Consider the following 288,358-nt stretch of genomic DNA (forward strand, 5'->3'; position numbering starts at 1 on the left):
TCAGTAGAATTACTTGCAATACTGATAAAGAGACTGATATTACGATTATTAAACAGTTTTTTCTTTTTTATGAAAATGGACCTAAAGGACGTATAAAGACCGGTTAGTAATGAGGCGATGATCAGTGAACCTCAAACAATTTTTAAAATTTCAAATTCATGTCCAATCACTTGAAAAGTAAATTATTTAATTTCATATATCACTACTCCTTTGAACCCCCCCCCCCATTTTGATATACTATACAATATACTAATTTCTAATTAAGATTACTAAATAAACTATAAATTAAATACTAAATAAGCTTACACATAATTTAATCAATTTTATTTAATTAAATTTCAGGTGATTTTTGCCTTTGCATATTGGTGTAAATTTCATAATACCTAGTATTTACCGTACAACGTCACCCAATGAAAATACTTTTATTCAATATCTGATACTTCACTTTCAGAGTCTTCACTAGTTGAATTATCAATGCGAATAATTAGAGGTCGTACCTCATTCACAACTGGCTCACTTTGAAAGGACTGAACGATTAGATCTTCTGTGTGTCTAATACAATTTTGCCATTGTTCTGCCTTTATCTGTTTTAGCGATTCTTTCCATAAACTAAGAAAGCTAGCATCACCTGTTGTTTTGGATGCATACTTATAGTAATTTTTTGCAATACCCCAAACCAACTCAATTGCATTGTAGTGGCAATGGTAGGGCAGAAGTCGAAAAACTTCATGGCCATATTTAAGAGCCATTTGGTCGATGTCAAATTTCTTTTGAATTTTGTTGGTTTCACACCTTTGCAGTAAATCGGCTTTTAAAAATATGTCACTGTGATTATTTTTTTTTATTCTTTTAACCACGCCTTTAGTTCTTCTTTTGTCCAGCCACCTTGAATGAATTTTCTCTTCTACTTTTGAGTGATAGGATGTATTATCCAGCACTATAATGGATGGTCGCTCTAATTTTTTTATCAAATTCTCTTCAAACCATTCTTTACAAATATTTGCATCCATATTTCCGTGGTAATCGTCTGTACTCCTTGTGGACGAAAAAATTAAGCGTGCGTCGGGAATAAAGCCCTCATCATTTCCGGCATGAGGTATGATGAATCTTTTACCATTACTGGAACGGCTAGAGGAATAGCATTTCGTGATGCCATCTTGCCAGGATGATTTTGACATATTTCCTTTGGCGAAAATCCAAGTTTCGTCTAAAAAATACAACTTGTCTTTGATTGTCACAGGTTTTATTGTTGATGTATTTGCTTAAAAAATGCCACCGTTTTGATACAACATTAGAGAGTTCACACAATACTTGTCTATTATTTGTTTTTTATATCAAAAACCTAATGTTTCAGTACTCTCGACAAACTGGTTAAACTAATATCACACAGTTCCTTGTCCCTTATTTTTTTATGTATGATGTATGATGTATTAACTGTCTGGGGCAAATCTAAAGTTTTTGGATGTCGACGATTTTTCTTATTTACTTTACTTATCTCATCCCCACTCAGAGAGGACAATTCGGAGAATTAACAGCATGATACCGCAAGCATCACATGTGCGTTTCTGAACTGCCATAATAAATGTCAATGGACCCATGTTATTTTTTTCCAAATTAAAATAACTTTCCACTTTAAGCACTAAACGCCGCACCGTTCTTCTGGAGATAACACTCTACGTTTCGACTGTCTTTTATTTTCTTAAAAATTGCTCAATTTATTTTATTTAAGCACCGCTGTAAATAAAACTACTACAATTTGAAAAGGATGAGGAGTCCTACAATAGACAAAGCAATCGAACACAAACAGCCGATACTATATCGTATAACAACGATAAGTTAAACACTGAGAATGCAAAAACTGTTCGTATGTTTTAAATAACATTTTTGCCGATTGACCATTTTACTAATGTTATTAGTATAAAACATTAGTATATACTAAGATATTAAATAATACCAGATCATTTAATTTTGAACCATCAACAAAAATGTAATAACTATATGATGACAAGTATTTGCTGGTAACACGATCTTCACAGATATCGCCGCCATTGTACATAGTTCTTTGTTGATAACAGTCTGTATACAACATTAATCATTTTTCAATACATTGCATATCGCTAAACTATATTGCAAAGGCATAACTTAGATTATTTGTTAACCTACATTATACGTCACAAGAAATTAAACAAAAATCACTTAAACATGTTTGTTAATAAATTCACTGTAAGAATACGATATTTCTTAGGTCCTATCAATAAAATAAGAAAACTTGTTGAGCAGCGCTGATTGACACAACAGAGCAGTAAAATGTTATACATAAAGATGTTGTAATAGATATCTTCACTTACTTGGTCCACTGGTAATAACCTATTAAAATTAAATGGGGAAACCGGTCTTTATACATGGTCTTTCCTTGTATCTCATGTTCTTTATTACTTCCCCATTAACAATTATTCCTTCATTTGCGTTTGATCAAACTTCGTGGTAAATGTGTTCACTAGAGATGTTAAATAGTAGTGTCGATAATATACATCCCTGTCTAACTACACGTGTTACTCTTATTACATCTGAAACTTCATCTTCCATTCTTATATTTGTTCGTTGATTCCAATATAAATTCAGGATTATTCTCAGATCTTTTTTATCTATGCCTTTGCTGTCAAGAATAGCTTTAGGTAAATCATGACGTACCTTGTCAAAAGCATCCAAAAGGCATTTGATCATGTTAAGCAGTAAGTATTGCTCCAAGTACATTAATATATTTCAACCATGAAAAATATTAATACTTTCTCTTATATCGCCTCCTTCAAAAAATTATTTCTTTTTTAAAGCTGATCTTGTATACTGGCATTGTATTGTTTTTTTTTTTTTTTTTCTCTACAGTAAAATGCTGAGACGATCGTGACGGAACTAGCGCCACAAGATATTTTACGCCACAAGATAAGATATTCTGATCAAAAACTATCGAATTTTTACCTTCGAGACATTCCAAATCGCCGGTCACTTCAAGCGTTGTTTCTAAGAGAACGGTTCATTTTACAGAAAAAGTGCTAATAAATTTTTTTTGTTTAAAATGATCTCAGCTACATTTCTTGTTTGAAACTTTTTTCTAAGGAGTGGAGATTCTTGGTAAATCGATGTTTTCCGTTGTCCCACCCTACGAGGGAAGTTTTAGGGAAAAGCCCTGAGGTATGGGTGACAAACTTTTTTGGTTTTCTTAGGTCCCAAAATTGATCTCGTTTTTAGAGACCAAATATAATATCACGACTGGACTATACATTGTATATTTATTTTTCATTCGGACTAATGTTTTAAAACTTGTTCCAAAAAAGTTAGACCTTTCTTAACAGGAATTCTTCTTCTTGTGACACACGCTTGGCAATACGTAGGCGTTTTAATGCCTACATGAATAAATTATTCTAAGGTTGGAATACTTTAGTTCTCTATGTCTAGTTCTTTTTCAGCTATTGGAAAATAAACTTAGGCTCTATTTCGTATTTTTATAAGCCATGAGTGTAATTTTCTTCATTATTCTCTTCTACTTTCAATCTTGCAAGTAAATCTATTTTTACGAGGGAATATCTTGATCTACGGCCAACAGATGCTATTTTGGTCTCAATCTCCTTCTTAAATCATCAATTATATCGAGAAAGACAAAGGTAAAACTCTACAAATCAATAATACGCCCAGTCCTAACAGACGGTTCAGAGACCTGGACTCTAAAAGTAATGAAAACATGTTAGGATGTCTCGAAAAAAAAAATACTAACGTGAATCTATGGGGCGGTGAATGAAAATGGAGTGTGGAGGATACAACTTCAAATTTTATAGAATATACCAAGAACCTATTAAGATAAGACGTCTGAGGTGGATAGGGCATGTAATGCGAATGGAAAAAAATAACCTAACTGGAAAAAAGCTCCTTGATAGACCTATTGGTCAGAGAAGAAGAGGAAGACCCAGAACAAGGTTCCTTGATAATTTTGGATGGATAAAGACGACTGGAGAGAAATTCTTGAGCAGGCTAGGACCCACGCAGGATTGTAAAGCCAGAATTATGATGATAATATCTTGATCTACACCAGATGAGCTTTCAGTAAGAAACCTTGGTCGAGACCTTTCTCGGTCCACTCCAGCACGTCGCAACAGCTCCTGATTGCCAATTCGGTCTATCAACGATATTATAAGTAGTCTTCTTGAAATTAACATTGTGCACTCTTTAATGCTATTTTTACCGAATAAGGAAAGATGATATTAAAAAATCCTAAAACAGGAATCGATATTATCAAAAATCTTAAAATGTATATAGACACTTCAACAAAATGGACCAGGTAAAAAAGGTGATGAAATTCAACAGACATGGTAAAATAAAAAAGTAAAAACGGAGGGGGAAATGGATAGACTAGACCATAGACATAGGCAGAGAATAAAGAAAATATATCAATAGATGAAAGAATTATTTAAAGATCGGAGAAGATACATAAAAAGCAATAAGACTCTACCTTCGACGTCTCTGGAGAGTAAGTATATTTGCAACACACTCTTAAGAATACTTCTCTATTATTACGTATTAAAAAATAAGTGAAGAAAAGAAAAACCTCGTATTACCAATTAAAATCCTTATAAAAAAAATAAGAATTGTAGCTATTTTTTTGTTTTGGTGGTAAAATTTGCACGCCCCTGCTCGATTATCATGACAATTACGGGGACCGACCTTGTAAAAAAAACTTGAGTAATTCATTATTCATTTGAGCTGCCTATTGATAGACTAACTGGTCAATCTTAACTTTCTTCGGCATATCGGATTTATTTTGTGGTAGAATCCGCAACGACAAAGTGAAATTAATTGCTGGATATATGTAATAGCTTTCAATAGGGTGATGCTGTTATTTGCCAAGGTTTTGATTAAATTTAAGGGAGCTTATGTGAAAAGTTAGTGAAGCCAAAAATGCTCATTTTGGTAACACAGTATAAGTAAAATACCTACCTATTGATTTATTTACAAATCCAAAATATCTGAAGTCCGAATTAAAAATTCCTCTTCCATAAATTTTATTTAGTATTGAGAGAATAATAAATCACTGTCAAGTTGCCATTCCTTAGGCATACATATTTACAGAAGTACAGTGCCGTATCTGTCTTAAGACGTTGATACGAGCATGACAATGTCATAGCAGTAATTAGCGCTTAGTTAATTTATACCACTAATATCATCTTTGATTGAAATTTTGCAGTAGGTTTTCTGGTAAATCAAGACGTGGAACAGGTAAAACGATTTATAACAAAATCTGAGAGAATGTGTGCAATTAGAATTAAAGAAAAAGAGAACATGATTAATTGCTGATTAATATACAGGGTGGTCCTTAAGTAATTGTACAAACAGAAACCGTAGATTCTGCACTTTAAAATATTACGATTTAAGCCAACTTACTTTAATAAAATGTTGATATTAAGAAAGATACAGGGTGTTAAAGTGGAAATTTAAAATTTAATTTTTCGCTATATTTTTTACGATTGTAAATATTTTTGGACAAAAATTTACAGTTGGGCATATCGAACACTTACTTTGACAAAAAGATATGTTCTTTAGTTTAACTATTTCTTAATTTGGTTTGTAAACAAATTTTTTTGATTATGACTTTAATTTAACATAAAACGTAAAATGTTTGATGTAAAATCCTATTATTGTGTTATTTTGTCAAATCCTATTATTAATTATCCTGTTGATATATTTATTTTATTTAATATTTTGTTAATTATTAACTTTAGTTAAAGGTATTTTATACCAAAATTCAGAAGTATTAATGTTTTTGTCTATTTTTTCTTCGTTGCCTGGAGTAATTGCCTTAGATCAGAATTATGCAGCTGATTTTTAAAATGCAATTATCTCGAACTGTTGAGTTTTGAAGTTATTAACTAGTATACCTTTTTTTTGTTAAAACAATGTATCTTTAATATTTTTTATCCCAAATACAGGTAACTTAAAGAGCAAAAAAGTTAAGTGCAAATTTATACCACATATGTGGCATAAGTGGCGCCCTCTATTACTTACATCAAAGTGTGCATCAAATTATAATTTCTCATATTTAAAAGTACCCAGTTGTAAATTTTTATGCATAAATGTTTACAAACATGAAAGTTATAGCGAAAAATAAAATTTTAATTTTGCACTTTAACACCCTGTATCCTTCTTAATAACAACATTTTATTAAAGCAATTTGGCTTAAATCGTAATATTTTAAAGTGCAGAATCTACTGTTTCTTTTTGTACAATTTCTTAAGGACCACCCTGTATATGCTCCAACAGAAGAAAAATGAGAAGTAAATTAATATGAGAGATGCAATAATTTAAAAAATAAACGGAAAAAGAGTGCAACCTATATTTAATTTTGAAAAACTGCGAAAAGATAGTGCTACTGTGAGTAACAGAATAAAAGTTCTTGAAAAGGACTAGCACTATAAAGGAAGCAAAAGTCGAAGAAGATACCAAGAACAAAAAGGTTTAGAAAAAACCACTGGTTCGATGACGAATGTAGAACAGAGTTAAAAAAAAATCAGATTTGAGATTAAAAAGTTTGCGATCGCAAAAACAAGACCTATATTCGGTTCACAATTTGTTGATAGCTCACTACAAGTTTAACCCTAATTAGAAAACTGAAATACAGAGAGGATAGGTAATACGATATAATAGTAAAAACCAACCTAAAACTGACGATTTAAGACGTTTTCGACTAACCCACCTTATATCTGAAGGAATACAATACCTTATAATCCTATTACGGGGGTATTTTGAATGGTTAGAGATGAACGACCAGTGTCGTAGAGTATATGATTGAAACATTTATTTGAACTAAATAAATATATTTTTTAAATTGTACTTATGTAAATTGTATTTTTTAATAAAACTTATTTATTTTATTCAAAAATAAAAAGTTTCCTGCCATTTGTAAAAGATACATTTATTTAATTTAAGGAAAAAGGCGCCAAATGTCGCCTGGCAAAATTTCCAATGTGTTTTAAATGTATCCATTATTTTCGAATCCGGAGAAAACTAATAAATATTTTTGAAAAATTTAAACGCAGAATGAAAGATTACATTATTACTCAGGGCAGAAAGTCCCTGAAAACTTCTACAATGTTTATTTTAATATGTTATGTAACAGGGGTGAAAATAAAAGAGAAAATATAGTATAATTTTTAATTGAAAATATTGCATGCAAAAGAAACTTTTTATTTATTCTAAAAAATATTTCATTCTGCCTTTAAATTGTTCAAAAATGCTTTTTAGTTTTCTCAGGATTTGAAAAAAAAATGGATACATTTAAAACACATTGAACATTTTGACAGGCGACATTTTGCGCCTTTCCCCTTTAATACCTTACGATTACAACTACTATTACTTACCTTATATAATTACGATTAGAAAACTATTCAAATTCAAAATAAATAAGATCAACTTCGGAATCCGAGTCGTCTTGAGGGTTAATAATTAGGTTAATAATCTCTACGGTCGCATCAATTATGTTATCAAGATCCCACATTTTTTGTTCTTCTTCTATTACATGTCTTACTGCATCTTTCCAGTTTTGTTTTGTAATATGTTATAAAGACTCGTATAACAATTCACGTACAGCTTGTATTTTATATGACGTATTTTTTCTAGCCACATAACTTTTCATTTGTGCCCAAATGAGTTCAATTGGATTTATTTCGCAGTGGTAGGGTGGAAGTCTAAAGACGATGTGATGTTTCGCCTTTCCGCCATTTTGTCAACTACGTATTTCTTGAACTTAGATTTGTGTTGCCGGGCAATTTTTAAAAGTTCTGCTTTTACCATTCCATCTTCGTAAGGCAGATACTTATTCCGCAGCCAGTCAAGAATATCCTGTTTCTTCCACGAATTCGTTATAAGTCTTTCTACTAGTCGTGAATGATAAGGTGCATTATCTAATACTATACTTGAATTTGGTGGTATGTGTTCAATCATTTGCTCAAAATACTATTCGAAAACATCAGCTGTCATCTCCTCGTGATAGTCTTTTGTGCTTTTGGAATGAAATTCCAACAAACCATGCTTAACAAATCATTTTTCACTGCCAATGTGAGAAATTATTAATCTACTGCTTTTACCAGAAGGTGGGGAGATACCAGTAGACCAACCTTCCATAAAGGCTTGCCTGTAGCTTAATATATTTTTATCTGACCAAATTTTTTTAGAGTATGACCTTAGTTTACCCACGTTTCATCCTGGTAGAAGATGGGCCTTTCTTCAGCCCGGAATTTTCGTATGAATCTTAGATAATTTCTTCTCCAACATCATCTTCTCCTCCCGGTCAATCAAAAGTGATTTTCGGTCTGATTTCTCCCACCGGAAATTTAATTCTTTTAAAACTTGCCACAATTTAGTTCGTTCGATATGAGGCAAATCCGGGTCGTCTCTAACTTCTTGTAAAATTTTGTTTAGGTTTGGTATTTCTTTTTTGAAAAAAAATCCATGAATTTTCCTTCGAATACCATTTTTGGCAAATTCATCAATTTCAATAGGCTTTTTCCCTCTCTTTAAGTGTTCGTTTGTGTTTGGGTTAGCTATACCGTGTTTTTTTCTTTCTGATAGGAACCTATATAAAGTTGACTCTCCTACGCCAGTCATGTTGGCACAACTTTCGACTATGTTGCGAACAGTGTTTGTGGGATTCTCAGAAACCAGAGCATCGTGAACATTCAGGACAATAGTCTTCTCTCTTGGTGAATAGACAGACTTACTGACTGTACGCAACAGTACCGGTGTAAAACCCCGGTACTGTTTTCTAACAGTACCGGTTTTCTAGTAAAGTGATTAAACGCGAAGATTAGTATTGAAATATCCAAAGAGATAAGATATTCTTATTTACAAAATTGTTAATGGTTAAATTCTTATTTTTATTAATATAATATAATAACCAACATTAGTCGTGAAAGTTTTAATTGTTTTTTTGCTAAATATATTAGTACTAAAATATTATCAATATTATATATAACAGTATTAAAACATTATATTATTATTTAATGAATAAACACCTTAGGAACGCCTATGATTTACGACCGTTTTATGAGTTTGAGGCATATTTCGTGCTCTCAACAATTTGTGAACGAAGAATAGAAGGGTATGCCGTACAACGAGAAAAAGTAAAGAAAATCCTAAGGGAGCGGAAAAAAATAACAATGAAAGTAAAAGGTAAGCAAGGAAACCTGATAGTGGACGAAGACCAAATATGTGAAATATGCAAAGAATATTTCGAATCGCTGCTTAATGACGAAGTGGCTACTGAAGAAAATTATAATGTTCTTAAATCCCAAATAGTAGGAGAAGAAATATCAAAGCCCAAAAGAGAAGAAATTGAAGAAATAATAAAAGATATGAAAAATCAAAAAAACCCCGGGGAGAGCGACATTGTGGCAGATAACTTAAAATATGGAGGAGAGGATTTACGAAATCAACTTCGTGAGCTAATAGTAGAAGTGTGGGATGCCGAAGAAATACCCTAAGAAGTATAATTCCTATGCACAAAAAGGGAGATAGAACTGAATGCGCAATCTATAGAGGAATAAATAAAAAGATGGAAAAGGGAAGTATTTTTGAAGTGTGTAAAAGATTTTAGTTCCTAGCTGAGCGCTTTCGACTTACAAAGCATCTTCGAAGCTACGGTCAAATATTCAAGTATCCTACTAGGAGAGATCATATGGTAAGCAGAAAAATGCTGGTTCTATTTTAATTTTTCTTTCTTTTTTACAATGAAAAACAAAAGACTACACTAGACTCCACAAAAAACAAATTAAAAAATTTGGTTATGGTACGGGTGTCAGAGCCCGACCATTTTATTGGAGTTAAAGCATCAGATAGAAACTTAAACTTCAATAAAATGGTCGGGTTCTGACACCCGTACCCGTTTTGAAGAGTCCAGTGTACAGTCCTTTGTGTTTTTTCATTGATAAAAATAAAGAAAAAATAAAATAGAACCAGCATTTTTCTGCTTACCATATGATCTCTCCTAGTAGGATACTTGAATATTTGACCGTAGCTTCGAAGATGGCTTTGTAAGCCAAAAGCGCTCAGCTAGAAATTAAAATCTTTTACACACTTCAAAAATACTTCCCTTTTCCATCTTTTAATTTTTCATAATTGTGTACAAAAACATATCAGTCTTTTCATTTAAAATAATTAAGGCCAAAGATATATCTTGTAATACAAAAATGAGAGTATAGAGAGACATGGACTCAGTGGCGGCTTTTGGGGGTAGGCAGGATAGGCCGGGCCTACCCAATAATTTTAAGAGCTTTAAAATGGAAAAACATATAATCAAAAATTATGCTAATGCATGTAAATAACTTTTAAATGTACTAAATCACTCAATACATTAGTGTCCGTCAAAACAACTATGTTATTATATTACCACAGAAAGCATCGAATCGTATTCAGGCATTTTAAATATCATTAATAGGCCCGATGGGAACTGGCCGACCCAGCTCACATAAGATCCCCGTACAAAAAGCGTTTGAAGTTAAGCAACTTGCCGGACAACGATTTATATTGTCGTGTTTATGCTTGCTGTTTAGGCACCAGACGATCGGGCCTACGTCGACCATCGTTGTCACTTGTAACGTAATTATCGAATTATAATATAAATATATAATATAAATTAATATAAATATAATATAAATTTATAAATAGGGCCTGCGTAGCGCAAGCGGTAGGATGCTTGACTCGCAAGCCGATGGTCCGGGGTTCGAATCCCACCGCCGGCAAGAACATCTAGACATTTTAAAAATGTCTATAGGCCCCAGGTCGACTCAGCCTGAATAAAAATGAGTACCTTGGGTAAAACCAGGGGTAATAATAGACGGTTGAAGCGTAGCACTGGCCATGTTACCTTCCTTGTATACCGTAGGCCCTAGATATAGCAGACTACCCTGCTATACTCCCAAAGCCGCGACAGCGGTATAAAACGGGAGACTACTACTACTACTAATATAAATTTTCTTTTAAATTATGATAAGAAAATCTATAATTGTAACATATTTTTAAACAAACAACACAATTGCAAACAAGTGCACGGTTGCCCAAATAAATTTTAAAAAATTCGTAAAATTCCAAAAAAAAATCACATTTACATGATTTCTATATCTCCTGATTGTATGCAACTTATAATGGCAATACTGTCGCCGAGCATTAGTTCAATTTTCAGTTATATGTTATTACTAGTTGCACTAGTTGTTTGGCCGATCGAGGTTGATTTTTTCAAATTATTCTTGGAATAGTGAGATCGTTTTATAACTGATACATAAAAATGAGTTTTTCTGACGCTTTACCAGGTTGCAGTAATATTAATGTTGATAGTGAGTGTTTGGACATTGTTGTTTCACTATTGGAATCGCCATTATCTAGAAGAACTGAAGTTGATAGAAAAAAAATTATTATGAATGAAAGGCCCACTCCAACATTGCGTGTAGACCAAAAAGATGGGAAAAAGGTGCGTACTTTTAATTGTTCTTGGTATGATGTCTATAAATGGTTGTCTGGAAGTATTACGAAAAACAGACTATATTGTTGGCCGTGTTTGTTATTTTCTAATAAGAAATGTGTATGGAATTGTGAAGGATACTTTGATTTAAAAAATATGTCTGCCTCCTTAAAAAACATTCCAGTTGCAAGGAACATTTAAGTAATTTCCTGTCCTTTAAGGATGTACAGAAGAGGGCGTTTTCTGTTCGCGATTTGCTAGATGAAAAATCAAAAATCGCAAAAATTAGATACAAAGCAGAAGTTAAAATGAACAGAGAAATCATTAAAAATTAGTTTCTTTAACTTGTACTTTAGTGAAACAGGAACTGGCTTTCCGTGGCCACGACGAATCCGATGATTCCCTAAATCCTGGAAATTTTAAAGCGATTTGGGAATTAATATTAAAATCAACTCCAGAACTAAATGATCACTGGCAGAAAAAAATATATTTCAGAGATATCTCAAAAACGATACAAAACGAACTAATCGATCTAGTGAAAGACGAAATTCATATTTTTATCGAGAACGCCATAAATAACTCCACATTTTTTGCATGCATTCTTGATGAAACAACCGATATTACTGAAAGGGCACAATGTTCAATAGTATATAGATTAGTGGACACAAAAGGCGTTGTTCAAGAATATTTCTTAGGTTGTTTTGATCTAGGGGAAGACCAAAGTGCTCCAGCGTTACGTGACTTACTGTTTAGTGTAATCGGTAAATTTGACTTTAAAGCTAAATTAATTGCTCAAACCTACGATGGAGCTAGTGCTATGTCGGGACAACTTAATGGACTTCAAAAATTAGTGAGAGATTCTGCACCATTAGCAATATTTACCCATTGTTTTGCTCACCGCCTCAACTTAGTTTTACAGCAAAGTTGCTCCAACATTACAACAGTCAAAATATTTTTCTCAACGCTTCAAGGTATTCCAGCTTATTTTCACCAATCGTCCAAACGGTCCTATTTTTTAAATAAAATACTTGGAAAACGAATTCCCACAAATAGTGAAGTAAGATGGAATTCAAATGCAAAAGTAGTATATGCTGTGTCACAAGAAAGAAAAAAATTGTTACTTTTTCAGGACAAAGTCTTTTAGGACATAATGAATTGCCCAGAATCAAATGCAAAATCAATTAGGCAGGCAGATGGTTTTAAACGTAAGTTGGAGGACTTGGAATTTGTATTTTTAATAAAATTTTTAGTGATATATTTCAACAAACTGAGATCTTATACAACATCTTGCAGAAGAAAAATAATGATGTTCAATGATGTGCCAATTCAGTGTCCAGATGTGTTGCAATGTTAAAGAGCTGGAGAAATGACCTTACATTTTCTAACCATTTCAACATTGCTGTTAGCGAAACCAATTTTAAACCCATCTTAAGTCGTAGTGAACTTTATATTTTACCTGGTAGTTTATCTAATAACGGAGATCAAAGTTTTTTGGAGAAAGCTAAAACTAAATTTAGAAGGATCTTTTTTGAGATTTTGGACAATATTATCACTCAATTAGAGCAACGTTTCTCGGATGACAAAAAGTTTCAATTTCTGGAATTGGGCGATAATAAAAGATTCACAGAATATGGCGCTAAATTTCCACAAAAAGCTTTGGACTCATTGATGGATACATATGAACTACTTTTTAATAAATCTTTATTAAAAACAGAACTAGAAATGATTTTTTCTGCTATTCATCGTGAAAATTTTCACGATAAGAGTTTGTTAGAACTAATTAAAAGTATGTTTGATAACGAAACCAATGGCATTCTTCCTGAAAGCTATAAGTTATTTTGTTTACTTGCTACAATACCTGCAACAAGCGCTTCAGTTGAAATAACTTTCTCCACTTTAAAGCGAATAAAGCCATCTCTTCGAAATATAATGACGCAAAATCGGCTTTCATCACTGTCTACTGTATCAATCCAGAAAGACATTCTTGCTCAGTTAATGGAAACGGGCGAAACATTTTATAAACGAGTAATTGACAAATTTGCACAAAGCAAAGAGAGAAGAATAAACCTGCCCTATAAATAATACAATATGTTTGTAATCTATGTGTATATTTTAGTTCATAATTTTATTTAGTTTACAAATAACATGTAAGTCTGTTACAGTTACCTTATAAGTTTAAGAATTTTTATAAATAAAAATAAATTTATATTTGCATATTATGTAAAATAAAAGAGATTATAGAAAGAGAGAGACAACAGGGGTAAACAAGAGCAATATAAGCAACAGAGAGAAAAAGAAACGAACAGAAAAAGAGAGGCTGCGCGCGCGAGATAACGGTCTAGAAAAGCCGAGAGTGGGTTTAGTTGGTAGGCATTGTAACACGGATTCATCCGGAGTCAAGGCCCCTAGGGGGAATATATATATATATATATATATATATATATATATATATATATATATATATATATATATATATATATATATATATATATATATGTTTTCAAATATTTTTAAGGGGGGGGGCATGACCACGTGACCCTTCCTCCGGATCCGCCACTGATTAGACACAGCTATATGTAATTTGCTGGCTTGGCCTACCCAAAATTTTACCACACCAGCCGCCACTGCATGGACTATGCACAAAACCATAAAGAACAGATTGGAAGCATGGGAAAGAAAGATACTTCGCACAATGTTTGGTGGAAAAGTAGTAGAGGGAGAATGGAGAAGATGAACTAATGTAGAAGTGTATGCCAACACTACAATAACAAAAGTAGTGAAAAAACGTAGACTAGAATGGCTCAGATATCTAGAAAGATAATAGAAAAGTCAAGAATATTGGTTGGAGAGTACCTGAGACAAAAAAGAGAGGCAGACCAAGAAAGAAATGGAGAGATGTAGTGATGGAAGATGTCAAAGAGATGGGAATCAGAGATTGTTAAGTGAGAGCTAAGAACAGAAAACGATGGAAATCATCCAACCATCAACAGGCCTGTTAACGCTATACATACATACATCATCTATATATCGCTGTTTCGGAAGTATATTGACACAACTGAAAAATTTTAAAAAATGACTTTATTGTATTGGAGGGATCAAAACTGCATTTTCTATAGTATTTTTCATATAAAAATGCGTGTACGTCACAATTTATATAAAGTGACGTCACTTATATTTAAAATTTCCAGAACGTCAACCTTAGAGTTCAAATTTTCCTAACACAGCTATTAATACGAAACCCATACGCAACTGCTCGATCTTTCATAGGCGTCAACATGGTATAATAATCAGAAAAATGTAATCATCATAATCTTCATAAAATTTTATGAAATAACTCTTCAAGTCTAATATTCCACAAAATAATAATTTTAATTAAATATATTCGACAATTGTACGCAACTGATATGAGAATACTTCAAATTTTTTGACAGTTCAGCGTGTGACAAAATTGTTTAAAGTGTTGTCGCTTTTTTAGAGTAAGAATTTTGTTTATGTTTTGATTTCTTACACAATTTGATCATAATATATTATATATTAATAAATTGTATTTATAAATACATATTAAATTTGGATTAATAGCTTTAAAAACTAATTATTGTTGTGTATTGTGATTGTGCTATGCCAAAACAATTAAATAGTCTGTGGAAGGCTGATAAGCTTTCATATAAGATAGAATATTTTGAACAAGAAATAATGGCGGGACGTTTCTTTTACTATTAATGCTCTAAATAGAGGTAAGTTTAAAATTTAGAATATATAATTTTATATTAAAATGTTTTCTTATGTTTTTTAGTGTGTTGCAGTAGTCTTAAAACTAAGTATATTTACTGTTATATAATAGTTTGACAATGAATCCAGATATACTCTCCTTCAAGCCATCCTGCAAGGAAAAATATTTGGAAAACGAGCTCCAGGAAGAAAAAGAACATCTTGGTTAAAGAACCTCAGAATCTGGTTCAATACAACATCTGTGCAGCTTTTCAGCGCTGCTGCAGATAAGATAAAGATTGCCATGATGATCGCCAACATTCGTAACGGATAGGCACATCAAGAAGAAGAATAGTTTGACAAATAGTTGACATTTTAAAAATTCTTCACTTACTAATTATTCTGATGTTTTGGCAACGCTGTGGGGTTCTGACGTCGTAAATCTTGAATGACGTGCACGCATTTTTATATGAAAAATGCTATACATCCTTGCAAATCGTCATAATTGTACTTACAAATTTCACCATGATAAATGATTTTATAAATACAATTATGATGATTTACAAATATATAGAAAATGCAGTTTTGGTTCATTTTAGCAATAGCATTGCTATTGCTAGAAACTAGAACAGAATACTCTGTAACTAGAAGCTATGAGCTATGTGAAGCCACAGTATATTGCTAAAGAATTCTTTATTAACAATAGACTGTGGTGAATCTATGTACTCTTCTATGGAAGTAAAAGCTGAGATTAAGGACGACTTTAATGAAGATAACTCAAGATATACAAAAATTCAGGTATCCACATCCGTTGATCTGGAAGATTTGTGGATGAACCAGAAGGTAACTCGGTTATGGCAGTAAAAGCTGAAATTAAGGAAGAGTTTATTGAAGATAACCCAAGATGTATAGAGAGTCAGTTATCTACATCTCTCGATCTGGGAGACATGAAGAATGAAGCAGATGAGTACAACGCAGGTGTTACTCAGGAGGAGAACAAAATAAAATTATGGAGACATTTTTTGAACATTCATCTCTTGAAGGACACTATATAAGTCGACACACTGAAGGGAAGACCATAAATAAAAATGTAAAAGTTCAGACTAGACAGGGACCTTACAATTGTGAAATTTGTTTCAAGAAATTTTCTCAAATATTTAGTTTGAAAAGGCATTTGACAGTAATTAAGTCAAGTCATTTTTCAAAATTTTACAATCGTGTCAATATACTTTCGGGACAGCGATATTATAGCTGACTATTCTAGAATATAAGCGCCGATGCCAAAAAAAAATATTTCCTACAAAAACTGGTCAAAGTTTCTGCGAAATTATCTACAAGCACTGTACCTACAAATATTTGGAGAATAAGAAAGAGTAATAAACTGGCTATTATCCTCATTTTGTATGCAAATCGCAGGATAAAAAGATTAGAACCATTAAATGAAAATTATTATTCATTATTTGAAAGTATTGTTAGATAAAAGGTCCGTTATTTAAAGAAATCTCAAAACTCACCGGATTTTCAATAGACGTATTTCACGAACTGGCAGCTATTTTGACCTAAAGGGCTGTGCTGTGCTGAGAAAATTAATAGCAAATTCTCTGAATATTTAAAGCAAAAATACGATTTTTACTGATAATGAAAAATAGAAGAAAACTACAAATTCTATTGTTTCTAAATTGTAGTGGTAGGTATCGCTAACAGTCAAAATTTTTCTTAATCAGAAAATTAAAATATAATACCTTACAGTGTAATCAAGAATTAGATCCATACTCATAATCACTGTTGTCGGTATCTTCATTTAAAGTGTAACTCTGAAGTGTAACTTCTATTAATTTTTCACACTTCACATTTCCGCACACTTCTTCTACAAATTGCAGGAGTAACAGTATTCAATACTTATTGCCATATTTCCAAAACTACTGCGTTACTGTAACCATTACATGCAATATAGTTATCATGGTGCCACTATAGTATGCGGTCTGCCGTCGCGTTTCTGCTAATAATGCAAGGCAACAAACCTTTTTTAGGCAAAATGTTTATTGCTAACTAGTACCTAATAAACAGTCACGAATATACAATAAACTTGTTCCTTTACTACTATATACATAGCACCATAATCTTTTCCCAGAAGGTTTTGCGCAAATAACAACATCTTGTTTCAAATAAAATGGCCTGGTGGCCAAGATTTGTCTGGACTACCAACAAAACAACATCTGTAACGAGAATGTTGCTGAAAGACTTCTATAGAAGCGTTATTTTAGCAGAGGAGTATCCTTTGGCGTTTCTTCGACAACGCGGACTTCTTGACGAAGGAGATGATGCCCAACCTTGCCATCAATGTGTAAGTGCCATGCAGCATAAAACATGAAGAGGTCGAGGTGGAGAACCTAGGCCAGTTCTGCGCTGTCCTCGCAACGACTGCCAAGTAACACGGTCCGTTCGTAAGGATGATGAATTTTTGCATTACACTGATCTCAACAACAGGATCAATTTGAAGCTGTCCCTGTGCGATATTTTGGAACTAGTGTTTTTCTTCGTCGAAGATATTCTGTTAACCATGACAGTTCATCTAGTGGGGAAGACAGCGAATACTGTATCTAACTGGTACATGTGCCGAGAAGTTTGTATAGCCATCGTATCGAGAACAGACTCGATGATATAAATAAACGAGAGCCCTATTCAAATTTGCAAGGTTTGCTGGTCGCCGAAAATACAACAGAGGACGCATTCTGGAGCACGGATCGACGGCTCTTGAGTGTTTGGGTTAAAACGTGTGGCAGACTACTGCTATTTTTTCCTCGAGCGGAGAGACAGGGCAAGTTTAGTCCCTATTATCCAAAGGGAAGTTGCAACAGTTTCTGTCATCCATTATGATGAATGACCTGCTTATGCAAACTTAAATCGACTGGGATTTGATCATTGGACGGTAAACTACCAAAGTCACAACATAGATCTTGCATCACGAGCGCACACACAGGGGATCGAGCGGTGGATCGGGGATCATGAAGAAAATGCGAGAACTACCACGTCAATATTTCCAGTTTCATTTGAACGACTACTGCTGGAGGATGCCTCTTTCATTTTACATTTATTTCCTCCAAATGTTTATTACTTGTGAATAAATATTTTTTTCTACAAGAGTTTTCTTACATTTCATTATTTTGCACAAATTTTCAGATTACGATCGGTAGACCGCACACTATAATAGAGCTATATGCGCAAATAGACTGCATAATATAGTCGCACCGTTATCGTAGTAAGTTTTGCGTATTCTCCAAATATGTTACAAATGTCTTACAACACTTTATGTCCAAAACTATGTATAATCTCGTCTACTATAAATATTTTTGGTTTTGCATTCCTTTTGGCTGTAGTAATTCCGGCTTGAAAGATTCCCGAGGAAATGAAATATTTTCATTCGTTAACAATTCTTTTATTTTATGCACGCTCCAGGAATTTGTTAGTTGCTTATTAAAAATTTCTGAATGGTATAGCCGAATAATCAGCCGATTTCTTGATTTTGATGAAAACACAAGATCCGCTCCATTAATAGAACCATGTTTTCCACCCGCATGCAATACAATATATCTCTTTCTCTCAGTATCGGTATGTTTTATGGATTTTATACTCTTGTCCTGCCAAATCCGTTTTATTCCACCTTTAGCAAAAATCCACGGTTCGTCTAAATAAACAAATGAAGCATGTTCTTTATTAAAATTATTATATTTTCTTAAAAACTCTTACTGATTTATTCTTCTCTTTATTTTGATGAAAACACAAGATCCGCTCCATCAATAGAACCATGTTTTCCACCCGCATGCAATACAATATATCTCTTTCTCTCAGTATCGGTATGTTTTATGGATTTTATACTCTTGTCCTGCCAAATCCGTTTTATTCCACCTTTAGCAAAAATCCACGGTTCGTCTAAATAAACAAATGAAGCATGTTCTTTATTAAAATTATTATATTTTCTTAAAAACTCTTACTGATTTATTCTTCTCTTTATTTTGATGAAAACACAAGATCCGCTCCATCAATAGAACCATGTTTTCCACCCGCATGCAATACAATATATCTCTTTCTCTCAGTATCGGTATGTTTTATGGATTTTATACTCTTGTCCTGCCAAATCCGTTTTATTCCACCTTTAGCAAAAATCCACGGTTCGTCTAAATAAACAAATGAAGCATGTTCTTTATTAAAATTATTATATTTTCTTAAAAACTCTTACTGATTTATTCTTCTCTTTATTTTGATGAAAACACAAGATCCGCTCCATCAATAGAACCATGTTTTCCACCCGCATGCAATACAATATATCTCTTTCTCTCAGTATCGGTATGTTTTATGGATTTTATACTCTTGTCCTGCCAAATCCGTTTTATTCCACCTTTAGCAAAAATCCACGGTTCGTCTAAATAAACAAATGAAGCATGTTCTTTATTAAAATTATTATATTTTCTTAAAAACTCTTACTGATTTATTCTTCTCTTTATTTTGATGAAAACACAAGATCCGCTCCATCAATAGAACCATGTTTTCCACCCGCATGCAATACAATATATCTCTTTCTCTCAGTATCGGTATGTTTTATGGATTTTATACTCTTGTCCTGCCAAATCCGTTTTATTCCACCTTTAGCAAAAATCCACGGTTCGTCTAAATAAACAAATGAAGCATGTTCTTTATTAAAATTATTATATTTTCTTAAAAACTCTTACTGATTTATTCTTCTCTTTATTTTGATGAAAACACAAGATCCGCTCCATCAATAGAACCATGTTTTCCACCCGCATGCAATACAATATATCTCTTTCTCTCAGTATCGGTATGTTTTATGGATTTTATACTCTTGTCCTGCCAAATCCGTTTTATTCCACCTTTAGCAAAAATCCACGGTTCGTCTAAATAAACAAATGAAGCATGTTCTTTATTAAAATTATTATATTTTCTTAAAAACTCTTACTGATTTATTCTTCTCTTTATTTTGATGAAAACACAAGATCCGCTCCATCAATAGAACCATGTTTTCCACCCGCATGCAATACAATATATCTCTTTCTCTCAGTATCGGTATGTTTTATGGATTTTATACTCTTGTCCTGCCAAATCCGTTTTATTCCACCTTTAGCAAAAATCCACGGTTCGTCTAAATAAACAAATGAAGCATGTTCTTTATTAAAATTATTATATTTTCTTAAAAACTCTTACTGATTTATTCTTCTCTTTATTTTGATGAAAACACAAGATCCGCTCCATCAATAGAACCATGTTTTCCACCCGCATGCAATACAATATATCTCTTTCTCTCAGTATCGGTATGTTTTATGGATTTTATACTCTTGTCCTGCCAAATCCGTTTTATTCCACCTTTAGCAAAAATCCACGGTTCGTCTAAATAAACAAATGAAGCATGTTCTTTATTAAAATTATTATATTTTCTTAAAAACTCTTACTGATTTATTCTTCTCTTTATTTTGATGAAAACACAAGATCCGCTCCATCAATAGAACCATGTTTTCCACCCGCATGCAATACAATATATCTCTTTCTCTCAGTATCGGTATGTTTTATGGATTTTATACTCTTGTCCTGCCAAATCCGTTTTATTCCACCTTTAGCAAAAATCCACGGTTCGTCTAAATAAACAAATGAAGCATGTTCTTTATTAAAATTATTATATTTTCTTAAAAACTCTTACTGATTTATTCTTCTCTTTATTTTGATGAAAACACAAGATCCGCTCCATCAATAGAACCATGTTTTCCACCCGCATGCAATACAATATATCTCTCTCTCTCAGTATCGGTATGTTTTATGGATTTTATACTCTTGTCCTGCCAAATCCGTTTTATTCCACCTTTAGCAAAAATCCACGGTTCGTCTAAATAAACAAATGAAGCATGTTCTTTATTAAAATTATTATATTTTCTTAAAAACTCTTACTGATTTATTCTTCTCTTTATTTTGATGAAAACACAAGATCCGCTCCATCAATAGAACCATGTTTTCCACCCGCATGCAATACAATATATCTCTCTCTCTCAGTATCGGTATGTTTTATGGATTTTATACTCTTGTCCTGCCAAATCCGTTTTATTCCACCTTTAGCAAAAATCCACGGTTCGTCTAAATAAACAAATGAAGCATGTTCTTTATTAAAATTATTATATTTTCTTAAAAACTCTTACTGATTTATTCTTCGATTTTATTTTATAGTTTTTTCTATCAGATGTTCATGGTGAGTTTATAAATCCTTTATTATTAGTGTTCTTACTGTTTTCTGTCTTCCTTTGGTTTAGAGATATTTTTTCTATTCTGTAAAATATGTTTAACAGTAGAATTTTTGACTATACATGCACATTTTATGTGCAATATTTCGTAGTACAGTATACTCCCTCTATAACGAACACGGTTATTACGGGGTTTCGCTTATAACGAGGTACATTAGATGTCCCGTGAAATTTCTATTGAACTGTAACCCTCTATAGCGAGGTAAATTTGCTTATAACGAGAGAAAAAAAGATTGAAAAACGTGTTTTTTACGTTTTGGCCCGGCCGTAGCTATAAATAAATACCCTTTTTAACTGCGGGCCGCCCGCAATAAACTTCTTACAATTTATGATTCTTAGTCGGAAATGTAAAATTTATGATTCACAAGTGTCATTGTATTGGGTTGACCATTCACACCTAATAATATGGGTCCTAATAGACAAGATGTGGAAAGTGTTTTAAAGGTTGTCAGAAACTTTATCCAATGACAAAACGCAAATGAAGAAGCATAAAACTGTTTCACATCTTTAGAAAATATGATAGATAGAATACTGGACAATTTAAAGCAGTCAAAAATGACAAAATAACTTTATACGCTTTATACATATTTACAGAATACAGATTTTTTGTTTTAACGTATATCATTGACAGTTAAAGTAAACAACTCTTTTTTGTTTTAATGCATTTCATTGACAATAAAAGTAAACAACTTTGTTTTAAAAACGCCATTCAAACAATATTTATTAGCATCTTATATTGCTCCGAATGGCTTCACTATAGAAAGTTAATGTTTTAGAAAACTACATATTCATATGTATGCACAGTATTATTGTTGTTGGATATAACGAGATCCGCTTATAACGAGGTAATTAGTCTGCCATTTCAGTTCTCGTTATAGAGGGAGTCTACTGTATTATATCTATTTTATTTTGTTAAACATCTACCATGCCAAATTCAAGGTTTATGAGGACGATGCCTGGCAATAAACATAATTTTGAACAAAATTATAAATTAAACATGAATATGTATAACCACTATACGTCAATCATGTTGAAATTTACCCAATTACAAAGTTGAGTGTGAAAAAAATGCATATTAATCAATACAATTTATTCGTTTTCTTTTCAACTTGACATGCTTTTTACTCTTATCTGCGAATCATCTTACATATAGTGAGAATGATATTGCTGTTTACACTACGAAAATCTTCCTTTTGTATGGATCCGCTATTTCTGAATAGCCACCCATCTTGTTTTCTTCCACATGTTCTCCCTATCCCCTAACGTGTCATGGGATTGTCTGTTGATATTTTACCTATTGTAGTGGTATCCACTCTGTTTTTGCTATTATTATATTAAGATTTGTTTCTCGTCTAAACACGTGTTCATACTTATTCTATATTAGAATTTTGGTGAAGTTTTACGAAATAGTTCTCCACTTTTTGCGCTGTGATGGTTGATTTCCTTTTTTTTCTTTACTTTTTTCATTATTAGGTATAGTTGCGGTAATATATATTAAAAACGCTTTAAATGCGGCGAAATTTGAGCATACCTTGTAAATTATCTTCACTTTGACAGAGTAATATTGCATCATCTGCATAGCAGATTATTTTAAGTTATTTTTCTCCCATTTGCTATTCTTTTTTAGTTCTTACTTTATTATTATTATTTAATCCATGATCAGGCTACGATATATGCCGTGTATACAAATCATACTTTAATTAGTTTAAATTTTATAGATACCTGGATAACACTGCGTCGAAGTACTGTAAGTTGCATACCTTTCACCAAATTTGGTGATATTAAATTGGAAGTCACCTCAGTTAAACAATACAACAGAATTTTTATTTATAAAAATAATATCTTTAATTATTTTGTCAACGGACATATCAATAAAATAGATACACGTTCTTTATGATTCGAGAATTTTGTTTTTTTTTTATTAAGATTCGCTGGCATTTTTTTTTTTGGAAAATAGTTTTTTTTGGGCCTGGATTTTCTTATTTGGTGGGATATTTGTCTAGACTGCAAATTGTGTACATAATCCTGCCACAATTAAAGTTGGCGACATGACAGAGGAAATAGTTTTTAAATCATTTCAAACTGAGTTTCCATTTCATTGAAAAAATGTTTATTTCATTGAAATTGTATTTGAATTTCATTGAAAAATTAAAGTTGGCGACATGACAAAGGAAATAGTTTTTAAATAATTTCAAACTGAGTTTGCATTTAATTGAAAAAATGTTTCCATGTAGCCTGTTTTTCTTGGTCAATAATTGAGTTTGATTATTTGCTACTACGCTCAGTTACGATATCTGTTTTTCACCATACGCCTCAGAAACATTCTTCAGAACGGCAAATATACAGAAGACGGCAGTATTTACAAAATGCAAAATAAGTCACTTGAAGGACGGAACATGCACGAGGACAGATATAGGCTAAGCTAAAGAGTATAAGAAGGGATTCATATGGATTTACAGGAGATGATTTTTGTCAGTTCTGACTAGAAGATGAGTAGACCGCACTGCATGTATTATATTACTGAGAAAGTCTTACAAGAATGGAGAGGAAAAACAGAAGCATTAAGCTACATTCAGAGACCACTCTAAGGCTGTGGAACGCCATCAATAGAGTTCAACTAGATGGGAATTTTACTATCGTTCCATAATGTCTATCGCGGTAATTGGTTTTGACTTATGAAAATTTTCCAACTTATTTTCTCATCTGTTAACGGTTTTATGATCAACAAATACATTAGAAACTATAAATTAACTTATTAAATACTAAGCCTTTAAGAGTGAAATTAAATGAAAAAGTTGGTAATTTATTTGAGAAAAGAAATATTGACACAAATAATTAAAAGGCAGCTATAGATCACAATTATGACACAGAATAAATAACAAATTATGTATAAGCATGGATACTAAGATTTCACCAAACACTATGAGTAAATCTTTTGCAAGGAAAACATCAATGCAAGACATGAAAAATATAAAAAAATAACTGGAAAATATGATTTCAGAAATACAGAAAAGATCTCTGTTATACTCGGTTCGCTATTCCCAGTCCGAACTTTCTAGTGATTTAGTAATTATTTTTTTGCGAAGTTAGTTACTTTTTGACAGACTAAAAGTGGCTGGAAATTACTATACAACCAAGCACACGTACTCATAGCCAATATTAATAGTAAACAAACTAAATAGTAAATAAAATAGAACTTTGAGAATTACTGACAATCAATATTTATTTATCTGTACCATATAATAAATAGTTATGTTAAATTATAACAACTAAAATATATTTTTTAAATATATACTACCCAAAATTTGATGGGTTTAGTATACACTTCCACTATTTACAATAATACTTCTTTTTTTAAAGAAATAAGTCTACAATAGTAGGATACTTGAGCTATTAATACTGAGAAGTAGGAATTGTTGTGTTGTAGGTAGAGACCGACCGAATGTGATTTTTTTGGCCGAAGCCGAAGCCGATGCCGAAGTTCGGCCTGTAGGTTACCTTCGGCCGAAGCCGAAGCCGAAGCCGAAGGTGACTAAAAATATACCTATTATATGTTAAAAATTTAAATAATGTGCTTTATTTTTTTATTACCTGATAAGTGGTAAACAAAAATATGAAAGTATGAGATAAAAAGTCAAACACTTATACATTATTTGGTAATAGAAGCGATAATAAAAATAAATAACATTAAATAATACATAAAACATTAAAGTCGAATAATTTATAGTCAATAGTCTTTGTTTTGCCATTTAGGTATCTAGTCAAAACACCAGTAATCGTGAGTTTTAACAAATACAATAAAATTATTATTATCAGAATTTTACTACGTGAGAAATATTCAAATGATGATCTTTGAGACATCTTGGCCTATTGTTAAAATTTATATCCTACCTAATACCTGACCTAAAAGTTTGTAAAACGTTTTAGTTAAGGGTATAAAATAGGGTGTAAATATTATTTAAATTATCAAAGACTCGCCGAAGCATATTGTTCAGAGATTGTTTCATTTCTATAGTATAGTAGTATAGTATACTGACAGAGCATTTTATTATTCCACCTTCGGCGAAACCTTCGGCTTTGTTTCGGCCGAAGCCGAATTTAGGCCGAAGGTTTAAATATTGGCCGAAGGTGGCCGAAGCCGATGCCGAAGCCGATTAATCGGTCGGTCTCTAGTTGTAGGTTTCCGACAATGAATCTGTCAAAATATGCCCGAGCTAAGCGAATGGAATATAATCATTGTTACTATTCATATAATATAGTTCCTGTTATAGTTCATTGGCTAAGCTAAAAATATTTTGACAGATTCATTGTCGGAAACATGAAACATACAACACAAAAATTCCTGTCACTGTAGAACTTTTCATCAGCTGCCATGTTTTTCGTGGCGTGCAGACAGATTTGACAATGACATATAATATATATTATAGGCAATAACGTATACGTCGTTGATTATAGGTCATACGTTTATAAATTTATAAAGAAATATTTATTAAATAAATATTTTTTATTTAATAAAAAAATAACATTGCTTATAAAGAAATAAAGGCTTTAGAAAATTTATAAAATAATATATGTATTGTTTTTAAATGATTTAGCATGTACCACCCTTACATATTTCATAACAACACCACTTCCTTCTTCATTTTCCTAGAGATGTCATAATAATAATGGATTTAAAAAATTGATTTGCTAATTGTGGCACTTTATTTTGACGTGACAACGTCTTAAATTAGGTTGTGGCTCGGAGTCACTCATGAAAAAGTGTAACGCCCGCTCACGTCTGTTACGATGAGTCACCGAACGAGAGAGAGGCCCGCCGGACCGGCGAATGCCTTGCGTCTCTCTCCCACTCAAACATGATCGGTCCGCTGCGCGCGCAGCACTAGAGAATTAGGCGCGTTGAATCGGTGCGTGCTTGTGTCTCTGTCTTTCTCGAGCGTTCTTGGCCCTATCATCGTCCTATCCTCAACAAAATCACTCAAATAGAAATTAGTTAAGTTTAAGTTTACATGTACAATGTTTTAGTAAACAAAATATATTTCTATAGTTAAAATTTGTGCAATTCTTATTTTCATTCAATTCCTTGTTCCTATTGTGCAATTTAATAATATTCATATCAATAAATATTCTACCGAGAAAAAGACGTTGTCACGTAAAATCTTCGCCCGTAAAACCGACTTTACAGGCAACCGATTTTTTTTTCAATAACTAGACTTTCTTTGGTATTTTTTATATTAATTATATTACTAACATAACATATTTATTTACAAAAGGTATGTTCGAAAAAAAATGGCTGGCACTATTGTTTGATGAAAAGTCCTATTAACCCTTTCGCTATATGCGGAATATCGATTGCGGGCGGTCCGTATACTGTGACGGGAAAATTTTGCACTTCCCGATCGAGACCGGTCGCTCAGTTTATATTATTCCTAGAGAAGTGGCTGAATCGTTTTTCATTTAGTTATTTACAATGCATTGCTTTTCTTTTCCATATTACAAAATAAACTTCAGAAAGCAGTATTCATAAAAAAGTACGGGACAACCTGAACGATGAAGATTAATTTGCGTAATAGTACGGCGACCGCTCATTAAAGCTGCAAATGAAAATCGTACTTGTACGGCAACAGTATCGAAAGGGTTAATAGCTTAAATAAACTTGTGTTGCAGACTTCTTTAATTGAAAAAAAGAAGAATAATCATAAATAATGGAAGTGTATATTCATTCGTTTTTATTAAAAACTTTCCATTTGTACATATTAATCAATGAACTGCGTGTGAATAATTTTTGTTTAAATAATTGCTAAGAGCGTGTAAGCTTGGTTGTATAGTATTTTCCAGTCACTATCAGTTGGTTCAAATTTATCCAACATAGCAAAAAATTGATTAGACAGTTGGGACTTAGATCAGAGAACCAACAATACCCTATATCCAATATAAAAATTGAAGTGTTAGTACATTTTACAGTCTATGATCTATTTGTTTTGGAATTATCATTATGTTATTCCAATAACACTACAGTAATTTTAGTCTCCAATATAGGAGTCCTGTGCCGCTTATCTACACATTTTGATATCCATGAAATGGAATTATCCTCAGAAGATAATTAATACAACTATTAAAAAAACAACTTTTTTTACATTTTTATTATATATATTTTCAAAATGTACAAAAATATTTCATCTTAAGATCTAATAAAACATAAATATCACTTCTCAATGTAAAAAATATACACCACAGCCCTTAACAATAAATTCTTATAAATAAACTTATTTATGTTTCTTATCTCTATTAAACAGGTTCAGATATTTCCCACGTGTGACTTCTTTCGATTCTTCTATGCCTAGCTGGTAGGCAATATCATGTAGCTCTTTCACTTTTCCAATTAAGCCTGATGTTGAGAGAGTAGCTAGTTCTGTAAAAAATACTGTTTTAATATACTAATAATACTCCATACAGAGAATATATTTATGAACATCATAGCAAAGAACATAGACGCATATAGAAGAACAGTTCAAATGGGCGATTTGGTTACGGTAATTATACTTCAAAACAATCCTCAAGAAGGCGACTGAATAAACTCAAACCGTGGCCGTCGGCCAGAATGAAAGATATAGTTAGGGGAAGTGGGAAAGGAGTACGACACGGCGTACAAAATGTTTACTTACATACTAAACAAACGAATCCAACAACTAACTGAAAATATTGTCGGGGAATATCAAACCGGTTTCCGACAAGGAAGATCTACAACTGACCAACTATTCACAGTGAAACAAATTTTAAACAAATCGTGGGAATACGACATTGACGTCCACAACATATTCATAGATTTCAAACAAGCCTACGACTCAATTAATAGGAACAAGTTATATCAAATATTGCAGAGCTTTAATATACCCCAAAATACAACCGACTGGTAAAAACAACAATGGATTCGTCAATAGCAACTGCCAGAGTCCAAAATGAGCTCACTGAAAACTTTGCGATAGCCCAAGGATTAACGCAAGGAGACGGGCTGGTACCGACACTATTCAACCTGACCTTGGAATATGGAATATGTGAGCTGAATATAGGAAGAGGTAATCTACTAACAAATACATCAATACAGATTGCCGCCTATGCTGATGATATCAGCATCATGTCTCGCAGAACAGAAGAGGCGGCAGAAATATATTCACAATTAAAAACAAAGGCAAAAGAGACCGGACTAGAATTAAATATTCAAAAAACAAAAAAGTTAACACAGGCAAGAGCTAGGGGAAACAGACGCAGAGTTGAATTAGAGGACGATATTGAAACGGTAGAAAGTTTCACATATTTAGGAGTTGCATTAAACACGGATGGAACAGAAGAACCAGAAATCCAAAGAAGAATAGTAAAGGGAAACAAAGCTTATTTTTCACTCGATCATGTGTTTCGCTTCAAAAACACATACTGGAGATCGAAAATCGGGGTCTACAAAACTATTATCAGACCAATAGTATGTTATGCATGCGAGACATGGGTGATGACAGAAGAGACAAAAATAAAACTGGAAGTCTTCGAAAGAAAAGCCCTAAGAAAGATATTTGGACCTATTAACGAAAACGGAATATGGAGATCCAGGTATAACCATGAACTCTACCAACTGGTCAAAGAGACACCGATCTCAGAATTCGTTAAACTTCAGAGACTTCGGTGGGCTGGTCATGTAGTAAGAATGAAGACAGAAAGATTGCCGAAAAGAGCCCTAGATAGTAAGGCCCGATTTGGGCTGTAGCGCTATTGGAGAGAGAGAGAAATGAATTAAGAAAAGGCCTGAAATATTTGAAATAAAAAAGATAATCAATGAGAAGAGCAATATTTCTCACAACTTGTTTGTAATCTTACGGAAAATAATTACAAGATGCAAAAAACTGATCAGAATAGATCACTTTTATTTTAAAATTGTTGATATGTGATCTAATAAATTAATCTTGACAATCCATTGTAATAATAGAAGCTGAAAAAAAACTTGATAAATATGGGAATAAAATAGGACAAAACATTAAAATAAATGTTCAATGTATTTTGTTACAAACAAATATTTCATCTAGTAGAATGACTATATATAGCATATAATATGACATAGCAATAGGACCAGAAGAACGGACACATTTTCCCAGAGGCAACAGACTGCCTATATATTTAGATATACCTAGTTAATATTACTAAAAATAGAAGAAAAAACTTCCAAAAGCATAGTAAGAAAAAACATTGGCACAATTCTGTGAATTCTGTCAATGAAAAACAACTGTCAAACTGAGAATGTTCCCAAAGGGATGGAAGCTCAATCAATCATGTTGTTAAAACCTGGTAAAAAAATGGCACCTTGCCTCAAAACTATTATCCTCAAGCAAAACTGCTGAGTGGTTAATATTAGCTAGGAAGAAGAAAGACACTGAAACAATAGGAATTATACCAAAAGCACAATTTGGATTCAGATCAGAACACTCATGTGAATTGCAAGTACTATGCTTGATAGAATAAATCACTTTCAAGAAAGATTCAATTAAAATACATATTTTGCAACTGCATTTATGGATGTCAGTAAAGCATTCGAAAACAAGAAGACCTCATTCACAAAATGAGTCTATTGGGATAGAGTAAGGCCATGGCATGCCTTCTCTCATCATACTTGGTCAACAGAAAGTTTAGGGTTTAAGACCTATGTGCAACAATGGAGATCTGGATACAACAGGGAACAGTACTGTCACCCTTCCTGTAGATGACTCATACTGTGGACACACCGACATCAAAAACCATTGTGTCTTTATGCTAATGACACAGCAATAGCAGCAAAAAGTCTGAACCCCAACCTACCAGGAAGATATCTACAAAATGCACTAGATCACCAAGTGAGGATATTCAACGCAAATGGACTGGTCCAACAAAGTGAAAAAGACCTCTCATAGGAAGAAACATGAAACTAAGGTTGAAAACAAAACTAAGAATGGCCACCAGTATAATCTCATAAGTAATTATACCATGCGCTGGAATAAGTATTACCCCCTCCCTCTATTAACTTATTTATATTTAGCATGTAAGCAAAACGCTCGGACAAGTCGATTTTTAAAATAATCATAGCATCAATGTTTCGAACTTTACCTGATCCCTCTTCAGGTGACTGTCATAACTTTGATTTTTTTAAACAGGAAAGTACATCATGTGACACCTCATTTAAAAGCTTTTGCAATACTGATTTCAAAAATGTATAATACTTTGGCTCAAAAAAGAATCTAAATTATGCGAGAATGAGTTCCAATGTACCTACATACCTCTAGATCTGGTCAAAAACTTACCCAATGATCTTTCGTTGCATATCAACTAAATTCTTTTCTGACAGCTATTATAAATAAATAGTAATAATAACTTTAGTTTTGTTGCTATTTTAAAAGAAATTTGTTTATTGTGAATTTTAAAAATGGTACAACTTCACAGTTTACAATAAAAATGCGAAATGATCACAATTCATGGAGAAGTTCGCCGGAATTAGCGTGAGTCGGTAAGAATTTTTAATGAACGCTATCCTGACCGTCCAATAGACAGGCACTATTTTAAGTCAATTGTAAGAAAATTTTTCTGAGCCTGGTAGTGTTCAAAATAAGAATCGGACAGGAAGAAAACATTATCTGAAGGTAAACAGATTTCTGAGTGAAAAGTGAGTTTGTCGTTAATTCGTCGTCTATTTCTACTAAAACTGTTGCTCACATTTGTGAAGTAGATCAGAAAACCATTTTAAAAATTCTGAAGAGAAATCAATTTCACAGTTACAAAATAAAAATGGTTCAAGAATTAACAGAGGATGAACCAGATAGACAGATGGAATATTGCAAAACCATGACAAATAACATTGCACAGAATCCCAATTACCTTCAACGCATTTGTTATAGTGACTAAACGACATTTTTTATGAATGCTTATGTTCATTGTCAATATGTTAGATACTGGTCTGATGAAAATCCCAGATTATTTTTGAGAAGGTCACACGCAATTTCCACAAAAACTAATTGTTTGGGCAAGCATATTAGGTAACTACAGTAAAACCTCCCTTAACCGAAACCTTTTTAACCGAAACATCGTTTAACGGAAACGGCTGACAGTTTCAATAATTTCGTCAATAAAAAGTAAATGTTTGTCGCAAAACGTAAACAATTCCGTTAATTTCACTCACCAGTGGATGTCTATGTGTGTTGGGAAATCACAAAAACCAAGAGCTCTAAAAGATATTTCAGAAAAGGCATTTTAAGGTATAGAAGCCAAAAAAGTTCATTAATGTCGACCACTTTATTTTTAGAATGGTTTGAAAATGAATTCGACTCAACTGTAAAATCCTTTTTAAAATCAAAAAACCTTCTCATCAAAGCATTGTTGCTTGTTGACAATGCGCCCTCACCCTCAAAATCTACAAAATGGTGACAATTGTCAGATTTTTGCCACCGAATATCACAAGCTTAATCCAGCCGTTAGACCAGGGAGTCATAGAGACATTCAAGAGAAATTATAGAGAAGCATTCTTAAGACATCTGTTATTACAGGAGACGAATTAATCCAAAAGTGTTCCCGAAATTCTCAAATCTTTAACAATAAAACATTTTTATTGGTGAGCTGAGTCGTGGGCCAAGATCAAATCTTCAACTTTGGAAAAATGCTGGAACAAACTTTTTGATAAGATTTTGATTGACGATCCTGAAGAAGAAAATGGTAAGAAAACGACAGAAGAAATTAAACCTTTCATTAAAAATTTGCCGGGACATGACGAAATTAACTAAGAAGAGATACGACCAGGACATCATTGATATGGTTCTTTATCAAGACAACCTGAGCATATCAGATGACGAAGATGACGACCCAAGAGGCAACAGGCAGCACAAGACCGTCGACGAGATTTTCAATGCTTTAGAGGAAAGAATTTTATACAGTAGGCCTAATTAGTTAGGGACACGACTAGATTCTTAATTTTTGTTGTCATTACATAAAGTTTTGTCCTTTTCAGATTGCTTTACGTTTCGTCGATCAATCGAATGAGGCAAACTCATGACGTTCTGCAAATTAACGATGGAGGGAGAGAGAAACATCGTTGTCAAACGAAAACGCAAAAAAAAATAGCAGATTTCTTTAAAAAAGCATGTTAAACTTGTTCATTTTCCTTAATTTTATTACTTTATTCTGTATTTACTTATCAGAAAACATTACGAAATCACCTCATAGTATTTTTTAATACCAATACTTTGATCAAGAATATTATAAAAAACAATGTTATTTTTAACCGAAATTCTTGTTATCCGAAACAGCCTCCCCCCCCCCCCCCCCCCCAATTATTTCGGTTAACGGAGGTTTTACTGTATATTGTAGGCCCAATATTTATTGACAGTAATTTATATGTTTGAGACCGAGATAACGCTGGCAGTCAATGATATAATTACAAATCATCTGCAATAGTTTCCTCGAAACGTCATATTTCAGCAAGACAGAGTTATGCACCACGATGCCGCCAGGGTGCGAAATGATCTAGATATTTTATCAAAGAATTATCTCAGAATGCTATACCATTGATCAAAGGATGTTGCAAAAAGTTACAGATGAGACAAGAAATAGATTTTATTACTAGAAGTAAATGGGAAACATTTTGAACACATTTTATATTAAAATAAGTTTTAGGTTCTAATTACTCTGCAATTTGCTTATTGAGTATTTGTTGTCACCTTCAGTTTGTTCCATGATATGTAACATAATAGATATTATCTTAAATGTATACACTAAATTTAGACTGTAATAAATATTTTTTACTTCTATTTAAAACAAAATCTCTTCTACCATCTAAAAAAGATTAAATCAAATGAAAAAAATTCATTAAATTGTTGCAAGGTACATATTAAAATTCTTTCTAGCATAATTTAAATTCTGTAAATTTTCGAACTAGTAAAAGTATTATACATTTTTGAAATCAGTATTCATTTTGACATTAGAATTCCGTACTTTGGGTATTCATTTCCACTAAAGGTGGGATTTACTAAAGTTTATTTTTATTAGGACAATTATTTTATGAGATAAAACAGAAAGAAAGTGATAGAGAATACAAAAAGTGAAATGTAAGTAATAATAAAATAATTAGACAATTAAATTAAATTAAAAAATAATAATATTGAGGCATTACAAATATTCCCATAAGCTATTAAATGTCACTATAGATATTAATAAAAATAAAATAAAAGTATTAGAATGAAATAACTTCACTTTTTGAATAATTTTATTATGTTTGAGCTCTTTTCTGTGTATTTGTATTACAGAATAATCATAGAATAACTCTGAAATGAAAACAATATAAACAAAAGACCTAAAAAGTTCTAGGACAATATCTCACAAGAAAACTTGAATAAACCTTACACATGCAATAAGACAAAGCAGACACATTTAAAAAGAAAATATCTCCTTGACTTTTTACATGAACGAAGTTTTCAAATATCTTTATCATAAAATCAATATGGGTACATTATAAGTAAGTAAAATATGATTCTAAAATGAGCAGCTTTAAAGGCTTCAAAAAAAGATACTAATATGCCTTCTAAAAAATAATTATAACATACAGATAACATGTTATCAAAAAGGTTTCTGCAAAATGATATAAAGGGGGATTAGGTTCCATCATTGAAAAATTCCACATTCTAACACTTGGAAGAGCATGTTACAAACAAAATTTAATAAAAGTGTAAAATTTAAGATTTCTGTCAAAATATGTCAATTAATATCCAAAATAGAAACCATTTATTCAACTGATAACCTTTCTGATGTAAAAGAAACATGAATGATGAGAATATTGATGTGGAATATGCTACTATATACCAATTACCATTACACGAGCAAAGGTACTGATAAATAAATAAAATGTTTATAAGGGGGCTTTCATGGCTTAAAAAACGTTCTAGTTGATATTTGAGCTACACATACTTTTCCCATGCAATATTTTGATAAAAAACGGGTAAATACTCACGATGTACATAATTCTGATCTTCGTGGGTGAGTTCTTTTGAGTAGGGCAGCTTGGTGGTGCTGTTGGGTGTTGTCTGGAAGCTGTTGATGAATTCGGTCACACCTGGAACTAGTTCATGATTATTTTTTTGAAGTTCATGCATAAATCATTTACTTACTCTTTTCTGGCCACAGTTCTGGAGAAGTCCGGTCTAAATTTTCCATGCTAATCAGGCTAGAACCGAATTCTCGAAGCTCTTCCTGGTCTGAGTCCGAAACTGCTGAAAACAAAAATCAATGTTTTTGACAGATCGGGAGAACACTATTTACAGCTACGGCAGTAAAACATAAGACTGTTAGTCGTATTCATGCAAGTTTTGTTTAGGATAAATGTAGGATCGGTAGTGGCTGTAATTAAGGAGTAAGTTTGTGTGTTAATTTTGATTATTTTGATTTTTAAGCCAAAAAATTTTACCTTGTTGAAAGCTCCCGGGTTTCTCGGACGCCATCTTGCAATACTACCACTTTAGCGTTAGATTTGAAAGTCCCTACATTTTTAAATTCAAAAAACAGAATAAAAAATGTGGCATCATCTGTATAGAAATATATCTTAGAAGTGCAATTTGCTTTTGTTTCGACTATGTTTTAATTTTAAAAGTAAGAATATTTTTTATAAACATTGTTAACAAACATTTGGGTAGTTGCTGTGCGATCCAAAGGTCGTTTAGGTATATTTTTTATAGACAGTATGCCATTGTAATTATTTATAAAAATTGTTTGGATAAACTTTTCCTATGTGTTGGATATATCCTTTGCCAAATGTTGTTGGTTCTTAACACTGTTCAGACTGTATTAGCATTAGCTGCTATTATAAATTAATCTGTAATGTGAGTGATTTTCTATTTATGCGTATATGTATTAAAAAGCGCTCCTATATAACAAAACCAGAAATAACCCCAATCTCAAGAGTAATTGTTGAAAACAATTAAAATTTAAAATTTACGACATTTACTGACTGGTTGGCATTTTCCTTTAGCAAAGGAGGCGTGGTAACTTTCCTATGTTTCTGTTACCTATCTTGTCTGTCAAAATAGTCACAAACTTTTAACCTACAAACTTATTATGTTAAATACTAAATAAATATTTGGAAGGTGTTACTAGTGTTACAATCTAAACTTCTTTGTCAATTTTAAGAAACTCTTATTAGTCATCGAAATATAATAAAATGGTGTAATCCACTTTTCAATTAAGAAGAAAATAAATATACGTACATGTAAGTGTTTGTAAAACAATCAGTTTAGATAACATTTATTGCCAGGAAATATGTCACCTGAGTACTGTGTAAAATTGCATATATTAATTTAGAACATAAAACCGTTTAAAAACTGTTCTTTTCGATATTATATATAGCGTTTACAGTTTAGAAATACTAAATATAATTTGCAAATAATAAAGGTGTTTTGGTCATGAAATTTCCATCCTTTGTTATATTTTAGATGCTCTAGCTTTTTGGTTTTGTTTAAGTAGTGTTTTCCATACTACTATTTGTTACACCCTTTTGTGGTCTATGTCTTTAGTTGCTTCTTTTGTGTAGTGGGATCAGTTGGTTATTCTCTATCTCTACATCATTTCTCTTAAGCATTTTTTAAACTATTGTCACTGAGTTCTTATTATGGGACATTGCAGGTCTTAAGATCTTAAATATTTTAATATTTGTGTTTAGTATAAGGGAGGAAAGTGGAAATAGCTGCAACCTATGATTATATAGGCAATGTGATAACAAATGACAACAATAATATAATATGTACTGTAAATTAAATAATGTATTCTTGGGAAGGAAACAAATTTATTTAAACCTGAAAAGTCACCGAGAGACACAAGCGAAGTAAACAAAATAAAAAGAAACACCTCACTTATCTGAATCACAAAGAAATATGTAACTTAACTAACTAGGACATTTAGTGAGAATGCAGCAAGTAGAAATAATACTAGAAATTGTCAAAATTAGAAAAAGAACAATTCTTGAAACACTTGGTATCCATGATGAGACCCTTTATGGCTCTTAGAAAAATCTACTACTCAACAAGATATTCTAACAAATCTAAATATCTAACATCTCTTCAAATTAAAAAAAAAAAATCTAAATATCAATGTTGATACTTGATATCCCTTCTACAATTTTATTTATTTTAATGACATCCTAAGATAACCTTCTTTTTTATATAATTTAATATCTTTTAATTAAATATTAACCATCTGTGTTTTGTTTAAATTTTATAGCTGTGATGCAAGTGTTTGTCTTAATAGTTCAGGATAACATAATGAACATATGCTGTAGTGCAGTTCATGAAAAAGTGATGGAGAGTCTTTATTTTTTTATGTACTCATTGTATGTGTATACTCAATATCTTTAAAACAATTAGCTATTGTGTGAAATTTGAGATGTGTCAAGAAGTCTTTTGGGGACAACAAAGTGCATTTTTAAGAGCTAAAACAAAGTGGCTTTTTCTGCATGGCTGAAGCAATGTGGCTTTTTTACTGTATGGCTGACATAAAGAGGCTTTTTTATTTTGTATACAATTTAGCTGAAGTAACTTGAATATTATTTGTTTTTACAGTAAAATGGGTCAAACGTTGTCAGAACCTGTGACAGCAAAAGATACATCTTGCTGCCAGGATAGTTCTTTTCGTGTTGGATCAAGTTGTATGCAAGGATGGAGGATAAACATGGAGGATTCCCATACTCACATTTTGTCTCTTCCGGATGATCCAAATGCTGCATTTTTTGCTGTCTATGATGGGCATGGTGGAGCAGAGATAGCAGACTATGCTGGTATGTATATGATCACTCAACACTTGAATTAAACAAATTGAATAGAAATTGTGGATATTCTTCACTTAATTACAGTATTGGGAATAAATTCATTTAAAATTGTGTACAGCTTTTTTTAAATTTACATTTTAAATTCACATTATTTAATTCATATATGAAACATGATTTTCATGTTTCATATATGCCAATATTGGAAGTTAGAGTTTTAAATCATAAAATGCAAATACAGTTCAAATAATCTTCTGTCATTGTTATTTTCTTGAAACATCCTGTATGTTATTGTTTTTTAGATTCTGTTTTGAATTATGTACAGATTTCATATACCATATATCAAAATTGATTTATTTTTAAGTTCATCTTTTAAAACATCTTGACAGGCAGAGATAAGATTTTCAACATGGATAACTAGCTTATCTTAAAACATAATATCTTCAAAACTATGTACACACATAGATTAGGCAATGCTTTTACAAGAATTTGCATAAAAATTTGATTTCTAAATACAAGGTGCTTATAAATTCATTTATTGATGTAATTTTGCCAGTAGCCTAACATACGTCAAAATAAAAGCAGAACAATAGTTTTATTAAACAATCCTTCATTCTAATTACATAAAAACATATCAGATTGAGTTAAAATAGTTTAAAATTGAAATTTAAGATAATCCTCACTACTATAAAATACATTTTATATTAAAGTTTCGTTAATTTTATTTTTAAACTGAGTTTTGGGAAGATCCTTTATGTTATCAGGCAATTTGTTATAAAATTTAATTGCACAATACCTTGATCCAGTTTGACACTTCTTTAGCCTCCAGTATGCTGGAACAAGATCACATCTGTGTCTTGTGTTATGTTCGTGCACCTCTTCATGGGTCACAAAGTGCTCCCCGCTTCTCTTAACAAACATAAGGTTCTCATATATATACAAGGAGGATACAGTAAGAATTCCCAGAGTCTCATAGGCCAATCTGCAATTGTCCCTAAACCCAAGGCCTGCAAGAAGTCTTATAGCCTTACATTGTAAAGACTGTTGGCATTCCCACTGAATGCCCCCAGACCAAGATTGCATATGTCAGATGAGAGTGAAAAATGGCATAATAAGCTGTTCGTAACACCTTGTGTGAAACACCTGATGCTAGATGATGATGATGATGATGATTTAACTTAGAGTATGAGAAAACAGTGAGTCTAAATTCTTGTAATGTATCTATTGAAATCATATTTGAAAAATTAGCCAATTTAGACATTTATAAGGGCTCTGGGCCAGATGGAATTCCACCCATACTTTTAAAAAAATGTAGATGTACTTTAACCCATCCCTTATATTTTCTGTTTTCTCATTCACTTGATTCAGGTATTTGTCCAAGTTTGTGGAAATCTAGTTTTATTGTTCCTATTCATAAATCAGGTGACAGGAGTAACATAGCTATCTACATACCAATAAGCATTGGTCTGTAGTTAGCTTTTTGTTACTAGAGAATCCTAACATGCGACATATCAAATGAAAGGGGAGGAAATAAGAAATATATGATGCAAAAAAAAAACAAACAAGGTGACTACCAAAAGCGCACTACACAGTATCTTTATTATTAATGAACATATAGCGACATACAAGATATCATAGGGCACTATGAATACAAATAAATTTACTATAAGACAAATTTTGATTTATTGAGTTAAAGAAGGTCTCGGGCTGAGTACAAAAAAACAACTGATCGAATCCTAACATGCGACATAGCAAATGAAAGGGGAGTATATAACGAATATATTAAGATAGAAAATACAAACAAGCTACTACCAAAAGGGCACTGCACAGTATCTTCATTATTAATGAATGTCTAGCTACATGTGAAATATCATAGGGCACTATGAATACAAATAGATTTACTATAAGACAAATTTTGATTTATTGAGTTAAAGAAGGTCTCTGGCTGAATACAAAATAAACAACTGATCGAATCCTAAGATGCGACATAGCAAATGAAAGGGGAGTATATAACGAATATTTTAAGATAAAAAATAAACAAGGCGACTACTAAAATGCTACTACACAGTATCTTCATTATTAATAAACATAGCGCTTTACGAGATATTATAGGCCACTATGAATACAAATAGATTTACTATAAGACAAATTTTGATTTATTGACTTAAAGAAGGCCTCTGGCTGAATACAAAATAAACAACTGATCGAATCCTAAGATGTGACATAGCAAATGAAAGGGGACTATATAACGAATATTTTAAAATAGAAAAAACAAACAAGGCGACTACTAAAAGGCTACTACACAGTATCTTCCTTATTAATAAACATATAGAGCTTTACGAGATATCATAGGGCACTATTATAAATAATAATCCAAAGTCTGAGATTTCCCCACTAAAAATTTCTAAAAACTGACCTGTGGCTGTGATGTATCTTTGTATTCCTCAGTAATTCAAAGTATTTTCCTAAGTAAGTAAAAGTCATGCAACTATAGGGTCTTTAATGAAGACTATTTTTAAAATTAAATAAAACACACTGCATGTGAGATATCAAAATTATTTTATTGTTTGGAAGACCTGTCGATGCCATTATGTATGATATAAATGTTAGCTGTGGCTTCCCTAGGGATACATTTCTTCCGAGTATAAGTTAAAAAATACTGGTGAAATTAAACAACTTTGCTTTACTCCTCTTTGTGTCTATGTGTCAGAAAATTCTTCAACTCTGACATTGACAGTCTGATTAAAATACACATGAGTTATTATTCTATCTTTTTTATCTATATCATTATCTCTAAGCAGTTGTAAGAGATGATTATGGTAGACCTTATCAAAGGCTTTATTGTAGTTGATAAAACAAACTGGTTGAGTGATTACCATAGATCTCCGAGTTAGTACATTAAATACGAATATTACCTCTCGTTTGTACAGAGCATTTCTAAAACCAAATTAGGATGTATTGTTCAAGCTTCCTGACAATTCATAAATGTATCATTTTTAGTAATATTGTAAGTATGTGACTGATAAGACTAAAGATTATCTGATGGTCATTACATTCCTTTTCTTTGTACACCGCATAAAAGTTGGGCTGTTGGAAACAATTCAGGAACAAGGGAAAGAAGAAGAACAATTCATAAGAAAAGTGATACTACAAAATGCAAGAATAATATTTATTTATTTTATTTATTCCATGAAAGTGTAAATGTCACTTATAAAACTACAAAAAGATATATAATACAAACACTAATATAATTACTTTGACACATTAAAAATTTTGAATAAGATAAGGTTCAACTATGCAAAAAATTTGTATATGTGTACATATATTATCATTATTGATATTTATTTAACAGAAAGAAAACCTAAACTTATTTATCCAATAAAGAAACAAAAAACAAATGTAGAAATGTCAGCGTGAGGGGGTTATAAAATGGTTGTCATAAATTAGATTTTTAGTTTTCGTTTGAAGACATTGATGCTCATTGCCTTCACTATGTCGGGGATGGTTGTAGTACTTTATTCCTTCTACCACAATGCTTTGTTTTCCTACAACTGTGGTCATTGATGTAGCTCTAAGGTGGAATCAATTTCTTACGTTATAGTTGTGAACTTGATGAGTGGCAGTTGTTTCCATATTAGAGTGAAATTTCTCTACTTGACACTGTGTAGGAACGTACATACTTATTATATATACATTGATTGAATATCCATATTCTTATTGGGTATAGTTATTTTGTTGGATATAGCCTTAGTAGTCTAAAGATTTTTTTATAGCTGTATTTTGAAGCAAACAAAGAGCATGAACATGGTTATATGTGACTTTTCCTCAAATTAGAGTTAAATAGATGACATGGCTATGTATTAAACTGTAATATATTTTTTTCCTATATTTTATTTCTACATAATTTGCTGCTCTTTCAAGAACCCTTATTGCAGGTGAGATTTTTTTGCATAAATATTGTATGTGATACTCCCAAGTAACTCTATGGTCAACGTACAGTCCCAGATATTTAATACATTCGACTTTTTGTAAAGTCCTTGATCCAAGTACTATCATTAATTGTTGCTACTCTTCACCATCTGTAAGTACAATTCCCGTACTTAAACTGTAGTAATAGTTTTTTTCTTGTAATAATTTTAGTATATCAACATGAAACCAGGAGGCACTATTTTTTCAAAAATGATTTTTTAGTTTAACTTGTACAAGGTTTCTTTGGATGGTTCTAATTATTTCATCACATAAAATGTTGGGGTCGTCCCAGATTTTGTCCAGTAATTTTCGTAACTCACACTTAAATATGTCTTTATTTGGCCCATTAAACGTACAATATCGTTCAGATTGATTGGACTGCTTTTGACTGCACAAGATTTGAATTCAGTGATCACTAATACATGCATCTACAACTGTACATTTAGTATTGGTGAATGTATAGTTTATAAGTGTTTTTGTATTACTTGTGACTCTAGTAGGTATACTTTGATTTACAGAGAAAAAAACGTTAACATTTAGAAGCACTTTAAGGTAATTTCTTGGTTGGTACTTAATAGATAGTCCACATTAATATCCCCATAATCGAACATTTCTTGTTTAGCTCATTCAACATGTCAAGTTTGTTTTCTAGAATAGAATAAAATTCATTTACGCTAAAATCCCATAGTCTACAAATTGCACCAACAATTATATTGACTTTTTCACTATAAACAAATAACTTTGAACATGTATCATCATATCGAGTAATTTCACTAACTATGCAGATATTTTTTTACTAAAATACCAACACCACCACCTCGCTTTTCTCTGCTTACATAAAATGACTGATAATCATTGGTGTTAAATAAATTTTTTTCTTCTGGATGTATCCATGACTCATAAAAAATTACATAAAATTTCAATCTCATTAAGTTTGTTTCTCATTGTGCGGCTATTCATATATAGGATTTTAAATTTAGCACTTATTCCACCTGTGTTATAAAACTCTTGTAAACTATCAAATAAACAAGCTTGATATATTGAAATATCTAGTAAGATACAGTATACAAAATATTGTGGTCCTAAAAAAAATTACAACAAGCAGAAGGTTACATATGTAAGTCAGATTATTACAGACCTTAACCGCTAGTAATAGTACAATTTGTCATTAAATATGCTCTTTGTTGATTTTAATCAGGTATTTGGTAACATAAACAAAGCTAAGCTTGTCAAATTATTAGACTTTTATATTCCCAAAAAGGTTCATACAGATGTTAATACAGCAGTTCAAATGCTTATTATATTAAATTAAATAAAGAACAAAATTATAATGTAGTATCATAACTCTAATAATTATACTGTTAATCTGAGGCAAGTCACCCGCTATTTACAATTTTCTTGAGTCTCGTGTCGGAAAAACATTTTAAGAGGAAGCGAAATCTATACTAAGGACTATATATCACTACAGACAACAATGTGTTCATATGCGAAAAAATACAAACAACTTACTGCACGCCAAACAGCGGCTCTGAAGATCTCGTTCGATGTTTTTCCGAGCCCACGTTGCAGGTTCTTAGCCAAAAATTTTGTCTTTTTCCTATAGACTTTTTCCCTAATTTTTTCCTTCAATGGTCCACCAAAGTATTTCGTATCTGTTTCTCCTCATTACATGCCCAATGTACGTTAGTTTGATTGTTTTCATTAGTACCTTGTCTTAAACATTCTGTTAAGAACTTCGGTATCATCATCATTTTGGCTTTACAACCCTGTGTGGGTCCTAGCCTCTCCAAGATTTTTTTTTCGGTATAATATGCTATTTTTTTTGGTTATGGAATACATAGTATTCTCCTGTAAAGGTACATTTCACAAGCTTCGTTAGGTCACCCTCATCTATACCTATTGGTCTAGCTGCGAGTACTTCTGCTAGTTTCTGGTGATGAACGTAATCAAAAGCTTTGCGATAGTCTATAAAGCAGGTTCTCTATGAAAGTATATTGAGTGAGCCTCATTAGTTCCCACTCTGTTTCTGATGCTGAATGGGGTGTCGTCCACTTGCTGCTGGCCTTTCTTGTATATACGGCTATATATATATATATATATATATATATATATATATATATATATATATATATATATATATATATATATATATGACTCTCAAGAACGTTTTTAATGTGTGAGACATTAAGTTTATCATGCGGTAGTCGTCATATTTAGATGCATTAGCTTTTTGGGTACGGGGACGAAAGTTGATTTCAGCTAATTTGAAGGTATTTTCTCAGTTCTGTTGAACAAATCTGTCAAAAGGCCTTATTATAAACCATCTTCGTGTACCGGGAATTTTAGAGTTTTGGCATGTACCTCATCAGATCCTACGGATGTACCATCTTTCTGTTATAGGACGATATGTTTTACTTCTTCTTTAGTGATGTTTAATATCATCTAATCAAACAATGGATTTTATTATAATAATAGTCTCCCGTTTTATACCGCTCGCGGCTTTGGGAGTATAGCAGGGTAGTCTGCTATATCTAGGGCCTACGGTATACAAGGAAGGTAACATGGCCAGTGCTACGCTTCAACCGCCTATTATTACCCCTGGTTTTACCCAAGGTACTCATTTTATTCAGGCTGAGTCGACCTGGGGCCTATAGACATTTTTAAAAATGTCTAGTTGTTCTTGCCGGCGGTAGGATTCGAACTCCGGACCACCGGCATGCGAGGCAAGAATCCTACCGCTTGCGCTACGCAGGCCCTATGGATTTTATTGCCTCGTGTAAATAACGCTAATTTTTTCAAATATTGCATGTGTAGCCAACATTTATTTGTTTGCCATAGCTGTAACAATTATTTGTTTAATCATATTTGTAATGAAGTAATAAGACTTGAAGCGTGGAGTTTTACCTCGTAATACATTTATAAAAGCACATAACAGATCAGAGTAGGAGTAGTGGGTAAAAACTAAGCGAGAAGTTCTAACGCTTCAGTCATTAAAAACCGAGTTGGTGTTAATAAAACGGTCAATAATGTATTTGGTGGTTTTACTAACATCCAGAAATTCATTTCGCTCCTGATCAAAGATCCTTTTCAATGATGACAGGACTACTTTCAATGGTCTCATTGGTATGTGGAGATCCATGTGGTCCTTAAAAATGTTCTTTTAAGGTATACATTTAGCTAGGAAAACAGTACAATTTTAATATTTTTAATCATTTTGACTTGTCTGAGACTAATGTTAAACAAAGAAGGCAGATATCTGGCGAAGGAGGGCAAATAAAGAAGTTATGGAAATGTAATGTATGTTATATATGGAAAACTAACAATAACATTTCTAGAACACAGAAATAAGATGGTTAGGCCATATTGCTAGAATGAAGATTGATTTAATACCAAGCAGGCACTAACAGAGATAACACCATTGGAATCTTGATCCTCTAAGTCCCGTTGCGCTGTTTCTGCATCTCTTTATGTATTGAAAATATACCAGCAATATTTGTAAATTACAAAAATTATTATTCAAATTAACAGAATAAACGAAATATGTTACTATGAAAGTATCTTTTAGATAAAATATATTATAAAATGAGATTAACTACTAATATAATTCACTGAATGTTAGTTGAATTTGTTTTTATAAAATATATAAGTCAAAATTTCCAAAACCGAGTTGTTATCATTGATAATTTTAGATAAAAACATTATTAGCTTTGACCACAAGCGGTAGAGACAGTTATTTAAAAAAATGTCGAAAAAAATTTCCCTGGACGATAATGTACAGCAGTTCTATTTTTGTTTAGTATGTCTAGGAAATATTTTTAAATTTAAAAGAAGTATATTGATAAGATATTGATTATTTGATATAAATAAAATTATAACAAATTGACACAAGTAGAGATGGTTAATTTACGAAAATCTCGAAAAAATAATAGTTATATTTTTATACAGGGTCGCGAAAAAGTATGCCAACCAGGTGCTATCTTTGAAATAAACAAACTTATAATTATGAAATTGTTGCGTTGGATACGAAATGACATTGTGTTCTACATAATTTAGATGATCCTTCAGGTTTGTTTGACGTCACCATTTCCTATATTGCCGCCATACTGTATGTTTTAAATAGCAATGTAGGTCGAGTGATATATCACAAAAAAGCTTATTTCTTCCACTCTTTAAAAATCATAGTTACGTTCTATAGTAATGAATAAAAAATATAAAATATAATTTGACTTAAATGTTATTTTACAATACATAAAACTGAACAATTGAACGAAATAACAATATATTCATTACAAAAAATGCTCAAAATGCTTTCCGTGTGGGTGTTGACAATGATACGATCTATGGTGTAATACAGCAATTCCCTGAAGTTCAAGACGTATGCGATATTTTAAATAATTTAAGTTGGTCTGTTAAGTTCAAAAAATCTAGTGGTATCAAGTTGGATGATCTTCTCGGCCTCTCAATTACAGTTTATTTCAAATCGAGTGGCGATCCCTTCCACGAAATAGTTAATCGAGCAGACAATAGAATATCTATGATCAGACCCATGCAGTGGCGTTGCAATATTAAACAAATTAAATTATTTGAAATCGCACTAATTACAAAATTCTTACTCACTTAAATAATAAATGGAGTTTGATTGTACACAGATTGTTTTATAGATACCAAACTTTTTGTTTGTTATAATACCATTATTTAAAAATTGATACTCTATTCTATAAAGTTTGGTAAAAGTTAATTTCTAATTTAGTATCGGTGACTTTAGAACCGTAATTAAAAAGTCATTATTAATGACTCCTTAACGAATCGTTAAGAACATACAAAGAACTGATAAGAATTATTTCCGAGAATTTCTAGTCACTGGATTTCAAACGAGCTCGTAATTTAGTCTCATTATGTTGTCGAGTCTCAACAAGAAAGGTGCTACCACGCATATTAGAACTATTTTGTAGAATGGAGATGGTTAAGTGTAGTACGAGTAAATAGATCATTTTAACACCAGAATCCAAAGGAATAGTTTACAATGTATTTAATTATATGCAAATACTATTTCCTGAAGATAATTGAACCAGTATTAAAGAACGTGTGAGTGAAGCTACTGGAGTATCTTTATCTACTGTAGAAAGGATCATTTAACAGGCGAGTATGTTAAAAAACGCAGAGTCAAATAATACACTAAAATTTCCAGCTAGAACACTTGCTAAAAGGAAAGCAACCGTGATAGACTTGAGGGAGTATGACAAACAGTTCATTAGAAATACTATTCACCGTTTTCATGAGACTGAACGTTGTCGTGTATCATTGATACACATTGATATGATTTGCATTGATATGCAAATAAAAAATGAAGTTGCAAAACAAAATGTTTATTTTAAGTTAGAAGACGTAAAAGTGTTGGTGGAACAGGAATTTGCTAGAGTAACTGTAGATAACTGGAAGAAAGTGTGTGAACATGTTGTTAAGGTTGAAGATAAGTATTTGGAAAGTGAACTTCGCATAGATGTAATTACTGAAGAATTAAGGATTGATTTAAATGATTCTAGTGACTACGAAAGTAGTCTAACTTTGTAGTTTGCTACGGCAGTTTAACGTTGTGAAGTTTAAGTGATAGTCCAGGAAATGAAGCATTTCACCTCGCAATTTTTTCGTCCTGCGTGGATTGACTTGAAATTTTAACAGAAGGTAGGTAATAGCCTAAGGATCAAAATCTATATCGAACCAAAGTGCGCCGAAGCCTTGGGGGTGGTTGCCACCCCATCTCGGGGGTGAAAATTTTTTTTTACGTTTTAACCACAGGTTTCGATTAAAAAAGTGATTCTAAACAAAAAATGTTCTATACATTTTTTTTGTAAAACTGATATTTTTCAAGTTATTCGCGATTGAAAGTAACAACTTTTAGACGAAAAAATCGACGTTTTTAATCGATTTTTCGCGAATAACTGGAAAATGGTGCATGTTATCAAAAAAATTGTAGAGAACAAATTTGTAGCTTTTAAAAAGACAAATACAATTCATTTTTTAAAATGTTTTTGCGATATAATAGGAACCGAAATACGGCCTATCAATGTTCAGCGGTTTTCTTCAAATGCCAAATTTGAAAAATTCAAAGTCAAATATCGGGAAAATGATGCATTTTTGGAAGAAAACTCATAGAACCTTTTTTAAAGAGCATAAATAGACCTATCATAAAAAAAGACTCTAGCTCAAAAATTGAGTGAGTTATGATGAAAATAAAGTCAATACCTCATTTTTTTACGAAAAAATCGATGAAAACAACCCCCTAACTACCGCCATAATTAAAATCAATCTTCGCCCTTCTGCAATTCTCTTTGTACATGTATTGTTAATACGTCCAAGAAGTTTGACCCATTTAAAATGATTAGTTTTAGAAAAAGTACAGCTTAAATCGAGAAACGATTTACAATTTCATATTTTTTACCCTTCTTTTTTTAAATATCCCCGAAAATACTGAATATATGAAAGGAATAAAAATGTACTAAATTGTAGCTTTTTTAATGACTAAAATTTTCCTTTATTTATATTTGTTGTACAATGAATATTTGGCGAGATATAGCCGTTTAAAGCATCTATTTACGATCAAGCACCATCTTTTTCGAGCCCTTTAAACTCACCCCATTTAAAAACCAAGGGTTCCAAAAAGATTTAATTCACAGATCCTTGTAGCTCTTAAAAACCTCTACAAAATCGTTTTTGAAGAAACACTCTATCGTTAAAAATGAAGGAAATACGTTAAAAAACCAATTAATTTTATTTTTTTTCCGGAAAATTCCATTAGTATAGTACAGTACATTTCGGAGCATAATAATCTACAAAACCGGTATATTAGGTAGTGGGGCGTTATACATTCGAAATTTTAAGCGTTCTTATTTTGAAATCCCATACAACAGAATAAAACATCTGCTTTTTCCCATGCTTTTACTGGCTGGGATACTGTATCTGCTTTTTACAATAAAGGTAAAAAAATTTTTTTTGATATTCTTCAAAAAAGACCGGACATGTCGAAATTTTTTACAGTAGTACTGCTAAGCTTGAAGATATTTTAGATGCTGGCAGACACTGTGCAATAATGTTGTACGGAACTGTTAAAGACACGCAGCTTACCAAGTTAAAAAAAAATAAAAGATTTGGAAGCTTTTCTCGAGCAGATGCGGTACGAACAGTTCATCAAAGCTACAACGAAAAACTGTGCGGTTAAACTATCATCCCTTCTGCCCTCTGTTGATGCCTTAGATGAGCATTCAAAAAGATGCTATTGCCAAATTCAACAGTGGCTTGGCAATGAAAATATCAGAGCAACAGATTGGGGATGGTATTCCAAAGATGGTTTGTTATTACCCGTACGCATGAACAAACAACCTGCACCCGATGAACTTTTGAAAATTATTTTTTGCCAATGCAAAAAAGGATGCGGCGTTTCATGTGGTTGCAGAAAAGTTGGTTTATACTGTAACTCTACTTGTTCTGGGTGCTCAGGTGAAGGGTGCAATAATAGTCCACCAATAATTGAAGAAGATGAGGATGACATAGATCACGATGAAGATGTAATTGATGACGAATAAAATTAATATTATAATTGTTTTACCTATAAATGTAAATATTTTCAACTATTTATGTAAATGTATAAGAATATATGGTGCCCTTTTATGTTGATAAATTTTTTTGTATTTAATTCTACTTTTTTCAATTTATATCTATTAAATTAGTTTATAAAAACTGCAATGTTGTAAAGGGTGATTTTCAAAAGTTGAAATTGGTGAAATTGTTTTCACCTATAGCACTCATAACAATTGATTTTTAAGGGTTGAAAATTTATGAAATTGTATTTTAAAGTATAAAAAATCACTATTTAACTAATCCAAACCAAATTTCACTCATCTTAAATTTGTAATGTTATTTTACAATTTTTGAAAATTAGGGGTAGTATTCACCCCTAAGAACAATCAGGGTTCATCGGCATGACATAAACTATAAAGCAGAGGATGAGTTGAGCTTAAATCCAAATTTTTATCCAAATCGATCCAAGGCGAAATCATTTTTTTAGAATTAGTAATTTTTTTACATTAATCTCTAACAAGGGTTGCTTTTTAAGGGTTAAAATATGATGGAACTCTATTCAAAAGTATAAAATAATCATTATTTAACTAATTCAAACCAAATCTTACCCATATTCAGGTTTAATATGTTATTTTATAATTTTTGACAATTAGGGGTAGTTTTCACCCCTAAAACCCTTCAGCGCACTTCGGTTCGATATAGATTTTGATCCTTGGGCTATCACCTACCTTCTGTTAAAATTTCAACTCAATCCATGCAGGACGAAAAAATTGCGAGGTTTTAACTTTTTTCGAGCTTCATTTCCTGAACTATGAGTAATAATATAAATAATAAAGGTTTTAAAGTCAAAACAATCTTTGTAATTAATATTTATTAATACTGTAATATGTAATACGTATCTATAGTTTCACATACAGACAATATATGTATGTGATATATTATAATAATACATATGTATTAAAATGTAGTACAATATTGCCAAAAATATAATCTAATCATTGTTTAATAAATTGTGTGTACCTATCTTTAACAATTTGATTTAAATCATAAGTATTTTTTGAAACGCCACTGCTTTGTTTGGTGAGGCTTTATTGTTCCTAGAAATTTCCGCCACTACATCATTGTAGGCGAGGCAATAAAGCAGTAAAAAGCTCAAAACCTACTAAATTTTTGGATGGATAGTTGGATGGATTTTAATGAAAATTGTTGCATTCGATTCGTAAGAGTGTCAGGAAATTTTGTGAACAAAAATTTCGGGGGTATTTGGTGTCAACACTAATATCATGACGGTGATGGTCTCTGAGTCAAATTTTAATATTTAATTATTGCAAAAAAAATCATGTGGGATTCGAACTCTGAGTGTTCACGTGAAAGTACGATATCCTCATCACTAAACCATCAAGCTTCGATAATTCTGTGTTGACAAGAGTGTATGCGACGTCTCAAATCGTAGTAGAAATTATTCTTGAGTAATAATTTAATTTTTGATTAAAAATTACTACTAATTAAACTGTTTTTACTTATATTTACTTACATTGCCTTCAATCAGTTTTTACTTTATGCGAAACTAAACAAAAATGTTAATAAAATCCATAAGGAAATTAAATTCCTGCAGCTGGCTGTATACCATGTATCACAAAAAGAGGTTTAATCTTTGTATATAGGTATATTTAAAAACCCTTAAAAGGGCTACATCAAAAAACACAAACGTTTTCAGAATAATAATTCCATCATCAGGTTAAAAAGCAGGTTAACATGCCTGAGCCACCAAAATATTAGGGTGCAACCCTTTACAAAAATGAAGTTACCAAAAAGTGTACATGTTGTTGTTTAAAAGTGAGTGATGTTTAATACTTTATTAGATTTAACTTCAGGCAACACATAACCATGCCTCACGTGAGTTCCAGGGTCCGGAGAGTAAACCTAAAAATGTTAATATTCTACATCATACCTATAAATATGATTCAAGTCAACTAGCTTATAAGCTAACGTCTAACTAACGGGAAACTATCGATAGTCCTAATGGAATGTAATGTAAATTATAGGTTTATATCGATAATTTCCCACCTCTACTAGTTTCATCTCTTTATTTCACAACGTATTATATTTTCTATCTTTTGCGTTATTTTGCCGGTTCTTAAAGCACTCATCACTGTATATAAAGATAATAGGTAAAAACTACTGTTTGGAAATATAATATTTTAATTTTATTATCTTTAATAAAGATAAATAACCACTTGAAAACATCCGATTGTTAAGATGAACTCACAATTCATTTCAAAGATGGACGATAACTTCGGGAAAACAAATCATTTTGTCATTTGATCTCGAAGATAAAAAACGTTTAATATAAATCATTTACACGTGTGTTTTGCCAAAGTCAAAGTTGGAGTACATTCTTCAAAGTTTATTTGTTTGTGATTAGAGTTATACATGCGGTAATTGACTCCCAAACCTGAATAAAAATAAAATTAAATGTTTGTTTTTTTACAGTATGTCTGAAACACGGAAAGTAAAATTTACATTATCTCAATTATTTTTGTAGTTGCAAGGGCGCCAGAGATCTTTAGTTGAGGGTGAGGCAGTTTTTGGAGCTGGCCACATTATATTTTGTAAATTACGACTTTCTGCGTATAAGATCTTCGGCAATGTATTATCTGAAAGACTTAAACATTTTACAAAGAATATTGTTGGTCAATATCAATGCGGATTTACTGCTGGAAAGTCAACTACACATCAAATTCAAGCACATAGGCAGATTCTAGAAAAGTCACTAGAATATAACATAGAAACACACCATCTCTTCATTGACTTCAAAGCAGCCTATGACAGTGTGAAAAGAACTGCATTATATAATGCAATGATAGACTTTGGGATCCCACCTAAGTTAGTTAAGTTGACCCACCTAACAATGCAAAACGTAAGCTCATGCGTTAGAATTGAAGGAGAAAACTCTACGTTCTTTGACATTAATAATGGTCTAAGACAGGGGGACGCGTTGGCGTGTCTGCTCTTTAATATTGCCTTGGAAAAGGCAATCAGACAATTAAAAATTAGAATGAATAGAACTATTTTTAATAGATCGACGCAAATTCTCGCATTCGCTGACGATATAGTTATAGTGGGCAGAAGTATGAGAGACATGGTGCAGTGTTTTACAAGGCTTGCGGACGCAGCAAGTGAATTAGGACTTGTGGTAAACGAGGAAAAAACCAAATATATGTTGGTTTCTAAGAACCCTCGAAATATCCAACAAAGAATTCAAATTAACAACCATACCTTTGAGCAAGTCAAAGAATTTACATATCTTGGATCGCTAGTAAACGCAACAAACACGACAAGCGACGAAATAAAAAGACGCATAGCAATAGCAAACAGAACTGTTCACGGCCTCCAGAGACATTTAAAAAATAAAAATATAAAACGTGCACTAAAGCTTAATATATACAGGACCTTAATAAGACCAGTTTTGATATATGGGGCTGAAACGTGGATCTTATCTCAAAATGATAAAAGACTTCTTGGTATTTTTGAGAGAAAAATTCTTAGAAAGATCTTTGGGGCCGTAAATGAAAATGGGCTATGGCGTCGAAGATACAACTTTGAACTGTATCAGTTATACACCGATCCAGATATTGTGAAATTCGTTAAAGTGCAGAGACTTAGATGGGCTGGACACATTGCTAGGATGTCAGATCACGAATACACGAAGAGATTAACATTTTCAAAACCAGAGGGCACAAGAAGCAGAGGACGACCACGAATGAGATGGATTGATGATGTGGAAGAAGACCTACAGATTCTAGGGGTTAGAAGATGGAGGGAAGTTGTCAGGAATCGACAGGAGTGGCGACTTCTTTGTGAGCAGGCCAAGATCCACAACGGATTGTCGAGCCACTTATGATGATGATGATGAAATTACGACTTACGATTTCTACTAATAACTTCATGAGACCTTTGGGGCAATTTAGCTGATGGAACAGCATTTTTCAGTCTTCTCAATTTAGTTTCAGGTGTTACTATAAAGTAAATTAGATATAAATATATTAAAATATAAATAATATTTTAATCAACACTTATTTGGAAAGTAATCGTTCTCAGTAAAATGTAAACTGCACAGTCATGTACATGGTTATAGGTCTGCCAATTCGCAAAATGCATTGCCAAATTTTTCTCATATTCTCGTCCAGCGGAAACTTATTTATGGAATTTTTTTTTGTGAATTTTAATAGGATAACATTGAGGAACACTGCAATAGTTTTTTGAAGTCGAAGTCATTGTTAATTACAATATAAACCGGTAGCTAATATGTATACAGATTAATGACAATTTCAATGTTTTCCCGAAGTGGATGCTTTTGAAATCTACCACCAGGCGTCGCCCACTTTGCGGTTCCTTGCCAATACAAAATTCAGGTAATAGACCTAAGAACGGACCTGTAATAAATTTACTACTTTTTTTCTATTTCAAATTCCTACAAGTCAGAAAGGAAGGATAGTATTTCCGAATAGACGTTAACAACTTGTTTGTGCTTTAGATAGTACCAAAGAATATAATATATGCGTCTATATTCTTTGATAGTACGTTCTGATCGCGGTATGTGTTGGTAGATCTGAACGGTCCTTTTTGTTGCGCAGTGGAACTTTGGCTGTCGAGTTTCTAGCGAAAGTTCAATATAGTAACAAATTGGAATAGACTAAAACTTTAAATATTTCACTTTATTTCTGGCGGATCTAACCATCACAGTCTCAGTCAAAATTTTCTGTTTTTAGGAAAGCATTTGCACAAATTCGTGGTAAAACGCCAGGAATACAAAGATGGCGACATCCCCGAAGCCATGCGGCAAGCGTTTCTCGAACTGGACTCCCACATGCTCGAAGAAGAGTGTATATTTAGCAAGCCTTCAGGATCGACAGCAATCACAGCGCTCATCAAAGGCGACAAACTGTTCTGCGCCAACGTAGGGGATTCCCGAGCAGTGGCGAGCGTGAACGGCAGCGCGAGAGCTCTGTCTGAGGACCACAAACCATCGAACCAGTCCGAGTACGACAGGATCATAGCTGCAGGGGGATGGGTAGATGCCAACAGAGTGAACGGCAATTTGGCCTTGTCAAGGGCCCTAGGAGACTTTGCTTTTAAGAAGAACGGCAAGATGTCAGCTGAGCAGCAGATCGTTACAGGTAAATACATATTTTTATTGATGAAACGCTAAAAACAACTATTTTTTAAATTGTCATGTATATTTAACATATATACCGTATTCATTTTACAAATTCCCAATCGTCAATAGAACCACGTGTAAGCCAAACAGGGTCGTACTGATGTATGTATGATATGATTTTTAAAAATATTTACTTTTGAAGCTGTTAGTGTAAGAATTTCTTGAAATTTAATCATTATATCACAATTAAACTAAACTCTAAAAAATAACACGACCAGTAAATAACTACCTATAACATAAATATAACACAATATATTAACTTAAAAATCAACACGATACAATTTGAATTTAAAATTATGGCAAGTTGGGATCTGTAACATGAGAATCTGTCTCGCTTAAGGTAATAAATTATATTTAATAGCCTCTTGACGAATGAGACGTGCTCATTGTATACGGGTATCGTACACGTATATCGGGTTCTGTGAAAAAACGACTACATTTGGATGTGAGAGGTGGCATTCTGAATTTTGCAGCAAAAATTGTGTAACAACTTTAGTAATAATAATTGACTTATCTTCCCTACCAAATAGGTCGAGAATATTAATAAAAATATTAAAATATTTAAAAATGATTCATAATAGCGAACATTTTCCATGGAAAATTTTTGGTAAACTTTTTAATATAGTATATTGGCATCATAATCTATCGATTACAACAAGTTTTAGATTGTGGCTATGAAATCGACCTTTTTCTACAAAAATCACCCGCCTTATATGACATTGGGCTCTGTTTTGCTTTCCCAATCTTCTCTCCACCGGATATTTTAAGTCAAAATTGTAATGATTTAGCGCTTGGGCGATTTCAGGAAGATAACCTAGATCAGAGACAATTTCCAAGAATATCGGGAATGTCGTCGCGGACTGGAAGTTGACGATTATCCATAATTTTGTTGTATTCTTTAACCAATGCATGTTTGTGGCGTAGGTTGGGTGGAGCTATATTGCTAAGGATGGGTAGCTACATTGTGGGGAGGGGGCATAATTTGTTGTCATACACATAGCGCGGTTTAGCTGAGTGTCGACCAGGTCTATATGACTACTGGTCAACCACACCTGTGCGCAGTGTTCTGCCACCGGATATATCAGACTAAGAATGGAGGGTCTTAAGGTTGATGCTGTGGACCTCTATATAGTTCCGCAAAGTTTCTGTACTATGTTGTTATTTGTTGTTAGTTTTGCTGATGTTTTCGTCAAGTGTTCTCTGAATGTGAGCTTTCTGTCTAGAGTAAACCCAAGGTATTTCGGGTATTTATGGTGGATCAATAGTTTGTTATTAAGATACACAAGATGAAAAGTTTCTAAGGATTGGTGGCTTGTTTTAAGGGTCCAATAGTCAGTATATCAAACTTGCGAGATTAGGTTGCAGGCATGTCAGCAATATAGAGGCTAAAAAGTAAAGGGACAAGAACAAAACTCTGTGGAAGGCCATTATTTTTAAGTTTCATCTGTTTGCTAATACTCTTTCTCATTATTACCTGAAAAGTTCTGTTTATCAGTAAGTTGTCAATAAGGTTGATTATGTTTCTGAGGGTCATTTTATATATTAATCCCTATCTTTAAACAGTATCGCGTACTAGTGTTATCTGTATAAATACTGCAGCCATTTTGTGTTTTTTTTTTTTTCAAAAATAGCTTCAATAAAAGTTGTTAGATACAGGACTTATTCTGTACAGCTTCGATGGAGTTCAGTGGAAACATTTTCAGTTTCAGGTATCCTGTGACTAATTCTGTTAAGGAGAAGCTTTTCTAATAGTTTGTATACCATGCTGAGTAGGGCTATGGCGCGGGAATTTTCTGGTTTATCATTTGGTTTGCCCAGTTTCGGAATTGCAATGATCTTTGTTCTCTTGTAAGAAAAGAATGTTGCCTGAGTGAAGTATATCAGTGTAGAAAGTTGCAAGCCACAGTTTCACGTATGCACAACTGTATATCAGGAACTCAGGAATCAATTTTATTCGTTTTATTTAATGCCTTCTTCTTCTTTAAGTGCCATCTCCGCGACGAAGGTTGGCAATCATCATGGCTATTCTGACCTTCGAGGCAGCTGCTCTGAACAATTGCCTTGAGCTGCAACCAAACCACTCTCTCAGGTTCTTCAACCAGGAAACGCGTCTTCTTCCTACGCTTCTCCTACCCTCTACTTTTCCTTGAATTATGAGTCTCAAGATGTTGTATCTTTCGCCTCTCATCACATGTCCGAGATATTGCAATTTCCTTTTTTTTTTATTGTATTTTCCATTTCCCTCTCTCTACCTATTCTTCTTAACACTTATGTATTCGTGACTCTATCTACCCATGGAATCCTTAACAATCTTCTAAATGTCCACATTTCAAACGCGTTAAGTCGATTTATTGTATTCCGGCTTAATGTCTATGATTCAGCTCCATAGTAGAGTACACTGTGTACATAGCATTTAATTAGCCTTATTCTGAGAGCCAATGTCAGATCTTTGCTGCATAAAATCTTTTTCATTTTCACGAAGTTGGCACATGCTTTTTCAATTCTGACTTATTTCTGCAGTATAATCGTTATTTTATGTGATTATTGTTCCCAAGTAAGTATATTTTTACTCTCTCGATCTGCTGGCCGCCTACCGTTAATATTTCGTTTGTATTGTTGTTCTTGCTAATTTTCATGAATTTGGTTTTTTTGATGTTAAGAGATTCTCCACTATATCTTAATATTTTGTTCATTATTCTTTCTAAGTCTTCCAAGTTGTCGGCTATTATGACTGTATCGTCGGCATACCTAATGTTGTTAATTAAACTCCCGTTCACTTTTATGCCGACTGTCTCGTTTACCAAAGCTTCCTGTATGATTTCTTCAGAATAATCATTAAACAATAACGGCGACAGTATGCAACCTTGCCTGACCCCTCTCCTTATCTCCACTTCTGATACTTCTCTTCCAATTTTCACATTTGATCGTTGGCTGTAGTATACATTTGATATCAATGTTACATCCCTCACATCCAGATTCTTGTTTTTGAGTACTTCTATAAGTCGGTCATGTTTTACCTTATCGAATGCCTTGTTGTAGTCTATAAAGCATACATAAAGATCTCGATTAACATCCAAACATCATTGGGTCAGCACGTTAAAAGAAAATAGTGCCTCTCTTGTGCCCACTCCATTCCGAAATAAAAATTGGGAATCACTAATATCCATCTTCAGCTTAGCGTGTATTCTATTATGGATGATTTTTAGCAGGGTTTTTAAGGTATGTGACATTAGACTGATCGTTCGATAATCACTACATTCTTTGGCATTTACTTTCTTTGGTAGACAAATAAATGTTGATGTCAGCATTTCACGTGGAATGATTCCTGTGGAATATATTGTGTTCAGTAGTTGGACTAAAATATCTATGTTTTTTTCATTGACCAGATTTAGCAATTCACTAATGCCTTATAAGTCTTTTTTTCAGAGCTTGGAGCTTTGGATAGAGATACTACATGGAAGGCAACTTTGTTAGGAGATATTTGATCCTCTCTGGACTTCAGGTGGTTAGTTCTTCTAATTTTTCTCAACAGAGACCATGCCTGACCGCTTGATTTTTTGAAGTCAAGGTGTTTCGACAGTCTCTATTCATGTTCATTCATGTTTGGCGTTTAGCTGTATCGATGTTGTGTAAGAGCTCGTCGGCTATTTTTCGGTCATCACTTTCAAGAAACTGCACATGTTTCAGTCCATTCAGGCACATATTCTGTGCGATACTCCCTATGGATGGTTTCCTTTGCAGCACTTATTGCTGGTTGGTGGGATCTAGTTCAAGATGTGGTCTAGTTGTGAAGAGAACTTCTTCCAGTTCACTTTTCTAAGACTCCACCTAGATCGAGGATGTGATCTGATTGTTGGGATTGATATGTCGATGGTGATAAGCACAGGATGATGTTGAGTATGTGGAAAGTCTGCAAGGACACTTATCGTAGCTGTTGGTAGTCATTGGTATCTTTTGAGACAAAGCATAGATCTGGGTTATATTCTTTTCTCTATGCAGCTGATTTAAATGTTCTTCTGTCTATGGCATCAAATACTAGATATGTGTTTTGCTCTTTGGACTTGTATATAGTAGGGTATGGATGAGTATATAACCAGAGATAAATTAAAACTACTATGTGACTCGTTTCTAACAAATGCTTGAATTGTGTAAACGATTTTCTTTAATCTAATGAATTTAGCTACGAATTGTTCCCTCTTCTTCCTTTCAGTTCACAAATATTTGTTAATAATTTCCTATATCTTTGTTCGCAGCTTTCCCCGACGTCACCGAACACACCATCACCTCCGACTGGGAATTCATCGTGCTCGCATGCGACGGAATCTGGGACGTCATGAGCAACAAAGAGGTAGTCTCCTTCATCAGAGAAAACATTGCCACCGGCCACGAACCGGAAGAAATCTGCGAAGAATTGATGATGCGCTGTCTGGCGCCCGATTGCCAAATGGCCGGCCTTGGATGTGACAATATGACTGTAGTTCTTGTGACCTTCCTGCACGGCGAATCGTATGAAAAATTGCAGGAGAAGTGCAAGCAACCTCCCACGGAGCACGTTGATGTTAAGGACCAAGATACTGACAGTTGAGTCTGTTGAAGAAGATGATAGGAGGCTCGTTCTGGCGGAAATACGAAAGCTTAAGAGAATGAATCAGCTGTATAGGTATTACTGGGAAAGGTGCTCTTTTGATTAGGTTTTGATTTTTTTGGCAAACTTACATTTTACCCAAGTCTTTGTGTTTCCAGTTTCTAACTAATAACACAACAACTTTTAGGCCAAGTACTCTGAGTAATGTAATAGTTTCTTTGGGGAAATACTCTCTGGATTGGGGGGGGGGGGGGCAAATTTGAAGTGCACTTTGTGGTGCATTATTTTTCTTTTTCTTCATTTGTGACAGTTTTTGCTCAATTTCTCCCTTAATTCGTAGCGATAACGCTATATAATATTTGTAATTGATGATTCTTCCTTTCTAAAGGTAATCGAGGGACAAAATATCTTGCGTCTCCCAAATTACTCAAGCCAAAACCTTGCCAGCTGATGTTGACGTTTGGGTGGCTTTTACTACCTTCTGTTAACTCAACTGACTACCCATTTCGACTTCTTTGAGAAGTAGTGGATGCAAGTTTCATTCATTGTTGTACATAGGACAAAAACTCTTGTTTATTGTCGTAAAATAGTTGCCACAACATTATGTATTGCCGACGCGGTGTGATTTTTGATCTACTGCAGGCAAATGCGTTAACCACTTAGAACACAATAAACTTATTGCCAAAGTTTATATAAAATCTTGAATATACTGTCCTCTGCTATTTCACGATTAGCAAAAACGGTTTTGTTAATTTTTTTATGTTTTCCGGGACACAGCTTGAGCAGTATTTTTCCCATCAGGAAACATTGCTTTCTCGACATAATATGCAATTCAGATATTTCCATTATTTTGAAAATTGCAAAATTATCATTCAGTTAAACTTATAAAATAATGATCTAACAGCTTAAGTCCTCAGGGCAATTCTGAAAGTTTGTTCTTTCGAAAGTAACATAGACTTGTTATTAGTGTTGTCATCCAAATATCATATCCGGAACTTATTGAGGTTATGTTAGGTGTGAATGGGTGGTTAACTACTCTTCCATTCGACTTAAGAAATCTATTGTGGCTCATCCCTAGGTTAAAGTTGTCCCTTCAGTTTCATACGTGTTCCGCTTCTCGTCACCAGCCTAACAGAATCTGCCATCTGCACGTGTCCCTTGAGGCGACAGTGTCCTGTTGGGAAACCTACCTATTTATATCTAGTAGATCTTTGGATCTCTTATTAATCAGTCTGAGAAGGATATCAGACTGTATTTAAAAGAAAAATTGTGAACTACTATCATCGATTAATTTATTATATTACATGTTGCGGCTTATTTAGTTAAAAATGCACTAATAAAATAACAAAATTTTAAAATAATGTTCTTTTATTTTACTCTTTTGTTATAAAGCTGTAGTCAATTAATTTACATAAAAATCCTTCCCGTTTATTTAACTGGCCGCCCATTTTGACGCTGTGGGGCGATATAAGCACTTAGTAGAAGAATTACTTTATTTAGTGTAGCGATAACCGATGTTTAAAATGGCCTATACTAATTTTTATACTAGATTACTATTTCCTAACTAGAATACTTAAGCATTTATTTATAAGGTTTTATATTTCCACCGCCAGAGCGCGCCTCTATCGATATTATTAGAGAGGAAGGTGATATTAAAAGCATTAGTATTTATTTGATCCATTTATTGTTTGATAGATAATAGATAATTTCTTACAATACTGAATTCACTTAATAGTAGGGTGGAAGAACTTAAAAAAACTTTTTGTACAAAGATGGCCGGAAAATCAAGACTTGATACTCGGTTTCCATTCAAAGTTTTTCTTTAAACAAACAGTATAGTTTTTGGAATTAAAACTTTGCACTTTTGTGGTGTTCTGGTAGAAGCTGGTATGTTATTTGGTTAGTTTTTTTATGATATTAAAATATAAAAATAAAAACAAGTGATATTGAATATAACTACAGTATAAGTGTCGGTGTTGTATTGGATTTTTATTAGTAGTTATAGCAGTTTCTGTTTTAATACTGAAAACTTTTGCCAATTAGTATCAACAACTACAACTCTTCTCCATACTGCCATTTTTTACCTGCGCTTTAGGCATAAGTTTGTAAACTAAACACTTTTTATACCTATATAGCCTTCCACTCCACTATTCGTAGTTTCACACAGTTCCACACAGCTTCCTACAGTGGAAATTTAAGAAGTAGTGGATAAAATTCCTCTTAAAATGAAGGTATGACAACAATGAAGGTATCATACTGTCGTTGATGCTTCTGTTGTACTATATTTGTATTTTTCATGGGCAAATAATAAAATCACTAAAACCTTAGGCTACATTCTAAGAGACATATATACACTCTGTTGGTGTTTATACGAACAAAACTGCCCTCAGTGTAATCAATTCCACAGAGTTAAATGCTTTGGTAAAGTCCATAAAGTACCTTTACGCACCAACTTTAATTTTGTTGTCACACCTTCATTTCCTCTTGCATTTACCATATATTTGTATATTTTTGTTGTTTCAATATAAAAAAAATCAATTCTTTAGATATTAAACTTTTTAAGATATGTTAAAGTTTTTATTATGTTTTCTTTTTTATTAATTAATTTTCTAGTCATATTTTACATTATTACAATATATATACGTTTTTAAGAGAATTTAAAGATACTTATATCATACACTGGAAAAAAAAGATGGAAGTAGTGTTAAGTTATTTTACTTACTTTTAATGTGTTTTGTGTCTTTTACATAAATTTTTAGGTTCTTCCTGCTTCACAAGTCGTATCTAGAAAACATATTTTTATCTACTACTTGTAGTTCTTAGATCTAATGCATTTCTATATTCTGTCAGTGACAATCTTTGCCAAAAACATGTCCCAAATCAATAAAATTTACAACTAGAACATTCATTTTAGTATGTTACGAGGATGTAGTGAAAAATTCTTCGCCTGCTATAGAAGCAAATACAATTTTAAAGTCAAAAGTATTTTATTATTTAACTAGACAATTCGAAAAATATTATATCTTGCTCTGTAAAGCAGGTATCCACAGCTTCTTTCTGCTGCGTTGGAACAAAAGTTACGACTTCTTTCAGTTGAGGAAAGGTGTGATAATCGGACGGAACTAGATCTGGTGAATAAGGAGGATGTTTGAGTAATTCGAACCCTGCATCACAAATTGTTTGTACAGTGTGTAGAGACATCATCATCATTTTGGCTTTACAACCCTGTGTGGGTCCTAGCCTCCCCAAGAATTTTTCTCCAGTCGTCCCTATCCATCGCCTTCCTCCGCCAAGCACGTATTTCCATATTTCTCATGTCTTCATCGATGTTATCTAGGAATCTTGTTCTGGGTCTTCCTCTTCTTCTTTGACCAATAGGTCTATCAAGGAGCGTTTTTCTAGCTGGGTCGGTTTGCCCCATCCGCATTACATGACCTACCCACCTCAGACGTCCTATCTTTATGTGTTTTACGATATTTGGTTCCTGGTATATCCTATAGAGTTCGAAGTTGTATCGTCTTCTCCAGACACCATTTTCATTTACCGCTCCATAGATGCGCCTTAGTATTTTTCTTTCGAAACATCCTAACATGTTTTCATTGCTTTTTGTTAAAGTCCAGGTTTCTGAACCATATGTTAGGACTGGGCGTATTATTGTTTTGTAGAGTTTTACTTTTGTATTTCTTGATATAACTGTAGATTTAAAAAGGAGATTAAGCCCAAAATAGCATCTATTAGCCGTGCAAATTCTGCGGTTTATCTCTGCGGTAGTGTCATTTTCAGTATTGACGAGCGTTCCCAGGTATACAAATTCGTTAACTGCTTCGATGACGTCATTTTCTATAACAAGTGGCCGTAGTGTTTGTGGTTGCGTACCTATTTTCATGTATATTTTTTTATTGGTGTTTATTATTAAACCCATTTTTGTAGCCGCTTCCTTGAATGCTACGTACGCCTCTCGTGCTGCGTTTTCCGTTCTCCCAACAATATTGATATCATCAGCATATGCTAAGATTTGCACAGATTTGTTATATATTGAACCCGTAGTTGTGATTTGTGCCGTACGTATTACTTTTTCCAGAGCTAGATTGAATAGTATACAGGAGAGTGGGTCTCCCTGACGTAGCCCGTTATTTGTTTTAAAAGGTTCAGAGAGTTCCCCCTGGATTCGTACTTTGCATTCAACTTTTTCAAGGGTTAGTTTGGTTAAACTTACCAACTGATTTGGTACTCCTAGGTCTATCATTGCTCTAAACAATTCTCTTCTATTTACAGAGTCGTAGGCTGCCTTGTGTAGAGACATTCTCCTTTAAAAAGATCTTTTTGTACAATTTTCCGTGTCTTCTTTCTATGCTTTTTTTCCGTATATTGGTCAGTAACTTACAGGATAGCAACTAAATAACAGGAATAATAATTCTAATTACTCCTTAGCAATCTCAGAAAAACACAACCTTCTCCAGCAGATTTTTTACGACGAAATTTCTGAGGCTTTGGACAACTAGACAATCTATTTTGCTAGTAGTTTCTAATCATTGCCAACAGTTGCCAGTTTGCTGCGGCCATCTTCCTTGCGTCTTCCTCAGTCTTGTTCTAACTCTACTGCTATTTTCTACTACTCGTCTGGGTGGGCATTTCACGTTCGTATAAGAAAGACATTGATCGCCAAGGATATTAACCTTATCTTCTTAAATGTGCTTGTCTCTTAACCCCTTCACATACAAGTACTTGATTATGGCTCGATACTTCAATTTTTTAATTTTCAAAATTTCGGTCGACATTCTTTTTTTTTCAAATTTTATTGTGCAACTCTGGTTTTTGACTCCCTGGCGTGAAACTATATTTTCACTTCTAATAAGTTCTTCGTTGCTATGGTAACGCAATATTTTCTCTATCCACGGAACCGGACTAGGCTAAATAAATATCAATACATCCTGGTACTTGTAATTTTTACGTCTGTTATTTCTTTATTAAGTACAACATGCAATTGACCCTTAATGTTGGTCTATTCATTTTAATTGTAATTCATATGCTTATGCTCACGTATTTTAAGAATTTCATGGGTAGATCGTGTGACTAATGTTGAGGTCCTACGTAGAATAGGCAAGGAATGCGACATTATTAATACCATCAAAGAGCGCAAACTAGAATATCTTGGTCATATTATGAGGAATGAACAGAGATACGGCTTGTTGCAACTCATTCTTCAGGGCAAGGTATTTGGAAAGAGAGGACCAGGGAGAAGAAGAATATCTTGGCTTCAAAACCTGAGAAAGTGGTTTAATACATCGACAACCGGACTATTCAGAATAGCAGCAAGCAAAGTTAGGATAGCCATGTTGATCGCCAACATCCGGAACGGATAGGCATCGTAAGAAGAAGAAGAAGAAGATGCTTATGCTCGCTTTCAAAAGACTTTCTTATATCAGTAAAATATAAAACTACGAAAATTATATATTTAAATCATCTCAGTGAAATTTATTCGTTTCTTCTAATAGTTAACAAACAACATGAAATTTAAAAACTCCCTAGACTCTACCTTAGACTAAATTAAAGTCACTCACCATACTATCACATAATTTATAATAGACTTTTGGGAAAATAAAAAAACAATAAAATTAAATTTCTTAATGTTTCACAATATAAACAAAAAAATTTCAACAATCAATTAAAATTGAGTCTTTCGTCTCATGTGAATCAAAGTTTATGTGACGATAAACCCAACTTTTTTTTATTTAAATTTCCACATTGTGTTAAAACAACTTTAATCAATAGTGCTCAAATAAAGGACTTCTATGTGAGCTAGAAAATCAAGCCAATACCATCGCCACAAAAACCTTCTTCTTGGCCTATTTTGAGAAAAAAAGAAGTTTTTAAAGGTTATATCCTTCAATAAACTAAACATATGGTTGAGACTATTCATAGTTATTAAATAAAATGGAAATCATTACAGAAGAAAATAGTCCATGCATTTAAAATAGCAGATGTTTGTTTTTGTACCATTTTTCAATGTTTTATCTATTTTTAATTTTTTAAAATGATGACCAGCTTTCAGTATGGCATTATCCTCGCATTGTAAGTACGATCATATTAAAAGACTATGATTTCTCGTGTAACTAAATTATAGCATATCCTGATGATGTTGGGGATCATCAACGAAATATTGGAATTAAAAGATAAAGAGTACACATAGCCTATATTCTTTCAACTATTTTCTTTTTTTGAAATCACACACGATGAAATCTTCGCGTACTTTTACAACGGTTGCCTGCTGTGAAAGTATGTCGATGTACTGATTTGGAGTTGGTATTGTGTCTATTTTACGACATTCCTTTTCGCTGTTTCCGAACACTCTAATCTGCTGGAAGATTGGAGTGGCCAGTTACTGGAAACACCAGTTATCCTGTTTTGATAGAAGGATGTTCCAACAACCATTTGCAACACATTGTGATTATGGTGGTATTTTTATTCTGACCTCCGTTACAGTCTGAGATCAGTCTAATGGTAGTGATATTGGTGAGATATGTCTTGTTTAGGTGGTTATACACTGCAGATACTATTGTATTACAATTTTTTGAGAAATTGTTTTCTGTCCAGACATTTGCGAAAACGTTGTTTTTATTAAGTGGCCCCTTTGAAGTTCCTGGCCACAATGGAATTAAAAAGATATAATTGCCTACTATAATACCACAATTGGTCTGATAATTTAGTAAGGTTCATGATTTTTTGGCAATCATGACAAATTATTTTCACACCCTCTTCTTCCGTCTTAAGCAGCAAATAGAAAGCTTTTGCCCTTAAGCTAAGAGCTCTTTTTTCTACTCTGAACTGTTCTTTTTTCTACTCTGAACTGTTCTTTTTTCTACTCTGAACTGTTCTTTTTTCCTTTCACCTTTCTCTGTTTTTATTTTCTCTAGTAGTTGCAGACACGCCTAGTGAATATTAGTATTAGGACTGTTAAATCCTAAATTGTATTCGATGTTGAAAATATGTCTTAAGTAAGATTCTTTTGCCGGTGCTTAACATTCATTTTTGTATAGTTTGCACACTTTTGAAGTGTGCGAGTAACTGCATGTACTGATGCCTTTTTATCCTTGAACCTTTTTGTCTTTACGGTCTCCTCTTTTTTTTCTCTTAGTTATGCAAGACTTTTGAACCAAATTTGAGACACTTACAGTTCTTTTTTTAAGCAAAGCGTTGCTAAAAACATTTGGCAAACACTTATAGATTGTTTATAGACATTTGTATGATATTTTATGGTACACTGCTTGGTTGCTTTTAAAGGGATCTGGTCTCCAGTCCTTGGATCCAATCTCAAGGTCCTTGATTGTTTTCTTTTAATCGGTAATGCTTCACAGCATTTCAATGTGATTCTGATCACTTTATTACTCAGAGACTTTTGTTTTATGACCACTACGTGGTACTCTTTGCAGAATACCTAAAACAAAAAGTAAAAATATACAAAATTGGTTTTAGCTCCATGATAGCACAAGTGACAAACCACAGAATACACCACCCAAAAAGAAGCAAAAGCTTTGTCGGTACCTTTGATGTTCGTAGGACAAAAATTTCGAAGGGACAATGACAATTAAACTACTTATTACACTAAGAAAAGTAATGAGGAAGTTGTTCAAAACAGTAGTAAAGTTATAGTTACACTGAGCAACAAAGTAATGGTTTTTAAGTAGATCTATTTTGTATGAATTGTATTTTTTTCTGTAAAATTTAATATAACCCATATATCAATTCTTTACTGATAAGTAAAAAAGTCTTAAGTCAAAAATATCGATTTTTTTATACAAACAAATTAACGTACTAAAAGTATTTTAGTACGTTAACAAACAGATAAAAAGCGATTGAATTTGAGAGTTAATTTCAAAATAGAAATGAAAATCAGTCGATTTCTATTACTTTGACACCGGGTGGTGTATTCTGTGGACAAATTAAAAGAGTTCATCCAAACATCCATCGGTATCAATCAGTCATAGATTAACCTTAATGCGACCTGCGGTACGGCCTTTAATAAATAAAAACGAACGAATTTACCTCTCTTTTTTCGCCTTGTTAGCCTTCCAGTTATGTGACTGTGCAGTCCGTTTTTGTGCCTGGTTTTTATTAACAGGCATAGGAAAAACATCCATCTTGGTAAAAAATTAGAAATTATATAACCGGCCATTACAGTTTTGGTTCCAAAGAAACGCTCCTATTGGTTGGTGTGAGTGTAGCCATGTTGGATGCTGAGTTTATATGGGCGTAACCAAGTTTGTTTCAAAACAATTTTTTTTTAAATCAAAATAAATCTGGACTAAGCTAAATTTAATCCCAAACTGTTTCTTTAGGTAATAGGCAGTCTCGAAATGAAAATGTTGCAATCAAAAAGCCAATTTCTAAATGGTACCCCTGATATATGACTTGTCAGTACTTCCATCTAGATTTATTTAAATGAATAAAAAAACGGTATTTACAGAAAGCTAATTTAATTAAACACAATTTAGAGAGTTTATGTTAAATATGCACTTATTTAATTGCGCTCACTTAACTTCTAATTTCTTAAATTGTCATGCATTTATAATGGAATTATATTAACCGTTGTTCAAAAATTAAAATGTCTTTATATGCTTTTAGATGTCACAGAATATTCTCAGTTTTTATTGTCACGATCTTTTCGGCTACCAGCCAGGGTAGTTTTTGAAGCGAAGCTTTTATACTGGCGTTGTATTTATTTTTCTCTCTAGTAAAATGCAGAGCAGATCGTCACGACACGGCAAAGCAAATCGTCACGACATTAAATAGTTGGAAAAGTCAATTTACTCGACAAGGGGAGTCATTTGACATTTTTTTGAGTACCCGTCAGAACTATATTTTATATAATGTTGTTTTGAGCAGATCAAATGCCAGTTAAAAGTGCCGCAAATAATAAAATTGTTTTATTCAATTTAAAAAAAAATTTAAATTTTAAAAATACAGAAATGTAGTATGAAGCTTCGCGCTAGTCTACAGTGCTGCCTACTGTATCACTTTTTTTGTCTAATATTTCAAATAAATAGTAAAAGGCGCGCTTTCATGCGTCTGAAATTGTCTTTTTTACATGTTGATGTTTACTGTTTCTTTCAGTTTTAGTTGGAAATGTGTGGGTAAGGTGATATTGGACGTATCTACTTCAGACCCTGTGGCATATACAAGGTTTGTGCCAGGTGATACGGACCTTAACCGGATTCGATTGTTCTGCAAAGTAATTGTTTTCGATGAAACAATGTTTTATTTTGAGAAATGACTAGGAAAGCTGTTAAAACACAGTATATTAGTAAGCATGTTAGTTTTCTTTGTTGTTGTCGTTTGTGCTAGTGATTCATATAAATTTCTGTTTAGATTATGTTTCAAGCTGCAGCCAAAAAGATTTCTCCGATTTCTCCACAATCACATATCTTATTCCGATTATATTTAGGCGTTTTGATGTTATGCAATGCTGGCTTCTTATTCTGCAATGGTTGTTATGTACTATCTTCACTAATGTCTTTTATTTGCAAACTAAGGTTTCTGCATTAGACGTTCCTTTCCTTCCCTTATTTTGTCATTATTTTTTGTACTCATTTTCCTAACAGTCCCATAAGATCTTTTTAACTTGTGGTATTTGAATAGTGTGTTGTGGTTTAAATCTGTCCATCTGTCTGTTTTCTCTTGCTTTATTGGCTAATTGGTCTAATATTAATATGTGGATTAATATCCACACAGATGAGCCTTACCTTCTTCCCCTGTCCTCGATGTCTGCTATCATTTTCGTAGTACCCAGTATAATGCTATCAGCTTACAATCTATTATTGCCTTTGTAATCTTCTGTCAGGCAGTTTTAGCATCTGAAAGGATTATTATATTTTCAAATACCTGTGTTTTATAAAGCTGTATCATCATCTAGCCTCCAACGTCCACTGGTGAACATAGACCTCTCGCACTCTTTTCCGATTTGCGCCACCTGAATCCAATTTGTAGTCACTCTTTTTTTGTCATCGGTCCATCTCTTCGAGAGTCGACATCTGTTTCTGTTAGCTTTTATTCGGGATATCCATTACAAAATTCACTTTGTTCACCGATCATCAACTGCTCTTGCTACATGAGCTGCCCAGCTCCATTTTAGTGTTGATGTTCTTTCAATAACGTATTCTACTTCTGCAAACTCAAGATTACATATCTAAAAATTTTCCATCTACGTCTAAAGGTCTCCGTATCCTCATTAAGTGTCACATAAGCTGTAGCATGCTCATAGATATATTTGATAAGTGATATGTATCGGTGATCTATCCTACATCGCGTTAGAGCACGAAGCATTTCAACTTGATGGTTTGAAGTACCTATTTAAACTTTCTTTAATTATAAAAATAACAATCTGACAGAGTCTAGATAAATATCTATTTGTTTTTACTTGTATATTAAATACAAGTAAAAACAAATAGATATTTATTAGGTAGTACTGATCAGTGGCGCACCTAGAATTCTCGTGTGGGGAGGTTTTTTTATGCTACCTCCATTTTGAATCCTAAAATTTGACTAGAATTAAGAATTAAAAAAAAAGATCCTCAGTAATAAACAATCAGTTTAACAATTTTGACATAATTTATGTCAGACTTATCTTTTTTTATACTGAAGCATAGGGCAAATATTTGCGAACAGAACATTGTTTCCTGACCCTATTTAGTTTTATTTTTTATAAATAGTTTCCAAAATGTTTCTATTTCTCTACTTTTGTTTCAATAAATTATTTTTAAAATTGATTCTCCCTCTAATTTTTCTGCTTCACTAGTGTCATGATACCTATGACTGCCACATGTGTTTTCAGTTATATTATTTTCTTTCCTCAAACTTCTGTACTTTTTTTTCTGTGGTTTTAGTTACATTTTTGTCACAATCACAAAATTTTGGTTTAGTTTATGTAACAAGTGTCATATGGGTTTTGATTTCCTTGTAATATATTATTATTTCCCCATTTTCTCTTAAAACTAAATCCTGTCGCCATAAATTGGAAGTTTAATAATAATAACCTTTTTCTACAATAATGTAAGAATTATTGTAGAATTTTTGTAAATAATACTTACATAGCAATACTATTAATGTTTTTTTATATAGATATATTCTTACACTATTGTAGAATCGTCCGAAGAATATAAAAAAGTATTACTATATTTAGTTCTAACACATTAGGGACATAAATGTTATTACTTTTAGCTCTGAAAATTAGTTGCATTGGAGAAAGGATAACATTCATTCAATATTAGTGACTGCGATTTATCAAAACTAACATAAGCTTCAGATATAAGAGTTTAAAAGTAAAATTGAACACAGAACGTATTCGGGAGCAAAACTACGCGACTGATTCCAAATAATTAGTGTCTATAGACTAATTTGAGCATCAACAAGCATGTCGAACCGAATGTTTTTTTATATTTGATAACCTATAGTATTTTTTGTAACATATGTTTCTATAAATACCGTTACTTTTGCCGCTGTAATAAGAGTTTTATTGAAGAAATGCATAATATATGTTCAATGTTTTACGTTTATATTGGTAGTAATGTTTATTAATGGAAAAAATAGTATTAAATGAAACATTTCTTATATTTCTGTAATCTAATTCTTTAAAAAATGTTTGTTTATGGTTTAGATACTTATAATCCTTCATTTTTCGACAGATATGCACTAGCTTAGTCTTAATTTTAGTAAGTGTGTTAGTAATTGAAACCGGTGCATATTCTGTTCGAAATAGGAAAAGACAACAGTATGTTCCTATTCAAGAAGAAAGTATAACTTAGAATGTAGTTTGTATATTTTTAGTAGGTTTATGCGCAATATCACTAATTTTGTATCCTCTCCATTCGAAAAACAATGTAAATAAGATGTAAGGTATTTTAACATTGTAAATAAACTTATGTACATATAATATCCTGTACAAATTATGAGTCGAGTGTTATTCTTACCTTTATCAACTAATTTTCTTTCTGTAGTCTACTGTTCTTCACTACGGTCAGTACTTCTGTACGGTCAGATCGATAGACACTGTAAATATCCATAAAGACCCCAAATACAAAATATCCACAAAGATCCCACTTCCTTTGACGTTTCATCGAGATTGGCGGTATCGTTAGTTAGTGTAATATTTTTCGGTCAGCAGTTAATATCGGCCTCAGGCACCGACGCGAGAATTTACGCACTATCGTAAACACAACGCGAACAAGGTAATTAAATTATAAGGGTAATCTTATAATTTTGGTATTTGTAGATGAATACTGATGAAAAGGAACAACAGCGACTTCCACATTTATTAGAATCAGCCGCCACAGACACTGAGCAGTCGGACCATGATTCTGACTAAGGTAAGATTTTCAGTTTAGCAAATTGTTCTTCCAACCAAATTGTCGACAAAGATGAAGAATATTTGGATTCCTAGTCGGACTGTGATAACGCAGATTGCGGTCAGGAACTTCTAGAAGCTTATGACTCTACGGAGTCGGAGTAGACGGAGAAACTAATATCACATATTTCAAGCCATCAGTAAGCAATACTCTTAAGTTTTTTGGGTAAGGCTAGGCAAACAAGATGGAAAAAACATCTCCGTTACCGAAAAATACCAAGGATCAAGTATAGGTATACACAAAAAACTTGAGAATTCCCATAGAAATTTGGAAATATTTCTTTTCAGAAGAAATAATACAATTGTTTTACATACTTAACAAAATGATTGAGAGTATGCAAGCAAATTTTACAAATTCAGATGAAATGTATGCACTTCTGGGTTTACTGTATTTATCTGGAAAGTACAAGGCGAGTCATCTCAATTCAGACGATTTATGAAAAGCTAGCGGATCCGGAATAGAAATGTGATGTCTCTTAAGAGATTTAGGTTTTGATGCGAGTTTTACGTTTTGATCATAAAGCTTATCGTCAGGATCGATTAAAACCGGTGAACTTGCTGCAATGCGACATATTTTTGATTTGTTTGTAGAACGATGTCGTAAACGATATCGTAATTCGGCATTTGTCACAATTTATGAAATGTTTTTGGGATTTCGTGGGAAATGGAATTTCCGTCAGTATATATCCCGTCGAAACCAAGCAAATACGGTATAAAAGTTTTAGCAATGTGTGACGCTAAAATGTGCCATTCCAGTAATTTTGAAGTGTATGTTGATCTTCAACCAGAAGGACCTTATAGACTATCAAATAGCGCTCAAGATGTTGTCATGAGACTTTCGCAGTGAATTCAAGGAATTAATAGGAATATCACAATAGATAATTAGTTCACTGGTTCACAGCTGTAGGCAGTATCCGCAAAAATAAGCGGGAATTACCCTTGTTTACTATTCCTGCAACCAGACCACCAAAGTGTATCATGTTTGGATTTCACTGTAAATGTAGGTATATGCCTAAAGCAAAAAAAATGTGTTACTTTTGTCCACGATGCATCACAATGATTATATAGATTTAGATACAGGTGATTTTTTGAAACCAGTAATAATAACGCAACAACAACAAAAGTGATGTTGATAGAGTAAACAAGCTAATAGCGAACTATATCTGTGCTCGTGGTACCCGAAGGTGGCCTGTAGTAATATTTTATGCGATCATGAATGTTGCTGATATAAACAGCCAAATTATTTACGCGTTTAATAATCCGAATGTTGAGAAGAAATTTCATTCATAACCTATCATATGAACTTTTTACTCCACATCTAAAAAGATCCAATTCGCCATATATTCCAAGACTGATGCGGTTACGTCTAAAAGAATTAACGAACCATTATACTACCGAAGCTCCAGTTGAAAGAGGGCCAATTGGAAGATGTAAATTTTGTGGATCACTGAAGAACCGAAAAACAAAAAATAGATGCGAACATTGCAGTCTTTTTTATGTTTAGAACACTTATTTGGCAACAGTTAGTAATTACAGAATTTTTTCCCCAGCAAAACCGGTCTCAGGGACTGACGCGATCAGAGTATCCTAAATTTATCGCGCGAAAAATGTAGAAGACAAAATGTAACAAATATTATTAAAAGCTAATAGTGGAACTGAAAAGTAATGTGACAGGACAGGTTAAAGAAGAAATAAATTCATATAGTACCTATGAGAATATTTGACACACACGTAACAGGAAAATTAAATGAAACGAGAAGAAAACAAAATGAGAAACCAATTACTTTTCTTTGAGTTTTCTCAACAACTTTAATAAAACTATGTATAAAAGGCAAGGTTAATATTTTTTATAAACCCAGTAATACATAATTCTGCAACTTTTGGTAGCATTGAGTATAATAAATCGCGTGTCAAGGAACTAAAACATTAAATAGGAAATACATTTAAATAGCACTTTATCTCAATTGATCAATCAACAACATTCACAATTATTTAGCCAATTATTTGAATTGATATAAATTGAAAAATATTTTGCGTCTGCATTATTTGAATAAATATAATTAAAATACGCAAATTTATATTGACTCAATTTCAAAATCGACAACGCTGCGACTGTCACTTTCGAGACACATGACAGCTAAATGATTAGATCAGATGTTTATAATTTCTCCAAATTTTGAGATTAAAATGGTGAAATTTTAAATACGATAAAAGTGTCACACATTGATGACAATGTATAAATCATTAATAAACTTAAGTAAAAACGTAAGGCTAACAATTATTTTTATTAATAATGAATATATTATCATTTGATCATTTCAGGAACTTAGAAATATAAGACAGAAATCTAGTCTGGAAGCTCTAAAGGAACGAATTAAAAATGGTCCCGCTTTGCAAGAATTTATCGAAAGCACTGATCCAGTACTAAAAGAGGATCCAGCTACTTGGGCAGGATATGAGGGCAAGTTAAAACGCGAGAAGGGAGAGGAAAAAAGATTAAGATTACCCCCTTGGTTAAAAAGAACCATACCCACAGGAACAAATTTCAGTAAAATCAAAGACCAATTGAGAAACCTTAACTTGCATACTGTGTGTGAGGAAGCCAGGTGTCCCAATATAGGTGAATGTTGGGGAGGAGGGGAACATGGCACTGCCACAGCAACAATAATGGTAAAATTATAATATAAAATATACATAATTGATTAAGGACGAATTTTTATGTTTAGTTGCTGGGTGACACATGCACAAGAGGGTGTAGATTTTGTTCTGTCAAAACTTCAAGAACACCTCCTTTGCCAGATCCAAACGAGCCTGAAAATACTGCTAAAGCAATTGTTTCTTGGGGACTTGACTATATTGTTTTGACTTCTGTTGACAGAGATGGTGAGTTTGGATTTGAATCTAACTAATACTATAAGTTTATAACATACAATGTTTCCTTTTCATAGATTTACCTGATGGTGGATCAAATCATTTTGCAGAAACTGTAAGAAAGATAAAGCAACAGTAAGTAAATGCAAAACTAGTTGACAAACTATCACTTAAGCATTTTTTTATTTCAGGAGCAATACTATTCTTGTTGAATGTCTAGTACCAGATTTTAGGGGCAATTTAGACCATGTGAAGATAATTACAGAAAGTGGACTAGATGTATATGCCCACAATGTCGAAACTGTTGAACCCTTAACCCCATATGTAAGAGACAGAAGAGCTAGATACAGGTAGGTCAATATTTTATCCTTGTTTCAAATTTACAAAAAAAATATTTTCTATTACAGACAATCGCTATCAACTCTACAAGCTGCCAAAGAATTCAACCCGAATCTCATAACTAAATCATCAATAATGTTGGGTCTGGGGGAAACAGACTATGAAGTAGAACAAACCCTCAAAGATCTCAGAGAGCATGACGTGGACTGTGTGACTTTAGGCCAATATATGCAACCAACCAAAAGGCATTTGAAAGTTGTAGAGTATGTCACTCCAGCTAAGTTCCAACACTGGGAGAAAGTGGGAAAAGAACTTGGTTTTTTGTATGTAGCTAGTGGTCCCTTGGTCAGAAGTTCCTACAAAGCTGGAGAATTCTTTATAGCTAGTATATTAAAGAATAGGAAGACCAGTACAGCCCAGTGAGGTGCTAGGAACTATAAATAGAGATGTTTAAATTAAAGTTAATTTGTAAATAAACTCAACTGATTGTATTAATTGTTTCTAAACCCTCTTATAGTCATTATGATGCTATTAGTACAAGATCCCACTGCAGGATCACTATGTTCATAATTTAGTTCATCAAACTCACATTTTTACATACATTTAAAATTACAAAAATACATTGATAATAGGTTGCCAGTCAGAAAGGAGCCGCAAATATTTTTAATTCAATTAATGGTAATTAGGTTTTGACAAATATTTTATTTTATTCATTTATTTATTAAATAGAATACACTGTTCATGACATATATGCATGTTTTTATATCAAATTAAAAGCTAATTTTTTTCTTAATATGATGATATAACATTACCTGAGAAAAAATGGTCACAGATTAGGGTTGGCAACTGTTAAAAAACGACAGGTGTCAAAGATAAGGTAAAATAAAGTTAGAGTGCAATGACACTGGTTTGACAAGTAATAATATGTATATTATTGTATATCTATCGACGCATCTTTTAAAAAGTCACACAACTAAAACTTCAAACCAGTAGCGTTGCATGCTAGCTGTCTTTTATTTTTTATCTTTGATACTTCGCGTTTTTAAATGTTTGCATTTTTTCTCAGGTAAACTTATATCATCATATCGCCTTCTGGCAATAAAAGTGAGAACTCAAAATAACGCGTTTCGAGAAAATCAAGTTGCAAGTTTTTGGCATTTTGTATAGCTATTGTATGCTTTGGGTTATATTCGTTTTTGGCTAAAACTATGTCCTTTATTTCAGTAGATATCAAAGATTGCTTTTCAGTTCGTTTTGGCAATCAGTATTGTTGCAAGAATTATTATGAAATATCCACTCATTCCGATCTCCCATTAGTAATAGCATAAATAGAAATGATAAATAAAAAGTAAATGGTTGTTTAATAATTTTATTAAAAAGTAAAAGAGTTCACATTTTTTTTAAAGGCCACGCCTCAGAAAAATGATGTATTAATTTATTATGTATTAACCTAATGAATTAGGTGACTACACAAACTTGGTAACTAAAAACAACACTAGGGAGGATCACCCTCGTGCCACACATTAGAAATAGCTTGTTTGTCTTTAAGTCAAATACAGTTAGGTTGTACGTAGAGAGTTTCGACTTGTAATAAAACGTTGAAACTTCTCCCTTAGGAGTAGGCAATGCTGCTTGTAAATCGTATGTTGCTACGATGACATCTCCTGCCTTGAGTTCTTCTACATTCTTTTCTCGAAGTTCTTCATTGGAGTTTTGAAACACTGCAAAATTGACGATGGTCTTTTTTGGGAGTAAAAAATAATAAGTTGTATTCGTGATTGAAAATACGTAAAAACATCATCTGATTTTCGAAATGTATGCCTTGTCTGCAGAGGAAGGCGATGGATAGGGACGACTGGAAAAAATTCTTGGGGAGGCTAGGACCCACACAGGGTTGTAAAGCCAAAATGATGATGATGCCTTGTCTGCATTTCTCAACGTAGTCACGATATATTTGCGTTATTGACTTACCTCATTCGATAAACTGCCTTGTGCTGGTAAACCACAAAATCTCACTGCTTCTCTATACTGCCAAGTTCCCAGTATCGATTGAATAAAGACATCCGTATTTCTTCTAAAACTTTAGGTCTCATAACTCTTGCTTTAACGATTTTGTTAGATTTCCGAGAAGTACGAATTACGTATTCCTTACCTGAATTATGAAGCTGTTTAGCCTTGTTACTTTTCCACTCTGAAGTACAGGCAACTCATTGTTTCCTCTTCTTGTAGTGGATCCACCTTCGTTTTCTGGTGGAAGATTATTCACATCAACCAGAACTTTAGCTTCTGGACATATTTCATGATTTTGTTCTAGCTTACCTTCTTTAGATCGTCTGATTTCTTTTGCTTGATTTTTAATCAGCTGATCCATGTTAGCTCCATCCATTTCAACACTGCTGGGGGACCTAACGTAGTCCGATACATTGAAATCTGGATCTTAAATTGAGTCGTCATCTCCGAGAGGTTCACCAATATCACTACTTGTCGATTCATTGTCCAGATTTTCAATCCTGTCTTCAGCATTGTGTGTGGATTCAGAACATGCTAAAGTACTTTTATTTGAACGAGGTGAGATTTAAATGAACTTTTGGCATAATGTGGCTGTCTTTAACAGTCATTATTGTTGAAAAGCGATCATACACTTACATTCTCGATCATGCGTGATGCTGGATTATTAGGTTCTAAATCTAGATTCTCCTTTTCATTCTGAGTAGTCAACTCATTGGAGAATGATAATGGTCTACATAATGATATTAGAAGTCGACCTTGCACACCAACATCCTATTGAGACGGCCCCTAAAAATAAAATGAACCAATATGTAATTTTGAACATTACATTATAATTATTCTTAAGCTATGAGATTATTCTTCTTCTTCTTAACGTGCCCTATCAAGTCCCCTTGACGTTGGCGATTAACATGGCGAAACTGTCTCTGTCTTGAGCTATTCTAAAGAGTTGCTCAGCTTTCCTCATTCCTGTTCTATTGAGATTGAGATTATTATTATTATTATATTAAAATATTGTGTGCCATTATGAATAAATATTATTTATCAGAATGTAAACATTGACCTACTTAAGGATTATAGGTATTACGATATTATTGCATTAGTCCCAAGCATTACTGACGCGTTGAAATTTATTTTGGAATTTCAATGTGTGTTTTTAGTTTCAAAAAATTATTTCATATCTTAATCTTTGCCCGAAATTGTTTGCAAAATCGCACCAAATTGCTATGTATTCATAATTATAACATTTGTTATTAAAAATATACCTACGTAAAATAATTCTTTAGTTATGACGAAAGCAAACATATCACATAGGTAGTGAATAATACATAAATATACAATACTTACTTCGCAATCTGAATAAAGGGATATCTCTAAAAGCAGTACAAAACAGTATGACAACCCTAGAATAACAGTGTTCTCTGATGACAACTCAAAATGTAGAAGCGAAGTTGAAGCATACACACTAAGAACTCAAAAGGTTCAATGTTCAAATTCAAACTTCAGTAACAGAGTGACGGACTTTAGCGTTCGCCCACAACACGCGCCGCATTTACTTCCTACCACTCTGATGAATGTAACAGTGAACTTTGCGCCTTCACTCCGAGAGTATTGCAGTTAAAAATGTCCCAATTTCCCCTTCGAATTATAGAGCTTAAAATCCTCTATATGTAAGTGTAGACATCTTAAAAACGACCAATTTTGAGTTGTCCCGGTATCATTGCCGGAAGGTGATATTCTTCTTCTTCTTCAGGTGCCATCTCCGCTACGGAGGTTGGCAATCATCATAGCTATTTTAATTTTTGAGGCAGTAGCTCTAAAAAGTTGTTTTGAGCTGCATCCAAACCATTCTCTCAGGTTCTTAAGCCATGAAATTCGTCTTTTTCTGCCATCTATCTTTCCTTGCATTATGAGTCGCAGGATACCATAATTCTCGCCCCGCATCACATGTCCCAGATACTGTAGCTTTCTTTCTTTAATTGTAAGTTCAACTTCCTTCTCTTTACCTATTCTTCTCAGTTGTTCACTTCATTGTTCGTAACTCTATCTACCCAGGAAACCCTCATAATTCTTCTATAGGTCCACATTTCAAAGGTGTTAAGTCATCTCATTGTGTCTAGATTTAACGTCCATGATTCCACTCCATAGTATAGTACACTGTATACGTAACATTTTGTTAGGCGTACTTTAAGAGCTAATATTAAATCTTTGCCACATATTTTCATAAAATTAGATCATGCTTTTTCGATTCTGACTTTGATTTCTGCAGTGTAGTCATTATTTTTTATTTTCTGTCATAAGTGTTCCTAGGTAAGTGTACTTTTTTACTCTTTCGATCTGCTGGCCCTCTACTATCAAGATTTCGTTAGTATTATGGTTGTTTTTACAAATTTTCATAAACTTCGTCTTTTTGATATTGAGCGAGAGTCCGTACTCTCTACTACACATTACTATTTTACTTATGAGTCTTTCCAGGTCTTGTAAACTATCTGCTATTATTACTGTATCATCTGCATATCTGATGTTGTTAACTAAGTCTCCATTTACTCTTATGCCGACTGTTTCATCTTCCAGAGTTTCTCGAATTACCTCTTCAGAATATGCATTAAATAATAGAGGTGATAGTATGCAGCCTTGCCTGACCCCTCTCTTTATTTCCATTTCTTCAGATGTCTCTTTTTCAATTCGTTAGGCGATATTAAGAAAACAGTTAGCTTTAATTTCATATAAAAACATGCATATATGCCATGAGCAGCATATTTTATTTAAAAAATAAATGAATGAAATAAAATTTTTGTCAAAAATTAATTACTATTAATTGAATTAAAAATATTTACGGCCACTTTTTGACTGGCAATCTATTATCAATGTATTCTACTAATTTTAAATATATATATATATATATATATATATATATATATATATATATATATATATATGTACATATGTACAAATGTGAGTTTGATTAACTACATTATGAACATAGTGATCCTACAGTGGGATCTTAGGCTACATGACATTATGAAGTGTTTTGTATATTACCAATTATTCAAATTGTTATCTTAAATTAGACAAGTGGTATTTTTGTATTGATTGCTTTGGTTGGGCCGCTTAACCAGTTTATTTTTTTTTCTTGTTTGTCATTGACACAGTCACATTTGTAAAATGTGGTTATATGTAAATCAGATGATGAGATCCTTGAAAAGTTCAACAGGAAAGTCTTGGGTAACTCTCTACTTAATTAATTCGATACTTTGCTCTGGACTGACCAAGTTGTTAATATTGTACGAAAAAAAAAATACAATTAAGATCTCTTGAATGACTTATCTGACAATTAAAATAGTAGTCATTATACTGACAAAGTTTCTGTTTGGTATTTTACAGAACCATGGTTGCCTATTTTTTGTTTTACAAATTTTAATCAGTATTAATTCGTTATATGACTTTTTCACTTTTTTTTTCATTTTTTATGAATAGTTCGGACGGAGCTAGTTTGTTAGTCCATTTTCCATAAAATATATTTTTGTCGCAGTTTCCTCAAAGTTATTGCACAACTTGTATATTTCTTTGACTGTGATCCATCTTGTTTTCCTTTTTGTTGTAACTTTGATTAAAACTCAATTTTCAAAATAATAAATACAAATTTTCTATGAGATTATATTTTCGGGTAGGTAAGCTAAGATTGAGATATATTGATGGGTATAAAGTGGGGAGTTTGCTCATATCTCTGGGTCTAAACCCTAAACCTCTACTGATAATAAATGTCTCCTATTTAGGCAAGATGATTTTGAAATAATTTTCATCATAAATGTGGAAGAAAAATAAAAGAACTAATAAATACTACTAATGTATTAACAAATTTTACTAATAAATTAAAATATGTCTGTTCCTGTCTGCTTGGCTTTGTTTTTTGCCTCTTCAGCTGTAATTTTTTCTTCCCTTGAAGGTTCTAAAGGCTGGCCATCATCTGTAAGCTTTCCCTCTCTGAAATCTTTTGCTATTTTTGGAGCATATACTACATTAAATAAATCTTCAGCTGTGAATTCTGATTGAAAGACATCTGGAGCTCTGTAGGAGACATATGGTTTCAACTAAAAACAAAAAGTGTTATATAAATATACGATTTTTATTTAATTACAAGCACCCCTTATTTCTCTATACCTTATGAAATCGAAAGTAATACAGTACCTGACAGTTCCTCAAGTCTGGTACTATTAATTCTGGTATTCTTTCTGGAATGGTAATAAATTTGTCTCCTTCCTGATAACCAACGTCCCGTACACCTCTTTCTGAAATTCATTTACTTAATATGCTAAATTATTTAGTCTAAATAATACTAACTGTGAATAGGGACTTCAGGGTCTGGATTTTGCATTTGTTGTTGTTTGAAGATTCTAGTTCCTCTTTTATTATATATGGAAAACTTCTTAAAATTTCTTTTACCATATCTTATACTGGTTGTTGATAAGCTTCTTTTAATAAAAAAATTAACCGAAGACATTTTACCAATTTTAAAGTTGCTTCAATTTTCAATACTACGTTAAGGTTATGTTACTTCTATTTCTTCTTTTTTTGTTCATAACTTTTTCAAACATTTTCAGTGGCCGTTATTTTCTACTCGTTGGCAATCTTGGACGATGCAAGCGATTCTACGGTTGGGTGACAATAATCGCAACTAAACGAAAAACTACGGTTTCCAGACAAAATAAAGGTAGTCTTCGTGATTTTCAAATAAAGCAAACGTACTGCGTGATTCATAAGCTTGGATCTGTAGAGTAAAAATTTTTCTACAAAGCTGGCGAAGATGGTTTTAGCAGAGAAAAATAGTGAAAACATTCGGAACGGTAGAAGAAGTCGGGGACCAAGCCCAAATGGTCACGTACAAGCAGATTCCACCAGCGAGGACGAGAGTAGTGGTAAGCTTGCGTTTGATAGGCCCCCTTTAACTAGTACCATATATTTTGTGATTAATCCTTCCCTTTCATATATCAAAAGGCATTGATTTTAACTCACTGTTTTTATAGTACCAGTAGATAAAATTAGAGTAGGACGTGACTATCAAGCAGTGTGTCCAGAATTACAACCTGAAAGTCAAAGGAAGCCCGAGCTTTTGGCCGATAGAGCTTTGCTAGTATGGTCACCAACAGAAGCTATCCCAGAATCCAAACGTGAGTATTTTACATATTTTTTCAACTCAATGCAGCCGCCCCCTAGTTTTGTGTTTCACATGTAACCCCTCTTTTTGGGGCGTGGAGGGACATTGCAATAAAGAGCATGTATGATGAAGTTTTAAAGTCGTAAAAATGTGTGCATTACTTATTGATTCTTTTTAGAAAATTTAGGCGTAATATTATTTTTATATTCATGAAATATTAATTTAAAAATATTGAGACATATTTTCATGTATTGTTTTCCTAATCTAAAGGTTCAAAGTACTTGCATTGTAACTATTATTTTTTATCACTAATTTATCTAGTATTGATAGATTAAAAAGTTATAGAGCTGTTGCAGGCTTTTAGAAAGGTATATAAACTTATAACAGATAAAGAAGAGGTTATGGATCTATATATTTTCCATAAGTTACTAGAAACATTCTAATGTCTTTTATCTTAGAATATAGTATTTGTGTATTTCTACTGCCTTTTTCTCATATATTTCGTATACTGAACCCACATGGGGATAAAGACAAAGAGAATAAATCTACTTATGATTCCTTGATTTCTCGATTGTTCCATTCACATTATCTCTATGATCATTTTAGATATCATTCTTTTTTTATTTCAATAATCATTTTCTCTTCTCAGACGTTCCATTTGGCATATTGAGCTTTCAACGTTTTTATTATATTGCTGAATTATTTCCCTTGATACGCAACTATAACATTATTTTAAAACTATCTTATTATCTTATTGCATTTTTTTTGGAAAATTTTTAGGATTGGTAGCGGCTTAGTTAAATTAGAAATTAAAAAATTTCTGGTATTAGTGCCATGAATCAAATGTGGCACACCAGGTTTGGTAACCACTTACTTATTGATTGCTGAAGTTCCATTGTCCCTGAAAATACTCTTTGTGATGCAATTTTTTTTTGTTGTTTTGGAATTGAATTTAATTCACTTTTTACTCCTTTTAAATCACTGTTTTTTGTTTGAGTTTATAGAGTTTCTTTGGTAAATTCTTATCTGGTCTTTATATTTAGTTGTTTATACATTTATTTAATGTTATTTTTTTTAACTTTTAGTAATGATTAGTAGTTTTCCATGATTTATTGCATCTTGTTAAACCAGTTAGTTTTTATCTTGTTCTAACTTTCACATTTTTTATCCCCATTGATGTTTTTTAAACTACATATTTGATTATTGGTAATTGCGTCATCATATCAGCAGATGGCAGAGTTAAGATAGATGTACAAAACCGAATAACCCAAGGGAAAAAATGCATCTGAATACTGAATTCATTACTGTGGTCTAATAAAATAAAGATGCACACCAAACTTCGCGTATACAGAGCAATTGGAGAACCAATTACCACATATGGTGCCGAATGTTGGATGATGACAAAGAATGAACGAGATAAAGTAGACATTGTGGAAATGGATTATCTTAGAAGGTCATGTCGAGTATCGAGAATGGAAAGAATCAGGAATGAGAAAATATGAAACCGTACAGGAATTAGAGATACTCTTTCAGATAGAATACAAGGAAGGCAATTACAATGGTATGGGCACGTGATGAGAATGGAGGAGGAGCGGTGGCCAAAGAAAGCCTTAATGTATGTTCCGCCAGAAAGAAGGAAAAGGGGAAGACCACCAAATTCCTGAAGAAGAGAAATTACAAAAACAATGCAATCTAGAGGCTTAGAAGAGGGAGATTGGAGAGATAGGAAAAGATGGAGGCTGAAATGCGGGAAGCGGCAATCGCCGTAGGACCCCCGTTATATGATGATGATGATGGTAATTGCGTCTATTGTTATATAAAGTCATTTTTTTTCTTTGTTTTTTATCAGTTTTTCATTTTATTTATTGATCTAGTCCTCTTTGGTTCTTTTATCATTATTACTTAGCTCAGGGTAGGTTTGTTAGTTGTTTTAACTCTTTAACTCTTTGTTTAATATTTGGTGGATAATTCCTGCTCATATTTTCTACTTATTTGGTATATTTCTCTTCATGTAGCTGGTAAAATCATTCTCCTTTGATGTTATAATCTAATGATTTTAGGTTGTGTTTCTTAGAGAAACTTTTGTGGCAGAGGAAGCAATTGTTATTTTTATCTTACACTAACTTTTTCAACATTCTTTCAGTGGAAGACTATATAGTCCTGGCCAAAGATAAGTATGGGTACAATGGAGAACAAGCCCTTGGAATGCTCTTCTGGCACAAGCATGATTTGGAGAGGGCCATGCTGGATTTAGCGAACTTCACACCCTTTCCAGATGAATGGTCTGTGGAAGATAAAGTTCTCTTTGAACAAGCCTTTCAGTTTCACGGAAAGAGTTTTCATAGGATACGCCAAATGGTAAATATTTAAATATATTTAGATTAACAAGACTTACATTTAATTTTTTTGTCTGCTTAACATAACAATAAGTGAAAACTTAAAATTCCTTTCAGTTACCTGACAAAACTATAGCCAGCTTGGTCAAATATTACTACAGTTGGAAGAAAACTAGATCTCGTACTAGCTTGATGGACAAACAAGCCAGAAAATTGAACACCCCTAAAGAAGAAGGAGCCCCATCAGAAGCCGGTTCTGAAAATGGTTCCAATGACGAATCTGATCATGAGGATAAGGTAGGCATCAGTTGTGATTTGGTTGATGGCATGGGTATCATAGTTGTATGCATGAACATGTTTTTAACTAATGTAATAGGTTTATATTTCTACAGGGTCTATCAGTGTTACAGAAAATCCTGGATCTTGGTTGAAATCATTTAATAATTATATTTATATCTAGTATGACCATTTTCTGTCATGTGTTAAGACTCAGATGATGATTTGTGCTTAACAAAATAATTTAGATACCACCATAAAAAATAATCAAATATTCATTAAGGCAGTTGTAATAGAGAGAAGATGGAAATAATGATAATGCATGCAGGAAGAAAAAAATAATAAAATATAAATGGAAAATCCACTAAGAAGAATTAAAATGATGATAAATATAGAAATATTAACAAAAATGTGGAAAACAGGCAAATAGCATTAAAAATGAATTAAGTACTAATATACAAAAGCAAACATAGATACTTATAATTTCAAGGAAAAAGAGGAAGAATGTACATAGAAACTATTTGTATCTTTAATTCAAGGAAGAATACAAAAAATATGCAGAAAAATATCCAAACAGGAAGTAATGAAATGGGCTATAACATTTAATGGTACATATTTCTTTCAGAAACCTGTGACATAAAGTTGGGAGGTTCATTTATTATAAATTCCTGATGTTTTCTTATAAATTTAGTATAATTTAGGAGTCAAATGCTCATACTGATTCTAAAAACACTTATTTACATCTCAGACAAGTAATTAAAGCAAATTTTTTTACCACTTGTTGGTACCATGCAACTTTTCATATTTTACCATTATCAAAAACTATTCCTTAATCCATAATGAGTAGTACGAGGAATGAATTATCGATGAATATATAAATTGTCGCCGATAAATACAAGAATTTAGTGCTGTTTTAAGGTATGTTTCATTAACAAAGTGTCTACAGCCCCTTTCAAACACAGTTGGCTTAACATAACATTATTTAAAAATTTATTTTTAAAGATCCAAGATAACTATATAATGAGTACTAAGTGAACTTCATTTATTTTTATTTGTGTACAACTAACTACCTAACACAAGCGGTAGTTGTTAAATCAGTAAAACTAAAGTTAAACAGGAGAAATGCAAAAAAATGTGCAACATTGACACATAATCGATTTGAAAGTTTACCAGAGGTTGATAAAAAATGGAAGTAACATCACCTCTATTCTTTATGACCTCCAAAATTCTTTGAGGCATAGTTATAACTAAGACTCTGCAAAATTCTGGTTTATGGGAATAGCACATTTCTTAAAGTCTCTGCTTCAATTCAGGGATTATTCTGGTGGAATGCTTAAGAATCAATGTTTTCATCTTGCAGCACAAACTTTCTATATAGCATGCCGGGAGTATTTTCCTACACTTTAGGATGACATACTGCCCCAAATCATCACTGATGCAGGAATTTTCACTTTTTTCTAAGACAGTCAGGATGAAACACCTCCTGTTTCCTGTGAATAATCCCACTTCAACTATCTCCTTACATCTTAGACTAGACTCCTAGACTGTAGTAGAAGCCCAGTCCTTTTGGTATTTTGCTAATTTTACCATTTCTTCTTTTGTTGTGATGTCAAAAGTGGCTTTTCTTTAGCCTGCAATCAAACTGCTAATCCTCAGCACAGTTATTTTTTTCATTTTTTAACTAAATATCTTTATATGCAATTCTATGTCACATGTGGATCTGTAAATTCATCTTTAGTTAAGAAAACTTAGCTTAAGTTGTACATTGATTTTTTCCAATAATCCTTCTTAATCCTCTTCTCTATCAGTGCCAGTAATTCTGCTTTTTAATACACTGCAGTCTTGTGGCGATTGAACCTGTAGTTTTATATGTTCTAACTATATTCAACATGAGTGGGTGTCTTCCCCTCGATTTAAGAGGTCTATTGTAACTATATTTCTGACACTATGCCATGATAATTTTAATAAATCTATAACTTCCGAGTTGGATTGTGTAGAATTAAAAAAAAATCTAGCAATAATTGAACAAATATTTTTCATCGATATCATTGATAAGCTTTACTCTGCCCATTTTGAAACCACGCAAACACCAGGAAACTTCAAAATTGGTAAACTGCTTCTGGCTGCATTTGACAATTGTTGTGATTTGAGTTTTCAAAGCACCTGCGTTTCTAACATATTGATAACAAGATTACATTGGATTCATCTACGAAAGGAAACATAATTTGTTGTTGTGTATTTTTCTAGACAGTGTCATTAAAAATTCCATTTTGAGAGTTAACAAAAACATGTAGTACATAATCTTTTATACTGACCAAAAAACTGATAGATAAGCCAACTGATATGGGAAGGGGCTAGTGTAATTCTTCTCATTTCCTATTTAGAACAATGATATTACATTACTCATCTTCATATTCAACATTATTCATCTTCAAGTAAGGTTTTTAGAAGAATGCTGTATTTTTTTATCAATGTCATTAATAGACAATATCAATTTCAAATGTATCTTAAAAAGGTATCTAATAAACTATTCCAATTTGAAAAAAATTCAAAGATTGCAAGTTTTATTTATTATTATTTTTTTATTAACCAATGTTTCATACAACACATCTACTTATTTCATTTTATTTGTATATATCAGTTCTAATTTGCATCTGGATAACTCATAAAATTTTTCTCTCTCTACTTTTATAAGACAGCCATAATTTTGTACAAATTATTTGATGATTGTGTGGCTGCAATTGTTATGGATGAAGCAGTATCACTGCAAAAAAAAAATAAAAAAGTTTCTTCTTTTTGTTGCTTTTCTCTGTCTCTTTCCAAATTTTTTTGCTACTTTTCCTAGAAAGCTTTTACTGTCTTCTACAGTTACAATATAAGAATCAACAACAATATGTTATCTGTAAAACTATATGAAATATACTGGTCACAAAAATTCTGGAAACTCTACAAACATTTTAGTTTTGTTAGCAGCATTCCCCTGTGTCACATGACTTATGTTATTTACAAGATTATTTATAATTTTATTGCATCATTTTATGCTTCTACTTAAAATTTAATGTCTATTTTATGAGGTTATTATGGTTATGGTTATGCTGGGTTGGGCCAGGGCCCATTTGTGAGACCTTCAGAGACTTGACCTAAGACGGATCCATTGGTGTTTCTGGGTCCTAGACTGCTCCAGGCTCCCATATCTACTATAATGAGCAGGGCTCCAAATCTGAGTTCTTCCTGCTGTTCCGAGCGTCTAATTCTTTAGTAACCTTGTAGCCTCACAGAAAACCACTCTCAAGTCTCTTTAAAGGTAACTTTCTCATTTGGCTTGGTTAAAGACCAAACTCAGGACCTGCCACCCCCTGATAAGCCAGTACCGAACACTTCCAGAGGACATGTGAGGAAGTTTCCTCCTCCTCATTTCACACACGGCATCGTGGGCCATCCGCCAATCCAAGCAGATGAAGGTGCCACCTGAGTCTACAATGGCCGGTAAGCATACTGACCACCAGAGAGCATCTTCTACGGTCTAAAAGGAGAAGTTGGGCTGTAAGACTTTTGGATGGCCCCACTATATGGAGCCTAGCCTAGAAAAAGCTCTTTGAGACTACCCAATCACAGGTTTAGGTCCCACAGACAAGAGTGGATGAGCCCTGTCTTGCCATGGCGTCAGTCCGTTCGTTCCCATCCACGCCTGTGTGCCCCGGTACCCATACTGAGTTCACCCTATTGGTCAACACAACATCAGCAAGTGCTCTCTTGCACTCAAGAACCAGCTTAGAGCTGACTTTGAGCGCTTCGAAAGCCCTTAGCGCTGCTTGACTATCAGAGGCCATAGAGATGGTCTTGCCTGAGCAAGTCCCATCTATTATCTTCTGAACACATACCAGGATCGCAAAGATTTTGGCTCGGCTCCCATGCACCTGAAAGACAGATGCATGGGAGCCCAGAGTCTGGTCATATTTAAATCCGATTCCCTACAATATACTCGAGCACCTGCCCACTCGTCCATTCTGGACCCCTTCCCGGCCAGGAAATTAAGCCACGAAGGATGAGAATTCAAATGGGGGGGGGGGGGGCATGCTGCCCTGTACTATTTATGAAGAAAATTAGCATTTGGTAGGAAACCATTGCTTTTTAGCATATACTCGATTCTTTGAGGCATGGAGTCCACGAGACGAGCCAAATTTTCTGGTGTAATAACTCCAAACCAGTTTTAAATAATGGCTTTTATTAGTTCTCTCTTGTTACTTGGGTTTCAGCATATTACTAACACTTCCAGCATTGACTATATATTTATCGGAACTATTTCCAGGGCAAGGCAGGACAGTAACGTCGTGGTTTCTCAATCATTCCATGGAAGTCTTGACTGTATGACTGGGTGCTTCATCCTGCTCGAAAATGCATTGTTGACCACCCCTTTTAAACAACTCCCTAAATATAGTGGACATTAGTTTCGTTTGCAGTATTTTCGTCCTGATATTTTTTTGCATTAATATTGCCCTCTATTAATGCCAAAGACCAACTCCGTTAGTGTACATGCAAGCCCGTACTGTGACACTCACAGGGTGCTTTCATAGTGATCACAGTATACTGGGGCAAAAGGTCTTCCCCCGGTCGGCGGCGAACCAAATTGACTCATCAATAGCATTCATGTCTTTTTTGGACCTACGACGATTTTCTAAAAACGGGCGGCATATTCTGTGCTCATCGTACTGACTAACTTTCGGTTTTCTGTCTGTTCCTTTTTTGCTTCCAGTGTTATGATAACGTTTAAAAAACTTTCATTACATCTGATTTTGTGGCGCCATCACCCAATCTGTGTAACCTTCTTCACGAAGAGTAATTGCTTTGGCTCTCTTTCCTGGGCAATCAGTCAATACCTTTTGGGTTTTTGGGAACAATTTTCGTTGAATCGACACTGATGTGTTCCTCTCCGAAAATTAAAACAATATCACCTTAGTAACAACTACCTGAAGTCACTAATAAACACTGGAAGTCGCACGAAACTGTACTAAATGCTTCTAATTGGACGACTAAATCACGCCACTTGTCGTTGACTCACTAGCGAAACTCTGACGCAATACATTATTAAAATAAACGCCATAAAATATTAATCAGAAATATAAAATAATAAAATACATATGTAATTGTATCGAATTAACTATATAAATGATCATGAGACGAGTGTTGCTGGAAAAACAATAATTTTTGTAAAGTTTCCTGAATTTTGGCCATTAGTGTAGGTGACGAAACTGTGAGTCCCATGTCTAACATCATTAACAACTGCTTCATTTCAAAACACAAAGAAAAAGAAGAATACAATGACTATATGCTCGTATTGACAGAGTAATTATTATTCAACTGTGCCTTGAATGTCTCCTATGATTATGTAGAGTAAATAAATGTACAAAATCGAAGAAAAAGAAGATGTCCTCTTAATATATGTCATTATATTTAAAACATTGAAGAAAATGATCCTCCAGAGTTTTTAAGTATCAATGCAAATAAGTATTTTTCTAGTTTACATCATCCTTATCTTTTTGCTAAAACCGTATGTTTAAACTGGTGTAACGGGGTTGAAATTAATATTCCAGAAATGGGTTTTCCACCGCGGCATTCAACGTAAAATTGGATCTACCTCTAGCGCTATTTCTAAGGATTGTAATAATACGCAGGTAGCTTTTTATCATTGAACTTTTTACTTTGGTTGCATCACTATCCTTGATTAGTAAACAAAAACACATTTCACGGCATTATGTTTAGTTGTCATGCATATTATTGTTTATACACAGTTCTCTTCACACATTTAGGAAATCAAAAATGCATTTAATATCGTAGTTTTGAAATCTTTTGGGAGTAATCTCACGTAATTGAAAACAAAAAAACTTGCATTTCACATACTTAGAAAGGTTTTGGCGAAATAGAGAAACAAAAAATAATTATCAAAAACACATTTATCTAATATATACATATCTTCTATCTGATGATCATAAAAATGACAGGTAAAACATTCAGGATGATAAAGTAAAACATTTAGTAACGAAGAAGAATATCGCTGAAACCTGTGATGTCATCAGCATTCGGTGGAATTTGACGTCAGCAGGAGCTGTGTGCACTTGGTTGGATAATACATTTTATTGCTAAAATCTTAGGGGAAAGGAAATAAGAGAATTATGGTTTAACTTTTAAAAATCAAACCATAGAGCTCTGCCTTGTTATTATCTAGGTGAATATTATGGTACGAACAATTCTTCTATCTCTCTCTTTATCTCTCTCTCTCTTTATCTCTCTCTCTCTCTCTCTCCCTTTTCTCTCTCTCTCTTTCACTTTCTCTTTCTCTCTCTTTCTCTATCTTTCTCTATCTTTCTCTCTCTTTCTCTATCTTTCTCTATCTTTCTCTCTCTCTTTCTCCCTCTCTTTCTCCCTCTCTTTCTCTCTCTCATTATCTCTCTCTTTCTCTCTATTTCTCTTTCTCTCTTTCTCTTTCTCTTTCTCTTTCTTTACAGTTCTTTAAGAACCATCATGCAGTTTTTGTATTATTTTATGACAGTAATATCGGATCTCAGCAACATCGGATCCGGACAGTTTGAAATCGATGAAAAGACCTTAATGTTATTATTACCCTCAACCCATTTATGGTATCCTGGTATCCATCCTGTTAACCCGTTGTGTTCAACATACCTGAATAAACTGCGTTCAATATGTCTTAAAGAGATGTTTGTGTGTGCTGTCAGTTTTTGACTGCGAACTTAATCTATTAGCTGAAACTTTAAAAAGTCGCCACAGTTTTTTATACGAGTGCTGGTGTCATATATAGATATTCAGTATGTTATGTTCTGTTCTGTAACGATGAATTGTTTTTTGAGTTTTCGTTGAAGAATAACAAGAGGTGACACTGATCAAAAAAAAAATTATCTCAAAGTGAAATCAGTATACAGAATATTTTTGAGTATCCTATATGTTCTCTTAAGCGCATATTCAGAGGAACTTGGCGAATATCCAAAGTAGTTTTAGGTCTGGTCCGTCAACAACGGACCAGAGGATCTATACCTATGTATACCACTTTCTCAAATGCCTTAAAAATATGGGCATACAATTAAATGAGGAAAAAACCAAAATTATGGCATGAACACTTAACAACAGAGCCAGAACATTCACTGTTGATAACTCTAGCTTTGAAGTGATGAACACGTTCACACACTTAGGCTTCCTGATGACCAATGACAATTCCATAACGGAAGAAATCAAACGGAGAATAATTCTGGTAAACAACTAATATTTTGGGCTGCCTCAACATATGAAAAGTAGAAACTTAAACCAGAAATCAAAAACAACAATATACAAAACCCTTATACCGCCAGTACTCACATATGGTTTGGAAACATGGACCATCTCCAACACAAATAAAAACCTCTTGTTCATATTTGAACAAAGAATCCTGAGAGGATATTTGGTGACATTTGTGAAAACGGTATTTGGAGTATGAGGTACAACTATGAAATATACCACAACTACAAGCAGATATCTGGTGGTAAAGACGTGATATCTTTCATAAAAATAGGAAGTTTAAGATGGGCAGGACATTTAGTAAGACGGTAAGGTAGGCCAAAACTTAGATGAAGGGGTGGTGTAGACGAAGAGCTAGAAAAATAGGTGCAGCAAACTGGCAACGGTTGGCAATGGAGAGAGAGCTGATTGGCGAAATAGATTTGGGAAGGTTGAGGCTCTACTCTAGAGCTGTAGCACCATTGATGATGATGATAACATAAGTGAAATGGAGGAGGCTGGAGAAAACAGCTTAAGTTTATAGTATATTGAATGTAGGAAAAAGCATGGATAAATCAGATAGAAGGGTTTTTTTTATTGTAGTTTTTTTATTGTTAGTGCATTTTTCACTTACGTATTATTATGCTGAAAAGATTTTAAAATCACGAAAACAACTACTAGGGACACAGTTCTTTGGTTATTCATTTCATGGTCTTTTCTTTCTGTTTGTCACCTTAACAATGTTACCTTTTAGCAATAAAAAATACTACACAGGGAAAGATTTTTTCATAAATATTTTAGAAACTTTTAATTATTCACGTTTAATAAATGAAACCTACAAATCACAGTGCCTTTTGGGTTAATACTTCGTCTTTATTAGTCTTTTAATTTTTAATAACCGTGGTTCTAGTTAGTTCTAGTTGATCTGTTTTTTTTTCTTTTATGATGATCCTGGTGATATATCCTGAGATATGTTTTATCCAATCTAGATAATGAGGATTTTTCGATAATTGTGTCGCCAAAACAGCCTGGCCCAAATTATAACGAATCTTTTTAACCGTTTTATATCGTTGTTACTTCTACCGTTTTATAAGTCAAGAGAGGCTTTGTTTTCTGTACAAGTACTGTTGCAGAAGTGTTAGGACCAATAACAGGATGTTTTCCTATAATTTGTCGATTTCGAAAAGGCATTTTGTCGCGTTAGGTTAGGTTCTTTACAGAACATTAAGGCCTAAGATTAGGATCGACGATCTAACATCCAGAAATATTAGTATAAGTAAAGGAGTATTCAAGTATTAAAGTAAACTGCTATTCAAGAAAGCCTAGGGAAACCTTTCTACGGGAATAAAAATTAATTGACAACAAATTTCTAATATAAGATATGCAGATGACACTGTCCTACTAACTGTTATAGACACGAAGTTACAGAAACTCTTAGACTAACTTTATGATGTTTGTCGAGAGTTTGAAATGAATATTAACCAGAAAGGAACTAAGATAATGGTAATTCAAACTGCGTGGTCTATTCTACGATACACATACCGATATCAAACTTAAGATTGAAACTTGTAAAATGTTTTGCTTGGTTTTTTGCTCTTTATGGAGTTGAAATGTAGACTCCTAAAGATAAAGAATCTGCATAAGTTTAAATGAGGTATTTAAAATTTGGGTGTACTGGAGAATTTTAAAAATTCCTTTCACTACATGAAAAACAAATGAAATTCTAAAAAGAGTATATATAGAAAAACAACTATTAAGAACGATTAAGACAAGGAAAACCAGTTATTTGGGTCGTGTGCTACTTAACGGAAAGTACTACATTTTCCAATTGATCATTAAGGGTAAAATAAAGAGGAAACGAAGGATTGGAAGACACCCATTGTTATGGCTGCGTAATATTAGAAACGAAGAGGAGTAGGCTTTGAAGAACTTATGCGTACATCTGAAGACAGAGAAATGTTTGCCATCTTAACCGCAAACCTGCAATGATGGATATAGATACGGAGCGATCTGTCAAATAGTGGTATTTAAACAGTACCTAGTTTCAAGCAATGTACTGAGTTTACATCCTATGTAGTACGAGAATTGGGCGAGAATCTAGGCGAGTATTATAGTGGTTTTAGACGTGGTCAAACAACGAGAGACCAAATTTTTGTGCTTAAGCAAATATTAGAAAAAAACCAATGACTTTAATGTTACCAACTTCCATCTTTTCGTTACTGCTCTATTGGCTCTGGTTTGTATGGTGTATGTCATTATTGGTCTTACAAATGATGATTTATATATGCTTACTTTCCCAGCTCACCTCATATCCTTTAATACACTCCTTTTAAAGTTTCTGTAATTTGATATTTATGCTCTAAGATACCCAAATCCCAAGATTTGTTCTATTATTTCGTCATATTTAGCACCGCTTGGGTGCTACCAATTCAACCAATAGAGATTTGGCCTTGAATGTTGATATTTTCGTAGATCTTTTGAATGTTTGTACCATTCACCCTTAAGTTGTCTTCATTATCTGAGATCATAATTGCTTCATCTGCATAACAAAGGATTTTTATTTGTTTTCTGCTCAATTCATATCCGTTTTCTGTATTTTTACTTTCTTGTACAGTGTGTCCAATTAAGTCCACCCTATATGGGAAACTTTTTTATTTTTAGTTTTATGAAAAAAAGTTATTCTTTATAAAAAGTTCTGAATAATCTAAAAGCTATAATACAAACATCAGATATTAAATTTTTTTGTTGACAAACTTCGTATATGACTAAACATATTTAATATTTTCTTGCATTGTATTCTAGATTTTAGAACATGCAGAACTTTTTATAAAGAATAACTTTTTTTCATAAAACTAAAATTAAAACATCTTCCGTATGGTGTAGATTGGACAAACTGCATGATTTTGTCCATTACTACATTTAACCTATTTCCCTGTCGGATTTTTGAGTTAATATCCGATGTTAGTTCATTCTCTGTTAGTTAGATAGGTCACATATGGATGTGAAACGTGGACCCTCTCAACCACTGATGAAAATCAACTGAGAATATTTGAGCGCAAAATACTAAGGAAGATATTTGGACCAACCTAATGCAGCGATGCTTCGTGGAGAATTAAAATGAACCACGAGCTGGATGAACTAATGCAGAGCGCAGATATTGTCAGATTTGTAAAGTCACAAAGACTAAACTGGCTTGGTCACCTAGAAAGAATGCCAGATAATCGAGCTGTAAAAGTACTCCAGAGATGGAAACCCCAAGGAAACAGAACAAGAGGAAGGCCCCGTAAAAGATGGATAGACGACGTAGACAGGGATCTTAAAACCATGAACATCAGGCAGTGGCGAAGGAAAGTATCCGACAGGGCAGAATGGAAGAACATTGTTAAGCAGGCCAAGACTCACAAAGGGTTGTAGCGCCATTAGAAGAAGAAGAAGAAGTTCATTCCCTACTTTAAATTTTGTTTGTTTTTTTTTGTGTTAATATATTTGATTATCTGTACCATTCTGATGGGCTGAATTTTCTTCGTTTGGTAATATTAACACATCTATCTTATCTTAACTTCCATTCTAATGCTTTCGCAGGAATTTCTTTGACTATGAATGTAGCTTCTATTTTTGTCCTATTTTGAAAGTCTAGTTGCTCTTCACTGATTATTTATCTTATTGGCGAATATTCTTGTTATCAGTTTAAGAGTTGTGTTGAGCAAGGTGATTGTAGTTTAGTTGGTAGAATTGCTACTATTTCCTTTGTTTAATGAATTGGGTGCAATTGAGAAATGATGGCATTGCTAATTTACAGTTACATTAGAAATATGGGTTTAATAATGAAATTATATTCAAAAATGAAATGTTTTTTTATCTAAAATCACTTTTGGCACTTTTTTTGCAAGGCTAAATAATTACCGAACGATTCTCATATCAGATTGTTTAATTGTCGTTTTGAAAACAATTTGACAAACAAGTTTTTGACCGTAACTATAGAGTTTTGCCTTTTTTCTTGGCGTATAAATTTCCAATCAAAGAACAGTAATTTTCAAGCTTGTTACAGCTAAAATCTAAGTAGTCCAGGTTGTGGGACCACTTGCATAGGAAAAATGTTTCTGATTCGGTTTCTTCGCCGATTCCTGTTAAATGACCCCTTTAAACAAATCAGAAGGCTGCCAGGCGAAATTTTTGGGTAGAAATTGTTTAAACATTTTTTTAAACAAATTGGAAATATCATCCGAAACAGAATCAGAAATATTTTTACTATGCTAGTGGCCTCACAGTCTGGTCTAAAGAGAATAATGGGAGATGTGGAAAGTTTTGTGTCAGATAACTGGATTCAATAAATTCAAAATTCCATAAAAAATAATGCCAAATTTGAAATTAATTATAAAAGTCATTAGCCGATAGTACTAACGAAGTAGATGTTAAGTCTGATATTTTACCTGAAAGTATTCAGTCCGGAGAAAAGCAGACTATGGGCTACAGCTAAATAGGAGTAAGTCAAGAATCATGATAGTAGATAGAGCATATGAGAAAGCTCTTAAGCAACCGCCACCTAAGCGTTAACCTCCGATGGCGAGCCACGAAATGCTACGTACTCTCTACGCTACTTTACGGAGTTGAAGGGTGGACGTTAACAGCAGCAACTATAAAGAAGTTAGTGGCTCTAGAAATGTGGCTGTATCGACGCATACTGAGAATACCTTGGACAGACAGAGTGACCAACACAGAGGTATTAAGACGAATGCCTGGGCCATGTGTTCCGTAATGATAAGTACCGTCTGCTACAGCTTATCGTGGAAGGCAAGATTGAAGGTAGAAGAGGTTTGGACAGAAAGAAGAAATCCTGGCTGAAAAACTTAGAGAATGGTTTTAAATACCAGAAGCTGCGAACATAATACATGCGGCACAAAACAGAGAAACCTATCGTTTGATGGTCGCCAACTTCGGTAAAATACGGCACAAAAAGAAGAAGATAGAGCACAGAACAATCTTCAACATATTAAAGAGATTATATCAACAAGAGACTGGGGTCTCTTATAACAAACGCAGGAGGATAAAATAAAGGCTTCTAAGATGTGGGTATACCGCCGCATATTAAGAATATCTTGGGATGAACAGCAAACAAATTTATCAATACTAGAACAACTCAAAGTAAAAGATATACTGATACGATGGAAAAACTGATAATCGACGGCGGAGTTGAAGGAAAAAGGATCGAGGGTTACACTAAGCCGAACAACTAGCCAAGGATGGAAGGATATTGTTAAAAAATTATAAAAATTTGATGGTGTCACCACATTCCTATATGGGATTAGGACCTAGGAGAGAATCCAGTCCGATTTAGTTTACAGTCCATATAATTTAACGACTTTAAACGAGATAAAGAAAAAACGGTCGTTTAAATATAAGTGATGCTGAACATTATGATCACCCAAATTCGGCAATTGTTCCGAAAAACATCAAGCAAGTTCACAAAATCATTTTGGTCTATCGTAAATTGAAATTTCGTAAGATAGATGGGGTTTGAATATATTAGAAGGCAGTGTATTCATTTGCATATACATTTTTTAATGAGAAGGCAGTGGCGGTCGTTGCTCAGCGGCTACGATACTGACATATCAAACCGAAACGAACGAGTTCGATTTTCGGCACCGACAACGAAATTTTCAGGTTATTAAAAATTATAGGAGCCGTCACCGTGTTTCGGAGGACTCACTGGGCTGGTGTACATCGATACTACTTACCTGAAACAGGGTTAAAGATGCAATTGGTGCCGGAACCTATTCGAAAAGATCTCACCGGCAAAAATGCAATACGATGTTATTATTAGAAGGCTGTGTTCAAAGTAAAGCCGGCTTCAATCTCTTAAAACAGTATTAGAATGACTGTGGTACCTGATATCAATGAATTAGTTGAAACTTTCCTTAAAAATATCGTAATATTTTCAACAAAGTTTCTAAATTATCTATGAATACGAACCTCTTACTTGTAGCCACAATATACCTTCTTGTACTTAATATTTTTATATTTTCACTTAACATGCTAGATATATTCAGAACACAATATTTGAGGTACTTTGTGATAGTGAGAGGGTATACTCTCTGGTTAATGGGGTCAAATTATTGTAAATGCATGTAAAAGTATCAATGCAAGCTCTTATTATGCACAAATTGGACCTAAATCAAGCCATTACACTTTTGTTTATTATATTAAATGTACTCAGTTGTTGCTAACGATATCTCGAAGATTGAAACGTATAATACTCTTGAAAATTGAATAAAAGACCTGCATTCTTATCTATACATAGTATACATTCTTAAGTAATACATAGTAGGTACGGCTATTATAGAAGATATGTGGTCAATAAAAGTACAGAGTCCACCAACAATTTCTACATTCTTATTGGCTTCCTACATAAATAAGATTCTTCTCTCACTTTGGCTTCTGATAAATTGGAAACACTTCTACACAAATATCGAAAGTGTGCCATATCTTTTCATTTGAGACTAACTTTATGGTTAAAGATGATAAAAGAATTTGTTTTGATCTTCGAAAGTTCCATGCAAAATGTTCTTCCAGATGCCAATAAATTGTTTTCTTTCAGACTAGAGCTAGTCAGTTCTATTTTTTCTTTGTCGAATCCAATCTAAATGTTTTCTTTTTTTTTTAGACAATTTCGTAAGATTCCCGACAACTTAAAATGCCTTGTGTGGAGCACGATGTTTTCCTGTTTACCGAATTATTACACCTAAGTATGCAAATATAAATGTTTTACAAAGTTAGTAATATTTCTTTCATATTTTTTACTAAAATCATAGCCAGAATAAGACACATTCGCCGATTTCTGAGGACTGTCTAAAACATGTCTATTCAACTATGTCAAACAAAACTATAACAAAACTTGTCATGTTTCATGCCAATTCGGTCAGTCACATTCGAAACACCTTTTCATATAACTTTTTAACTGGATATTTTTTGGCTACCTACAGCGATGTCTTAGTAATTCATTTTTAGTTTCAACAAACAATAACATCGATATCGGAGTTTAATTAACACCATGTTAGACAATGATCACTATAGTCTATTCCATCAATTTGAAAATGTTTGGATTATCGATAGAAACCAGACCATGCTACATAAAAAGTAAGAAAGTAAATTTAACGAAAGAAAATATAAAATGACGTAGGTATTCCGAATTTCAGGTCAGGCTCAAGTAAGAAAATATTTACAGTAAATCGTTTTAACATCGTTCTTTGTTAACAATAAATTTTTAATTTTGCTATCAAATTAATTTTTGTAAGCTTTGTTTATTTTAAATTGTACGACCAATCCTGCCATTAGTAAAAAGATTCACGAAAGCTCATTGATTCACGGATCCGAACAATATTAATGAAGGGATAATTTTGGAAGAATTGAAAGGAAAACGCGATGTGTCACTCCGGGAGTGACCGAGGAGGAGTAGCATATCTTCCTTATCGTCTACACACGGAGCGATGGTTTTTAATTTAATTTAATTCAATTCAATTCAATTCGATTCCATTTGATTCGATTCATTTTATTTTATTGTAATTTAATTTAATTTTTTTAACGATTCTTCAAAAGGTAAATTAATTGTTATTTAAAATTTCAAAAAAGATAAATAAAGGGTTATTGACCGCAATTTGTTCTACCGGAAAAAACTTTTTAGTCCCTGTGTAATATTATCTACTCATTACAGATGATACTTGAATATTCTCAAAAAAAAAATCGTTACTTCCTAATAATTGACATCGGAAATAACAACGGAATTTAATCGTTATATTCTTAATATGTTTTTCTTCTTCCTTCTTGTATATAGTCTGTTTTTTCTTTAATATTAGCCTCCTAAATTGTTTAAATTATCGCACCATCTTTTTCTTGGTCTGCAAATACTTCTTTGTCCATTTAGTGACTTATCTCGTGCTATTCGTACTATCCTATCCTCTGCCATTCTACTAACGTGTTCGTTCCACTCCTGTTTCCGTTTTGTCACCCATCCATTTATGTCTTCTATATTGAATGATCTTCTTATGTTTTCGCTTCTCTCCCTATCCAACAGACTTTTCCCTGATATTTGTCGAAGTATTTTCATCTCTGTTGTTTCTAGTAGTCGTCTCGTTTTAGATGTGTCAGGTCTTGTCTCCGCCATGTATGTTAATATAGGTCTAATTGCTGCTTTATAGATTCTTGTTTTGGTGTTTGTTCTTCCAGATTGTGTCATTAAGAGATCCCGCCGCTTTACTTGCTTTTAAGCTTTGTGGTAGTACTTTTTCTTCAACATCTCCGAAACTAGTTATATCTATTCCCGGCGATTAGTCTCGCCGATTAATGCGGCGTCGTCTGCATCACGTAATATTTGGATTACTTTGTTCTTCATTCCTGTAGAAAATTTTTTGGTGTTATTTTCATTATTATCTTTGCTAGTGTGTTCACTTCTTGCGTCTAGTTTAAAGTTCGGATATCTAGAATCTGCTTTGGGTGGATTTTTCTATTAGTCACTATAAAATCAATCATATATTTGTGCCTCTGGAGTTTTCAAATGTCTTGTTTAAAATTTTTTCATATATTCTTAATATAAATTGCCTAAATAAAATATTTACGCAGTTAATTCCCGAAATTTTAGGACAATGATCCCACGTTTATTCAACCATATAGAATGCTTTTCTAAGCAAAAAAAAGAGTAGTAACCCTCAAGTCGAATCCCTTTCTTACTTCGTCGGTGAAAAGACGATGAAGAAATAAGATTGATGACATATAGATGAAGGGTGGCTCTGTAAGTAGCCTGAAATTGAAACTGCAGAGTTGGTGACATATTGATGAGCACGTCTACTGAATGCCTGCTCCAGCAAAATAACTCTGGGAAGATAAGAAAATCTTTCTATATTCTATGATTTAAACACAAGAATAAACCAGAATTACCGCTTAAATGCGAGTTCTCGATCACACAACCGTATTAAAAAAAAAAAAAACTAAATTATTTAACGTCGCCAGCCATCGCAACAACAAAATTTAAAATGAATCAAATCTGGCCGTATGCGTATTTTATACCTTTTTTCGCAGACAACTTGAAAACGTTCATTTAAACATTTTTATTAGGGGGGAGTTAGGGGAAAGGAAAGTGCAGCTGCTTCTATAATATGTAGTTATCTCGTGACTTTCCTACTTCTCAACATAAATACAAATTAATGACATGGTAACTTAAGTACGGCTTACTTAGACGTAATAAAAAAGTACAGAACTAAAAAAAATTTTAACGGCTAGAAAAATGAAACGCTACAATTAATAAGACAATTACTGCCTCATGGGAAGAACTAAGACGACGAATACATCAATGTAGTCTAGTAACTAAAATGCTTCAAAATGCTAGTCGTAAATTTGAACAGCGATTTTATAATTGTATGAACGTTGGTGGATATCATTTTGAACATTTCATTCAGTAGTTTTAGCTGACTAGTAAACTATTTTGAATTATGATATTTTAGTTCATTTTATTTACCTTACGTTTAATAAGGTTTCCTATTAATGTTACAAATTTCGTTTTAATGTAGATTTTGACGTGACAGGAAAAATTTGAAGTACATAAAACTTAGTGTTTCTTAATTATAATATTTTATATCTGAATAGTTGCAGGTACCGTTCGCGTCATAAAAAACTGGTACAACTCTTATAACTAAAAATCGTGTTTAAGTTGTGTACGTTGATCTTGTCACATGTGTCATTCTAATTTCTAGGGCACCGTTGCCAGTTCAACGAAAATATTATACGAAACCAGCTAAAAGCGGGGCTGTGCGACAGACCGCCAGTTTTGAGTGTACTAAAAACTAAAACATCGAGCATTCTCGATCAGTCAATCACATTAAATTTGTTTAAACATGCATCCTAAAAAATTCCCATATTAATTTTGTAATTTTCCTTCATCTCAATTAAGTACCCATACATTGATTTGTGTCTTAATATACTTTATGAAAATATTTTGATTCAAAAATAATGACAGATAATCAATCTAGACATAACTTTAAATTATTATAATAAAACATTACAGTCGGATATTAGATTGTAACTGTCACGTTTTGAAAAGCGTTTTTTCTCCCCGGATATTTTATAGTTTATAATACGTAGGATAAAGTGTATTTTTTTTCACATTTATCGTTCTTATACTAAATAATCAATTAATTTCGGTAGTTTGCCTGTTACTAAACTTATTAACACAAAATACAGTTCGTGTTCGGTAGGCAGTTGAAGTATAAAATTACAGTAGACGCATTCCAATGTTCCCTGTGCCAATACAGATCCTTCAAACATTTTGGATATTAACTCGACCCTATCTCTGGTTATTAAATTAATTAGATACGGTTTTTTTTGTTAATGATAAAAATAATACCTATCTACATTACAATACAATTACAATAATACATTTTTGAACGTTATTTTTTTTATTTAGATTTAGTGCAATTCCGTTATCTGTGATGGCAACAACGAATTTATTCACGAACCATTGTGTCAAGTCTGAACACAGGTTTACATTAGGAAAAAAAGTGTACCAGTTTTATATGACGGGAAGTGTACCTACATTATAGTTTTAATAAAATACTGCAACATTTTGAGACAAAAAAAAAATAATTTTGAAATTCTTCGTCACTGGTTTTTGACATTACGTTGGGGAATATCAGCTGTGTCATAATAACTCTGCTATTAATAATTTTCAAACGTTGTATTGTTCATATGTATATCTAAATAAATGCACAGAATGTCAGGTAAGACTGCATTTTTGCTTATTTTCGACAATGCTTCAAATATTTGGAAAATCATTCATATTAACCCTCGCACAGTTTACCATTTAAATAGATATTTTCGTACTTAATCCAAAACAGATTTTCATTGATGGAATTGACTTTGATATATTTTTTTGTTACAAAACTATAACAGCATTTCAAAATTATAAACTATCAAATAGGACAATTCCACTTATTTTTGTACGTCCAATATATCTTCGAGGTATCGGCCACTGAGTAAAAACCTACATTGGTCCGTTGGTGAGTCTGGTTCTTGTATGTGTGCAGGGTGAGGGTGGAGCGTGCTCAAACTGCGGAGTCATCTGCACAGTAACGCAGGTTACTACGAAAGGAAACCTATGTAACTCTTGCTTCCAGCACTGGAGGTATGTATCGTCACATGGCAGGAAAGCCACTTTTATTATATTTCTCTTCCTAGTACTTAAAAACTTAAAAAAAGCACAGCAAAGTTAATTAAAACAGTTAAAATTAATCACAAAGAAAACTATCATTTGGGAATTTTAAATTGTAACGTTGATTTTAGATTTGTCTAATTTTGAAGATTTTCGTTTTGCTCTTCTTAAAAAGATTGAAATGTTTATTCGTCAATTCTGAAATCAGTAAGTCTACGGATTGGGTCTAAAGAGGTGAATAATTCTCGGTATTGTTGATTTCCATTGTTGTATATGGACCAATTTGGCCACATATAGAGTAAAATATGTTGCTTTACACCAGAGCAAATACAGATATAATGTCTTTATTTTGCCATATTGTTTAGCAATATGACAATAACAATTTTCAGAAGAAATCGAGTTTAAAAGAATTAGGTATGCGGATGATACTGTTATTTTGGCAGAAGATCTTGAAGATTTCCTGAGATCTCAAGCTGAATATAAGAGTTAGTTGGCAAGGTGGTATGTTTTTTGGACACTCTGAACCGAACGCAGCGACAATTAAGTAATTGGAAGTATTTTAATTGTGGGTATACAGGAGAATCCTGAAAGTATGGATTGATCATATATAACAAACGATGAAGTCATGAAAATAATGAATAAGAGTACAGAAATAATAGATACCATCAAATTCAGAAAGCTGCAGTACCTGGGAGATGTTATGCGCGGCGAAAGATATTACTTGCTTCAATTACGGTATTTGGCGAAATAAACAGTACTGAAATGAAAATTGAAATGTTTATTATTATTTATATATTTAGTGTACATGATATAACCTTGGAAATATTATTCCCGACGACATTCCTGATAAAGCAGATGTTCAAGATGCCTTCCGTTCACTTTCAAGCATTTTTCGTAGCGTTCGCGAAAGTTTTTATTCATGTCTGTGAACGAACTTTAGTCCGCAATTCCTGAATATCAGACGGTGGATCGGTACGAAAAACAGCCTCTTTCAACATTCCCCATATGTACGCATCAGGTGGCGTTAGATCTGGTGTCTGGTGGTCGAAGAGACTTCCTGGCCTTGTGACAGGCTGACTGTCCTGCTGAAAGCAATAGTTGATTAAGTGGCAGGTTCCTGGCACGACAAAATCACTGAAGATCATGTAGAAATGGAGATAATCTGTTCTTTGTAGCGCTCCTGATTAACGGTTAACGGCGTTTCATTGTTTGCTTCAATAAAATACGGACCTTATAAGCCATGTTCGGATTATAGCACACCAAATGGTAACACAGTCACTTTGAAGGTGGTGCTCGACGATTACGTCGGGGTGTTCGAATCCAAGAAATCGTGTTGTCTGTTTGTTAATGGACCCGTTGAAATGAATATGGCTTTAATCGGAAAATCAAATATTCGATAAGAACGACGCGTTCTCATAATCCATAGCCAACACACGGGCGGTATTCGACTCTTACACGCTTTTCAGTTGCACTCAGACGCTGTCCGGTCTGTACTTTCTGATATCCAATTTTAATGATGTTCTTCTAGGCTTAGTTTCGACGATTGCACCACTTACTAAGAACACGCCCGTGATTCGTATTGGTTGTGACTCACTGGGCGACCTACGTGAACTGTACGTTGGCAAATCACTATTCCCGTACTACGAAACTTGTCAACAACTGCTAACATAACGCTGTTACTCGGATGCTGTTTCATAAAATTAAGCCTAAATGCTTCGGTAACTGATTTTAAACTTGGACCGTTTTCGCGACCTTTTCCGTATGACCGAAAGTAGTACTCCACGATAAAAACTTTTTCTGCAATATTGAGAACCATCTTGAAACCACTCGATGTACGTTTCGATGCAAGACACATACAAATTTGACGCAAACACATTTCAGTTCTGTTTATATTGCCGCATACCATAGTTATGCAATAAAAAATCCAGGGAAAAAGAAGTGTAGGGAGGAGAAGAATCTTATGGCTGCACAACTTGCGGAAATGGTATATTATGCTCATTTATGTTGATTTTTTCATGGCAGCCGCATCTAAGATAAGAATATCCATGTTAGTTGCCTACCTGCGCCGCGGAGATTGCGCGTAAGAAGATAGAAACGTGGGATGCAGTGCCCAAAAAGAAAAAAATAGGAGAACTGTTCTTTATACCCTCATATTTTTTTTTTAGTAAAAATGATGTAAATTTCTTATAAAAAAACTCATTTATTATGTAAGTGATAAATAATTTAAAAATACTTAGAAAACTATCTGGAAGCAAAATATTCTCTTAGACGTTTTTTTTTGTCTTATGTTTAAATCATGGTAGTAGTAATAAACCGTTGTCCGTATGTCAATAGAGCATATCTGTAAAAAGATAGGTTTGTATAAAAGACTCGTCTGACAAGGTTGCAAAAGTAATACTCTCAAAATTGAGATATTTCATTATGCATCTTCATTAAAACTCGCGTGCCAAATGTTTCGTATGAAACTGTTAGTAATCGATTTAAAAAGCTTGAAATACAGAAGAATATGTGTCCTACCCATCTCCATTTTAGTCTGACTATCCTTTCGATGATGTCGGGTTCTATTCGTAGCGTGGTGGATAAATTTGACGATATACAAGATTGCCTATGTCTATGAGAGAGTATCCGAGACTGTAGGAGAATCCGATGTAGAAAAACGACAATAGACCAAGTTACTGTTTAGTGTGAATTTTGGACAGGCCATTACCGTCAACTGTGAGCGCTGTAAGCCGTTGATTACCAACTTTGTTGGCCTAAATTTGATGATATGAACACCAACGACATGTGGCGCCAAGTGCCGCAGTGCTTATAGTACATTGGACATTCTGCACAAGCGATTTGAGGGGATGGTCATCTCAAGTGTAGGTGATATTAACTGGTCACCAAGACGTGGCGATTTGACCCCGTTAAACTGTTTCTTCTGGGGTTTTCTTTAAGTCGTAAGTCTATGCAAATAATCCACAAACCACAGAGGTTCTCAGAGCCAACATAGCCCATGTCATCAGTCAAATTTAGCCTTATTTATGCGCCAAAGTTGTGAAAAATTGGGTATTTGGGATGCGTGCCACCCTGAGAAGCCGTGGAAGTCATTTGGAAGATAAAAAAGAATAAGAAATTTCGAATAACACACACTTTGTTTTTTATTTAATTAATTTAAAGATAGGAAGCCCTTTATTAAAGATCCCTTAGTTTGGATTTTCATGTTGATCTTCTGGAAAAGTCTATTTCTGTTGTTAGAAATTCATTTTCTTTTTGGCGATTCAATTGCTAAACTTCGCTTTCGTATAATACAGCTTTTATTAGGAGTATCATAAATATACAACTTCATTTTATTTCCTATATTTATTTGACAAGTGACTGCATTTATTGCTCCTATGATCTTTCGAGCAGAATTTATAAAGGACCAGATAAAGCCTTCTTAACTCGTCGTCCGTCGTCTGTCCTTCTGTGCTGAAGAAAAAATCTTGAAATTTGGTACATAAGTTTCTCTTGGTCCAAGGAAGAACCCCGTTGAACTTAGGGTCAGCAGGTCAAAGGTAATTAATGATTATCTCCGGATGGAGAAGATGTAGAATCTTGAAACTTGGTATATACTTCCTTTGCAACAAAAGTGGGCGGTGTGTTACATTTGAGATAAAATAATTTACACAGAATTTACAAAAATACACCTCCGATATCGTCGAATTTTATTAGATCGGTAAATTGTTAGTATTCTGCAGGTCAAAACTAGTTGGTTCGATTAATTTACTTTTGGGTCCTTCGATTGTTCTATTGTACCAGTTTATTCTAGACGTATTCATGTGTTCCTACTTCTAGTGTTATGGATTTATGCGCCTAAGTAGTTATATTTTTCGCGGATGTTTAGTGTGTCTCTGTTGTTTATTTTTAAATTTATACTTTGGTCCACTACGCATATATTTTCCGTTCCAGCAGCACTAACAATGGACACAAATAAGGTGTTAACAAAACCATTAATAAACAGTCCAACGAACGAATCTATTCTGTAATAGAAATCCCTCTAACGACGCCTGTGTTCGAAACCCGAAGTCAAAAAATGCGTTACTCAATAGCAATTCATAATTTATTCTTACAAATGTGCTATACTCCAGCAAATTAAAAATGAAATGAGTCATGCGCGTGATCACTTAGTCTATCGTGTCGTTTAGCTGTCTTTATGACGTTTACCAAGAGGCGTGTCAGTATAGGAGAATTTATTTTTACTAACGGCCGGTTTCATAAAGTAAAGTTACCTTGCGGTTAAGAGATAACCAGCGGTTGCCCTGAAATATAGGTTTCACAATATAAGGCCAACAGCTCCGGTTGTGGTTAACCTACAAAATTTTTAACCCAAAGTAAAAGCGGTGGTTTAGAGCTTGACCAGGATATCTTAACCTAATTTCGAATTTCGTTTTGTTGACAGAGAGTATACCGACATTGACAGAGTGTAGACAGACACGTAAATTATTAATTAATCAGATATGGATTTATATGTTGAACAAATCATTTTGAAGAACTAGACCATGAAGATTTTTTCTCTCGGTTTAGATTCTCAAAGAACTCAGTTGAAAATATTTTGGAGCGAATTGAAGATACATCTCTGAAGATGATAGATCTCTTGAACATTTTTGTTGGTTCCATTTTATAATTTTAATTTTATCTTGGAAAAACAAACAACCACTACTTAGAACAAACTACCACACTAGAACAGAACTTGAAAATGGGAATAATATTTGTATATTGTTTTCCATCTAACGTGACAAATGTGTCATAACTCATCTATACTGGTCAATGTCCCTAATATTTACTGACAATATTCAATAAAAATCTGATTATTGCCCATAATTTCCTACCAACATAAGAAAAATAAAACGAAACCTAAGGTTAAGTGACCATAACCGAATCTGTGAATGTGAAACGGCATCTGTCAGTTAAACTAGGGGTAAAGGTTACTTAACTCCTAGGGTTAACCACTGATTGTGAAACTGGCCGTTAATGTATGGCATACAATAAGAAAACATTAAAATTTTAGTATATCAATATAATCTAAAACATTTTCGGTCCCATCCACGAATTCCATCTCCTATTCTTCCATTCTTGCTATTCTGTCAATATATTACCCCCTTGCTTCTGTTTAGTTGTAGGTATAATTTTCTTGTCTCTGTTGGCTTACTTAGTTCTTGTAGTTCTTGAAGTTCTTTGTTTATATTTTCTCCCTTCTTTCTGCGGTGGATTTTCTGTTCTTCGTTACTTAGTTATTTATATTCATCATGTGCTTGTCGAGTTCTCTGCCCTGTTGCATCAGTAAATATGTTCTACAAGGAAACTAAATTTCTGTAGTTGGCTGTATACCATGTATCACAAAAAATTTGTTTAAAAATTCCCTTATAAAAGGTATAACATTAAAAACCCTATCGGGCTACATCACAGAGCGTTTTCGGAATTAATATTCCATCAATGCTATCTGGATGTACATGTTTGAAGCCACTAAATACATTGGTAAAAACTCTTTAAATGTTGTTAAATTAACTTTGAGTTACATTTTTTAACTTTATAAAGTATGATGTTTAAGTTACAACAGGAATAGATAACATGGCAACGAAAGACTCCACTGGAAGTTGCTAGTCCTGAGACTTGCTGAGTTCTGAGAAGTGATTGTGAGGACTTGTTGATAGCAACTTTTTACCCATATATTTAATGACTTCAAACATGTACATCCAGATAGCACTGATGATGGAATATTAATTCCAAAAACGTTCTGTGATATAGCCCGATAGGGATTTTAATATTATGCCTTTTATAAAGGAATTTTTAAATAAATTTTTTAGATATGTTCTGTTTTTTCTTTCTGTTATAATCTGTCATTCGTCAAACCAGTCATTCATAAATGTGAGTTTGATTAACTACGTTATGAATGTAGTGATCCTACGGGATCTTAAGCTATAATGTATTATTTTTATTATTGTTAGCAGACATATAATATTACACTGTTACAATGTAAAGTGACCAGCAAGAAAACACATTTTCTTACGCACCGCCAATGATCGAATTCAAAATTTCCGAGAATTCATGATTGATACGTGATTTCGGGTATTTTTGACCAGTTACGACGCGTGATTTTGGATGACTAATTTCATTTTTTGTTTGCTAGACTATAGTTTTAGCTATCTGTTGGTGGTTTGTGCGACGTTCCAACTATAGAGATCTAATCCTTACTTGAAGTAGAAGCATTTTTAAAAGATCAATACTTCTTTTACTAATTTTCAATGATTGTAAGGTTCCCATATGGTATGTATTATCTTTCACACTACTACTTTTTTTTTTGTACAGAAAATTTATTTTAAATGAAAGGCTTATTGTATTTTTTTTCTAATTTATTAATTTTGTGTGCTATTTTTACCTATCACGTAGAGAAATATCAAAACACTTTATTACATCGATATTTTAACGAGTTTTACATTTTTAATTTAATATTACATCACGAGAAAGATACAGAAGGTCCCATTTAAAATCATATTTAATTAAAATTTTGACCAAAAACAGCATTTTAAATATGGAGGCTGATAAATGCGGAATATGGGAAGTCTCAAGTCATGGTAATTCAACGTATAGATCATAATCAGCTAAATGTCAGATTTTATGTCAAAATTATTGATTTTTTGAATATAAGATTTTTTACTTTTTCACTAAAAACTTCACTGTAAACGGCCTCTACATCTTAATTAATACGATGATAAAAATTTTATTTACGTGGAATATTTTCATGCATTAGTTACTTTAAAAATGTCTTAAAATGTGTTTCCATTATCATCATTACTACTATAACCTTCCACCTAAGTCTTTAGGGGTTCGTCTGAGATGGTACTTTTCGTACTTGACAGGTTTAGCTATTTCTTATAGAACTCAAAGTTGGATTCTTGGACTCTTCTTGGACTCTCCAGATTTCTCAGTTTTCGCTGGTTGCGCCAAGTATTATTTTTAATCAGGTATGTTTTCGATTCGCTGGTCTTATATTGTTAGTTTCGTTGTTTGTTTAAGTTTCTGAATTGTATGTATAGTATCCATTAATAATTGCTTTATCCTTTCATAGATAGTCAATCAAAACCAACCAGCAAAGATTTTTGCAATCACAACCAACGTTCGCAACCTTTCTAAACGACGACTTCACACCGCTCATCAATCCCCTCAAGTTTAAACTTTGCTGCTGCTCATTTTTTACTGTTGACGAGTTTAGATGAATTTCAATTGACGAAGATGTAGAATCACAAAAAAGTAAGAATAATACCTTGGTACGTCAGTAGTGTGCCATCATTGTCTATATTTATACATTGATACTCCTAGTTATTGTTAAATGGGACATTCTGTATTTTTTCTGCCACTAGCAGTAAAAGTCTTGATTTATTTGTTGAAAAATGTAAAACACTCGACGAAATTAAACAGAAATTGATCACTCCCATTGGTTATATTATGTAGACGAACCGGTCTGTTGAGGCCCACGTCAGGGCCGACGGGTGGTAAGCGCGGCCCCTCGCTGGGGGCGCGCCATAAGCGAAAGCCCCCACGCGGCATGTTCATCAACCACGACGACCTCGCTGCGATGGCGTCAGGTAATACTGGCGTCGTGATGCTTAAAGCCATGGACCGAGAGCTCGATTCCCTCCAGAGACAAGTAAGTTGTTGTTGTTGTAGATGTTTACTCTTTTTTTTATTTATTTATTATCTAATGTCGAACGAATGTTATGAAAAAGTTTTCTGAAAATTGACCATTAAATTACATATTTTTGAATACAGTTGAACTTCCAACTGTAGTACAGTGCTACAATCTTTAATAACTGTACAATATAGATCCTCTTGCTTTGTTTTACATTCCATAATCTAACATTGGAATTTAGACTAGACTGAATCGCCAAGACCAGCAGTCTTGACCTCTACACACTTTGACGTGAAGAGATCTATTGTTGTTATCTCCAAATATGAGTGAAACAACAGTAAAGAAATGGCAAACAGACTTTTATATAAAAATATCTCGTACTGAAGATAATCTCTTTCGTTTGAGAAAAAGCAATAATTTTGGAAATTTCCAAATCTCTATTTTATGATCTCTATGAAGATCATGCTGGAATCTAAATTAAGGAAAAAATGGATTGCCCGTAGATTTGATTTTGAATGATTCTATTAGTCGGAAGTATATCAGAATTCTGTTTGATTTGGAAGAACAAATTTAGATTTTTTGTTTGTTTACTACAATTTTCAGAAAATTTCTGTATTTTTTATTTATGCTAATTATTCATCAAAAACTTACAATTATTAAGAGCTTTATAAATCAGTTATGTTACAGAATTCTAGTGCTGGGTAATATCCATATTTAACCATGTTATAACTGTGGCATAATAGAAATACTTGATTTTTTATTTTTAGCTATTTAATATGTCGATTTTGAGACCCTTTGTATGAATGATAGTTTGATGTATCCCCTGGATATAGAAACCTTTCGATGCACTCTCCCCGCATCTAAGTTTGAACTCTATATTGTGGTAGAAATCAGGCTTAAATTGGGAGTTCTGGATTTTTTAATCCTTTACAAATTTACTTGTATAGAACAGGCACTCAAAATTGCTATCTATAACAAGTCTCTTTAGCGAGTCTACATAAACTCTGCATATAAAAATATTTGAAATGAAAAGCAAAATATTTGATGTCACCAACCATTATTTTTGCTCTAATTACTATTTTAAAGTTTTATCAATGAAGTTTTGGAAAAAACTATGGAAAAAACGAGACAAGGCATTTTAAAAAGAATAGTGTGAAAAAATACCAATATTCTATTGGTTCGAAGTAAAAACACGTTGTAACTCTATTCGTTGTACAAAAGAAAAATAAATGAGAACAAATTTGGAGTTCCTGTTTATCCGAAGGCACAATATTCTTATATTCTTGACTACAAACCTTCTTTTATATCACCAAGCTTTTGTTTTCTCTTAAAAATTATTAAAACAGTCTAAATGCCTTCTCTATTGTTTCAGATCCAACAAAATAAGCAAACCATCAGTTCCTTAAAACGCAAACATTCCGACTCGATCGAAGATCTTCGCCCCAGCAACGAGAATAATTCCAGATTCAACGCGCGCTGGACGAACGAAGAGCTTCTATTGGCCGTCCAAGGCGTCAGGAAATACGGCAGAGACTTTAAAAGCATCGCAGACGTCATCGGCAACAAGACCGAACACCATGTACGCACCTTCTTTATCAACTACCGCAAGCGGTACAACTTGGACAGCATCCTAAAGGATTGGGAAAAGGAACACGGGCCTTTGCCTGAGGAAATATCAGATCTAAAGAGTGAGAACGACGATAACGACAATGACGTCATCTGCATATCGCCCACACCTACGCCTACGCCTACGAAGAAAGAGATCAAGAACGGGAAGGTGTCTCAAGTAGCCAAATGATGATTTTGCGTTTGTATATGAGCTTTTTTATTTATGCTATACGAATTAATTTGTAGACGCACCTAAATGATATAGAGGTGGACAGAGAGATCCAAAATAATAAAAAATAAGGTATATAAAATTAAAACTTTCCTGTCGGTGATATACTATATCGTTCGAATTAATTGGTACAAATAAATCTTTTTTTTTTTAATTTAAAAGTAGACGTTTTGCTATCTTTTTTCCTTTTGTAGTGCAATTCATCGTAGTTAAACGTTTTCGGTCTGGTGAATTACTAGGCCAATCAAGCACTTTTACTTGATTTTACCGAATAAAAGTCTGGACCAATTTCGAATTGTGACAAGGGGGCAAGTCATGTTGAATTTGGCAGAATTTATCATGCCTTTATAGGAATTAAGCTTCCAATGCTATTTGTTGTGAAAAAACCTCAAAATCTCTGTTTAGAAGGGTATTTTACAGTCTGTTGGATATGATCTCGTCGCAGAGGTTCACTTTCACTTCATCTAACTAAAACTTGATTTTTATCCCTGCACAAATAAATATGATTTCATCATTCACTGTGTTAGAAATTGTTTATCTTTCCCTTTTTTTGCCTTCGGCCAACTTCCAGAAGACTTTTCCGTACAGTTGATGTACTCACTTCAATACCGTAATCTAATAAATCCCTTCGAAGGTATGTGCTTGTCTTTTTTCGATTAATTTACTATTTTGTATTAAAATGTTATTAGTTCTTGGAGTTGTCTTGAAATGCTCTTAAAATTCTTGAAACTCTTGATTTTCCCACAGTATCTGCCATATCTAAATCTCTCTAGTGATATACCTATGTTCAATAAGAGGGATTACTTTAGAACGCTTTGTAGGAGTAATATCTTTGAACAAGCAAAAGTGACACGTATTACACGGAACACAACATTATAACCACCAGCTGCTACGCAGAAAGGCTCATAAGTGAACAACTGAATAAAAACCAGTAAAACGAGTAAATTATAGTCAAATTAGATCCGTCACACTACCTCAAGGCATATATAACCGGTTTGAACGGTTCGGGACATCACCGGTAATCACTTACTAACTCAATTCGAACAATATAGTATGTCTCATTAGAGAATGCTCCTTAAAAGCAACTTCTCGTAACTTAGTTACGAGAATAATAAGATGTGCATAGCAAAATTGATGCCCTAGAAATTTCGTGTGGACATATATGTTCCATGAACAATGCTGATGGAATGTCCATGTCCAGATAAACTACCTTGGATTGCTAGTGATAGAAACATTGTAACGTTAGATCTGGTTAGACGCTCATAGTAAAATAATAAAAGATTTGAAATAAAATATTTTTTAGATTTTTTAACGGAAAATGTGTAACGTTATAAATAAGTAGACAATGCAGGTGTCAGTTTAGAGAAAGAATAAAAGTTAGTTTCTGTCATTTTGTATGCGACATTATTTATGTCTTAAGAGGCAATAATGATGGACATATACTAATGGCAATACTGAGTAGGTGACTACTTGGCAAATTTTTGGACATGTCTCGTGAAATTTTTAAACAAATACCCTATTTTTTATACAACAAAATAAATACTAAGGCACATTTTAGTCCAATTTTTGAGTTATTTTTGGAAATAAAATTGGTTCCTCGATCGATCGTCCATCTCTATGGTGTGTTTTGAAGATGTGTGAATATTTGGTCCATTTCCAGCTGTCTTAGAATTTTGTATTCAAGATTTGCTTAAAACTGCTGTACATAAATCAAAGGGGTGTCTCAGATGTATCATTTGGCGTTTGAACTATTATAGGTTTAAAGTTTTTGTCAATAATATTATTCTTAAACTACATAAGACAAATTGTCAAAAAAAAATAGTCTAGCCGATTTTTTAAAAGTGTAGTAGCTCAAGCAGCTACTGCAGGACCTAATGTTTTTGGTCTGTTTATCTGAGATACCTCTCTATTGTATTAAATATCTGCACATTATGTAAAACAACATAATTTTGTATAAACTAAGACGAGTTTTGTTCCTAAGACTAAGTATGTACTTTTACTGATAGTTAAACAAGTCCAAGGTAGGTTAAATCAATGTAAATGACAATCTTTTTTGTTGTTTTACTTTTTTTTATCGTAATTCATTAAAACCACAAGCAAATGTCACGTAAATTTTTTGTAAACGAAAAACAATTGTTTAATAAGAAGTTTTGAGTCTGATGGTCACACTCACTTTAAATATTTAATAAAGACATGAATTTTATTGATACTGTCTGTAGTATCGAGTTTCATCTATAATATACATACAGTTTAGTTAGACAAAAATAGATAACTAAACTGTATTTTAAAGACGTTCGTATTTATATTCTCAATTGAATTTCTTTTTGACCCGTTCTAGTAATTTTTTCTTTCTATGTCCACTAAATTTGTATTATTTTATGAATCGATGGCTTGAATGGATCTATTCTATTGAAACGTTCTCTGCAACCCTCTTATATGCTTTCATGCCGAAAATAACTTTTAGAAAACATATACTCTAAAATTGTTTCTGCATATTGAACATTTTTTTATGGGAAGGAGGGGGCAATGCTAAAGACCATATCAGGCCGTGTCCCGTTAGGATGACCTGGCGTGTGTTGTATTCTGAGTGCAAGGACCCATCCGCAGGCAGTCCCCCCAGAGGAGTTGTGTTCACATACCTCCCTGCCTGTCAACCAAAGTCCACTCCCTCATATGGATTATTCATGCGGTAGATCCTCTATAGACAGGTGCATTCCTCTATCTTCTCTCTCTCTCTCTCCCTCCGCTGTTTCACTACCTCGCTGATATCTTTGCTGCAGATTCCTCTCTAAAGTTCCCCTTTCTTGTCCTCGTCGAATATTCTGCACTCGAATACACAGTGCTCGGTCGTTTCAGCCACTCCCCAATACGTACAGTTTCCATCCGCAACCTTCCCTTATCTTTTTTATGTAGACCCCGAAGGAACCGTGCCCAGTGGAACTGAGTAAAAAAGTAATTAGGGTCTCTGTCACTCCACTTCATCCATTCTGTGATATTTCAAATTAATTCGTCCTGGCCGCCCTATACTCTTCCTGCCACTCTATGCACGTCGTTGTTGGGCTTTCTTTAGCATCCTCCTATACCGGTGCCGCGTATAGTACAGTCGAGTGGATTACATCCATTAACATTCTTCTTGAGGATCATTACTTTAGTTTTCTCGGCGGCCAGCATGAGGTCCCTGCTTTCCAACCACTTCTTCACTTTGTTGGGTTCCCTCCATGAATGATTGACCAGTTTTCGCTGTGCTTCACCAGCACCACTAGATCATCCGCATATGCTATTGCCTGTACATCAATGCCCAGGTTGGTCTACAAAATCTCATTGTACAGAATATTCCAAATCAATGGCCCCGCCAAAGCACTCCCGCCGTAGTCTTCATAGAGTTATCCCTCGCTATGTTCATGTATTTACATGTGAACTTGTCCCTGACCAAGTTCTGCAGATCGAGAAATATCCCCAAGTCACCCAGTAGACTGACGATCATTTTCCAGCTAGTAATATTAAAAGAATTTCTTATGTTGAGGAACAAAGCCACCATCAATCTGTTCCTAATATGGACATCTCCCTCTTGATTCTGCATATGGCGTTTACCACAGATTTTCCTTTCCTGAACCCATACTGTTGGTCGGATATGCCACCTCTCTTTATTATTTGCCTCTCCAGTCTTGTCTTCACAAGAATCTCAAAGATCTTGCCTAAGGTATTTACTAGGCGTATAGGTCTGTACTCTTATTGAACAAGCTATTACCACCAGCTCAGCAAACTGTACATATGCTTCACATCTCACGAACTTCCAATGATATTCGTCCTCAGTGGCATTTTTTAAATACAAAAACATATTGACAACTTTGAGAAGTGACTCTGATTTGACAGCTGATAGTTGACATTATTTTTACAAACACACTGTTTTGACTATGATAGCTGTTATGTTCTGGTCACGTACATGCGGTGTAACATTTTTAAAAGTTTATTTAATTTTTTAACGATCAAATATTTAACAGTAGTGGGATAATTTGTATAATTTTCTATATTACATCTTTTACCATGAAAATGTTATTTAATTATAGGTTTTTTAACCAAAAAGAAAAATGTCGAGTTTTTATACTAGTTTTCTCGATGAGAAAACTGTAATTTCGGGGTGGAATCCTTTAGGAAATGTTCAAAAATAGCATTAAGGCGGAATTTTTTACCCAAGAATTTGTATGTTGTAATTTCGTTTGAGATTGATTCAAATTCAGTGCAGTCCTAGTACACTCTGTGAAAATATAAATAATCGTAGGTGTTTAGATTCGCGATTTCAAATACTTTTTTCGTGATAGAAAAGCATCATTTGAATCAAACTTAATCGACTGTTTTTGATTATTCGATTAATTGACAACTGTGAATCAAATTTTCCAATCAATTAGCGAATATTCGATAAATAATCAAATTATTTATTGTAGAATTGTATGGCTTAGGTTTTATAATCAATAACCGACTGGAATGTGAAGGTTAGTTGGCGAAAAGAAAGCAATAGGTAGCAATGTTTCTTTAAGCACACTGAATAATAATCTGGTCACTAGCAAAATCTTGCTTAAAGTCCACTTTCTAATTTGATTGTGTTAATTTTTGATTGTTTAGAATTCTTTGCAATATATATTTGCTGGTATGGTTGTTGTGAAACATTTTCTCATCAACTTAATTAATAATAAATTATGGAAATTCATGGATTCATATTCATGGAAAATGATTAGTCCACTTTGTTTTAGTATCTTCAAGTCATCTTGTATCTCAAGCAACTTCAATTTACGATGGAGCAAAATATTTTTTTTGGTTTTTTTTATACAACTGTTGAATTAGCATTCAGCATCACGTGTGTTGTATGACCGCTTTTAAAGTCAGCTTACCACCTCTTTAATTTTTAATTCTGACGAAGCAGTTTCTGACTAATGTTTATTAGGAATTGATTTTGCTCAAATAGTATTTTTTCCCATAAGTAAACAGTACTTTACCCTAAAGTACAGTAACCTGTAAACTCAATGATTGAGCTTAAAATTTTGATGGATGGCTTTTGAAGGTTATATGTCATACGTCATTTCTTTGTGTCGCATTATTAACTGACCTTAATTTTGCTAATGATCAAATTGCTGAACTGCCAAAAGAAACAATCGACTGAAATTTTGATTATGATGTAATTTAGTTAGGAGATTTTCATATCAAACATTTTTAATTGTTTATAATATTGAAACAACCGAAAGAATACATTTAGGTTTTACATTTTTAGTTTAAATATTTTTCTAAAAGATTGTTGTATTTAATAAAGGATGCGTGATTCCTAAAACGGTTTTTTCTAATCTGTATATAGTTGTAGAGGGAGAATGTCGAAATAGTCGAATCGACACAGTATAGTTGCTGTAAAACTTTTTAATGATGTTGAATTCGTAGCAGATGCTCCATTAGATAGAAAATACTAACACTGGTAAATATTTCAGTCATACTATGATGCAGTGAAAGGTCGATGTATAACTTACAAGGGTTTTCTTAACTTGCTGAAAGAAATTTTGTCATAAGTTTCTTTGCAGCATCCAGTCTTTATATATATCTTTTTAGTGGGGCCATAGCATACAGTTCATCAATGCCAATATGACCAACACTATAGCGCAGATAAGGTAGTAATAGCATCGGCCTTTTTTCTTGATAAATCATCTCATTCATCGCTAGTGTGACAATGCTGCATCAAAAACTTATCAGATATGAACAATGTCCTGTTCCCATATATCCAATGAACAATGTGGATGAAAAGTATGAACAGTGTTATTATATAAGTGGCTAACAACAAAATGTGCCTTGTCAGGATACAGTAAGCTTGTTTTAATAGTTTTCACTATCTCTATATGGGCAATGACAGGAACGATAAGGAAAACAATGGCACGTTTTGGATGTAGTGTTTCACTAAAGATGAAAACACTATTATCCTATAATTTAATCGTACGAATGATCAATAACGTCAGTCAACTTTAATCCTGCAATAAAATGAATAGGTGAATGTGAAGTATACTACTAAGTTTTCACAGCGCATTGAATCAGGTGTATAGAATGGACGTTTAAAACATAATTAACCTAATATACTTAAATGTTATAACAAACATCTGAAATAACAAATGTTTTGTGGGTCTATGTCGATTTAGTAAAGTTCACAAGATGTATATATATCTTTTTTTTTTATTTTAAGGTATCTATTCGACTATAAAAAAATATACTAACAGGATAAGACTTTAAGGCTCTGCAAGAGAACTAAAGATGAGCAGTTTCAAATAATTATACCGAAAAGATTAATTATAAAATGAATAAATAAAAAATAATGAGTCCCTTTAAATGATTAAATTTGTTTTTGTTGTTAAATTATGTTCTTTTCCATATTTTCTAATTATCTATTGGAATATCTCCGAAAAGGTCTTGGTGGTACCATTCACCTTCATTATCACTGTTTTCATATTGGAATAACTTAAATCTTGATATCAAGATGAATAAAAAAAGATATGGGTTTTGATTGTTGGCAGCAGTTATATGCGGGCGGTCCGAAAAGTACTTACCCTACAAAAAAAAAAAAACAAAAAATTTTGAAAAAGTGGGGATTTTTTTTCTTAACATAATCTCCTTTTAGCTCGATACACTTACCCAGCGATGCTCTAATTTCTTCAACCCGTCTGAAAAATACGTTTTCTCCAGGTCTCCTCGCAAAGTATTCCTCCGTGGTGGCACCGGTGGTATTCGACCCGATGATTTTTCAAGTTTGGAAATTGGAAGAAGTCGTATGGGGCCAAATCTGGAGAATACGGTGGATAGGGCAGCCATGGTGCAAGAGCACATTTTTTTTTTCGACAAATGTGGCCATTTTTTTGCAGTTCAACGTCAAGTCGGGCCAATAATTCGACATAGTAGAACCTTGTTACCGTTTTGCCTTTCTCCATTTAGTCGATGTACATTATTACATCTTGTGAACTCAAAAAAGAAAAACGGTGGCCACAACCTTTCCGATCGATAGGACAGTCTTGTCTTCTTTGGAGTTCGTTGTCCGGGTGAAGTCTACTGTTTCAATTGTTCCTAGGACTCTGGTGTGTACCAGTGGATCTGTTTTGTAGGCGGTCACGATACAACACAGAAACTCCTTCGAATTGCACTTACATAGTATCAAACACTGCTCTAAAGTGATCTCACTGTTGAGCAAATGCGACACTCATCGTGACGACAGTTTTCTCATACTGAAAATTTAATGCAGAATATGACCCACGCGGTCTTTTGAGATGTCTACTGTCTCAGCTATCTCGCGCGTGTCTACAGGTCGTGGATTTTGTCACATTATCCTCCGTGGTAGCCGTTGAAACTAGTTAAACCAATTTTCGACGGTCGCCATGCTAGGAGAAGAGTCAACATACATAGCATGCAAGCGCTCTTTGATTTCGCTGCTCGATTTCTCTCCAAATCGAATCACCGACCGATATTGCTGTTTTTCCATTTTACTAAAATCTGCGGACACGCCCATTCGGCCGAAACTTTGACATTAGCCATGTACGAGAATGTATTTGCACGATAGTAATTTCCGTTTCGATAGTGGCGCCATCGGACGGTGAGGCCAAGTACTTGTCGGACCGCAGTCGTACAAACATTACAAATATGATTGTTTTGAAACCATATAAAAGTTGAGTATCGAGTTTCAAAATTAAAACAAGTAACATGAAAAATGTTAGTCTTAAAGCCACTTTACAATACAACAACACAATGAATTTGCTACAATACAAATATCGTCGCTTTGCATAAAGGTAAAAATAACTAGTTGACTAATAACATATTTAGTTTACTTTTTAACCTGTTTTTTAAAATCTATGATTAATTTTTCATGAGATGTCAAGAATTAAGAATAAAAAATATATATTACTGTATCTCACTGGTTTGATGATAGCTTATAAAGCGTTTAAAGAAAGATCAAAACATTGAAATGGAATCCACGTTCCAAGTGTGGCAATTAAGTTCTGTGTATTTAGTTATTACTCGGGAAATGGTAACATTGTGTTATTTGTAAATATTTGTATGGAAAGAGGAATCCTCTTTTAGTTCCATTTAGAGGGTTGAAGTTTATAGCTTATGTGGTTTGTGTTTTATGCATATTTTTCAAAATTAGTGAAAATACAATCTATGAGGATTTGTTGTCGCTCATTCAGACCAAAGGCAGATATTAAATCAGATATTTACTGGAGATGAGACCTGCATATTTGAGTATGATTCCGCGATCCTTAAAAGAAAATAAGTAGTGGGTAGAAAACGGTGCAAGTACAAGGCAATGTTACTGCCAACCAGACAGTAACAGGACAGTTCTATGTTGGCGTTATGAAGACGAAACGAATTCAGGAATTGCCAAACCCACCCCGTAGCTCCGATATCGCTTCTTGTGACTTTTCTTATTGCCCAAGACGAAGATACATCATTTACACCAGATTACACAAGCACTTGAAAACTATACAGGAGGTATCAAGATAAATAGTGAAAATATAAATAACATTTGTTATACCGACGATACAGTCGCTATCGCTGAAAGTGAGAAAGATTACTAAATAAAATTTGTGATAGTGGGGAAGTTTGGTTTAACAATAAACATAACGGAAACAACAATCATGGTTATCGGTAAGAGGGGTAAAGTCATAACAAGGATCCAGATAAAAAATGAAGATATTGAACAAGTGAACACATTGAAATATTTATGAGTCTGGATTACTGAAGATCTAAATTAGAAATTCGATCAAGAATAGAGCAATCAAGAGCAGCCTTTTTGAAGATGAGGATATTTTTGAGTAACCAAAGACTCGACCTGCAAATCCGATATCGGTTGATAAAATGTTATATCCACTTGGTCTGTTAATGTTGACTTATTGAGAAAGCTTTTTAAAATATCGTAAGTGTTCTTAGAACATGTTTTACTTCCTGCAATTGAATACGAACTTAGTGCGCACTATTAAAATTCAGGATTATCCAGTTGTAAAGCATGTCATTGTCGCAGTATAAAGAAAAGCATTCAGACATTAGCAAACCCACCTCCTAGCCCCGATTTCGCTCCTTGTGACTTTTTCTTATTACCCAAGATGAAGATGTACCTCAAGGGAACTCATGGTGGCGTAGAACAAGTACGGGCAGCTGTGACCGAGGTGCCGAATGGGTTAACTTTGGGGGAGTGCCAAGGAAAACACACGTTCGATTTAATATCTTGCGAAATATCGTAAGAGTTCTTCGAACATGTTTTTCTTGTTTCAATGCAATACGCATTTAGTGCACACTATTAAAATTCAGGATTATCCAGTATAACATTTCATGTCATTGTCGCTGTATAAAGGGGTTTTAACTCTTACCAGACCAAGAACATATATGTTTTGTAAAAACTAATTACCGAAGAAAAAATAATTGGCAACCAACGCGCATTCAGTGATATGTTACTTCCTTTAAAGCCGTTGCACGTTATCAATAAAATTTTACTTCATCACAGTACAACTAACTGCTTAAATATTCCGTAAAACTTATTTTTGACTCCAGAGTTGACATGTGTATTTTTATTAATATAAAAAGTTTGTTGTAGTATAAAAGAACCTAAAGCTCTGTGAATAAGAAATTGTTTATTGTGTTCCATAAACAAAACGTCAAAAGGACTGAACAAGAAAATGAAGAACAACTCTTGAGAAAACTCTTTGGATTAACGATATTAAATATACATCAACTAAATCTTTAATAGCGTCATCGCCAATAAGCTTTAGAAGCGTACTCATTGAGATTGTTTGCTTTTTCTTCCTATGGTATATTTTTTTGTATCCATGTAACTTTTTTTTTGTTCTTGGCTTGGACAATTGTCATTCAGCCAGTCGCAATCAGCATGAGGTTTATTATCGAATTTAAATATGCATATAAATATTTAAAGAATTAGTGAAACATTTAACAATTATCTTTGAAAATGTTCTTTGATGTACTCTGACCAGAGAGTTAATTCTTCAACGATCGTTATCTGAATACCACCCTTATCTTTAATCATTGTATAGTGTTTTTACTCCAGTTATATATTTAATATTATGTATATAATACATATCTACGTATTTGTATATTAAACCTATCGTACCCTTTAATTCCTCGGTACTCTTGGAAAATCTTTGTTGTACTTCGAATAAATTTTTTTTTCTAATACTGATTTTTTCAATTTACGTTTCTCTCTCTACTGGTTCTAAAAACAAGTAAATTAAAAAATCAGGGAAATTATTCATTAACTGTTAGGACCGTTCATTTGCAGAGCCTTCTTTTAATTGTCAATCTATTTTATTTGATAACGAATCGCTAGAAACAGATTGTATTAATGTACATTGTAAATAAAATGGTTACTATTGTACATATTAGAATGGAGATTATTTTTTAAAACAGTGATAAGAAAAGACTTCATGAGCTTGCTCCATTTTCCGTTTAGAGGGGAATTGAGAGCTCGACAAGCGAATAGGGAAGTTATTTAATATCTGTTTGAATTTTTTCGTCTATTTTTTCTGTATTTAAGAATGTTTACGTATTTTTACATAAATTAGATAGTAAGTTAATACCAGTAGGTTAGGTTTAGTGTAATACAGTTATATAATCATTTGAGTTGGTTTTCTTTTCCCAGTTTTTGATTAGTGCAGGTGTAAATCACTTATGCCACAGCACAAGAGTACCAATAGTACAGAAGACAACATTGCCAAGAGCTAGTTGTTATCATGTGTTAGACTCATGTTTTGGAGTCATCTTCAGGTGAAGTGAATTGACTAAAGCAAACCCAAGTACTGAAAATGTCTCAGGGGACTGAAAATGGTCCAGGCGGAACCACGACAAACGTTGAATCTTATTGTTTAAGGTGATTTAAGTATCAAGATAGAAAATTGGATGAACATTTTTTTGGTCATATCAACTTTGCCGACAATACGAAAGGTACTATTGTTCTAAGGACAACAAGGGAGAAATTTAGAAAGCCGCCTCTAATCAGGTGAAATGATACGATAGAGAAATTACTAAATATTATAGATATTAACTTAGCGGGCACAGTAGAGGCAACCCAGAATAGAAAAAGATTAAGACCAGCGGCTAAAATGTAATAAGAACCCTGGAAAGACATCAACATTCATACTCAGTACACATCATAGAATAGAACAAATAGAAAGTAGAATTGGACATAAATAGCTGCAACATTCAAGGTCATTATATCAGCTATATTGAGGAATGAGTTGTCTGAAATTGAGCGAAGTGTAAACGTACATTTGGTTAGTATTGGACACCAATTTTGGTCATTTTACAACGTTGCCAGATAACTTCGTAATTCGTAAAATAGTTATTTGTAGAGTTTTCATTTAAAAAACTAAGAGGTGAAATAATTTTTTATTAAAATGAATAACGTAAGTGCTGTAAAAAATCGGATTCTGAGTGGACAAGCTCGTGAAATCATATACTCTTTTAAAATTCACGCAACAGGAAGCAGAAGGAAATGACAGGTAGGTAAATTTATGATATGTTTATATTATAAAAAATATGTTGCTGTTTTGCAAACTTATATTACATTTTTATTGTTATAATTTAAATATAAAAAGAGGTGTTGTTATGTAAGAATATGAAATAATTGAATAAGAGAAAAAAGTTTATATAATATTAAATGTTTATAGGTGTCAGTTTATCCAGCCTCAAAAAAATCGCTAAAGAGGGTCGTAAGGTTGAAAATACAGAAACCCTTGGATTCTCCACGCTTAATAAACGACAAAAAAGTGCTCAAATATACAGCTAGATGGATGTGATCAAGGTATCTTACGGATCTTCTTTCAGTACCCTGTCCGATTATCGAACGTTGGCGATCATATTGGCAATAATAACGTTGTTTACGGCGGCTCTAAATAAATTAGCGGTGGTCTCTTGATACCATTCTCGGAGATTTCGGAGCCAGGATGTTCTTCTTCGGCCTGGGCCTCTCCTTCCGGCGATCTTACCCTGTATTATGAGTTGTAGAACGTTATACTTCTCCGGATGTCTCATTACATGACCGAAATATTATAACTTTCAAATTTGGATCGTTTTTGTTCTTTCTGTGCTCTTTTTCATTCGTTGTAAAACTATTTCATTTCTTATTCGATCAACCCAACTTATCCGCAATACTCTTCGATAAATCCACATCTCAAAGGCCTCCAATTTTTTTATTATATAATTGTATATCTATCTTACGGATACAGATATATAATTTTCATCTTAGCGATCAGCAAGTTCCCACAATTCAGAAAATTCATCAGAAATTTGTAAACGAACTGAATTATTCAGGAAGTAGAAAAAGTATGAGAAGGGAATTTCATAAACTTTGGTTTCGCTGGAAAAAAACAGTCGACAATAGAAAAATGTTGATAGAAAAACATGAAATTAGATATTTAACGTTGCAATACCTGAGAAACATTAAGGAAGCTACAGAAGCAATTAAATTTATAGTGTTTACTAACGAGACTTTTTATTCATCATCATGCAACCTCTTCTGTCTACTGCTGGACATAGGTCTCTCCCATTTTTCGCCACCTGTGCTTCTTGTTGCCATTTCTTGGATATTCGTCCAATGTCGTCCATCCAGCTTGTTGGTGGTCGTCCTCTGCTGCGTTTGTCTTCTCTTGGGCGCCAGTCAATTAGTTTTCTGGTCCATCTTGTGTCTTTCAGTCTCGCTATGTGACCTGCCCAATTCCATTTCAGCTTGGCTATACGTTCGACGACATCACTGATACCTGTTCTTTTCCTTAAGTCCTTATTTTGTCTTTTTTTGTCACGCCGAGAATTAATCTTCCGAATTTTGAGCGGAAGCCAGCTTGTTCTCGGGGCTGGTAGAAATCTAAATTTTTCTCTAGTATTGTCGTAATTATTCGGGTAAACATTTTATAGATGTGGTTCAATAGGCTGATTGGCCTATAGTTTTCTAGGTACGCTAGGAGTGTCTCCTTTCTTGTGTAGTAAAATTGTGACTTTTTATTAAGGAGTCATATTTCCAAAAACAATTGTTGTGACGCCAGTAATAATGGACTTGGAAGACCCGTGTCAAAAGGGCAACGTTTAATTATTGTTATAAAATCATTACTGTAATTATGGAGTATTAATTATTGTACAGTTCAAAAACAAACCTCTAAAATAATACTCGATTAGGCAACGCTGCATAAATGACCCTCTCTATCGCTTCTCTTACTCGCGATTTCAGATAAATATGTATGTTCTAATGTAATAATAAGTAGGAACTGAGTTTGACAAATTAAGCGGTGTTTAAATCTACTTGGGCGTCAATGATAACAATAAAGATTGCAAAATGCTTGGCTGAAGGAGACAAAGAGGCTTAATGCATGAGAGTGACCACTAGAAAACTCGAGCATGTAATCGACCAAGGTGCATGCCTGGTAAAGACAGTGGAATATCGAACAAGACATAGATCCAACAAATAAATTTAATGAAATAAAACAAAGTGGGAAGAATCTTTACCGGAAGTAACGATTGGGCGCTAGGCAAAACCATCGAGCAAAAAGACAAAAGAGGGAATCTAATCGTTATGAAAAGGCGACCAAAAAAGTGGCCTCTGATGGCGGACATATCCGGAAATGCGAATGCGCCAAATTTAAATTTTCCGACACTTATTAACAGTAGCTATAAAATAGTTTTCAGAATGTGTCTTGGACGAGAAAATTTTAATTAAATATTAACGATAACAGTCTAAAATGTGAAACAATTGTTAAAAAACTTCAATATAAATAAGATTTCATGTGACAGTTGGGACAAATAATAACATAACCCAACTAAATTTGATTTCTTAAACAAGGAAAGACTCTCTTTCCTTGTTTAATTTGGCCTCTCAAGATGGCACTTCCTGTCTAACAATATTTTTGCCCCCACTACCTTTACATTCCCTCTTTTGTCTTTTTGCTCGATGGGCAAAACCCATCGTAGGGAGTCGGCCGGCTGCGTGCCGGAGATCTATGTGCCGTTGTCTCTAGAGAGTGTTTCATATTTTTATTAATTCTTAACCATAAGATAACTCATCTACCCGTTTAAGAATAAAAAAATAAAACACCAATAAAAGTGCCAATTAAATTTGAAACGCAAAAGTTTATTTTTTGGCCAGTGAAAAAATACTTTACCAAGATTCTAAAAAAACATTTTAAAAGCATAATTCTCGTGAAACAACAAGTATATAAATCGGTCCTTCTACAAAGACTACCTAATAGTCCTAATAAATGTTTATAACTAACTCTTCTGGCTTTCTGGGAACCAAATTTGTCAATAATTTTTATATCAACTTTTTCAGAGAATTCGGATTCGATAGAGATGATGACCAAATCTGTAATGTTATTTCTTAAGTAATTGTTAAAAACTTTTAATTTACTAACCCTTCTTTCACCTGAAGCCACAGAAACAGGTAAGGTTAAAAGAATTCTTAATGCCAGGGTAAAATTTGGAAAAGAGGAAATGAGGTTATTTTTGACTATAATTTCTAATACACACATCAAAATAATCTAAGGGACAAAAACAAAATGCGAGATTACAGAATGGTTTCAAATAATTTATTTCAAATATTTTTAATATAAAGTTATAAATAAGTGTCCCGAATATAAAATAAACATTTTTTCTTAGAATTTTAGCAATAGCTATTAAGAAAATTAAAAATTTAAATATAAAATTAAAAGTCAAAAAAAGGTAACAAAAAAAAACTGATTTATTGCTCCTCAACGCCCAAGTAGTTTTTAGGTTAAGTTAGTATATTGTAGGACCTCAACTGTTGTTCATTAATGTCCTAGATCTGTAAGGCAAACTGATGATCTAATGATCAATGCCTTGCTGCGGTATTCTGTTCCACTCAATTGAAAGGCCGTCAAACAGTTGCTGTCTTGTGTTGAACGCAATATTTTTTTGTAAAATGCGTCTGCCCAATATATCCCATACATGCTCAATTGGGTTTAAATCTGGTGATTGTGCAGGCCACGGTAAAACCAAATACCCTATTTGTTCTGCTAATCGATACTGGTGTTCCGCCAATGATACTTTTCAGTAGCAAACATGCTGTTTTTGCTACTGGATCATTTTATGACAGAAATTCATTTCTGTACAGTGAAAAAAGCCTTTTTAGTATTATATACAGAAAGCTTTTGGCCTAATTGTCAAATATAAATGGCGTTGATATACTTTACGAATGCAGCCAGCGTGGAATGAATGAAAAACGGGATTTTTCAATAAAAATATCGATATTTAATAGATTATGTTACTTGTTTATTTACTATATACAATTTTACATTTTAAAATTCTAGATACAATCACACAAATGCACAGTAAATATATTACATGTATTTTTTGCTACATTTTTATCAAGTACTTTAGTTCCAAAGAGCACGAGCATGAGTACGGATACTGTTAAAGAAATCAATAACATCTTGGTAATCGTTGGAAAATGGAAAAATTACTACGAAAGTCTTCCAGAACAAATAAAAGACGTAGAGGAAGATTAATAAGATGCTTATAAAATATTTTTAACATCTGACAGGATGAAACATAGGAAACCAATTTCAAGCAAAATAAATTGAAAATATATGATCATTGATCATACAATCATTTGAAATGAAGATTTACGTAAATACAAATAATTGACACATAGCAAGTAGAAAATTAAACTTTGGTTATTAAATATTCGAGTTTTCAATTATATTTTAAAAATGACATCATGCATAAATCACAAACATGGTATAAACATTTAAAAGAATTAAACAAATAATAAAGGGGATGAAAAAAAAACAATATAAAAAGAAAGGAAAACAAAGGATGAACAGACAGAACTCTTGTGCTCTTTAGAAAACTTTTGAACCTTTTTCTTTATTATCAAATGAAATCTTAATCGTACATTTGGTAAGAAGTCTTTTTTACAAACATTTCACAAGTTATTCCAGTTTTCACTGATTCTAGTAACTTAAATTATTGTAGAGATCATAGTGTACACCAACTAAAAGCAAAACTATTTTTAAGATTCACTATAAATCAAACGCTTTTATAAAATATATAAAAGAAGCGTGTATTACCTGATTTATATCCAAACATTTCTGTTTACGTAGATATATTCAAACCAAAGGAGGCCTTCCTAGTATTAAGGCCTTTTGTGATTCACATCGGTATATTGTTAATTTTGTTCTTAAACTTCCGGAAATTCGAAAAATATCTTTAGAAGGGGAAAGTCAAGGACAATGGACTACCTAACCTTTGACGTCACAATGGGCGGGGCTTAGAAAACCTTTCCAAACAGATCTAATTCCTGTGTATTTCTCCCATAAGAAGTTAAAAATATCGTTTTTTTTAACCGTTTGAAGAATAAATAAGGACTTTTGGTTATGAACATTCATTCTGTGCGATTGGTATTATTTGTTGTTCGTGAATTTGTGAGGTAAGAATATCATTTCAAAACGGGCAATTTTATTCCAGGGACCAAACAAAGGTTCAATGAAGACTACTCAAATAATGGAGACCTTATGCGAAATCTATGTCCCTTAAATAGTCTAAAAATTAACAAAAGATTCAAGTAAAAAAAGCTATTAATGCCCTGGATTAATTCCGTGCTTTTTGTTGGCCATCTATCACATTTCGTAAGTTGCAAGTGACTATTATAGTTTTTTTGATATTGGATTCGAGTCATAAAAATTGATTCTTCCAATATCAAAAACAAAATTTTAAAATCCTAATAAGCAATCATATACCTACAAAAAGAATTAGAGGAAGCTAAAAGAAAGAGAAAATCCAGGAAAAAAAGTTTGAAGCTAAAGAAAAAAGAGAAAATAGTAGAAAAACGTTGTTCGATGATGACGCATTCAGTAAAAGCATGATACAAAAAAGAAACAGAAAAAAAGCAACAGCAAAATCCTTAGATGAGTCAATAAACGCTGATTTTTCGGATATGTTAGGAAGACGAATTGGTCGATCTTCTTGCACACAAGTATCGAACGAAATTTGTTCAATATGTGACGAAAGGGGCAAGAATAAAGAACTTTGGTATTGCGTCCACAGGATCTGGCACCCCTAACGACTATAAACTATAAATTTCACATTTATATACAGTGTGTTACAACAAAAACACGTTAATTTGTATTGGGAGGGGAACGAATTTTCAGTCAAGTTACATGTCCTCAAATGTAACCCCCTACTGCCCCGCATCAAACCCTAGTATTCTTTATATAGCAAGTGTGGTCGAAAGGCACATCATTTGAAAGATATTTTCTTTAAAAAAGAGGTTTAAATCTTTGTATGTAGATATATTTAAAAAACCCTTAAAAGGGCTACATCAGCAGAGTTACCAGCTGAAGTCCGTTTGAAGAGGATTACCCTCCGGACGCTGGTACTCACGTGAGGCATGGTTATATGTTGCCTGAAGTTTTTTTTTATTGTATAATGGCTTTGGCATAGCCAATTAGCCAAGTGAAATCTAATAAAATATTAAACATTATTCATTTTTAACAACAACATGTACATTTTTTGGTAACTTCAATTTTTGTAAAGGGTTTTACTCTAATATTTTGGTGGCTCAGGCATGTTAACCTGCTTTTAACCTGATGATGGAATTATTATTCCGAAAACGTTTGTTTTTTTGATGTAGCCCTTTTAAGGGTTTTTTAAATATACCTACATACAAAGATTTAAACCTCTTTTTGTGATACATGGTATACAGCCAGCTGCAGGAATTTATTTTCCTTGTGGATTTTTTATTTTCTTTCTCTACATGACACTCGATTTTTTAATTTACGGAATAACTTTGAAGATAATTTTTAATAGGTACAACTAATTTATTTTTTGAACATTTGTAATAACAAAACACATAAAATTTCATAAATTAACCAATTAAATGTTCGAAACAACCTCCTCTGATCTCCATATAATAACGCAGTCTATTTTCAAAGCCTCTTCGTACATTTGCAAATACCACCGGTGTCAATATTCGACATTCCGTCGATTTTTTATTATTTTAGATTTTGATTTTAGACTATTTGTTTTTAAGTTTCTGGGGGGGGAGGGGGGGGGTCAAATTTGTAACACCTGTAGAAGAACTACTCGTAGATTTTCCACTTATTAATTATTATATGTTTATATTATATGGTTAATAATAAATGTTTTAAATGTTAAAACATATTAAAACCAAAAACACTCAACTCAAACATTCCCTCATTGTTTGACCCAACAATGCTAGAAACTTGAAGACAATTGTAGACAACAAACTGTGTAGACAAATGTAGATAATTTACTAATTAGTCTAGGGGCCAGGTTGGTTGAGTATTCAATGACGCGTCTTCAGCCTGGTTCCCTCGAAAAATCGAATCTACGCACCAAAAAACATAAAAAAAAACGTCAAGATACCGAGGGGACATAAAAGTGCATACTGAACCCCCCGGCTCCTAGACTAAATCCATTCGTCGTCGTGGTCTCGTTATTTTTTTTTTCAACGTTTCTGACTGTCGCGGTTCTTCATTATCTTGTGATGTATAATAATCTAGTAAAAATACAGAAAAAATGTCAAATAATTTATATTATTAATAATACTGTTTTTAGTTGGTGTTCACTGTATTTAAGGGTAGATAACATTCACAAATCTATTTACAAAACAAGATTTTTAGGTTTATTTTACGAGTAATAATTTAAAAGTACTATGTACATGAAGTTCGGTAGACTTTAAAAGAATAATAGATTTGGTTAAAAATAAAAAAAATAGCTTAAATATACACTGGAGAACGATATTTGGATATATTTATTAGTTCATAGAGTCACAAGGACTTAGTTTATTCAATATTTCGTTAGTAGAAAATCTAAGTCAAAAAAATATACACACAAACTTTAAAATATGGCTAAATATTTACATTAAAATGTACAAGAAAGATTTAAGATTGATCAGAAAGTGTCAACAAAGTATTTTGGAGACGATTATTTCCTATCTTTAACTATTTAAAGTACAAAACATTTTATTTGTTGAAGACCATGTATCATATTTGGCTTTATTTTATATTTTTTAAAAACTATTATGCTAACAGTATTGTGCGAATCAATGGAATCATTGTGACATTTTTCAATATAAACAGTTGGCAACACTGTCCACATATTTACAACTGACCAAGCATTGAAAACGTAACCTTACTTTTTTCTACCTTTTATTCGAGAATGTTTTAGGACATTTCCCACTACGTTTGTGTTGTTTTGTACTATTTTGTGTTGTTTTTGGTAATTAGTAAGTGTGTTTCGTTTAATTCGTTTAATTCGTGGATATTACGCCTAGGAAGTATGAAAAGATTATCACGCTAAGTGAACACACTTCTTCGTCACAAAGAGAAATCGAAAGAACGTGTGGAGTGAGTCAGGGAGTAGAAATCAAGATTTTAAAACGTAAACGAGAAACGGGATCAATGGATGAGAAAAGGTTAGGAAAATGCGGAAGAAAGAGAAAAACAACAACAGTAGATGAAAAATTTTTACTTCGAAAGAGCAAATTGGACCCAAGAAGAACAAGCCAAGAGCTCCAACAAGATCTAGCAGCATCAGGTGTAGTGATTCATGACACAACTGTTCGGAAAAGACTTTTGGAGAATGGTAGAAGGGCAATGCTCAGAAAAAACAGCTTCTAACTGAACGAATGAAGAAACAAAGGCTATTGTGGGCCAAAAAACACTCTAATTGGACTGTAGATGACTGGAAAAAAGTCCTATTTACAGATGAAACTCACTTTATAGTTCAAGAACGGCGGTGGAAATTCGTCAGGAAGCCTGACAATACCTTACATCATCTCATATTGATCAAACCGTAAAACATCAAGTCAAAAAAATGTTTTGGGGATGTTTTTCATACATGGGGGTTGGATCTTTGGAACCAATCGAAGGCATGATGAACATCCGAAAACACAAATCCATGTGGAACAGTGTTTGGATACAGAACTCCAAAAATGTTAGCCCTAAGTAGGAGCGATTCTTCAACAGGATTCTGCTCCCTGTCAGAAGTCAAAGCAAATGATGGAATTTTTCAAATATAAGAAGCTTAATGTTTTAGATTGCCCGGTAATTCGCCAGACCTCAACCCCTTTGAAAATTTATGGGCCATTTGCAAAGCTAGTACAGTGGCTATTTGTAGCCACTGTACTACAAAACTAAAAATGATAGAAGCGGCCTTTCAGGTTTGGTTTCGAAATCCACCAAATAATATATAATATGTTACGGATGCGAGAAAAGGGTGATGACAGAAAATACAAAAAGAAAGAAAAAGTTTTTTAAAGAAAAGTCCTAACGAAGATATTTGGACCTATTAAGGGAAACAGAATATTACGATCCAGGTACAACCATGAACTCTACCAACTGTTCAAAGAGGTACCGATCTCAGAATTTGTTAAACGTCAGAGACTTCTATGGGCTGGTCCTGTAATGAGAATGGAAACCGAAACATTGATAAAAAGCCCTAGATACTAAATTGCGGGGCGCAAGAGCAAAAGGAAGGTCACGGAAAAGGTGGGAGGATGAAGTAGCAGCGGACGCGCAAAATTCGGTAGACCTGAGAATCTGGAGAAGCTTGGCACGGGATCGGTAAGGTTAGAGGCATAGTTTAGAGAAACCCTTCAGACTAACAGATTAAAAACATCACGTATGTGTTATACACTCAGATGCAAAAAAACGCAACGAATAAATTTTGGTCAAATTCAAAGTATTAAAATTTTTTTATTTTTAGCCCTATTTCGATGATTTTTTTAGCATAGTATAAATTTTATATTTGTCTTATTGTATGGGGTTAATTAAAACGTGGTTTTATTATCCTAACTTTGAAATATCATGTGGAATAATTCCGTTTGCGAATTTTCGTAATACCTTATTTTTCGGTTGCAATCATGTCTTCTAAGCATTGCGTTTGATACTTTGAATTTGACCAACATTTTCTCCATTTCGTTTTTTTTATCTGAGTGTACTTGATTGTTGTTTATTTAATACATATAGGACAATAAAAAGCAAATATATATTGGGAGATCACCTCAGTGTTGCTACAGATATACAGTAGGTAAACAGAAATATTTTTTTTTAATTTGTATATTCAGATGATTACCCTAACTGGTTAGTTTATAATTATCAATCTTCTGAGAAAGCTGATTGTTAATTCCATCGTATTTTTCTTTTTAATTCAAATCAAATTGAACAACTTTATATTAATCAAGGAAAGATAAGTTTCTTATCAATTCTTTCCGGGCCTATTCTCCCAGTGTATATTTTAAAACCTATCAAAAACAATTGACTCTATACACCGTTTTTACATAAACTATAAATAAATAGTACTTAAAGTAAAGGTACCGAAGGTACTTTAGATTCACAGCATGTTCGTACTTTATTGCGAGAGTTATATAAATAAAAGGGGTAGTATAATGAGCAACTGAGCAACTACCTCACTTCTTAACCACTTTGACTAAGATCGCTGGAGTGACTAAAACTGTTTGGCTGCCTTTCACTGTTATCCTTTGGTTTCGAAAAGACGACAATTGGTGTTAGATATTTGTGCTTTTTGTAATATGAGTTGACATAACAAAACAGATATGGGTTCTACAAGGAAATTATAGTTTTATATTTTTAATTTTAATAATTTAGATTATTTAGGTAATTTTCGCCCACTGCCTGATATTTTTCAGCCAGGATGTCCTTCGACCCCTTTTCAATTTTTTTCTTCTATTTCACTTTCAAAATTAACTGAATTAGTTGTCACTTTTCAATTCACATTTTATGACCTAAAAATATACAATCTTTCTGAATTTCAAATTACTCCTAAACTTCTAAACTTTTTTTTATACCTTAGGTCACGTTGTTGTTTATTCTTGTTGTTTGAAATTTTAAGCATGAGGCTGTATCATCTCATTTAAAAGGCTTCTTATTGTTTAGATGTCAACAAGAAAATCGAAGCCATCCACTTCTTTCACTACGAATACTTTCTCCGTCTGTTCTCAGCGCCGACGAGCATTTTCATTTCATATTTTCATTGGCGTGTTTTCATTGATCTTGCTTGAGTTCTATTATTTCTTCTGTCGTCCACGGTTCTTTCTTGCATTTTTTCTTGCTTTTAGTTTACTGTCTATTTGGACATTATTTTTAGTTTTAACATAACATATTTTTGATGTTATGCACAGTCATATTTTTTGTTGTTTTTTTTTGTTTTTAAGTACTTCTTTCATTTCTTCAAGTTTTAACCTCTGTATGTAGGGTCGATAATGGCCTTATAGTCACCATTTGATTGATTTGCTGGGTTCCATATTTCACTGTGCAACTGTTTTTTTACGAGTGTAAATTGGGCAACGCATATATTTTGGAGTCCAAAATAGACAGAAATTTCATTTCAATTTCACAATTTAGTAAAAATAAAACGAACAAAAAGTACAGGGGTGGATTTTGCTGACGCATTAAAAGATCAAGATGATTAGTTAAGCGGAATTCCATTGCAAACAGGAATGGACCAAACAGTTATTTTCTCCCCATATTCGTAATTTGTACAAAGAAATATTAACTAAAATACGTTGTACAAAACCATGGAACGTTCATTGCTTAAATAGCATGTCCGAAAAATTTATCTATTACGTCTGATACTGCAGCATGGGTGCAGCAAGGTTTGGATGATGGGTGGAGTTCATCCGCAGTGCTGATAGGCTTTTGTTGTACCATTCGTCTTCTGCGCTCATACCTGAAACAACGACGAAACATATAAATAAAAGATCATGTTTGGAAATTGGAAATACAGTCAAATTCAAATTGCGTTGTGAAACATTTTCAGAAATGGTTTTAGTGTTCCCAAAATTGACTGGATCATCTCATAAAAACGTCTAAATTTGGGATTCAAATGACGCTGTCTTGAAGAAAAAAGGGGGTCTGATATACAAACGCGGTAGGCGATCGAAGCATACTCACTTCATTGTGAGTGATCTAGTCAATTAATGTTAAATCTGTTAAGGAGTATTTGCAAATAAAAAAAATAATGTTGGAAATATGAAATAGAAAATTACAGATGAATATTAGTCATCAACCTAAACATGAAATTATTCTCCGAAATATTGAAAGATAGAAACTAGAAGAACTAATACAAATCATACTCTGATTTTTATTGGTTCTTGCACAAAATATTTAAGGTTAGCATTTTAACCTGAAGTTAGAAACGAAGTTAGCTTAACGGCTGTTTTTTATTTAAACTTTCCTGTTATCAAAATAATAAAACTGAAAGCCATGTGATGATAAGTTAAATTAAAATTTGTCTCAACATAATTAGGATGCTGCATTTATACCTAAAACTGAGAATTTTGAAATTCATCACAATATATGTTTACCATTTTTCAAAGTAAAACACTTGCACGTCACGATTTATACAAAGTGACGTCACTTGTATTTAAAATTTCCAGAATATCAACCTTAGAGTTCAAATTTTCCTAACACAGCTAATAATACGAAACCCATACGGAACTGCCCGATCTTTCATAGTCGTCAACATGGTGTAATAATCAGAAAAATGTAATCATCATTATATTGGAAATTTTAGAATTATATTGATTAAATAACCAAAAACATTTGTTATTATTAATAATATAAATTTTATAAAATAACTCTTTTAAGTCTAATATTCCACAAAATAATAATTTTAATTAAATAGATTAGACAATTTTACGCAACTGATACGGGAATACTTCAAATTTTATTGACAGTTCAGCGGGTGGCAAAAGTGTATAAAGAGTTGCCGCTTTTTTAGAGTAGGAATTTTGTTTATGTTTCGGTTTCTTACACAATTTGATCAAAATATAATACATATTAAATTTAGACTAATAGCTTTAAAAACTAATTATTGTTATGTATTGTGATTGTGCTATGCAAAAACAAATAAATAGTATGTAGAAAGCTGATAAGCTTTCATATAGGTAAGATAGATTATTTTGAACAAGAAATAATGGCAGGACGTTTTTACTATTAAAGCCCTAAAAGAGGTAAGTTTAAAATGTAGAATATATAATTTAGTATTAAAATGTTTTTTTTATGTATTTTAGTGTATTGCGGTAGTCTTAAAACTAAGTGTATTTACTGTTAATATAATAGTTTGACAAAAGGTTGACATTTTAAAAATTCCTCACTTACTAACTATTCTGATGTTTTGGCAACACTGTGGGGTTCTGACGTCGTAAATCTTAAATGACGTGCAAGCATTTTTATATGAAAATGCTTGCATTTTTATATGAACTTCTAGAAGATTTTTGAAAAACCAAGAATAAAAACCACTGGATTGTTTTGACAAAAACCAATGACGATAGAGTAAAATTAACAATAATAATGTCATATATGTGTTTAGAATAATTAAGTGTTGTGGATGTACAGTAATTTTTAAATTTTAAACATAAAAATAGGTTTTGTATATTGAAAAAAGATGAGAGACTGTGATAAATTTTATCAACATTACAATACATCATCGATGATACAACCTCATTAAGTTTCTCCCTGATGAAGGATATAACCAATGTCCGAAAGCTTGGAATAAAAATTTAAAAGAGTACACGTTTCATTTTTTATTGCTACAAACCCAATATTTAATGTTTACTTATATATATATATATATATATATATATATATATATATATATATATATTTAAAAAAAAAGAGTACCCGTACTAAAAATGGATCAATTTGACGAAGGATTTTTACGTTGGCCTATTATAAATTTTAATTTGACAGAAAAAATGCTTCCGATAGTTAACCCATTACATACAAAGTTTTTAAAAGAAATGGGTTACACTGAAATTCAGAGAAACTCTCCGAAAAGAGATTCATAATACAGCATTTGATTAGAAAAAAATCAAAAATATCAAACACATTAGACACGGAAAACCGAACGATAGTTTTCACATAAGAGACGTACTTGTATTCGTATCGCGGAAATGAATACAATCGGAGTGATAACAGTTGTAGCGGTCTAGGGAAGCCAGTTTTTTAAGGACAAAGCTTAATTATTGTTGCTGCTGGTAATGAAAATGGATTCGTATTTGAGGTGGAAATTTCAATCTAAATCCGGTGATTATCACGACGACATGAACTTTGAAAATTACCAGAAGTGGCTTACGGATAAACTTCTCATAAATTTACTTCTAAAGAGAGTTATAGTATTAGAAAATATACCCTACCACAATAAACAATAGAATAAACACCCAACTTCTATATCTAAAAAGCCTACATAAGCCTCGTTTTGTTAAATATTCAATTGACCATATTATTAAAAGTTTTGGACATAAAGTATTGCGACTTCCACCCTACCATCCGGAACTAAATCCGATTGAACTGGTTTGGGTTGCACTTAAAAATTTCGTTTGGCGTAAGAAATGTCAGCAAATTAAATCACATTATGGATGAGTATTTTAATAAATTTCCTGTTGAAGAATGAAAAAAAAATGCGAAAAAGTCGTTTCAATCGAAGATACCTTTTGGTCAAAGATAAGAGAAATATAATTTTTTATGATGTACTTGAAGTTTTTGATCCAATTATAATTTAAAATCAGCCTATGGATGGCGGATAGTATCCTTTTACAGTTTACAGTAAAGGACAGACTACTTAAGAGCTTGGAAACCTAGCTCCTATGCCAGCTACTGCTTCTCTCCTAAGCTGCCCTGATAGAAGAAAACAGGTCCCAATCCTGTACACCATCTAATTCTCATATATTCTTCCCTTTCTATACGTCGGCCGGTAAGTCGTTAAATATTCCCGATGAAGAGCTGCAGCGATCGGCAGTACCAAGATAAGGCGTATGGGAAATAAACCTAGACCGGCTTAACATTGGATTTTCACAAGCTGAGCTGTATCAGCAGAGTGGTTGTGATACTGCGATGCAGTAGGTGCATTATCATTCCTAAGAAAGTTATAAGTGGTATCCTAATGACTCGAATGTTGTCACGCAGTCCGGTTGACGATCGGCTCTACCTTGAGTCCGGGTCAAGGCTTGCGAAATTGGTCACCAAACACGCGAATTTTAGTAATCAGGCATCGTATTAAAATTCAGCTACTGTTCTACCAAAATTAAAACTTAATTAATGTCAGTACATGGAAGATATAAGGGCTAAACACAATCAGAGGTAAGCTGTCAATTATTGAAAAGAGCTGGCAAGTTATGATTAAGACAGGGTATTTTAGAACACATAATGGCAATTATGTTTACTTCTCTGGCGGTGAGATCCAGAACTATAGAGGTGCTGCCATTCTGCTCTCACTGAGATTACAAAAAGCTGTCGTTGAATTCAAAGCTGTGTGCGATAGAATAATTGTCCTTAAACTGGAAGGCAAACCACTTTAACTCAATTTCATACAAGTTTATGCGCCAAACAGCACAGAAGACTACATTAAAGTGGAGGAATTCTACGAAACATTGGAAACAAATAATAAAACCCTCCAAACGGCTCCAACAATTAAAATACTGTGGATAGGTTATGAGAACAGTAATCAAAAATGATTAGAGATAGAGATCTTTAGAGATGGACAATACACGACATCAAGATAACCACTATACTCCCTCCTGGGAGACAAGACTGAAGATAGAGCGAGAGAGAGAGAGTGGGAGAGCGAGTTTTCGTAATATACACATCACAACTAAAGTTCCGACCAGAGCACATTCGGATCACTCAAGCCTATTCTATCTCTCATAAAACTTTTTTTTCTATCTACGCGCAGATGACAGCCACTTTTCTCTTGTTCTACTATACCTTTTTCGTTAAGCATCATAATTATCATTAATTCTATTGCTTGTTATAATAAAGAAAATTCACGCAAATATGATAAGAAGTGATTCAAAATAAATATTCTACACGAAGAGTAAAAATTTTTGCTTTCTATTGCTTATTAAAACATGAATTCTGAATTATTGGATTCATTAATGGTAGTAAAGAATAATAGATTCCGATATTGATATTTATTAGATAAATTAACTGAGCAATGTTACACAACACCTTTCCCGTTATATAAAGCTATAAAAAGAAACTCTTTAAATAAAAGTCTTATAAAGATGAACATTTTTACTCGCCGGAAATGGGGTAGTTTCCTTAATTTTCCGTTAAGATTATGAGGAACGCCTGCGAAGACGTTCTATTTCCGTTTCTAAGATGAAATTTTGGTCATAGCACCAAGTAACGTCATTCATTTTCCCAATCAGATGCTTTTCCTTATATAGGAAAATCCCAGATCTCAAATGCTTAATTGATTCCTGACGTTACTGATGAAATCGAGGGTATTTTATTAAAAATGCCCCAAGGCTGTCTTAAAATAAGATTGTGGCAAAGTAGTAATGTATAAAGAAAAATCAAATTCATATCGGGAGGCAGATAATTATCAGAAATGATTTATTGCCATTTAGAGTTCGAGTTTTTTAAATAGTTAACATGATTTAAATATTTGTGTGAAAATAACTCTACAATAATTAATTTCAGATTATAATGTAGCATTGTTATTTCTTTTTCGGAACCAGCAAAAAACACGACTTTGTTTTATTCGCAGTGGCGATCCTTAGTGTAATTTAGATCAGTGAGTATTTATTGTAATTTGATTTTACTTAACTAAGTACATAATTTTGGTTAATCCTTTAAAAATAAATGAATGAAACATTCGAAATCGTTGGAAAGACAATTAGGAGACTTTTTATCCCGTGACCTCGGTTTGTATTATAAAAATCATCGATTACGCCATTACGCCAACACTGATCACCTAATGTTCAACACATACAAGGTGTTCCATTGTGGTACAAGATATCCAAAAAACTTATTTAGAATTACTCTAAAGTACTTACTTACTTACTTAGTCCTAAGCCTTTCTACCGTTAGGTGTAAGGCTGGTGGGGTTAAGTTTTGCACTGTTGTCTCCATGCTATCCGGTCTTGTGTTAGATTTCGTACACTTTCCCATGTCAATCCTTTCTTCTCAACTTCTTTTCTGATTTCGTCTACCCACCTAACTCTTGGTCTTCCTCGTTTGTTTTTCCCTTGCATTCTCGTTTCAAACACTCGTTTTGTTAATCTTTCATTCGACATTCTACACACGTGCCCGAATCATCTTAGTTGCCCCTCTACTATTTTTTCGTTTATTGGTTCTAGTTTTAGGTTTTGTCTGATTGTTTCGTTTCGTATTTTGTCTTTCCTCTTTCTGTTTGCTATTTTTCTCAGGAACCTCATTTCCAGAGCATTGACTCGAGATTTTTGTCTCCCAGTCAATGTCCATGACTCGCTATTATACATGATTGTAGGTCTAACTACTGATTTAACGACTGCCGTTTTAACCTTCTCCGGTATTTCTTTTTTCCCCAAAAATGTTGTTTTCATAGTGTTAAATAAGCTTCCTGTTCGTCCCATTCTCTCATTTATTTCCATGTCTTGTTTACCGTCTGATTCAATTATTGCTCCTAGGTATTTAACCTGTTCTAGTTGTTTTTTGTTTAATTGTATTGCGTATGTCTTTCTCTTATTTGAAATTATCATTGTTTTTGTTTTCTCTGTATTTATTTTCATATTTATGTTTGACAGTTCTTCTTCTAGAATTTCAAGGTTGTTCTGTAGGTCTTCTCTGTTTTTTGCTATCCAGACCATGTCGTCTGCAAATAGAAGCTCTGATAGTTGAGTCTGTTTCATTTGCCAGTATCCTAATGTTAGTTTTCTCATTCTTCTCTTGGCTTTCTTTATATGCCTCATAATCTTCAGGGCGCTTTGTACTTAGATATCTCTTCCATTTGTATTTTTTGTTCTTTACTTTCCTTCGTATTTCGTCCGTCCACCATTCAGTTCTCCTCATGCTATTATTTGCTATTTTTGTCTTCCCGCAAGTTTCCTCAGCAGCTATGATTAAGCTGGTCTTGAGATTTTCCCACTTTTCATCTATACTTGCAGTTTTTGCCCTACCTTTCAAAATATTGTCTAATTTTTCTTGGAATATCTTCTTATATCTTTCTTCTTTTAATTTGTAGCTTTTTATTTTTTCATTTACTACCTTTCTCCTCTTTTCTTCCTTTTCTTGTGCTGTTCTCATTCTCATTATTACTAGATAATGATCACTGCCAATCTCTGAGCCTCTTTTCACTTTCGTGTCTTGTACTCTTTTCCATTTGTTGCTACTTACCAAAAAGAAATCTATGATTGATTTTTCATTTCTACTTTCTTGTACTCTCGTGTATTTTTGTACTTTTTTATGTTTAAATTTTGTATTTGTTATAACAAGTTTATTCTCCATACATATTTCTATTATTCTTTTACCATTTTTGTTTAGTATTTCTTCTCCTCCTTTTCCCATGCATTCCTCAATTCCATTGTTATTCTATCCGACTCTGCCGTTTAGATCTCCCATTACAATTATATTTTCTTCCCCATTGTCAATTTGCATTTCGAGCTCTTCGAAAAATTTATCCTTCTCTTCCTTTTTTGCATCTTCATTTACTCCGTAGGCTGTTATTATTGTCCATATTTCCTCGTCTATCAGTTTCATTTTCAGCGATAATATTCTCTGGTTAACATATGTTTCTTTTATAACGTATTGTAATCTATTCGGTGCAATTATTATCCCTACGCCTTCTTTTGCTCTCTCCTTTGCATCAGCTCCTACCCAAAATAACCAATATCCTTTGTGTATCTTCTTAAAACCTCTTCCTTTCATTTTCGTTTCCGTTATTCCTAATATTTCTATTTTTTGTCTGATCATTCCTTCTACAAGTTCTACCTCTTTTCCATTGATGCTTTTTACGTTCCATGTTCCCAATTTTATCTCTCCTTTTTTCTGCGGTATATCTTTCATCTTCTTTCTATTTTCATCCTTGTTTACCTTTGCATCGTGCTTTTTCCTATCGTTATTTCTATTCGTCGCCCTGGTCGTCATTGTCAGATCCTTTCCGTTGCTTGGGTCGTTATTAATATTCCTCTTGTGGGTGTAGTTTTCTAGTTTTTTGGATGTTTTTCCAGTTCCTTTTTTATTTTGTTCCATCTCCATTCTTCTTGGTTTACTAACACCTTGTTGTAACCCATTTTGACGTCTTTGCCTTTCTCTTTTTCGTTTTTTGCAAAATTTCTTAGGTGTTTCTGCTTTTCTTTCTCTTCTCCAGTCAAGTCATCATTGATGAATACTTTCTCTCCTACGACGTTTTTTAGTTTATATTTTTTTGCCATAATCTCGTGTTTTTCCTCTTCATTTCTTAGTTCTATTACGCATGTATTCTCGCCTATTTTTTTTTACTGTTGTAGGTGTAATATCAATTTGAAGATGTTTATTAAAAAGTCCTTTTATTCTTTCTTTTAGGCTGCTTGGTTCATTTGTATCCATTTTTAGACCATTCATTACAATGTTGTTTTTTCTTTTATTTTTTTCGATTATTTCGACTGCTTTTTTCATTTCTTGTAACTCTCTCCTTATTTCTGAATTCTCTTTTCTTATATCCTGATTTTCTTTTTTTAATTGTTCGTTTTCTACTGTCAGTTTTTTACTCTAAAGTAAATGTTCAAAATGTCCACTTTTAACTTCTATACAAGTTTGTAACCGATATTCAAATTCACATGACCTAGCCACATTTCTTAACATTTGTAAGTCGTCAATTTTATTAAAAACTTCTCTTATTCTATTTTTCATATCATCTGGCGTTGTTGTAGGCTTCTTGTATACAAGGTCTTTTATATAGTCCCATATGAAACAATAAATTATGGAGAATTCCGGTGATTGCGGTGGCCAAACAGTTGGTGCTCCTCTGCTTATCCACCTTACAGGAAAGTTATTATTTAGATGATTGCGAATAGGAGCAGTGTGGTGAACTGGAGCACCGTCATGTAAAAACCATATTCGTTGTCGAATATTAAACCGTACATTTTGCAGTAGTATTGGTAAATGATTATTTAGAAAATCCAGATATATGGCACCATTCACACGGCCGTCAAAAAAAAATGGGTCAATTACATAATCGCCAACAATACCACCCCAAACATTTATAGACCACCTAGTTTGACTATGAGTATTAACAAAATAGGGATTGCTTGATGCATAGTAATGAAAATTATGCCGATTCATAGTTCCATTTTTGTGAAATGTAGCCTTATCTCCAAAAAACACTTAATTGAAAAAAAATTGGTCTCTTTACACTTGTTGCTGAGACCATTGACAAAAAGCTAATCTGCGTTAATAACCATCGACTGCAAATTCTTGATTTAACTGTATGCGGTAAGGGTTCAGTTTATTACAGATGGCGTTGTTACGTCTGTAAATAGTTATTTCGATAATTATTGACCTACGACGGGATAGATTTTGTTTCGATTCTGAGCAGTGGCATATACCGTTCTGATGAGACCTAAAGAGGTCGAAATACGTATAAGCGGCTTGCCGCTGCCCTGTATCGAAACAAAAATCTAATACCGTCATTATTTTTTATGGTTCAGTTTATGTTTACGAAGGATTTTTGCCGCCGAAGTATGACTAATGTCATGTTGACGTTAATTTTTCAAAAGCTCTTAGGGAAAGCGCCCACCAAACTGGCGTGGCAAGTGGTACGTAGCAAGTAGCACGCGTCTAGCATGTTACTTAAAATGTAACCAATGAAAACGAATGATTCAGCGCACACCAAAATGACAGTGACGTCATTCATTCTAATCATTCATTTGCATTGGTTACATTTTAAGTAACATGATAGACGCGTGCTACTTGCCACTTGCCACGCCAGTTTGCTGGGCGCTCTCGCTTACGTTTACAAACGCCTAACGTTGGATTTTCACAGATCCGATGACACAAAATACGAAATTTTTTGTACGAATATATTTGATTGTCGTATCCGAAATTTTTTGACATATATGTCATATATAATGTATCATGTGTCAGATTATTGGATGGATTAATACATAGATTAGAAGCGTAGCACTGGCCATGTTACCTTCCTTGTATACCGTAGGCCCTAGATATAGCAGACTACCCTGCTATACTCCCAAAGCCGCGACAGCGGTATAAAACGGGAGACTATTATATTATTAATACATAGATTAACATTTATTTCAATTAACTGTCAATAAATGTTAGCTGTTTTGTTTGATATAATATATATTATATATTATATTGAGCTACGTTCTCGTCGTTTTTGCCTCACATAGTATAGAAGACCCAAAAGCAACACTTTATTCATTGCATTTATATAATAATTAGGTCTTTGTTCCATTTTAAATATATTTCAAATAGTAAACATAAACACTCCACAAAAGTAAGGTTAAGGTTCAAGTTAGAATGTCAACAATGTCAAAATTCATCCGATTTTCGTGCAAAAGTTAAAATATTTTTAACTTCTTCCGATGACTTTTAATTTCGTACGAAAAAAACACCCGTCATTTTTTAACCAATGAAATTCGCTGAAATTTATATCGTATCATCGTACCGTCGGATGTCGGACCTGTGAAAATCCACCTTTACACACAGACCGATTAAAAAGGTATATGCATGATACTATGACTAACAAGATAGGATCTTCCCGTAGCACAAAATCGGTCGTGTTCGCGCATGCCGTCATTAGAGATCAGATTTGAATTCTTGTTAAAGTTAAATGGGATTTTTATGCATTCTGTGATGAAATTATTTAATTAGCAAAATAATAATATTAAATAAAGGTTTAATAATTACAATAATCGTACACAAAAAGATATCTCCAAACTATTTAATAAAGATTATTTATTGACACATACAAAAAACTGACATTACGAACGTGCAAGTCTCCAATTACGTCACGACTTATGCGCAATATCTTATCTTCTTAATCATAATATCATGGGTATATGATATGTAGGATATAAAAACTGTCATTTTTTCAAAGACTACTATTTTACCTTTGTAACTGACACAAATGGCCTTTTACTTATTAATAACTGCGCTTCACAATCGGCAGTTAGGAATGTTTTATTAAAAATTCATGGCTTCGAATACCGTTGATCTAACAATCTAAAAATTGTTACATCAATTGTATATTATTTTGCTTTCTGTTTTGTGTGAGTTATTTATTGAATAAAAATAATCTTGTTATATTATTATACAAAACAGATTATCTTGTAGGAATTTTAGGAATCTTGTATTTCATTAAGGAAATATGATATTTCCATAATATCACATTTATTGATACATTCATTGCATATTGTTATAGATTATATTTTTTGTTAGTTGCTTATTGAATAAAAATAATTTTGTTATATTATCACTCAATACTCAATACTTATTTCTACTTACAAAAAATGAATATGTTTCCGAAATTTGAAAAAAACTAAAAATATCTCGGAAAGTAATGAGTTTAGGTATATGGAATGCTATATAAAAATGAAAGAGTATCATAAATGCAATATTTCTAAAAAATAAAATATATGGTGACCCATTTAAAAAAATTGAGAAAATCGTAATTTTTTTTTAGTTCACCCTGTATACAAATTTTTGTCAATAATTTCAATTAAACTTAAATTAAAAACTACAATATATTGTTTACTTTATTATATAAAATAAATAATTGTTTATGCATTACTTCTTTATATACATAGTGTTGATTTCATAGGGGTTTCGAAATAAAAATGGTCATAACTTGTTATATACTGTGTAAAGTAATGCAAAACCTAATACTATAAGAACAAAAATTATGAGAAGAATACAAATTTGAAAAAATATGTAGCATTTAAAAAATTGTATGTTTGCTATACTACGTAGTTATTAATCACCCTGTAGAATGCCACATATTTTTTAAGTATGGAGAATATCATTGCCTACATTTTTTCTCAATAAGTTTTTTGAATATTCTATTCCATGAGGGAATTATGGACTGATGTCGCAATAAAAACTCACCCTGTATATACTAATTGATAGCCATTCAAAAATTTAAATTGACGTATTCTAAGATATTTTCTTAAAGTAGTATGTTTCTAAAATAACGAATTTATTCCATATAATTGTATCATACTGCATATGTTTTTGTACATTCCACTAATAACTAATATATCTTTGTATTGTTGTAACTTTGGACTTCTCCAAGTACCTATATTTTGAAAAAATAAAACTAAACGAATCGAAGTTTGTCACCAAGCTACAATCTTTAATAGAATTGTAGATGATTGTACAAATCCAAATATTCTACACCTAATTTTTATTAATTTCCAAATATTTATATCAATTTTGTACTTACTCATTGCGTCCTGCCTCATTCCAGCTACCGTACTCATGTTTGTACCATGGGACATTGAGAAAGATTGTGCCATTCCCGGGTACGATGTAGTGCCCATCTGAAAAAATGAGTTATACCTATGTATTATCAAATAACCTCACTTAGGTAACATTTATTGTTCACCTTTTTCTCGGTGTAACTCTAATACCTTGTACCCCCAAATTTTTCGGTTTATGAGCTATAATCCCTAGTAATATCTGTACAGAATCGAATATATATATATATATATATATATATATATATATATATATATACATATATACATATATACATATATATATATATATATATATATATATATATATATATATATATATATATATATATATATATATATATATATATAAAGAATTTAAAAAAAACAACAGTGTTCAATTAATTAAACATTAAACACAACAAATTTACGACAAGCGCCCGCTAGAAGTTTAATATCTAGGTAGTTATTTTTTAAAAACTCGTGACATACACTATAATAATAAAAGCACGTTTTCATCTGTTATCAAAATATGACTAAAACTCATTAACAGCATCTAATAGATATATTCAAATAACTGGTTCTTTCTACTTAGATTTCAAAAACATAAATCGTTTGTATTGGACTAAAAACTTTCCAATAAGAAATCCAACTAACCCATCAACTAATCAAATACTTTTTTGTTAGGTACACAGGCCTAACACACACACACACCTGTTTCCGCCTACACATAATTCTACATTTGTCATTAGTTGATCAATACTGGTAATCACACCCATTAATAGACCGGTTTTGTTCTAAAAGAAGGCGTACACATTTTGTTTACTTTTATACCTACAATAATTTAAAAATTTTTCACTGAAATTGCTACTGAAGTAATAAGACAGAGTAGTAAAAAATATTAGTTGAACTGCAAAGTTTGTGTTTTGAGGATGTTTAGAAAATAGATACTTCACGAGGTAAATCTTATTAAATTTCTTGTAAAGTTAGTCATCGAAAAAAATAAGTCTGGTGATATCGTTTTTTAAGGATTAATTTACAAGATAGATTGTATAGTTTTATTTAAATTTTGCTTTCAGCAAAGTTATCAGTCATCAAAAAAATTTGTTCACAGATGTGTACATTAGGTTTTAATGCCATATTTGAAAATGTTTTTTGAAATTTCATTCGAAATAAATCTACCTATTTAGACGCTGTAGAATCTTTTTTGTATTACTTTTTCTAGAATAAACACTATTTAGTGAAAAATGTTTCTTTTTTATTACCTCTAATACAATTACGAGTAAAATGTACGCATGTTAATATAGTGTTGTATGAACCCAACGGTCACATATATGTACATATTTTTTTTATATTTAAGAAAAAAAACTTGGTAAAAATTGTTTCGATAATAGATTTGGAAGCCATTCAGATCAGAACTTAATAAAATAACTCTTTGGTTAATTTTGCATAAGCTCGGGTCTGACGAGGATATGGATTTGTTAATTTTGCAAATATTATTTATAAAAATTATTATTCTTTTGCGTGTATTTGAGTAACCTCCCAAAAACGTAAATTCTCAAACCCCCTACACACGTCCCGACAAGACCAACCAACTGTCGTGACTGACAACGTTGGGCCCGACGGTTGGTATGTGTAGGCTTAATGGCCGACAAAAAAAGTTGTCACGTTCCGACTCGACTGGTGGTGGGTAGGGAAGTCAGCTGCCGAGATGTCGCGATTGTACAACCAAATCGGTCGGCCCAACCGTCGGGTACAACTTTTTTGTCGGTCAACAAGCCTACACACATCAACCGTCGCGTATGGCCAAACGTTGTTTATCTGTTATCTCCATTTGATAAAATTCTCTTTTTCTCTGTTCAATGATTTCTGTGAGTATTTTCTGAGATGTTTTATAAAGTTAAAGTAAATAGTTACTATCTTAGACCGTTTGTAGTGATAGTTTCTTTTTTGTACTAATTTTATCAACATTATGTGTATTGTCAACATTAAGACAGGGAAGACTGTTTTTTCGAAAACGATTTTTTTGGTTTAACTGGTACGAGGTTTCTTTGGAACGGTCTAATTATTTCATCAAAATCAAATAAATGTTGTGTTCGTCCTAGATTTTGTCTGGTAATTGAAGTAACCCACACTTAAATATGTCTTTGTTTAGCCTATTAACCGTACAATAGCATTCAGATTGATTGGACTGGGTTTGACTGCATAATATTTGAATTCGGTGATCACTGATACATGCTTCTACAACTGCAAGTTTATGATTTGATTTTGTATTGGTGAATGTATAGTCAGAGAAAAGTCAGAGTATATACAGAGTAAAAAGCGTTAACATTTAGAAGCACTTTAAGGTAATTTCTTGGTTTGGTACTTGATAGATAATCCACATTAATATCAGTATATGATTAATATGGTAATGAAAAATGATTCGTCTGCGATCGTTGATTTTCGTCAATTATTTAAACATCTCTGGTAAACATAATGATGTTACAATTCAATATTTTTCACTATGTTATTCTAATATTACGATGAATATATTTGATAGATAGTTGCTTGTTGTAAAATGTATCTTCAATATTAGGATATCTCATGTCTACTGCTATTTTCTCGTATTGTATTTTCTGCTCTCTATTGAAATGTTACTGTGGGTGTGGTCAGATTTACTTAGATTAAATTCAATAGTTGTACACTAAGTTTGCTCTGTGCTCTTCTCGTCTTAGTTTTTTCTTCTTATTAATATGCTTTGCTCAATTTATAGCGTAAGCAACTGCTCCATTGCTTTAATTAGGTAGTGTATTATCATTTTTTTTCTTTTCTTGGATTTCCTTTGTATGTGTAACCTTCATTTCTCCAAATGTTTTGATGCTTAAGTTCCTTTAACTGTTTTGACATTTCATATTTTTGTTCTACTCGTGGTAAGTTTTAATATTACTGATCTAGTTTTGCCCGTTTGAAATCTTCCAATTTTTGTCATTTTATAGATGTCTAGAAATGATTAATGTTCCCATATCCCATTTCTTTTAGTATTATTAAAATTATTACTTTTGTTTCTCGACCTTACTCGTCTTACTGATGCCAAACGTTCTTTATAACCATGTATCTTAATTTTACTTCATTCTCTAGGAATTCTTCTTTTCCTTTTTCTTCTTCTTTTTATGTAGACATGACTAAGTCTGTTTTTCAATGTGCCTTTAGTAAGTTGTCATTCCATCGTTTTCGTGGTTTTCCTACTGATCGTCTTCCTATTGGGGAACCGTTTCTTGCCATCTTTACTACTCTATTTGTTGTCATTCGGCTTATATGATCGCTCCATTCTACTCTCATATGTTTTACCCAGTGCTTGATGTTCTCCACCTAGCATCTATGTCATCAGTACTTCTAGCACTGTTCCATAGTGTCTTACCATCGGTTTTTCTAAGATGACTGTTTTGTAAATTCTGCCTTTTATTTCTTTCCGGATATTTTTATTTCTTCATATTGTTTTATTCAGGTAAACTACAGCTCTGTTTGTTCTATTCACTTGCTCTATTCGAAGATATGGGAGGATTTAAACATATTTATAGCGGAGTAGAGAATGCCAGGAGAACACAAGCGAAGATATCAATATTGATAAAAAGGAGTTAACAGGAAACCTGAAAAGGTGGAAGCTAATCAATGAGAGAATTATTAGAGTGTCTAATACATGGAAATGCCAATAGAAATAAATTGTGCTACTGAGAGTTTTTGATGCTTGGATAATTAAGTCGTAGGAAAAGACGATAAAACAAATTAAAATGGGAACAGTTAATCAAATTCTACGAACAGCACTCTCTAAAATATACCTGGGTCCTACAAACGAGACACACCAAGCCAATTATAGATTATGTTATAGCAAAACAAAAAACATACATACAAGAATATCAAGAGGACCGGAGTACGGAAATAACCACAGTGTAAGAACAAAATGTTACCTACAGTATCGACTGCGACCATTACACCTAAATGACAACCAACCAGCACAAATAACACCACTGGAGACGAATCCACCTAAATACAATAGTGATATCACTGTATAACCACTCAATATTATTTTTATATAAGTTACAGCTCAGCGAAGAATTAACAAACCTGATTTACTCCTCAGCTCAGAAAAGACATAATAAACACAATCAATAAAGCAGCTTCTGAAGTTTTCTGGCACATTCCCCGGCAAGGAAAAAAAGTATACTCAATTATGGTAGACATATGAAATCGAGAATGCAGTACACAACAAGAAACAAGCATAACAAAATTGGCTGCAAACGTATGACCCAGATTACAGATGAAGTTATTCAATATCAAATAGAAAAGAAAAAATCTAGTAACTAAAGCAAATACCTACTGGCAAATTAAATGTAAAGAGCTCAACAAATATATAGTTAACAAAATCAAGAGAAGCAGGGAAAAAGGTAAAATCCTGAGCATAAACAGAGAAGAAACGAGTAGAAGAAAGATCTTGGATCGAACATTACTCAGAACTTCTGACTGAAACAAGACTGCAATTCACCAACAACATTTAAAACAATATATGAAGTGGAATACGATGAATATGATGAAATAATAGTACAGGAAGTCGAAGATAAATGTTTAAAAAACAAAACGAAAAACCTTTACCAGAAACGGCAAATATAATAAGTGAGGAAAAGACCGTAATCTCCCAAAACGATCAGAAAGAAGGAATAAACAAATTAAAAAACAGAAAGTCACCAGAAGAAGATCAAATACCAAATGACCTCTTAAAATATGAAGGTGATCATCTTGTACAACAACTGCAACTTCTTATTAATAAAATAATCACCACGAACAGAATACCAGATGAATGGAGGAGAGCGACCATGGTGATGTTCTTCAAAAAAAGGAGATAAGAAAGACCACAATAATTATCGAGCAATAAATCTATTAAATACAAGACTCAAATTGACAACAAGAATAATAGAGACAAAAATAAACGAACTAATATCTCTGCAAGAGGAACAGCAAGGATTTCGGAATAAAATAAAAGTCGCTGGAATACAACAAACCAGCATATGTGTCCGATAGATTTGAAAAAAGCGTTTGATAGGGTGAGAATTCGGGACGCGATACATTTATTATATGAAAAGGGAATATCACTGGATTTAGTAAAAACCATTGAGAATATATATATATATATATATATATATATATATATATATATATATATATATATATATATATATATATATATAAAGATAACATAGCTATGGTAAGATGTAAAGGAAAACTATCGCAACCTATCAAATATGAAACTGGCATTAGACAAGGAGATTCGAATAATAGAGACAAAAATAAACGAACTAATATCTCTGCAAGAGGAACAGCAAGGATTTCGGAATAAAATAAAAGTCGCTGGAATACAACAAACCAGCATATGTGTCCGATAGATTTGAAAAAAGCGTTTGATAGGGTGAGAATTCGGGACGCGATACATTTATTATATGAAAAGGGAATATCACTGGATTTAGTAAAAACCATTGAGAATATATATATATATATATATATATATATATATATATATATATATATATATATAATATATATATATATATATATATATATATATATATATATATATAAAGATAACATAGCTATGGTAAGATGTAAAGGAAAACTATCGCAACCTATCAAATATGAAACTGGCATTAGACAAGGAGATTCGCAGAGCCCATTAATATTTAATCTGATAATGGATGAAATCACAAAGAAAGTTAAAAAAAGAAGAGGATATAGAATGGGAGAAAAGAAAATAAGGATAATATGCTACGCCGACGACGCCATAATAACATCCGAAAATGAAGATGACCTACAAAGAATAATTAAAGAATTCGAAGATACAGCGCTCATATACAACATGGAGATCTCAACAGAGAAAACTAAAGCTATAATGATATCAGCGGAACCGAGAAGATGTAAACTAGTCGTAAATAACAAAATAATATAACAAGTGATGGAAACTATACTTGGGAATAAAACTGTCAAGCTACGGAAAAGTGGAAGAAGAAGTACAAAAACAAGTGAACATGGCAAACAGAGCAGAAGGATGTCTCAACAGCACAATCTGGAGAAACAAATACCTCACAACGGAAACGAAAACCAGGATATATAAATCAACAATAAGACCGATAATGACGTACACAGCGGAAACAAGAGCAGATACTGCGAAAACACAAAGACTACTGGAAACAACAGAAATGAAAGTCTTACGAAAAATAACAAACCAAACTCTAAGAGACAGAGTAAGAAGTGAGGAAATACGAGCGAGATGTGGTATAGAGGAAATAAACGCGTGGACCAAAAGAAGAAAAGTGGAATGAAATCAACACATCGAAAGAATGACAGAAAATAGAATAGTACGAATAGCAAGAGACAAATCGCCAAATGGAAGAAGATCATTGGGACGATCGAGGAAAAGATGGTCAGACAACGTCAATTTAGGCTAAAAACCGAAGTAAAACAGGCATTTTGCCTATTTATAAATTAGAAAGAAGAAGAAGAAGAAGTCGAAGATGCAATAAGAACTATAAAAAATCGAAAAACATACTGACCACAAGGTATACCGAACGAATTACTTAAACACAGCCTACAAGTATTAAGGAAATTACTAGCGTATTTTTTCATCTTATTCTATAAATGGCATGACTTACCACTTGAGTGGAAAAAAGTACTATGGAAAAACAAGGAATAAACAAAAAAATATATAAAAGCAGTACAACAGCTTTACAAAAATATGGCGATAAACATTAAAACTGAAAACAAATTAACTAGAGACATTCCTATTAGTCAGGGCGTAAAGCAAGACTTTCCATTATTAGATAAAATATTAATGGGCATAGCGAATCTGAGCTGAGGTTCAGCGCCACCAAATTCGTTGATCATTGTCCACTTGTACTCATTTAAACTTTTGACCGGAAAGACTTGCGGTTCTTCCCACAGTTCGTAAGATTACTCACTTTAAGTTTTACTTATGATAGGATATTATTACTGTTTATTTACTTTAATATTCTATCGTTAAAATGCAGTTAAGTAAACCGTTGGTTCGTAATTGTTTTTGCCGTTAATCCCTGCAGTTTTTTTTAAATACTACTACTACTATTTGTCGGTGTATAACGTTCTCCGCCGTTTTCCGACTTCCAATCGCCACTTAGACCGGTTGTTCCATAGATCTTCTTCTATGGCCCTCTCTCTCAGTTCTTTATTTATTCCTTCGCTCCAATTTGTTCTCGGTCTACCTCGTGTTCTCTTTCCTTCTGGTTGCCACTTTAGTATTTCTTTTGGCATTCATTGTTCGTCCATTCTTTGTATGTGTCCGAACCAGATTAGTTGTTTTGTTGTTAGGTCATTTGTGATTGTTCGTTTGATTCCCATTATTTCTCTAATGCGTTCGTTGGTAATCCTTTCTCTTCTAGATCTTCCTGCGGCTCTTCTCCAAAAATCCATTTCCGTCGCTTTCAGCGTTGACAGTGTTCTTTCTTTCAGTGGCCATACCTCACAGCTGTATAAAGTGATACTTTTTACTATAGTCTCATATATCCTCTTTTAATTTTCTTTGCTGATGGATTGGTCCCATAAAATGGTGTTAAACATTGTGATGGCTTTTCTCCCTGACATATTTATCTCTCTTATGGCTTTGTCTAATGTTCCATCTTGTGAAATAGTGATACCTAGGTATTTGTAGTCACAGCAGTGCTTTATCGTAGTGTTATCGTCTAATATGAGATCTTTTTGTTCTGCTCCAATGCACAGGTATTCGGTTTTGTTTCCATCTTTTTAAAGCACTTTCGAGGTATATTTTAAATAAAGTGGGAGACAAGCAACATCCTTGCTTTAATCCTTTTGATGTTATAAATCCTGTTGTTATTTGTGTCCCTGCTTTTATCTTTGTTATTGGTCGGTTGTATAGCCATTTGACGGCTTTTATTAATTTTATATTAATATTCGTGCTTTCCATTGATTGCCACAGCTTCTTCAGTGGAACGCTGTCGTAGGCTTTCCGTACGTCGACGAACAACATATTAATCTCTTGATTCCTTGCCATCTTTTTTTCTATTATCTGGGTTAAGGAGAAAATGTGGTCAATAGTGGATCGACCCGTAGGAAATCCTGCTTGTTCTTCTGCTTCATAATCTAAGTATTCTCTCTCGATTCGGTTCTTTAACACCTTTCCATATATTCGACTCATAGATCCGGTTACAGCTATTCCTCGGTAATTTTCACAATTATTTTTATCACCCTTTTTATGTATAGTGCTGAGGTATGATATCTTCCATTCCGTAGGGATTTCGCTTGTGTTTATCCATTCTTGAAAAAGTTGTCGAAGACATTCGTACAATTTGTACGAATTTTCTTATCAAATCAGTTTTTTTAAATAAAGTTTTTAATTTTTACAGATAAGGGTTTATTGTTGACTTCTTTATATTTTCAGCATAAGTGTACTTATGCGAACCTATTTGATCTTTAGCACCCCTCTTAATGCTTCTGCTTATAAAAGAGATCATAATAATTCATGTCACTATTTCTAATACTGCCTTATAAATTATTTATCCAGCAATAATCTCTGTCAAAGCTATTCTTATTATGAGAATAATCATGATATACGACGAAATCTATCCGAGACACCCATCATTAGCATCCACCGCCGGTTTTCTTCTCCGTCCGTCGCATCGCGGTCCCGACGCTCGGCGCCCGACGGCGAAGCGTCCAAGCTAACCGACTGAGGCGTCCGTCGTCCGTCGGTAACCACTCAGGAAATGCGGTCTTAGGTAAACTAATCGTTCAATCTGTTTGACCTCACCTAATTCATTTACCTGGGACACCGTGTCCCGACCATCTACATTTCTCTATGTATATGTATGGATATGTGTTCCGAAGTGGATATGGATCCATTTCAAGGGCAAGTTGAGACGTGCAATTAGCATGTATTTGAGGTTCGACAGGCCGCTAATCTTGGTGTGATGAATATTTAACGTTGTAGTCAATTCCACCAATTTGTAACTGTTTTGGATTATTGCCAGAAACTCGTCAGCCAATGTTACACCGTGCAATATTAAAAGTAAGAAGTAAATAGTTCTTATAGAGAAAATATAAAACAGATAAAACAGTAAAATAGTAACAGACTTTTAAATTCAATTCAAACAAAAATGTTTCATCATGTTGTTTTTTTTTGCAAACATTGTCAAGCAGAGTAATAAACAAGGAAAAATAATTCACGAGATCCTTGCTACGTCAGTCCATAACAAATAAACTTTTTGAAGATACCAGGGTTGGCACGAATCTACCAGAATCCTGCGAAGACGGTCTCAAAATTCTACGAACTGAGGTAGAATATGCAATCAAATGAGTTACAACAAACAAAAGCACATGTCCTGATGATATATATCCAGAAATACTGAAATTAATTGAAAATGACAATCTAAATCTGTTAACAGCTGTATTCATTCTAATTTATGAAACGAGGGAGATTTTACAAAAGGCTGGAATCAATGTTCATTCCTCTTACTAAAAAAGTAAATCCTCGCAATTGCAACGATTTTAGATTGAGTCTAATGAGTCACGTTTTCAAAATATTTCATAACCGGATTTTTTTTTTGATTTGGATAAGGCCTTTGACAAAGTCAACCACAGAATGGAAAAAAATATGTATGAGGTTAGACAATGAAAACGTAAGGCTCAGAAATGATAACAACCTGTCAAAACAAACAATTATTAATAGAGAAGTACAAATACGTCAGGCCTGTATGTTGTCTATATTATTCGTACTCTAAAGCAATCTTCGGTAAAGCGTTTGAAAATATCAAGAAGGTATATCTAGAGTTAATTGAAATGTTACATTTTTTATGTCTTGGCATGCATTTCTTAGAGGACGCAGTTTAACTTTTTTGATGTATTGTGAGAATAAGTATAATAGGCGAGCGGTTTATCCCTATAAGTAGAACATAAACCGACTATTTTGTTTGCATTTCTACCGCTCCAAACCTTGTTTTATTTGATCTTGTATATTTTTTCAAGTTCATATGCATTTTTTTTTGTTTTTCCAAGTGGGCCAGAAATTGTTCTTTATTATCCTTTTCGAGTTATTTGCAATTTTTTGTTAAAAAATGCCTTAATTAACGATTTTTGGGATTTTTTTTCTGAAAATCTAAATGAATTAGAATTCTACAAAAAGCTTTATAATAATTAGACCTTCTCATATAAGTAAGAATATCTTAACAAGGATAAATGGATTCTATCGTATTCAAAACATGGAACCAAATATTTGGAATAAGCATTTCGAGCAATCTATCGCTATATATGATAAATCACTTATCCTTGTCAAAATATTCTTACTTATATGATAAACTTTAATGATTATAAAGCTTTTTGTAGAATTGCAATTCATTTAGTAGTTTTTTAGAAAAAATCACTAATTAAGGCATATTTTCAACAAAAAATTGCAAATTACTCGAAAAGGAAGAATTTTTCGAAAAATTACCAATAAGGATAAAGTATTTACTTCGATAAGAATCGTCTAAAAAATTTAATTGTAGCGACAAACAAAAATAACTAAAAATTTTGGAACAAATTTTCTTTTGGGCCTTTTTTCTGGTAATTTTACAATAAAATGACATCAAAATAATATCATAGAAGGTTTTTCATAAAATAATTTTCACTACAAATTTGTATATTTTCATTAATTTTTGATTATTCGTGAGAATCACGTAAGAATGCGATAAAAACGAATCATTAGACCTTATTTTCTATTTTATAGAAATTTATTTATTTATTCATATTATTTCAAATAATCAAATTATTATGTTCTTAACATTCATATGTTATTATTTATTTATTATTCATGCGGTTGCGTCGCACGAAAAAGCTCCAATGGACATAGATAAAGTTTAATAAAAGCACCGTACCAATATTATTCCAAGATAAATTTCTTGGTAATGAAAAGAACAAAACAATCTTAATAGACTTTCTGAAAACTGCTCTATGAGAAGTGGGTTTTAGTATCGACCAGGCTGAATCTGATGCAGCTACAGTCATCATCCGTTCTGCGCTTGCTTCATTACAAGCTTATGATTCTGTGACTGTCGTAAAAAAGGACGTTGACATTCTTGTCTTGCTCACGACATTAGGAAAGGAGCAGTCCAGTGCTTCAAGTTGTATATATGGCGACGTCATTGTTGTTTCACCGTGCTTTTTCAGAATGCGACACATTAGTAGCTTACAAGATCGGCCAACTTATATTCATCAAAATTTTACAGAAACATCCTGAGTTAGCTAGCGGTATAGCATTATTTCTCAATAAGAAAGCCTAGCCATCGTTGTCTACTGTTGTTGGCTAACGTTTTTTCGTCTCTTTATATGGTGGATAAAAATTATTCTCTAACAGCATGAGATACAAACGAATCGCTAAGACAGTGACCAAAATTACGTTTAAAGTATCATCGCATGCGTCAACACAAGGTTCAGCTCGTTTTCACATTGTTAGAGTTTATCACCAGAAAACACTGCGATCCTGAAGATTGGGGCTGGAAAAATCATAGAAAAATTTGGATACCAATCAAACCCACAATGACGCTAATTTCAACTTCCTTTCTTTCGCAAACATTCACATTCGATACTGAATTAGATCATGAATCGCAGCCTGGACCATCAAAGAAAATAAAAAAATCTTTGATAATTAAAAACTATGACATTTAAGTTACAGAAGGAATTGATCACTTGGCAACGTTAGAATTTACTGGGGTTGCTAGTCCTTAGACGAAGGACATTTCGACATTTCGCAACATTTTAACTTTTTACATTAATTTTTTAATGTGGAAACACTTATTTCTTGGTTTTCACTGATAATGGTTCGTTAGGACTAAAATTGTTCTGAAACTTTTTTTTTGATAATTTAAATTTTTTAATAAATATATACCATTTTACGCCAAAAGTTCATTGTAAACCTTCTTTTTTAGACTTCAAGTCTAGGCTTGATTGAGCTTACGATTCTATGATAAGAAGGCGTATGTACCGTGCCCTAAAAGTACTTTGAATTCCAGAAAAGATGATCAGACTAGTAAAAATGACCTAATGAAGATCGACAATAGAGTAAGGATAGAAGGAAGCCTAACGGGAAAAATTGAAGTAAGAAGGGGACTAAAGTAGGGAGATCCGCTCTTCACAATACTCTTTAATTTGTTGCTGTAGGCAATAATGAGACAGAGTGGAATACGAATGAAAGGTATGATTTATGACAACAGAAGCTAGGTTACGGCAATAACTAAATAGGAACTGCTGAGACTAAGCTACGGCTTAACAGTATGGACTGATTATTAATGAACAAAAAAGAAAGTATATGGAAATGGGGCAACCACATATGAGAACACACAATTGAAGACTACCGCAAACAACGAGAGTAAAGATTAATGCGTCAAAAAGGTGACGGAGTTTAAGTATCTAGGAGTAACCCTAACAAAAATGAAGGGAAAGAAAACCAAAACATTTAGAAGCAGATTTCGAGAGGAAGAAAGACGGTCGAAATTCTACACAAACTATTAAGCGCAAAAAACATCACTTAGAGGGGCAAAATTGGGACTATACCGAACAGTGATCCAACCCATGGGCCTGTACGAAAGCAAAACATGGGTTATAAACAAAAATCAAGAAAAAATGCTGAAAATCTGGGAACGGAGTGTTTTAAGAAAGATACTTGGAGAAGTAAAAGACTATGAAGACTTTTGAAGGAGACGAACAAATGCAGAGATCTGTACGGGAAACCAGATATTAGCCAGATCGTCAGGACAAAAAGACTTTGATGGTTAGGCCATCTTGCAAGAATGGCAGATGGAAGGTAGGTAAAGGACTCACTGCTGAGAGGATAGATAGATAGAAGAAAAGAGGACGACCACGACAAAAGGGGCTAGAAGCGAAATTGGAGAACTGCGGCCATGGATACAATAAAATGGAGCAAAAAAAAGGAAAAATTCCAAGCCAAGGGCCTCTAGCTGTACTATTGTATTGAGCTGTACATACATATATATATATATATATATATATATATATATATATATATATATTTATATATTTTTTTTTTCTAAACAAAATAAAGTAGGTACCTGGGTTGCTAGATAAATAACTAACTCCTAAAAATGAAAGGATGCGACCCACATATTAACTTAGGACTTAGGATTTCACTATTAAAAGGCTATACTAGACCAACTATGCTATACGGAGCGAAATCATGAACACTCACAATTCCAACTATAATCAAGATACAGGCATTTAAGATGTGGACTTAAAGAATATTGAAAATATAGAATATTGACTAAATATATAACAAATAGACAGGCTGTCGATCGTTTAAGTAAAGAAAGAGAGCTACTTCACATCATCAAAGTTCGCAAAACATCATACCATGAATACCTATTAAGGAATCAGAAATATTTCCTTTCCCAACTCGTAATAACGGGTTAAATTGAAGAAAAGTGACTATCGAAACGGGAAATCAGAAGGAAAAAACTCTCTTGGAAATATGCGATATTGGAAGAGTTGAAATGAAGAAGTATGAAGATATAATAAGATGTAACGATGGCATTGCCGGCTTGCCACCGCTCTGTGCGCACACACTCCGACCGACATTTACCACTAACATTCGATGCGCACTGGAGATGAAACACCAGCAAATGTATAAAGCAGCGTAGATATTGAAGACAAGCGAGTTCTACCAAAGTACTGATCTGGTGAGATATCCAAAACGGGCATTTGCGTATTGATCAATGGCCGACCGCTCCGGTAGTTCAAGCTGGAGTACTGGTCTAGTAAGAGCTTCCGACACAAATCTTGGAGTATTGATCTAAGGCCCAACCAAATATTGATTGGTCGCTTTCCGTTCCTTGCCGAATCGATCACTACTTGATCGATCGAGTAGTGATCGACTCGGCACCCATCGGTGACCAAGTATTGATTGGTCGCTTTCTGTTCCTCGTCCGAATCGAGTAGTAATCTATTCGGCTATCTTTAACCTAAACTAAGTAGACTTTCTAGTAGGCTTTTTGAAGTTATACTTCTATACGCACGGTCGGCGTTGGAAATTTGCATGAGAGTGAATCTGTGAAACCATTACATATGTAAGATAATGAGTAAAAGAGAGACAGAAGATATATTTTCTCTCTCTTCCTCTCTCGAGAATAAAAATGTTCCTTTTGTATATATATTTAATATTATATATATTATATATATAATATTGTATATATATATATATATATATATAATATTATATATAATATAATATGTATTAATATTATTATTTATGTGATATGTTTTGTATTATTTAAAATTAAACATTTATAATTATTTTAGGCTTTTGTATTTCAAAATAATCACTGTTTTACCAAGAACTGTCAATTTTGAAATCCGTTAGTGTCATGTCTAATTGGCAAATCCTTTACGTGTTTGGTTCATACGCTGGTGGTTGTGAGTTCGAACCCCAATTATGAATTTCCTTTTTTATTTTTGAAATATTTAAAAACCTTACGTTAATCTTATTAAATATATGTAATATACGCAAAAAACATAAATTTTAAAATAAAATAAAAATTTGCAACACAATCCTAGTTGTTGGTTTTTTATTTTTATCTTCGTAAAGTAAGTTTTATGTATATTGGCAGTTTTAAATACTTATGAGAATATTACATTTTAATTTATATTGTATTATTATATTGAATTATGTTGCAGTGTATTTATTGTATTATAATTTTTATATTAATAACAAAATAAACAATGAATTTTACTGCAGAGTATGTGTAAATTTTTTTTTGCATTCAACTCACATATATAAAAATAAAAATATATATTTTCATTAAAATATTGATACAATCCTTCATTTACTATACGCCTATTACAGGTCAAATGTTTATATACAGCAAAAGATGTACCATATACCTATATAACTAATTTTTTTTCTCTTTCTGCTCTCTCTTACCTATAGCATTACATATGTAATAATTGTGCAGATTGACTCCTATATAAATTTTTAACGGCGAACGCGTGTATAGAAGTATAACTTCTACCGGCAGTCCCACTGGACTGCCACACCCGTTTTTTTTATGTTTGGGTACTGACCAATACATCTCCATTTTGTTTCAATTTTCCTAGCATTGTCCGTATTTATTTTTCAAAGGTATCAACAGTGAATCGTAGCATCATCGATTTACTTATCAGGATTAGTATTTTATTTTATTATACATATTATATAGAAGGTAATTTTATTTTGTTATTTATTTCGAAATATATTTTTATTTAAATTAAACTTGTGATTTACTGAGTCTGGTGTCTAACAGAGCTACCCGTTACAAAGAACAGCCTAGAATGGAGACAAATTTGGAGAAGAAATGGCCAACATTAATTAATTGAATGGTGTAGAATAAAAAGAGGAATCAGTTATCTTTATATCTCAAATTCTTAACACTTACTGCCACAATATCTATTCTTTAGGATGAATTTTAACAGTTTACATTAACAATATTTAACAAATTTAATTATTACTCTAAATATGGGTTAAATTTTCAAAAAGTACTGGCACCTACCTGATTTGAAATTAGAATTTTATTATTTAGTTATTAAACTATTATAATTATTAGTCTGTAAGATATAATGCATCTTTTAAATATATAAATGATATCCTGATATCACCCATTAACAAATGCTGTATAACAGTGTAGGCAAAATATTCGTTTAAATAAGCTTCCCATGAATAACATATATGAAAAACATCTCTGTATTAAATATTTTCCCCACACGACGACCCTTCTTAAACATGCATTCTCTGATTGGAGACGGAAACTTTTTGGGGAGAAACCGAAAATAGCGCGGTATGGTAGTGCGAGGGACTAACCTGGGGGTATCTGTTGATGGCCGTGGGATGTGGATAGGGCTGATACCCTCTCGCCGCCCCCGGGTAGATGTTCCGCATCATGGCGCCATTGCATCCCGGCAACACGCTGGGGGCCAGCGCCTTCTGGAGCTGCTTCTCTTGCTTTCGGTATTTGGCTCTTCGGTTCTGGAACCATACCTGCCGACAAGCAATTTAGTTAGAAACTCATTAAGATATAAAAATATGTGGTTCAGACAGTACTAAGTTTAAGGACAGCTTAAAAAAATATTTCAAATGATTTTTGTGCTACGAAATACGTTTTGATGTCAGCTAAAAATTAACATTCAAATTATTAATCTTTTTAAATATTAAATTAACAACTTATTGTAATAGCAATTATATTTTATAATTATAATTTGACGTTTCGATTTCCATGTCCGAAATCGTTTTTTACAAAAGATTAATTTAAAATAGTGAACAGTTATTATAACCAATAGTTGTTTTCCTTGCAAAACAATATACAGAAAGTTTGGATTACTATTTATTTTCTCAGTTTTCTCAGTGTTTCCTGTACCAAGTATATTTTGTAGGGATGCAATTTGTATCTACTTGAAGTAGGTTCCAAATTAACATGACCTTAAATTGCTACTTCTGTCGCTTCAGTCGTAACACGTTTTTCCCACTTCCTTTTTTATAAGTTACTGATCCCGTTTCATGAATTTTTTAAACCAGTTTTAATGTGTATGAGTGATGAAGTTGCTGAAGAAACTTTCCATTTTAAAAAATTATGGAATTAATGCCAACGCTTGTTCAATAAATAGATGCACAAATATAAATCTACATAAACAGATACACAATTTATCACCTAACAACTAAACCATGCTTCGACTTAACATCCGATCACTCGCCAGTATTCCACACCCTGTCTTCTAAAATAATTTATTTACCTAGACCTGCTACGCTTTATTCATCAAAAACCAATTGGACTTTATTTAAAGAAACCATTACTAATATCTTAAACATAAACTTATGTCTAAAGACAGAAAGTGATCTAGATACTGCTGTGGATCATCTAACTACATGTATACAGAAAGCGAGCTGGGAATCCATCCCACCAACCAATAATAAACCTAACAAGGAGTTCTATCCCGAGGCCATTACACAAAAAATTGGGGGAAAGAGAAAACTTAAAAAGACATGGCAAACCAATCGAACATCGACCACTAAAGCTGTATTTAACAAAGCAGCAAACAACCTGAAAAAATTGCTAAGTGATCTAAAAAACATCAACTGCAAAATACCTTTAGGAGATTTATCGTCATTAGAAGCCAGATTACACACGTTGGAAGGCGACCAGAAAATTGTTATGACCACAACAACATATACCACTTATCAAAACGAGTAACGGACAATGGGCACGAACTGATGACGAAAAGGCAAATATATTTCTCGAACACTTGGAAACTATCTTAACTCATTCCCTGTGAGGTACAACCAGAGGAAGAGGAAAATATTCATAGATATTTGGACTGCCCATACCAGATGTCTCTACCTATTAACCCTTAAAAAAAAACCGAAATTATTGACGCAATACTTAATACTAATAAAAAGAAAGCTAGTCTTATTAATACAAATCTACAACGCAGTATTAAGATTAGGATATTTTCCTTCACAATGGACGGTGGCTCAAGTTATTTTAATTCGTAAAATAGACAAACCTTTAGAATCTAGTTAGAATCTATTAGTAACTTCATATAGACCAATTAGTTTATTACCAATTCTTGCTAAAATTCTTCAGAAACTAATAATAAAGAAATTGAGTTCTTTCCTAGAAAAAAACTGCTTTAGTTTCTGACTACCAATTTGGTTTTCGACAAAAACACGCTGCAGTTGACCAACTGCATAGAGTTGTTAATATCATAAACCATGATTTTAAGGAAAAGCGCCTTTGTTCTGCAGTCTTCTTGAACATCACACACGCTTTTGATAAAGTGGTACAGGCTTGCTGTATAAAATTAAACAACAACTATCATCTGAATAATATAGGATATTCAAATCCTACATAACAGATAGACATTTCCAGATAAAATACGGTACGATAGTAACAGCATTGAGACCTATAAACTCCGGCGTACCTCAAGGTAGTGTGCTTGGTCCACTCTTATATCTATTATACACGGCCGATCTACCCACTTTTGATCAGTGTTCCTTGGCAACATTTGCTGATAACACCGTCATCCTCTCGTCGCACATAAATTCGATCGAATCATTTAGAAGGTTACAAGTCCACTTAAACACCATTCAGATGTGGTTAAAAAAATGTCGAATCAAGGTTAATGAAAGTAAATCAAACCATGTAACTTTTATAACTAAAAGTCTGACATGTCCACCTGTACAACTAAACAATCAAGATATAAAGCAATCCTATAGTGCAAAATACTTTGGATAAACAATACTTAAAAAAGAAGTCAGCAACAAGAATATACCAATATTAATGGATTAATAGAAAGTCAAAGACACATCATCAACAATTAACTACATAAACAAACAAAAATCAGAATTTGATATTATTCCGGGAGTAAAACATCACCATTATTAGAAATTCAACTGAAAAACATGGCTATTTTGCATACAAGATCAAGGCCAAGTAAGTCAACTGTCAAACTGTATGTTACAAAGCGCCAATTATAAATGAAATTTATGGTTAAAATTATAGACATATAATACAAGATAGACTGACTGCTGCAATATAGTGGCGTTCCCCCAGTCCGAAGAGGAAACTGACCCAAAGCAGTCTCTGCCTTTCTGTCTAATGGGCCAGATTTATCGAACTCGTGACCTTCTCATTAATCATTTAGGTCACGTGGTCGATAAACCTGGAACGGGCTGGTATTGCAAGGATCGGTCTATCTTGTATTAATGTCTATGGTTAAAATGCTTTCTATTTATAACATAGACATATAATACAAATAGGTTGAGTGCTGCAATACAAGCCTGTTCCTCAGAGCGATAAAAAAAACTGATGCAAAGCAGTCTCTGCATCTCACCGTAGTGGGCCGAGTTTATCGACCGCATGACCTTCCCTTCACTTGTGTTTGACTGGGAAGGTCACGCAGGGCAACAAACTATCCTCATTAGAAAGAGATACAGCGACTGATTTGCGTCAGTTTTTTTTTTTGGTGAAGGTCGGAGACTTAGAGTAGGTGCCTAAAGGGTATTACCAACTTTCACGAGGAAGTCTATCCTGTTCTGGCTGAACCAATGCTTCTGCGTGTCCGTCCCCAGTAAGATTGGCATGATAGTCATATCGTGGGGCTTCACACTCCCCGCAGTACCTGTGTTGCTTGCTGTACGTACCGCTGCTCGTAATCGCTCATAGGGAATGTTTAAACGGAATCTTTAAACTTGGTTTTTCATTTCATGTACAACTTTGCTGATTGCTTTTTCGGTTATTTATATTTCTTGTTTTTGATGATTTCATCTGTGTCTTTCTAATTTTTCTATGGAATTTGGTCTTCTTTTAGCATTAATTTTTTTATATTAAACCTCTTGTTCTTTATCCGGAATAATTCTTAGATAAATCCTTTCTTTAAAGTTAAAGAAATTTTAAACTGGGCAAGCCGGTTTAAGCGCTTGTCAATTTCTTCTTCCTTCTCGATTTAAGGCAAATCGCCTATTGTAACTCCATATACATTTATGTTCCTCCAAATATGTTCTATACCAAAAGTGGGTATTATTGGAGCGAATGGAACAGCACTTCCACCAGTGTGGTTATTTCCAAGGAAAAAATTTGACAAACATAGAATGCTAAATGGTATTCCAGAAGAGTATGGTTCAACCGGTTTAGTGCATTCATTTGGATGGATGACCAGTGATAATTTTTTAAAAGTTTTAGAACATTTTGTAACTTATGTTCGGTGTTCTAAAGAACGCAAAGTTATTTTATTAATGGATACTCATGAACCCCATTTATCTGTTTCTGCTTTTGATTACTGCAAACAAATTGCAACCATTAGATAGGACTTTTTTTGCACCATTTAAAAGGTGTTTTAATCAAGGAGCAGATGGGATGCTCTCTCATCCAGAGAAGGCATTATCAATTTATGTATGCACCAATATAAATGAAAGCTTGGGATCGATCTGCAACTTCTTCCAATATAAAATCTGGATTTCGTAGCACTGGATTGGCCATTGGATAAAAATATTTTTGGTAAAGAAGACTTTCTATGCTAGTTTATAACAGACAGAATGGTTCCTTCAACATCAAAAGCGTCTCAGCCTGACACTCTAGTTCAAAGCGAGCACAAGAAAGATTACCTATCTCCATCCCAAGTAAAACTATACCCGAAAGGTCCAGAAAGAAAATTAACCAGAAAAGGTTAAGTAAAAAGAACAACCCTAATAGCAACCGATACTCCGGAACCCAATGTAATTGCAGAAAAGTAATTGAAAAAAAAAACACCACAAAAAAATAAAACAAAATAGAGATGGCAAAGAGGAAAGTAATGAGCGAGTCTTCTTCCGATGAGGAAAAAGTGATTAATAAAGACTTATCTTCAGATTTAGATTTGGAAAATGATGAAGATCAGGATAAGGACCTTACTAGACTTCGAATTGATAGTTTCGTGGTTTGTAAGGTGTTTGAAAAAAAAAAAAATCGGTTTAACATTATGCCACCAAAATTGAAGAAGTTGTTGTAGATGGATACAAAGTGAAATTTTTGAAAAAACAAATTGCTTCCAACCGGTTCATAGTTAGTGAAGGCCATCCAGCATTTGTAACATACGAAGAAGTGATTGTAAGGTTACCGAATCCTTTGACAGATTAAATTGCCAGATATAAAGACTTGATATATTTTAACATTGATGTTTCCCATTACAGTTTATTTTAATAATAAATATTTTGTTTGTTTCATTGATATCTAAAGCTTTTTTTGGCAAATTAAAACCTTAAGTAATATTTTTGTATTTATTCGATTATTGTCCAGACCATCCCGGTCAGTCGGGAGGTTTGGACACATTACCTTAAGTATGTATATACGAATATTTTATTCACATTGTTATATTTGTACACAAACTATGCAAATATATAGTGAGGAGACATTCAGTATGATTTCAAAATTGTAGATATTTGTAATCCATGTCCACGCCATAAGTTTTTATTAAAACATTGTCCAAACCCTCACGGCGCTCTCCTACTAATCAAACTAGCATTATCAAATCAACGTTTTAAGGATTAACCATCATTGAGTTACCCTGTATATTCTGCCGTTTTGAATCTATTAATGGAAGTTGTTGGGATAATTACTTAAAAGCAATAATCTCATTTTTAATTCGTACATATAAAATTTTTTATTAACTAAAAAAAAACTTCGTAATAATTTTGTTATAATCAACAAGGAGAAAAAAAGACAATCAGAAACCTTTTAAACACTTTACACACTACCAGAATATATCGTTTCTTCTCTTTCTATTAGATATTACCAGATGAATCTTGTATTTTATACGACCATTATGAGAGAATTGTAAAGTTAATTGTTTTCTTTTTGCAACAAATATCGATTTATGGCAGCGAAGAAAACAAAACCACGTCAGGCGAACACACACGTTCCGCGAAAATAAGACCGCTAAAAGAGGAGTTGTTTCTCTAAAGTCGCTAAGAGGATAAAACAAGGGAAAGATGGAGCAGGCCGTCTCTGCACCGTCGGTAGAAGAGAGCTAGGCACGTCTTAGAGTTATCTTCTCCCTGGATCCCATCAAATGGATCCGTAATGAAGTTAGTCCGCCCCCAAGATAAGCCGCCTCTCCCGACCGTCCCCCAGCCCTCGGTCTCCCTCATATTCTTTCCGCTCCCCCTTCTAGCAATGGCGGAGAATCCGCTCCTACGCAAGGGACGACTGAGAGGATTAACAAATATTTTACGACAAGAAACAAAATAATTACCATAGATATTCTGCTACATATATCACTATTATATTTAAAGTATATTGAAATTTTATTAAATTATATTCTAAAACTTACGTAACTTCTTATTACGTAAAACATATGTCAGTTGAGATTAAAAAAATGGCTATTATACTAATGTATATTGCCCTTATTAATATTGTGCTTAATTCTGTTGATATTATTATCGATGTCTACTAAAAAATGTATATAATATGATCGTAAATTTGTGACTTACAGGTATTCTCTCGGCAAACTAAATATATAATTTAATTATTGAATAATAAATACTGAACAAGTAATGGAAATAAAATACCTGAGAATTACACTGTCTAGCTATGGAGATCTGGAGAAAGAAGTGAAGGATCAAGTACAAAAAGCAAATAGACTGACAGGATGACTTAATAACAGGCGAAACATGGCGAAACAGACACATTAACACTGACACAGCCCGACACAGCCACAACGCAAAGGCTACTGGAAACGGCAGAGATGAGAGTACTGACAAGAATTACAGAAAATACGCTGAGAGATCGAAAAAGAAGTGAAGAGATTAGAAGAAAATGTATCGTACAGTGTAAAAATGAATGGACACAAAATAGAAAAAAAAGAATGTAATAACCACGTAAGCAGAATAGAGGAGACCGATAGGTCTATATTTGTAAGCAACACCGAATTGCTTATAAAGAGGAGGAGGAAGAAGAAGAAGAATAATAAATATATAAGATTCAAGATTCAAGACGTTATACAATAATCTCACATAACAAATGGAGTTGCTGTTAAATTGTAAACTGTGCTGTTTTGATACTGTTTATTAATTAGGACTTTATTTTTAATAATTCCTTGACATTCGGTAACATGAGAGTTTCTATTTAATGCACATATTTATATTAAACCAATAGATAAAAATCTCCCATCTAAAAGGTACAGATTAAGTTAAGCCAAGTCAACCATTTGCATTAAGGAAATAAGTAAGCGTTGCAGGTCATCGCACTCAGAAAATCGAGCGCCATTGTTAAAATTATCATATTTTCAGTAGGGATTATTTTACTTGTCCTGCGAATTATATATCCTGCTTATCCTGCGAATTATATATGGTCCTTGCAGGGACAGCGTGACAAATGAATGGAGGAGCAGATACAACAATGAAATAGAGACTCTCTTCGGGAAAGGAAACATCGTAAGATACATAAAAGCCAATAGATTAAGATGGGCAGGCCACGTGGTACGGAGTGATGACGACAGACTGATTAGCAATGTGTTTTGGGAAAAACCAGATGGTAGAAGATCGACAGGAAGGCCTAGAAAAAGGTGGAAAGACGCAGTCAGGGAAGACCTGGAGAAGATGGAAGTAAGGCCATGGGAAATAATAGCACAGGATCGGAATCAATGGAAGGCAATAGTAAACGCGGCAAAAACTCACGAAGAGTTGTAAAAGCCAATGATGATGATGATGATGATGATTATTTTACTTACTTATATTCTATTGAACAAGAAATTAACAAAGTAGAAAAAATAATATATTTAATTTTTTGAAAAAAAAAAACGAATACAATAAACAAATAAATCTTCCGTCCTTAATGCAAATGGCGACAAAGGCTCCAAAAATTTGACAAGTACGACTTCTATTAGTGTATTTTATTTGATTTAACGTTCCGGATGGTCACTTGTATGATCATGTTGAAAAACTTACGCAATGACTCACAATATTTAATTTTCCTAGTTTTTGGATGACTTTTATTCGTGTCTTGATATTGATATTTTCTGAATACATTTGACACTTTTCCCAAGAAGTTTCTGAATACAGCTGAATTGTTAGTCGCTGTAATATGAACCTACAGTCTAGTGATTTCAAAACAAATGAAACTAAATATCGGAACAACACAAGAAAAGTAAAGAAGAAGAAGAACTAGCCAATCCGATTGAGGCTGGCAATGGGATAAGACAGGGGGATTAAAATAATATGCTATTCAGACGACGCGACACTACTCTCTTAAAGTGAAGATGATTTACAACTTATGCTGCACCAATTTAATATAACCGCTAGAAAACGTGATAATTTCACCAAAAAAAGACAAAATGTAATGTTATAACAGCATATCTACTAAGAGGTAAATTGGAGATGAAGGGGCAGATAATAGAACTAGTTATGAAGTTTAAATATTTTGGCATCACACTCTCTAGCTCAGACAAGCTCAGGACAAGCACAAGCGAAACAGAAGAGGAAAATAAGTGAATAGAGCAAACAGAGATGCAAGATGCCTAAATGAAACAATATGGAGGAACAAAAATATCGGAAAAGAAATGAATAGCAAAATTTACAAAACAGTCATCAGACCAAAAATGACATACCCAGAGATAACAAAAAGAATGCTAGAAACAGCAGAGAAGAAAACCGTTAGAAAAAAAGACAAACAAATATATGACTAAGATGCCAAGTAGAGAACAGAAGGACTGAGTAATACGGAGAAGAAGATAATGAAAGGATCATATAAATAGAATGACTACAAATACAATAGTAAAGACGGAAAGAGACAGTTCTCTAATAGGAAGACGATCAGTGGCAAGACCAAGAAAACAACGATGGACCTACAACTTACTGGAAGCCCATTGAAAAACAGACAGATATATGTTTGCATAAAAAGAAAAAGAAGTCTAGTACTTGAGTGTAACATAGGATGCAAGATCTAGGATGGCATATGGTGCATTAGATAGAAAAATAGAGATTTTGATATACAAATAGCAAAAACATTCCTTTATATATCCTGGAAAAGATAAAATAGTATAATAAAGAATCATGTTGACCAATAAATGTACATCTAGTGTAGGAATAATAATAAAACTAAATTATACCAAAGAAAAAGCAAAATAATGTAAATGATTATATCTACATTATACACATTAAACCTACAATTTGGTGAATAAATAAAACAACTGGTCTAAGATCTTTTTGCAGTTTTTAGTTCTATGTTCGTATATGCAGTACAGGCTCCTGCCAATAATGGACCTTCGAACCGGATTCCGCCTCCGTCACTGGCCGCTCCCCGAGCGCGGTTCCCTTTAAGCAACCTAATGCATATAAGGCGACCTTATCTTTTCTTTTGTTTGTATTCGTGCCTGCCCGCCCGACGCTTTTAACTAAGAAGGAGATTGTCTATTGTCTCTGTTTTCGACAAAGTTGAATTTGATGACGGGGCTCCAATCAAATTAAGGATTATGATGATGACGCCATCGCGTCGAAGAAGATTGCTTTCTAGAAATTGCCTCGCGATTTTAGCTCCAATTCGCGTCTCTTATTTTGTTGTGTTGTGGCTCGTGTGTATGTGCGTAATATTTACATGAAGGTTGTTAAGATCGTAAATTGAGCACGATGTTCTAGATGAGAAATTGCCGCAGAATAGGGATATGTTTTGGCAAAAAATATATATGGGAGGTTTCTATTTAAATTTTAGAAAGAAAAGTGAAACAAAATTTATCATAGAGGGATCTATAGTTTTCTTAAAAAATACTATCCAAGAAATGTAATAAACTTTTTCAAGCAAGCTTAAAATACATTTAGGTGTAATAAATTAAACTCCAAATGAAAGAACTTCTCTCTTTCAGACGTAGAAAAATGATAAGCTGCAAGTTAGTTTTTAAAAACGAAGTTAATTTGTGCCAAATCAGTACAATACTTACAGTAAATTCTATTTTCTCTACATTAAAGGACAAGACTCATAAACAGCTCCACAGTAGCGCACCTAGAATTTGCCTCGGGGGGGGGGGGGGTTTGGTTGGTCACCGAAATTGTTTTTATGATGTATCACACATTTTGAGTCCTTAAAATGTGTGAGTAACAGTATCAACAGTATCGGAATAGGGTCCTGGGGGGGGGGCTTTAACCCCAAAACCCCCCCCTTGGGTGCGCCACTGCAGCTCCAGTCTGGCATAGTGCATAGTAGCATAGTATTCCATGTAATGATTGTATAATAACAACAAATATATTGGTCAATCTTCGAGATACCTAAAAGATCGAATTGTCTCTCGAAGTGATTTTAGACATGAAAAAGACAGTCAAGATTTCATTTCACGTAAAAAGCGTCTATGTATCTGTTTATACGTATTTAGCTTTAATAAAGCTCATTAGAACAGCCATTCATAGGCGTTCTCAACGTGAAAAATAAATCTTTCCTGTCTTTAAGAAGCAACAATAAAATGGCTTCGAAACGGACGCAATAGCGACATCTGATATTAGATACTATGCAGAGAGGTGCTCTCTGACAACACATGTTACTTAACTTAATCACACAATTATTAACAAAAGAAAACAAATTAGAGAAAAGGCTTTTCTTAGAAATGGCATATATTACTGAAGAATATCATGCAATTAATGAAAAATCACACATTCAGAATCTTAGTGGGATCTACTCCTTTCTGTTAATGCTTAAAAAAAATAGATATCTCAAATTTCCCGACATTTGTTTTTGAATAAATGTACTTAATAATAAAATCTAAATATTAAGTAATAATTAATCCCAGCTATTGAACTTCACTGATTCAGGTTTTAGCATTAAAAACAACAATACTGTAGTGGCGAAGCTTAATCATCTGTTGTATATGGATGATTTGAAACTAATGGCTTCCACTCGAAATCACTTAGATCAAATGCTAAAAACTGTAGAAACTTTTTCAAATGATATCAGTATGCACTTTGGGTTAGACAAATGTCGTGTACTAAATATAGTCAAGGGAAAGGTTCAGCCCGGAGGATTCGATATGCAAAATGGCCAAAACATCGAGGCTATGGGCGAAAATGACATGTATAAATATCTAGGAGTAAAACAAGTACGAAAAATTGACCATAAACAAATGAAAATCGAATTAACATCAGAGTTCGTACGAAGAGTAAAACAGCTACTCCGCTCACATCTTAATAGTAAAAATTTGTTTAAGGCATTAAACACCTACGCATTTTCCGCGCTTAGCTACTTTTTGGGACTTGGGATTATTAAGTGGACTAAAACGGATATAGAAACTCTTCAGCGAAAAGTACGAACACACCTCACAAAGGCACAAAAACACCATTCTCGAAGTGCAGTAGAAAGAACGGCATTACCGCGGTATTTAGGAGGACGAGGACTTATTGATATAAGCGGGCAATTAGAAAAACAGATTACTAATTTACGAACTTATTTTCAGGTGCAGGCGGAGACATCTACTCTTCATCGCGCGATTTGTGCAGTAGATGATACAAAACCGATCAAACTGAGGGAACAAGAAATGCGCATGACCCATCTTACTAAGAACAAAAAAAAAGCGTCGAACTATTGGCTGACATCAGGAAAGATGTTGCCTGAAACAGAAGGTTTATTACTCGCCATTCAGGATCAGGTTATACCAACCAAAAATTACCTGAAATATATCGTCAAAGATCCTCAGGTCGAAAACGACAAATGCCGATATGGATGTCAAGCCCAAGAAACTATCCAACATCTTACCGGGGGCTGCCAGGCATTTGCTGCAACTGAATATAAGGAACGGCATGACTCAGTAGGGAAGATCCGTCAAGAGATAGCTTTTAAACTGGGACTTCTACAAACAAACCATCTCCCATATTATCAATACGTTCCTGAGAGTATGCTTGAGAATGACAACTACAAGCTATACTGGGATCGCACTGTACTCACAGACCAAACTGTAGCACATAATAAACCAGATCTCGTGCTAGTTAATAAACTAACAAGACAAACAACACTAATCGATGTGGCGATACCTAACAACAATAATCTACGTGTTAAGTACAACGAAAAGATCGCCAAGTACAAAGATCTGGAAATACAAATAAGGAGACAATGGAGAATGGAAAGTACCCAGACGATACCTATTATTCTTTCTACCACTGGAGTCATCCGGAAGAACCTCCCAGAAAACATAAAAAAGCTGGGTCTAAATGAACATCTATATAAGATCATGCAGAAAGCTGTGCTACTTTCGACGTCCAGATGCATGCGAAAATTTTTGGGAGATACACCGAAGTACCAAGTCACCTAGGACTCATTAACATGGAAAGAGTCCCACCAGAGCTCAATTCTTTTGATAACGTAGGTACCTGGGATGAGTGAATTTTCCCCTTAGAGGGAGTGTGAGCCGTATGACTAAATCTGGAGTAATAATAAAAGTTGTTTAACAATTTAGAAAAAATTTAAAAGCAATAAATGTTTCATGTTGTAAATGATTAATTTTTCCACACATAATTTTTTCTTTAATATGATTTTCCAATTAATAATACAATAACAATAAATTCCACTCGTTCCTGTTTTTAATTCTCCCACCGTATTAAATAAATAACACAGTAGTTATTTGTCGGTTTCTAAGTTTTCTCTGTAATTCGTGACAGAAGACAGATACAAGATGTCAATTATGGTACTTTCTCTAAAGTAAAGTTCGTGCAACCTTCTGGCTAAGGTCTAGTGTTAGGGCTTTCAGGTCGCGCAAGCGCCTCCAATATGACTTAATGACTACTTTCGTAGAAGGGACCGACGGCTTTACGTGCCCTCCGAAGCACGGTGACAGCTCAGTTAAATTAGAAATTGAAAATTTTGTCGGTGCTAGGTATTTTCTCTGAAATCTGACAGTTATCACATGTTGGAGTTTGGAGGTTGACAATGAGCCCATACAAAATTCAATAAAACTAAATTTTTAGAAAATTATAGTAAACAAAATAGTATAAACATAAATAACAATTCAACCAAGAATTTTAAATTGGGCTGTCTATATGTCTTCGAAAATATATATGTTGTGCTTTTATCATGTGAAGAGTTTTTAGGACGTATTTTTTCTATATTTTTTATAACCATGAGGTGAAAAAATTTATTTGATTCAATATCATCAATCCATTCTCTATAAAGTAAGTAATATAATCGTTTTGATTTCTGGATTGTTTGTCACTAATAATGTAATTGTAGCCTAGCAGCTAATGATGTTCATAACTATGGTATACTATGATTATACTAATGGTTTTCTTTTTTTCCTTATCCGCCTGCACACCAAATACAATAAAATGTGTGTATAAGATGAAAGGCAACCATAAATACGTATTTCTGACTATTTGGTAGTCATCAGTACGGTGCAGCCGCGTTAAAATAGAAGAATGTTAACTTGGAAAAGGATCACTGCAGGAGCAATGCGACCAATTTGCGGTAATAATGTTAGAAGTTTCTGAGGTTTCCAGAGCAACAACTAATACATCCACGGATGAAGCTAAACTACCTGAGAAAGGTATGCCAAACGTTTAGATTCGTTTCAAATAACAAAAAAAGGTTAATGCTAGTTAATGGTAAAATAAAGGTAAAAGGTATCAGCATAGCTCGCGACAAAGGAAAAAATATAATAAAATATGGTTACCGTAAACACGTATTTCTGACTATTTGGTCCTTATCAGTACGGTGCATCCAAGTTAGAATAGAAGAATGTTAACTTGGAAAAGGATCACTACAGGAGTAATGCGACCAATTTGTGGCAATAATGTTAGAAGACTCTGTAAAGTGTCACTCCTGTATTGATCCTTTTTTAAGTTAACATCTGAAATACGTATTAACGGTTGCCTTCTATCTTATACACATATTTTATTATACTTTTTTCCTTTGTTGTAAGCTATGCCGATACCATTTCACACCATCAGACCATTTTGCACCATAATGCTTTATATATCTGTGTTTTGTTTGTTCAGTATGTTCGTCCTATTAGTGGAGATTCAGTTATCTGATTGCTGTACTTGTTTTTGTGTCTAATCGCTTTTTTTGTTGACTAATTTTTTTATTGCAAACGTCAGGTACTTTAAGATCATTGTTATTTATCCGTAATCGTCAAACCAACCTATTTTTGCCAGGTAATCTGTTTCTGCAAAGCTAATCTTAAAATTTGTTACACTACAAAAATACCATACGTATATCCTTATAAAAGTGATGGAAAAGTACGTTGATAGCTTATTAAATGAATAATTTGACAAAAAATTAGTTGAGTTAACGGAAACAGTAACAGCAGACAAAGAAGTTGTTCAAGCAGTTAAAAAAAAATAAAGAAATGTAAAGCAGTTGGACCAAATTGTAATCGAACAACGAACAAGTTGGCTAATAGGTTTATTTAATAGAATTATGGAAATGGGAAATTGCTACGAGAACGGAGAAGCAGTATATTGGTACCTGAAGAAAATATGGAAGATAGAAATTGATAGACGGATACATGAAGAAACCGATATATCCAATAATCAGTTTGGTTTTATGGCAGGCAGATCAACAACAGATGCAATTTTCATTTAAAGCCAGTTGATGGAAAAATACAGAAATAACGAAACAAATTCTCATATGGTATTTACTGATCTTCGAAAAGCATACGATAGAGTTCTTTGAAAGATTCTGTGGTGGACACTCAATAAAAAAGGAGTCTCCGGTGAATATGTAAAGATTGTGAGAGGCGTATATGAGGGAGTAATAACTAGTGTTAGGACAGCCGCAGCCGTGGGAGAGACCGATAAATTTCATGTGAAAGCAGGATTGCACCAAGCTCGGTGATTAGTACTTATTTATTTTTATTAGTGCTGGATCAGATAACAGCGAAATTACATGGTAAGTGCTTAATGCATGCGGTTGATGTCGTGTTATTAGGAAATAGTGAAAGCGATTTACAACAATATTAGAAGAGTGGAGACAAGCTCTCGAGAAAAAAGGTTTGAAACTTAGTTGGACAAAAACACAGCATTTAGAATGTTCATTTAAAGGTGGAGTTACTATAAAACAAAATGAAACCTTTGGATGGTGAAATGATTATGAAAAGTTATAGTTTTAAGTGTCCAGGATCGGTATTACAGAGTAATGGGGATATAGATGGAGATGCACGCAGTAGAATTAGGGTTGGATGGATGAAGTGAAAGGAAGTGAGTGGTGTGTTGTGTGATAAAAAAATTTCAATTAATCTGAAGGAAAAATTCTAGAAAACAGCCATAAGAACAGCCATGGTGTACTAAAAGGAATGTTGGGCAATTAAAAATAAAGAGGAACAACGGATGCATATGGCGGAAATGAGAATGATTAGATGGAGAAGCGGAATGACGAAAAAAAGGATAAAATTAGGAATGAGTATATAAGGGGAAATCTAGGGGCGACACAAATTATTGCCAAAATGGGAGAACATACATTAAGATGATTTGGTCATGTTCAATGTCGAGACGCTAATCATCCAATACAAAGAATTGATGATCTGTGTGTTCCTGGGAAGACGAAATAAGACATAATGTGGGGAGATGCTTAGGCAGGACATGTCGGTAAAGGAGATTGATATTGGTTTTATCCACGATAGACACTTATGGAGAAATGTAATTAGTGAAGCCGACTTCGCATAGCGATAAAGGTAAAGCGAATGATGATGATTCTTATGTTGTTATTTTCTTTTTTAGTAGTTGTTCTAGTGTATACTAAAACACTCAAAAGTGCTAGAATAAGTACTAGAAGATACTCACAGAAAAAAGAGAGAAAGTCACGAAGCTTAAAATCGATGAAGATCATCCAAGCTTTGAATCAAATAGATCATGCATATATTTGTCTATTTGATACAAAGCTTGCATGATCTTCATCGATTTAAAGCTTTGTTGCTTTCTCTCTTTTTTTCTGTAAGAATGTTTTCGTACAGTCTTCCCATTGATCACATTACGCCTATTCTTCGATTGTTTTTTCATAGTTTTCTAATTCCTTTCTTACATATGGTGGTAGATATGATTTTTGCCCATTCCTTTGCGAGTTGTTCTCAGTTTGGAGCCCTCTAGAACATCCATTGGATCAGAGTGTGCTTTTTCTTACCAATGTTTCACAAGTTTAGGTGGGACATCTCTATTATATCCTCTTATTAACCTTTTTGATTTCCTCTTCTGTTATTTGTATTTCTTGTTTTTGGAGGTTATTTCTTTACCTTTGTGCTTCTTTGAATTGTATTCTCAATATTTTCCAAGAATTCGAAGTTTTTGGGTTTAAGTAGGTCAGCTTTCATCGTTTATTTTATTGTTTTATTATTTATTGAAGCGAAGCTTCTATATAGGCGTTGTATTACTTTTTTTTCTCTACAGTAAAATTGTGACGCAAACGTCACGGAAATAGAACCACAAGATGGCGTCGTCACGGGTAGCGTCAAGGAATAGCAGTTCTTGACCACGCTTCACTTCTCGTAGCTTGTGTGTGTGATTTTGAGAATTTTTTATTTGAGAGATTCTCTTTTGGAGTCACTGGATATGGCATACAGTTTGTAGACGACTTTTTCATATCCTGTTTTACTAAACTTAAGAAAAAATCAAACTGTAGTTCATTCAAACGGAAGAACTGTGGAAATATAACAGCATCTCCTAAGAAATGGTTGTTTATCAAAATTTTGAATTCTTGTCTTCGTTTAAATATTTCATGTTTTTCTAATCTTGGAATACTTAACATTTCTTCGTCCTCAATTCCTTCTGCTAGCAGGAATTTTAACAATAATTGTTCTCTTTTACATACGCTCAAAACCACTTGTTCACTAGTCAACGGACACTCATTAATCAAATCGTCGCTTCAGTAAAAACACTTCGCTTGTGATCATCGCTTAGCGATCATTTCTTAGCGACGATCGCTCAACGATGATCGCAACAGAAGCCCCAGTAAAAACGTACGTTAACAAGGGGGTGGCCGTGGTATACAAAATATCAGTACTGACCATAATTAGTTATTTTGATTTTTGAAATGTTTCATAATTTTTTTAAATTTAAAAATACAGAAAAATAATATGAAGCTTTGCGCTACTCTACAGTACCGTCTACTGTACCACTTTTTTTTGTCTTTCTGTATTTTTCTCTATTGTTTTTTAGTTTACTTACTTCGTTATTGGTTTGTTACTCAACACCACTTTCCTTAAATCGTGTAAGTGTTTTCTTGTATTACCATTTATTATATAATTGCGCTGCTTATCATTTGTGTCTTCTTTTTCTACAAGTGCTTCAAATGCTTCTTCTTTTACACATTCTTTTACATTGTCGTATGTTGTTGCAATGTGATTTTACTCTATGCATTGAATACAAAATACACATTTTTTATAAAAAAACCAAATAAAAGTAAAACAATGCACATATTATCTTCAAGTAACACGGTACAAGTAAACGATATACTTGGATGAATAGCCCTAGAAATGCGATTGAAGTGAACAGAAGAATATCAAATGATTACGTTCTTAATTAGAGCTAATCCCAATTTGTGTAATTAAATGATAAAATATTAACCGAGTCCTCGAGTAAAAGGGCGGTTTTCATTTTAAAAGCAAAGAGACGCAAATAAACGAGTCGAAATTAAAATTCATGCACCGATCTCGACGCCAGGCGTCGAGTCGGAGTGTACCGACGACGTACGTCCGCGAAGCTGCTGATGAGCCGCCGTCGGCAGCGGCATCGCCTCTTCAACGTCATGCCGAAGGGGAACAGGAACGGCGCGAAACAAAGATTTCCAAAACGAAAAATAATAATTATTTTACGAGTTCTTATTGGTTTAAAACCGTTCCAATTTATACCATCTGAGTGTTTTCTTTTGTTCCATTTTTTCTCTATTATTTCCTATATTTAACGTTCTTGTCTTCTTTCTTCATAGTATCTTCTGTATGTGTCTTGATTTTTTTACCAGTTGCTATTCTATCCGTTATCTTTCTTAAGGTTTTCATATTGCTTAATATGGTATTGATACAACCTTATCCTTGTATTTTTATTACTCTGTTTTCACGTATTCATACTGGCATTTTTGTATTCTTGCATATTTGTTAAATATTTACATTTGATTTGAAATTAAAAGAAAGAAAGAAAGAAAAAGCGGGAGTTATAAACTACAATTATGAATTATGTTTTGTATGTAAAATGTTTAGAAAGTGGACAATGTTTTTTAAGAAGTTTACATAAACATTGTAACGTGTCAAAAATCAGGTTGTCATGTCCTATCCAATTTTCGTCATTTTATTATAAAATAAGGAAATCTTATTTTACCCTGGCCCTAAATAATACCTTTTAATTCTCATAGATATTCTCTCATACCTTATAATCTCATAGAAAACCAGAAGAACTGAAAAGCAGCAGGTAAAGACGGGATACCAAACGAATTACTGAAATATTGTGGAGCAGCAATGATAGAACAATTAATAACATTAATTAATAAAATTATAAAACATAATAAATTACCGGAAGAATGGAGAACGAGCGAACTAATTCTATTATTCAAATAAGGAGTTAAAAAACAGCCAGAAAACTACAGATATATAAATTTGTTAAATACTACCCTAAAATTTACAGCTAAAATTTTACAGCTGTTAATAAATCAGAGGATAAGTTTAGCAGATAAAAACGATGATCAGGGTCTACGAAAACCCTGGAAGATCGTGTACAGATGTAATATTCGTTATAAAGCAAATTACTTAGAAATTACTAAAGTATAATAGACTAGCATTTCTTTGTCTGATTGACCTTAAGAAAGCGTTTGACAGAGTAAGACTCAAATATGTAATGTAATGTAATCTTCTGTATAATAGAGAAGTTCCCGTAAATACTATAAAAACCATCGAAAACATCAACCAAAACAACAAAATGGAAGTCAGAATAGATGGACAACTTACAGAAGCCCAAATAGATTCATTAAGCTCCATGCTCTTCAATTTGATCATAAATGAAATCATCAAAAGCGTTAACAAATGAAGACGATATAGAATGAAAAAAAAAAAAGAAATAAAAATACTCTGTAGCAATATTGATAGACTAAAATGAAGATAGTCTGCAAAGACTGGTCCACAGATTTAACTTAAGAGCAAAAGAATTTAATATGACAATCTCATATCAGAAAATTAAAACAATAGTAGTCAGCAAAGAACCAACCAGATGTAAAATAGAAATTGATGGCATCTGTATTGAACAAGTAATGGAAATAAAATACCTGGGAATTACACTGTCTAGCTATGAAGACCTGGACAAAAAAGTGAGAGATCAAGTACAAAAAGGAAATAGACTGACAGGATGCCTTAATAACATTATATGGCGAAACATACACATTAACACTGAGGTGAAGTCAAGAATTTATAAAGCGAGTGTAAGACAAATAATGACATATACCTCAGAAACAAGACGCGATACAGCCACAACGCAAAGCCTACTGGAAACGGCAGACATGACTTAATTTAAGTATTAAATTCACTCTAGTCAAAAATTTATTTAGAAGTTGTGCAGATTTTTATTATGACCATTTTGGTCTCAACTTCATTCGGTTGCCAGCGAGTTTTTATTTCTTTCTTATTGTTTTTTTGCTCTTTATCAGTTAGGTTAATGCCGGTCCTGTGTTTTCGACAGTGTTTCTTTTTGTGAATTTTAGAAGAGAGAAAAATCGACGAGAGCAGCTTCAGCTTCCCCTTTGGACGTTTTTCTAAAATGTCTCTCTGTGGCTATCAATTGAGTGACAATGCCGACGAATTTGTTGAAATTTTAATTCTCATTTGATAACCGAAATATTTTTGCCCTATTCAAAGGGTAAAAAGGGTTTTTGTAAAGAGAAGGACCTTCTGTCACGAATTAACGTTTGAAGGACTTGATTGAAGGACCGTTTTTTGAAAGAGATGAGACAGTAAATGGTGGTGGCAGGTTTTGTAGACGTGTACTTTGTGTGAATACGAAATGAACTTTATTAAGTTTAATGAGTCAGTTCAACATTTGTAGTCTTTAGTCGTGCTACATAAAAAATAGCTAATATACAATATTTTTATATATAAAATGACACCTTAGAAAGATAACGTGTGCAAATAAGTGCAAATAATGCACAGGTATAAAAAAATGTTTATGTTGTATGTTTATTTAGTGGTAATTAATAAAATTTATGCCAAAATATAATCGTTATACTGAAAATTTCTATATTTCGTTAATTTATTATTATAATTGGGGAAAGAAAGAGGTTGATGAAGCAATTATGATGACCAATCAAAGGAAACAAAATCAAGACTCTAAGATGGAAAACTGGACATAATTCTCGGATCTGCATATTTTCCACATGATGATTCCAAACAACCACCACCAAGGAAGATGGAACAGCTAGTGAGAGATTGAAGGATAAATGAAGTGCAATTGTAATGGGCTGTAATGTGAATGTACAATAGACCAGGGCGGATCTTTGAAAAAAGGACTAAATTTGGATGTGAGAGGTGGCGTTCGCATTTTTGCAGAAATAGTTAGGTGATCATTTCAGTAATAATAATTGATTTCTAATTGAATGAATAATTGGCAAATTTCTATATAGTCTAGTTTTTGTTGTGCATGATTTTAAATAAAATCAATTTTTAAATAAATATTTAGATTGCAAAATTATTATGCAAAATCTATTAAATCTATTTTAATGAAATTAGTGGGCTGTTTTATTATGTTTATATAGAGTTTTTAGACGAATTATGAAGGCCTTAAGTGTAATCTATGTGGTTGAAAAGCGTTGAATACTAAAAATCTTGTTTCCCACTCTTTTTTTGTATTTATTGCTATTTTACAGCAAGGGTAGTGAGTTAAAACATTATTAACTAGTCGTATTTTATAGAAAATTTAATTATCGCTATTTTATTTTATTACGACTTTGCTCCAAAATGAATTGTTTAAATATATGTAAAAATATTTTAATTTTTTATTAATGTTCCCGACCTATTTGAGGGGGAGTATAAGTAAATTATTATTACTGAAGTTATCACCTAACTATTTCTGCCAAAATCCGAACGTCACCTCTCACATCCACTTCAAACCAGATCCGGCCTGGTCTACAAAGGACAATAAAAAAGACGTAAGTCATTACTACAGTTTGTTACAGAACAATATTTAGACATATAGTCCACTGAAAAGTTACATTAGGATTGCATTTTTAAGAGGACACAATTTTATTTTTGTGATGTGCTGGGGGTACGATCTTATTTAACTTTGTGGGGTCTTTGTAGTCAACTAAAAAAAGTGGTGCAAAGAGTTTTCACGCTGTATCTCGTAAACTAGCAACCCTTTAAAAAAAATTTTCTGACATTATGTATAGCAAGTTAAATTATCTACAACTTTATTTTTATTACTTTTAACCCTAAAATGGAGAATAAAAAAGTTATAAACAAAAATAACTAAAAATTTTTGAACAAATTTTCTTTTATTTTATTTTTTTTTCATTTAAGCTACCATAGAGGCTTTTTCATAGAATAATTTTCATTACAAATTTGTTTTATTTTATTAATTTGTTCGGATATTACAACTCTCCGAACTTAACCGGGTTCTTGAATACTCGCCATCTTGGAATAAGTAGTGCCATCTTCCTATGTTGTTATTAATTTGTTATCGACCCATTCCACCACCATAATACTTACCTCAACTCGTACGTAAAAGCACCAATGGACAAAGATAAAGTCTAAGAGCACCGTACCAATATTATTTCAAGATAAATTTCTTGGTAATGAAAAGTTCAAAACAAACTTAATAGACCTTCTCAATACTGCTCTACAAGAAGTGAGTTTTAGTGTCAACTAGGCAGAATCTGATGCAGATACAGTTATCATCTGTTCTGCTCTTGCTTCATTCCAAGCCTATGGTTCTGTGACTATCGCAGCAGAGGACATTGACATTCTTGTCTTTCACATGGCATTAAGAAGGGAGCAGTCTAAGGAAGAGGGCTGGAAAAAGCTTGGAAATTTGGATAACAATCAAAACTTTCAAAACTCCAACACACCCCAAACTTCTGAAATTAATTTTCTGCAGATGCACTCACTTTCTTATTTTCCATTTTACGATAAAAAATAATACAATTAAAATTGTAGACAATTTAATTTGCTACAAACAATGTCAAATACAATTTTCTGTAGCGTTGCTAGTTTACGAGATACAGCGCAAAAACCCTTTGAACCACGTATTCCAAGATGGCGTGTATTCAAGAACACGGTCAAGTTCGGAGCGCTGTAAAATCCAGAGAAATTTATGAAATTTAACAAATTTGTAGTAAAAATTACTCTATAAAAAGCCCTCTATAATTGCTCTGATGCCATTTTATTGTAAAATGACCACAGAAAATTTTATAAGGCTCAAAAGAAAATTTATAATACTTTAAATTTATAAATATATAATACAAATAAAGTTGTAGAAAATTTAATTTCCTACAAATTATGTATTATACAATTTTATGTAGGATTGCTAATTTACGAGATACAGCGCGAAAACCCTTTGACCCCACAAAGTTAACCTTAAGATTATACTAACCACCCCCACATATCTAAAAATAAAATTGCGCCATCTCAAAAATGTATTTATTAACTATGTAACACATAATGATTACTATATTTAAAATGTCATTAATAAATTAAATTTTATTGTGTGTAATAAATTATTATATATATTATATTCAGTTAATTTGTCTTTAATATACCAAAAACCAACTTACCAGAAAATTAGAAAATCATTTACTTTTTAAGTAATTGAAATTATTAAATTTTAAAGCCACTGTTTTGAGGCCAACTGATCATCGCTTAATTAGTTACCGGTCTTCACACATGGCTTTTAGTTTATTATTACGTCCCTACTATGCCTTTGCCAAAAAAAATGCGAATAGTCGGTTGCACTTCATAAGTGTTTTAAGAGGAATTATTTTATTTTTAATTAAGGTGTTACATACACTAATGGAACACCCTGTATAATAACTATCTTGTGTTGCACAGTTGTAGAGTATGTACACAATATAATATACTCTTAGCTCAGCATAGAATATGATTTATATACATATATTATGTATAACGGTTTATAATTATTTTGAATTTAGAAATTAAATTAACATTTATTTAATTTCCATTAATTTACTAATAATAATTATGAACCACGCATAAAAACGATGTTTCTGTATTGCCACTGCCGCACATCAAACGAGAATTCCTAATGTAAGTTTCTGATTTCAATTGAAAAACCGACCTGGTTAGATCCTTGATTCAATTATGCGCATTCGTAATGGGAAAGCGGAAGGGGGTCCCCAGAGGCACAACTGTCACATTCGAGAGCTGAAATACCTCCTGGAGATGCTTCCAGACCCCACTTCTGATGTGACTCATGCATTAGCGACCCTCGGATCACTTGGAATCTTTTTATTTTCCATTGATATCGCTCGGTGGAGATGTTTTTGTTGATAAGGTTTTAGAGAAAAAGGATACTGCTCATTTAATATTAGTCGCTGAATTCGACTGATACATAATGTGAATTCAATCTATTTATAAAATATTAAAATCTATGTTTGCTAAAGTTTCACGTATCTATTAATGAAATCTGAGAAAAAAATGCGAATAGCTATGTCTAAGGATAGCTCAAAATCTATAACGGATGTTTATTCCTTAAACAATGTACTTCAAAACTGATTTTATTTTATGTAGAATTTTCTCGGCACCTGAGTATTCTTGATATTAAAATTGAGACATCAGACAAGGATCAATTACATAGGCAAACAATCAAAAAAAGTTTATAAGAACTTTTCTTACAAATTTATGTGAATCCTATTTATATTTTGGCGCTTAAAAAGATTCTAAAATTCGATTTTACGTATCACCCACAGTTTTCCTACAAATTATGACACTGGTTTATTCTAAATTATAATAATTTGAACAACACAAAATACCGAAATACAATAAAATGATAATAATATGATAATAATACCTTTTATCTAATTCTTATTCAGGAGTCAATTCTTGTGTATTTTCTTTCTCTTTTTTTTTGTAAAACTTCTCAAGTAGCTTTTTCTTCTATGCGAGGCACTATGTTGGTCCCAATGAAATCACCAACAGTAATAACTCATCATGTTAATGTTCCAACGTCCCTGGTATCGTTTTTCCATCACCTTGATATCCTCGTGGAATCGTTCGCATTGTTCTTCACTGATATCACCCAGATTTTCGAGGAAAAAGTCAAGATGGTTATGTAAAAAGTAGACTTTGGGAAACACAACTGCGGATTTGGTCAACATCGTGAAGAGCCTCAAGCTGCAGCACTTGGGACATATAATGAGAAATCAAGGCAGATACGAGCTACTTCAATGCATTTTGCAAGGTAAAATTGAAGGAAAAAGGGCCCCAGGACGAAGAAGAATATCCTGGCTTGCGAGAGCATGGTATTGAAAGACCTCAACACAGCTATTTCGTTTGGCAACCAACAAAGTCATCATAGCCAGAATGATCGCCAACGTTCCGAACGGACAGGTACCCTACGAAGAAGAAGACTTTGGGGTTCATTAGACATTATTTAAACTTATCTAATAAATTAGCTATATTAAGCTCCTAGTTAGGGTCTTTTTCATTACCTAAAAACATGGTTACAGCTTTTTTGAATGCAATCCAAGCTTCTTTTTCCTTAGTAGTCATCTTGGTTTCAAGGGTGGAGTCGAACATCATTTTACGAATATCTGGCCCTAGAAAAACTTCTTCTTCTTCTACGCCACTACAGCCCAAATTGAGCCTTGGCCTCCTTTATTTTTTGCCTTCACCCTTGCTTGTCTGTGGTTGATCTTCTCCGAACACGGACTCCTAAAAGTGCTTGTGCGTCGCGGTTTACTGTGTCTTCTCAGCGCTTTCTTGGCTTTCCAACCGGTCTCTTTCCCTGCATTCTTGCATTCAGTGCTCTTTTTAGTAGCCTATCCTCTCCCATTCTTATCACATGTCCAGCACATTGCAATCTTTGTGTTCTAATGAAGTCTGACAGTGGTGGTTCCTTATAAAGTTGATAAAGCTCGTTGGTGTATCGACTTCTGAAGATTCTGTTTTCCCTCACAGGTCCTAGTATTCTCCTCAGTACTTTCCTTTGGATGTTTCTTTCAGGACCCATGCTTCACTGCCATAGCATGCTATTGGTCGAATTAAGGTTTTATAGATTCTCATCTTTGTATTTCGGTGGACATTTTTAGACCGAAATATATGGGAGAGGGCAAAATAAGCTACTATAAATATTTCTACTCCCAGGTATGTAAACTTTCCAACCGTTTTAATGTCATTTTCATGTATAATGTTTTGTAGGACTATATTTCTTCTCGACTGTACCATTATTTTTGTTTTTTCTGTGTTAATTTCCAGACCTAGCCTTTTTGTTTGCCTTTTTAACTCTGCGTATGTTTCCTATGCTCCTGTTGATGTTCTACTCATAATATTAGTATCATCGGCATAGGCGGCCAGTTGAACCGTTCGGTTGGTCAGTAGATTTCCTCGTCCAGTTTGCATTTCCTTAACTGCATACTCCAGTGCCAGGTTAAACAAAGTTGGGGTCTCCCTGCTTAAGTCCCTGCGAAATTTTGAAAAAGTTGGTCCGGTGGTTTTGTATTCGTACACATTCCTGAGTTTCATCCATTGTGGCTTTAATGAGTGTAAATAGCTTATGAGGTATTCCCAATTCAGCCAATATATTGTAGAATTTGTTCCCTTTGACTTAGTCGTATGATTTTTTGAAGTCTACAAACACGTTGTGAACATCAATGTCATGTTCCCATGATTTACTCAAGATCTGTTTGACTGTAAATATTTGATCCAGTGTCGATCTTCTCTATCGGAAGCCCGTCTGATACTCTTCAATAATATTTTTTGCTAGTGGTTGGAGCCGCTGGTTTATAATAATAGTATAGTGGTTTATAATTATAGTAATAGTAGAGTAATTCCACGATAGTTTTTGCACTGGAGATTGTTTCTTTTTTTTATAGATCGGGCATACTATGCTTTTCTTCCAATCGTTGGGTATTTTCTTTTCTTGCCATATGTCTTTGATGAGCGCGTGGATGTGACTTGCTACAATGTGACCTTATACAATTCTGCTGGTATTTCGTCAACTCCCGGGGCTTTATTATTTTTCTGGGCCTTAATAGCTTCGAGAACTTCCTCTGTGGTTGGAGCTTCTACTCCATTCTCTACTTCATTCTCTTCTACGTAGTTCGTACCCATTTCATCTTCCATGTCTACTTGTGTACCAAGTAGGGTCTAAAAATAATGCTTCCAGGTTTCTGCAACTTTCTGTTGGTCACTGATTATTTGCCCACTTTCATCTTTTCATAGATTTGTTTGAGGTTTATACCCACTTTTTATCTTTTTTAGGAATTTGTAAGTCCCTCTAATTTCGTTGTTTTTGAAATTTTCTTCCATTTGTTCTATTTGTCCATTTTCATGGGCTCTTTTTTATATCTACATATCCTGTCTACTTTCGCCTTGCAACTTGTTCAAGTGATGTTCATTTTTCCTGTGTTCTTCTTGTTATATACATTTTGTGTACTTCATTTCTTTCTTCTATTGCTCTACTGCTTGTCTGCACTCGTCATCGAACCATGCTCCTCGTTTCACCTTTTTCTTGTTTCCCTGGGTAGATGCGGCCACTGTCAGTACTGCTGTTTTGATATTATTCCATTTGTCCTCTATGAAGTGCAGTTCTAGCGTCCTTAACTCATTTGCGACTTCTTCTTCGAACTTCTCTTTACATTTTTAAATCTTTAGTTTTTCCAGGTCCAGTTTGTTTGTTCTTTGTTGTCTTTCGTTTCTTTCTTTGTTAACTCTGCATCTAAATTTGGTTTGGAGTAAAAGATGGTCTGATTCACAGCATGCTCCTCGTTGTGTTCTAACCTCTGAGATACTACTGGCTGCCCTTTTATCTATCAGCACATGGTCGATTTGATTGGTTGAGGTTCCATCTGGTAAAATCCATGTCATTTTGTGTATGTCTTTATGTGGGAAGCATGCGGAACTTATAACCATGTTTTTACTGGTGGCAAAATTTATCAAAAACTCCCCATTCTCGCTTGTTTCATTGTGCAGTGGGTGTTTTCCTGTTGTGCCATAGAACTGCGGCTCCTTGCCTATTTTACCATTTATATCACCCATTATAATCTTGGATGTCATTTTTGGGCGCATTGTCATATACTATCTCCAGCTGTTGGTAGAAGCTTTTCTTTGTATGTTGTTTGTGCTTTTATTGAGTAAAACCGTGATATTTGAAGCGCCGTTAATTATATTTCCAAGGTAATGAAAGTGTAAATGATATGTCAAAGATTTTTTAGTGTAGTGTTATTTTTAAATAATTTAATGTTTTTAAAATCTAGCCCTATAATATACAGTGTGATCACTATTTTCAAATACAAACTATTCACAGTTTTTTCTAAATAGAACATTCCGTATATTAGTATTGCATTTTATAGAAAATATTACAAACACACTTTTGGTATTAGGTTTTATATACTTAGCTTGTTTCATTTGGTAGATATTTAACGGAGAACTATAGATTTTGTTTTTGCAGATTTTTTATTATTAAGTTTTGTGTTCCTACTGAAATATAACAAACAAAAATGATACAATTCATGATCCGTTATGTTCAATCCAAATGTTTCGTATAATCCTTAAGTGAACATCCTCTAACAAGTCAGGAAACTCGTCTATTAAAAACCTATGATACTTATTGCTAGTAACCGTTTGGAAAAATAAGTTCCAGTAACATGTGAACCAAGAATTCCTTTCCAAATATTCGACGACCACCGGTTCTGGGACTTAACTCGAAATAAGTGAAGATTTTCTTCGTAGTATTAATGATAATTATATCTGTTAATAAACATATTGCGATAAAATGTCTATTCGTCAGAAACGCAATATTTTCCAAAAAATTTACGTTTTGACTTAACATTTCTTCCGCCCACATACAAAATTCATTTTTCTTTGAAAATCATTTTCATTGAATTCCTGGTGCACCTGAATTTTAAATGAGTGAAATGTTTTTACTTTATTCATTGTTGTTGCATTTAACTCTGTATGGTTGCTCAATTGGTGCGTATTTATATGTGGATTCTCTATTAAATGTACCATAACTCGTCTGTTCATTTCCATGCCTAAAAATGTTTTTTGGCATTAATGGTTTTGAATATTGCACATTGCCTGAATGTGCGATTTAAAAGTTTTAAGAAGGCTTTTTTGTAGGATGTCTTCTGCGCGGATATATCTGATTATACATGTTTAAAGCTAAAGCTAGTAAACAGTTCAATTGAAAAATTTATATTTTAAATATAAAAATTTGTTACAAATATGCCGTAACTACAACAATATTACCAGCTTTTGTGACAACAGTAGATATAATACTATTTATTTTAATAAATATATTGACAGATAAATTTCTTTTTGTTTCAAGGCTTACTTACTTTAAGTTCTCAGAATGTCGGTACTGACATTAATAGTTATTTAACCAACAAGTGTATTAATAAGGGCGATTAACAATTGAGATATGTTAACGCGCGAGCGAAGCGAGTGCGTTAATGTTTGAGATTGTTAATCGCCATTTTAATTCACGAGTTCGTTACAAAACTTTTCCGTTGACCGTACTTTTCAGAAATAAAGATATCTTAGTTTAAATATTTATTTACTTAACGATAAACAACAATTTTTTCAGCTTTCATTGACTTTATTCAAAGTTTCCTTAGTCGTAGTTTTATTATAGTAAACATTAATATTCGAAATGGTACAATTACTGAAATTAAAGGAAGATATTGATAAATAATTATCTGCTGTATAGCATTTTGACAAATTTATATTTAAGTCTTCTTGGATCTCTGTAAATTCTGTGATAGAAGAAGTTAAATTCTGGTGGAGTTAAATTAAACTCTTCGTCAATATCCATCCTTTGATTTTTCAAATACACAGAATTTTAAACAATAAAGTAAATAATGACATACAATGACAGATAGTACTAATATCGGCTACTTCATTTTAAATTAATTTTTTAGTGGGTTTATAAATAGGTATACGTTTGGTTGCCTACACCACAGGTCACTGCCAATCTCAGAGCATTTAATTAATTTATGCAAGCAATATATGTTGTGTTGCCTATAATAAAATCGTTCATTAATAGAAAATCATTCATTAATAGGGGTCATTAATCAATGATTTTGAGGGTGTTAAAATTGATCATAAATGGACGGTCGACGAAAAAAAGGTATTTAACTGATATTTCTAGAAAATACAATTTAACTTACAATAAATTTAGTAAAGCAAAGCGAGCATAATTTCATTTATTTGCTCAAAATGACTAATGTAGATATTAAAATTGGTTTTTTATTTATTTAATAATTAATTTATGGATATTAATTACATTTATTAGTATGCAAATATTATTTTGTAACATGATGAATGTAACATGATGAATGAGGTTGTTTGTGGGTGATGAATTCCACTAATTTTTACTAGCACACGTTTTTTTTAATCTTTGATATTTTGATTTACGTTTATAAAATTAGATTATATTTTTATAATTTTTGTTTGTTATATTTCAGTGGGTACACAAAATTTATTAACAAAACAAATTTGCAAAAACATAAAATCTATAGTTCTTCTCTAAATATCTACAAAACGAAACATATAAGATACCAAAAGTAAGGTTATTTAGACTTAGGCAAATATGCAAATTGCATATTTTGCATATTATGCATAAAAAATGCAAAAATGTCAAATTTTGCATATTTTTATAAAAGTGAGCATAAAGTGCATATAATTTGAAAATTTGGTGTTAACTATATATTTTTACATTCAAACTTAAAGATAGCATGAAAATGCCAATATTTAATTTTGTTTTATAATCACTTGGTATTCAAATACTTGGTATAGTAACTAATAAAAGACAGCGGCTTATAGTTTTGTCATGTTTTGTCCTGGAATTAAGGGTTTGTGTTTGCTTGGTTTCACTTTTGTTGTAAAATTGGAGGCGTAAACAACGTGTATTTCTAATTGTGAATAATTATTGGGCTTTGAAAATGCCGAAAATAAGCAATGTTTCGACTTGGATAAAACCTTACAAAGAGCTATCTATGGATATGGATAAAGTTTATTGCTCATGTTGTGGCAAAACCATAAGTACATACGTATTATTTTTTATTTTATTTTAAAAATTTACACGGTAGTACAAGATTTTAAAATTGGAGATTATGTTTAAGAAAAGTACCGACCCAAGGCTAGTTCGCAATAAATCGATGTATTTTTTTTCAAGCATTTTTTAAACTCCTTGCGATAAAAAATAGGATACCTATTTAAAATTCAAATCATTCAATAGTCTACTGAAAGGTCGCTAACATTTTTTTTCTAACAATAGCATAGTTTGCTTTAATTTTGCTAAAAACAAAAACATATCATATATTGGACTTAATTAATTAAGTGCTTTTAATTTATGCTCACAGTATTTTTTCTTTAAATGTAAACAGAAAAGACCAAGAGCCTCTTGCAAATATTTGGGGGTTCTTCCTTTTTGCACAGTCATTTCTTGACATTTTCAAGATTACTACACCGATTTTTATTTGATTTAATTTAAATATTTTAATTGTTATGCAAAAACGGTTCATTTTTAGTTTATTTCTACAATCTTAGATTTTAAAAATGGGTACAACTATAGAATATTTATATTCTATATTTTTAGATTTCTGAAAAAAAAAATTTCAAATAGATCAGTATGTCAGAACCGCGAAACATTTAGCTAAAAAGGTAAAAACCACATCCGGTGAAAAATATCAACCTTCAGTGTCCAAGTACTTTCAGTCAAGTTCCAAAAAACAAACCGAACAAGAAACTTTTAACGAAGACTTGTGTCGCTCATTAGTATCTTCTAATATACCGCTTTCAAAATTATCTAATACGAACTTTAGGTATTTTTAAAAAAAATATTGCAAACAAAACATTCCCAGTGAACGAACGCTAAAGAAATAATGTCAATTTGTTATGCTCCTCAGTTATCCACAACATAAAAGCCGAAATAGGTACTAATTACTTTACAAATATGTGTGGACGAGACCACTGACTCGTCAGGAAGATACATTGTGCACTTATTGATTGGTGTACTTAGCAATGAAACCTTTCCAAAATCGTATTTAATTTGCTGTAATCAAGTGGAAAAAACCAACGCTCTAACCATATCACGGTTTCTACAAGAAGCATTAGAAAACTTTTTTCTTCCTGCTGCTGAGCCTAATGATACATTATTGCTTATTTTATCTTATGCCGCACCATATATGGTGAAAGCAGGACAAAATTTAAAAATATTTTATCCAAACTTAATACATGTCACTTGTTTAGCGCATGGAATAAACAGAGTTGCAGAGGAAGTAAGAAAAAAAATTCCACTAGTTAACAGTTTAATAGCGAGCGTCAAAAAGGTATTCCTGAAATCACCTGTAAGAATACAATGTTACAGAAATATGCTTCCTGCTGTTCCACTGCCACCGCAACATATTTTAACACGTTGGGGAACATGGTTGGAAGCAGCTAATTTCTATGTTGATCATTTTGTTGGTTTAAAAAAAATAATTAACCTTTTAACGGATGATAGTTGCCAATTTTTATTGGAAGCTAAGCAAGCGTCCAAAATAAAATCCTCTAACAGGAACTGTCATTCATAATATCAAATTATAGTTTTGTACAGAAAACCATAACTCAATTAGAATCCTCCAAATTATCATTGTTAGAGAGTACAGTTTAACTAAAAGAATTTGAGTCATTGTGTCAAAACGTTAAAACGTTTACTATTAGAAAGAAAATTTTTCAAAAATTTAAAGTACCCATGGAAAAAAATAGTGGTTACCAGGTTCTTTCTGAAGTGATTCAAGTACTAGCTGGGACATTTTCCGAACAACTTAATTTAGAACCATCTATTATAGTAAATTTGAAAAATGCCCCAGTTACATTAGTTGATGTCGAAAGAAGTTTTTCTATTTACAAATATATGTATTTAGATAGAAGCCTTAAGTTTTTATTAGAAAATTTTGAACATCATTTGATAATCTATTGTTACCAAAAATCAAAATAATATTTACATGTTAAAATAATTTTATATGTGATGTATTTATAATATTGTAAGTATTTTTTATTACATGCATATTTTCTAGATAAATATGCATATTTTGCATAAAATACTGCATATTTTTGCATAAAACACTGCATATTTATGCGCATACTTCATACTTTTTTATTTGTATATTTACCTGAGTCTAGTAATCAGTCTAATATACCCTGCTGATTGAGTATTTTTGGCTATTTCTGGTGCTTATTTTCCTAATCAAGTAAAGAAATCTCTGACTAAGCGTTCAAATTCAACCAATGTCTTTTAAGTAGATGTTCAAACGTACCGAACATATTGAAATATGACACTGTGATGCTGTAATTGCAAAGCAAATGTACGAAGACTTCCCACTTTGTACGCCCAAGCAAATGTTGAATCGAGTGAGCTCTTTGAGTCCTTTATTCTTAATGCTCATACCAAAAATATATAAGATATTTTTATCTGAATATCGACTAGTGTTCTAGTTAGGACAAGATATTTTTAAATCAAAGAGAAACATAACTAATGTCTAACGAAAGTCTAATGTTGATACCGAAATGTTTGTGACTTTATAGATTTTGGATGATTCCACTGCATACGTTAGCGTTTAAATTATGGTTTGTATTGATAACATTGATTAATTCTTTATTGATAAGATTAATATAACCACCGTCCACAGAAATTCCATAAGATCAGACCACATCCCACTCGTAGAAGGTTTAGAATTAAACTAAAAAAGCTCGCAGCTAAAACTAAATTCGATAGAATACTAAACTAGCCAATTGTTTATAACAGCATCACAACTTTTCCCAATTTTTTCACCTTATGCGAAACAAACAGATCCAAACTTGGTAAAAACATTGTAGTTTTTGTTTTCAAAACACCGAACATGATGTTCTTTAATTAATAAAACAAAAATATATTAGTTGAATATTTCATAGAAATAAATTTTACTTTAATTTTCTTATTTTGTATATAGCAATCATTTTAATTAATTAAGGAATATGAAATGTAAATGTAATGTAACTAATATAATATATTACGTAATTCAGATAAGTATTAATGTAAAAAATATTTTTTAATCTACACCAACGTTAGTCCAGTTGTCAGATATACAGGGTGAGTCATGAGGAACTTTACATACTTCTACCATATGTAGAGTCCCTCAGGGAGCATATCATGTGGCCACTAAAAAATGTCAACTCCTCTTCTTTATTAATTAACAGGGTGATTTGTGTAATTGACCATTTATTTCATTTTACTGTAGTGTTTATACGGCTCATTTGATTTTTTTAATTTTTGCATGATACAGTACACTACTATCAAGCATTCGACTGGTATTAGCTAAACAAAAAAATTCCAGGACTGGCTTTGGAAAAATTAATTTAGGGATTCGTATTAAATATTACATCCTGTATATATTTTTTTTTAAAATGCAATAAGTGATTTTTAAACTCCATAAATAGCCAATGAAAACGACATATGCGACAATGTTGTCGCACTTTTAATAAATTTTTAGTGAACGATCAAATCTTACCAAAAATAGAACAACCATAATGAAGTATCAAATTATAAGGTAATTAATTTAAACAAATGTTATAAATTTCAAACATTTTAATTGAAATGATAAACTAAGTCACTGCACAACAAAAAACAGTAACTACTAACAATAACGAAGAATAATTAAAAAAAAAACTAAAAATATGTACATAGTTATGATAAACCCATAAATTAGAACTGGAAAAGATACAATAATGGTAACAAAATAAAAATAATTCAAAATAGATTTTCGAAATGGAACCCTGCAGCCTGTACACATTTTTGTTGCCGAATTGTTAATTGACGTATTGAATTACGGATACTCTGGGGATCGTTTCTAATAGTATTACAACAATGTATAATTCTATCAATTAATTGTTGTCGGTTATTAATATTCACTGCGTAAACTAGTTGCTTCAATCGTCCCCAAATATGGTAATCAACGGGATTGAAATCAGGGGATCTTGAAGGCCACGAAATAGGACCTGCACGTCCTATCCACCTGTTGCCATAAACATTATTGAGATGTTGTCTCACTGCCAGTAAAAAGTGTGGGGGTGCGCCATCATGCTGAAAATACATCCATCGGATAGCAACGTTCGCGTTGGCAAGCAAATTCGGCAAAATATTTTGTAGAAAGTTCAAATAGACCTGCCCTGTTAAACTAATATCAAAAAAGTGAGGACCTACTAATTGGTTATTTATGACACCAATCCACACGTTAACCGAAAACCTTAACTGAGAACGACGTTCTCGAATAGCATGAGGATTTTCTTCTGCCCACACATGTGAATTTCGTGAATGATTTATCCCGTCTCTGGTAAATTGGGCTTTATCTGTAAATAATGTCCTGTATAGCGTTGGTCGATTATTGTTAATCCATCTACAAAATTCCAACCTATCGATCTCATCTCCAGCATGTAGTCGCTGAACCATTTGAATGTGATATGGGTATAGATTATTTTTTTGTAAGACTCTACTTACTTTTGATTGAGTAACATTGAGTTCTCGACTTACTTGTCTAGTGCTTATTGTAGGGTTCATAGTAACGGCGTCCATAATGTCATCTTCCTGCGCTTCATCTACATGTCGCTCTGTTGTTCCACTAGGAAAAGTGCCATTTTCTCGCAAATAATTAAAAACTGACCCAAATGTTGGATGACTGGGAGTTCGACGATTAGGAAATCTCCTGCGATATTCTCTACTAGCAGCCCTACCATTCCCATTACAGAATCCATAAACAAATATTATGTCTGCATATTCTGTGGTCGAAAACTGATGTGGCATTTTGAACGAAAGTAACAAAAGCTCTACCAAAACTAACACAATGTACTTAACGTAGATATGACAGAAGAAATATGTATTCTTGTACACATAAATAACAATTGATAATGACAATAATGACAATGGGTATAAAATATCAAGAAACGTCAAACGGTCAACGCCAACCTTCATTTTAAACTTTTTTAGATTTATTTTTATTTAGTACAGTTGATGCAATGTATTATTATTTGACATAAAATTTTAATCATTTACAATCAACAAAAACTAACGCATATAAGAGGTTTGACTTTTTAATCAATTTAATTTATTATTTATCGAAAATAATGCCCCAATGAGTAAAAATTTAAAATTGAAAAACAATTGATTCTATCGTAGAGATAATACAAAGTGACAGTAAAGATGTTAATTTTCTACGTATTAGATTATGTTGTAGGAACTCATTTTAATTAAAATGTTTGAAATTTATAACATTTGTTTAAATTAATACCTTATAATTTGATACTTCATTATGGTTGTTTTATTTTTGGTAAGATTTGCTCGTTCACTAAAAATTTAATAAAAGTGCGACAACATTGTCGCATATGTCGTTTTCATTGGCTATTTATGTAGTTTGAAAATCACTTATTGCATTTTAAAAAAAAATTATACAGGGTGTAATATTTAATACGAATCCCTAAATTAATTTTTCCAAAGCCAGTCCTGGAATTTTTTAGTTTAGCTAATACTAGTCGAATGCTTGATAGTAGTGTACTGTATCATCCAAAAATTAAAAAAATTAAATGAGCCGTTTAAACACTACAGTAAAATGAGTCAATTACACAAATCACCCTGTTAATTAATAAAGAAGAGAAGTTGACATTTTTTAGTAGCCACATGATATGCTCCCTGAGGGACTCTACATATGGTAGAAGTATGTAAAGTTCCTCATGACTCACCCTGTATGTTAGATTTGGAACCCCAAAAAATATGCAAAAAACTTTACCACCCCTTCCCCCGGTTTCCTCCTAAAACACACTCGAAGTGGAAAAATCTATTTACCAGGAATTGTATGCCGTAGAAAAATATTTCAACTTATACTTTTGATGTAGAATGAGCCCTTAACTCAGAAACAAGACTAGAAGCGACAGGCAATTTTAAATAAAATTTGTATCAACTGGATGGTAAAAATTCTTTAAATAAAACTTTATAAAACTAAATAAAACACTTTAAATAAAAATTTTAAATCCATATCCCTTTAATTTTTTCTTAATTTTTAAATTCTAAGTTGGTATTAAACAGCGACGCCAAGCGGCCATTTTGGCAAACATACTTAACTGACTAGAAACGAGTGGTCAACGCGCACTGTTGTTCTGACTTCTGATGGGTAAAGAACCTTGGGTTTAAAAAGTAGGTGGCCAGGGATGGCTTAGAAGTTTTTTAGAATATTAAAGTTTTTTTGGGGAACAAGAAGTTGCAGGAAATTTTGGTTTGTTTTTTTTTGAGAGTCTCGTTTGGTTTGTAGCCACTCTGAGCCGGTAAGTGTATCCAATTATCAATAAAAAAAATATAAAAACCGTCAGCCATTTTGATGTCTATAATATTGTCATTTTTCCTTTGATAGTGGATATATCTATCTATTATTTCTCACATCATTTCATTAAGAAATATTCTACGTATTTATAATAAAATAAAATCATATGTCAATTTTCTATTTTACTTTCCAGCCTTAAAAACATATAACTATCTATCTTTAAAACTATCTATTATCTATTAAGAGTATCTATAAAAATATTCTCTCTCATTCCGTTCTTTGATATTCTAAAATATATCCATATCATGCTTTTCGTTAAAATTATCTATTTAATCAATTCTTTTTACATAAAATATTGTCAAACTATTCGAAGGTCAAGTTACTTACAAAATCATTAAAGCTTTTTGCTTGCATACAAGCTTTCCAGTAATTTTTTGTAATACCTTTCAAGGTTAATAAACCTTGTGTTTTTCCCTACTTTTTATCAAGAGTAGGAAGGAACTCTAACACCACTCTAACAAAAAAGTTGTGACTGGCTGAATGGCAAATGCCTATGCCAAAAAAAAACACCAATGTTCTTTTTAGCCTACTATAGGAGTCAAGAGGAAAAAGGGAACCTTGGACATCTATCCCGTCACGATAGTGTCCTTATTACTTTCTTAGGACGTTTAATTGAAAGCCGAAGTACAGAATTACATCTCTAGTAGGCAAGTAAATTACCTTTTTTGGTCGAGTCATTAAAATTTTTCTTATCTATTATTATTTGTAAATTAAGATCAATAAGGATCAATTGTGTATAACCAGGGAATTTTTTTTAGTATATAAGTAACTAGGTTAACTGTACATAAATGGTGGTGGGTAGCTATAAAAAATTATTCTGTATATATTTGGATAGGTATTAAATTTGTGGTGAAGACTAAATATTTCAATTAATACCTGTTTTCCTTTTTATTTCAGCAAACAGCTTTACAAGGTACCTTGGAAGGTATATGTTAATACTTTCCTGGCGCTCAAACACATCTTAGAGCAACTTCAATAGTCTATCACTTTTATTTACATTATTCATATATATTTCTTTTATTACCTTGTCATTCATTTTCTCATTTTGTCAATAATGGTGATTTAGAGCTTACCGATTTGCTCTCCATATGTTTGTCACACGACAACACCGCAATTAAACAACATAGAAATAATTTTGTAACTTTATTAGTTTTGTTACTGCACACGTGACTTTCGCGATTTTTGCTAAATTTGGTACGTAGTAGAATACGTGAATCACATCTCTTAAATGTTAAACATTTTTTTAACGATTACTTTGTAACCTGGTGTTTATTTAACGTGTATATATCATATATTTAATGAGTACCTGTATTCTAGCTTCGTTCAACTTTGTACTCCTAGCCAGCTCTTCCCTACAGTAAATATCGGGATAGTGGCTCTTGGCGAATGCCGCCTCTAGTTCTGCTAGCTGCTCCTGCGTGAAGGTCGTGCGATGCCTCCGTCGGGCGGGCGTGGGGCAAGAGGCAGTGGTAGGAGTATGACCTGCGTGCTGCGGTCCGCTACTCGGCGAGACCGTTCCCAGGCTGGTTCCACTTGGAGTCGTTTGGGGTTCAGGTTTTAGCTTCTTAAAGGCTCCGTCTGAAACATCAGAGAATGGGGATTACAAATGAACCTAGTACTAATTTAACAAATAACAGTTACCTGTTATCTTTATATAATATATGTCATTGTTATTGTTGACAAATACATCCGAGTCTATTTAATATGTATAAAATGTGGTATGATGTTAAAAATATTTATTTTTATTTGATGTAATATATAGTTTACGTGTTTTGGAAAGGCCTGGTTATCAAGTAAAGCTGGCTTAATCGTCTCTAACGACATTGGCTTGGCTAAGTGCAAATCTAATAGTGAACATGAGAATTTTACCTTTTTTTTTGAAAATTTTCTCTACGCCACTGAAGCATGTTAAGATTATATATATGATTTAAATGAATTGTATTCCTATACTGTGCCATCAGGAAAACTCGTAATTGGAGTAGGTCCTTACTTATACCAGTTGCATGTGTAAGTCTTACCTGTATTTTGCCAAAGGAATTAATATATCTCCCTGTTTTGCTTCCAACTTCATAAATTTAAATCCATTACAGACAGTACCCGTCTTTGTACACTTAAAGCCTTAAGGTTTATTAGCCAGTTAAAGTTTATAATCAAAATCCTACCACGGATTGTACTTGTCAATTTAGAATAAATACCTTGAAAGAAACAATAAAATTGTAGTACCAGTCTATATGTATCTTTTATGTTTATTTTTTAGTTATAACTCTGTAAAAATTTTGTTTTATTTTAAGCAAACGTGTGCTACAGATAAGATAAATGAACTCTAGATTCCATTAAATGAACTAGAAATGCTATAGTGCTGCTATATTGTGCAAAATTATCATTGTAAATTAAAAGAGCTCCGAGTGAGTGAAAAAAAAAAAGAAACAATGAGAAACCATCTGATAAAGAAAGACAAAAAATCAAATTCAGGTAATTGAATCCTAGGTATATCACGGATTAAATATGAACACTAAAAAAAAATAAATTATTTAGGAACTTAAGGAAAAAATATTTTTTCGTACAGAAAATAATGTGCAAAAGTTTCAAAATCAGATGAAAGGAAATATTTCAAGCATATTTAAAGATTATTGGCTTCAGTTGAGTACACTGTATTATAGAAAATTGTCCTGAAAATTCTTAATCGTTTCAAGTGTTTGTATTTAACTAATTGAGAATAAGTATAATAATATAAACGTTGTTTGTGTGTAAAGGCAAGACAGTCAACATCTTTATTGACTAGTGACGTTTGAAATTGTCAAAGAGCTAACGAGTGTATGGTTACCGGTTCCACAGGTAAGCGGCTCCAACCGGTGGCTGTAAAATGATGTCGGCAAGCAAACCTTATTGAATTCATTACTGTTTATTAATGCAGTTAGTAGAAAACCTAATTACAATTACTGACACCGGCGCGCGCCACAAAGAATCTCACACAATCTTATTACGACCTTCTCCTCCTCGTCCCGTTCTCTCCATCTCCATCTCCGAGTCTCCAAATGTCGGCCGATTCACGGCCAAGCACTGTCACGCCTGCTGACGACGCCTCGGCTTCGGCATCGGCTTGTCTGCTGATGGCGATGGTTTGCCGGAGCCCGAGAAAACGGCGGCCTTTAAAAGAATTTGCATAATTCCCTAAATGGAGGAGTTTTTATGGGGAACGATCCGTCGGATGATGTTTGACACGGATCCGGAAGATAGTAACGTGTGCGTTGCTAAACAAGCTGTTAATCGATATACATACTTCAAAAGAAATAGGCTATTTATCGCCACAATACATTTTCATTTCGTCAAGTTCCATAACAAGGATCGAAAACAATAACGCTTAATGTAAAAATTTCCTTGCTAAGTTCTATAGAAATTATTATTTAAATCGTCTATACGTTGTTAAAATAACTATAAAATGATTGGGTTTCCTTGGTACATTTTCATGTAACATATAGACTCTGTAGATGGCCATTCTACTTGGCTTCTTCTTCAAATTTGGCGCTTAATTAAGTTGATATTTTATTTGTGGATGTGTTTCGTTTAGTGCCACATGCCGCTATAGTGAATTCGCATTTTCCCGAGTTTTGTAAAAGAATATCCAAAAAAATATTTTACGAAGGTATTATTGAAGTAGTAATTAATAGCAGGTAGTTTAATTCGATAATTTCACTTCAAAATATTATTATCGTTGTTGTTGGCTCTAACCTCACAAAATTTCAACTATAGAAAATCACTTTTTAGAATAACGCCTTGGGTTAATTTATATCGAGTAAACTAGTAGGGTAAAGGGAGGAGAGCTGGACCAGGAGGATAGTCGGTCCGCTAGATATACCCGACCAAGCTTGGCAACAGGGCAAGTCTATCCTACTCTGTTGTATCATTTAACGTTAGTTGCTTAAGAGACGCCGGTCAAGTTCTAGCAGAAAAAGGTTCACAATGTGTTCCTAGCGTAATCTCTGGAAAAAAAGGTGAAAAGATCAGTGCAATAGCTTGCTGTAGTGCAGAAGGGATTTTCTTGCCCCCATATTGCATTTTCAAGGAGAAAAATAAAAAAGACGAGCGGCATTATCGTATGCCACCGTGTTCCAAGATTAGGATGTCGGAAAAATCATCATACGTTAACAGTGGCATTTTCTTAGAATGGTTACAAACACACTTTTTGCCGAGAAAGCCTCCAGGTAAAACCTTATTAATATTAGATGGCCACATATGCCATACGACCAACCTGGATCTACTAAAATTTGCAGACAAAAACAAGATAATTTTATTTTGTTTGCCATCCCACACAACACATTACCTACAGTCTTTGGATCGTGCTTTTTTTAAGTCACTTAAAAGCAACTTTTATGCTGAATGCCATTTTATGGTATGGAATAACACAAACAGGGTTATAAAACGCCTTCAGTTTGGTAAACTCTTAGGTCGAGTAAATCTGCTGTAGTAAATTCTGTTAGCGGAGATAATGATGTTGAGACACCAAGTCGACAAGCTGAAGTAGCTGAAGTTGCTCAAGTAACTCCGCAAAAAAAAGGCATTAAGTTATTAAGCCCTAAAAGTATATGAGAGTTTCCTAAAGCAAGACCAAGGAAGACTGCCAGGGTAAGAAGAAATAAAAAAGCGCAGTGTTAACAGATACCCCTGAAAAATTACTTATTGAAGAAAAAGAACAAAAGAAGGCAATGAGTCAAAAAACTAAAACTATATGAATGAATTAAAATCGTTAAAAAAGTGAAAAAACGTGAAAGTATCATCGAACAGCAGAAATATTTCAGAAGAAAGTGATACAAGTCAAAGAGAAGAGGAAGTCGAATAGAAAGAGGATTCCTCAGACATGGAAAGGGATGAAGAAAATTTTATGCTGGATTAAGATTCGATTATTACAATAACAGAAGGAAAATTACGAACAAGGAAAAAAATATAGCTATAATACCTCGTATTATTGCATATTTTTTAATTTTTCTTTTAATTACAGAAGTAAAAAAGCAGAATGAAGAGTTCAAAGTGTCATTTTTGAGGAAAAGCAATAAAATAGACAATGCTTTGGTCTTTCCTAACGGAGAAGATGTCGCTTTTATAAGAAAGCCAGATGTGGTATTTGTGCTTCCAGATCTGTGCCACAAAGCGATAATGCAACATTTTTAAACTTGGTATAAAATTTTCAGGACTCGATGTTCCATAAGGAAACTGAAATACCCATGTCTCACTGTGTACTGTATACTGTCTCACTGTGCCTCGCACGAGGTACACAGTGAGATAGTTTTCATGAAAAAAATAAACGCTTGTTCACAATTTGTGTTAGGTTTTTTTCAGCTTTAATCTATTGTGTTGTTGGCGTAAATAGGCATCTAAACAGTAGTTAAAGAATTAAATTAAATTTTTGAAATTTCAGAGTTCTATTTGAAGAAATATGATTCTTGTCTCACTGTGGACCACCCTCAACTACATAATAATAATACTGCTGAATAAGTTAAAATCAACAATCACCGTGAAATTGTTCAATTAGATCTTGATTAAAAAATACAGTTACGTTTTTGATTTTTACAATCATATGTTTTCCGTTTGGGGGAATTTAGTTTTTGAGCCTATAATTTACAATAGGTCAAATTATTGAAGCAATAAAAAATATTATTAGATTACATTTGGTAACATTTTTTATATTTGAAACAACACGTATTACAATATTATTAAAGGAAACATTATTTGTGAGTATATCATATTGTTATATTATCTTATTCATGTTCATAATCAGATTCATCGTCGTCGTTGCTGAAATAATATATATCAATCCTTAACTCTTCAGCAATTACATCCATGCAACATTTATTAGGAGTTTTAAAGAAATATTTTCTTGTGGCATTTTAAATTAATTAATATTTAAATGGGAATAAGCCACAATTAAAGGTTAAAATACATTTATTGACGTTTCAATTTCCACTTCGGAAATCGTTCTCAAAATACAAACATTAGTAAATTAAACAAATTTTTTTTTTTTTTTTTTTTTTTTTTTTTTTTTTTTTTTTTTTTTTAAAGAAATATGTTCACATTTTTACAGTAACTAGTCAAATTTAGGATAAGTCCTAGATATATGGCGATATATTATTTATATATTATTATATATTATTTTTGTTAGATAGTTGGTTATATATGCAGCTTTGTAAGACATTGAGCTAAACTGTAAAGCCTCTAAAATTACCGGTTCTTCGAAAATAAGCATTAATAGTAAATTTTCAAAACAGATGAATAGAAAAGGTTTAATTTCTCGTGATTGATTGGTCGAGGTCTCGTCACTGGCGTATCACAGTGACAAGGCGACACTTTGGAATTTATTTTTCTTATACCTAAATTATACATCGGAGTTTTAAGTGTGTGTTTTGTGTGTTTATTTATTAATTATTTTGTAATTTACGGTAGACTTTGGAAGGTAAGTAGTGATTATTTTCGTAAATTTATTTGTTCAATACCCACACGTTTATTTATACTATGTGTATTAACTCTATATGTCCAAAATATAAAACGCTTATTAACTATATGCATAAATATTGTACTGGAAGGTGTATTAGTACAGAGTGGAGGCGGTTTTAGAAATAAAACTAATTTACAGCCGGTTAGCATCCTCTAGATTCTAGATCTACTTTTCCCCATTTTACCATATTTGATTTGCTATACTAATGCCAAGGGAATAATATCTCTGTTGCATAAAAAGGGTGATCAACTGGAACGTAAAAACCATAGAGGCATTACTCTGTTAACATCTGCGTATAAAATCTTCGGCAATGTATTGTTTGAAAGACTGAAACATTTTACAAAGGATATTGTCGGTCAATATCAATGCGGATTTACTGCTGAAAAGTCAATTACACATCAAATTCAAGCACATAGAAGATGGCCATGCTTAATATTTCTTACATCTGATGACAGATGTCTGCATGTGTACCGAATCCAACTTGCAATTTGACAAGATACCTATCTTACTTTATAGTGTTTTATTAACGTACGGTCCTAAAGTTTTGGAAAAAATTTCACATGGTCTGATTGAGAAGCAAAATGCATTTAACAAAGGACATGGAATTGAAATCTTATCAGTTATTGACATTTAATAAACAAAGCAGAATATTTTAGTTTGTGCTCTGCAAAATATCTTATAAAATTGATATTAGTCGAGGTGTTTATAATATGGTTGGGCGAATGTCGAAACGAAATATTGTTAATATTTATCGAGATCAAAACATAAGCAAATCGACAATTTATCGGACAATCAGAGAATGTGAAGAAGGGATACCATGTGTTAACTTGCGTAAAAGTGGCCGACTGCTGATTTTAAACCATATAAGAGAGGCAAGACTGATTGAAGCAGCTAAGAACAAAATTGGGGTCTCACAGCGAAAACTGGCCAGAAGATTTCATGTTGGAAAGACTACAGTATACAGGACCCTATCGAGTAAAATATTTTACTTTGTCCAACTCTGAGATGAAGGGTAACGATGGGTTTTACACGAATGATTACGAAAATGTACCTGATGAAATAAAATTCAAAAGTAAGAAAAAATTTGAGGACAAAATTTTGGTATGGTGTGCAATTTCTGAGGCTGGCTTTATCCCACAGCCCTACATTGGTGTTGTTCGAGGCGAAGACTTAAACGCAAATATTTATATTCAAAGATGTCTCTCTAAATTGCTTCAGTTTGTGAACACACATCATGCAAATGATCAAATAGTCTTTTGGCCAGATCATGCTTCATGTCATTACGCGAGGATCACAAGGGACTGGTACGAAACTAACAACATTACCTTTGTACCGAAAGCAGACAATCCCCCCAACCTACCTCAGGCTCGTCCAATTGAAGAGTTCTGGGCAATATTAAGTCGGAAAGTCTATAATAACGGATGGGAAGCACAAAATCAGGAACAGTTAAGACGCCGCATATATACAAAAATTAGAGAAATTGACGCCGAGGTCGTCCAAAGGATGATGCAACGTGTCAGGGGAATTATTAGGCAAATCGAAAATAATGGTCCCTTGTCTGTCATTTGAATTTTGATTTATAATAAGGATAGTTAAGTTAAATTGTTGAATAATTTAATAAAAATATAAGATTATTGTGGTCAGAGTTATATGCTTTTGAAATGTTTCCCAAAACTTTAGGACCATACGTTATTATAATACAGTGATAAAACGAAATCAAGGTAAGTGATATTGCATAATCAATCCGTATGTCTAGTTTTGACATAGGCTATTTGGCTGTTATTAAATATATAAGTACAACACATTTTGAAGTTTTTCTTTTACATATTTATAGTAATTCAATGAGCCATCTTGCCCTAGCAAATCCATCCTAATTTTGGATAAGATGGCCATGGCAGATATTTAATCTGTATTTTTTTTTTCAGATACAAAATAAGTACATTAAAAAACCTGGCGCATTTCTGGGTTTACAGACTCAAAAAAATCTCCGTGTCATCCAAGCTGTTAAAAAAAATGTTTCTTCTAAGAAATGCATCTGTAACTTATGACATTCCGAGAAAATCATTAAAAAGACGGTGGAAAACTGGAAATCTTGTCAAAGGTAACATATAATGCCGGTTTGGGAAAGACAACGAATGTAGGCTTGTTCGTCAAATTAAAGATGCGCAAAATCACGGTTTTCATTAACACGTAACCAAATTTGCCCTATAGTTTACCACTTTAAATCAATTTGGAATCAAACACTCTTTTAGCTAAAGAGAGGAAAAGGCTGTGTATAATTGACTAAAATTATTTTTATCCAGAAATACTGAAAAGTCACTAAAAAAATCGGAAGGCGTTCACGCAATGGATTGCGATGAGGTAAAAAAATATTTCGAGTATTTAGAAATATGTTTGGAAGATTATGAACTTTATAACAAGCCAGGAGTAAGTTTAAACATGGACGAGTCAGGGGTGCAACTAAATACCCGTCCAGCAGTTGTATTAGTTGTGAAAGGTTAAAAAAATGTGGATTTAATATTACTTCAACGGAAGTAGGTGAAACTATTACACTCATAGCTTGTTATAATGCAGAAGGAAATTTTTTGCCACCAGCCTGTGTGATAAGGGCTAAATTAAGAAAGATATATACCGACAACATCCCCTTGGGTTTGAACGTTGTTTTTCTAAGAGTGGCTAAAAGATCATTTTCCTCCAAGGAAACCTGATGGCAAAGTTCTTTAATATTGGACGGCCACGCTTCTCATTTAAGTTCGGTTGAAATGCTTGAATTTAGAAACCAACATGAGATTTTACCTTCTGAGCCGTATAACCAACTACCCCAGCCGTTTGACAGAACTGTATTTAGGTCTGTAAAAACCACTTCTATGCTGCCTGCCAACTTTGGATGAAAACTCATTCTGGACGGACTATCACTCGCTACCAGTTTGGTAAACTTTTTCATGCTGGCAAACATGCTGTGGAAAATCTGCTACCTCTACTCGTAAAAACGCAATCGATGGATCTAAGGCTAGAGATATTTATCCTTTCAATCTCAATGCGATACCTGACTACGCCTACTTTATAGCTGAGAATAATATAAGTTCCCTTTTCTAGCAAGAAAAAACAAGTTCAAGTGGTAAAAATCAACAAAATATCGAAAATACAGAAACACAACCAAGCTCATCAAAGCACTCTGATAGTCATGTCGACTTTTACAAAAGTCGGTTATTATTGTAACGTCGCCAAAAGTTGTTACGAAATCAAAATAAAAAAAAACGTTTAAAAGGTAAAACACCTATACAAAATATTAAAAACAGGAAAAATGAATAATCACCAAGTAGTGAAAGTGAAAAAGAACAACCAATATTTTCTAGTAGTGCATTTGAAAACGAAGATTTTTGTGAGAATGGGTGTGGTGATTATAATTCTACAATAAAAAAAGATGATTGCATTCATTGTGAGTTTTGGCTACACAAGTCCTGCACGAAATATGTATATTTGTATCACAGATGTGGAAAGATATGTTTGAAAAATGTGTGTAGATGACCACCTAGTCGGTGGTCATCATCGGTTTCTTTTATAGTTTATGGGCCTCCAGTCCATGATTCGTCTTGTCTATCTTGTGTTCTAGCTAAATGTCCTGCCCAGTTCCACTTTAGCGTCGTGATTCTTTTGATGACGTCGTGATTTTGTGATCTTTGCCTGATTTGTTGGTTTGTTATGCAGTCTCGAATGATTAAGCCCAGTGTTGTACGTTTCTTTGGTCGTTGTGTAACTCTGAGTTTATTTGCGGATTTTTGCTTCAATGTTAAAGTCTCTGCTCCATTAGTTTATACGCGCAAAACACTCCTTTCGTCATCCTATTTATTCATAAAAATAATGAACAAACAATTGAAAATAATAACAAACGATGTTAAACTATTAAACATTTATATAGCCAATACTCCGGTTGCTCTCATATTAAAAATAAAAGCTGTTTAATAAAGCAACTTCTCTTCATCGCACATTTTTTTACCACTGATTATCATTTATCGAGGTATGCTATTTAAGGGATAATCACTATAATCCTCATTGTCCACTCGACGTGTGTACACATGTTCCTTTTCTAGCCGCCACCACCGCTCGGGGTGTCTTAATGAAGTGTCAATTTGCTCCGATTTCGGCTGCTTGGCCCCGTAGAGCATATGCATGAGTACAAAGGGCCTCGGTTAACACTCAATTTGACATATTGTGCACTCATCCAGTGACATGTGTGTCTATGTACTCGTACGCGTACTAGGGGTGGTTTTCCTTCCATCCCCCTCAGACGCGTATATCTCGTTCATCGCTCTATAATTATCGGTTAATTTGAGGAGCTTTTACAATGTATATTTTGATAAAGGGCTTTGTTATTATTGTCGGAGAGTCAAGGGACCGGGACGGGGGATAGATGCTGAGTGAAATCAAAGAGCAGGTTATTAGGAGATTTTATTAGATTTGAGATTACGGCAGAACACGGAAATGCGAATGTATATTCCTTGATTTGTTCTATTTTAACTAGTTTCTAGGGGATTTTAATTAGTAAGTAGGGGTTGATATTTTAACTCAAAGGACTAAAAAAGATTAAATTGTGGATATTAAAACACCAGAAAAATTATTATGACCCAAAATACAAATGAAAATTAGTTGGAACATGAAATGAAGACTTCTTTTTCTTGTTATTTTCAGTACAGAGATTAGACTTTGTCTGTTTCCTGTCTCACAATGATATTATGACCATTTTTTTTGGTTTCCTTTATATCTCTCTTATCTTTTAAATTCTTTTGTGTAGCATATTGGTGCCATGACTGGTTGAAGTCATGGCTGCGAAATATTCGAGACTGGACAAACATGACTGTAGATGAATTATTCCACGATGCAAAAGACAGAGACACTTTTAGAAATGTGGTCACCAATCTCCGTTAGTGGGGACGGCATAGGAAGAAGAAGAATATTGAAGAAGAAACAGGTTTTAAAGCCTACATACAAGGAGGAAGAAAAAGAAGAAGTAAAAGTTATCAGTATTCTTTTTACTGATGAAACCACTTTCACACGTAGAGGCGTTTATAACTGGAGAAATTGTCACATTTGGAATAATAAAAATCCACATGATGTCAGAGAAGTACACTTTCAACATGAAGTGAGAATAAATGTTTGTTATGAAATTGTTAGAGGTAATTTAATAGCTCTCTTTGAATTACCTGCAAATTCTAACGGCACTATTCGTATTTAGAATTTCTTCAAAATACCCTTTTGATGGATAGGGTGAGGATGTGAGTTCCCATGGCCTACTCGGAGTCCTCATATGCTCAAGAAATTAATAGCCGACAAGAATTATAGCAACAAATAAACATAGAGAAAGCCGCAAATTTTATTAAAAATCAACTAAACATATTTCTAAAGGCATTGGCGGATCCAAGGGGAGAGGGCACGGGGGTAATGACACCCCCAACAAAAAATTAAATATCAATCAAATAATCCTAAAAAAAAAAAAATAAATTTAATACCAATCAACCCCATAAGCAGGAAGTCAAGAGTTGAAATGATTTAAACTCATTTATTCTAGGGATAAGTATAGAATTATGCGGATGCCTTTTTACATTGCTCTTTAAAAAAATCAACAATTCTGAATATAATATAGTAATACCTCGACTAACGCTTTCCCGACTTCCACGAATTAAAATTTTGTCAATTCGTCATTTGAGTGCCAGAGAATCGTTCGATTATCGATGAGATAGAATTACCGCCCACACATTATTGCTCATTCAATGTACATGACATGACTTTTCGCACGAAATCAGCACATTTTTATTTTGTATTAGGTATTTCTTATCTTCAGTTTTGTCTACGAATTGTGAAACTTGTTGGGTTGAAAGGTATGAAAGTAATCTTTAGTTTCATTACGAATCAATCTCAAAATATACAAAGCTCTTGAAGCAATTTCTACGTGGAAGGATAGTAAAATGTCAGCTGATGTATTTTCATTAATGCAAACTATTAGGAGTCCAGAAATTCTCCTTCAGGCACCAAAACTAGATTTGAAGAAGGCTACTGAGGCCATAGAGCACACTAAATGCATTCTTTAAAATAAAAGATCAAATGCTGAATCAGTTTTTAGCAAACTTTACTATCTTCTTCTTCAAGTGCCTCCCTATGCTTCTACGCCTCCCTATGCTTCTCCTTCCTTGGATCTTTCTCTGCATAACCAGTTGGAGCAAGGTGTATTTCTCTCCACGTGTAATATGTCCGAGATATTCCAATTTTCTTGTTTTAATTATATTTAAAATTTCTATTTCTTTATTCATCCTTCTCAGAACCTCTTTGTTTGTGACGTGTTCTGTCCACGATATTTTCAGAATTCTTCTATACACCCACAGCTCGAATGATTCCAGATTTTTCATTGATGTCGCATTCAAGGTCCAAGATTCCATTCCATAAAATAAAGTCGAAAAACCATAGCACCTCGCCAACCTAACTCTTAGTTCCAATTTTAAATCCCTTGTACATAGCACTCTTCTCATTTTGCTGATATTTGCTCTAGCCTTTTCTATTCTGATTTTGATCACCTGAATGTAATCATTTGTGGAGTTAATCATTGTTCCCAGATATGCATATTTGTGCACTTGTTCGACGTTGATTAAGTTTATTAGAAGATTCCAACTTTACTATGAAGTAAAGAAAACAGCTGAACAACTAGACATTGAATTACAGATGCCTCGTATAGTTTCTCGTCAAACCTTTCGTCAAAACCAATCTGCTAACTCTTGCGAAGAATATTTCCGAAGATCTATTTATTTACCCCTTTTAAAAAATATCTTAACTTATTTAGAAGAACGACTTTCACCGAAAGTTATAAATCTATTTAATCTTCGAGTTATTTTACATGCCTGTCCTGTAAATAAAAAGGTGTTTACACTTCTTCTTAAGGTTTCTTCTTCATTACGGAAGGGTGGCGATAATTACAGCAAATTGCTCTCTATCTTGAGCTGTTCTTAGTATCGAGTGTGTGTTCATGCCTGTCCAGTCTCTTACATTCTTCAGCCAGGAGCATTTTCTTCTTCCTGGACTTTTTTTTCCTTCTACTTTTCCTTCCATTATGAGTCGTAGAAATTTATATTTTTTTCATCTGTAAATATGTCCTAGATAACTTGTTTTTCTGTTGTTTACAATATTTAGGAGTTCTCTCTTAGTCCTCATTCTTCTCAGCACCTCGTACTTGTAATTCCGAGAGTCCATGTTTCAACTCTGTATAGCAATAAGGAATTATATTAACTCTGGATATCCAACGATAAGATAGAGTTTATTAGGAATGTTCAATAAATTAATTAATGTTTACACTTACATTCAGTTATTGCATTTAAATTACTTAACTTTGGTTTATACTTATTTATCCTTGGTTTATTCTTGATTTTGTAGCCATAGGATAGGTTTAAATTAATTGTCTTTAAAATACCTAGTTTAAATTAATAGTCCTTGATTTTTCAGTATTTATATTTTAATAACTTTCCTTTGGTTTAATAGTCTTGTACACTTGATTTTACTGTCATAGAGTATGTGGTTTTAAATTATTTCTTTTTTGGTTTAAGTTTAAGACCCCTTAATGTTGTACTCTTCTTTGCACCAGTAGGGTATTTGGGTTTTAATAACTTCTCATTCTTTCAATATATCGCTTAAAATAATTATTGAGAAAATGGTTCCCTTACATAAGGCACAAATCATATCAATCGTAAAGGTGCAAAAATCTAAATCCTATATCAAAATCACCCTCAAGACCCATGATCCCCCTGACAAAAATTTCTAGATCCGCCACTGTCTGAAGGTAAGGAGAAATTTTTCTGATAGAATTCAAAAATTTATTGAAGTGACTGGAGGCCGCTTTAAAAATTTATTAAATTGATTTATTGTTATAGTAGTCTAAATAAATATTTTTTAAATAGTTTTGTCTTGTGTAACCATCATTTTATTAACAAGCTCCAAGAAAAATTGTTTTGTTATAATAAAAATCATAGTTCTAATTTTTTTATGAACTAAAACATTAATATGACAAAATCATTTGAAATGGAATTTACCGAACCTACTAAATTGTATAATTTTATTAGTTACCTACATAGTAATGACTGGTGTGAAATGGACGTTAGCAATAAAATAAGATTATATATTTTAAACATTACATTTAAAGGCAAATAACTTGAAAACTACTTACTCTATCGCATGGAGACAAAAGGATGATATTTACGTAAAAGTAACTATTTGTTGCAAATTCACATTGTTTGCGCTGAACTAGGTATATTGCATATTGTATTAATTTTATTATTATTTGTTATGTATCACGTATACTATATTAGTCTATCGAGTATATCAAGGATACTATATTATCCAAATAGAGAGGTTTGCTGAGGGTGACCAGGGCTCTAATTGTGCTGTATATCAATAGGATGGATGGAAGCTAACTTATATTTGGTAAATTCAAATATCTTTGTGAAAAGAACACTTTAAAAACACGTGAACTAAAGTTAACTAATTTTATTGATTTTCAGATTACTATTGAAAATGTTTTCTTCCTATAAATTATCGAAATATTCTTATCCTGAATAATTACATAGAATAAATTGTAGTTGAGAATCCTCTTTGCAGTGCAATCTAATTTGAAAGCTAGATTGGTTCAGCATATTGTACAAAGATAATTACTTATGTTTAAAAAAATGTAGAACGTGAATATTAAGTCACTTACCATTATGATCAGTAATGGACCGCCCCGCCGACGGTGGGGTATGTGCAGGAGTATGTCCATGGTGTTCATGAGAATGAGGCAGTCCTCCATAAATAGCGCTGAAGTCTTCAGCAGACGACCCGCTCGTACTGTTGCACTTCCTCGAACTGACAGTCTTCTCCACATTATTAGCACTGCTACCCAGATGCCCATGGTGCTCGTCCAACAGTCCCCCAACTCCCAAGAGATTACCTACTCCGACCAAATTGGGCCTGAGTTCGTCCATCATGGTCTTTGACTGCGGACAGGCGTTGAAGTTAAGTTGCCTGCTGAAGATAGCCGGGAAGATGTTAAACTGCTGATGGGAGATGTCCTCGGCGGAAGCGTGGACCGAGGGGGCAGGGGACGTTCCCAAAGCCCCCAAACAGGAGGAGACGCCCTTGAAATCCAACTTGAAGCTGGTTGGAACTTATGAGGAAGATGGTGACGCTTAGTATAAAGCTAGCGCACGTGGTAACAAATATTACTTCAACAATTAACTTTAACAGTAGAAAAGTCCTAGGTACTCTAATTATACAAAATTTGTGGAATCAGAAAAATGTTTTTTAGTTATTGTTAATAAAGATTTTTTATAGATAACTGTTCTTAATATATCTACACTTTTAGTTTTATAAAAATTGCACCAAAATCACAGACACTTTGATGTATACTTCCTTATATCACTAAGTCATCGTAGGTTACCTGAAACCAATAAACATTTTTGATAATTTGAAATCTAAATGAAAATCTTTGGTATTTTATAATATTAATCAGTATAGGGTGTTAATGTCAGAAAAGTGTTTGAAAGAAAATTTTTATGCCACATATGTGGCATAAATTTGCGCTTAACTTTTTTTGCTCTTTAAGTTACCTCTATTTGTGTTAAAAAATATTAAAGACACATTATTTTTACAAAGAAAAGGTATACTTGTTAATAACTTCAAAATTCAACCGTTTTCGAGATAATCGCATTTTATAAGTCAGCTGCATAATAATTCTTAGTTGTGATATGTGTGCGGTAAAGCACTGAATACCTGTGGATAAGCATAATTAATAGTTTTTTCTTATTAAAGCAACTCAAAGATGATAATGTGATATCACAAAATGCTTTGTTATGGCTGCTAAATGTCTTATCGGAAGCGTCACAGAAGAAGCGCTACGAGGCGGCGTCACGAGCAGCTTCACGAAATAACAGTCTTCACATCGATGTACTACTCTTTATTAATTATTTGTAAAATCTTATTTATTTTATATAATAATTAAATTTACTATCAAATCATTGATTGAATATTAAATTTATATTTTATTAATAACTTAATATTTAGTTCCACTTTTACGGGTCTGTATTTTGTTGATACGTTAGCAGGTGGCGCTACAAGCAAACATAATTTATTGAATTTTTTTAATATAATATAACTTGTTTAAAATATAAATAATAAATAAATAATAAATCTACTTTATTAAATGTTAAAAATAATATTTAAAAATATAGAAAATATGGTATGAAGGTATACCACCTTTTTTGAAGGCAGTTTTGATGCCAGTAGGCAACCCCAATGCATTACGGGAAATTTTAACATAGTAGTCTGATATCACGAATGCTTTTGATAACTAAAAATAAGTCTTTTTTCGATTAATCAGTGATTTTTGTAATATCTAGTTTATTTTGGTTTATTAAAGAAGAGCAAATGCAAAGAAAATGCCGAAGCATAATAATTTTTTTAATATTTATATGAGATGGAATATTTAAAAAAATACCCAAACAGGCTACAACCTAATCACCAAACCTTTCAACATCTCTTTCGGAATTTAGGCGAAAGTGGTTCATTTCGTCCTAAATGTGACAACTTAAGCCGACCGAAAATCATTACGCCTGATCAGGAAGATGAAGTAATGGTTCTCGTTGACGATGCGTAAGCATTTTCATCCTTCCCATTTTACACGTGTGCAAAATCTATTGTCAGCAGATTTACCTTTAACATGTAGATTTGCAAATGATATCCGAAACAGGTAAAATCTTGACCACTCCTTCGTATACTCACATACTGAATGTCCTCATATTAAGAGAGAAAGGCATTTTCAACCTGAATTTTAAATAGACGTATGGTTTGGAACCATTGGTAATCATTTTTTACAGACATGAGAATTACCTTTTAATTTCAATGTTGATATTTATTTACATTTTTTATAAAATGATTTTATTGATTAATTGGAGGAATTGTTATCAAATTTAAGGAGAAATTTGAGGTTTATGCAAAATGGTACACCACCACATTATAGGGAAAAGGCAGTGAGAACATACTTAAATACCAACTTTCCTTAACGTTGGATTGCTCGTGGTAGTCATATTCCTTGGTCATGTGGTGAGATATTATTATAACTATTTAATTCATAGAAAATCCCAAAAGAGTACTTGTTTTTATACTTATAATACTTATAATAAATACTGCAGCAGTTTCTTTAGAACCAATGATGCTATTTAATATAAGACGATCTTTTATGCAATGTATTGACAAATGAATTAAAGAAAATGGTGGACCTATCGAACACGTACTTTGATAAAAAGTTTAATGTTATTTAGTTTAACTATTTCTTAATTTGGTTTGTAAATAAAATGTTTTGATTATGACTTTAAATTAATATAAAACGTAAAATGTTTGATGTAAAATCCAATTATTCTGTTATTTTGTCAAATCCTATTACAAATTATCCTGCTGATATATTTATTTTATTTAATATTTTGTTAACTATTAATATTATTAAAGATATTGCATACCAAAATTCAGAAGTATTGATGCTTTTGTCTATTTTTCTTTCGTTGCCTGGAATAATTGCGTTAAATCAGAATTATGCAGTTGATTTGTAAAACGCGATTCTCTCAAAAACTGTTGAGTTTCGAAGTTATTAACAGGTATACTTTTTTTTGTTAAAATAATGTATCTTTAATATTTTCTGTCACAAATATCGGTAACTTAAAGAGCAAAAAAGTTAATTGCAAATATATGCCACATATGTAGCATATGTGGTGCCCTCTGTCAGCTACATCAAAGTATGCATCAATCCTTATATTCATTAGTACCAAGTTGTAAATTTTTATGCATAAATTTTCACAAACATGAAAGTTATAGCGAAAAATAAAATTTGTAATTTCCACTTTAACACCCTGTATCTTTCTTAATATCAACATTTTATTAAAGCAATTTGGCTTAAATCGTAATATTTTAAAGTATAGAATATACGGTTTCTTTTTGTACAATTACTTAAGGACCACCCTGTATATATCGAGATTCTAGATTCTAGATGAAATAATTAAATTAAACTCAGATTATCACTTAGGTGTGTTGGTAGACATGTCTAATACTATTTTATAATAAAGGTATTATTTTTAGGGAATGGCTTAAATCAACATTTATTAAAAAAACCCAAGGGGACAACGTAGTGATGGAAATTATGGATTATCACAATCATAGTAAACTAAACGAAGTAGTTAATCTTCAAATTTTAAGTAACTTTTTAAAGCGAAAGGCCGTAGAAGTCATTAGTGAATGAAATGATGTACCTTTAGTACCTTAACCACCAAGTATGGGGATTGGTCCGAAAAATATGTATAACGTTCGACGATCTCTTCTGCCTAAATTGCCAAAAAGTATGGAAGAAACTCATGAAATATTAAAATCATTTCCATGAAAATCAACAAAAATGATGAGTTCTAGTGGAAAATGACATAGAAAATAAAATTATTATGTCATCCTGCAACAGAAATTTACAATTTTTAGCAGATTTGGACACTATTTATCTAGATGGGAGTTTTGAATATTGCCCACAGTTCTTTAAGTTCTTCATCCATGGTCTAAAATAAGATCATTGTATACCTTTAGTTTTCTTCTTAGTGCCAAAATAACAAAAACGTACACGTTACACTTAAATATCTTACCGAAAAAATTGGCAAATGCAATAAAAAACTCGCATTAAGAGCAGTATTTGCAGATTTTGAAGAAGCAATTTAGCAAAGTGTTACTGAGGATTGGAATAATTTTTTTTTAGGGCTGCCGATTATATTTGGGAAAGTCTTGGTAAGTATTCATATTTCATATATTTGAATTTTTTTTTTATTTATGATGTATATGTGTGCTTTGTTTTTTTCTGGATTTTTTTACTGATTTCCCATATGCCACACTGTTGTAATTTTAAAGAACTTTTTTTAGATTGGCAGATACGTCTCAGACAATGTAAATATATCTTACAGATAACAGGCAATCTTACGCATTAGAAATTATCGCCTTGGGGCAAAAATGCGGGTGATTAGGTTACCTATCTGAGATGATCAGTTTAGAGGTATCCAAAGGATACCGGTGGCCAGTTTGCTATATAATTCTGTATAAATATAAAGAGCTTTATCAGAAAGGCACAAAGATTAAGATAAAAAAGGTGTTTTTAAATTTTTTTATCAATTAATCGTTTGATTTATGTAGGTGTAAGGAACACATATGAAATGAAAGACAATGTTGATTATTGTTAAATGTTTTCCAGTATCAGGTATGCATATAGGGTGTGTTATTTCAAATAAGAATATTATTCATATTATTAAATTTAATGGGTGGCTGAGTATCTTGGCTAGATATAACGCCGGTGTATTTTGATGTGTTGTACAAGTTGATTCTATTGTTGTTGTTGGTGTTGAACTATTGTTTAAGCTTACAAATTAGGAAATCTTTAAAAAGTTCAAAAATGAAAAGAGATAGGTACAGGCAGCCTAACATATTTTAAAAGCTAAGTAAATTTCCCATACGATGGACTAATCAAATACAGGGTGTTCTGTTTAAACTAAGTAGGTACGTTATTACAGCTTGAATGTGCTAATAGAAGAATCTAATATTTTGACCAATACATGTAAAAAAAATGTTGTAATAAATATATGTTTAAATAGGACAAATAGTCTTTTATTAAGGCCTAGAAGCAAATTTGCCTCCAACTCTTAAATTCGTAGATATTTATTTTTTTTTAAACATTTTCAGAAAAAACGAAATAAATCAGAACAAGCTGAATTTAGGTATAGAAAAGAAAACCCTTACAAAAGAATAGATTATTTTTTAACCTTCGATCGGGCGCATCTAATCTGTGAGATTAAATACTTAGATCTTTGGTGTGCCTACGGACGGCGTTTATTAACAAGGAAGGGGGCTATAGTAGCTTTTTAATTCTTTACATCTGAAACATAGTCAGTGTTCTAAGTGTTCTAAATGTAGTGCTGATCTTAGAGATCAATGGTTTAATGTACTTGATGAGTTGCTCCCGATTACGTAAGTATTCCCGATCTACGATATTTGAGAAACTTTTTTCAAAATATTTTTTTAGTTGCCTATAGTAATCGTATATTTATATTTCTGTCCCTAATTCAATGATATTTGTTTATATTTCCTAAGTCATCTGTGCGAATAATTGCACCCGATCTAAATATTTTTTTGTTGTATTTTCAGAAAAATGGCTTCTATCTCCAAACATTCAAGTTAGCGAATCTTTAACTTGGAGAATCCAGCTGATGTAGCAGCTATCTTTGAGATTCTTAAACCGGAAGATGATATAGGTAATGGGGATAATGGAAACCAAGAGGACACCGACACAGAAGAGGAAATTCAGGAAAGAGACGAAGATTATGAGACTGACCATTACGGTGAAAATTCTGACGATGATAACCTAGCCTATTTTTTTTGGGAAGAGGTAAAGTTACAAAATAGTCAAAAACAAACCTTATGCCAAAGTTAGGCGGGGGCGCACAATATCTTGCTGCATGTACTTGGCACTATTGGTTTCTGTTGTATTCTGTATAGAACATACGCGCATGGTATGTGAGAAGTATTACGACAATGCTTTCAATAATGTTCAATGCGAGTTTGATTGTAAAGAATAACTTAGTTAATGTTTTTCATTGTTGTAAATAATGTTTTTTTTATTTCAGTTGATATTGGCTGTACCATTAGCCATTCGCTATATGTTAAGTTAAACGGTCTGAATGTTTGATATTTGAACTATCACCATATGGTGGGTTCTGTAAACCGACAAAGGAAAAAAATTTGCCTGGGGGGGGGGGGGGAACTACCAATGAAATACCAACCAGAAGACATAAAAAAGATTTTTTATGTCTTCTGGTTGGTATTTCAGCCCCTGATTTCAAGACAAATCAACGAATATATTATAGTTTCTATATTTAAATGCCTAAGAGGATGAAGAACCTACGAGAGGAAATTAAAAAACGCCAAAAATTAAGAAATCAGAAAGGAAAAGTTTTTAAACAAAGGCATCTTTCACTACAGTTAAATTTTTAATATCTAAAGGACTAAACAAAACACAAAAGATTTGCAAAGAAAGACTTGGGACAATAAATAATGAATACAAATAAGTTAAGAAAAATAAAGATCCACCAAAAGAATGCCTAATACTTACTAGCAAAGGGAAGGAATGCTTTAAGAATTTATGAATAACGCATAATAGGATAAAAAGAAGACACAATCAACGAATAGAATGAAAATCATTCTATAACATATAAAAAAAAAACAGAAAAAACAAAATCATTTTTTCAATCATTAAAAAGTTTGATTGTTCTTTAATAAGTATAAGAAGCAAGTATAATTATCATTTTCTTGTGGAATCTTATTGTTTATCAAATATTTTGAATGTTTGAGCGTTTTTTTAGAAATATTTCGAATGCCTCACATTTGTTGCCAAAACTCAATACCGAAATTTCATGCTATATATTTTAAAGATTCGACTCTAACAATGGAAATTAAGTAGAGACTGGTGAATGAAAGTGATACATTTTATCGATCTCACGAGAATATTAAAAAATGCAAAAATCGCGTAATTTTTATTACGCCTTTATAAAAATTGACTTCGACAAATACAAAAATTGCAGGTGAAAACTGCATTATTCACCTTTAGAATGCATTTTAATTTTTGTCGATAGGGCAATATAATCAAAAGACATCGAATTTTTACCGTCGAGTTGATACAAATTTTATTTAAAATTGATTTCGCGGGCGTAACTTACATTTAAAATCGCCGGTCGTTTCAATCGCTGTTTCTGAGAGAACGATTCATTCTACACAAAAAGTGCTAATAAATATTTTGTTTAAAATTATCTCAGCTATATTTTTTACTTGACATAGAGACCACTTTTCTGGAGTCAAAATTTACAGAAGAAAGTTTTGTTGTTCTGCATATATTAGATAAATTTATATAATAACGTATGGTCCTAAAGTTTTGGGAAAAATTTCACCTGGTCTGATTGAGAAGCAAAATGCATTTAACAAAGAAGGCCATGGAATTGAAATGTCATCAGTTATTGACATTTAATAAACAAAGCAGAATTTTTTGGTTTGTGCTCTGCAAAATGTCTTATAAAATTGATATTCGTCGAGGTGTTTATAATATGGTTGGGCGAATGTCGAAACGAGATATTGTTAATATTTATCGAGATCAAAACATAAGCAAGTCGACAATTTATCGCACAATCAGAGAATGTGAAGAAGGTATACCATGTGTTAACTTGCGTAAAAGTGGCCGACCGCGGATTTTGAACCATATAAGAGAGACAAGACTGATTGAAGCAGCTAAGAACAAAATTGGGGTCTCACAGCGAAAACTGGCCAGAAGATTTCATGTTGGAAAGACTACAGTATACAGGACCCTATCGAGTAACAATATTATCTACCGGAAAAGAAGGAAAGCTCCAAAATACACAGAGGATCAATTAGGAGAATTCCGAGATGTTGCCGCGCGTTAAGGCGAGTGCATATCTTGCTTCATGTCATTACGCGAGGATCACAAGGGTCTGGTACGAAACTAACAACATTACCTTTGTACCGAAAGCAGACAATCTCTCCAACCTACCTCAGGCTCGTCCAGTTGAAGAGTTCTGGGCAATATTAAGTCGGAAAGTCTATAATAACGGATGGGAAGCTCAAGATCAGGAACAGTTAAGACGCCGCATATATACAAAAATTAGAGAAATTGACGCCGAGGTCATCCAAAGTATGATGTAACGTGTCAGGGGAATTATTAGGCAAATCGAAAATAATGGTCCCTTGTCTGTCATTTGAATTTTGATTTATAATAAGGATAGTTAAGTTAAATTGTTAAATAATTTAATAAAAATATAAGATTATTGTGGTCAGAGATATATGCTTTTGAAATTTTTCCCAAAACTTTAGGACCATACGTTATATTTATTTCACATTTGGGATTCTTTTCTGATAATTTAACTGTAATTTCTGATAAACAGGGAAAAGGTTTTTACCTAAAAATTGATAAATGGAGAAGAGGTAGGTATATTGGTAGATCCGAAACATGTTAGATCTTCAAATATAAAACAAAACGTGGGGAATATGGCTGTCTGCACAATTTAAAATGTTTACACCATTTTAATTATTTGTTTTAACATCCACCATTGGTCAACAAATACCTGTAGAACGATCAGTGTAATGCCTTCAATAGCAAGAATCTTTTAGTACATAGTAATAAACATATGGACCATTATGATGAAGATGGACAAGCCGGATTTCGAAAAGCCAGATCATGTCTAGATAATATATTTATTATGAGACAAGCGATAGAAAAAAAAACAAAGAAAAAATATTGAAACACATATGACCTTTATCAACCCAAGAAAATCATACGATATAATGCATAGAAAACAGCCTAGGGGAAGTAATGAGAAGAATGCACATTAGAGAAAAATGGATGAATATAACCCAAAGAAACAGAGGTGCAAATAAGTTGGGCAATGAAATAACTCAGGAGGCACTATTCGTTATGGTAATCGGAGACCAAAATACGACAGAGGAGGACAACCATCAGAATACAAGGCCTGCTTGATCGCCAACGTACGAAACCCTTGCACACAAAAGCAAAAAAAATACTCAACCCACTCAGATAAAAATAGCTACTTGGAATATAAGAAGTAGATATGTATCTTGGAAAACTAGATAACATTATTAAAGAGAAAGAGAGGCTACATATAGATATACTTAGTGTTAGTGATATACAATGGTCAGGAAATGTATGTATTACACTGGAGTAGACAAAACTAATCATCGATATGGAGTAGCGTTTTTCATAAGTAACACTGTTAGAAAATAAGTGCTAGGTGTGGTTCACATTTCAGAAAGAATAATAATGCTAAAAATTTAAGCATTGAACTACAATATTAATATAATTCAAGTCTAGTCTCTCACAGCTTATAAGATGAAAAGTTTTATTCAGAATTGCACTAACTAACAAACTAGCTAACTGACGACAAACAAATCATGGACGTAGATAAAAAGTGAATTAATTTAAAAAACTGAAAATTACAGAGAAATAGCACTATTAGAAGTAGTATATAAAGTGTTAGCAAAACTTATACGAAGTAGATTAAAAACCTACGAGACCTAGCTAATAGGAGAATACCAGGCTGGTTTCAGGCAGTGAAAAACAACAACCGATCAAATATTTATGTTTAAGTTATTACAAAACAACAGTTATGAACAAAACCCAGGTTTGGAATTTAAAAGCAAAAATCCTGGTTATAAAGACATATGCGGTCCAAATCTAATTCTTTCGGCAAGAGAAGAGTCTGATCTTAAAAGGTAAAGTTAATTTAGTTAGGTAAGATGTTGAACTGTGTTAAATGACTGTTTTTATTTTTGCAGGTGGATAGAAGAGCTGGCAATAAAAAGATTCCCTAGGAAATAAGAGGACATTTTAAATAGTGTTCAAACATTTTTGGCTGAAAATCCACGGCCTAATCCCTTTAAAAACAGCAGACCTAATGATAGTTGGTTCAAGGTAATCAGGTAAAAAAGGATATTGGTAAAATAGAGATGACTAAAATAGCACTTTATATTTCAGGCTTTCCTAATGACACATCCAACACCTGTGCAGCGAACAAGTGAAGCAGTAAGTGGTGCGAGCGCTTGTGTTTCGCAAGCAGACATTCGAAAATATTTCAAAGATATAAACAGTTATGTTATTTCCAAAAAATTAATCATTAATATCACTGGAAAAGGGATCATCTAAGGAAAATATCACTGTCATGTTTTCGATTTCTGCTTCCGGAATAATTTGTCCACCTATGATCGTTTATCCTTACAAGCGAATTGCAGAAAAAATAAGCCAGACCATCAAAGATCCTGATTGGGGCATTGGAAGATCCGATAATGGGTGGATGACGGCAGAGACGTTCTATGCTTATGTGAAAAATGTATTCCATCCATTCTTGCTAAAAAATAATATACGGTTTCCTGTGTTATTATTTTTAGATGGCCATAAGTCTCATTTAACTTATGAGTTAAGTAGACTTTGCAATGAATTGAACATTAAAGTTATAGCCTTATATCTGAATGCAACCCGAATTCTTCAACCTTGTGATGTTGCAGTATTCAGGCTCGTAAAAGTGGGATGTAAAGAGGCCATCAGGGAGAGACTTGCCATGCTTCGATAATCAGGTATTGAACTCGACTGAGACTGAACCTGGATTAGATCCATCTAAGAAGCAACCTTCAGGTGCATCATAAATTAAAATAAATTTGGATGCTGAATTAAATCCATATGAGAATCAACTTTCAAAAGGCAAAAAATTAATATAAAACGAAATATTGTCATAAAACCTGGTATAGACAATATATAAAGTTTTCCATCTACTAGTAAAAGTATAGGTGACTACTCAATAGTTCCAGAAAATTCAACAAGAAAGAATAAACGTAATACCGAAAGAGTTCCCTTTGCTAAGCATCAAGAGAGTATCAAGAGAGTTTTGAAAAGAAACTCTTAAGTTGTGTGTGAAAAGTGACTTAAAATTAGAATTAGAAAATGAAATTTTGACAGAAAACGAAAAAGAGAAGATAGTGCAACAACAAAAGCTTTAAAAAGTACTGCCCTAAACACTGACAAAAATAATTCATGTTTTCTGTGCAAGGTTCGGACAGTAAATGAAGTGATGAATAAATGTAGCGAAGGTAATAAAACCAAAAACAAAGTTTATAAAAACCAGGGAGAAATGAAGAAGAGATTGAAACATACCATCCAATAAAAACTGAAAGCAAAATGTGAGAGGAACCAAAAATGGTAAGTGAAGAAGATCTTGAAGGCTATGAAAAAACAGTGAGCCAGATGTCAGAAAATAATGCAAATGACGACCTGGACGTCGAAGAACTGTTTAATCTGTACCAAAATGGAATGATAAAATATAAGTGATTTATAGTAGGTAGATTTAATAAAAGTTCTTGAACAATGATTTCAACTTTTTATTTGTTTTTATCTTGAGTGTCCAATAACTGAAAATTTTGAGTCCAACAGTTGAATTTTTTGTCCAATAAATAATTTTTTGGAACCGTGTAGCTCTTTTCAAATTTTATAAGAAAACTGTTATATTGGGAATATTTAAAACACGTTAACCCAAAATATCATATATGTATATTATGATCTGGCATAGCAGAGTAATATCCGTTGTAAATTACACCAGCGGCAGCGACTTGAAATTGAAAAAAAGCTTAACTGTCCAATAACTGGTATGTTTATCCTATTTTGGTTTCAAAGTCGGAAGCTGTTTAAAAACATTTGAAAACAATTAAAAATGTAATAAAATTAAAAACGACTTCCAATCTAGAAGCCGAAATGTCAAATAAAGGGTTTATTTTTTTTTATCGTCGTTTATTCTCAACGTAGTATTCAATAAACAAACAAAATTACTTTACAATTACAAGATAAGCTAGCGTTGGATGTTAATTGCAAACCCAAAAATGGAATTCGGCATGCAAAACGCTAAATATTCACCAAAAAACATACCCTCTAAAATCAAAGTGAGTTGCAAGATAAATAAATGAAAATCTTTTCCAAAAAATCATTCCCTATACAATAAGCAAGTTTCAAGACAAATTAATGAAGATATTCCTGTACCATATGCTTAAGAGTACGAAGAAGAAATTACAACGAAAGGACCAGGGAAAGAAAAAAAGAAAAACAGGTTTTAGAAAGACGTATTAGTTATTACTTGTAGATGTACCGCTTCAGTAAAGCCGAAGGATGTTTATAATATGTAAAGTTGTAGTTAAAAAAAAAAAAGAAAGGTTTCTGGAATACATACCTTCTGGTTCAAGTCACTAATCACAGTTCCCGATAATCTCATTGGCTCACTAAACGCCATTACTCAATCCGAACCAACTAAGCTACCTGTCTCGCTAGCATCAAACAATTGACTAGCACTGATATTGTTAATATCTGTGACTAACACAATTAAATTTTGGGGAGTATAGTTAAACAGCAATCTAAATATGACTATCTGATAGCTTATGTCTGAACCATCCAGAAAGCCAAGTCACTATAACTCTATTAAATCGTGATAGCCTTGTATTTTCCCCGTAAGCTGCCGTCTTCGTCCAACTGATGGATTGAACCATGCCTCCGTCTCTCCGGCTCGCGCTCAGCTCCTAATGGAGACCCATGCATGTATCTTTCCGTGCTGACTTGATGGGCCAATGGCGGTGCATCGGTGCGGGATCGGTAGCGGTGATTGGCCGGACGGAGGGTGGTCGCCCCTGGCAACGCCAATCGACTCTGAGGGATGATAAAATGGTGGAAGGCGCCCCGAGGCCGGAGTTGTTCGATTTTTATGCTTTGATAGAAAACTTTTCGCGCTGTTCGTTGTACTGAGAGAGGCCGAAGGATGTTTTTAGAAAAGAAAAATTACGGAAAGTTTTCGACGAATTGGCGTTATGTTGTATTAATGGGCTAAAGTGTGTTGTGGGGCATACGTCGACTCGAGCAGACGGAATTGCTGTTTAAAGGAGAAATTGCTTTCCTCATCTTTTTGTAACCAACACGATTCCTTTTAATCACATATAATTATTATATTAGTAACTATTCGAATCAAACAATTAAATCTTACTAAATCAAAGGACTTAAATTCGGATTACAAGAATTTGCAACTGCTTACTATTCAGGGATATGTTCTTGTAGCATTATATTTTGTAATTAATATAGAATAGAACTTTTATTTGGATAGGGTAAGGAAAGATATATTGGTGATAAAAATAAAAAATACTAATAATATAGGAATTCGAAAACTAAGCAAGAAATAAGTTTTGCTTTATTACGTTACTTATTATTTGAAGTAAATGTTTAGAAGAGTTAATTTAACAAAAAATGATTAATAATGATAGTAAATGTCAAATTGACATACAACTTATGTTAGGTAAGTTGGTGACACGGTAAGGTGTATTGGTGATAGTGGTTAGGAAATTTGGTGATATTATGGAAATTGTATATTTAATCAGATATTTAAAAATTTTATTCCATACAACGATCACATCTATAATAAAGTTTTTCATCGGCGTCAGTATCTTCGATAGTTATGCATAACTCGTGGTATGGTGTCAAACAAGATGAGCACTGAATCCATTGGGCTCCATTTCTTTTCTTAACATCAGTTGAATACAGGACTCCACCACATAAGCCACACTCCCAATCATCTATTTTACTTTTTTTTGCTTTTTGGATAGATTTGTATGAAGTCGAGGGCTGTTGCTGAAGATTTTCTGTTACTGCAGTGTTTTCATTTGTCGGTGTTAAGCATTTCGCACTTGAGTCCCTTTTTCTTGACCTCTCTGGACGTTTTGAAGCTGTTGGTGTTTTCAAAATATGATCGACTGTGGCTTTAGGATTTAAAATAGAAGTTTCAGGTGCTGCGTCAGTTGAAACTGGAGAAGCAGGAGCTATGTCAGTTAAAGATGAAGGCCGTAATGCTTCTTTTGGAATAACATCTCCGTTTAAAGGACATATGCCTGTTTTTTTAAAAGCATTCTCAATGTTTTTCTTTGTAAAGGCGCTTATGTAAGAGGGATTCAAAATGGAATGTTTTACGATTTGGAGCATCCGTAGGGTTATTGCTCATATAACGATTCATGCTATCGGGCCAGTAAGTCTTAAGTGGCTTGAATAGTCCCACGTCAAGTGGTTGCAATAGATGAGTGCAATGAGCTGGGAAAGTAAATAGGTAAACTTGATTATCTTTCGCTATTTTCAAAACTTCAGCTCCAATGTGGGCAGAATGAGAGTCCATCAACAAGACTACAGGACGTTCAGGCGGTATCGTAGTGATAAAAAAATTTAACCATTCCAAAAACAATTCAGAATTTATCCATCCTTTAGAAGATAATTTTATTAATGCGTTGGGAAGGGCATCATTTTTAAGTGTATCATTCCATCCAACACATTTAAAGATTACCATAGGAGGAATCCATGTTCCATTAGCACAAATGCATACTAACATAGTTTGAGTTTGACCTTGTTCAGCGTAGGATCTTTTATAAACATACTTTTTACCAATGCCGGTAACAACTTTGGAAGGTTTCACTACATACGATAATCCAGTCTGATCTCAATTCCAAATTAAATTCGGTTTGTTTTTTATATTGAGTTTCGTAAGAACATCATTCAGTTTCGAAAAGAAATCTTTGATCATAAATTCATTAGCCATGGAAGCTCTGTAGGCCGAAAGATTTTCTGGCACACGAAGGCACAAGTTGTACCTACTTTTAAAACTATTCCACCACCATTTGCTTGCAATGCAGTTAGTTGACGGCAAGAATTTCTCCCGACCATCCACTTTAGCAAGATCATAAGCATATTTTCTAATTTGATACACGGTTAGTCCAAAACCCAATTCTTGCATTTCTATAATATAATTGTAAAGCTTCAACTCTAAATAACATAACAATGCAAAAGGCCTCCCCAGTTTTCTTACCGAATCCTCTTCATTCGCTAGGTAACGTTTCAAAGTGCTCCATGGGACTTCTACTTCCTTTGAAGCTTTATATATAGTCTTACCTTCATTTCCTACTAATCTGACAGCGTTTTGAAGTTGCTGTTGATTATATTTTCTATATTTACCCTCTTTTTCCATTGCCAATCTGAAAGTAAAAATTAAGTAGGTTATTTGGTGATAAAAAAAAGTTAACAGCTTTTAAAAATAAAATACATTTACGGATTCCTCAAAACAATACCTTTTGCATAGTATACTACACTTCTCTATTTTATTTTAAATAAAAGAACAAACTATATCCAAAGTTAACGTCTCAAAAGTTCTTGAAAAATGTGTGCAAAAACACTAAGAAACACCAACCGCAATTTAAGGAATAAAAACTTACCTTGGCTAAATCACGAATTCAATGCAGTTTTTTTTTATTGATAATTAGTTTATTGAATGGTTTTATAAAGTTTTATAAAGAAAACAGCAATTATTCCAATAAAAATGTAACCAAATATGTAAGTCTTTCACATTCAATAAGAAATGACTCCACTATCGCACAATGGTCAAAACAGTCTGTTTACTAAACGCTGGTGAGCGCATCGCTAAATCGGAATATATAGTTGTCCTGCTTACACTCGTAGCAACTTACTAGCGCTGTGTCATGAATGTGCTTGCATATAATTAAAAATTATCACCAAATTACTTGTATCACCAATATACCTTTCCTTACCCTACAATTTTAAAAAATTGGAATCACTGGATTTGCAGATTTGGTCCTCAAGACGGAAGCCATTTTAAAAATTAAACAAGCCATATTGTTTTTGTTATGTTATACCTACAGCTGGTTCCTAAAAAAACTGATACGACTCTTAGTAAGATTTGATCATTTTGAGCAGTGTATTTGACATTATATTATATTTATTATGACAGACAAATAATAAAATAAACAAACAAACAACAAACATTAGAGATTATAGATTACATAAAATGTTAATTCATAAATTGTAATAATTACTAAGGTCTAAATTTTGATATTATTTTGAATTCATGCATTTTATGAAGAGTATATAAATGATAGTTTTTACATAAAATATGGTTGTTGTTATTATTTTTGTTATAATTAAGGAATAAAACAAAACAATAAGACTTAACATATATTAAATATACAGGGTGTTTCAAAAAAAGGCAACTCCGTCTCTAGGGTAGGTAAAAAACTGAAAAATAATTGGGGTTTGCTTAGTAAAAAATTTTTGTAACGCCATCCGTTTTCAAGATACAGGGCGTTGAAGAAAAAAAATTTTACGCATTTTTTACGATTTTGCCGAAACTACTGGCAACATTGTAATGAAATTTTATACGAATATGTTTTGGAAGCTGATACATCCCATGAATTTGTTTTTATATCTGATTCTCATAGAGGGCACTAGTTACACGGATCGTACTAAGTATTAGTCAATATGACTTTTTTAAGAGTATAATTATTAATCAAAATTTCAAGTAAACTTAAACATCATTCATTTTTACACGAAAAAGGTACTCTTGGTAAAACTCGATACTGTGTACCGTTTTCGGAATATTTTGATTTGAAAATTATGAAGTAATAATTGATGCTGGTAGTAATGATAAAGTTCTAATAGGTATACCTCTATTTTCTCCAAGTGTGCCATGGAAATCTGACATTTATTGATTGTTATGACGATAAATCAACAATAATTAGAGTTTTGAAACCTTGTTATTTCTAAAATCAAATCAAAATGTACTCAAATGTTGAATACACTGACATGTTATTAACCTTAGGCAAATGTTTAGGATGTTCTAGTGCAGCTGTGACACGTTATGCAGAAAAGTTTCCTAGAAGAAACTTACCAAGTAAAAAACATTTAGAGCCGTTGAACGACGTTGTCGAGAAACTGGGAATGTGAGACCAAATAAAATAAATTCTGGCAGACCAAGAACATCAAGAACAATTAATAAAGAAAATATTATTTTAAATTTACTTGATCAAGATCCAACAGTTAGCGTAAGGAATATAGCAAGACAAACAAATACTTCTTCTTCAAGTACTTGGCGGATACTGAAAGAACAGCAATTACATCCTTATCATTACAGACAAGTCCAAGAGCTCTTGCCAGATGATCTACCGGTTAGAGTGGATTTTTGTGAAACATTGCAACAAAGGACAGCCCACAATCTAAATTTTTTAAAATGCATTCTTTTTACGGACGAGGCCAAATTTACGTGACAAGGTATGTTTAACTCCCATAATGCACACTACTGGTGTGATGAGAATCCACGAGTCAAAAGGGTATCACATTACCAACACTCATTTAAAGTTAATGTTTGGGCAGCAACTTTAGGTAATAAATTAATAGGTTATCATATTCTACCTGGAAATTTAAATGGTGATATGTATCTTGATTTTTTAAACAATTCATTATTCGAGATATTAGAAGATTTAACGCTAAACGAGCGAATATCTTTATTTTTTATGCACGATGGAGCTCCACCACATTTTGATAGAAGGTGACGTAATTGGTTGAGTAATCATTTTCCGAATCGATGGATTGGTAGAGGTGCAGAAGCTCCGATTCATTGGCCTCCTCGGTCATGCGATTTTAACCCTTGGTTTTTAATACAAAATCGTTTGTATTTTGAGAACGATTTCCGAAGTGGAAATTGAAACGTCAATAAACGTATTTTAACCTTTAATTGTGGCTTATTCCCATTTAAATAGTAATTAATTTAAAATGCCACAAGAAAATAGCTTCAGAACAATATTAAAGAATATTCCGAAAACGGTACACAGTATCGAGTTTTACCAAGAGTACCTTTTTCGTGTAAAACTGAATGATGTTTAAGTTTACTTGAAATTTTGATTAATAATTATACTCTTAAAAAAGTTATATTGACTAATACTTAGTACGATCCGTGTAACTAGCGCCCTCTATGAGAATCAGATATAAAAACAAATTCATGGGATGTATCAGCTTCCAAAATATATTCGTATAAAATTTCATTACAATGTTGCCAGTAGTTTCGGCAAAATCGTAAAAAATGCGTAAAATTTTTTTTCTTCAACGCCCTGTATCTTGAAAACGGATGGCGTTACAAAAATTTTTTACTAAGCAAACCCCAAGTATTTTTTAGTTTTTTACCTACCCTAGAGACGGGTTTACCTTTTTTTGAAACACCCTGTATATTATATTAACAATAATATTATATAATAAAGCAACAATATATTAAAGCAAGAATTGTAACCAAATTAAAAGATAGTTGGGCACTATCAGAGGCAGCAAAACATTTTAACAATAAGCAGAACCTCAGTTTTTCTATTAATAAAAAATAGAGGGACTAAGAAGCTCTCGAAAGCAAGCGAGGGTCTGGAAGACCAAAACTATACTAAATTTAGGTATGTAAAAATAAAATTAACATTTTGTAATATCTTCTGTCCCAAAAATTTTGATTCTTCCAATTTCGTTACAATTCTTGCTTTTAGTTCTTTGCTAGCATGTGGAGCCATTTTTTGAGGTTGAATAGAATAAGTTATCTGACAAATTTTAAGATTTGGCAGTGACCGTGACAGTATGTAAATAATAAGTATTTGTCCTTTAAAATACACTGCTCAATTTTCTACACAATACGCTTTAAGAGTCGTATCAGTTATTTTAACTTCAAGCGGTGATTTTGATACAGGATTTAGATTTTTGTACCTTAAAGAGATTGATATGAGTTGTGCCTCATGTAAGGGAACCATTTTCTAAATAATTATTTTAAACATTATATTAAACCAATGAGAAGTTATTAAAACCCAAATACCTTACGGGTGCAAAGAAAGGTAAAACATTAAGAGGTCTTTAACTTAAACTAAAAAAAAATATTTTAAACCCACATACTCTATGACAGTAAAATCAAGTGTACAAGACTATTACACCAAAGGAAAATTATTAAAATATAAATACTGACAAATCAAGGACTGTCAATTTAAACTAGGTATTTTAAAGACAATTAATTTAAACCCACCTATCCTATGGCTACAAAATCAAGAACAAACCAAGGATAAATAAGTATAAACCAAAGTTAAGTAATTTAAATGCAATAACTCTATGTAAGTATAAACATTAATTAATGTATTAAACATTCCATATAAACTCTATCTTATCGTTGGATATCCAATATCAATTTGTAGAAACATTCATTTATTCCTTATTGCTATACAGAGTGGAAACATGGACTCTCGGAACTACAAGTACGAGGCGTATAGAAGCCTTTGAAATGTGTGTTTTTCAAAGGATGCTGACAATTTCGTGTACAGAGCACGTGACCAACAACGAGGTGCTGAGAAGAATGAGGACTGAAAGAGAACTCCTAAATATTGTAAACAACAGAAAAACAAGTTATCTAGGACATATTTACAGAGGAGAAAAATATAACTTTCTACGACTCATAATGGAAGGTAAAATAGAAGGAAAAGAGGTCCAGGAAGAAGAAAATTCTCCTTGCTGAAGAATGTAAGAGACTGGAGAGGCATGAACATATACTCGATACTAAGAACAGCTCAAGATAGAAAGCAATTTGCTGTAATTATCGCCACCCTTCCGTAATGAAGAAGGAACCTTAAGAAGAAGTGTAAACACCATTTTGTTTAAATTAATTTATTCAACAAAAAACATAATATAATTTAAAAATAGTTATTTATATAATTAAGCATAGTAGGCTACAAGAGAGTGAAATATTTTTTTACTCGGTATTGAAATTTTTCTCACGAATTGTCAGCAACAGCCGGCAACGAGTGGTAAATAAAAGTTCACTAATCAAAAATACTATAAGAATAAGATAAGTAAATATTATATACTTTTATAAAATGTATTCTTTTGCATCAAAATCTAGAGAAATTTCAAGATGCACATTGATGAGTGTTAAACCAGTTAACCTTTCCTCCGAAGTTCTACTTCTAAGTCTTTAGACGCTTAAGCTTAGAAAACTACGCTCTGCTGTTGCTGCACTGGCTGGCAGTGTAATTAATATTTGCAGAAATATTCTGATATTTGGATACATATGAATATACAGTTTTCTAATACTTCTAAAATAGAATCAGGTTTTTTTTAGAATAGAATAGAATAGAATCAGAAGTTTTTCATTATTTTGCACGACTCTTTTCCACTTTTTAATTCACAGTGAGACTCTTGTTCTACTGTGGAATATGCAGTAGATGGTCCAATAATATCCTGGAAGGTGTCAACAATTTTTTTAATACAATTTTATCATCTGGTGTGTTATTAGTTTTAGGTAAAACAACTCTATAATTAAATAGATTCATAACTTTCGGTGAAAGTCGTTCTTCTTAATCAGTTAAGATATTGTCTAAAAGGGGTAAATACATAGATCTTCGGAAATATTCATCGCAAGAGTTAGCAGGTTGGTTTTGACGACAGGTTTGACGAGAAACTATACGAGGCATCTTCAATTCATTATCTAGTTTTTCAGCTATTTCCTTTACTTCATAGTAAAGTTTGCTAAAAACTGATTCAGCATTTGATCTTTTATTTTAAAGAATACATTTGGTGTCCTCTATGGCATTTAAATCCAATTTTGTATTTTGTTGACCAAAGGAGACGATTAAATGATACAATTGTAAAGACAGTTCAAACACTCCTGACCATGAAGCTGTGCAAAGGCGGAGTCAAATTCACGTAAAGGCAGAAAGGTTATATTTTAAGTGGAATTATACAGTGCATAGTACAATGCGTTTCGCATGGAAGTGGGTCGCACCAAATTTCGTCTACTGCGCCGTGGTCAGGAGTGTTTGCACTATCTCTACCTAAAATATCACTAAGACAAACTACTGAAATAAGGAATTCTGGGCTCCTAATAGTTTGCATAAATGAAAATGCATCAGCTGACATTTTGCTGTCCTTCCACGTAGAAGTTGTTTCAAGAGCGTTGTATATTTTGATGATTTATTCGCCATGGAACTGAAGATGACCTTCATGCCTTTCAACCCAACGAGTTTCACAAATACCTTGGACAGCAGCCCCCAGTTCCTTTATTTGTATTCACTAACCTAATAGACAGAGCTAACGCAACAACAATATTCACTTTATTATTCACTTTATTATTATAACTTCGTTATAATCTTTATTTGAGAAGATACAAAATCGTGTAAACTATCAAGTTAAAGAGCATTCAGCTGACTACTTTTTAATAATAAAATAAATATGTTATTTCTAAAAAAAATGAATAAAATGAACAAAATGTATTTTAAGATAAAAGCAATCTCTCCTCGACTATATAGGAGAGATGACTCGCCACCTAAGGTGAGATATCATGCCCATATTTATTAATAAAAAAATAATATTTTAGGAGAATATTCAAGTCTACATATTAATTTTTAGTTTTACATATTTTTCTTCCACACACATCACAAAAGTTTACGTATTTTGTACAACCCTCATGCATCCAACGGGCAAAATTGACGCACTGACTCTAATCTTCGCGCTTAGTGGTCTTTTCATAATCTTCGCCGCAGTTAACACATGCTGCTTCTTCTTAATCGCCGCTGGAAGAATCGTCATAAATAATAGATTCGTCCCCATGGTCTTCGTCAGAGGAAGAACCTTTATATTTTAACGCGTGGTTTCTTAATTTTACGTTTCGACACTGTAGTAGTTTTCTTCTTTTTACAATTAGTTTCAAGTGTTTTTTTTATCAATGTTGGCGATATCGGTTAATATACCAGCAGCTTGCTTACTTCTCTTTCTGACAAAAGCAACACTAGTTAATGCAGGTGCAGGAGAAATGATATCTAATATCTTTTCCGGAGTCTCTTCCTCTGAATTTTCCTTTTCGGTAATAACTGTTTCTGCAGGCGGAGGAGTAATATCTCTGGAACACTTTGGTTTGTTTATGTCAACTGAAAGATTGGAAATATGTTCCGGAACTCTTTCGGAATTTGCTTTTGAATTGTTATTAGTACTGCTCGTACCCAAATAAGCCTATTCTGGAATTTCGGATGGATCAAATGGGACAATACCAGTAGCTTTAAATGATGAAACAGCATTTTGAACTGTTGCTGATTTTTCCCAAGTTGTGGCAAAGAGTCGACCAAATTGAAGTCTGCCTATTCTTTGTCCTGGATTTCAGAGGCTGTAAAAACTGCGTAGTGTGGCTTGGAAGGCAAAACAGAATAACATCATTTTCGGAAGCGTATTCTAATGTTTCGACACTACTGCAATGGGAAAAGTTGCCATCCAAAAGTAGTAACACCATTCCTATCGGTTTTCTTGAGACAAATTGTTCTTTAAGCCATTGCAGAAAAAGTTCCTTGGTAACATACGCTGATTTTTTATCCATTTAGTAACACATAACAACGCAAGGTATATGCAATTTGGTCCGTCGATTTTTGTTTTGCTTACGTACACCTGCTTTATTTCTTATAACATAAACTCGATAAAACTACACTGACCACTATAAAGCGGTGCATTTCTATCGGTTTTTAATAATATGAACAATTTTTTGTGGTTATATTAAAAACAAAACCGCATTTCTTTAACAAGATGAAAAAAAATATACTCTTGTTGAAAATAAAAAAATAATTTCTAGTAAAATAAGAAATAATTCTTTATGTCCTACAGAGATAATTCAAGTATTTGACCTTTTACGGCTAAACAGTATCCCAATCTATCATAAAAACTTCTGCGGACAGAGTTTCTACTGTAATAGAATTGGAGACTTCTCTTATTTGGTTTCTTAATTCATCCAAATTTTGGGCTTTAGCCTCAGGTTGATCGTAGATGATGCTTTTTAAATGTACCCAAAAAAAGAAGTCCATGGGTGTAAGATCTGGAGATCGCGCAGGCCATTTAGTATCGCCTGTTCCACCGATAACTAGATTCGGGAAAGTATTGGTTAGGTACTCCCTAATTATTCGAGCATTGTGAACTGAACAGTCGTCTTGATGGAACCAAACATTCTCAAGATTTGCATCAGGAAAATTAAGAATAGCGGGAAGAACATGATTCTGTAACAAATCGAGGTATACTCTACTATTCAAGTTGTCGTCAATAAAAAATGGACCTATTATATGATCTCCTAAAATGCCAGTCCAAGCGTTAACATTTTGAGGAAGTTGAGTTCGTTAAACAACACTTCTGTGCTGGTTTTCCCGCGCCCAATACCTCGTAATGGAAGGATTATGTTTCCCTACTAACGAAACAGAAGATTCATCTCCATTCTTCGAAAGTAGTTTTCTGGATAAAGCTGCTGCGTTTTCGAATATTAAAAACTCTTGTAACCGTGCTTTTTCCACACTTTCGTTACAGTAACATTACTACCATCTAACTCTCTAACAACACTTCTACTTAAACTACCTCGATTGTTGCACAAATTTGTGTATCCCGGTATTCTCTTTCTTTAACTTTTTCTGGTGACACTTCTCGAGCGTGACATTTTTTGCAATTTTTGAGGCAATAACAACTTTTAAAATTATTAACAATATTATGAACTGACTATATGCAAGGAATTAGTCTCCACTCAAAAAACACAGAAAATAAATCTACACACTGTTGCCCAGAATTATCACCATAAAACCATTTTATTATTTGAACCTTTTCTGCGGAAGTACAAACAGGAAACAGACATAGAAAAAACAGTTTACAAAAATAAATTAAAAATCTACGCTCTTATTGCTTCAAACAACTACTGTATAACGACAAATGATTGTCGACGGGGCAACGGAGATTCGTGGAAAGTCGACGGCGCTCAGTGTTGTCATTTATAATGTTAATTTAAAACTTAACTTTAATATATATACATATATATATATATATATATATATATATATATATATATATATATATATATATATATATATATATATATATATATATATATATATATATATATACGAAGTAACAAGTAGTCCAGAGACATCTCTCTGATAGTAAATTAGGTGAACCGCAAATTCAAAGCCTCTTACTAGAGACTTTTAACGACGCTAGAAGTATCTTTTTACTTCAACATGCATCTACGATTCACCTTTGAAAATTACTATCTTTTTCGCTCTTTACGTAGAGAAAGACGTTTAAATGAAAGTAAAAGATTGCATTTCATTTCAATCGGAACTCCACCATTGCTCTACACGTGTTTCGAGTTATTCAACTCATCATCAGGAGCACTTGTGGAAGTTCAACTGAAATAATATAAAATAAAAATAAAAAATAAAAATAAAAACGTTTATTTCCATTATTAGTCTACATTTCAAATTGTTTATATTTCATTTTCTTCTTCACGACGTCCCGCTCTTGCACCGCCTGATATTGGTCATTTTTCCTCTTGGATTCCTGGTCTTCTGCTGGTGGCATCCTGACGTCTTCTTCTGTAACCGGAAGTTGAGTTTTCTGTCGATGTGAACTCCTAGGTATTTGACTGCGTCTCCTGCTTGGATCCTGTTTCCTCCTACTGTGATTTCGTGTACTGGTGGGTTATGTTCCTGAGTGAAAATGATGAATTGAGTCTTCTCTGCGTTGATTTTTATCTTCCATTTGTCTGTGAACTCCGTGATTTTTCCAAGGTGGTTTTCCATATTTCTGATTATTCTTCTGTCATCTTTTCCGGTTGCATACACTGCTGTATCGTCTGCGTAAAGTGCTGTTGAGGTTTTTGGATCAGTTGGTAGATCTGAAACAAAAATATTGTATAAGATGGGTGAGAGAATACTGCCCTGAGGCATCCCTTCCTGGATTTCTTGTATCGTTGACATCTTTTGGTCAGCTGAAACTTGAAAAGTTCTATTAGATAAATACATATCACAAATATTGATTAAGTAATGAGGAAGACCAGCTTTGTCCATCTTGAAGATTAGTGCTTTTTTCCAAACCGTATCGTATGCTTTTTCTATATCCAGTATAGCTAATCCTGTCCTTTGTTTTCTGTTGAATCTTATCTTCGTATCGCTGATAATTCTTGCTAGCTGAAGTTCGCAATTCCTTCCTTTTCTGAATCCGAATTGTTCTTCTTGTATAATTCTTCTTCTTTCTGCATGTTTCGTCAGTCTTTTGTAAATGATTTTTTCCAGTATTTTTCCTATTGTTTCGAGGAGAGATATTGGCCTGTAACTTTCTGGTCTTCTTTCATCCTTCCTAGGTTTTAGTAGTGGGAGAATCTTGGCGTGTTTCCAGTTGTTTGGAAAATGTCCTTTTTCTAGGCAGAATTCGAAGATATAGTATTGTTGTACTATAATCTTCTTTGGTAGTTCCTTGAGGGTGATGTTGTGAATTCCTTCAGGACCTGGTGCTCTGCTTCCTGATGATTTTGGAAACTTCGTTAGGGCTGGTGTAGTCTTCTTCTTCTATTAGGAATTCATTTCTTCTTTTGATCCTGTTGTATTCATTGTTGACTTCTTCTCTTGTTCTTGCGTCTTGCGTACCTGGCTGTTATTTTGGTTATAATAACCAAATACTAGACTGCATTTCATTTCAGTTGAACTTCCACAAGTGCTCCTGATGATGAGTTATGATGAGTTCATATATATATATATATATATATATATATATATATATATATATATATATATATATATATATATATATATATATATATATTATATATATTATATATATTATATATTATATATATATATATATATATTATATATATTATATATATTATATATTATATATATATATATATATATATATATATATATATATATATATATATATATATATATAAACATATTTATATTTACCAAAAAAAAATTCAAATATATACTCCTGACGGATAACAAAGGTTGGCGATGTCTATTGTAAAGTCACAACTAATAATTTTTTTCAAGTGTTTTATTAGATTTAAACTGATTGGATATTTTTACTGGCATGGGGGAATTACTTATTCAAATCGCTCGGAAGTGAAGATACTGAAAAATAGTGTTCCCCTTTTATCCAAAATCGGCGGGTTTTTATTTTCTACGACTCTGTTTAATTTTCATTTGGCCAAGTTATGTGTCGACTAATAAAAAATTGTTATGGACTATCGACATATTAGCAATCAATGAATATTCCATTACTAATTTTAAATGCTGTTTTCGCAACAGTGGCTATAAACCTCGCCGAACATATTCCCACCTAACGCTTTGAGCCTCTGTAGCTACGTTTGAGGCTGTCGTGCGTCACATCTGATTAACCGTACTTCACTTGCATCTGCAAGTGTATATCTGCCATTATTTTTTCCGCGTACACCAAAAGGCTTTCAGATTTAAAAGCTCTGCATTTTCCGGGACGGAGTTTTTTTCGATTTGCGTGGAAATATGCACATATACATATGAGATTTTTTGTAATAAATGAAAATGGCAGTTGAAAGCGTTTGCAGGAGGTCTGAAAAACGTATATCGGAAATTTTTGAAAAGGTAAAAGAGAGTCAATTAGCAGGCCAAATTGGAATAATACGGAGAAACGGTGTGGGTCGTAGAACGGGATGCTATCAAGGGGTATTATAACTCTTGGAAAATATTACCATATCACAAATTTTTCACATTTCAGACATCGTACGCTGTTTTATATATATATATATATATATATATATATATATATATATATATATTTATATATATATATATATATATATATATATATACAGATTGAACGAATTTAAAACGGAACATACGAAATCAATGTATTTCGGCTCAACTCCGCTCTAGGTGGTTGGCCAACAAAAGGTTGTCAAATAATTATATTATAAAAATCCAATACTTCAGCGGGCTGCTGGATTCTGAATTCATTCAAGAACAAGTCAAAACTCCACCCAAATAGGTTGCCTAGAATCACTGAAAAAACTAGACTACACAAGCAGTTATTATGCTGTCAAACCACTTATCGCTTCCTTATAGTCCAAGAGATAGAGCCGAAATTTTGAACTGATCAGTAATATGACATTTCTCTATTGGAATATATTCATTGTAACTGGGTTAAGACTTTGGATTCTACAAATTAGATTTTACCTCAAAAAATTACGAAAATTTTCATTTACGGAAATTTTTTTGGAAAATTTTTAGGAAAACTCTACTTGACGCTTCTCAGAATAGTAACAGAAGTGAGCATACAAATTTTCAAATCAATCGGTATAAAAATATAATAATAAAATCAGTTTGAAAATTGTTACCGAGACCTAAAATGCACAGGCAGGTGGTACATTTGACCCCGTTTTATGGCTCTATGTACCAACCCAGCTGTCCGCCCTTTTGGATTTAGAGTTTTTAGGGGCTAAATAATGAGCTATGAAAATGGCGGACATATTACTTATCGTTAATTTTTCCCCAAAAAATTGCAACTTCACCCCTGTCCGCCACCCCTTATGTATCCACTCTCGCGTCCGCCCTTTGGGATTTCGTCTAGTTATACCAAGATCTTACACTAGGCAAATTTTCAGCCATATTATCGATCGTTAATTTTTTCGAAAAAAATTACAACTTCATCCCTGTATAGCCACCCCCTGTACCACGAGGGGGTCCGCCTGTAAGGCAAAGTCTGATCCCAGTTACAATGAATATATTCCAATAGAGAAATGTCATATTACTGATCATTCCAAAATTTCGGCTCTATCTCTCCGACTATTAGGCAAGCTCCTCTTTCCTTTAAAGGAGACAGATAGTTGAACGATATTTTATACAATGTCTATCACTGGGTATGGCTTTATTTTTGTCCAAGTTTTATATTGGTCCACTATTTCAAATGCAGTTCAAACAGACATATATTAAATTGTATGTTCCGTTTTAAATTCGTTCAATCTGTATATATATATATATATATATATATATATATATATATATATATATATATATATATATATATATATATATATATATATATAGTATGATTAAAAAATCTTAAAACGTCAATTTTAATTTTTAAGAGGTCATCAATTGCTATATATGTGTTGGACATTACGTCATCGGTGTTGCTGTAATGACGTAATCGACGATAATTTTTTTAAATATAAACCGAGGTTACGGGATACCTGATTTAAATAGTCTCCTAATTGCCTTTGCAACGATGCAATTATTTGAATAATTTATTTCTACACAGTAAAAAAAACTGTTGGTGTATTAATATAATTAACTTTAAAAATGTTTATTAAAATACAATCAAATTATAAGAAATTGTCGACCTTCATTAATGATGAAGTGAGAAAGACGGGCAGCAAATTCTTTCATAACGTCAATTATCCTCATTAAAAAGTCCAATGGAGTCAAATATGGAAACTTTTGTGGCCATTACAACGTTATTTAACTAATTTCATATCGTAACGCCATACTGTGGAGGAGCTCCATCCTGTTGGAATCATAAATAGTTTCCATTTAAAAATAACTGATTCAGCTATGGCACCACTTATTCCTGAAGGAATTCCAGGTCACGAGAATCAGTTAAATTTTCCTCTAAAAAATATGATCCGATATGATTGTTTATAACAAACGTTCACCTTGTCAGGATGTTGTGTTCTGTATTCTTCTATCTAATCTGTTTTTCTTGTCCTTGTCCTTACCCAGTATCGATATATCTAGCGGTTGAGCTAGATACGTGACCGTTGAGCATAAAGAGCCGGTTTATCTAAAAAACTGACTTTTCTAAGAAACGCTAATCTCTGTTAGGTACATTGTTCCATATTGGTTTCACATAATTCGATTCTTCTGAGGGGACTAGGGAACTGCTAAGGCTGATAATACAGGGAAAGTAAGAGGAGGGAGGAGTATAGGAAGAAGGAGAGTGTCATGGTTGAAGAATTTAAGGGACTGGTTTAAATGCAGTTCTATAGAACTCTTCAGAGCAGCAGTAGATAGAGTAAAGATAGTGATGATGATATGCAACCTCTGTTCGGGAAACGGCACTTAAAGAAGAAGATCAAAGTTTATCATCTAACAGCTCCTGGACCAGATGTACCTACTTAGTACTAATGCCACTTTTTCTTTTTTAGCAGTCCAATAACAGTTGATCATCATCATCACGTAGCGCTACAACCCTGGGTGGGTCTTGGTTGACTGTACAACTTTTTTCCAATTTGTTCGGTCTTCCATCAACCTAGGGTCAAATGGAATGTTCATTTTCCGGAGATCTGCTTGGATGTTATCATCTCTCCATCGCATTCTGGGACGTCCGAGTGGTCTTTTGCCTGTGAAAATCTCCTCCCATACCAGTTTTACAAGTCTTTCGTTATGCAGTCTGTGCACGTGGACTGCCCATCTTAGTCGCTGTGATTTAACTTCTTGGACAATATCGGCGTCATTGTACTGGTTTGTGGTGCTGTCATAGTGAGGTCCGAATATTTTTCTAAGTATTTTTCGTTGATAACAGTTGATTGGTAGACATTATTATTTAGTGCCACGTGCCTTGGACTGTTATAGGGATTTTCTTGAGACGCCAGTACAACGCTCAGTTTCATGGCTTCGGTTATTGATTTTCTACCACTTCTGCGGAGATCTTTAACACTTTGGATGATGACCTAGATGATGACCTTATATACTGGATGAATATACTAATTTTTGACTTGCGACTCACATGTGCGCCCTGGTAAGATTTTCTTGATATATGCTGACTGGCGCTCATGTGAGTCTTACTAATTTGGTTTCTATTTTTGTCAACAAATAAATAAAAGTCAACTAAAATAAGGATATCTATATATTGCACAAAAAACATTACAGTTTTTCTGTCAAAATAGTTTAAAAATGTTTTTTATAATTCAAAAACTAAAAATTCTTAACGACAAACAAACTACCTATAACAATTGCATAACAAAAAAAAAATAAAAAAACTTGACTCTAAGCATGAAAATCAGTACAGTACTTGCCAACACAAAGTCCAGGTTTTTCCGGACAGTTCTCACAATGGTATGTTGTTTGTTTTCGTAAGTTATTTTTTGAACATTGCCTACAACATTTTCTTTGTGTTTTGCCGGCATGACTTACGGCAGAAATTTTAGTAATAATATCGTATTGATAAGAATGATTTGGTAAAAGACAGGTAAGAATCGATAACTGAAAATCTGAAAATTACATTTTATGACCTTAGTACTTATTGTATAACAAATGTAAACAGCATTAGTTGAAGGAAATGTATTTCTAATTTTTTATACCACCTCAACGTCCTTCTGTCACTGGAGTAGTAGGAACTCAGTTGATCGTGTCGGTTAACTCCTCCTATATGCTTGTTGTAATGAAATATTGGAGGAGGTTTGCTCTTCGTTTGATGTCTTTTGTCTATATATTCAATCATGTCGTTTCCAAATTTGTTGGATATATACAAAACGTCCCTTTTGTCTTTCCATTTTCCTACCAATATGTTATTACAGTAGGCCGCAACTGTTTCACCTTTCTTTAATTTTTGTGCTATTACTCTTCTAGGATTATGTTTTCGTCTAACATTGAGGGTGCCAGTGCAATGTGTACTTCGTGTGGTTAAAGCTAACTCATATGAAGTATAAAAGTTGTCCATGTAGACACTATGTCCAGAATCTAGATAGTCCACCAATAGATACTGAACCACTTGTATGACTTTTCCCTCCCATATTGTCGGCTGCTCCAGTATACACCAAAGTTTTTAAAATTAAACCGTTTGGTTCAATTAACATGTACAACTTTATTCCATATTATGGCGTTTGTTTTTGATGTACTGGCGAAAAATGAGACGCCCACGCCATAATACTGTTGACTCATCCAGAGACAAATTTTTTCCGAAATAATAAATGACTCCCATCTTTCTGTTGAAAAAATTGATGATTAGTTTAATTTTTTTAGACGATCTGTAGAATTTTGTTGGTTATTATTGATAAATTGTATTATATGGTATGTTATGATTAATAGAACGACCAATGTGCTCAGCGAAGCATTTTATAATAAACAGTTAATAAACATCAGTGAAAACCTATCCCGGGGCTGACGCTCAATCGGATCACAACCCAGTGGTAGGTAAACTGAGAATCAAACTAAAACGTATAGAAGGGAAGCCTAACAAAACCAAGATAAACATTAGGGAATTAAAGGATCCCAACATTAAACAACAAGTACAGGAATCCTTAAGAAGAAACATTGGAAACTTGAGTGAACCCGCACAAGACGCAGTTGCTAAATGGGAAGAAATAAAAAGAGCTGTTGAAATGACAAACAAGACACTTCTGTTACAGGAGTGCGTAAAGAAGAAAGAATGGATGACGGATGAAATCCTTGATATGATGGAAGAAAGGAGACAACACAAATGCAAAAATCAAGTGAAGTATCAAGAAACAAGTCACAATATAAAAACAAAGATAAAGGAAGCGAAGGAACGCTGGCTGAAGGAGAAATGCGATGAAATCGAAGAGTTCGACAGAAGATATGACTACCACAACATGCACAAAAAGATCAAAGAATTAACAACTAAAAAGAAAACCAATAATCTCCACCCGACACTAATAGACGCAGACGGTAACCTTATATCAGACGACTTGAAGCTCATTGACACATGGAAAGATTACGTAGAACGACTTTTTAACCATAAACGCAGAGCGACAGTGGACCAAGATGACGACATGACTGGACCCGAAATACTAAGGTCTGAAGTGGAAAAAGCCATTTCATCGCTAAAAAACGACAAAACACCAGGTCCCGATAACATACAGGGCGAGATTATAAAACTCCTATGCGAAACGGATGACCACTTCCTCGATTTTCTGACAGGCCTTTTTAACACCTTTTACGATAAAGGGGAGATTCCGGAGGAATGGCTTCGATCGACCTTTGTAGCCATACCTAAAACACCAAGTGCAAAACACTGTGATCAACACCGCTTAATAAGCTTGATAAATCACATTACCAAAGTTTTCACCAAAATCATACACAATAGAATATATAACAAATGCGAAGCAAATATATCGGAGTCACAGTTCGGATTCCGAAGCGCATTGGGCACAAGAGAGGCGATCTTCAGTCTGCAAGTTTTAATTCAAAGATGCAGAGACATGCACAAGGACGTCCACTTGTGCTTCATCGACTTCTCCAAGGCGTTTGACAAGGTCAAACATGATAAACTCATGGAAATGCTCAGGAAGATGCATATTAATGGCAAGGATCTGCGCATAGTAACCAGTCTCTATTGGAACCAAAGTGCTGAGATAAAGATGGGCAACTTACGCAGTGGGAAGGTAGATATTAAAAAGGGTGTACGACAGGGATGCGTCCTCTCGCCGCTCCTGTTCAATATATACTCTGAACAAATCTTCAGAGAAGCACTGGGAGAAGTTTCGGAGGGTATCAAAGTAAACGGAGAGGTAATCAATAATATTAGATATGCTGACGACACAGTTATTATCGCAAATGACTGCAACGAGCTTCAAAGACTCATGCAAAGCATACACACAGCAAGTCAAGAATATGGTTTAGAACTCAATACAACCAAAACTAAATGCATGCTCATCAGCAGAACACAACAACCTCCGATGCAACTGACATTAAACAACCGAAAAATAGAACAAGTGGAGACACACATACCTTGGAACCACAGTCAACACAAAATGGGACCAGTCAACAGAAATAAGATCACGAATTGAAAAAGCGCGAAACGCGTTCAACAATATCAAAAAGTGGTTCAAAAGCAAAATCTCAATGGAACTAAAATTAAGACTGGTCAAGTGTTATGTCTTCCCGGTCTTGTTCTATGGAGCAGAGGCATGGACCACAACGGAAGCCACCCTGAAGAAACTAGAATCCTTTGAGCTGTGGATATATCGCCGTATTCTTCGGATATCCTGGACAGACCACATCACTAACGTGGAAGTAATGCAGAGAATAGGCAAAAACAAAGAAATAATCTTCACCGTAAAGAAACGGAAGCTTGAGTACTTCGGACATGTCATGAGGCATACTAAGTACCGGCTGCTACAGTTAATAGTCCAAGGAAGAATCGACAGTAGGAGGGGACCGGGAAGAAGACGACACTCATGGATGCATAACCTGCGACAATGGTTCGGACTAACATCGACCGAACTGTTCAGAGGTGCCGTAAACAAAGTAAAAATAGCCTTGTTAATAGCCAACGTCCGAAACGGATAGGGCAAAGGAAGAAGAAGAAGAAGTTAATGACCTTTCCAGTAATCTTGTAATCTATTTAACTTTATTGTTCCTGTGTGTAACACTAGTGCTAATAAAGTCAACATTTCTTCGAATGTAACAGGTTTCCGTTGTGTAACTCTGGACTCTGTATAATCGAAAATAATATTAAATTATAGACGTCTTTGATATACATGAGGTTGGTTATAAACATTTTTTATATACTCTGTAGTTTAGCCGCAATAAAAGAAAACCAGGAGATTGGGTCACACTATATATTGCTTTGATCATTATTGTCTTTGTATTATTGCCACTCCGATGGAGGAACCAGAAGTAAATAAAGTAAATATCCAATGCAATTTTTTTAAACTTCAAAATTTTTGCAAATTTTACTATTCTAATTTCCGATTTCTAACTATTTCCGTCCCGCTTTTCTAATTTCATGGGAATATTCCGTGTTTTTTTCTTCCATCTGGTTTCCATTCTATGTTTGGGAAGTCTATCGGTCATTTTTTGTACATGGCCAAACCAGAATAACTATTTGTCTTTTATTTCATCGGTTATTGTGTGTCTTATTTTCATGATCTCTAATTCTTATATTTGTCACCCCCTCCATCCTTGGTTTTCCCCATGCTCTTTTCCAGAAGTCTATTACTATTGCTTGTAGCATTTTTATATTTTTTCCTTCGAAGAGTCATACCTTCGAGCTATATGTGATTATGATTTTTTACAATAGTGGTGTATGTGTTCTGGTTTTCTTTTTCTGCTTATATGTTTATGCTATATGTTTATACTCTGTTCAATAATGCTACTGCTTTTCTTTCTTGAATATTTCTCTCTACAATTGTTTAGTCTAGTCTTTAGTCTAGTCTTTAGTCGAGTATTTTAATTTTGGTTCCGAACGTATAAACATTTATCTTAATTATTTTTTCAGTGACTGCTTGCGGGGGTCCCATAAAGTTATATTTTTACAACATTTTTTCATGTATTATAAAAGATACTAATATACTCCCTCATTTGCTTGTGTCTCTTTAGAAACACCTGAGGCACCGCAGGTTTTTTTAACCTTGTGCCTCTTTCTGGGTTTCCGTTGTTACTAGTTACTAATTACTGTCTTCGGTTTTTATTCCTGATCTGGTTCTAGTATCGTTTGTTTTGACATTTTTATGAAAACAGGTCAACGGCTTGTTGCTTAACCATCCTTTTTTGTCTGTGCTTTTTAACCCCACGTGGAGTTAAAAAACGTATTAGTTCTGCAAAACACTGCATTTTAATTTATTCTCATCATCATCACACACACTGTAGCGTCCACTAAGAGCCGAACATAGCTCTCCTTCATTTGTCTTCAATGCTCCCGGTCTTGTGCCCTGTAAATCCAGTTTGTTGTACTCCTGCTTATATCATTCGTCTACCATGTCAGAGGTCTAACGCTACCTCTGTATGCCTGAAACCTAGGACACTACTGTACTATCTGTTTAATCCTCCTAGCATAATTCATTCTCGGCACGTGTCCGACCCAGTTTTACATCACATGTGTTATAGTTTCCACAGTTTTTGTAATCCCTGTTCTGGATTTTGTAGTGACATTTGGAACTCTATCTCATAACATCGACCTTACTGAGTCACTCATGAGTCACACACACATTTTAGGGAAGTAGGTACGGTGCCGTAAATTAGTACCTACAGAAGAAGACGAGGATAAATCCACACAAAGAGGTCCAGGATGCCGAGAGGACAAATAATCAAGAAGCTGGCGGTGCAAGTGCGGGACGCTGAAAGAAGACTATAATGAATGATATACTCAATGACATGTTAAATTTTATTAGGCAATAAACGTTTTTATTTTTTTTATTTTTATTTTTATTTTTATTATTATACACACATTTTCTCCATATATTGTTAAGTGGGTAAAGTTTCTGCACCACAATCAATGCTGGGAACGCCAATTGTTCAAAAACTTTTCTTTTCAGATAAATCGGTTTAAAACATGATTTTAAATACCGTATATTTTAATTTGTCAAAGGTCTCCCAGGTTAATTTTATTCGTTTTTTAATTTTGCAGGTTTCGTTATTTTACCTAATTTTTTTTCTAAATATTTATAAGATTTTTTCGTTATTTATGGATATATTGCTGATAGGGATTAAATATATCAAATACTGAATCTCTTTAAGGTTAATTTTTAACCTAACTCGGTTAACGCAGAGTTTAGTGAACTTAAAAACTCTTAAGTTTCTTTGAGACTGTCTAAAATCAGTAGGATACCACGATATACAGACGCAAGGTGGGATACCATCAGGAAAGCGTAAACATATATTCCAGCAGTACTGTAAACTCCGCGTTCCATTTTCAAAGTTAAGGTATTAGTGTTAACAAAAAGAGAAATCAAACGATTTCTACCTAGCGAAACCGAATTCAAATTTTTTTCAAATTTTTACCACTGTGTTTCCTAAAACTTACGAAACAAACAGCTGGATAAATTACTCGGCAAGGGAATCTAAAATTGCATTCCACATGCCGTTCATCCTGTGGTAAAAATTTGAATTCGGTTTCGCTAGGTAGAAATCGTTTGATTTTTCTTTTTGTTTTTAGATGGCGTAGATACGTCCGTATATAGTTATTTTGATAACTATTGTCTAGGACGAGAGAGATTTTTGTTTTGGTTCAGAGCAATGGCTATACCGTTCTAAGGAGACCTAAAGAGGTCGAAATACGTATAAGCGGCTGTCGCTGCCCTGTATCAAAACAAAAATCTAATACCGTCATTATGTTATGTATTAGTATTAAGTTTTATACTTGCTGTTGCACTTGTATATATTTTTTAAAATATAGTTGCAGACATGTGGTCTACTCTACAAGTAGCTAGGTACTGCAGCAATTATTTTGTTTTGGTCCACCGATTGAAACGTTTTCTCGTAGTCTACAAATCAGTGGTTTGTTGTACTCCACTATTTTTTCTAAGTGGTTTCATAACTAGTAATTAGTCGTTAGTACCATCACGGGATATACAAGTTGTCTGCTCTTTACATTGATCAATCAAATACTACCCCGCAAAAATAATATTGTAACTTAAACTACCCCTCAGACTTGCGCAAGTGTAATTGAGCGTGTGTATGAAAGACTTATAAAAGTTTGAAATAGTTGAGTTTTGACTATTCGTGTAGACGGACGATATTGTTGTTTCCGCTAAACTGGTGCAATACGAGTTTGGTTATGACGAGTCACAAAAAAATGGACGTCGAGAATGTCTCGAAGAATTTATTTCGATTTACGAAAAGTAGCCATGTCTGTGGTCCGTAAAAAGCAAACAGTAACTCGATATGGAAAAAAAAGACGACATATAAAAAACTGATACAAAAATTGAAGGAAATCGACCCAAAAGCAGATCATGATGCAGTTGTTATAAAAATGAACACCTTCCGAACTAATTACAGGAAAGAAAAAAAAAGTCGGCCAGTTTATGGTACTTTGGTATGGTCGAGTTTTTGGGAGACCAAGATATTCCTAGGTATTCGTCCTCAAACTTAAAAGAAAATGCTGTAAGTATGAAATATTTTTATATTTTGTATATTATTAACAAAGGGTGTTATTTCGTATTTGAAAAATTTAAAATATTTTCCCCTATATGTTCATTTAATTAATAAAATCGGTCTGCCAAGACACTTTTCCTTCACTTGCAAAATATTTCATAAATTCGTTTCGTATATCTTTATCTGATACTGGCACATTACAAGGATGAGTTTGCGTTGTCAATCCACTGGCGACTGTACCATCTTCTGTACTTTCGAGATCAAAACGTGCATGTGGAGCATAGACTAACTTGACATCAAAAAGGTATGTCATGAACAACTTGCCATCACTACCGACTCAATATTTTTTACCTTCAAATTGATGGTTGTGTGAAAAATACGAAAATGGGTTGCTAGAATCCCAAATGTATTTTCAACAATACGACGAGCTCTACTTAATCTGTAAATGTACATTTTCTTCTCTATGCTGTTTAGATCACTTTGAGCAAATGGTTTTAACATGTAGGTTCTTAAAGCAAAGACATCGTCTGCTAGAAACACGTATGGCAGATTTTTTCTCTGTCCGACATCAGAAGGAGGCGGAACATTCAGCAGGTTCTTCTGTAACTTGTCAAAAATACTGTGTTTTTGAGAACACCGCTGTCAGCGACCCGTCCGTTCGTACCGAAATCACGTAATATAGTTGGTGTCAGCAATAGTCGGCAAAACCATACTTACTGTTTGTCTTTTTGTAATTGTGGAAATATGAAGCCCTTCGTGCTGGTATGATCTGAACATGTTTTGCGTCCAAAGTACCTAAGCGGTGAGGAAAATTCCACCTTGTTAAAAACTCATTCGCTATCAATTTCTAATCATCTATTGTTTGAGGAAACTAAAAAAAGATAAACGATGCTAATTATTTTTCCGGAATTACTCGAGGAAGCAACGGAGCATTCAGTAGATAAAGGTGAAGCATCAAATGCCGAGGAAGTTTTAGACGAATCCCAGTCAACCGAGGCTCCACTCCGTAAAATAACAAACTCTACAATGTCTACACCTCCTCCATTACAACCGAGATCGTCGACTCCAAAGAGTAGTATTATAGGGCTACCTCCCTTCAAACGAACATCAACAGAACGATGTAACAATGTGCTGTAATGATGAAAATAATTAATGAAAAATTGCTTATGACTGAAAGTAGTCAACTCACCATGACCCATTGTATTAGTTCCTCTAATGCCAGCAATGTTCAGTCAACATACATTTACAGCAATGCTACAAGCGAACCTGTGAAGTTCCTATCTCCGAATAGTGCGTCTATATCATCATTTACAGCTAAGACGATTATATGTGAAGATGGTTCCAGTAAGAATTCTAACACCTCCGTTACTTCTTTTATATTTAATTTTACTGATTTGTAGTGTTACTCAAATAAATTTCTTTTACTACAGTTTTACTCATGTCAATGTCAATTTAAATTGTTTTATTTTTTCCCTTTAAATAATTTTTTAGCACTTGAGATAGTGCACGACACGTCTCAGGAATGATGTGGCCTATTGCTTGGAGTCAGATTCTGGTTGAAAATTTTAGATGCTCTTAACTACTTTCTGTTGCAAGAAATTATAAGGTTGCCGTTAGTCTTTCGTAAGGACGTATAGCTTCTTGCATAATAGCGTCTTCTTTTTGAATTAAAGGAGTTACAAGTGGTAATAACTGCAAATAAGTTTCTTCATCAATTCGTAAATAATTATGCCAATCACGTAGATCCTTTCAATTCATTTAACAGATTCGTATGTGCACAGGTTTCTCTTTTCTTTAGCCACCCCTTACACCAAACTGTACGTTTTTTTTATTGTTTTTTAAGAAGTAGAACCGCTGCAGCAGCGGCCAACACGTAGTCGTCGTCCGACGATGACATTGTTCAAGTTTAAACTCAGGCATTTGTGCATGTATACTTGTACGTGTGTTGTCGACCCATATATTCGGTATACTTGCACAATAAACTTGTGCATGTATACTGTTTAAGTATACATGGATGTGTATGGGGGCCTTTAAAAGCTTTGAAAGTTGAAAGGTTTGATCTCAGTTGTTAAAATAATAATCCTATGGTTGTAAATTTCACTTTAATAACCGCAGAAACCTTTTCGTGAGTTCTGGATTACCTGCATATATAAGAGATAAATATTTAATACAAAAAACATGGATAAATGCTGTTATTTATAAAAATCCGGGCGGTAGATAGAACCTCTCGCTGAAACGTTCCAGTTGGGCTTTTAAAGTAAAAGGATCATCATGTATGCAGGCCTTTTTAGGGACGTAATTGGCCACCCCGCTTATAGCTTTTAACTTATATAAAGCTCTTACTTGAATGTTTACGTATTTATAAAAAGCTGGTAAAAGGTAGAGGGCTGTGTTTTTTTAACGGGAATGGATAGAATATTTTAGCGGTGGTAATTTTAAATTCGGAAAATTAGACCTAGAATTTAATGTTTTATTAAGAAAGGAATGGTAAGTACGATAAATATGTATAGAAAGACATGTAGGTACGGAGATCAGAATTTGGGAAGCAATGCACAAATTCGAAATGCAGAAAAAACTAATATCGGTAGCATCGGTACAAGAATTAGCTTCTCAGATGGTTGAGAAAAACGGTTTCGATCATAAATTGAACATCCAAAAGCAAAGGCAGGACACGACTGGTGGATCTTTTTCTAAGATGTAGTAAAGATATATCTTTGCGCAAAGTAGAAGCCATTTTAGCAGCATGTGCTCAATCTTTTAATCGTGAGTCCAAAAGTTATATCAGTTGTACGGAAGATTACTAGAATCTGTTCTCTATAGACCGCACCATATTTAATTACTATTTAACTGGGAATAAGCCACAATTAAAGGTTAAAATACGTTTATTGACGTTTCAATTTCCACTTCGGAAATCGTTCTCAAAATACAAACATTAGAAATCACTAATGTTTGTATTTTGAGAACGATTTCCGAAGTGGAAATTGAAACGTCAATAAACGTATTTTAACCTTTAATTGTGGCTTATTTCCATTTAAATATAAATTAATTTAAAATGCCACAAGAAAATAGCTTCAGAACAATATTAAAAATAACGCACCATATTTATAATGCTGATGAATCTGGGCTATCTACAGCACAAAAACTTGAAAAGATTATAGCTACCACGAATAGGAAACAAATCTGAGTTATAACTAGTATGGAACGTAGAGCAAACACCATTGTTGTTTGTTGTGTTAATGTTGTTGGAACTTTCATCCCACCGACGATGATGTATCCTAAAAAAATATGAAAACGAACTTATAGCTGCTACCAATGGACGTTTATCGTCTTCTGTTCTTGCTGTTCCTATTGAGCTAGTTTCTTCAGTGCCAAAAGAATATTTTGTTAGTGGCCAGGGAAACTTAAACCAAAAATTTGACAGAGCTCGTTGGTGTTGACCGACCTGTACTATATGTTGTAAATAAAATCTAAAAATGAGCCCAAAGCTTCCCCAACAAAGAAAAAACGCAAAGTCACCAAATAGGATGAAGAAGAAATTTTACTATTTCTCATGACGATGAAGAGGACTGTGCTTGGCGCTTGCATTTAATGTAACGACCTTTATTCAAGATCTAAGCCCAGAGAAGACTGATTGCGGTACTTACAATATTCACTTCTTATACTCACGCTTTTTTCGCTGACGTTTGAAGAATGCTTTATGCCAATAATTTTGTAGCTATTATATGTATGTCATTTTGTCCACTAGCAATAAATCATTTTGTTCGAAGAATATAGATTAACACTAGAAGCACCAGCATTTGTGCATACCTAGAAGCACCACCGGCGGTCAAAATGACGGATATTAGAATTTTCTATTGCCAGCCGTTTTTATATTCTTTTTTATTTGATAAAAACCTATATTGAGTTAATAACTAATAATAAAAGACATATTTAATATATTTAAATAAATTATTTAATTATTTAAGTACAATTTATGCAGTAGCAAAATTTTTCAATTTTGCTTGTACATGACCCACACACAAATTTTTTACATATATGACAAATTTCAAATGTTTTATTTTTGTTGCAATTCCCTGTTTGACACTGCTTACGTTTATTATTTGGTGGTTTTTTTGTACCTCTTGGATTTGTATCCGTTGATGTTGTCCTGCCCTTAGTCATGTGATCTTCTCGCAATTCTTCTGCTAACTGAAGTAGGAAATCCTGCCTAGATATTTGACTGCCCGTAACTTTCTTATACAGAACCCGAGCATTTATTCCTGCCATATCTAAAATATTAAAAAAAACTTGCAATCTTGAAGCAAATTTGGTTGAATACAGTCTAGCCATCTGATCTACAACGTCTACTCCGTATTTTGTCTGGTTGTAGAAGATGATGGTTTCCGGTTTTTTCTTTTTATCTGTGCCCATTTTAATATCATTCGAGTGTAAAGAACTCAGCACTAGAACATTTTTGTTGACTTTTCCCTGGTACGCCGTTAGCGTCAAGTCTTCGTGTTTGAAAATTTTTGTTTTGTACAATTCCATCTTTTCATTTTTTACTGACGGTGGAATATCCTTTCTTGTTCGGTTGATTGTTCCAACAATGCTGGTAGCCTTTTTTCGTAATTCTTTTGCCAACTTTATGGACGTAAAGAAATTATCCGTAGTGACATTTCTTCCTTTATTTATAAATGGTTCCATTAGACGGCTAACAACATGTTCCCCCAGAAGTGGATTGGCTGGTCGTTGTTCATCTTTCCCTAGGTAAGGAAATCCGTTCAACAAATATTTGGACTCGACATCAGCTGCAAGCCAGAATTTAATTCCAAACTTATCGGGTTTATTCGCCATATACTGGGTAAAGCGGCATCTTGCCTTCGTGGAAAAAAGCTGTTCGTCGATAGTTATATTTTCGCCAGGTGTATAACATAATATACAATTCTCTATAAATGGGTTCAATATTCCCGACGCAAGTGCAAATTTATCTGTTGATAATCGCTCATACCTGGTATTTCTCATATCAAAACGGATAAAACTCATTATTTGTGTAAATTTGTTTCTAGACATCGTCTCTTGAGAAAATTTTGGACCCCATGTACCAGACCACAGCATCTTTATGCTAACATTTCGTGCCATATAAGCTCCCCTAGCATACAGTAAGGATATAAATGCTTCGATTTCTTCAGTAAAAATTTGCCAATTTTCATCTTTGAGTTTTCTTCTACCTTCAGCAACAGTACATGGTTTTATGTTATGGAGTATGCATTCATCAATCAACAGCCGCCATGCACTAGCTGCAGAATCTCTAATAATGCTTCTCTTAGCATGAGGGGTTGGTCCAGCAGCTTCCTTTAGAACATTTTGACTGGTACGCCTTCCTAAAATGAACAAGATAAATTAGTATGCAGGTATATACTCATTTATTTATTTATTTAAATAAATGGCACCGTAATAAATAAAGAATGGAACAACAACCAAGAAATAAGAGCGCACATCGGAAAAGCTAGATCCACCTTCAACCAGATGGGGGCCTTCTTCAAGAGCCATAACCTCTCTCTTGGTATAAATGTAAGGATGCTGCGATGCTACGTCTTCTCTGTTCTTTTTTATGGTGTTGAATAGTTGAGCTTGTCGAAGATATATGCAGAAAATTGGAAGCATTCGAGCTGTGGCTAAATCGGAGAACACTTCAAATTCCGTGGACCAGTATCAAATCTCGAAAGTTACAATATTTCGAAAACATTGTGCGAAATGAATCTAGATGCGCCCTTCTACAAGCCATCCTGCAAGGAAAAATATCCTGGAAAACGGGGTCCAGGAAGAAGAACATCCTGCAGATAAGGTAAATATTGCCATGATTATCGCCAATATTCGTGACATCAAGAAGAATATGCTCAAAAATATTATACACCTAAGTGAATACATAAATAGAAGCTACTAATATAATATAGTTGCTTACCTGGTGTACTAGCATTGTTGTCAAGTAACTCCCATCCTATGGTATCTATGGAAGAATTCTCTAAATTGCTTCTGCGAATTTCTCTTACCTGGTTGGTAATCATTTCTGAAGATGTATTGAAGTCTGCATTCGAAGTTGAAGCAGAAATACTGGGCATCACCTCAATCTCAACTTCACCTTCAGAATCACTGCCCGATGAATGTCCTTGATCAACTGTATTAGGCACATACTCGTCAACTTCATTATCGGATACATCTTCATCAGATAACTCTGCTGCAGATTCATCTTCTGACAAATTCTGTAGCACTCTAATAGCTCCTGCTGAGTCAAATATCGGCGAGACATGATAACAGCAGAAATAATAAAAATCACAATGTAAAATTAATCAAAATACAGATTGAACATGCAATTGCAAAGAGTATACTCAAACTACATAATAACAAATATTTTCGATGTATTTTATTCATAAAATAAGTAAAAACTTCCCAGAAAAGTAGAACAAAAATTAGACTACCTCGTCATTAGGACCGCATTTTTCTAGGTAGACATCAACATAAATTATATTCAAAAAGTAATTATACTAAGTACCTGTAAAAGAGATATTATAATCCTTAAGTAAATAATAAAGTCCCAAATCATAAATTTTGTAAAATAAATATGAATGAGTAATACTCTAGACTAATGAGGGTCGAAAATAGAAAGCAGTCAAAATGACTGCTATATGGTAGTTCTAGGTATACGTTACCATATCTTAAAAAGTAATTACGCTAAGTACCTGTAAAAGAGAAATTATAATCTTTAAATAGATCTAGGAAAAGTCATAGGTTATCAAGTTTCCAAAACATTTATGAATAGGTAATACAGAGTGTCAAAAATGAACAGCAGTCTGGTGCTTCTAGTGTTAAATCATCTCAGTAAAATATATTTTTTTTCTCTAGATTTTTTGCTAAAAATGTTTATTAGTTTCGATAATATAAGGACCAAAAATAATTAATGTAAGTTATGGATGTGCTGTGAACTACCAATAAAAAGTTATGATACGAAAACAAAACTATATGTCATTTTGTAAACATTTCCCCTAATTAAAGGATATACAGATCCTTTAACCCTTTAACGCTTACACTATTTTCTAATAGTGGAATGCTTAGTGTCTACATACTTAGCCACCCACGTTAATGTCAAAATGTTAATTCCGAAAATGAACTCTATTAGCAATGATAATATGCTTAAACGTTTGGAGTCTACATTTTTAGCCACATTTACTCCACGTGCTTGCAGCGTGATTTTTAAAAAAAGTGTCCTATTACTTAGTCACTTATCTGTTTATGAGCAATTGAGGTACGTGGCTTTAGTCGATTTATATCCGTTGAAAAAAGAACAGTTGTTTTAAAGACAAATATCAAGTTTCAGTGTTTTGTTTGTTATCCATTATTTACAAATATCAAATAAAGTAAGTATTAACAAATTAAAAGTAGATACTTTGCTTTCTCAGTTAAAAGAAATGAAAATATATTTTTTACTTCCTTTTATTTTTATTTTATTAAGTTTTATGCGCATGATTGTTATTTTTTTTGTAACCTGTATTTACTGTAGTTTTAAGCATAAGCAACTGTAGTGTCTCTAGTGGTTATCCTATTTGAGTTTTACCTTAAAAAAATGTAAATTTTTTGTTTCCGCTTCTAATTGCCAGCCATTATAGAGGGTAGCGTCATTTTCAGTAATTACGTCAAATAGATAATGTACTGTACTGTAACTTTCTAATGTTGACTTTTTTTTTCAGGATGGTAAAAAGATCAAAGGTACTCTTATCGAGATCTTGAACATATGAACACAGAATACTTCAATATCTTGTTTGAAATCGACGACGAGCATGCAGTAAATTCTGGCTTTGGGGGAGATAGTGATGTTGATGATGTCCGATAATTTTCTGCGAAAAGAACGTCAAAAAGAAGTAATTCTATAGATATACTCGATTGTGACAGTCATGACTCAATTCAAGATCCTGAATATGAACCTATAGTTAGAAAACCTGGAATAACCGAAGCAGATGTAGAAAGTGAAAGTGAAACCGATAGTTCAACTGAAGAAGATAGAGAAGAACTAATTGAAACTTTTTCTTTTACCAAACAAGAAACAAACCAAAGATTTAATTCTTTTACATATGAACGTCTATTTGGTCCGAAGATACCGGTAGATGTGTCATCTCCAATAGCAATATTCTTGACAACTTTTGGAAGTTTTTTAGAAAAATTAGTAGAATAATCTAACTTATACGCATATCAGAATGGTATTAAGCTAAATATTAGCGTTCTTGGGAATAGATTATTATGGGATTCCATCAATTACCATCAGTAAGACTATATTGGTCTTCTAATGAAAATTTGTCAGTCTACAAAATTGCAAAAATTATGCCTCTTAGAAGATTCCTTCAGATACTAAGATATTTACATCTGAATGATAACACAAAGATGCCAGCTAAAGGCAAAGAAAGTTTTGATAAGTTGTAGAAAGTTTCTATAGATTATTTGAATACACGTTATAAACAACTTTTTTATCCAAGTCGTAACTTGTCAATTGACAAATGCATGATTAGTTTCAAAGGTAGATCAGCCATGAAACAATATGTATATTTGAAACCAATTAAAAGAGGCTTCAAAGTGTGGGCCATAGCTTGTGCTGCTACTGTATTTCTTTTAGCATTTGATATATATCAGGGAAAAGGAAGTATTGTTAATGAAGAATTTGGACTTAATGAAAATTTTGTACTGACACTAATTTCAATGTTTCAGACATGTGGATACTGCTTGCTTTTGACAGATTTTTTACTTCAATACCTTTATTGAGTAAACTGCTCGATTTTGATTTATTTGCTTATGGAACTGTGATGTCAAACAGAAAGTATTTTCCTAAACGTGTGTTGTGTTCAGATAAAAATTTGAAATATAGTGAAGATGATTACGCCATGTCTGACCAGATATCAGTCACAAAATGGCGAGATCGAGGAAAAAACTGTGTAGTAATGGCATCTAATATGCATAAACCCACGACTAAAGCAACGATACAGAGATCTAATAAATTTGGCACTAAAGAGTAGATTCTATGTCCACAAAGTATTACCGATTACAATCTAAACATGCGTGGAGTAGATCTATTTCATCAGCTAATGGCTTGTTATGCTATTTCATGGAAATATAGGAGATGGTGGTAAAAATATTTTTTTATTTGGTGGATAGTGAAATAGTTAATTCTTTTATTTTATACATGACGACATCAAGTTATTTCCAATGTTGGCGAACATTTACCTGAAAAGGGTAAATGCAGTAGATGTGCTTTTTGTAGCACTAAAAAAAGTGTAAAAAGATCCAGTCTACAGTGTACAGCATGCAAAGTCCCTCTTTGTATACAATATTTTGAGCCTTTTCATAAAAATTATTATTTTTTTTAAATTTAAATGCGTTGGAATATGTACCTAATAGTATTTTTTTTTATTTTGAAATTTTACTTTAATTAGAATATCCTTTTTATTAAAATTGTAGCTTGCTAATTTAGATTAAAATTAATGTTTTTTTTTTTAATAAAACCAACATAATTTATTTGTGTGTATATTTATTTGTGTCCACATTTTCAGCCATTATTCACGAGGTCTTGGTCGTGGTCAGGAACGTTAGGTGGCTAAATCATTAGCCGCGCTATTTTGTCATATCAAAAAATAAAGACATGTTTCAGTACAAAATAACTTTATTTTCATACTCAGCTCTATTCTGTATTAAAATAACGTTATTATTAAGAAAAAAATATGTAAAAATTTTACATTCAGAGCATTTTTTAGTGGATACAAATGTAGCCACTAAGCGTTAAATGGTTCAAGTATAGTATGTCACTTAACGGAAATTAATGGGATAGCTAATAAACATCAGATACCTTTTTTTGGACTTAATTAGTTATTAACAAATTAGGTAGAAATTTGTAACATAAGTCAGAAATTTCGGTTTTATATAAACGGTAAAACTTTTTTAAAAATTAATTTAAATCCTTTAAATTATACGAAATACGAAATAGTGCTTAAAATACGACCAAAATTTCAAAGCGATCGGTCAAATAGTCTAAAAATTATTTTATTTGTATATCACAAATTAAACTTTTTTTGTAACAATTTAAATAAAAAAATAATAAAGTTATAGTAATTCGGCGGATAGCTTATGAAAGAAGAAGATCCATTTTTTCAATATCATTAAAATATAATTAAGAAAAATAATTTTAAATATTGGAAAATAATTTGGCAAAAACATGTCACTTTTTTGTTGATAAACAATTAGAATCACTTTTTAACCATTACCTGCAGAAAAACTATTTGTTTTATATCTGGAAATCTTGCATTTTTCACAAATTTACAAAAGAAAAGTTGTCCTATTTAGGGCGAAGTTAGTCCCTCTTTTTTTTTTAATTCACAGCAGCTTTGTTTATAACAACTGGACAAATTCGAATGTAATTATAAGTTCGAATTGTTTCTAAATTCCATTTGTCTGATTCTTCTCGATCGACGATGATAAAATAAAATGTTGAAGTCGTGTAGTAAAATATAGTTTTATTGACAAATACTGAATTATTACACTATAGTTGTTGTTGAGGTAAAAATTTATAACAGACTGCGTCCCAAACTAGTCCAGAAGTTATATTTAAAATCTCACTAAAATGCTACGATTCATCAAATAAGTGTATTGCCCTCTGCATAGAACAAAACCTTTGACTTTTGCAAGCTGGCAAATATAATTTGAACCGAGGAAATGATTGCAGGCCTAAGTTAAACAAACTGTAATTAATCTACTAATCGATATGTTTCACAGTTATACACGGTGAAATTATATAAATGCCGGAAATTAAAATTTATGTGGGATTACCAATTAATGGACTAATTTGTGATAACATTAATAGTTTAAAATAACCACAACACTTCATAACATTATAATACTAATTTACTCGGTTTTTGAATTATTATCTCACCCGAGTAGTGCTACCTATAACTTGAATATTTAGAATTTATGATTCAGTTATCCAACTCAAATCAAGTTCATTAAGTGAAACTGATCTAGGTGGAACTGTCCCGAAAGTTCTACGTAAATTTGGTTGTGATATCGTATGTCTTCGAGGAGCTGGATGACGTTGGATACAGGAATCTCGATGCCTTTGTTTTGGCTCTCTTGGCATTCCGAAGATATCTGACTCCCTTACACCTAATGACAGTCAACATAACAATGAATATAGTCAATAGTCCTGTGGTTAAATGAAGAATCCACTGATGGTTGGCAATGGTCTTCTACGTGTGTTCGGATATGTCTTGGTCCAGCTGCTCTGCCTCAAGTACTAAATTTGGCACCTCACCTCCCCGAATGTCTATATTATGTCTGGGAATGTTGATCTGTTTTGTTATTGGCATCTGCATAAGTTCTTCAATGGGGCTAACGGGAGTCTTTAAGTAATTTCCAATTGCTGTTTCCAATCCATTACTGGATGTGAGTAATATTGTAATTAGAGGTAATTTTTATCTTAAAACATAAATATTAAAGGCAACCATTTAGTATTTTTTTGCTTATTTCCGTGAACTATTACAGAACTTGCTGATATTGCATTAGATTTTGTAGAATAGTGGCGTGTATACGGAGGATAAAAAGCGAGTCCTTTATCAAAAAATGAGTAGAATAAGACACTGCATATTGATAAATAGATATTAGGGTTGTATTCGAACAATTTGTTAGGGGATAAGAGTACTGTGTGCAGGCAATTAAAAATGACAACAATCTTCTGAGAATTTTTCATAGTATTTTGAGGACAATATTCATATTCTATACGAGTTCCGGATATATTCTTTTTGTTATTCTTTTCTGTATACTTAAATTTATTTCAGATCCTTTTCGAATTACAGGAAGACATGGAAATACAATACTTCTTCGAATTAAAAGGAAATAAGTCAACTCTGGAGTATTTACTAGAAAAATCTTTGTTCGGATCTCAAAACCGGAAAGTCCGACATAGACTAAAAGCGATTGAACTTAAAATCGAATTTATTTTTCAATCATTTCTGACTGATAAAAAGGGCGCTATGGCGGACGAGAGGGAATAAGAGGACAGGAAGAGAGATACTTCACGTTTCAATAAATTCATTTTCGAGCGGTGGAAAGTGAACCGATGAAAAACAGGTCCTTTCTGCCTTTAATTTTCGGGAATTGCTTGTTTGGATTGCAGTTAGTGGAACTTAGAATTAACGTGACATTTAAATATTAATTTTTGCGTTGGCTATGTTTATAACGTAGGATAAGAGTATAATACATTAAACACATTAGGTAGATTCGTAGAACATGTTTATTGTAAGTTTGTAATTAGTCAAGTCGTCAGAGATTTGACCTCAAAAAGTCATACGAAAAAGCTAAATTTTGGTGAAAATGTCAATTTTGGAATTTCAAAAAATATGCAAAAAAGTTTACCACTTATTACCTCCCCCCCCCCTGTAGGAAAAAAATCGATTTACCAATAATCGGTATGCCATAGCAAAAAATGTTTCGAATAAAAAATGTAGCTGAGATAATTTTGTACAAAAATGTTTATTATCACTTTTTCCACAGAATGAACCGTTTTCTTCGAAATAACGCTTGAAGCGACCGACGATTTTGAATGTCACTTACGCGCGCGAAATAAAATTTATAAACTCGATGGCTAAAAGTAAATAACTTTTGATCAGAATGTCATATTGACGAAAATCATCATTGCGGTTTAAAGGTAAGAAGTACATATTTCGTATGCAAGTTTTGTAATTCGCTGCAAAGTTTTTATTAAGGTGTAAAATCAATAAACGTTGAGCGATTTTTTATGATTCTCGTGAGACCAATAAACGTTATCACTTTAATTGACTAGTCACTATGAAGTTTCCATTTCTAAAGCCCAATCGTCCAAACTTATCGCATAAAATTTCGGTTTTGAGCTTTGGCAACCCATGTGACATATATGAAATTTGCCAAAAAGACGCTGAATTTAAACTTTCACATTATAAAAAATCTAAAACGTTTAAATCTGCTTTTCTTCAATTACACAAGTACGTTTTTCAAAACTGCACAATGTCAGCTACACATTCTAGTCAACACCGTCTTCGTGTAGGCTTATTTGTGACGTGCGATCGTTTGCAGAGTAAAAGTTTAAATTCTGCGTTTTAGTTATATCATATTTTAAATGCCACACATTTGTTGCCAAAACTCAAAACCAAAATTTTATGCTATTGGTTTTGAAGATGATGAAAATTCCTTAGTGACTAGTCAATGAAAGAAATTTTATTGATCTCATGAGAGTCATAAAAAATGGCAAAAATCGCACCACGTTTATTTATTTAACACCTTTATAAAATCTAATATAATATAATATATAATACAGACAATGGACGAATTTATTACACTGGAAGCAGCGACACTCAACACAGATATGGAGTTGCTATGATCCTCAGTGAAAAAGTAGCGAGATCAGTAACAGGCTTCGTTCCGATGTCCGAAAGAATAATAATGCTGCAGATATTGACAACCCATGGAAAAATGAACTTAATTCAGATTTATGCGCCAACTGCTGACAAAAATAAAGAAGAAATAGAAAACTTTTATAGCTAACTTCAAAAAAAATTACATCTCACAGCATCTAGAGATATAACAGTGATCATGGGTGATTTCAATGCAAAAATTGGCGAAGGAAAGTGCTACCCTAATGTAGGACCATATGGGCTTGTTGAACGAAACGACAGAGGAGATCGCCTAATAGAATTTTGCCAGGAGCATAATGTTATAGCCGTAAATACATTTTTTAAATTACTCAAGCGATGCCTTTATACATGGAAATCGCCAGCTGACAAAGACAACAAAATCGTCAGAAATCAAATTGACTACATCCTAAAAAAACACAGATATCAAAACTCGATTCAGGCAGTAAAGGCATATCCAGGAGCAGACGTATCCTCTGATCACAGTCTTCTTATTGCTAGTTTTCAACTTCAACTAAAAAAGATGCAAAAGAGCTGCAACAACAATAAACTTAACATACAGAAACTAAAGTCAGAAGAAACAAAAGAAAATTTGAAATACGAAATCAACACAAATCTAGATAGAAACCCAAGAAATAATTGCAACGTAGAACAGCAGTGGCAATTCTTCAAAACCTCTATATTAGAGCCAAGTAAGAAAGTACCTACAACAATCAAATGTAAGAAAAAAGAATGGATGACCAGGAAATTCTAGAGTTGATGAATGAAAGGAAAAAAAAACAAAACCATCAATATGATCCGCTATAAACAGCTTTAAAACCAAATAAGAAGAAAAATTAGGGAGGCTAAAGAAACTTACTTCTCGGAAAAATGTTAAGAAATAGAAGAACTGCAAAACAGATATGACAACTTTAATCTACATAAAAAGAAGAAGTAGAAGAACCTCGAATATATTGCTCGACAAAAATGGAAAGATTATATTGGAGACAGAACAGAAACTACGACGATGGAAAGAGTACATCGAGGAATTATTTCATGACCAGAGAGAAGCTAGTACATCTGTAGATAGCCAAACGGAAGATGTAGGCCCAGAGGTTAGTCAAGCATTAATCTCAATGAAAACCAATAAATCTGCTGGTCCAGATGAATTACCAAGCGAGCTATTAAAGTTGGTGAATGAAAAAAACCTAGACATAATAGTAGAACTGTTCAACGCTATCTATACTACGGGAATCATCCCTAGAGAAATGTTGACATCAGCATTTGTGTGTTTGCCAAAGAAAGTGAATGCCATAGAGTGCAGTGACTATCGAACCATAAGCTTAATGTCACATACCTTGAAAATTCTGTTGAAAATTATCCACGCCAGAATTCAGACTAAACTGGAGCTGGATATTAGTGACACACAATATGGGTTTCGCAATGGTATGGGTACCAGAGAGGCACTATTCTCCTTCAACGAGATGTTTGGATGTTAACCGTCCTCTTTACGTCTGTTTTATAGACTACAATAAAGCGTTTGATAAAGTAAAACATGACCGACTCATGGAAATTCAAAAAAATAAAAACCTAGATGAAAAAGATTTAAGGCTAATTACAAACCTTTATTACAATCAGCGAGCAATAGTACGAATTGAAAAAGAGACATCTGAAGAAATGGAAATAAAGAGAGGAGTCAGGCAAGGCTGCATACTATCACCTCTATTATTTAACGTTTATTCTGAAGAGGTAATTCGAGAAACTCTGGAAGATGAAACAGTCGGCATAAAAGTAAATGGAGTCTTAGTTAACAACATCAGATATGTAGATGATATAGTAATAATAGCCGATAATTTACAAGACCTGGAAAGACTCATAAGTAAAATAGTAATGTGTAGTAGGAAGTACAGACTCTCGCTCAATATCAAAAAGACGAAGTTTATGAAAATTTGTAAAAACAACCATAATACTAACGAAATCTTGACAGTAAAAGGTCAGCAGATCGAAAAAGTAAAAAAGTACACTTACCTAGTTACACTTATAACAGAAGATAATGACTACACTGCAGAAATCAAAGTCAGAATCGAAAAAGCACGTTCTAATTTTATGAAAATGAAAAAGGTCCTATGTGGCAAAGATTTAACATTAGCTCTTAAAGTATGCCTAACAAAATATTACGTATACAGTGTACTATACTATGGAGTGGAATCATGGACGTTAAATCTAGACACAATGAGACGACTTAACGCCTTTGAAATGTGGACCTATAGAAGAATTATGAGGGTTTCCTGGGTAGATAGAGTTACGAACAATGAAGTACTGAGAAGAATAGGTAAAGGGAAGGAAGTTGAACTTACAATTAAAGAAAGAAAGCTACAGTATCTCGGACATGTGATGCGGGGCGAGAAGTATGGCATACTGCGACTCATAATGCAAGGAAAGATAGATGGCAGAAGAAGCATAGAAAGAAGACGAATTTCATGGCTCAAGAACCTGAGGGAATGGTTTGGATGCAGCTCAAAATAACTTTTTAGAGCTACTGCCTCAAAAATTAAAATAGCTATGATGATTGCCAACCTCCGTAGCGGAGATGGTACCTGAAGAAGAAGATAAAATCTAAGTTTATTTGCGACAAAATACAAAAATTGCATACGAAAGCTAAACGCTTTACCTTTAAAATGCATCTTGATTTTTGTAATTAGAACACTTTAGTCATAGATACATTAGATATAAATGTTAAACATTAAACATAAACATAAAATTAAACATTGATTTCGAGCACGTACCTAACTGACATTCAAAATCGACGATCGCTTCAAGCATTGTTTGAAAGAAAACGGTTCATTATACACAAAAAGTGGTAATTACCATTTTTGTTAAATTAATTTTTTTAATTTAAAATTATCTCAACTAAATTTTTTATTTAAAACATTTTTTTCTAGGGTAAATAGAGTATTGCACAATCACTTTTATTGTAAAATTAATAAATAAAGCTTAGCTTGGTTATTGATTAGGGTTACACTGGTACAGACGTAATGTGTAATAAGTTTAACACAGGCTATAAACGATTCCTTTTTTTTTTTAATCAATCACTTCAATTCCAGGAATGGAAACTGGAATAAAACTATTTATTCTATCATGATGATTAGCCTAAAAGAACCTGCAAAGTTACCCAAGTAACTGGGTATAGACACAAAGGACGCATTTAGGGCCTTTAATTAAAACAAAGTTGAGTCTTACTTGTACAAGAAAAACATTAAAAATGAAACTAAGCAAATAAATTAAATATTTTATTAGGGTTTCTCCGTGTATCATTGTTTTTGTATTTTCTGATCCTATGGGATCTCGGTCTTTGATTAAATATTTAATATATTCCCAAACTATACCCGGTTCACAATTTGTTGATAGCTCACTACAAGTTCAACCCTAATTAGAAAACTGAAATACAGAGAGGATAAGTAATACGATATAATAGTAAAAACCAACCTAAAACTGATGGTTTAAGACGTTTTCGACTAACCCACCTTATATCTGAAGGAATACAATACCTTATAATCCTATTACGGGGGTATTTTGAATGGTTAGATATGAACGACCAGTGTCGTAGAGTATATGATTGAAACATTTATTTGAACTAAATAAATATATTTTTTAAATTGTACTTATGTAAATTGTATTTTTTAATAAAACTTATTTATTTTATTCAAAAATAAAAAGTTTCTTGCCATTTGTAAAAGATACATTTATTTAATTAAGGAAAAAAGCGCCAAATGTCGCCTGGCAAAATTTTCAATGTGTTTTAAATGTATCCATTATTTTCGAATCCGGAGAAAACTAATAAATATTTTTGAAAAATTTAAACGCAGAATGAAAGATTACATTATTACTCAGGGCAGAAAGTCTCTGAAAACTTCTACAGTGTTTATTTTAATATGTTATGTAACAGGGGTGAAAATAAAAGAGAAAATATAGTATAATTCTTAATTGAAAATATTGCATGCAAAAGAAACTTTTTATTTATTCTAAAAAATATTTCATTCTGCTTTTAAATTTTTCAAAAATGCTTTTTAGTTTTCTCAGGATTTGAAAAAAAAATGGATACATTTAAAACACATTGAACATTTTGACAGGCGACATTTTGCGCCTTTCCCCTTTAATACCTTACGATTACAACTACTATTACTTACCTTATATAATTACGATTAGAAAACTATTCAAATTCAAAATAAATAGGATCAACTTCGGAATCCGAGTCGTCTTGAGGGTTAATAATTAGGGTAATAATCTCTACGGTCGCATCAATTATGTTATCAAGATCCCACATTTTTTGTTCTTCTTCTATTACATGTCTTACTGCATCTTTCCAGTTTTGTTTTGTAATATGTTATAAAGACTCGTATAACAATTCACGTACAACTTGTATTTTATATGACGTATTTTTTCTAGCCACATAACTTTTCATTTGTGCTCAAATGAGTTCAATTGGATTTATTTCGCAGTGGTAGAGTGGAAGTCTAAAGACTGTGATGTTTCACCTTTCCGCCATTTTGTCAACTACGTATTTCTTGAACTTAGATTTGTGTTGCCGGGCAATTTTTAAAAGTTCTGCTTTTACCATTCCATCTTCGTAAGGCAGATACTTATTCCGCAGCCAGTCAAGAATATCCTGTTTCTTCCACGCATTCGTTAGAAGTCTTTCTACTAGTCGTGAATGATAAGGTGCATTATCTAATACTATAATTGAATTTGGTGGTATGTGTTCAATCATTTGCTCAAAATACTCTTCGAAAACATCAGCTGTCATCTCCTCGTGATAGTCTTTTGTGCTTTTGGAATGAAATTCCAACAAACCGTGCTTAACAAATCCTTTTTCACTGCCAATGTGAGAAATTATTAATCTACTGCCTTTACCAGAAGGTGGGGAGATACCAGTAGACCAACCTTCCATAAAGGCTTGCCTGGAGCCTATATTTTTATCTGACCAAATTTTTTTTAAAGTATGACCTGAGTTTACCCACGTTTCATCCTGGTAGAAGATGGGCCTTTCTTCAGCCCGGAATTTTCGTATGAATCTTAGATAATTTCTTCTCCAACATCATCTTCTCCTCCCGGTCAATCAAAAGTGATTTTCGGTCTGATTTCTCCCACCGGAGATTTAATTCTTTTAAAACTTGCCACAATTTAGTTCGTCCGATATGAGGCAAATCCGGGTCGTCTCTAACTTCTTGTAAAATTTTGTTTAGGTTTGGTATTTCTTTTTTGAAAAAGTTTTTGATCAAAAACTACACAAGAAAGCCCTGAACTTAGTATTTCCACCACCAGAGAAAAAACCCAGTACCTTCTGCTCGATTACATATACAGGCAAAATATCAACAAAAATAGCCAAACACATAAAAAAGAAAGGAATAACACCAGCTTTCAGAACAAATAACAACCTAGGCAAATATATTAAAAACAACAAGAGCCAACATAAAAAACACTTACACAGTGGTGTGTACAAACTTAAATGTGGCGACTGCCCAAAAACTTACATTGGTCAAACAGGTAGAAATTTTAATAAACGAATAGCAGAACATAAAAGGGCTTTCAATAATAGAAAAACAGAGTCTACATACGCACTTCACCTTCTAGATCATAATCATTCTTTTAATGACGAATTTAAAATTCTCCACATTCAAAATAAAGGCCTTAAGCCATCTTTGTTAGAATCTATGGAAATCAACAAATTAAAAAACACAGATATAATTCTGAATGACCAGCTTGAGACAAACAGTTCTCCCCTCCTCAACCTATTTCATTAGAGACTATAAAGTGTAAACCCATACCAAAAACAGATCACTTGAGAAAGGCAATCAGCCGAAACAGCTGTAGTGATAAGAATCTAAAATAAATTTTGTGGAAGTTTGAAAACAAAGTTTTCAGTGTTTTATTGATACATAAAATGAATTTCCATCAAGTAACGGTCGAATCCATCAAAATTGTTAATGGTTAAATTCTTATTTTTATTAATATAATAGAATAAACAACATTAGTCGTGAAAGTTTTAATTGTTTTTTTGCTAAATATATTAGTATTAAAATATTATCAATATTATATATAACAGTATTAAAACATTATATTATTATTTAATGAATAAACACCTTAGAAACGCCTATGATTTACGACCGTTTTATGAGTTTGAGGCATATTTCGTGCTCTCAACAATTTGTGAACGAAGAATAATTTAAATTTTATCTAACTGTGTAATACTTTTGAATTTATATGCTTATATCTTATAGTTTATTTTTATGAACGAGAGAGTAATTAGCATAATTTTAACTGGTAGCTCCGACCACTCCATGGGCGTGCTCAAGATTAATTGAAAAATTACTTTGAATAATTGTAAAAAATAAATGAATTATTTCAGTGTTATAAAGTGTTATGTGTATGTAAACAAAAGTGATCTCTTTTATCACACACTATATTAGAACTGACTGGCCTACATTAAAAAGGGTTTTAAAAAATTCACATTTTTTTTAATTTTTAAAAATTACAAAAGAGAAAAAGAGTTTTTAAAACCGTCTAAGGTATGTTAAATAGATGAATAAAAATATTAATATTAAACTTACAGCTACTTGTTACAAATCCAAATCAGATTCAGAAGATGAACTTTCAGAACCAAGATTTATAATACCTGGCTCGATCATTTTATCAGTAATATTGTACAGCTTCCACATTTTTTCCTCTTCTTTAATAGTGTGATTTACTGCCTTTTCCCAGTTTTCAGGTTTTACATTATTTACGGCCTCCAAAAACAACTGTTTAACATAATGAATTTTAAAAGTGGTATTTTTTCTTGAAACTTCACTCTTTATCTGTGCCCATACCAGTTCAATCGGGTTTAATTCACAATGATATGGTGGGGATCTAAGTACTGTTATTCCACGATTTTTGGCAATTTCATCAATTTCGTATTTTTTAAATTTTTCTTTATGAAGGGCACACAACGAATAAAGTTCCTTTCTTATAGATCCGGGATGGTACGTAATATTTTTTGAACTCAGCCAATTCTGCAAGTCTTTTTTTAACCACTTGGTTGTGGGCAGTCCTTCTATAAGTCTGGAGTGATAACTTGCATTATCCATTACTATTACACAGTTCTTAGGAAGAAGATCTATCATTTGTTCGAACCATTCTTGAAAGACATCAGCGTTCATGTCTTCATGGTAGTCACCGGTACGAGTTGATTCAAAAGTTAATAAACCAACTTTAACAAAACCGTCTGAACTGCCAATGTGTACTATTATCAGCCTGCGTCCCTTTCCTGATGGTGGGTTTAAACCAGTAGATAAGTTATTTACAAAAGCGTGCCTTTGACTTGTAACAGTTTCATCCTGCCAAAATTTATTTGGTGTATGACCCTCGTTGATCCATGTTTCATCAAGATAAAATATTTTTCTTTTTTGGTTTCTCATTTCCCTTATGGTTCTTAGAAAATGTCTTCTCCATATGACAATATCGCTTCTTTCTAATAAAATAGACTTTCTGGGATTCTTTTTCCAGCGGAAGCCTATTTCTTTTAAAAGTTTCCATAACGTACTTCGACTCATTTCTGGGTAATCCTTATCATCTCGAACTGAGACAAGAACTTTATCCAATGTTGGAAATTCTTGTCTAAAGAAGAATTCATGCACTTTCCGTCGAAGTCCTTCTTGAAAATGATATTCTATTTGAAATTTTGGTTTCCCTGGAGCATTACGTGGCATTTGAAAACTACCACATTTCTCTTCTTTTATAACTCTGTAAATCGTAGATTTCCCAACACCAAGTGTACTGCTAACTAACTCAACGGTCTTATCAACACTTTCACATAAACGTTTGTCTGTAAATGATTTAAAACAATTAAATATTAATGTTTTTTCATTAACTGTTAGAGGACCAATTTTTCGGCGTTTACACGGCACTTCCAAATTTTCCATAACACTAGTATACACACTAAACTGCACCTTGCAACTGAAGTACCTACTTTTAGTGAACTGTTAAGAATTTTGAATACGCCACTTGGACCTTCCTATATACAAAATGGAAAAACCCACTATCACATTTTCTGTGGAATAAGTTTAGAAGGTAATTATCTAGTCAATTACTGTCGTAGATTCCTGGAATTAAAGAATTAAATGTTTGATTGTTGAAACCCTTACTTCGTGGAATACACTCATTTCAGATAAAATAAAACGTTTTATTTTATCTAAAGAATTAAACTTTATTTTGCAAATAGGCAAAGAATTAAACTTTATTTTGCAAATAGATAAAATAAAACGTTTTATTTTATCTAAAGAATTAAACTTTATTTTGCAAATAGGTAGGTACTTATTAAACTTTTATTGGTTATATATAACCAATAAAATAAACATCTTACATTTCTTGCAAATTCATTAGTACCTGTTAACCTCCATCACTCCGACACTGGCAACCTTATTTAGGGATTAGTAAACCTCACAACTATTGTATTCTATTCTGCTCCAACTTTTATACCTGGTGGTCATACTCAATTTAAAATTGTTTTCCTTTATACTTCTGTAAACTTGTTGACAAATATCTGTTTTTCATTGAGTCACCCGTATCAACAGTTTAGGGATTTGCATACATAATTTATTGTTTTATTACTCTTTCATACATAAAAATACACTATAGTACAAGAACCTCATAATAGATAAAGACAAAAATGGTGTGCTGTTACTACCTACATGCTTCCTTTTGTTAGTTGAGTAAAGCTTTCAAGAAACAAAAGAATAAAGCTATAGAACAATGATCTCACGATAATGAATCAGAATCATAAAAAAGGTAAAAATCGCGCATCGTTTATTTATTTAAAACCTTTTTAAAAACTGCCTTCATTTGCGGCAAAATACAAAAAAAAGGAAATATGAAAGCTGCACTCTTCTCCTTTAAAACGGTTTTTGATTTTTGTCGATAGGCCAATCTGATCAAAAGATATCGAATTTTTCCCGTCGAGTTAATATAAAATTTATTTAAAATTTATTTCGGGCTCGTCACTGACATTTATAATCTCTGGTCATTTCAAGCTTTGTTTCTGAGCAATTTTGGTTGTTTTTTACTTATAAATGTAGAGTCCCATTTTTGGGACAATGGCATAAAGTATTTAAAATAAATATTAAAAATAGTTTTTTTAGGAATGGGTTCAAAGAAGTTTTTAACAATTTCTAAACTTACTGCTATTGTAGAAGACGAAACTTTTTAGACTAAATTTCAAAACGAAGACACTAAAGATGTGAATATTGTAATTATAACACTCGAATGTAATGAATTGGCAGATTTGGAAGATGTAAATGAAAACGATTTGAAAGACAATGAGGGACGCGACATTGCCGTAAGTTTTGAGTTATTTACTCCTCATACTGACGAAAATAAGAAAGGAAATGAAAATTCAGAAGCAGGAATATCAGAGCCAAACATTATTCTAACAAAAAAAAAGAAAAACAGAAACCAATCAATCTCAATCTAAAAAAATGGGAGAAGATAACATAATGTGGGAAAATATATCCCCTATTTACAATAGACCACCTTCAAAGGAGAAAACAGAAACTGTCCTGCAACAATTAAAAGTTTGCTCAGTAATTGAATTCTTTGAATAAATGCTTTCTAATAATATATTTCAACTTACTATCGAACGAAGTGAAATTTGTGCTAAACAAAATAACAAATTTTTCTTTGAGTTAAGAAGACCTGAAAACATTTATTGGAATATTGCTCATAAGGGGCCACCATAGACTACCATAAAAAGAAGGGAACGACGGGAATTCGACGATGGTTTACCGATTATTTATAATTCCATGACAATATGTAGATTTCACGAAATAAAGGGATATATTCAACTAAATGACAATAACAAGAGAAATCATAATATTTCCTACTTGGCGAAACTGAATTCAAATCTTTACCACTGTGCTTTCTACAAGTTGCAAAGCAGACAGATTGATGAATTAGTCGGCAAGGGAATCTAAAATATGCATTCCACATGCCGTTCATCATGGTCAAAATGCGTAGTGAATTTAGTTTCTGGTACTCCAAACAGAGTAAAGAAATAAAACATAATGATGGTATTAGATTTTTATTTCGATGCAGGGCAGCGGCAAGCCGCTTATACGTATTTCAACCTCTTTAGGTCTCATCAGAGCGGCATATGCTGCTGCTCTGAATCGAAACAAAATCTATCCCGTCGTAGGACAATAATTATCAAAATAATTATTTACAGACTTTAGAACGCCATCTAATAACAACAAGAGAAATCATAAGATTCTTACTTGGCGAATGACAATATTTAACTGGCCAAAACAGATAATTTTATAAACTTCGATAGATAGAAAATACTTCGATGCTAAAATTGAATTTTTCAGATTAGGTGGTTTTTAGAAATACAGAAATTTTATAGAAATTATCTATAGATGAAACGATAGTTCGATATTATGAAAAACACCCAATTAAGAAAATTATGTTTATGCAAAAAAAAACCAATAAAATAAAATTTGGTTATAAAATTTGCTGCAGGTGAGTCTCAAATGGATAGCTTTTTAACTTTGATCCTTATAATGATAAATCAGAAAATGAAGAAAAGGTCCCTAGATTCCAATTTTTGTTACTGGACTTAAAACTTCTAAAGGACCTAACATCTTTGTAGTTAAACGTAACGGGAACTATACGAGAAAATAGAATCAAGCAATGCCTACTTATATCTTGCAAAGATATAGACAAAAAAGAAAGAGGATATTTTAAAAAACAATTTGATAAGAACAACGAAGTTCTTATCTTCTTCTTCAAGTGCCATCTCCGCGGCGGAGGTCGGCAATCATCATAGCTATTCGAACTTTTGAGACGGCTGCTCTGAAAAGTTCATTTGATGTACATCCGTACCACTCTCTTAGGTTGCGCAGCCATGACATTCTACGCCTCCTTATGCTTCTCTTTCCTTGGATCTTTCCCTGCATGATCAGTTGGAGCAAGGTGTATTTCTCTCCACGTGTAATATGTCCGAGATATTCCAATTTTTTTGTTTTTATTGAATTTAAAATTTCCATTTCTTTGTTCATCCTTCTCAGAACTTTGTTCATTCTTCTGTACACCCATAGCTCAAATGATTCCAGTTTTTTCATTGATGTAGCATTCAAGGTCCAAGATTCCATTCCATAAAATAAGGTCGAAAAAACATAGCACCTCGCCAACCTAACTCTTAGTTCCAGTTTTAAATCCCTGGTACATAGAACTCTTCTCATTTTGTTGAAATTTGCTCTAGCCTTTTCTATTCTTATTTTTATCTCCTGATTGTAATCATTTGTGGAGTTAATCATTGTTCCCAGGTATGCATATTTGTCCACTTGTTCGACGTTGGTTTCGTTTATTAGAAGACTCTCGTTATTTCTTTGAGTTTTCGATATTCTCATAAATTTCGTCTTCTTGACATTCATTGTTAGACCATACTCTTTTCCATACTCTGCTATTCTGGTCACCAGTCTCTGAAGATCTTCAATGTTTTCGGCTAAAATCACAGTGTCGTCCGCATATCTAATGTTGTTAATGGGAACTCCATTTACCTTTATTCCAGCTGTTTCACCCTCAAGAGCTTTTTTCAGGACCTCTTCGGAGTAGGCATTGAAAAGAATTGGCGACAATACGCATCCCTGTCTTACTCCACATCTAATTTCAATTTCTTCTGACAGCTGTTTGTTAACACGTACTTTTACTCGCTGCTTATAGTATAAATTTGATATGATCCTGAGGTCGTTGTAGTTAATCTTCTTTGATTTCAGGACATTCATTAAATGTTGATGTCGTACTTTATCGAATGCTTTATTATAGTCAATAAAACATGCGTATATATCTTGATTGAGGTCCAGGCATCTTTGTATTAGTATATTAAGTTCTTATGCCGAATTGTTTAGTCAATATAATAAAAATATGGGTTGCGTGGACTAGTGGTGGCCATTGTTTACCCAGTTTTTGAAAATTCCAGTCATAAATATGGAGACTGTACCAAGTAGCACATCATAATGAGAATATTTCACTACTTGATATAAGACGAACAATAGTCCTTTTGTATTTATAAAGTGTAAAATCAAACCGCTAAAAACCGGGTCCTCAAAAATCAAAAGTTGTCGGGGAAGGGTCAATTTGGAAGTACGCTATGATCGTGCAGATCAACCTATAAAACCAGTAGATACACAGCGAAGATATGCATCTTGTGAAAAGAAGACAATGAGAATATGCTCAAGATGTAATATTGCTTTGCACGATAAATGTTTTCTTGACTTCGATACACTATAATCGAATAAATTCGATATTTCCTAAATGAAAAGCCTTTTTAAAAAATCTAAAACACGTCGATTTTTAAATTTAATGTTCTACATTTTACAATAAAATTTCATTATACAAGGTGATACACATTACAGTGATGACGTCATTGGCCCTTTTTTAAATGTAACACCCTGTATTTTAGGACATTTTTAGATCGATAATAATGAGCTAATTCCAAAAAAGTATAATACTGGGGGTCTAACGGATATAATTTGAAAGATATGCGCTTAGAAAATTAATTTTTATTGATTTACAATATTAGTAAATTATAAATAAATTATATGTCAGTGAAACATATAATTGTTGAGTGTCCAGTGTACCAGAACGAAAGAATCGCGTGTGCCCTTAGTGATAATTTAAAAAGTATACTAACGTCAAATTTACAGTCTTTATTAAGTTATCTTAAAATGACTAAACTATATACCAGATTGTAAAAAATATTTTTTTTATGCAACAATATGTATCTTACTGTTTGTGTATGTCCCCCCGCTAATAACCCTTAGTGGTTGATGCGGGTATATTTGTTTAAATAAAAAAAAAAAAAAAAAAAAAATAAATTATAATAAATAACTTGAAAGTAATCCAGTAATTAATACATGACTTAATATTAAATGTTCGAATTGTACCCTTGTTGTATTTGATAGTAACAAAAACATTGTACAAATTCTTGTAGAACCTTGTTTATGCTTTCTTGAGAAATATTGTTTATTTCTTTACGAATTCTTGTTTTTAAGTCTTCAATATTTGCAGGTTTCGTTTTATAAACATTCTTTAAATGACCCTAAATAAAATAATCCAAAGGATTGAGGTCTGGCGACCTCGCTGACCATTCAATATGACCACGTCTTCCAATCCACCTGCTCGGAAAAATTTCGTTTAGGTACCTTCGAACATCTAAAGCATAATGCGTAGGCACACCATCCTGTTGAAACCATAAACTTTTATCAAAATCTCCAAGATTAATTGTACTGGGGAATAAATTAACTAAAGTAGGTACGAGATACCCACTTAAAAACTGAAGGTATGTTGGCCCGTTTAAATTTCCTTCAAAATAGTAGGGTCCAATGATTTTATTTCTTACAATGCCAGCCCATACGTTTACCATTTGCGGGTATTGTGTATGATGTTCCCGCATCCAGTTGGAGTTTTCTTTTGCCCAGTATCTACAATTCTGACGGTTGACCTCGCCATTTAATTTGAATGTAGCCTCATCAGAAAAAATAATATTTTGAACCAAGAGAGGGATTCGGTGGCTGTTATCCATCATTATTTCGCAAAATTGTATTCTTTTATCTGGATCATCATCGTTTAATTCCTGTACAATTGTGCATTTTACTTACTTTATGTACCGGTGTTTTGCAAACATCGAGATCACTACTAACCTTACGAACAGAAGTGTGCGCATCTTATTTAAAAGCAAGCAGAACATCTAATGTTGTAATATAATTTACAGAGGGACGACCTGATTTGCTTGCATTTTCAACCGTACCAGTTTCTCGAAATTGCTTTTCAATCTTACTTACTGTTGACTGCGTGATGGGTATTTCTGGTTATTTATCATTAAATAAATTACACACTTCCATCTGAGTTCGCGATTTGTCTCCATACCCAATCATGAAGAGTATTTCAATTCTTTGCTTTACACTCAAATTCATTTCTACTTAAAATTAATTCTAAGCAATAATACAGACCATTCACGAATTAATACAATAATTATTGTACTACTTAATTGTTATCGAACGTTATTAAAAATAATTACAGTTTACCAAAAAGTAGAAGTAGGGTACTTTTTTGCAATTGATAATAAATAATTTATTTTCTAAGCGCATATCTTTCAAATTATATCCATTAGACCCGAGTATTATACTTTTTTGAAATCAGCTTATTTTTATCGATCTAAAAATGTCCTAAAATACAGGGTGTTTCGTTTAAAAAAAGAGCCGATGACGTCATCACTGTAATGTGTATCACCTTGTATAATGAAATTTTATTGTCAAATGTAGAACATTAAATTTAAAAATCGACGTGTTTTAGATTTTTTTAAAAAGGCTTTTCATTTAGGAAATATCGAATTTATTCCATACTTTACGGACACACTGTATATAAAATTGAATAAAACAACTTTGTTTTTAGTATCCTATAGAACCATTCGCCAATGTTTCAAAAATAGGACGGACTATAATTTTTATTATTAAATAAAGATAAAAATAATTATAATGAATAATGACTTAATGGGTTAAGTCCACTGATAATACTGTTTTTTAAATTGTAATGTTTTATTAAACAAATTATACTAATTACATTGGAAGTTTTTACTTCACTATTAAGTTTTTTAACTACTACGGTATACAGCCAACCACTGGGAACTTTCCTGGGAATTTTTTAAAACCAGGTTCACCTGATTTGATTACATTTTTCTCATGGGATTAGTATTAAAATAAAACTGCAACATCTTGTCGAAGACGTTACATTGACTTCCAATATCAGCTGCTAGATAAACATCTTGCCATGATTTTTACTCAAATTATTGATAAATGCATTTATAACAAATTTTCAGAATGGATACTACCAAAAGACAAAGATTATTGGAGACAACAGTAATGACAATTTTACGAAAAATAACAAACAAAACGTTGAGAGATAAAACAAGTGAGGAAATTACAACGAGATGTAAGATCAAAGATCTAGTGGAGCAAAAAAAGAAAAATAAAACGGAATGTAGGTAAGAACGACTGCCAAAAAACACATCAGTGACAACACTAAGAGACCGATTGTTAATTGGAAAAAGCATAAGAGAAAAAAAAACAGCCGACGAAGAAGAAGGAAGTTGGACAACAATAATGGAGCACGAAACCGACGCTAAAAAAGGCAATGCCTATTAACGTGGTGGAGAAACGTGAAGTACTTAAATCTAATGTTAATAAACAAATCATTTTAATTCCTGTATGTCACTTTTTTATAAAGTTTGACCCTTCATGTTTAGAGCCCGAGTGGGCCGTATAACCAATGATTTTCAGTTTTACAATTACAACAATGAACAATAACCTAAATTGCCCTGCACGTCTCCAACCTCTCGCTCTTCTTCTTCCAGTTACACCTCCACTTATTACTATATTCAAACATTGCAACAAAACATTCAGCAACTATTCACAACCGCTTCCAAGTCAATTGTCCTAAAAATTAGCGCCCTTTTTTCCGAAGAACTTAATAACCGTTGTCGATAGGAAGTGACGGCATGATTATTGCTTGCCAAATTGGCTGAATGCGGGAGGCGGATCGTTTTGATTCCTTCCTATGTAAATATTTACAGTCACGTGACTGGTAAGTTGCGAAGTGTGCCTGACACGTGGCACGGAAGGCAACGGTTATGAATAGGGCCATTAATTAAGGGTGAGGATGTGCCGTGCAGGGTTTTCGTGGATTTCGGGATTACCGGAAAGCTGGCGGTGAATATGTGGGTCACGAAAATGTGTTGAAAGGAGACTAGCGTCGTAGATATATGAAAAATAGAGATATAATCATTTATAGCGTTTTTACCATTTATAAGCATTTTAAAATCAACGGAGCAATATTAAAAAAATAATTGTTTAGTATAAAATCATAATAAACTTGTTTTATTTATTTTTGTCAGTAACATATCTCAAATATGTGCCATATATCTATAGTGTTTTTAAAAATCTAAAATATTGTGAGCAATTTATAGCTACATGTTAAGACTAAAAATTCCTATAACGTATGTATTAAGTTTTGATTTAATTCAGATACAGGGTGTTGAGTACTGAAAGTGGCTTTCCGATTGTAAATGAAATCTATCGCAATCATTATTGTTATCATAATAACTAAGAAAAAGTGGTTTATTCTAAGTCATTTACAGAGTTCTAAAGATAGTTGTTTATTAATGTATCAAATCCATTCGCTACACTGTTTGAATATTTATTTTATCATATTTAACGTATTTAAGCTTTATTACAACTGGAGTTGACAAACAAGACTTGCGAATAATCTCAGAACTATACTGGCACCAAAAGGCAACAATTGAAATAGAGCACAACATCCGAAGATATACAAATCCGACGAGGAGTGAGACAGGGTTGCGTCTTATCACCGCTACTGTTTAATTTGTATTCGGAGTCTATATTGAGAGAAGCATTAGATGAGGTTATGCTAATCCAACATCGGATATGCTAATGATACCGTCTTAATAGCAAGCAACGCACAAGAACTACAAAATATAATAAACGCGGTAGTTCACCACAGCGAAATGTTCGGTTTACATCTAAACGTTTCCAAAACTAAAACTTTAGTATTTTCAAAGACACCAATAAACGTACATGTGTATGCCAAGGGCCAAATAATAGAACAGGTAAATTCCATAAAATATTTGGGAGCAAATATCAATAGTCAGTGTAACAAAAAAAAAAAGAAATCCTATCAAGAATCCAACAAGCAGGGAAAGCATTCATGAGCATGAAAACATATTTCACAAGATCAGACCTTAGTCTGCAGCTTAGAATCCGAATGATCAGATGTTACGTTTTTCCTGTCTTACTGTATGGCTGTGAAAGTTGGATAATGGACTCTGAAATAGAAAAAAGACTAGATGCCTTTGAGATGTATATATACAGAGGAATGTTGAGAATTCCATGGGTACAAAGAGTTACTAATGTTGAGTTACTTCGTCGCATGTGTAAACAGACAGAATTACTAAGAATAATCAAAGAGAGGAAAATGCACTACTTGGGTCATGTGTTGAGAGGAGAAAGATACGAATTACTTCAAGTTATACTGGAAGGAAAAGTACAGGCAAAACATCAGTAGGAAGATGCCAGAACTAGTGGCTGAAAGACTTGAGAAAATGGTTCGACCGCTCATCCGCAGAAATCTTTAGCGCAGCAGTTTCCAAAACTACAATTGCCATTTGGATCGCCAACCTTCGAAAGGAGACGGCGCCATAAGAAGAAGAAGCTTTATTATCTATTGACGACAATCAATTTGCTGCAATTTTGGTGTTTATTGGTACTTCCCAAGACATGGAGTTATGAGTTTTTATAATATCGACATTCTCTTTACCTTTATTTCTATGCTAGGTGGACGAGTCTTTATTACATTTCTTCATAAAAAATTTATTTAAAAATTCTCTAATAAAAGGTATAACATGATAATAAAAACCCTATGGGGCTACATCACAGAACATTTTCGGAATAATTATTCCATCATCTTGGAATATCTGGATGTACATGTTTAAATCCACTAAATGCCACCAGATGATGGAGCAGTAATTCCGAAAACATTCCGTGGTGTAGCCCGATATGGTTTTTATTTTTATACTTTTTATAAACTAATTTTAAATAAATTTGTGTAATACATAGTATACCGCCAACTTCAGGAATTTAGTTTCCTTGTGGATTTCTTCATAACTTCCTATCTTGGGTCCATACCATTATCAATGTTTTTCACAGATACGTGTAGCGTTTCTCACCAAGTCTACATCTCAATAATTCTTCATATTGTGTGATTAATATTTGTCGTTGAACTATCCTAATCATTTTAATCTATATTCTCTAATTTTGACATCAATTTGTGCCAAGGGTAACTCCATCATAATATGAACCTCATAGATAACCAGTGACGGGTATATGGGAGAGGCATTTTAGTGAAGTACTGAATGGACAAAATGCAGATGAGAATGAAAATTTTCTTATACAGGATGATGTCATAATACTACGAATGCGAAATATATTCAATGGGCTCAAAAATAACAAAAGACCGGAAGAAAAACAAAATAGATGCGGAAATGCTAAAGAATGGAGGGAAAAAATTGCAAAAAATGATGTAAATGTGCCAACAGATTAGGCCGCAGCTTTATTATGCCCCACATACAAAAAGTGGGATAGATTAGCATGTGAAAATTAAGGAGGTGAGTATCAGGTCGGTTTTAGAGTTAATAGATCAATGACAGATCGGATTTTTAACCTAAAAGAAATCCAGACTACCTGATATGAATACAAGGTAACCATTTATGCATTGTTCATAGATTTTAAACAAGCGTATGATAGAATAAGAAGCAATAAAATGTATGAAACACTGAGCTGCTTGTTCATACCCGCAAAACTGGTTAGGTTACTAAGAATGACTCAGAATAGCACACGAAATCATGTAGTGTGGAAAGGATTTTTATCTAATGAGTTTGAAGTAAACAGAAGTCTTACACAAGGAGATCCGTTAACCACAGTGAAAACAATAATCAGAAAAAGCCGAGTTAAAACGACCTGATCCATCTTCAACAATGAATATCAATGTCTGGCCTTCCCTGATAATCTTACTATTCTAACAAAAAACAAGAAAAGAATTACAAAATGTTACCTAGAAATAAATCAAACTAAAGGAAAAATCAAAGTACATGAAACTCGGAAAAACAGAGCAAAAAGAAGAGGGGTAGGTTACTTTCATATCTGATGAATCAAGAAAATATAATTTCGAGAGAGTGGTTCATTTTACTTATCTGGGGGTTATATTAGAACATACAGGTCAGGACGAATGGGAACTGAATGCCAGATTGGCAAAGGGAAATTAAAAGATGAGAAGAAAAGTAAATACAGAGAAATTGGAAAGATGGGAAGGGAAAATGGGGCACGTGATGAGAATGGAAAGAAAGAGGATGCCGAAGATGATTCTTAAACGGGACCCAATCACGAAAAGAAAGAAAGGACGACCCAGACAAAGATGGTTTGATAGCGTACAGGAAGATCTCAGAAAACAGGGAATTGATAGTTGGGAAGAAAGAGCAACAAACAGGAATGAATGGAGAAACATAGCAAGCCAATTTAGTAGGCAAGGAGCATGATTTGTGAAATCCTGTATATAGATATGGAGCCAAATAATTAAATATGTATACTCCACAGATAATAAAGGAACAGATAATGATTATGATGATATATTTTTATTCACCTAGAATCCTTTTCATTAAAACATATTGACGTTTCAATTTCCACTTCGGAAATCGTTCTCAAAATACAAACATTAGTAAATTAAACAAATATATCAAACTTATTTTAAAATTTAAAAATGATTATCCTTTATCGCTTATAAATAAGGAATTTTCAAAAATCGACCGAATAGAACAGAACAACTTAGAAGGAGATCCTACAGCATATACAAGGAATAATACGAAGAAAATAACAATACCATACATAAAAGGATTATCAGAAAAACTTAAAAGAATAGGAAATAAATTCAACATTTCTCCTACATTCAAAACAACAAACACATTGAGATCTATTTTGTCTAAAACCAAACCTAACAATGGACAACAAAGGACAAATAATTGTATTTATAAAATACCTTGTGAATGCGATCAGTTTTATTTAGGTGAAACATCAAGGCCATTAAATGTTAGAATAAGTGAACATAAATCTTATATTAAAAATAGAGAATTTGATAGATCTCAAATATGTAAACACGCATGGGATAATGAACATAAGGTTTAATGAAATGATTCAAGTATAGTCGTAAAAGAAACAGATTGTAAAAAGAGAAAAATCAAAGAAGCGGCTCTAATTATTATGCTAAATGAGACCAATTGTGTCGCAAATTCCTCGGCAGAATGTAGTAGGATCTGGTTACCCATATTAAAAGCGGAAGTTATTAGAAAGAAAATACCAGTATTAGTAAGTCAGTAATATATCGAGGATACATCATTTACGTTTTTTAAAATAACAAACATGAAATCAGAATTTAGTGTTTATTGAGAGTAAACTAAATGTACGACCAAATACTTACCATGTCGGGATAGTATTATGAGGTTTTTTTCCTGGTTTTTCCCTCATAATTTACTATGGAATCACTAACAGGAAAATTTTACTGTCATCATGGCATGTGATTACTTTTAAAGACGAATTACATGCTATGATTTTTTCTGATGGATATTCTCAAGTAAAAGTCGATTTCATGTAATCGAATGAAGTATCTTACAAGTAAAGTCGTCCCAGGAACGCACCTTAACAATATTGGCAATATCATTTTAAAGTCGTCTACTTTAAAATGTATAATGTGTATCTGAATTGTTAATATAAATGAGTCGCATAAAATTAAATTATTAGAAGAATCTTTCACCAAGTAACAAAAAACAAAATTTGCTTAAGACATAGTTAAAATTTACTTTATTTTATGAAATTAAATCAAAATTATTATTTAACATATTTTATACAGGGTGAGTCATGAGGAACTTTACATACTTCTACCATATGTAGAGTCCCTCAGGGAGCATATCATGTGGCCACTAAAAAATGTCAACTCTTCTTCTTTATTAATTAACAGGGTGATTTGTGTAATTGACCATTTATTTCATTTTACTGTAGTGTTTATACGGCTCATTTGATTTTTTTAAATTTTTGCATGATACAGTACACTACTATCAAGCATTCGACTGGTATTAGCTAAACTAAAAAATTCCAGGACTGGCTTTGGAAAAATTAATTTAGGGATTCGTATTAAATATTACACCCTGTATATATTTTTTTTAAAATGCAATAAGTGATTTTCAAACTACATAAATAGCCAATGAAAACGACATATGCGACAATGTTGTCGCACTTTTATTAAATTTTTAGTGAACGATCAAATCTTACCAAAAATAGAACAACCATAATGAATTATCAAATTATAAGGTAATTAATTTAAACAAATGTTATAAATTTCAAACATTTTAATTGAAATGATAAACTGAGTCACTGCACAACAAAAAACAGTAACTACTAACAATAACGAAGAACAATTAAAAAAAAAACTAAAAATATGTACATAGTTATGATAAACCCATAAATTAGAACTGGAAAAGATACAATAATGGTAACAAAATAAAAATAATTCAAAATAGATTTTCGAAATGGAACCCTGCAGCCTGTACACATTTTTGTTGCCGAATTGTTAATTGACGTATTGAATTACGGATACTCTGGGGATCGTTTCTAATAGTATTACAACAATGTATAATTCTATCAATTAATTGTTGTCGGTTATTAATATTCACTGCGTAAACTAGTTGCTTCAATCGTCCCCAAATATGGTAATCAACGGGATTGAAATCAGGGGATCTTGAAGGCCACGAAATAGGACCTGCACGTCCTATCCACCTGTTGCCATAAACATTATTGAGATGTTGTCTCACTGCCAGTAAAAAGTGTGGGTGTGCCCCATCATGCTGAAAATACATCCCTCGGATAGCAACGTTCGCGTTGGCAAGCAAATTCGGCAAAATATTTTGTAGAAAGTTCAAATAGACCTGCCCTGTTAAAGCACCATCAAAAAAGTGAAGACCTACTAATTGGTTATTTATGACACCAATCCACACGTTAACCGAAAACCTTAACTGAGAACGACGTTCTCGAATAGCATGGGGATTTTCTTCTGCCCACACATGTGAATTTCGTGAATTATTTATCCCGTCTCTGGTAAATTGGGCTTCATCTGTAAATAGTGTCCTGTATAGCGTTGGTCGATTATTGTTAATCCATCTACAAAATTCCAACCTATCGATCTCATCTCCAGCATGTAGTCGCTGAACCATTTGAATGTGATATGGGTATAGATTATTTTTTTGTAAGACTCTACTTACTTTTGATTGAGTAACATTGAGTTCTTGACTTACTTGTCTAGTGCTTATTGTAGGGTTCATAGTAACGGCGTCTATAATGTCATCTTCCTGCGCTTCATCTACATGTCGCTCTGTTGTTCCACTAGGAAAAGTGTCATTTTCTCGCAAATAATTAAAAACTGACCCAAATGTTGGATGACTGGGAGTTCGACGATTAGGAAATCTCCTGCGATATTCTCTACTAGCAGCCCTACCATTCCCATTACAGAATCCATAAACAAATATTATGTCTGCATATTCTGTGGTCGAAAACTGATGTGGCATTTTGAACGAAAGTAACAAAAGCTCTACCAAAACTAACACAATGTACTTAACGTAGATATGACAGAAGAAATATGTATTCTTGTACACATAAATAACAATTGATAATGACAATATTGACAATGGGTATAAAATATCAAGAAACGTCAAACGGTCAACGCCAACCTTCATTTTAAACTTTTTTAGATTTATTTTTATTTAGTACAGTTGATGAAATGTATTATTATTTGACATAAAATTTTAATCATTTACAATCAACAAAAACTAACACATACAAGAGGTTTGACTTTTTAATCAATTTAATTTATTATTTATCGAAAATAATGCCCCAATACGATCTATGAGTAAAAATTTAAAATTGAAAAACAATTGATTCTATCGTAGAGATAATACAAAGTGACAGTAAAGATGTTAATTTTCTACGTATTAGATTATGTTGTAGGAACTCATTTTAATTAAAATGTTTGAAATTTATAACATTTGTTTAAATTAATACCTTATAATTTGATACTTCATTATGGTTGTTCTATTTTTGGTAAGATGTGATCGTTCACTAAAAATTTAATAAAAGTGCGACAACATTGTCGCATATGTCGTTTTCATTGGCTATTTATGTAGTTTGAAAATCACTTATTGCATTTTAAAAAAAAATTATACAGGGTGTAATATTTAATACGAATCCCTAAATTAATTTTTCCAAAGCCAGTCCTGGAATTTTTTAGTTTAGCTAATACCAGTCGAATGCTTGATAGTAGTGTACTGTATCATGCAAAAATTAAAAAAATCAAATGAGCCGTATAAACACTACAGTAAAATGAAATAAATGGTCAATTACACAAATCACCCTGTTAATTAATAAAGAAGAGGAGTTGACATTTTTTAGTGGCCACATGATATGCTTCCTGAGGGACTCTACATATGGTAGAAGTATGTAAAGTTCCTTATGACTCACCCTGTATATAACGTTTTAATTTTCGTTTTCAAAATACATATTACGGAATTTAATTGGTAAAAAGTTTCAGAATAGCGACGTATGTAAATGTTCCTCAATACTTTAACAGTTTTTGTATATGTTGGGTCATTGTTTTCACTTCATACTTAGCTGTCACCCCATAAACTATTTTTTAATGTTTTTATGATTTAGTTATATTAATTACTCGATTCTACAATATCAAAGAAAAGCTAAACCGTGTCACATACTTGAAATAAATTTAATTTTAGATTGTAAACCAATTGTTTTGCATACATTACATTTATTGGAACTATCCCTAATAACATTATAGAACAACCAGTCCATTTAGCAAATATAATTATATAATAACAATATTATTATACACTATACTTCCCCAAACAGACAACTAATAAAATAATATAGATGGTATTAATATTATAGGGAATGGATGCACAGTGCAAGTTTAATCATTTTTAACAGACTTTTTAGATTTAATTATTACTTGCGTTTCGAATGGAAATCGAAATATACTTTGTATAATGTTCTAATATATCCTTCTTTTGTTTTCTTTAAAAATATTTTGTCCCACAAAATTTTTTATGGCTTTTCTTTCTTGCATATTTCTATATTTGATTACTTTACCTAGGGTCCTATCCTCCTATCATCTGTCAAAGTCATGCTTAAATATACGTACGTTTGATTATATTGTATACGTTCTTCATCATTAATTATCAGAACTTCTCTTCTTCCTCCTACACACATACATTCAGTTTTGCCAGGCTCCATTTTTGGCATACTTCGACTAATTTGCGGATCAAACATTCTAGGTTCTCATTGTCTTGGGTTATTACCACTTGATCATCCGCAAAACATAGTGTATATAGTGTGTTGACTATTGCTAATAAAATTCCCATATTTTTACACATCCTTTTTCAGAGTTTTAAGGCATTTTCCTAGTATATTTTAAATAAAGTCGGTGAGCGGCAACATCTCTGTTTTAGACCTTAGTTTACTTTAAATAGATTTGACAAACTACTTTCGTTTTTGTGGTTACAACTACTTTGTGGTTGTTTAGTAGTTATTCTAATTTTATAGTTTATTGTTCATTGAAAATGGAAATGCAAAAATTCAGCCAAGGTAATATCTTCGACATCCATGCAAAACAAATTATTTTAAATCTATTTAATTATCATCTAAATTTAAATAGTAACAAGTAGGAGAGAGTTAGAAGTTTAATCAATAAAATAAGTGTTAGAATGGAAGTAGGTTTTAGTATTATTTCTAAAACGTGCACAGAAGCTGCGGAAGAAGGACTAAGGTCCATGAAAAAAAAAATAAACAAGAAAACGTACAAAGAGTAGAGTGAACAGCAGACGTGAAACGCTTTATAATAATGACAATACTTTCTTTGAATTCTTAGAGGAAGTTTTGAAGAAGATAGTTAAACCTAACATATATTTCTAGTTGAAAAATTAATTAAGTACCAGAGTAGATCACAACTACTACAGACAGAGTAAAATGGGTCGTGATGATCGCCAATGTCTTTAAAGCATAAGACACACTAAGAAGACCATTTAATTATTTGTGGTGATTGCAATATAGATTCATATGAAACGAATTCTAACTACAATAAATTTGTAGAAATATTTTTACTGTATGGATTTAGTGGTAATATATTTTGGCCAACTAGAGTTGCAAATACCGCAATTACATATTTATATCGATCATTTTTGCAAGTGTACTTGATAATGTTGTTAACGATAACTCAACAGCAGAAATGGTTTTGTAACCACTTTTCCAGGACTAATTATATAAATTACTAATTAAAAAACTCAGATATACC

At 33.0% G+C, this 288,358-nt stretch overlaps 7 protein-coding genes across 9 annotated transcripts; 4 read left to right on the top strand and 3 right to left on the bottom strand.

Moving 5' to 3' along the window:
- The first annotated feature begins 9,200 nt into the window (after positions 1–9,200).
- LOC140433580 (zinc finger MYM-type protein 1-like) lies at positions 9,201–16,069 on the top strand. The gene is made up of 3 exons (XM_072521591.1): positions 9,201–9,213; positions 11,854–12,468; positions 15,912–16,069. The coding sequence occupies exons 1-3, from the start codon at positions 9,201–9,203 to the stop codon at positions 16,067–16,069; spliced, it is 786 nt and encodes a 261-aa protein (XP_072377692.1).
- Positions 16,070–27,639: 11,570 nt separating this feature from the next.
- On the bottom strand, positions 27,640–35,111 carry lin-52 (DREAM core complex component lin-52). 2 transcript variants are annotated; one of them, XM_072538401.1, is made up of 4 exons: positions 34,964–35,111; positions 34,668–34,769; positions 34,511–34,618; positions 27,640–27,916 (listed from the first exon to the last, which is right to left on the bottom strand). In XM_072538401.1, the coding sequence occupies exons 1-4, from the start codon at positions 34,995–34,997 to the stop codon at positions 27,771–27,773; spliced, it is 390 nt and encodes a 129-aa protein (XP_072394502.1). In that variant the 5' UTR covers positions 34,998–35,111; the 3' UTR covers positions 27,640–27,770. The 2 variants fall into 2 exon arrangements, with proteins under 2 accessions (XP_072394502.1, XP_072394511.1); XM_072538410.1 differs by having other exon boundaries at positions 34,668–34,766; positions 34,964–35,074.
- A 460-nt stretch (positions 35,112–35,571) lies between these two features.
- On the top strand, positions 35,572–70,601 carry LOC140445932 (probable protein phosphatase 2C T23F11.1). 2 transcript variants are annotated; one of them, XM_072538389.1, is made up of 4 exons: positions 35,572–35,761; positions 37,107–37,321; positions 53,626–54,033; positions 58,328–70,601. In XM_072538389.1, the coding sequence occupies exons 2-4, from the start codon at positions 37,111–37,113 to the stop codon at positions 58,657–58,659; spliced, it is 951 nt and encodes a 316-aa protein (XP_072394490.1). In that variant the 5' UTR covers positions 35,572–35,761; positions 37,107–37,110; the 3' UTR covers positions 58,660–70,601. The 2 variants fall into 2 exon arrangements, with proteins under 2 accessions (XP_072394490.1, XP_072394481.1); XM_072538380.1 differs by lacking the exon at positions 35,572–35,761 and adding an exon at positions 36,791–36,877.
- A 2,573-nt stretch (positions 70,602–73,174) lies between these two features.
- Las (lipoyl synthase, mitochondrial) lies at positions 73,175–74,757 on the top strand. The gene is made up of 6 exons (XM_072527718.1): positions 73,175–73,321; positions 73,379–73,726; positions 73,783–73,939; positions 74,005–74,062; positions 74,119–74,277; positions 74,335–74,757. Exons 1-6 carry the CDS (start codon positions 73,283–73,285, stop codon positions 74,687–74,689), a joined length of 1,116 nt encoding a protein of 371 aa, XP_072383819.1. The 5' UTR covers positions 73,175–73,282; the 3' UTR covers positions 74,690–74,757.
- Positions 74,758–80,107: 5,350 nt separating this feature from the next.
- Positions 80,108–80,843, bottom strand: mRpL41 (mitochondrial ribosomal protein L41). The gene is made up of 3 exons (XM_072538436.1): positions 80,615–80,843; positions 80,462–80,562; positions 80,108–80,364 (listed from the first exon to the last, which is right to left on the bottom strand). The coding sequence occupies exons 1-3, from the start codon at positions 80,772–80,774 to the stop codon at positions 80,146–80,148; spliced, it is 480 nt and encodes a 159-aa protein (XP_072394537.1). The 5' UTR covers positions 80,775–80,843; the 3' UTR covers positions 80,108–80,145.
- Positions 80,844–80,939: 96 nt separating this feature from the next.
- LOC140445957 (REST corepressor 1-like) lies at positions 80,940–122,620 on the top strand. Its single transcript, XM_072538423.1, has 8 exons — positions 80,940–81,189; positions 81,298–81,441; positions 83,572–83,786; positions 83,882–84,061; positions 102,373–102,470; positions 109,968–110,163; positions 111,518–121,817; positions 121,982–122,620. The coding sequence occupies exons 1-7, from the start codon at positions 81,078–81,080 to the stop codon at positions 111,941–111,943; spliced, it is 1,371 nt and encodes a 456-aa protein (XP_072394524.1). The 5' UTR covers positions 80,940–81,077; the 3' UTR covers positions 111,944–121,817; positions 121,982–122,620.
- Positions 122,621–133,206: 10,586 nt separating this feature from the next.
- On the bottom strand, positions 133,207–213,824 carry LOC140437961 (homeobox protein unc-42). The gene is made up of 5 exons (XM_072527721.1): positions 213,481–213,824; positions 199,569–199,840; positions 162,103–162,279; positions 146,198–146,294; positions 133,207–134,719 (listed from the first exon to the last, which is right to left on the bottom strand). Exons 1-5 carry the CDS (start codon positions 213,746–213,748, stop codon positions 134,613–134,615), a joined length of 921 nt encoding a protein of 306 aa, XP_072383822.1. The 5' UTR covers positions 213,749–213,824; the 3' UTR covers positions 133,207–134,612.
- Between the last annotated feature and the right edge of the window lie 74,534 nt (positions 213,825–288,358).

Source organism: Diabrotica undecimpunctata, chromosome 1 (assembly GCF_040954645.1).
Source record: "Diabrotica undecimpunctata isolate CICGRU chromosome 1, icDiaUnde3, whole genome shotgun sequence".
Taxonomy (NCBI): domain Eukaryota; kingdom Metazoa; phylum Arthropoda; class Insecta; order Coleoptera; family Chrysomelidae; genus Diabrotica; species Diabrotica undecimpunctata.

What these genes read in the sequence shown, in the direction of transcription:
- LOC140433580 (XM_072521591.1), top strand. An exon ending in ATTTTTCTCAACGCTTCAAG is followed by an intron (nt 12,469 to 15,911) that starts GTATTCCAGCTT and finishes TATTAACAATAG; the next exon opens with ACTGTGGTGAATCTATGTAC.
- lin-52 (XM_072538401.1), bottom strand. Translation starts at nt 34,997, where the DNA reads ATGGCGTCCGAGAAACCCGGGAGCTTTCAACAAG. An exon ending in ACCCGGGAGCTTTCAACAAG is followed by an intron (nt 34,770 to 34,963) that starts GTAAAATTTTTT and finishes TTTTGTTTTCAG; the next exon opens with CAGTTTCGGACTCAGACCAG. An exon ending in AGAACTGTGGCCAGAAAAGA is followed by an intron (nt 34,619 to 34,667) that starts GTAAGTAAATGA and finishes ATCATGAACTAG; the next exon opens with TTCCAGGTGTGACCGAATTC.
- LOC140445932 (XM_072538380.1), top strand. Translation starts at nt 36,810, where the DNA reads ATGAACATATGCTGTAGTGCAGTTCATGAAAAAGTGATGGAGAGTCTT. An exon ending in TATTTTTTTATGTACTCATT is followed by an intron (nt 36,878 to 37,106) that starts GTATGTGTATAC and finishes TTGTTTTTACAG; the next exon opens with TAAAATGGGTCAAACGTTGT. An exon ending in TGAGCAGCAGATCGTTACAG is followed by an intron (nt 54,034 to 58,327) that starts GTAAATACATAT and finishes CTTTGTTCGCAG; the next exon opens with CTTTCCCCGACGTCACCGAA.
- Las (XM_072527718.1), top strand. Translation starts at nt 73,283, where the DNA reads ATGACAATGTATAAATCATTAATAAACTTAAGTAAAAAC. An exon ending in CTGCCACAGCAACAATAATG is followed by an intron (nt 73,727 to 73,782) that starts GTAAAATTATAA and finishes TTTTATGTTTAG; the next exon opens with TTGCTGGGTGACACATGCAC. An exon ending in GACTTCTGTTGACAGAGATG is followed by an intron (nt 73,940 to 74,004) that starts GTGAGTTTGGAT and finishes TCCTTTTCATAG; the next exon opens with ATTTACCTGATGGTGGATCA.
- mRpL41 (XM_072538436.1), bottom strand. Translation starts at nt 80,774, where the DNA reads ATGTCTTCGGTTAATTTTTTTATTAAAAGAAGCTTATCAACAACCAGT. An exon ending in CCCTGAAGTCCCTATTCACA is followed by an intron (nt 80,563 to 80,614) that starts GTTAGTATTATT and finishes AATGAATTTCAG; the next exon opens with AAAGAGGTGTACGGGACGTT. An exon ending in CAGACTTGAGGAACTGTCAG is followed by an intron (nt 80,365 to 80,461) that starts GTACTGTATTAC and finishes TTTTGTTTTTAG; the next exon opens with TTGAAACCATATGTCTCCTA.
- LOC140445957 (XM_072538423.1), top strand. Translation starts at nt 81,078, where the DNA reads ATGGTTTTAGCAGAGAAAAATAGTGAAAACATTCGGAACGGTAGAAGA. An exon ending in TTCATAGGATACGCCAAATG is followed by an intron (nt 83,787 to 83,881) that starts GTAAATATTTAA and finishes AATTCCTTTCAG; the next exon opens with TTACCTGACAAAACTATAGC. An exon ending in AATCTGATCATGAGGATAAG is followed by an intron (nt 84,062 to 102,372) that starts GTAGGCATCAGT and finishes GTATGTGTGCAG; the next exon opens with GGTGAGGGTGGAGCGTGCTC.
- LOC140437961 (XM_072527721.1), bottom strand. Translation starts at nt 213,748, where the DNA reads ATGATGGACGAACTCAGGCCCAATTTGGTCGGAGTAGGTAATCTCTTG. An exon ending in TGAACGAAGCTAGAATACAG is followed by an intron (nt 162,280 to 199,568) that starts GTACTCATTAAA and finishes GCTTGTCGGCAG; the next exon opens with GTATGGTTCCAGAACCGAAG. An exon ending in AATGAGGCAGGACGCAATGA is followed by an intron (nt 134,720 to 146,197) that starts GTAAGTACAAAA and finishes TCGTTGTTTCAG; the next exon opens with GTATGAGCGCAGAAGACGAA.